General features: G+C 41.7%; 3 protein-coding genes and 1 pseudogene across 11 annotated transcripts; 3 read left to right on the top strand and 1 right to left on the bottom strand.

Annotated features, from left to right (window-relative positions):
- Positions 1 to 14,249: 14,249 nt before the first annotated feature.
- RPL6 (ribosomal protein L6) lies at positions 14,250 to 19,736 on the top strand. The gene is given in 8 exon segments (XM_007170892.2): positions 14,250 to 14,373; positions 14,376 to 14,440; positions 14,442 to 14,489; positions 14,580 to 14,678; positions 16,541 to 16,684; positions 17,253 to 17,301; positions 18,327 to 18,511; positions 19,546 to 19,736. Coding segments are annotated over 8 exon segments (852 nt in total). The 5' UTR covers positions 14,250 to 14,264; the 3' UTR covers positions 19,699 to 19,736.
- A 20,095-nt stretch (positions 19,737 to 39,831) lies between these two features.
- On the top strand, positions 39,832 to 238,707 carry HECTD4 (HECT domain E3 ubiquitin protein ligase 4). Of its 9 annotated transcripts, none has more exons than XM_007170894.2 (76): positions 39,832 to 40,235; positions 88,464 to 88,981; positions 92,896 to 92,985; positions 93,656 to 93,786; positions 96,923 to 97,031; positions 97,703 to 97,841; positions 100,715 to 100,885; positions 117,649 to 117,841; positions 122,072 to 122,230; positions 127,011 to 127,124; positions 127,860 to 128,000; positions 132,223 to 132,455; positions 133,177 to 133,322; positions 134,148 to 134,218; positions 135,122 to 135,227; positions 135,836 to 135,956; positions 136,643 to 136,765; positions 138,764 to 138,888; positions 140,460 to 140,613; positions 141,072 to 141,172; positions 142,756 to 142,954; positions 145,440 to 145,559; positions 146,691 to 146,795; positions 147,844 to 148,007; positions 148,598 to 148,831; positions 149,831 to 150,023; positions 150,217 to 150,321; positions 150,802 to 150,890; positions 151,275 to 151,450; positions 153,651 to 153,786; positions 153,880 to 154,021; positions 154,111 to 154,277; positions 156,540 to 156,686; positions 157,396 to 157,580; positions 159,527 to 159,680; positions 160,582 to 160,862; positions 161,094 to 161,283; positions 162,276 to 162,357; positions 163,371 to 163,573; positions 164,276 to 164,411; positions 165,219 to 165,401; positions 165,868 to 166,032; positions 166,429 to 166,598; positions 167,506 to 167,621; positions 176,316 to 176,419; positions 177,579 to 177,740; positions 177,856 to 178,004; positions 178,292 to 178,371; positions 180,462 to 180,625; positions 183,081 to 183,318; positions 184,098 to 184,234; positions 184,723 to 184,849; positions 191,965 to 192,102; positions 194,320 to 194,456; positions 196,002 to 196,162; positions 208,323 to 208,504; positions 209,737 to 209,942; positions 210,229 to 210,359; positions 210,654 to 210,859; positions 212,454 to 212,633; positions 214,946 to 216,252; positions 217,265 to 217,472; positions 221,437 to 221,660; positions 221,749 to 221,900; positions 223,573 to 223,679; positions 224,374 to 224,497; positions 227,047 to 227,237; positions 228,359 to 228,505; positions 229,353 to 229,472; positions 230,156 to 230,311; positions 231,948 to 232,051; positions 232,304 to 232,525; positions 234,449 to 234,615; positions 234,902 to 235,097; positions 235,678 to 235,900; positions 236,473 to 238,707. In XM_007170894.2, exons 1-76 carry the CDS (start codon positions 40,059 to 40,061, stop codon positions 236,607 to 236,609), a joined length of 13,251 nt encoding a protein of 4,416 aa, XP_007170956.2. In that variant the 5' UTR covers positions 39,832 to 40,058; the 3' UTR covers positions 236,610 to 238,707. The 9 variants fall into 9 exon arrangements, with proteins under 9 accessions (XP_007170956.2, XP_057382258.1, XP_007170955.2 ...); XM_057526275.1 differs by having other exon boundaries at positions 145,413 to 145,559; XM_007170893.2 differs by having other exon boundaries at positions 136,643 to 136,771.
- On the top strand, positions 125,257 to 126,963 carry LOC130704601 (60S ribosomal protein L36-like; annotated as a pseudogene).
- A 9,669-nt stretch (positions 238,708 to 248,376) lies between the features above and the next one.
- On the bottom strand, positions 248,377 to 265,776 carry TRAFD1 (TRAF-type zinc finger domain containing 1). The gene is made up of 12 exons (XM_007170900.3): positions 265,667 to 265,776; positions 263,724 to 263,782; positions 259,377 to 259,512; positions 259,203 to 259,256; positions 255,875 to 256,277; positions 255,004 to 255,210; positions 253,493 to 253,569; positions 252,024 to 252,254; positions 250,866 to 250,986; positions 249,824 to 250,163; positions 249,512 to 249,584; positions 248,377 to 249,280 (listed from the first exon to the last, which is right to left on the bottom strand). Exons 2-12 carry the CDS (start codon positions 263,768 to 263,770, stop codon positions 249,221 to 249,223), a joined length of 1,749 nt encoding a protein of 582 aa, XP_007170962.1. The 5' UTR covers positions 263,771 to 263,782; positions 265,667 to 265,776; the 3' UTR covers positions 248,377 to 249,220.
- Positions 265,777 to 280,625: the final 14,849 nt, after the last annotated feature.

The raw sequence follows: 280,625 nt of genomic DNA, 5'->3' as shown, positions 1-280,625 counted from the left end.
GTCCCAGCTCACTTTACTAGTCCCTTCTCTCCCCACCACTCTATGACCCAGCCATGCTGAATAATTTTCAGTTCCTCTCAATAGCCATGTTCTCTCCCAGCTCAGGGCCTTTAAACAATCTACTCCCTTACCCTGGAGAATTCTGATGCCCCTCCCCATGAACTCTAGTCCATGCCTCTGATCTCAGGCTAGAAGTCACCTCCTCTGGAATAGAATCATCTGATTCTCCCAGTCCATCTTAGATGGTCCCCAAGACAGCTATCCTAGCTTAGAACTGAACACTCCATTATAAATCTAAGACACAATATCATGAGGATTAAGTTCTTAATCTCCAAAGGTCAGCCTGCCTGCCTGCCTGGATGTCCTTGGGTAAGTCACTCAAGTCCTCTGTGTCTCAGTTTACCTCTCTGTAAAATGGAGGGATCCAAATGCTACCCACCATAGGGTAGGTTGTGAAGAATAAAAGAGTTAATGTTTGTGAAGTACTTAGAACAGTACCTGGCAAAGCAAGCATGTGATAAATGCTGGTTATCATTTGTCTCTTTTCCAAAGTAAACTGTAAGCTTCCCCCAGCCTCCACCCCGTGCTGTGAGGCTTGCAGGATCTTAGTTCCCTGACCAGGGATTGAACCCGGGCCACAGCAGTGAAAGCGCTGAGTCCTAACCATTGGATCGCCAGGGAATTCCCAAACTGTAAGATTTTTGAGTGCAGAAACCATTGCTTCCCCAGTTTCTCCAGTGTTCTGTACACTCCGCAGCTAGAATGATCTTTCTACAATACAAATCTAGTCATGTCCTGTTCTATGAAGGAAGTTCAAAGCCTTTAGCACTGAATGAAAATCCTTCCGTTAACACATCAGGCCCTTCTAAACGTGAACTATGCCTACCTGTTCGGTTTCCTTTACCTCTACTTCCTCACATGATCTGGCAGTTTCCAAAGGCCTCTGGCTGTTTCTTGTATACCTGTCTTCCAAAGTTTAATTCCTTCTGTCTGGAATACCCTTTAAACTCGTCTCCATCTGGAAAACTAAGTGTCATGCAAGATTCAGCTCCAATTCAACTAGCTCCTCTAGGAAACATTCACTGCACACACCATTTGACTACTTCCTGAGAATAAAATAGAAACCCTGTCCCTGGGAATTCCCTGGAGGTCTTCATCTTTATATGCCCAGAGCCTAGCACAGGGCTTGGCATATAACAAGCTTAAGAAATATTTATTTAGATATACTTTATTTATTTATTTTTTTAAACATCCTTATTGAAGTATAATTGCTTCACAATGGTGTGTTAGTTTCTGCTTTATAACAAAATGAATCAGTTATACATATACATATGTTCCCATATCTCTTCCCTCTTGCATCTCCCTCCCTCCCACCCTCCCTATCCCACCCCTCTAGGTGGTCACAAAGCACCGAGCTGATCTCCCTGTGCTATGCGGCTGCTTCCCACTAGCTATCTATTTTACATTTGGTAGTTAGATATACTTTATTTTAATTTCTCTCTCAGTTACAAAAACAACACGAGCTCCTTGAAACAGGTCAAACAAAAACAGTAATTTTCCCTGCTCTACAATGTATATAACCTCCCTTCTCCAACCCCCACCAGGGTTAATGGTTTTGTGTGTATCCTTCCACACTTTTCTCTATACTTATATGAACACACACACATATCCCACACCCACGCTAACTCAAACACATAACATATATAGGGATAGTTTTAATGCAGTCATAATATGTGTATATATTTATGGGTTCATAATATGTACATATTATACATACACATACATATGTGTATATATGTACATATGTGTGTATATATGTATAAAAATAAAACTCTGTGATTTATTTTTTTCTCTTAAAATATAATGAACATCTCTCTACACCAGCAATGATTTTCCAATACAAATATGTGAGTCATACATGTAATTTTTTTTAAATTAATCAATTAATTAATTTATGGCTGTGTTGGGTCTTCGTTTCTATGCAAGGGCTTTCTCCAGTTGTGGCAAGCAGGGGCCACTCTTCATCGCGGTGCGCGGGCCTCTCACTATCACGGCCTCTCTTGTTGTGGAGCACAGGCTCCAGACGCGCAGGCTCAGTAATTGTGGCTCACGGGCCCAGCTGCTCCGCGGCATGCGGGATCTTCCTAGACCAGGGCTCGAACCCGCGTCCCCTGCATTAGCAGGCAGACTCTCAACCACTGCGCCACCAGGGAAGCCCCCATAGATGTAATTTTAAAGATTCTAGTATTCACTCTTTTTTTTTTTTAATTTTATTTATTTATTTATGGCTGTGTTGGGTCTTCGTTTCTGTGCGAGGGCTTTCTCTAGTTGTGGCAAGCGGGGGCCACTCTTCATCGCGGTGCACGGGCCTCTCACTGTCGCGGCCTCTCTTGTTGCGGAGCACAGGCTCCAGACGCGCAGGCTCAGTGATTGTGGCTCAGGGGCCCAGTCGCTCCGCGGCATGTGGGATCCTCCCAGACCAGGGCTCGAACCCATGTCCCCTGCATTGGCAGGCAGATTCTCAACCACTGCGCCACCAGGGAAGCCCCACTCTTTTTTTAAAATAAATTTATTTATTTATGTTTGGCTGCACTGCGTCCTCGTTGCTGCGCATGTGCTTTTCTCTAGTTGCGGCGAGCGGGGACTACCCTTGTGGTGCGCAGGCTTCTCATTGTGGTGGCTTCTCTTGTTGTGGAGCACGGGCTTTAGGCGCACGGGCTTCAGTAGTTGTGGCACACGGGCGTAGTAGTTGTGGCTTGTGGGCTCTAGAGCACAGGCTCAGTAGTTGTGGCGCATGGGCTTAGTTGCTCCGCGGCATGTGGGATCTTCCCGACCAGAGCTCGAACCTGTGTCCCCTGCATTGGCAGGTGGATTCTTAACCACTGCGCCACCAGGGACGTCCAGTATTCACACTTTTAAAAAGTAAAAAGAAACAAGTCAAATTAATTTGAAAAATATGTTTATTTAACCCAATATATCAGAATAATATCATTCTACATATAACTAATAAATATTAAAAATTGAGTTATTTTACCTTCTTTTTTCTTGTTAAACCTTTGAAGTCCAGTGTGTATTTTACACTTACAGCCAATGTGTAAAATCTCAGTGTGAACTGGCTACATTTCCAGTTCTCAATAACCACATTCGGCCGATGCACCCATTCTGGACAGAACACCGAGATGTAACCCAGTCTTTTCCATATCTACATAATATTCCATAGTATGGATGTTCACTATTTAGTCAATTTCTATGCTAGTAGATATCCAAGTTATTTGCAGGGTGTTTTTGTTGTTGTTGTTGTTTTGGTTTTGGTTTTGGTTTTTTTTGATGGTGTTTGCATGAACTTCCTTATGAGAAAATTGAGTGAGGGAGTGAACCACTATGTTGACCTTAACATTAACATTTAGGGAGGAGGGTTCGTGGCAAGAATCACAGCTTGCAGGCCGCCCTGGGTGGTCTCGTCTATCCTGCAGCTTGTAGACCCTCAGGCTTAGGAGCTGTTTCAAGCACACAGCCTTGAGAGAGTAAGGTGTTCTTGAGGCCATCTGTACCAAATCCGTGACTAAACCCAGTGAAGATCTCTATATGAACATTTAAGATTCTGGCAGCACATGCGGAGACCTACTCTTTTAGCCACCGGCTGCTGGAGACAGCCTTGTAGACAAAGGGCTCCCAAGTCATCCTCTTATAGCTGAACAGCTACTGTAGACCCTCATAATCTGACTTCAGAATTGAGACTGCCCCATTCACAGCTGTGTGGCTGACAGGGCCTTGGTGCTCCTGCCGGGGGTCAGGCCTGAGCCTCTGAGGTGGGAGAGCTGAGTTCAGGACACTGTACCACCAGAGACCTCCTGGTCCCATGTAATATCAAATGATGAAAGCTCTCCCAGAGATCTCTGTCTTAACGCTAAGACCCAGCCCCGCCCAATGGCCAGCAAGCTACAGTGCTGGACACCCCCTACCAAACAACTAGCAAGACAGGAACACAACCCCACCCATTAGCAGAGAGGCTGCCTAAAATCATACTAAGTTCACAGACACCCCAAAACACACCACCGGACGCGGCCCTGCCCACCAGAAAGACAAGATCCAGCCCCACCCACCAGAACACAGGCACCAGTCCCCTCCATCAGGAAGCCTAAACAAGCCACTGGACCAACCTCACCCAATGGGAGCAGACACCAAAAACAACGGGAACTGTGAACCTACAGCCTGAGAAAAGGAGAACCCAAACACAGTAAGTTAAACAAAATGAGAAGACAGAGAAATATGCAGTAGATGAAGGAGCAAGATAAAAACCCACCAGACCAAACAAATGAAGAGGAAATAGGCAGTCTACCTGAAAAAGAATTCAAAGTAATGATAGTAAAGATGATCCAAAATTTTGGAAATAGAGTGGAGAAAATACAAAAAATGTTTAACAAGGACCTAGAAGAACTAAAGAGCAAACAAACAATGATGAACAACACAATACATGAAATTAAAAATGCTCTAGCTGGAATCAATAGCAGAACAACGGAGGCAGAAGAATGGATAAGTGACCTGGAAGATAAAATAGTGGAAATAACTACCACAGAGCAGAATAAAGAAAAAAAAAATGAAAAGAACTGAGGACAGTCTCAGAGACCTCTGGGACAACATTAAATGCACCAACATTCGAATTATAGGAGTCCCAGAAGAAGAGAAAAAGAAAGGGTCTGAGAAAATATTTGAAGAGATTAGACTTGAAAACTTCCCTACTATGGGAAAGGAAATAGTCAATCAATTCCACGAAGCACAGAGAGTCCCATACAGGATAAATCCAAGGAGAAGCATGCCATGATACATATTATTCAAACCATCAAAAATTAAATACAAGAAAAAATATTAAAAGCAGCAAGGGAAAAGCAACAAATAACATACAAGAGAATCCCCATAAGGTTAACAGCTGATCTTTCAGCAGAAACTCTGCAAGCCAGAAGGGAGTGGCAGGACATATTTAAAGTGATGAAAGGGAAAAACCTACAACCAAGATTACTCTACCCAGCAAGGATCTCATTCAGATTCGAGGGAGAAATTAAAGCCTTTACAGACAAACAAAAGTTAAGAGAATTCAGCGACAACAAACCAGCTTTACAACAAATGCTAAAGGAACTTCTCTCATCAGGAAGCACAAGAGAAGGAAAAGACCTACAACAACAAACCCAACACAATTAAGAAAATGGTAATAGGAACATACATATCAATAATTACCTTAAATGAAAATGGATTAAATGCTCCAATCAGAAGACATAGACTGGCTGAATGGATACAAAAACAAGACCCGTATATATGCTGTCTACAAGAGACCCACTTCAGACCTAGGGACACATACAGACTGAAAGTGACCGGATGGAAAAAGATAGTCCATGCAAATGGAAATCAAAAGAAAGCTGGAGTAGCAAATCTCATATCCGACAAAATAGACTTTAAAATAAAGACTATTACAAGAGGGCTTCCCTGGTGGCGCAGTGGTTGAGAATCTGCCTGCTAATGCAGGAGACACGGGTTCGAGCCCTGGTCTGGGAAGATCCCACATGCCATGGAGCGGCTGGGCCCGTGAGCCACAGCTGCTGAGCCTGCGCGTCTGGAGCCTGTGCCCCGCAACGGGAGGGGCCGCGATAGTGAAAGGCCCGCGCACCGCGATGAAGAGCGGTCCCCGCACCACGATGAAGAGTGGCCCCCACTTGCCGCAACTAGAGAAAGCCCTCGCACGAACCGAAGACCCAGCACAGCCAAAAATAAATAAATAAATAAATAAATAAATAAAATTAAAAAAAAAAAAAAAGACTATTACAAGAGACAAAGAAGGACACTACAGAATGATGAAGGATCAATCCAAGAAGAAGATATAACAATTGTAAATATTTATGCACCCAACATAGGAGCATTTCAATACATAAGGCAAATGCTAACAGCCATAAAAGGGGAAATTGACAGTAACACAATAATAGTAGGGGACTTTAACACCCCACTTTCACCAATGGACAGATCATCCAAAATGAAAATAAATAAGGAAACACAAGCTTTAAATGACACATTAAACAAGATGGACTTAATTGAAATTTATAGGACATTCCATCCAAAAACAACAGAATACACCATCTTCCCAAGTACTCATGGAACATTCTCCGGGATAGATCATATCTTGGGTCATAAATCAAGCCTTGGTAAATTTAAGAAAATTGAAATCGTATCAAGTATCTTTTCTGACCACAACTCTATGAGACTAGATATCAATTACCGGAAAAAAACTGTAAAAAATACAAACACATGGAGGCTAAACAATACACTACTAAATAACCAAGAGATTACTGAAGAAATCATAGAGGAAATCAAAAAATACCTAGAAACAAATGACAATGAAAACACGATGACCCAAAACCTACGGGATGCAGCAAAAGCAGCTCTAAGAGGGAACTTTATAGCAATACAATCCTACCTCAAGAAACAAGAAAAATCTCAAATAAACAATCTAACCTTACACCTAAAGCGATTAGAGAAAGAAGAACAAAAAAACCCCAAAGTTAGCAGAAGGAAAGAAATCATAAAGATCAGATCAGAAATAAATGAAAAAGAAATGAAGGAAACAGTAGCAAAGATCAAAAAAACTAAAAGCTGGTTCTTTGAGAAGATAAACAAAATTGATAAACCATTAGCCAGACTCACAAAGAAAAAAAGGGAGAAGACTCAAATCAGCAGAATTAGAAATGAAAAAGAAGTAACAACTGACACTGCAGAAATACCAAGGTTCATGAAAGATTACTGCAAGCAACTATATGCCAATAAAATGGACAACGTGGAAGAAATGGACAAATTCTTAGAAAAGCACAACCTTCAGAGACTGAACCAGGAAGAAACAGAAAATATAAACACACCAATCACAAGCACTAAAATTAGAACTGTGATTAAAAATCTTCCAACAGGGCTTCCCTGGTGGCGCAGTGGTTAAGAATCCGGCTGCCAATGCAGGGGACACGGGTTCGAGCCCTGGTCTGGGAAGATCCCACATGCTGTGGAGCAACTAAGCCCGTGTGCCACAACTACTGAGGCTGCACTCTAGAGCCTGTGAGCCACAACTACTGAGCCCACGTGCCACAACTACTGAAGCCCATGCACCTAGAGACCGTGCTCCACAACAAGAGAAGCCAATGAAATGAGAAGCCCGCACACTGAAACGAAGAGTAACCCCCGCCCACTGCAACTAGAGAAAGCCCGCACACAGCAACGAAGACCCAATGCAGCCAAAAATAAATTAATTAAATAAATAAATTTTAAAAAAATCTTCCAACAAACAAAAGCCCAGGACCAGATGGCTTCACAGGCAAATTCTATCAAACATTTAGAGAAGTGCTAACACTTATCCTTCTCAAACTCTTCCAAAATATAGCAGAGGGAGTAACACTCCTAAACTCACTCTATCAGGCCGCCATCACCCTGATACCAAAACCAGACAAAGATGTCACACACACAAAAAAAACTACAGGGCAATATCACTGATGAACATAGATGCAAAAATCCTCAACAAAATACTTGCAAACAGAATCCAACAGCACATTAAAAGGACCATACACCATGATGAAGGGGAGTTTATCCCAGGAATGCAATGATTCAGTCAATGTGATATACCATACTAACAAGTTGAAGGATAAAAACCATATGATAATCTCAATAGATGCAGAAAAAGCTTTCTACAAAATTCAACACCCATTTATGATAAAAAACCTGCAGAAAGCAGGCATAGAGGGAACCTACCTGAACATAATAAAGGCTATATATGACAAACCCACCGCCAACATCATTCTCAATGGTGAAAAACTGAAACCATTTCCTCTAAGATCAGGAACAAGACAAGGTTGCCCACTATCACCACTATTATTCGACATAGTTTTGGAAGTTTTAGCCACAGCAATCAGAGAAGAAAAAGAAATAAAAGGAATCCAAATCGGAAAGAAGAAGTAAAGCTGTCACTGTTTGCAGATGACATGATACTATATGTAGAGAATCCTAAAGATGCTACCAGAAAACTACTAGAGAGAATGAATTTGGTAAAGTAGCAGGATACAAAATTAATGCACAGAAATCTCTTGCATTCCTATAAACTAAAGATGAAAAATCTGAAAGAGAAATTAAGGAAACACTCTTCTTTACCACTGCAACTAAAAGAATAAAATACGTATGAATAAACCTGCCTAAGGAGACAAAAGACCTGTATGCAGAAAACTATAAGACACTGATGAAAGAAATTAAAGAAGACACAAAGAGATGGAGAGATATACCACATTCTTGGATTGGAAGAATCAATATTGTGAAAATACTATACTACCCAAAGTGATCTACAGATTCAATGCAATCCTTATCAAACTACCAATGGTATTTTTCACAGAACTAGAACAATTTGTATGGAAACACAAAAGACCCTGAATAGCCAAAGCAATCTTGAGAAAGAAAAACGGAGCTGGAGGAATCAGGCTCCCTGACTTCAGGCTATACTACAAAGCTACCGTAATCAAGACAATATGGTACTGGCACAAAAACAGAAACATAGATCAATGGAACAAGATAGAAAGCCCAAAGATAAACCCACGTACATATGGTCACCTTATTTTTGATAAAGGAGGCAAGAATATACAATGGAGAAAAGACAGCCTCTTCAATAAGTGGTGCTGACAAAACTGGACAGCTACATGTAAAAGAATGAAATTAGAACACTCCCTAACACCATACACAAAAACAAACTCAAAATGGATTAAAGACCTAAATGTAAGGCCAGACACTATCAAACATGTCATGTCATAGGTAGAACACCCTATGACATAAATCACAGGAAGACCCTTTTTGACTCACCTCCTAGAGAAATGGAAATAAAAACAAAAATAAACAAATGGGACCTAACGAAACTTAAAAGCTTTTGCCCAGCAAAGGAAACCATAAACAAGACTAAAAGACAACCCTCAGAATGGGAGAAAATATTTGCAAATGAAGCAACTGACAAAGGATTAATCTCCAAAACATAGAAGCAGCTTATGCAGCTCCATATCAAAAAAACAAACAACCCAATCCAAAAATGGGCAGAAGACCTAAACAGACATTTCTTCAAAGAAGACATACAGATTGCCAACAAACACATGAAAGAATGCTCAACATCATTGATCATTAGAGAAACGCAAATCAAAACTACAATGAGGTATCACCTCACACGGTCAGAATGGCCATCATCAAAAAACCTACAAACTATAAATGCTGGAGAGGGTGTGGAGAAAAGGGAACCCTCTTGCACTGTTGGTGGCAATGTCAATGGATACAGCCACTATGGAGAACAGTATGGAGGTTCCTTAAAAAGCTAAAAATAGAACTACCGTATGACCCAGCAATCCCACTACTGGGCATATACCCTGAGAAAACCATAATTCAAAAAGAGTCATGTACCACAATATTCATTGTAGCACTATTTACAGTAGCCAGGACATGGAGGCAACCTAAGTGTCCATCGACAGATGAATGGATAAAGAAGATGTGGCACATAGATACAATGGAATATTACTCAGTCATAAAAAGAAACGAAATTGAGGGGCTTCCCTGGTGGCGCAGTGGTTGAGAATCTGCCTGCTAATGCAGGGGACACGGGTTCGAGCCCTGGTCTGGGAAGATCCCACATGCCACGGAGCAGCTGGGCCCGTGAGCCACAATTGCTGAGCCTGCGCGTCTGGAGCCTGTGCCCCGCGACGGGAGGGGCCGCGATAGAGAAAGGCCCGCGCACCGCGATGAAGGGCGGTCCCCGCACCGCGATGAAGAGTGGCCCCCGCTTGCCGCAACTGGAGAAAGCCCTCGCACGAACCGAAGACCCAACACAGCCAAAAATAAATAAATAAATAAATAAATAAGAAAATCCTTTAAAAAAAAAAAAAAAAAAAGAAACGAAATTGAGTTATTTGTAGTGAGGTGGATGGACCTAGAGTCTGTCATACAGAGTGAAGTAAGTCAGAAAGAGAAAAACAAATACTGTATGCTAACACATATATATGGAATCTAAAAAAAAAATGGTTCTGATGAACCTAGGGGCAGGACAGGAATAAAGACGCAGACATAGAGAATGGACTTGAGGACACGGGGAGGGGGAAGTGTAAACTGGGACGAAGTGAGAGTAGCATTGACATGTATACACTACTAAATGTAAAATAGATAGCTAGTGGGAAGCAGCCGCATAGCACAGGGAGATCAGCTCGGTGCTTTGTGACCACCTAGAGGGGTGGGATAGGGAGGGTGGGAGGCAGACTCAAGAGGGAAGGGATATGGGGATATATGTATACATATAACTGATTCACTTTGTTATACAGCAGAAACTAACACAACATTGTAAAGCAATTATACTCCAATAAAGATGTTAGAAAAATAATGCAATAAATGTAATATTTCACTTTCACATTTTTCAATAAAAATGACTGTAGTTTCTTCAAATAAATTTAGGGAGTTATTAATATTGTCAATATTATCCCCATTTTATAAATAAGAAAAGTCACGTGCAGAGATTTATCACAAGATCAGATAGCAAGTGATCCCCGGCTAGAAGGAAAATACCCTTTCTGCAGCACAACTGCCTACCTGTTTTCTGTCTTTCTGTAGCACAAAGAGATACGATTCAATGTAAATGTATGTGTGACCTCGGCTAAGTCATTTATTGTAATCAAGCCTCAGTTTTTTCATCTTAAAGTCCTACCACATAGGGTAGATGTGTTAAGGCTTAAAATGATTTAGTGTCTGCAAAAATGTTTACTTTGTAATTAATAAACCACCGAACAAATTTATGAGCACTTTATAGAGGCAAAACCCGGTGCTTAATCATACCGTTTATAACAGAGTGATGATATTTTTCCCAACTAACGAATGCTAAATTTTGCAATACCGCAAAAATACACAAGAGGGTGTTCATTATGTTTTGATTTCAATGGCAAGTCATTTAACAAACATTTTGGGGCATTGACTATGTGAAAGTCTCTGAGATTGTCAGAATTTTTGAGGGGCTCAAGTAAACAATTCTGCACTTTATTCACTGTGAAACGTTTTCTGAAGTCGCAGTTTCTAAGAGGTGCTTTGTTCAGGAAGCTGGACAAATAAAGGTGCTGACATTCCCATTTCAGAAAAGAGCAGTGCCTAAGCTTTTCCTTGAGAATATTACATGCCTGGACAGTGAATAATCCTAAATGGGTATGAAACGGAGCAGGACCCTATGGTCCTTGCCCCCCTTATCCTCAGCCTGCCTTTTGTCTGTGGAAAAACTTTAGACAAAGAATAAGTTTAATCAGAGAAGTGAGAAAATGCAGAAGCAAAGAAAATCAGTCAAACAGGACAGAACAATAATAGTCCGTAAGCAAAGTCAAGGACCTTTAGTTCCTTCTCAAAGACTACAGATAATATTCTGAGCCATATCCTGTGAGCTGTCTTATAGATACTAAAACCCCACCAGGTGGAAGAAGTTAACTACATGATGACCAGACTGTAGCCATGACATAAGCTGCCATGATTCCGAGAATTGCCCTCAAGAAAATGGGAACAAACCAACCCTGGAACTGAGAATTAAGTGTACTTAAAACAATCAAGATGACACTGTTCAGACCACCGAAAACCCATTTCAAGATGACTGTCAGAGCTGATTGTGCTGTTTCTATACGTAGCCCCCTCCTTCAGCCTACAAAAACTCTTGCCCTTGATTGTCAAGGGTGGGTGGGGGGGAAGTCGGCCCTTTGGATAGGAGTTCCCCCCTCCCCATCCCCCTGCCCCGTTGTCGGCATCCAAAATAAAGCAAGCTTTCCTTTTCACTAACCTTGCCTCTTTAATGGCTTTTGAGTGGCGAGCAGCTGGACCCACTTTTGGTTACACATGTTTCAGCAAACGTGGCAATTCTGCCTTTACTGTAGTCTGAAGGATCCCACTGAAATCTCTGAGGCTTTCAGAAGCATCTGATCACTGTGTTTGTATCCTCAGTCAACCAGAACCAGAAAAAGGCTACATGATTCCAAGGGATACAGCCAGGAAGCAATGGTTTGGATACATCAAGGTGAAAAGCTCTAGCCACCAGCAACAAGCAATGGAAGAGAATGGAAAATTCAAGCCAAAAGATGTCACATTGTGTACATGTTACCTTACGGGGTTCGATGCAATTAAAAAACAAACAAAAACTATTAGATATACTGTGCTGTTTGTTTTGCAAAAGACAATAACTATTCTTATTTTTAATTCTAATATGAGCAAAGAACTCTCTTATTCACCTTCATTAGTCAGCTCTTTTATCTTTACAGACTATTGATTAAGAGTGCACTCTTTGGAATCAGATCCATGCTGTGGGCAAATTACTGCACCTCTTTGAGTCCCAGTTTCCTCATAATGGTATCCTCTATAGAATTTTTGGAATTTTTGGAATTTATTTTTTAAATAAAATAAAGCAAGGCTCATAGAACAGTTCTAAGTACATAGCACATAGCATACAGCATTGCTCTTTTTTATCCCTGGTGTATAATATTAGCAGAATATTTGGCACATAGTAAGATCCCACAGGGTCCTGCTCCATTACATTATCCACAACCATGATGTAGATGGTGATGCTGGTGGTGGTGACAACAAGAACTAACATTTAGCCGTTACCATGCATCAAATACCATTCTTAGTGATTTTATGTACATTAACTTATTTAATCTTCCCAAAAACCCTGTGAGGTAGATATGGTTATCTCCATTTTAGAAATGAAGAAACAGAGTACAAAGTGGCCAGAAATGCTTGTAGAGGAAATGAACAACCATGCTATTTGATGCCTCCATGCCTCTTGCATTTACTGTTCCAATTGCCACTTTCATCTGCCAAATTTGTATCTATTCTTCCAAATCCAACACAAAAACAAACTCTTCTGCAAAACTTTCCTAAATCTCCCAGAAGAAATAACTTACAATTATTAATTTACCTGTTTGCTTTTCCCTTGAATGTGTGTTCTTCAGAACAGGAATATATTTTATTCATTTTAAATTCTAGCTTTTTTCCTACTGTATAGCACAGGTAAGCAAATATAAAAAGTTTCAACTTTATGCCGGTTCCCAAAAGTACTTTGAGAATTCTATTGGTCTATAAAATGAAGCATTTTCAGAAAAAAGTTCTCCGCTTTCGCCTCCTATTGAGAAAATTAGTTCTGTATACAGTACGAACGAGGGAAAACTACATTTCCCATGATGCCCCTGACCCGGAAGGAAGTTATACGACACCTCCCGTGATTGCTTATAGACCGGAAGCTGGGGCGTTAGTTCTTTTTCCCATCTTGCAAGGTAAGAATAGCGTGGCCTCTCCGCGAGACTCGATTTCATGATCCCAATCCTTCGCCATCCTAACCAGGAGGGTATCAAGTCGACAACTGCAGGGGTCGGACACGCTCAGGGCCATTTGGGAGGCCTCCCAGACGCTTCATTTCTCTTGCTTGGGTTTACGGTGGGGCACGAAGAGGGTGCTTTGGGGCATGAACAGTGTGAGGTGGAATGCTGCAGAGGCTCCGGGGCTCCGGTTGCCCGCCACCCTCCTGGGCCGGGGAAACAGGGCCCCTCCAGGGATCCGTAGGGGTCCAGTGGGGCAGCAGGGACAGGGGCGGCGGGGCGCGCTCTGAATCCCGGACCTGGGTTCCAAAAGACGACGCCGAGCTTGTCTCTGCCACGTTGTGGATTTGAGGCTGAGGACAAATGCAACTTTTCCCGTCTCCCCACGTCCGTGGCCGGAAGTCGCCTCCTGGGCTTTGCGCTTTTTTCAGTTTGGCCTGAGTTTGGGCCATTTGTGTGTGTGTGTCTTCGTCTCCTAAACGGAATTTCTTGAATGAGACAGTCTGATAAGAGCAAAAGTCCTGAAAGCAAACGGTTTCAAGTTCCAGCCTGGCTGTGGAGATTGTTAAAGCTAAGTCTAGGATTTCTAACTCGTAAAACAGAAATAATGGAATAGGGACTTTTGACCTCTAAATATATGTAGCAAACAAATAATAGTAGTGAGATATTTTCAAATCGTCAAGAAGGTTATACTGTATTGGGGAGACAACCCAAAAGTGAACCATTTATGGATGTTGTTGCAGATGTGTGGCGATTTGGAGGAAGGCCTATATCTTATAGTGGGAGGGATGTAAAGGATGGAGAGGGAGGATGGGGACTTGTAGTCTGGGAGGCCTGTCGATGTATAGCTATGAGATAATTGGTGAAATGCCTTTTTAAAAATATATGTATTGGTAGATGGCGGGTGAAAAGGCTGAGAAGCCAGATACTAAGGAGAAAAAACCTGAAGCCAAGAAGGCTGATGCTGGTGGCAAGGCTAAAAAGGTGAAGCAGGTTAAGAAGGGGAAGCCCCACTGCAGCCGAAACCCTGTCCTGGTCAGAGGAATTGGCAGATATTCCCGATCGGCTATGTATTCCAGGAAGGCCTTGTACAAGAGGAAGTATTCAGCAGCTAAATCCAAGGTAAGGGATGAGGGGAAGCCCTGAGCGTTATGTCTGAACATTAAAATGTTTGTCTGCCTCTGACTTTTTGACGCATTTGTGTCCTGCTAGGTTGAAAAGAAAAAGAAGGTGAAGGTTCTTGCTACTGTCACAAAACCAGTTGGTGGTGACAAGAATGGTGGTACCCGGGTGGTTAAACTTCGCAAAATGGTAAGATTTGGAGGAGATTGTAATTTGGGTGTTGAAGCTTGAATCCTGTGAGGATTTTTTTTTTTTTTTTTTCTGGCTGCGTTCGGTCTTGGTTGCTGCGCTCAGACTTTCTCTAGTTGCGGCGAATGGGGGCTGCTCCTCTTTTTGGTGCATGGGCTTCTCATTGCGGTGGCTTCTCTTGTTGTGGAGCACGGGCTCTAGGCGTGTGGGCTTCAGCAGTTGTGGCTCGCGGGCTCTAGAGCGCAGGCTCAGTAGTTGAGGCACACGGGCTTAGTTGCTTCTCGGCATGTGGGATCCTCCCAGACCAGGGCTCGAACCCGTGTACGCTGCATTGGCAGGCAGATTCTTAACCACTGTGCCACCAGGGAAGCCCTCCTGTGAGGATTTTTGTGTGTGTGCTCAGGTTTTAGAAGTGTATGTTTACCAGAGGATTATTAATGGAGGATAGTTCTGGGTTTGCAACTTGGCTTTATTATTTACTGATCTTAGGTAGAGTTACTTTTCTGTGCTTTTGTTTCTTGTAAAATGGGGATAAAGTTTCGACTCACAGGGTTTTTGTGAGACTTAACCATGCATAGAGCCTAGGATGAGGCCAGGCCCGTAGAACATTTGTCCACTAGAGTGGGTGTTTCTTGGCCCCTCTTTACCATGCACAAGACCCAGCGTTTTCTCTGTGAAAAATAAATGTTTGCTCTGTGATTTCCATTATGGGACTATTCCAGATGTATTACACTCTTCACAGTTGAATATTACTGCACCAGAGGGAAAATGGCGCTTTGATTCCTTCTTGTCACGGGTTTTGTGAGCTGATTCTTCTATCAGGTATTAATGTTTGTGGTAAAAGCAAGACCGTCCACTAAAATGATACAGTTAGAAATAGATTATCATGAGTTACTTGTCATAAGCGAAAGAGTCTTTGTGTGGGGTCTTTTTTTTAAATTTATTTATTTATTTATTTTTGGCAGCATTGGGTCTTCGTTGCTGCATGCGGGCTTTCTCTAGTTGCGGCGAGCAGGGGCTACTCTTAGTTGTGGTGCGCGGGCTTCTCATTGCGGGGGCTTCTCTGTGGAGCACAGGCTCGAGGCGCGGGGGCTTCAGTAGTTGTAGCACGTAGGCTCAGTAGTTGGGGCTCGCGGGCTCTAGAGCGCAGGCTCAGTAGTTGGGGCGCACGGGCCTAGTTGCTCCGCGGCATGTGGGATCTTCCTGGACCAGGGCTCGAACCCGTGTCCCCTGCATTGGCAGGCGGATTCTTAACCACTGCGCCACCAGGGAAGTCCTGTGTGGGGTCTTATTTTTACAATAAATGAACTGGCAGTCTTGCTCTAAACTAATGTCTATGGTTTTATACAATTTATTCTTTGTGGTTAAGATGAAAGTGATGCATGTTAATGTGAAGCATACGAACACTTAATTTGAGTTGGAAAACAAGCCATGCCTTTTTCATAACATACAGAATTGTGTCAGGCGTGTGTTTCTGGAGAAGTAGGGACCCCTAAGGGTCAGGGACCCCAGAAAAGCTTAAGAATCACTGCTACACAACAGTGTATAATGATAGCTTGCCATGTAATCTCTAAAGTTTGGTTTATTCCAAATTTATAAAGGTAACTTGCTTGATGCCTTCCCTCTTTGCTTGGACACAGCTCCTTCAGTTAAATGGATTCCACCCTATGTTTTGCATGTAAAGCTATTGAAGCAGCGTTGGCCTTTTCTACCTTTAAAATCTTAGAAGTGAAAATGCAATAGTGTGAATAAAGTGTTTCAAGTAACTACAAGATTGTAGTGAAGGTTTCACTGACCTCACAACCAGCTCTACTGACTTGATTAGATTATTTAAATAAGTTGGACCTATGGCCTCTCTCCAGCCTAGGTATTATCCTACTGAAGACGTGCCTCGAAAGCTGTTGAGTCACGGCAAAAAACCCTTCAGTAAGCATGTGAGGAAACTGCGCGCTAGCATCACTCCGGGGACCATTCTCATTATCCTCACTGGGCGCCACAGAGGCAAGGTGAGCAGAGCATGACACTTGAGATACCTGGAGTACTTGATCCTAATAAGTTTGCGCTCTGGATAGGATTTGTTTACCTGTGTTAGCTGCAGTTAGTAGCAAGAGGTTCTGTGGGAGAGGTGAGAGTGACCCATAACAAAACCAACAACCCAGTCACTATCATAACGTGTTTAGTCAATAATAGACAATAACTTACTACCATTTCCTGTCATTGGTAATACTACTTGTTACAAGTGATTCAGATGTCCCTGTACCCAAAAATGTTTATGTATTTGAGTTAACTTCTTAGGATGGATTTGCAGGGATAGAATTACTGAGTTAAAGGGTATTAGTTTTTTTTAATGTTAAAAGTAGTGGCTGCTCATTAAAAATCAAGCATACAAAAGTACTGCTCGTATCCTAGAGTCACCCCTGTTATTAGTTTGGTAAGTTACTTCCAGAACTGCTGCACGCATGTGCAATATGTAGAAATTTCCTTTTTTACCAAATTTAGGAACCTGTGATTTGATTAATTCAGAAGTCAGTTTCTAATTTGTGGAACCATCTAGCATTTCTTTTTAATCTACAGAGGGTCATTTTCTTGAAGCAGCTGAGCAGTGGCTTGCTACTTGTGACTGGTAAGAAAATCCTTGGATTTAATATACTCTGAAATTTGCAGGTCTCCCCACCTTCAGTTTTACTGAGAAATAATTTATATGCATCACTCTTGCGAGTTTAAGGTGTACAACATGATGGTTTGGTTTATACATATTGTGAAATAATTACCACAATAGGTTCAATATCCATCTTGGCATTTAGATAAAAGAAAAAACTTTTTTTTCTTTGTGATGAAAACTTAGGATTTACTCTTTTGAAGGTTGTGTTTTTATTTTAAAAACAATTTTTTTAAATATTTATTTTGGCTGTGCCTGGTCTTAGTTGTGGCATGTGGGATCTTCATTGTGGCATGCGGGATCAGTTGTGGCATGCTTGTGGGATCTAGTTCCCCAACCAGGGAACGAACCTGGGCCTCCTGCATTGGGAGCGCAGAGTCTTACCCACTGGACCACCAGGGAAGTCCTGAAGCATGTGTTTTTAAATGCTTGAAGTATACACTTTGCTCCCACCTAAATAGAAATTTCAGTGTCATGAGATTCTTTGCCCGATTTCATTGCCTTATGTACACGGGAGTTCTGAAGAAGCAGGTATTTAAAGTTTGCATGGCAACATATCACCAGGTATAACTGCCACCTAAAATGCAGAATGGTTGGCTACTAACTCCAAAGAATGCATCCTTCATAAGACTTGTAATTGGTCTGCCACTTGGCACCAGGATGGAGTTCCTGGATAGGGGAAAAGTGAACTGTTTACTCCAAAAAAAACAGTGCTCAGTTTAAATTTGTCCTCAAGGACCAGTGATTTTTGACCAACCTCTATAAGCGACTATGCTCTCTCCTAATCTGGGTAACTTGTAAAATTTGAGGGTTGGGGGAACCTTGGACAAACTGAGATCTTGAAAAAAAGCCTTGATGCTGACAGTAGAAAGCAGTTTGGAATTTCTTTGGATCCAGAGAAAAGTTAGAACTTCAACAGGTTTCTTCAAATCCAGTCAGTTCTTGAATCTTTGCATCCCCTTTCCCCTCACTATATTTTCCCCCCTTAGGGCCTCTGTCCCTCAATCGAGTTCCTCTGCGGAGAACACACCAGAAATTTGTCATTGCCACTTCCACCAAAATTGATATCAGTGGTGTGAAAATCCCAGAACATCTCACTGATGCTTATTTCAAGAAGAAGAAACTGCGTAAGCCCAGGCACCAGGAAGGTGAGATCTTCGACACAGAGAGAGAGGTAAGCTATTTCAGTCTTTGCCTCTAAAAGCTCTGGCTCTCCTACTTGGGAGTGAAAATAAACAAGGTTAAGAATTGTTGGAAAAAGAAAAGCTGTAAATAATGAGGACTATCTGGGAAATATTTTTCCAGATTCTGCTAAATTCAGAAGTTCTTAATGGCAGCTAGGAGCTCAACTCAGAATCCTGAGGTTTTAGTGAAACTCCATGAACTACTGTTCTGTTGGGAATTTACGATCATTTATCCTTTGGGTATTAAAGTAGACAAAAGGATAAGAGTTGCTATTTTTAGTATTTTTTTAATATATTTATTTTAATTTTGGCTGCATCGGGTCTTCATTGCTGTACGTGGGCTTTTCTCTGGTTGTGCCGAGCGGGGGCTACTCTTTGTTGTGGTGCGTGGGATTCTCATTGTGGTGGCTTCGCTTGTTGCCGAGCATGGGCTCTGGAGCGCAGGCTCAGTACTTGTGGCGCATGGCCTTAGTTGCTCCACAGCCTGTGGGATCTTCCCTGACCAGGGCTTGAATCCGTGTCCCCTGCATTGGCAGGTGGATTCTTAACCACTGCACCACCAGGGAAGCCCAAGGGTTGCTATTATTATATTAAAAATAGGTTGTATTTCACAGCCCTCCAAGGAGAGGATTATCAAAATTGACTTCTAGGGACTTTCCTTGTGGCGCAGTGGTTAAGAATCCACCTGCCAATGCAAGGGACATGGATTCGAGCCCTGGTCCGGGAAGATCCCACATGCCGCGGAGCAACTAAGCCCGTGTTCCTCAACAAGAGAAGCCACCACAATGAAGAGTAGCCCCCGCACCACAATGAAGAGTAGCCCCCACTCGCCACAACTAGAGAAGGCCTGTGCGCAGCAACGAAGACCTAACACAACTAGAAATAAAAATAAATTAATTAATTTTAAAAAATTGCCTTCTAAATATTCCTGGGATTGAGTACTTGTGATGTAGGATTTCTTAGTTAATGTGGAGTTTGGTACTTGTGCCCTTTTTTTTTTTTAATGATTTTTCTTTTTCTTTAGAAATACGAGATTACAGAGCAGCGGAAGGTTGATCAGAAAGCTGTGGACTCACAAATTCTGCGAAGAATCAAAGCTGTTCCTCAGCTCCAGGGCTACCTCCGCTCTGTGTTTGCTCTTACAAACGGAATTTATCCTCACAAAGTAGTGTTCTAAACTTCTTACAAAGAACCTAATTAAATAATTCCAGTCCATTTCCTATGTGTCTTTTTTCTTTTTCTTTTTTTTAAATCTGCCTGGAGGTGTGGTATGACTCAGCTAACTTGATGGGATGCTAGCCTCTACTAAGAGGAGTGGGACTGGAGGGGAGTGCTGTCAGCTGCAGTGGAATCCCCTCTTTGGATCAATATTCTTAGCTTCGTAAGTGTCTTCTCAGCTTTTTCACCCGGCACCTACCAATACAAAGCAGTGGCATTTCCCCAGCCATCACTGAACAGGTCGGTACTAACTGTACATGGATAAGAAACAACTGTGGGCTCTCAGGCCACAAACTTTCCTCCCTTTCCATGACTTAACATCCATTTCTGCCCAATTCAGCCCCTCTCCATAGTCATTACTATTAGTTTCTTGTGTATCTAGTTTCTTAAAGCATACACAACAGATTAGTATAATTATTTACCTTTCCCCGTTTTTAACCAGAAACCCCATGTGCAGTACATGCTGTTATATAGATAACAAATGAATTTGATTATTCCATATGAAGTGTCCATCTTTACTGCTGCATAGTGTAGTAGTGCATTGTATGGATATTTGGGTTTCCATCATTTGTAATTATACAGGTTTCCCCTGCTATCCAAAAGTAGAGTATGCTTCTGAAACCTTTTGTAAGCCAAAATGGCATAAAGTGAAGAAATTACCTTATGACCCATCTTGCTAACAGAGGCATAAAATGGGATAAAACACAGATGCTCACAGTTCAAAGTGATGGCTCTGGATGCTGAGATGCCAGAGTGTAGTTCCAGGGAAGGAGCTTGGCGGTGCCACTCCCATTGCCCAGACATGCTGCCATCTCTAGTGGCTCTCTGCAAAACAAACCGCTGTTTTCCCCCTTTGCCTCTTTTCATTAAAGTGAAAATCTTGATTTTTTTCCAGTTAACAAACACAGGTGCGAATGAAGTTCTTTCGGTTAAAGCAAACTTTCAGAAAGTGCTGGGTAACGGAGTGCGATGTAGTGAGTAATTCGCGGTGTGCATACAGATGGGCAAGCACCAGGTAAGAAGTAGCTTTTTGCTGAGTCAAAGGATTTAGGCAGTTTTGGTAGATGGTGCCAGACTGCCCTCCAAGGAGGTTGTACCAATTTATACTCATGTATAAGAGTGCCTGTTACCCTACAGGCTCCCTAAAACGATGGGTCATTAGACTTGGGGTTTTGGCAATAGATAGGTGAAAAATCACTGATGGGTTTTTCTTTTTTTTAAACCAAAGGCGCATTTTGGCCAACCCAATTTTTTTTAAATTTTATTAATTAATTAATTAATTAATTTTTTAAATTTATGGCTGTGTTGGATCCTCGTTTCTGTGCGAGGGCTTTCTCTAGTTGTGGCAAGTGGGGGCTACTCTTCATCGCGGTGCGCAGGCCTCTCACTATCGCGGCCTCTCCCGTTGCGGAGCACAGGCTCCAGACGCGCAGGCTCAGCAGTCGTGGCTCACGGGCCCAGTTGCTCCTCGGCATGTGGGATCCTCCCAGACCAGGGCTCGAACCCGTGTCCCCCGCATTGGCAGGCAGATTCTCAAACACTGCGCCACCAGGGAAGCCCCCACTGATGGGTTTTTAAAGTTGGTTTTATTGATAATTTACATTTGGTAAAATTGATTTTTTTGTGTGCAGTGCTGTGGCATCTGTGCAGTTTGGGAAGCACCACCAGAGTTCCTTCCAAAAGTCAGTTCCCACTCCTAGTAACCACTGATCAAATTTTTGTTTTTCTAGTTTTGTCTTTTCCAGAACATCATGTAATATGTTTTGTGGCATAATATCTGTGATATTTGTTCACATTAATGGTTCAGTAGTTCTTTTTATTGTCAGTCAGCATTCTATTGTATCAATGTGTCACTGTTTATTCTAAAATAATACCCATTGAAAGATATTTGGGTGGTTTATAATTATTGGAGATTATGAATAAAGCCACTATAAACATTCACATACAGGGTTTTGTGTGGACATATGTTTTCATTTCTCTTGGGTTAGAATACTTACAAGTAGGATTGGCTGGGTTGTGTAGTTTAACTTCGTAAGAAAGTTTCAAACCCATTTTGTATCCCGCCAGCAATGCGTAACAGTTCCAATTATTCCACTTCCTTCTCAGCACTGGCTATTTTCAGTTTTGTTTTTTTTTAAATTGAGGTATGATTGACAGGTTAGTTTTAGGTGTACAGCATATTTGTTATTTGTATATATTGCAAAATGATCACAGTAAGTCTAGTTGACACGCAACACCATACATAGTTATAAAATTTTTTTTTCTTGTGATGAGAACTTACAGAACTTTTAAGATCTATTCTTAATGACTTTTAAATATACAATATAGTGTTATTAACAATAGTCATCATGCTGTACATGACATTCCCATGATTGTCTTTTTTAATTCTAACGGTTCCAGTAAGTTTGTACTGATAGGTATATAGTGATAGGTTCTGATGCATTTTTTGAAACAAATCCCAACATCACTTCTGACTAAAGCCCTGCAAGTGGCTCCTTATCACTCTAAGGGTTGGCTCCAAAATTATGGCCACGAGTCCTCTGATTGGCCCATTTCTCCAGTTGACTCATTCTTACTCTGCCCCTCACAATATTAAGTTTCTTTTAGTTCCTCAAATTGGGCTGTTTTGCCTGCTTCATAGCTTTTGCACACCCTGTATGTTGAACTGCCCTTCCCACCATGTGACTGGCCCCTACTAAATAGTAATGATAATTTGACTTGTCAAGTAGGTTACCCAGGAGCAACGAAACATTGCTCAGGCCAATGCAAGCATCTGGTCCACTTGACAGATGTATTTGTTATGATAAAGAAAAGGTATTGTGATTTATCAGTGTCTGTGAGCTTAGGGCTAGAGCTACCTTCAGGGTGTTGAAAAGTAAGGTTTCTGTTTTTCCTGCAGATTCACACCAATTCTTAGGTATATGCAAAAATGTTCATTGCAGCACCAAAGGTTCCATCAGTAGGGGATCAGTAATTTACATCCATACCTTGGAGTATGATGTAGTGTTACAAAGAGTGAAGTAGCTGCATAAGAACTGTTACGAAGGGACTTCTCTGGGGTCCCACTGTTAAGACGCCGAGCTTCTACCGCAGGGGGCACAGGTTCGATCCCTGGTCGGGAAACTAAGATCCCACAAGCTGTGTGGCGCGGCCCAAAAAAAAAAAAACGACAAGATTGATACCCACAAAATATAAATTGTTAAAAATTCAGATTAGTAAGAAAAAGACTAAAATCTTGATAGACAAAAAGGCAATTCACAAAAGAAGACATATATATTACTAGTATTTATGAAAAAAGATCGTTTCCCTAGTAAATGTACATTTAAAATGAGATAGTTTTTACCTATTAAGATTAGCAAAATAGGGCTTCCCTGGTGGCGCAGTGGTTAAGAATCTGCCTGCCAATGCAGGGGACACGGGTTCGAGCCCTGGTCTGGGAAGATCCCACATGCCGCGGAGCAACTAGGCCCGCGAGCCACAACTACTGAGCCTGCGCGTCTGGAGCCTGTGCTCCCAACAAGAGAGGCCGCGATAGTGAGAGAGGCCCGCGCACCGCGATGAAGAGTGGCCCATGAAGAGTGGCCCCCGCTTGCCGCAACTAGAGAAAGCCCTCGCACAGAAACGAAGACCCAACACAGCCAAAATAAATAAATAAATAAATTTAAAAAAAAAAAAAAAAAAAAAGATTAGCAAAATATATTTTAACACTTCATGTTGTTGAAGATTTGTTGAACATTCATGCACTGCTTGTGGAATATAGATGGGCAGAATATTCAAGACAGCAACTTTATAATATGTATCAAGACTCCACTTCTAGGAATCTTGAAGAAATAATCACAAATATACCAAAAAAAAGTCATGTAAAAAAAGTACATAATATCATTTTGATAAAAAAAATGTGGTAGATTGTAAAATTGGCCACAATAAATCTTTCTGTACATTAAGCAGTGGTTCTCAATTTTTTTTGGTCTCAGGAGCCCTTTACAGTCTTAAATTATTAAAGATATGAAAGAGTTTTTTGTTTATGTGGGTTATATGTCTATTGATACTTACCATATCAAGACCAAATAATTATTAAAAGATTTGTTTTTAAATGACAACAAACCATTCCATGTTAATGCAATATTTTTGTGAAACACATTTTCCAAAACAAAAAAGAAGAATGGCATTGTTCTACATTTTTGCAAATTGCCTAATGTCTGGCTTAATAGAGCTGGCTTCTCATATGTGCTTCTACGTTCAGTCTGTTGCATTATCACATATTATGTCCTGCAGCCTCTGGAAACTCTATTCAACACTCATGAGAGAATGAAAGTGAAAAGACAGTGTCTTAGTAGCAGCATGATAAATGGATTTCACTTCATGGGTTCATTTTAAGAACCTCAGGGATGCTAAGGATTCCCAGATCATACTTAGAACCACTGCACTAGTCCCTTAGCAAGGTTCCAGAGGTGGAATCCATATCCCTACCTTGGAGATGTCCTCCTTTCCAGTCCACCTGCTTCCTACAGCTCTGGTGCATCTGTGCAATGCTTAGGGCAGGACTGCTTGTTGCGGACAAGGCTGGGAACCTCGTGCCTGAGATCCTACTTCCTTAACATCCAAATACCTCTTGTTTAGTTTTTTTGTTGCTGCTGTAACAAATTACCACAAAGTCTATGGCTTAAAGCAGCACAGATACATTCTCTTACAGTTCTGGCGGTCAGAAGTCCAAAGTCAGTTTCAGTGGGCTAATGTCAAGCTGTTGGTAGTGAGGGGTCACCCATACCCCTTGACTTGCGATCCCTTCCTCCTAGGTACACCAGTGCAAATGCTTCTGTCTTAACATCACCTTCTTCCTCTGATCCTAGATCTCTCTTATAAAGACCGTTGTGGTTACATCCCAACTGGATAATTCAGGGTATCTCCCTGTGAAGATCAGTTTCTCCACTCACAATACTTCTGACACCAAAATGTGTGGGTTTTCCACACCAAGCAATTCTCCAGTTCTCTGCAGATACCTACTGAATGTCCTACAATTCAATTCCGATGCTACCTACCCGGGGTAAGCATGGACCCCACAAGTTAAGGGCTCAGTCCCACAAGACTGCCTCTCACATCAGATGCCAATCACCAGTACTGGGTCCCCAGGTTACCCACACTTCTGTCTGACTTGGCTACACATGGAGGGTTCCCACGACTCCCTCAAGTTTGATAATTGGCTATAATGGCTCACAGAACTCAGAGAAACACTTTACTTACATTCATTCACCAGTTTGCTATAAAGGGTACAACTCAGGAACAGCCAAATGGAAGAGAGAGATAGGGCAAGGTAAGGGTGGTGCCTGGAGCACCATACCCTCTCTGGGTGCACCACCCTCCCAGCACCTCTTGATGTGTTCACCAACCAAGAAGCTCATCAAATCTTGTTCAAGTATTTATGGAGCTTAATCACCAGCACTACCACCCCTTCCCCACCTTTCCTTAAGTCTGGGTAGGGCTGAAAGTTCCAACCTTCTAATCCCTTGGTCTTTCTGGTGGCCAGCTAGGGGTCCCTAACCTAAGTCACCTCATTAACATAAACTCAGGTGTGATCAAAAAGAGGTCCTGGGGGGGCTTCCCTGGTGGCGCAGTGGTTGGGAGTCTGCCTGCCAATGCAGGGGACGCGGGTTCGAGCCCTGGTCTGGGAGGATCCCACATGCCGCGGAGCAACTAGGCCCGTGAGCCACAATTACTGAGCCTGCGCGTCTGGAACCTGTGCTCCGCAACAAGAGAGGCCGCGATGGTGAGAGGCCCGCGCACCGTGATGAGGAGTGGCCCCCGCTTGCCACAACTGGGGAAAGCCCTCACACAGAAACGAAGACCCACACAGCCAAAAATAATAATAAATAAAAAAAAAAAAAAAAAAAAGAGGTCCTGGGGCCTCCCTGGTGGTGCAGTGGTTAAGAATCCGCCTGCCAGTGCAGGGGACATGGATTCGAGCCCTGGTCTGGGAAGATCCCACATGCCGCGGAGCAAGTAAGCCTGTGCACGACAACTACTGAGTCTATGCTCTAGAGCCCGAGAGCCACAACTACTGAGCCCACGTGCTACAACTACTAAAGCCCATGCGCCTAGACCCATGCTCCACAACAAGAGAAGCCACCGCAATGAGAAGCCCACGCGCCACAACGAAGAGAAGACCCTGCTCGCCGCAACTAGAGAAAGCCCGCGCGGCAACAGACCCAATGCAGCCAAAAAAATAAAAGTTTAAAAAAGACCTCCTTATGAATAACAAAAGACGCTCCCATCACTCAGGAAATTTCATGGGCTTTAGGAGCTCTGTGTCAGGAACCCAGGACAAAGACCAAATATATTTTTGTCAGGTCTTTAACTTAATCACATCTGCCAAGTACCTTTTGCCATATAAAGTATTGATAATATCCACAGGTTTGAGGGATTAGGACAGGGACATACTTTGGGAGTATTATTTAGCCTACACCACCTGCCAAGCTCTGGTTACGAGGGTTTGGGGAGGGTTCCTGCTCCATTCCAAGGCCTGATTCTCACCTTTAGAAGCTCTAAGTGGTTTGTTTGTCTATTTGTTTTTTGGCCACTCCTCGAGGCTTGTGGGATCTTAGTTCCCGGACCAAGGATCCAACCCACGCCCCCCGGCCTTGGAAGTGCAGTCTTAACCACTGAACCACCAGGGAAGTCCCCTAGAAGCTCTAAGTGTTGAACAGACCCCAGTGCTACCCTCCATGTATATAATTCAAAATAAAAACAGTGTCAAAGTGGAAAATTCATGTAAGGAAAGACAACCATGTTCTGAATTTCCCCATAGATTGTACAAGTATAAAATTGGAATTTCTTTGGGAAAAGAGGGTGTGGAATAATTCATTCAAAAAATATTTATTGCGTGCAGGTCAATTGAAAATGATGTAGAGGTTAAAGTTACAGCTTTGGGGATCCAGTGGACTTGGATTTGAATCCTAATTTTGCTGCTTATTCATTTACCTTTCAGATAATCAATATGCTAATAATGGTAAATGATGTGGTCCTGACTATTTGCTAAGCAAAGTATATACTTTTTTTTTAGAATTGTTTTATTGTGGTAAATTATATATAACAAAATGTACCATTTTAAACATTTTAAGTATATAGTTCAGTGGCATTAAGAATTTAATATAACGACTTCCCCAGTGCAGTGGTTAAGACTCTGAACTCCCACTGTAGGGGGCGCAGGTTCGATCCCTGGTCGGGGTACTAGGATCCCACATGCTGCACGGTGCCCACGGCATGGCCAAATAACAAATAAAAAATATGAGAAAGTCATTAAAAAAACGTAAAAAAAGAGTTTAATATGTAATATTTAATATATATGTATTTAAATATATAAGCATTAATTAATATATAAGTATTTGATTAAATATATATGTATTTAATATATTTAAAAATACATTTAATGTATACAGTCTAACAAAAGAGACAGGCATCTAAATTTTTATTAATAATTATTTAATTGCAGTTAAGATAGGTACAACTAAGAAAAAGTATAGTGTGCAAAGAGATTGAGAAACAGGAGGATTTGTCATGTTTGGGGGAGCCAAGGAATTTCCCTATGAGGTAGCTGAGACCTGAAGGATGAATAGGAGTTTGCCAAGTGAAACAGGTGGGAAGTGCAATCTAGGCCAGGGAACAGCATGTGCAAAGGCCCGGAGTAGGAACAGTTGTACAAGTGGTAAAGAACTGGAAAGAAGCCAGGGTGACTTTCTTCGATCGAGATTGACATTGGCTTGAGGTGAGGTGAAGAAGCAGATGAGGGGTGGGAGCAGAGGGAGCCTGCAGCGGCTGCAAAAGGTGGTACAACATTGTGAATTCATGTGTGAACTTTTTTTGTAAGGCATCTTCAAAGTCATTTAGCACTAAGAAGCCTTTACAAAGCAGCTACTTTAAGCACCATGCCAGGCACTAGGGACTTAGGGTTAAAAACTCAGTGGCTGATAATAACAAGCATGTAGTTGACCCTTCCAGGGTCTGTGGGTTGGCTCTTCTTCAAGGATGAGATCTGCAGGGCTTGGCTCCAGGCTGGTGGCTCAGGCCTCCCCACATGTCCAATTCTGGGACCAGCAGCTCCCTTAGTGTGTGCTTTTCTTGACAGATGCCAAACTGAACAAGAATATTTGACCTCTGCCCACATCACATCTGCTAAAATGCCATTGACCAAAGCACGTCACAAGGCCAAGCCCAGCTTTATGGGGCAGGGAAATTTACTCCGCCTGCTCTGATGGGAAGTTTGGGAAAGACCCTGTATTTGCTTCCTAAGGCTGAAGTAACAAAGTACGACAAACTGGGTGGCTTAAAACAACAGAAATCCATTGTCTCACAGTTCAGGAGACTGGAAGTCTAACTTTAGGGTGTCAGCAGGGTTGATTCCTTCCAGAGGCTCCGAATGAGAATGTATTCTATCCTTCTCTCCTAGCTTCTGGTAGTTGCCCACCAACCTCAGTGTTTCTTGTCTTGTAGAAGCGTCACTCCAGTCTCTGCCTCAGTCATCATGTGGTCTTCTCTCTATGGCTCCTCTGTATCTCTGTGTCCGAATTTCCCTCTTCTTAGACAAGTATCATATGATATCATGTATATGTGGAATCTAAAATATGATCCAAGTAAAGTTATTTACAAAACAGAAACAGACTCACAGACATAGAAAACAAACTTATGGTTACCAAACGGAAAAGGTTGGGGAGGGATAACTTAGGAGTTTGGGATTAGCAGATATAAACTCCTATATATAAAATAGATAAACAACAAGGTCCTACTGTATAGCACAGGGAACTATATTCAATATCTTGTAATAACCCATAATGGAAAAGGATATGAAAAAGAATATATATATGTATAACTGAATCACCTTGCTGTACACCAAAAACTAACGTAGCATTGTAAATTAACTATACTTCCATAAAAATAAAAATAAAAATAAAATTATCATAAAAAAAAATTTCAGGACTTCCCTGGCGGTCCAGTGGTTAAGACTCTGCACTTCCACTGCAGGGGGCACGGGTTCGATCCCTGGTCAGGGAACTAAGATCCTGCATGCCGCGTGGTGTGGCCAAGAAAAGTTTTTTTTTCCTCTTATAAGGACACCAGTCTTTGGATTAAGGTCCACCCTAATCCAGTATAACATCATCTTAACTTGATTACATCTGCAAAGGCCCTGTTTTCAAATAAGGTCACATTCACAAGTTCTAGGTGGACATGAAGTTGGGAAACACTATTCAACCCCCAGTACAGTCACATAATAAAGGGTATGGATGTATGACTTTAATAAACGGAGAAAGTAAAGAATTGAGAACATTTTCCAATCTACCACAAAGTTACAGCAAAAGCCCAGAAAAGGGAAAGCCCAGAAAAAGGGATGATATATGTGAACTCTTAAGTATTTTAGCACGTTCAGTGGGTGGAAAGGGGCTGAGGACTGTGAGAAGTGACACTTTGCCCAATAAGAGCCTGATCCTGAAGATTTTGTGGGGCCCCAGAGGAAATCAAGAGAGATCACTACAGGATTTTTTTAAAATTAATTAATTAATTAATTAATTATTTTTTCTGCATTGGGTCTTTGTTGCTGCGCGTGGGCTTTCTCTAGTTGCAGCGAGCGGGGGCTACTCTTCATTGCAGTGCGCAGGCTTCCTTATTGCGGTGGCTTCTCTTGTTGGGGAGCATGGGCTCTATGTGGGCAAGCTCAGTAGTTGCGGGGCATGGGCTTAGTTACTCCATGGCGTGTGGGAACCCGTGTCCCCTGCATTGGCAGGTGGATTCTTAACCACTGCACCGCCAGGGAAGCCCCTCACTACAGGATTTTAAGGCCAGGAAGTGACTTGATAATCATGCTTGCATTTTATTTTTATTTTTTAAAAAATTCATTAAAAAAAGAATTTTGTTTATTTGGCTGCGCCAGGTCTTAGTTGCAGCATGCAGAATCTTAGTTGCGGCATGCGGGATCTAGTTCCCTGATCAGGGATCAGACCCGGGCCCCCTGCACTGGGATCGTGGAGTCTTAGCCACTGGACCACCAGGGAAGTCCCCACACTTGCATTTTAGAAAGATCACTCTAAATGAGGACTGGTTTAAGGAGGACAAGGAAAAACTAAAATACCCTAGCAATGTGAACAGTGGCAGGAATCGGATCAACTTACTGATTTTTTTTTTTTTTTTTTTTTGCTAATTAGAACATTCAATGCAAATTCTTATGAAAAAGAAACAAGCTCTGATATAAAAATAAGTAACTTCCAGGGCACAGCCTAAAATAATCCTAAAATTGTGGGGGAAAAAACCCCACAAGTGTGATCCTGGAGTCCTAGTGCTGCTTTAGATTGAATTCCTTCGTGACAAGGATATTAAAAAGAAAATATCCACCCGCAGATTCTCCTCACATAACAGTTTCCTCCTCTGTGCTTTTTTCAAGTTATTAGGTGCACACATATGTAGTCCATATTAGTGTAGGTAAACTCCTGTGTTTTGATTTTCTTCATAGACTATTATTTCATAAATGTTTATATTGCTGTCAAAGTTTAATTATCCTTTTTTTTTAACAGAATAGAGTCACACTTTTATTTATTTATTTTTATATTTATTTTTGGCTGTGTTGGGTCTTCGTTTCTGTGCGAGGGCTTTCTCTAGTTGCGGCGAGCGGGGGCCACTCTTCATCGCGGTGCGCGGGCCTCTCACTATCGCGGCCTCTTGTTGTGGAGCATAGGCTCCAGACGCGCAGGCTCAGTAGTTGTGGCTCACGGGCCTAGTTGCTCCACGGCATGTGGGATCTTCCCAGACCAGGGCTCGAACCCGTGTCCCCTGCATTAGCAGGCAGATTCTCAACCACTGCACCACCAGGGAAGCCCTAATTATCCTTTTTAATGGCTTCATACTATTTCATTTAAATGTACATCATTATAAATAAATAGCCTTTTGAATACAACTGTTTTCTTTTGAATTACAGTTTTCTGCTCTGTTCCCCCACTCATTTTCCTTCCCTAAAACATCCTATTTCAGGGAATCATAGCTCCATCTCTGTTATGGATTGAATTGTGTCCCTTCAAATTCCTATGTTGAAGTCCTAATCCCCAGTACCTCAGGGTCTGATCTTATGTTATGGAGTAGGATTTTTACAGAGGTGATAAATTAAAATGAGGTCATTACAGTGGCCCCTAATCAATATGACTGGTGTCCTTATAAGAAGAGGAAATGTGGACACAGACCCGCACTGAGGGAAGACAATGGGAAGACACAGGGAGAGGACAGCCAGCTACAAGCCAAGGAGAGAGGCCTGAAATAGTTCCTTCCCTCACAGCCCTCAGAAGCAACCCACCCTGTTGATGATAGACTTCTAGCTTCCAGAACTGTGAGACAACTTTCTGTTGTTTAAACCTCTCAGTTTGTGATATTTTGTTATGACAGCACTACCAAACTAAGAAAATCTCCCAGGCAGGTGCCCAGCCTTTAATCCTCATAGCCCCACTCAGCCACTCCCTAAACTCCCATATCTTCTCAAGTGCTTTTGAATTCACCCACTTCATTCCATGCCACTAGACACTCACCTAAGCCCAAGTTCAAGTTCACGTCTGGATTCCTTCGACAGCCCAAGTAGTCATCCAGCCTATAGGCTGAGCCATTCTCCACAAGGCAACCAGAGGATCTTTCTAAAATGCAAAGGCAAATAATAATAATAGTAAATTTAAAAAATTTTTTTAAATAAAAAAAAAATGCAAAGGCAGTTCTCTCATTCTCCTTCTCAAATTTCTCCACTGATTTCTCATTGCTCTTTGGGGAAAATTCCTTTAACATAGCTAACAAGCCCCTTCCTGATCAGACTCCTGCTTTCCTCTCAAGTCTTATTTCTCTCCAATCTACACCCTACACCCTAACAATCTCTGCCCTTCAACTCTTCAGCTAGAAAGGGCAGCTTCTGGCGCTAGTTTGGGGTTCAGAGGACTGGTTCCAGAATGAGCTTCCCTGGGTTCAGATCCCAGCTCTGCCTCTTCCTAGCTGTGAGAGCTTCCTCCTTCAGTGCCTTTATGTCCCCATCTGTAAAATGGGATAACAGAAGTGCCTACCCCGTTTGGTTGTGGTGAGTATATTTGAAGCATCCCTGGCACATGGGAAGTAACAAATATGAGTTATTATTCTTCTGGTCTCTAATCTACCCTTTTCTCTCTCACCTCTTAGATTTTGCACATGTTCTTCTGAAGCCCTGGAATGCTCCTCTCTGCTACGAGCCTTCCCCCACCTGACTAAATTTCAGTCATCCCTTTGGATCAGTTTCTCAGCCTCAGCACTATTGATATTTGGGGCTGGATAATTCTTTGTTGGGTGCAAGGGGAGCTGTCCTGTGGATTGTAGGATGTTTAGAAGCATCCCTGACCTACTCATTAGATGTCAGTCGCATCTGACACTAGTCATGATGATAATGATCATTTCCAGACGTTGCCAAATGTCCCCGGGGTTGGTGAAATAACCCCCAGTTGAGAACCGCTGCTCTAGCTCTTCTGTGCCCCTGCCCCAAGCTTCACCCCAAATACAGATCAGCTGCTCCTGCTCTGTACTCTCAACCTGTCCCATCACTGACAGGACTTTTTGCCCTGAAGCATATGTTCTGATTACTTGTCTTCTCCCCCATTAGATTTTAAGCTCTTTGAGGATAGGAGCTATGACTTAGTTATAAGAGCCTAGCAGAGAGTAGGAACTTAATAACTCCTTGTTTTGTTTTTTTTTTATTTATTATTTTATTATTTTTTTAAATTTTTGGCTGCGTTGAGTCTTTGTTGCCGTGCGTGGACTTTCTCTGGTTGCGGCGAGCAGGGGCTACTCTTCATTGCGGTGTGCGGGCTTCTCATTGCAGTGGCTTCTCTTGTTGTGGAGCATGGGCTCTAGGTGCGCGGGCTTCAGTAGTGGTGGCACGCGAGCTCTAGAGCGCAGGCTTAGTAGTTGTGGCTCGCGGGCTTGGTTGCTCCGCGGCATGTGGGATCTTCCGGGACCAGGGCTTGAACCGGTGTCCCCCGCATTGGCCGGCGGATTCTTAACCACTGTGCCACCAGGGAAGCCCCAATAATTCCTTGTTGGATGAAAATTTTCCATGGGTAAATTTCTAGGAGTGGAACGATGGATCAAAAGGCACGGTCCTTTTATGCCTTTTGGAAACGTGTGGCCAAAGTGCTTTCCCCCAAAGACCATGCTGATTTAAAGTGCCACCAGCAATAGATGGTGTGTTTACCCCAGAACTTCACCATGTCTGGGTTCAAATGAAAATCTTTGAATTAATAGGTAAAAAATGGTGCCACATTTAATAATAGCTCACATGTATTGAGAGCTTCTTCATTCCAGGCATGGTGCTAATGGTCCTGCCCGTATTAACTCATTTAATCCTCACAAAAGCCCTATGAGGTCGGTACCATTACTATCATCCTATTTTAAGGTGGGAAAATGCAGCACAGATGTGAAGAATAACTTGTCCAAGGTAACACACAAGGGAGGTAGGACCCAAATCCACGCAGGCCATGATTCAAGCGCTACACGTCCTGCATTTCATGCAAATGCTTTTCTTTGGTTCCTAAATCTCCCCACCCACCATCCTCACGTTCCTTTAGCTAACTCATACACACCAGTTACCAGCATTAAATGTGACATCATGGTGATCATTTTGTAATATGAAGAAATATCGAATTACTATGTTGTGAACCTGGAACTAACATAGCGTTGTAGGTCAATTATGTTTCCAAAACAAAGAAACGAACAAACTCATAGGAAAAGAGATCAGATTTGGGGTTACCAAATCTGTGGAGGTGGGAGTTGGAAATGGGGGTGGGGGAGAGGGAATTGGATGAAGGTGGTCAAAAGGTACAAACTTCCAGTTATAAGATAAATAAGTACCAGGGATATAATGTACAACCTGATTAATAATCAACACTTCTGTATGTTATATATGAAAGTTGTCAAGAGAGTGAATCCTCAGAGTTCCCATCACAAGGAAAAAACATTTTTTCTTTTCTTTTGTTTGTATATGGGATGATGGATGTTTGCTAAACTCATTGTGATAATCACTTCATGATGTATGTATGCAAATCATTATGCTGTACACCTTAAACTTACACAGTACTGTATGTCAGTTATATCTCAAAAAAGCTGAAAGATCAACAACAACCCCCCCCCCCCCAGGACATCCTCAGGGAACCTTCCTCATTTCTCAGATCAGGTCCCTGGACTTCTCATCCCCTTTGGAATTACTTGTTCCAAGTCACTTCCCCATCCTAAGCTTCTGGAGGGAGGGAAGCTGCCTTTTTCTTAGAGAGGAGTGCCAAACCTAACATTTTGCTGGCACAAAGCAAAATGAATGAAAACATAGAGTGTTTGCTTTTCCTCTTGTGCAAACTCTAAGATTGTGTCTTTTGCCCACTTTTCCTTTGTGAGGGCTACCGTTTTTTAATGTAAGTTTTTGCAGCAGGGAAGTGCTTGCAAATTTGTTAAGAATTGGAAATTCCAGTGCGGTACGGCCTCTGATGTCCACAAGGGGGCGAGAGAGGACGTGGCATCTTTCGGAGCTGCAAGGTGCCGATTCCTCCAATGACAGTTGCACGTCATGCTGCTTCATCGTTGGGCTTTTCATCGTTGAGCTTTTCATCACCGTGGAGGCTTGTGCCTTAAGTTACCGTAATCAAGGGAGCTCTAAGGAGAATTTCTCCCTCTTCATTTTCAAATATCTTTTTCATCCGATTTCCTTTCTCTGCTGCCTCATAGACTCACCTATGAGCTGACAGAATCTTCCTTGAAATAAATTTTTTAAAAAAAAGAAGAAAACGGGGCCGACCAGATCACTTGGAAAAAAAGATTTTGAGTAGGTGTGTGTGCTTCCTCTTTGAGACTGTGATTAGTGAGATGGAAATACTCAATCTCCCCCACAGGTTCTGTCTATGTGTGTGCACGTATTTATTTAGCAGATGTAGGCATGTGTTTTTTTCCTTGATGTTTTGAAAGGCTTTAAAAATTAACATGGCTGCTTTGTTTAAAGCTATTTCAAGCTCTATTAAGGCTTATCAAGGACCACTTATCTCCAGGCTACACTCGCATTTTTGTGGGCCTGGTAAGGATTACAGACTCATTTTAGACAGTCAGCTGGTGCAGAAAAGCCAGCAGAAGGGAGAGATATTGCAAAATCCCAGAGGGGCCCCAGCTTGAACCAAGGCCAGTGAACACTGCGTCAGCAGCTGGGGCAGTGGGGAGACAGTCTCCATCAACAAGCTTGCTCTCTCCTGGGGAGATGCCTCCTAGGGGAAACTGAAGTCCAATCTACTCATAGCTCTTCTTCCTGCTTTCTCATGCTTCCTCCAGAGGGTTGCCTAGCCAACACCTTCCCTTGATCCTTTTCCCATCCCGAGCCCCCATTCTCAAACGGAAGAGTGGAAAGGACAATTCCGAAGAAAATAAGTCATAAACCATAAACCTTTCCTTTCTATGATTCCATGAATGGATGTTTCCTGTGTGCATGGGGTGTGTGTGTGTGTGTGTGTGTGTGTGTGTGTGTGTGTGTGTGTGTGTATCTTGACTAAATTTGGATTCTCTGCCTCCAGGCTTCCAGCATAGAGTTCTTTTTAGCAGGGACTTTCTTTGTCTTGCTGATCTGTTCTAGAAATTCCCAGTAAATGGTCTTTTTCCAGAGGGGGTTCTATAAATATTAATTCATCAGCTGCCTCATCGTGGTACAGTGGCAGCCATGCAGTCCTATGACTAATTAATTACTGTTGCTAAAATATTAAATAACTATTTTTTTTGGAGAGGCGATAAAAAGACTATTATTTTAAGGTTTTTCCATTTTACAGAAAATGGTAAATATTAACTCTATGTAGACTGTGAAAGTTTAGATACTTATATTATAATCCCTAGAGTAACCCCTAAATATAATACAAAGAGATACTGCAGAAAGGCTAATAGATAAATTAAAACGGAATAATAAAAGTTTTTCAAATAACCAAAAAGAAGGCATCAAAAGAGGACCATAGAAACAAAACACAAAGGGACAAATAGAAAACAGCAAAATGGTAGACGTAAATCCAAGCATATCAATAATTGTATAAAATGTCAATGACTGAGACACTAAAATTAATAGGCAGAGGATGACTGAGTGAATAAAAATAAGACCCTACTACATACTATGAGACATACATGTTAAATATGAACACAGGTTGAAAGTAAATTGTGGGACAATATATACCATGAAAACAGTAAGCATATCAAGACTAAAGTGGCTTTTTAAAACTTCAGATTTAAATAACTATTCATTATGCAGTCTAAAGACTTTCAGCCTTGGATATGTGCTGTTTTCACTAAGTGAAGTGAAGGACATTACAGACTGTCCCCGACCTAGGATGGTTGGACTTATAGATTTTTTGACTTTACAATGGTGCCAAAGCGATATACATGCAGTAGAAACTGAATCTCAGATTTTGAATTTTGATCTTTTTCTGGGATAGCGATACGCGGTAAGATCCTCTCTCGTGATGCCAGGAAGTGGCAGCAAGCTTCCACTATAGATGAACAACCTATATACTTACAACCATTCAGTATCTATGCAACCATTCTGTTTTTCACTTTCAGTATAGTAGTCAATAAATTACACAAGATATTCAATACTTCATTATAAAAGAGGCTTTGTGTTAGATGATTTTGCTCAACTGTAGGCTAATGTAAGTGTTCTGAGCACGTTTAAGGTAGGTTGAGCTAAGCTATGATGTTCAGTGGGACTTTCTACTTTCGATATTTTCAGCTTATGATGGGTTTATCAGGGCATAATCCCATCATAGGTCAAGAAAGATCTGTACTTCTTCGGCATTTAGACTCCTGATCTTGAAATATAAACGATATGAGGAGGAGAATTTATTTTGAGCCACACAGGAAGGTTATTTAGATTCCAAAACCTGAGCATTCAAAAACTGATGGTTGCCATTGGATTTGGAAGTTGTGAGACAAAATAAGGAAGCTGGGATTATAGAATCAGACAGACCTGGGTTCACATCTGAGATATGATGTTTACTGTCTGTGAGATATTGAGTAAAGTAACCAACTGAGCCTCAGTTTCCTAGCTGAAAGTGGGGGTAATAATATCTCCATTCTGTACACCTCCCAGGATTTGACACCTGCTAGGAGCTTAGCAAATGAGTGTGGGATAAATATCATGAAAATGAAATTAACAGTCATTGTAAGGCACGTGAGATTGTTGTAACAGTGCAATGTATATGAATTACTTGTTTGGGAGGGAGGCAGTACAGGATGGAGCCAGCTATGTGTTCAAATCTCAATTCTGCCAATTCCTAGGCAGGTGCAAGTCACTTAATTCTGAGCCTCAGTTCCTTATAAAATGGGGCTATTAATGAATACTTGGAAGGGTAGTATGATGGTTATATGAGTGGAGACACTTTGATTCCTAGTTGTTCAGTAGATTTTTCTTTTTTGCTTTTTGCTTTTTTCAAAAGTAGTGCATGCTCTAGGAGAAAACTTGGAAAACATTGCAAAGCCCAAACCACAAATCCCCCAGTCACCTACCTGTAAATGCACTGCTGAAATTCACCCAAATGTTATCAGACATGCTACCTTCCCTGTCTTTCCTTCTATACCTATAGTCATACAACCTTGTAATTTAAAAAATGCAATCATACAGTAAATACAATTAAATTTCAAAATTTCCTTACTACTTTAGCCTGATTTTTTCCATTCACCAATATATCATGAACGTTCACTTGTATTAATATTCTTCATAAACATTATTCCGAATGGCTCCATAATATTCCATGTTATGGATATACCGTTATTATAGTTAACCAATCCCACACTGTTGGATATTTAAACTGATTATAATTTTTCCTCTTACAAACAGTACTGAGCTGCACATCCTTGTATGTACATCCTTGACTATGGGTCTGATTATTTCCTTTGGACAACTTCTTCAAAGTTGAATTGCTGGATCAAAGGGTATGCACTTTAATGTTCGAAAGTATTCATTCATTCATTCTTTATGAAAACTTTATTTTTTAGGGCAGTTTTAGGTTCGCAGCAAAATCGAGTAGGTGCAGAGATTTCCCACATACTCCCTGCTCCCATGCACGCATAGTCTCCCCCATTTTCAACATCCCCTTCCAGAGTGGTACATTTGTTGCAGCTGATGAACCTGACACATCATAATCCCTAAAGTCCACAGCTTACACTGTGGCTCCCTCTTGGTGTTGTATATTCTGTGGGTTTGGGCAAATGTATAATTTCATGTATCCAACATCATGGTTTTGTACATAGTATTTTCACTGCCCTAAAAATCCTCTGTGCTCTGCCTACTCATCCCTCTCTTCCCGCATCCACTAGCCACCACTGATCTTTTTATTATCTCCATAATTTTGCCTTTTCCAGAATATGACATAGTTGGAATCATACAGTGTATAGCCTTTTCAGATTGGCTTCTCTAACTTAGTAATGTGCCTTAAAGTTTCTTCCATGTCTTTTCATGGCTTGATAGTCACTTCTTTTTATTTTTATTAATTTAAATATTTATTTATTTATTTATTTAGGCTGCTCTGGGTCTTAGTTGTAGCATGCAGGATCTTTGTTGTGGCACGTGGGCTTCTTAGTTGCGGCATGTGTGCGGGATCTAGTTCCCCGACCAGGGATTGAACCCAGGCCCCCTGAATTGGGAGCTCAGAGTCTTACCCACTGGGCCACCAGAGAAATCCCAGGTAGTCATTTCTTTTCAGCACTGAATAATATTCCATTGTCTGGATGTACCACAGTTTATTTATTTATTTATTTTTCAAATAAATTAATTTTTTTATTTATTTACTTTTGGCTGCGTTGGGTCTTCCTTGCTGCGCACGGGTTTCTCTAGGTGCAGTGAGCAGGGGCTACTCTTCGTTGTGGTGTGTGGGCTTCTTGTTGCAGTGGCTTCTCTTGTTGTGGAGCATGGGCTCTAGGCACGCGGGCTTCAGTAGTTGTGGCACTCAGGCTCAGTAGTTGTGGCGCACGGGCTTAGTTGCTCCACGGCATGTGGGATCTTCCCGGACCAGTGATGGAACCCATGTCCCCTGCATTGGCAGGCGGATTTTTAACCACTGCGCCACCAGGGAAGCTCCTGGATGTACCACAGTTTATTTATCCATTCACTTACTGAAGGGCATCTTGGTTACTTCCAAGTTTTGGCAATTATGAATAAAGCTGCTATAAAGTTCCCTATGCAGGTTTTTTGGTGGACATATGTATTCAAGTCCTTTGATACCAAAGAGCGCTTTATTATTATTATTTTATAAGTATAAAAGCAATACAAAGATGATCTCACCTCAACCATTCCAGGCTGGTCCTACTGTGCGTGGCAATTCACATTAACAATTTGGTACTTATTCTCCCGCACATTTTTCTCTACACGCATAGTTCTTTCCTTTTTTGTTTTAGTAAAAGTGGGATGGCGGGCATATTTTTAAGGTGTATGTCAATCAGTGTTGAATACTGATGGAATATAACAATAGTTTTAACTCCCTCTCGGAGCGTTTATTAAGTGCCAGACACTGGACATCAAACACTGTGACCCATGCGTTATTTTCACCAGATTTTGAGTGCTTATTTGGTACTAGAATTTGTAGTAAATATGAAGCACCTACCGTGCGCTTCTACCAAGTGCTTATGAACAAATGTGTAGCGCTTTCTCTGCGCCAGATTTTTGCACATATCTCATTTAAACGTGAGAGTTAAAGTGAACCTCCAGGCTCTGCCCAGGGGCCCAGGGTGGGGACTCCGGCCGGAGAGAGAGGGGTGCACACCTGAGCAGGTGGGAGGAGAGGAGGCGGTGCCCTCTTCTCTTGGTGCACTGCAGACCCAGGGCGCCCTCGAATAGCAAGGGGTGTGGGAGGTCACTCTAAGGGGAAGATTTAGTGGCAGCCGAGGCGGTGGAGGTCCTGCTGAGCCGGCTGCCCCCGGTCCGCGGGAGGGGGGCGGGGCAAAGCGGGTGGGCGGGGCCTGTATTGTCCGCCCCCGCGGGGCATGCCGGGAGCTCCGCCCCCAACATGGCGTCTCACTGACAGTTGGCTACCGAGAGGCAGAGGCGGATCTTGCTGCTCAGGGCGGCGGCGGCGGCGGTGGCGGCGGGGCCAGGGTCTCCGGGGCCAGGGGTGGGAGGATGGCAGCTCGGACCTCCTAGGGCGGAGCTCCACGGGCGAGGCGGCGAGCGGGGCGCTGCAGGCGGGCGCGGCGGCTGCTGCCATGGACTGGTGATCGCGGCGGCTACTGCTCGCGTCTCCCCTGGCCAGGCGGCTGCTCCTCACCGCCAACCCCTCAGCCGGGGCCATGGGCTCGTCGGCGGCCGCGGCGGCTGCGGCGGCGGCAGCCGCGGACTCGGCGCAGTGGCTCTCAGTGAAGGAGGAGACCATCTTCCTGCACGACGGGCTGATCCGGGTCACCGACCTGGCCGAGCTGCCCAGCGAGATTCTCGGGGCCCCGGAGGCCGCCGACACCGACTTGGAGGTGAGCGAGGCTGCCCCTGGCCTCCGCCATCAGATTAGCCCACCCGCGCCGCATTCCCGGGGTCGGGCCCTCTCATCTCCGCTTCACCCCGACCCCGAGGCCCACGAAGGCTGCCCCGGCAGGTGTGTGTGGGCGCCGGGCAGGCAGGTGCGGGCCGCGCCGCGAGCCTGCAGACCACCCGCCTCCCTCCCTCCTCGGGGCCTCAAGCCCGCCGGGGATTTCATTTCTGGATTCATTTTGAACGTTCCGACTCCCAGCATTTTATTAGACCATCACCCGGCACGGCCTTGAAGCCCCGGAGGAGCCGCCGCCGCCTCCCGGGCCCGGTCTCCCTTCCCCCACGTACCCCTTGGACGCACTTCCAGGGCACACCCAGCCTGCTTAGCTTTGGGGACATTTTAATTTTAACGCTCTACACCTCCCCCCCGTCATTCCCTAGTGCTGTGCGTGTGTGTGTGTATGTGTGCGTGTGTGTTTTGTTTGTTTTTCTCGGGAGAAGGTAGTGGCAGCTGCCGGTCCGCGATGGGCAATCCAGCAACTACTCCGTGTCGTGCCTCGGATTGACACGGGGCCTTTGTCAGGGAAGCGGGCAGTGTGGACAGCGAGGGGGATGCTACAGCGGCCCTCGGTGCGCTATCCGCAAGGGTCACGGGGTTTTAGGCCGCAAGGCCTTTTTATGAGCTCGGGGGTCGCGGAGAAGCCCAGGCTTAGGAGCCGTGGCAGGTGCAAAAGCAAATCTCAGCAATTGTGCCGCTGGGTTTGGGGGCAGAAGGAAACCAAATATGCTGGGTGGATGGGAACTTTCCACCGACTTCTCTTGGTTTCGTGTTTGCCCAGGGGTGGCAGTACTGGCAGGATCGGTTCATCGAGGCACTGCTCCCCCTCCACTTTGTGGGGTGACATTTTGATGTGTAGATAGCATGGGGTGTCACGAAATTCTTGTTGTCGCAAGGAGGACTCTCTGGGGTAGGGCGCAGAGAGGATGGCTTGTCTTCTGGCTATAAACGGAATGCGAGGAATCTTTTGTGTTTTGCGGTTTTGCGGGCACTTTGGCTTTCAGCACAAGGAACATTTATAGAAATGGATTAAAACCCATTACTATGTGTTTCTGGAAACGGCAGTGATGGGATCCCGTTGGCGGAGACATTTGGACGTGTCTGAGATGCGAATACGTTCCTCTATATTTTTGTGTCTGGATTTGAGGTTGAGGTTGCGGCATTCCCATTGTGAACTCTTAATGACTTATTTTACAGTCTGGCCACCAAAAAATAAGGCATGTGCAAATTGGTAGGGAATTCCTAACATGGAATCATAGTTTTATTATGTCTCATTTGGGTCTTTTCTATAAAAAGCAAGGTGTGTCTGAGTGTCTTATATGCTTAAAAACTCAAGGGGCATTATGCTATGATGGTGGAATCTTTTGATTTAATTGATTCTCTTGTATGTGAAATGAGGAAAGCAGATGCTCTTTGTTCCTTAGAGACAAAGTTCACAGATCCAAAATTTCTATATGTATGTAACTTATTTATTATTAAAAAGTGTAGGGTTAGTTAAAAATACCTGAGCTGTTAAGCTAGCTTTCCTAAGATATTTACTGTACAAATGTACTGAGTGTTTGTCAGGTATTTCCACAGAAGAATGATTTAATAGAAAGAACCTCTTTGGCCTGGAAGATTTTTTAAAAACTTAAAAAATTTTTTTATGGTCTGACCTCCCAGAAACCAATATGTGTATGGGTGATAAACATTGCTCAATGTAGTCAGAACTTTTTTCATTTCTTTCCATATGTTATACAGGCAACATAGTATCAGGAGAAATAGCTAAGAATGTTTTTGTGGCTGTTAGGTTTGTGTTTTGCGTATTTAATGATAATAATATTGAGTAAGTGTATCCTATGTGTCAGGCATTGTCTTACTAAATTCTCCAAGGGATCCTGGTTTAAAAAAAAGTGGGGAGGGATCCTGGTAGCTAAATATTTTTACCTGTTGTAACAATTGTAAATATTGTACCCATGTACAGATAAGTCAAGTAAAGTACAGAGCAGGTATGCAACTTGCTCAAGATCACACATAGTTGGAGAAGAGAGCCTGGACTTTAACTCAGGTCTGTTTGGTCTCAAACATATCTGCTCCTAATCATAATATTCCACTACCTTCGTGCATGTATGATACTCATATTTGTAATTGTTTTAAGTTTAATAACTGGGTAAAGATAGGGTAATAAACAGGTATCTTTATTTCCTTTCTACTGACTTACTCTTTTTACATTTGAGGAAGATTAGAGGTTCATCAACTTTTTAAAAACTAACTTCTGAAATGCTACTACCCCTATGAGGCTCTTCCAAGCCTCTCCTTCTACTGGACATCTGGGTGGAAAATGACCAGTTTTTACAGGATTTTATAGTTATATAGAATCTTTCAGTTAACAATTTTGGATTAAGAAAGATGAGACTCAAACTGAGGTGACCAATTTATGATTGGCAACCTTAACGCGTAAGACTGCACTAGCTGCAATAGAGTCTCAATTTTAGAGCAAGGAGGAACCTTAGAGATACTTGTTTCTCTCATTTTAGAGAGAAGTTATCTGAGATCAGGAGAGGTTTTGCTTGGTAGCATAGCTAGTTATGGCAGGGCAAGTGACTAGACCCTGGCTTTCCTGGCTTTGAATTCCAGTGTTCTTTTCACTATGTAAGTGCTGCTCAAAGTTAAATGTCAATCCGAAAAAAGAACCCATCCTAAGAAGTAGATCAGCGTTAACTTAGCATTTTAATTTAAGCGACAGCAGAGAATTTGAATTAAAAATTTTCTTCTCAGTGAATTTCAAAGGGAAGGTTTTTTTGTTTGTCTTTCAGTCAATAGTGTTTAATCAACAAATTCATTAACAAGTGTTTGTGGAATTCAGAGGTGAGCTGAGCCCACTGTCGTGGGTGTTGGGGACATAGCAGGGGGTAAAATAAAATCCTTGTTCTTAAAAAAGCTTTTATTTTAGTGGGGAATATAGACGATAACAAACTGTCAAATATAGGACATGTGAGTAATATGTCAAATGATAAGTGCTATGGAGAAAAGTATAGCTGGGTAAGAGGGATGGAGAGTAATGGTGTGGGGAAGGGCTCTGTTTTACATACAATGGACCGGAAAGGAAAGACCAGGATGGCATTTGAGACCTGAAAGAAGTGAGAGTGTACCATATGGCTCCTGGGGGGAGCACATCCCAGACAGAGGACAGCAAGAGCCAAGTCCCTGAGAGGGAAGCATCCTTAGCATCCTTAGTGTGGAGCTCTGAGCCCAGTAAGCAAAGGGGGAAAGGAGAGTGAGTGATGGGAGATGGAGGCCGGGGCTGCAGATCAAGTAGGGCCTTGTAGGTAAGGACTTTGAATCTACCTGAGTGAATTAAAGATGCAGAGTGAAGCTCTTTCTTGGCCTTTGAAATAGTTATCTGTATTTAATTTTATGTTTTTGGCAAAAAGCATGCAGGAAATTAGTTTTTAAGTGTTGAAATAAATATAAATTCAAGAGAAATAAAAAAGCAATAGCTCAAAAATGACAAATATTATTGAATTTTGCATTACATTTCATAGACCATTAGTCTTTTTAAAATTAAGGGAATTTACAAGAAAAAAGCATTAGTTTCTTTGTGGAAGTTCCAAAAGAATTTGGCTTCCTGTCTCATTTTTCTTTACAAATTCCAGGCAGGGACAGGCGTCGTACATCTTGATGTTGATAGAGAAGCTAATTGACTTGCTCAAGGTGGCCAAGATATTTTTTACTCCGTAGTTTAGATTAATTTTGAACCCAAGCATTTTGGTTAGTGTTTCTCATCTTTCATTGTGTTTGTTTGTAAGGACCCCCCCCCCCGCACCTGCCCGCCCCATTCAAAGACTTGAACATGTATGTTCATGTTCATGGCAGCTTTATTTGTGTTTGCCAAAAACTGGAAATAATCAAAATGTCCATCAACAAGTGAATGGATAAACAGGTGTGGTACATCCGTATAATGGAATAGTACTCAGCAATAGAAATGAATGAGTTGTTGATGCTGACAACTTGGATTTATGCTGAGTGGAAGAACCCAGTCATACAAGAGTGCATACTGTAAGATTCCATTTATATGATGTTCTAGGAAGTGTAAACTAATCTGTAGTTATGGAAAGCAGATCAGTGGCTGCCTGGGGATGAAGGCAGGCAGGAAGGGTTGGGAGACAGGATTACAAAGGTGCATGAGGAAACTTTTGGGTGATGGCAATGTTCCCTATTTTGATTGTGGTGATGGTTTCATGTTGTATGTATACATATGTCGAAACTCCTGAAATTGTACACTTTAAATATGTGTAGTTTATTGTATGCCAGTTATACTTCAGTAAAACAAGCAAAACCCGCAGAAGCCCAGAATGCTTTACGGATGTTATTTAGGACGTGAAAAAGGCTCAATAGGTCTTTGGGTTTGTTTTTTGTTTTTAATCATGTAAGGGAAGGAACCTTTGGGTTTGGAGGTGATCAGCTTAAATAGTCAAGGCTTTGAATACTTATGTTACACTCAAGTGAAAGCTTTGAGATGATATTTAAATTCATAAATGTTGATCTGTCCCCCTAGGAGGATACTACCCCCTGTTTATCCTTTGGTCAGAATTCTTTGGAAAGTGTTTATGTATTTTTAGAGAATTCCAAATTCTAGATTTGGAAGAGTTAATGAATAAATGAATAAACTGCCTTTGTTCATCAACAGAATTAATTATCAGGTAATTAATGAGCACTAGAATAAGAGTCACTGAATCTTGGTACTGTGTTCTGTGACTTCAGCAAATGGCTCAAAATTTCTCAGGTGAAAGAATATAAAAAAAGAATGTATATATGTTTATAACTGAGTCACTTTGCTGTCCAGCAGAAATTAGCACAACACTGTAAATCAACTATACTTCAATAAAAAAAAAAAAAAAGAAAAAAAGAGTTCTCAGGTATGACTGACTAGCTGTAAAGTTAGGACGAAGTATTTGAAGACTGTGGGAGGCAGTATTGCCTAGAGGTTAAAGTCAGGTTTAAAGAGTTGGACTGGGATTGAAACTCTAGCTCTGCCCGTGACCTTGGGCAAGTTCAATTACCTTTAATAATCCCTGGTTTCTTCCACTGCAACTTCTTTGTCATCATTGTCACCACCTCTACCACCACGAGGACAACAATGTCAGCATATTGCATGCCAGGCTCTGTGCTAAGCACTTCCCACCCGTTATCTCATTTAATCCTCACTGCAACTTTATGAGGTTGGTACTATTGTTATCTTTATTTTACAAATAAGGAAGCCATGGCACAGAAGTGAAGTAACTTGACGAAGGTCATACAGTTACTAGTAAAGCTGAGGCTGAAATAGATCTGTCTGATTCCAGCCCAGGGTGGAGGCTTCAAAACCATTGTTAGACTGCCTAGTCATCTGTAAGAGGGGGATAATAACAGGGTTAACGTAAGGATTAGTTAAGGATGGATGTGATTATGTACTTACAGTGTATGAACTCTCTTTGGAAGGTGCTATGTTGCTGAGAAGTTATTTTATGTATATTCAGTTAGCTGCCCATTGTATATGAAAGCAAAACTATCCCATCAACAAATTTTTTTTCCTAGTAGTGAATAGTGGAGATAGTGCTTTTTTTGGTGTGTTTGTGATCCCTTTGGAATTTTCTTCTTTCCCAGTTTGTTTGGAATCTGGCTGGCAGATGAGATAATAGTCTTCATTTCAGTTTTTCTCCAATTGTATGCCTAGGGTCTTGCTAAATAAATCAGTTTTGATTATTATCTGTCTTCTTGGCTTCCATATTGGCTGCCATAAAATACCACCTGTTGGCCAGGGCTACTGGGGGGATTGTCATGCACCTGTTCTTTCCTAAGTCACATAAGGTACCTGTGGTGATAATTATGAAAGGACTGTCAATTCCTGAAAGTGCCCCATGCTTTCTCCTCCCTCCCCCCCCTTTCTGGCTTGTTTTACAGTGGTGATGGTGGGGTGAACACAAGGAGTGTAGTCTGCTTTGCAAGATGTTTAGTCAATAGTTGTAGACAAATGTAAATAACAGCAGGTGATCAACTATGGGACAAATGCATAATTACTTAAGAAGGAGAGAAGACTGCAGAAATTGTATCACTATTACTTTGATGCTGCATTGTTAACATTTTTATGTATTCATTAAATTCTTTAAAAACCAATACATAAATACATTCTTATAAAAAAATGCAGGTTAAACTGAAGTTCCTTTTGACTACCATCACTAGTCCTGTTTCCATCTACTCCCCACCCTGGTTAAATCAATGATAAATTTTTTTGGTATATTCTTCAAGACCATTGTTGAATGGGTATGTTTATGTGTGTGGGTGTGGGTGTGGGTGTGTGTGTACATAACACTTTTTATTATTTTTTCTTTTTTGCGTAATAGATTTGATTCTAGGGACTTCCCTGGCAGTCCAGTGGTTGAGCCTTCGCCTTCCAGTGCAGGGGGTGTGGGTTCAATCCCTGGTTCGGGAGCTAGGATCCCACATGCCTTGCGGCCAAAAAACCAAAACATAAAACAGAAGCCATATTGTAACAGATTCAATTAAGACTTTAAAAATGGTCCACATCAAAAAAAAAAAAAAAAAGATTTGATGTTAGACATATCATTCTTTAACTTGCTTCTTAAAAAAATTCAATGATATGTTTTGATTTTTCTATGTCTCCACATATAGATCTATTGCAATTTTTTAAGTGCTGCGCAAGACTCCAGAAATGCCATAGTTTATTTAGCCGTTCTCCTACTGATGAGTGTGTTAGTTTCCTGTTGCAATGCTAACACACTGTTACAAACTTAGTGGCTTAAGACAACACAAACTTATTCTCTTACTTTTCTGGAGATCAGAAGTCCTAAGTGAGTCACATTGGGTTAAAGTCAGGTGTTGGCAGATCTGGTTCCTTCTGGAGGCTCTAGGGGAGAATGCATTCCCTTGCCTCTTTCACAGCTTCTAGTGGCCACCTGTATTCCTTGGCTTGTGGCTCTTTCCTCGAACCTTCAAAGTATATCACCCTCGTCTCTGATCTGTCATCATATCATTTTCTCCTCTCACTAACTCCTCTTGCATCCCTTTTACAAGGACCCTTGTGATTACATTTAGAGCCCACCCGGATAATCCAGGGTAATCTCCACATCTCAGGATCCTTAATTTCATCACATCTGCAAAGTCCCTTTTGCCATTTAAGGTCACATCCACAGGTTCCAGGGATTAGGATGTGGACATCTTGGGTGGGGGGGCGGTGGTCATTATTCAGTTTACCACAATGGGTATTTTGGTTGTTTGAAATTCAGTTTTTCACTATTAAAAATGGTCCTTCAGTGCACATTCTTGCATGCCTGTTTGTGCCTATGTGGGAGTATTTCTCTAGAGCAGTTCCTGAGAAGTAGAATTGCTGAGTCATAGGTGACCATTTTACATTTGAATAGACACTGCCAAATTGCTCTCCACAGTGGCTTATACCAATTCATACTCCCAAGTAACAGTGCTTGATAGGACCTCTTTTCCTCACACCCTCATAGAGACCATTTTAGAACTTATGGATTTGCTTAAATTTATCATTTGCTTAAGTCAATGGCTTTCACTCCAAAAGATGAGTCCAATAGATACAATTGGACCTGCATGCCAAATCATGCTCAGCTGAAAGAAGCCAGGGTTTTCTGTTAGTGCTGCCTAGCTGTTATCACTTCACTTCAGAGGACTTCTCTTGTGGCTTGATCGCCTTCACCTCCTGGCATGTACTCATTTTAGTCAGTAATCCAGTTAATACAGACTATGTCCATATATAGGCAGGAGAGAACAACAACTTTGTATTCTGATGGTCTGGGGATGCTGCCAGAGGCCAGCAGAGCCAGGGAGCTGCACACCATGGGAAGAGATGCACTGGCCCCTGAAGTGTGTTCAGAGGGCATAGCAGTTGTTAGGCAAACTATCTGGACTCAGATTGTCTTAAAATTTTCTCTCTTATATGCCAATATAAGGAGTAATTCTATGTTTTTCTGACCTATATAGAAATAATTGATAGTAAGTTCATTATATTTTTATGCTATCAAAACTTTTTTGATTATAAAGAAGTAACACATGGATGTTGTAGAAAATGGAGAAATCACTAAAGGTGTAAGAGAGAAAAGAAATATCCTTTGATTGCGCTATCCAGAAATAGCTATATTAACTAATTTTTTTTACTCTTTCCTTTTTAAATTCACATTTATATATATTATTATAAATAAATCCAAAAGATTTTTAGTGTTTGGAGTGTCATTTTCTTTTTTTTCTTTTTTTTTTGCAGTGTTTTTTCTTGATAAAGTTTGGTAAATTACAAATTTGTGGTGATTATTAAAGTGTGTTTCAATCAACTATACTTCAATAAAAAATTTTTTAAAAAATTTAAAAGCAACAACAATAACAACAAAAAAGTGTGTTCCTGCAACCTGTTATTATTGGCAGTTTATAATTGAAAAGGATTTTTATAGTGCTGTTATAATTCCCCTCCCAATAATGTTGAATACTTGTGTGGAGCTTTGAGTTTATGAAGTGCTATTAAGCACAGTTGTAGAATAATTGTGATATTTATTATTTTAGAAAAAAAGGCTTAATGTTCCATGATGGGACACTTTGAAGTGGACACAACTTGAATCCCTGGTGTTTCTACTGAAACCTGCAATCGGCTGAATTACCAGGTCAGAGCACAATGTGTAGCAATTTTAGATTAACAACAGAGAGATACATAATTTGCAAACTATTTTATGCAAATTGTAGGTTTAGCAACACTAATAACTACAGATGTGTGGTTCAAGTAGTGGTTTTATACCAACAAAATATTAACATTCAGCTTGTATTTGTAATGGATCTTTTCTGTGTTTACTGTATTTTCTTTGAGCTCTGTGGTTTGCTTTACTGATTTCAAATGAACAAAGTCTCATATAAAAGATACAGCTATTTACAGGACAGACTAGAAAATCTGGACCTCCTATTTCTATTGATATATTTGCTTTTCTTATTCCTGAAATAGAATCATTAAGAATGTTAAAGGAGAATCTGTCAACATATTTTCATCAAAACAGTGGCCTATAATAGAATAATTACCTTCTTTATTTCTTGATACTGATTCCTTCCTGATCATCCAGTTGTGGTGTGGCTGAAAGACAACTTACTGGTTTGTTTAATCTAGAAAGGAGCAAAATGGGTGGTGGAAAGGTAAAAATACATTTGGGGAGCTTTGGAGGGAGAATTTTTTTGGATGAGCTTATAATAAAAGTTTGCTTTCCCTCAGGAGTTCCAAACCTGAATAGAATTCAGGGCGGTCTGTGAACTTGGATGGGACAAATTATATGTTTATTTACTCATACCTTTAGCTAGAACTCAGCATTTCCTTCTATTATGAATGTAGTCAACAAACTCTAGTAGTATTGGCAGTACCTGTGACCTTGTAACCAGTAGAAATCATAGATATTTTCATGTCATATTACAGTTGTTGAACATATCTTGAAATATTGTTTATGCTCATCTCACCACCACTTAGAAATTATGGCAAGTATTAGATCTTGTGATTCAATGTACTAATAATGAAGCTCCTATGTTGATATCACAAATTTGTTTCTTAAAGTATTTTGGTACCTGTATTTTAGTATACTCTAATTGGTTTCTTATAATTCTGTATATTTTGTTTTATGCACTTAAAAATGTAACTGGAGAAGGGTTGGTAAGCATCACCAAACTTGTGAAGGTTAGAGGCCCCTGAGATAGACTCTCTTTCTGCCAGCAACTCTCCCTTTTTTGGTCGAAGTTTGCTGACGACTAGCATAGTTTGCAATTGTTTGAAAGAAAAGTGAACCACATTTTGGAAAATCCCTAATGTCTTCTGTGGTAGAAGATGTTATTTTTCTACAGTTTTTTCCATTATCTACTAACTGTAAGCTATTAGTGAATAATAATTTTCTTGGGTAATCTGATCTTTGCCCATTTGCTAAATGTGGTATCATTAACCAGGAAACTATTTTTTTTAAGAAAATTAAATACTTGCTAAAAAGTGACAAACAGTTCTTTTGAAATAGAACAATTTTTTGTTCACCAAATATTTTGGTTTTTTCCCCCTTGTCTGGTCAACTGAAACTATGGGAAAAAAATTCATCAACATACTTTATATTGGTATCTTATACTGCTAATAATGAACCGTTTTAAACAGGTGGCCTCAAGCAGTAACAGTTGGTATCCCAGGAGAACATTATTTTTCAAGTTCGAAATTCATTTTGCTTTCATCTTCTCCATAGAGTACAGTTATGTGATTTTGGTTTCATTTATTGTTCAAATTGTTGTTTTACGCTTGAATTGTCAAAAGTTTAGCAGTTTTACTTAAGTAGCCTCCAGAACTGTGCTGTCCAGTGGGTAGCTACTACCCACATGTGGCTATTGAGCACTCGAAGTGTGGCTAGTCAGAAGTGAAGTGTGCTGAAAGTGTAAAAGATACATCAGATTTTGAAGACTTCACACAAAAAGGATGTAAAATATCTCCCTAATAATATTTAAATGGATTAAATGTTGAAATGGTAATATTTTGGATATGATGGGTTAAATAAAATATGTTATTTAAATCAAAATATACTAAAATTAATTTCATCTATTTCTTTTTACCTTTTTTAATGTGGCTACTGGAAAATATTAAATTCCATATGTGTTTCACCTATTTCTATTGGCCAGTGCTTCTGTATACAGAGGGCAGCAAGCTATGGTCCTCATGGTCATATCCAGCTGTCTGTTTTTGTAAATAAAGTTTAATTGGAACATAACCAGTACGTTCATTTACATATTATCTGCCTTCATGCTACAATGCAGAATTGAGTATTTGTGACAGAGACCTTATGACCAGCAAGCCTTCCAGGGGCTTCCATATATACTATTTTCATTTCATCTTTTCACTGGCTCCGTGAGGCAGTAGAGGAGATATTTATTATTTTAGAAAAAAAGGCTTAGAGAAGCAAAATGATTTGTACAAGGTCATATAATTAGGACTCTTTCATTTCTTGAGTGATTTTCCACTATACCTCTGCTTTAGGTTGCACTTGATCTTAATAACCTATTGTCTCTGAGACAGTAGTTAATGGCAGCTATTTTAAATAAGAACTACGCAGCCCAGCCTACACATGGCTGCCAGAGTAATCTTCCTAAAGCAATTATGTTACTTTCTTGCTCAAATCTTCAGTGGCTTCCCATTTCCTGCAAAATAAAATAATAATTCAACGTAGCTATGCTTTGGCTCCATCTGCCTTTCTAGTCTTATATCATTAATCCTTGCCCACCGCCCCCTTTCCCCATATTTTACAAACTCACCGCATTTACTCCTACAACCTTGGCTTAAGGGGTTCCATTGCCCTGCGGTACCCCACCTCCACCTTTGGAACACTACTCTTTATCCTTCAAGTGGCAGATCAAATGCCACTCCTCCATGAAATTTTCATGATGCCTACAGTTAGAAGCAGTCATACTCTCTTCTGTATCTCCATAGCACTGCCTTATATATACTAAAGTTATTTCTTTGTATCTTGATCACCCTTACTATATTATAAGCTCTTTGAGAACAGCCATTTCATATTGTATGTTGAGTACCTACTAATATAGTAGGAGCTCCAACTTTGGATATTGATTGAACTGAATGTTAAAAGGGGCATTTAAAATGTGTGAAAGAGTGTGATTTAATGAATAATATCATGAGTTGAGGACATAGGTGAGGAAAAATTCGTTAATAGAGAATAAGAATAGGTAGTTATTTTTGGTGAACTAAAAGTAGTTCAGGTGAGACTTTAGGAATTTTAATAATTGCAGTTATGCGTTGCATTTTAGATACGAAGAGAGAACACATCCCAACAGTTGTCATAAATGTTGTTAATGCTTGAATGTGGATAATATGGGGTTAAGACCTTTGATTTTGTGTAGAGCATAATGAATTTTGTGTAGAGAATGATGGATTCCCAAGAGATTTCTGAAAACAGCTAGATTAGAGGGAGTCAATTGAAAATACCTGGCTTTGCTCATCATTCGAAAAATCTTAATGAATTTGAATGAATTTTTGTTTAACTTAGTTGTTCTATGGTTAGGTAGTGAACTTGAGCACTGTTGTGTTTATTTTGAACATTTCCATGTAGAGATTTTTTTTTTCAGGGTTTTCAGTCAACTGTGTCCATTTACCAGCTTTTATTGAGTGGCAGTGCCTTGAGGACTGAACTGTCACTAAAGTTATATTATAGGATTTAGCATAATCTAGTTACTGATTAGCATAATAAGGCTGCTAGTCATAATTTAAAACATTACAAAATGCTTAAAATTTTAAAAATTAAAATGTTAGAATTTTAGAAAATTTGCAAGATGTAAAAAAAGTATAAAGAAGAAAATAATATTACCACCTAGAGATGAGTTTAGTTTGTATTTTAATGTGTTTCCCTTCAGACTTTTTTCTATGCATGTACACTTACACTTCTATCTCATGTACCAGAGATATTTTAAGAAATCAGGATCATTATACATTTTGTGTCTTGACTTTGTCACTTAACGTTAATGTTATTTGGGGGGCATTTCTCCAAAACTTTCAGTATTGTTGAGAATATAATTTTTAATACCTGCATAGATATTAAAGTCTGCATGGTATTTCATTATATGGATGTTCAATGATTTATTTACCCATTCCTCTATTGTTGGATATTTAGTCAATTCTGTTGAAACGTTTTTAAAGTTAGGGAAGTGGTTTTATAAATAGTGAAATTCTTCTCTTTAAGTATGCTACGACACACATATATGACCATCTAGGTTTATTTACCATAAGTCAGAATGAGAAGCTTCAGAACTGTGCCGTAACTGTATAAATTGATAGGATTGTTTCACTGTTTAATTGTACATTTTATATGCATAATCAAGTTCATATTTCTGATCATGTAATAATACATAAATTACATGTGAAGTCTGTGGATTCATTAGGTGCTTTATTAAAAATTTTAGGAAAGCAACACATGGTTCAAAATTCTTAAGGTTCAAAAGGGAGTTCAGGGAAAACTCTCCTTCTGCAGGAGAGAGCAGTTCCCCCCAGAGGTATTTAACGCACATAAAAGCCGGTGCATAGCGGATATCTCTGGACTTCAGCTCCCACTACACCCACCCTTCTTCCCTTCACTCCACTGCAGCCGTCTTGGCCTCCTGGTGTTCATCATAGGTCAGGCTGGCGGGTCCCAAGGGCTCCCTTCTTCAGGGCCGTTGTTCTTCCCTTTGGATGAAATTAGCTTCCATAGGGCAACAATCCACAAAGGTGATAGAGGTAGTACTTCTGAGAATATTAGAGTATGAAAAACTTAGAAACTTAACATATTAGAAAACAAAAATAGCCATATTACTAAGGGCAGCTTTAACTCTGATAGTAGACCAGTGGGAAAACTTTGAAACAACTGAAACAATGAATCTTTTCAAACAGATATGTACAGTTATATGTGTAGCACAGTTCCAGAGCGTACAGATAGAAACCGTACTTTGAGTACCACCCCATGGCAAAGGAGACAGAGGACTTTTTAGTTCAAAGGTTCTCTGGTTGCAGGACTGTGTGGTAATTCCACATAATTGGGACATACAGCGTTACTCAGAACTAGAACGGTTCTCCCCAAATTCTGATCTACAGATTCACCTTTCTCTAAGTAGTTCTGTTTGGTGCTAAAATGTCACCCTTTCTGCTACTGGAGTCAAATAGGCACTTACATGATAAGCAACTATATATTTATCTTGCACAAGACTGGTTTTTAAATGTGTATAAAGTACTATATTGTATGGCTCTTTCTTTGCCTGTTGCTTTTAGAATGAATGTTAATATGTGGGGCCGTACAGAATATCGGATTTAAAGAAGGGTGGTATATTGAGTCAGTGACAGATCTGGGACTTCTAAATGCAGGAGTCTTCAGGGCATGTGTTGACACAGAGGGCGAGCCTAGTGGTTAAGCCTTTAGGCTTCGGCATTGACACACAAATCTAACCAACTTTTGATCACCTGTCAAAACTTCCGTTTCTTGGTTATATTTTAATCTTTTTTTTCATGACTTAGATTTAATTATTACTACGTCCAGTTTTTAGAAACTGATTTGTTTGTAGGAGAGTTGCACCCCACCCTGAATGCTCCCAAATAAAAGCCGTGTTAGTTGCTGTTTATCCCTCTTACTCGGCTACATCTCCTCACTTTCGGTATCTGCCTCCCAGTTAAATTCTTATTGCTTTTCTCTGAGCTTATTCTTCCCTCTTCTTATTGCCTGTCCTCTTCTTAGTCACTCCACTGGGGTGACAGAAGTGGCTGTCATTAGGCCGTTTATTTGCTGGTCACATCACGTCTTCAGCATTCAGAATCATAGAATTTGTAGGGCTGAAAAGGATCTTGAGATTATTTAATACAGCTTTTTTTTCAGAAGACACTGAGTTCCTTTAGCCTATTGTGGTCATTTACTAAAAGTTTGGAGACTTTGGAAAATTACTTTGGAAAATTAAATAGGTTGCATATAGAGCAATGCTACTCTAAGTGTAGGCCACATACCATGAACTTTTATCCGTAACAAAAAGGTAAGTACAGAAATTGAGAGTAAGCACTTAGAAACTTCATAACAGATTGCTAGACTAGTTTTATATCTGTTGAACATAATAAAACTTGGGACTTGAATTTTATGTCTTTTTTCACTTTTTTGGAGGTGCTAATTGATTTTATTGTATTTTACAAAACTTTTGTTCTACAATGGATTGGGAAAAACCAATCCTCTGCCCAAGACAGTTTAAGAAGCACTGATATAGAATATCTAACACAATGTTTGGCACATAGTAGGCTCTCAAAAACCAATAGCTTCCTTGTTTCTTAAAAGTTTGCATTTATTTTGGGTGAGGAAGCTAGAGATTTGAGTAGTAGATAAATGAAACATTATAGAAATGGGATGATTAAAATCGACACTGCTTGTTTTCAAATACAAGCCACTCGGTTTTTTCCTTTGTAAACTTAGCCTATGCTTTGAAGAGAGATTTATACACAGTAGAACTGTAATATATATTTGTACTGATTCTTGGAGATACTTTATAACATTTAATGTGCTACTAAACCCTTAGCTCAGCAAGGGTGAAGGAACTTAAACTCTTTGGTAGCTAGCCATAACCATAAATATTTGAGTACATCATTATGCAGTATGCATATATCAATATTATCTCCTTGGATAAGGGAAGGAAAAGATCTAGTGAGAAGCACTGGGGCTTCTGTCAGTTTTCTCATGTCACTCAGCTTTTGGAAAGTACATAGTTGTAATATTTTTTGGCATTCCCCTTTTGAAGCAATTTAATGCCACATATAATAGCCCTTATATTTTTAGCAATCCTTGGCTATTTTTTGAAATTAGTCTTGTCCTGATTTTTTAATTGAATTAAATTGTAGTTAAACTTACACATGACATAGTAAATATAGACTATCAAAGGCTCTTAGCTTACTGTGGTTTACAGGTTTGAGGGACATTTTTCGTATTACTCAAGATCATGAAACTGCCACTCCCTATTTAAGGATAAAGAAAGGTCAGTGACTGAGCCAAGTGACTCTCCTCAAATGTCACCCCTTTAAAAATTCTGTTTATAACCAATAATCCTTAGAAATGAATCCCTTTGATTTATGCAATTTCATTTTGGCAACTTTAAAAAATTATTTGAATGTTAAGAAACCTGAAAGGATTGCTTTTTGCTTGGCAATACCATCCACCTCCATATGATACCATACACATAATGTAATAGGATAAATCTTTTTCCATGTAATGAAATGGAATGACACATTAAAAAAATCCTATTTGGAACATCCTTAATCTTATGCTGATTTAAATGTAGAATAAATATTTGGTCTGTAGGGCATATCAAATATTTTCGTTTTGAGCCTCGTTTTTATTTTGACAAGGCTCACTTTTTTTTTTTTTTGGTTATTTCATGTCTTTAAAAAATTAATTTTTAATTTTTTAAAATTGAAGTATAGTTGATGTACAATATTTTATACAGGTGTACAATATAGTGATTCACAATTTTTAAATGTTATAGTCTATTTATATTTACAAAATATTGGTTATATTCCCCATATTGTACAGTATATCCTTGTAGCTTATTTTATACATAGTAGTTTGTACCTACTAATCCCTTACCCCTATTTTGCCCCTTCCCCTTCCCCACTGGGAACCACAGTTTGTCCTCTATATCTGTGTGTCTGCTTCTGTTTCGTTATATTCATTAGTTTGTTGTATTTTTTTAGATTCCACATATAAGTGATATCATACAGTATTTGTCTTTCTCTGTCTGACTTATTTCACTTAGCATAATACCCTCCAAGTCCATCCATGTTGCTGCAAATGGCAAAATTTCATTCTTTTTTTAAATCAAATTCTTTTTTATAAAGATTTATTTTTAAAAAAATTTATTTTAATTAATTACTTAATTTATTTATTGGGCTGCCTTGGGTCTTAGTTGTGGCACGTGATCTTTCGTTGCGGCAAGTGGGCTCTTCGTTGTGGCGCACGGGCTTCTTGCTAGTTGCGGTATGTGGGCTTAGTTGCCCCAACCAGGGATTGAACCCTGCATTGGAAGGTGGATTCTTAACCACTGGACCACCAGGGAGGTCCCTCAAGTTCTTAGTATCAGTGGTGTTTGAGACTGAGCTAGGATTTGAAATAACCAGCACATACCATGTTTGAGAGTAGTTTTGAAGTGATGACTTAAAACAATTTGAGATTTGAAGTGTCACTCCCTGGTTTTAGTAGGAGCATTTGAATAACACATCCAGGTTTTTCTCTCTTTCTGTTTCTTTTAGGAGTCAGGCTGAAGAACTTCAGAAGAAGAACCAGTATTATTATTATTATTATTATTTTTTAAACAATCACTTTTGTTATTTATTTATTTATTTATGGCTGTGTTGGGTCTTCGTTTCTGTGCGAGGGCTTTCTCTAGTTGCGGCAAGTGGGGGCCACTCTTCATCGCGGTGCGCGGGCCTCTCATTATCGCGGCCTCTCTTGTTGCGGAGCACAGGCTCCAGACGCGCAGGCTCAGTAATTGTGGCTCACGGGCATAGTTGCTCCGCGGCATGTGGGATCTTCCCGGACCAGGGCTCGAACCCGTGTCCCCTGCATTGGCAGGCAGATTCTCAACCACTGCGCCACCAGGGAAGCCCAAGAACCAGTATTATTAATCCTGTCGAGCACATGTTACATTTTGGCAAATTTGGCTGATGAGATTAAAATTACCCTTCACATTTTAAAGGTTATAGTTCTATAATGTCATTAGCAAGCAGGTAGATCTTAGGGGGACAGGAAATGAATGTTCTTTTAGCCTAACTTTTCAAAGTCAAGGTTCAGAATTTATTTTGGCATTTTGCTTTGACGCATGAAAGGATCTGGTTGTAGTTTCTTAAAATAACTAAATTTATCTCTGTTCAGCAGTCACGTTGAAACTCAAGGAAGAGCCACGTTTTGGAAAATATGAAAGACAAATAAGAAACTAGAACTCTTTTAATGGTATAATATGTTCTTCTGTGAGAGAGCTGATAAACACTAAATAGTCTATAATATAGACTAATATATATAATAGGCTACTCTTCATTGCGGTGTGCTGGCTTCTCATTGCAGTGGCTTCTCGTTGTGGAGCACGGACTCTAGGCACGCGGGCTTCAGTAGTTGTGGCACGCGGGCTCAGTAGTTGTGGCACGCGGGCTCAGTAGTTGTGGCACGCGGGCTCAGTAGTTGTGGCTTGCGGGCTCTAGAGTGCAGGCTCAGTAATTGTGGTGCATGGGCTTAGTTGCTCCGCAGCATGTGGGCTCTTCCTGGACCAGGGCTTGAACATGTGTCCCCTGCCTTGGCAGGCGGATTCTTAACCACTGCGCCACCAGAGAAGTCCCTCCTTTTTTTTTCTTTTAATATTTATTTATTTATTTGGCTGCATCAGGTCTTAGTTGTGGCACGTGGGATCTTTGTTGCGGCATGTGGGGTCTTTCGGTGTGGCATGCAGGCTCTTCATTGCAGTGCGCGGGCTCAGTAGTTGTGGCACGTTGGCTCTAGAGCGCGTGAGCTCAGTAGTTGCAGCACGTGGGTTTAGTTGCTCCACGGCATGTGGGATCTTAGTTGCCTGACCAGGGATCAAACCTGCGCCCTCTGCATTGGAAGGCAGATTCTTAACCACTGGACCACCAGGGAAATCCCTAGATTCTTATTTATCGAATTGTGTTCTTGGATATTAAGGAAAGACTTTGGCTAGTAGTTTATGTTTCTCTAGCAAGGAACTGTCAAAGGATTTTCGGGTCTTGATTTCAAGATGTTAAATGTTCTGAAAGAGCAAGTTTTTCTCCCCCTTTCTTAGATCATAACCCATCCTGTTTAAATTTCACAACATAGTCCAAAAGCTTTGGAACTTTGAATGTATTTCTTACCATTAAAGTGAATCTCAATGAATTTTGTTTTGAGAATTTTATAAACCTACCTTGAGGTAATGGGGAATAGATGGAGATTCTTGCTTTAAATCAGTTTGGCAGCTCAGAGATGTCGGATGATCTTTACCATTTCCTCTTATCCTTTCATCAGAGTTTCTCATTGTTATCCTATCATATTTATTTGAATGGATACAAGTAAATAGTATAAAGAAGTCAAGAAGTGAAAGACCAGCCTGAATATAGCCTTATCATAAGGTGTAGTTTCTGTGCATATAGAAACTATATATTTCTATACCATCAAAAAAACAAAAATAGCATCCTCATCAACTTTACAAAGTAAAATCTACCCTCAAAAGCTTGTTTACAAGCTTTTCCTATTTTATGTAATCTAATATTCAGTGACAGTAATTCATTCATCTAACATAGTAAGTTTTTTCGTTGGATGTTTCTGTTCCAGCCCTCCTATTTTTAGGCTTTTCCATAGGCTTGCTGGCCTCCTATTCCTAGGCCAGCAAGGGTTGTACCTAGTGATCTTATTTTGGATTATTCTTTTTCTTTTTCTTTTTAAGGGACCTCATGTGGCCAAAACTAAACAGATGTCTTATGTTTATTGATGATTTTCTTATTTCTAAGTCATATTGAAACTATGACGTATTTTAAGTTTCCTGATATATTTTAAGGGCTAGGCATTCTGTAAAATAAAAAACAAGAACCTACTTAGTGGGAAATTTCTCAGTTTTCCCATAACTGCGTGTACATTTGTGAATGAGAGCCCCTCAGCCTACTTACTATCCACAGTGTGTTATGTTTGCTGAATATTTGTTAAATTGAACTAAAGCACCAATATATGATAGAGAATGGGCATATTAGACATGTACCTTATTTAGTCACATTTCTGAAAGGTAGCTATGGGTCATTCTGTCTTTGTTTTAAAGACTAGGAAACTGAGGAACGGGAAGATGAGTGACTGCCATACCTTGGGTTAGACTTTTTGCCTCTTAAACACAGTAAGTGTGTTTTCTCTGTTAAGCTGTGTTACCGAGTAAGTACATATGACGGCCTTGGTAATGAAATCTTTCTTGTGCATTGGCACAATTTAAGTCAGGCAGTGTAGCATAAAAAATATGTAAAAATATTCTGTTATGATCTTTCATGATTTATCTGTAGCTTTTTTTAAAATAAATTTATTTTATTTTATTTATTTATTTTTGGCTGCATTGGGTCTTTCGTTGCTGCACACAGGCTTTCTCTAGTTGCGGTGAGCGGGGTCTACCCTTCGTTGTGGTACACTGTCTTCTCAATGTGGTGGCTTCTCTCGTTGCAGAGCACGGGCTCTAGGCACGTGGGCTTCAGTAGTTGTGGCTCGCAGGCTCTAGAGCACAGGCTCAGTAGTTGTGGCGCACGGGCTTAGTTGCTCCGTGGCATGTGGGATCCTCCTGGACCAGGGCTCGAACCCGTGTCCCCTGCATTGGCTGGCGGATTCTTAACCACTGCGCCACCAGGGAAGTCCCTATCTGTAGCTTTAACGGGGAAAAAACCAACTAAACCTGCTGAATTAAAAACTTTTACTTTTTGGACTTCCCTGGCGGTCCAGTGGTTAAGACTCCATGCTTCCATCTCTGGTTGGGGAACTAAGATTCCGCATGCTGTGCGGTGCAGCAAAACAAAAAACTTTCACTTTTACCCCTTTTTCTAGAAATTTCTAGGTATTGAAGCATGAGATTCATTTGTATCTATCAGTTTGTCACTATGAATAGTTGATAGATCTAAAAGTCTCCAGAGTTGTCTTTGTTGGGGTACCGGCTGAAATAGTCCCCTTTCCTAAACCCCTCACCTGATTTTTTTTTTTTTTTTTTTTTTTTTTTTACTATTAAAAGATTCTATAAATTGGTTACCTAGAGGAGAGCTCCGTAGCATTGTGAGCCATATTCTGAGATAGCAGAAGGAGGGCCAGCTGTACACCCTTATCTGTGTCCTGGCAGACACTAAACAAACTCCACCCTGGCGTATTTGGTGAGAAGTGATAGTGTGTCAGAGCTGATGATGACCTCTGGCCTCTCCTTGCACTGGGGACCTCTGTTCTCACAGGAAGCTTGATTTACTTTGGAAGCAAAGAGATTTGAGTTCTTTGTAAACACTAATAAAGTGAGGCAGGAGGGCTGTGCAAGGGCTGGCTACTTGATGCATCTACACAGAAAGCTGGGTTCAGATCATTTAGATCTACAAGGTATAGAAAATAAACCCTTACCTGAATTGAACTGATGGCTAGAACAGGAAATGAGGTGGCTGATAAATGAAGGTGATGATTTATGCTGCCATTCACACTCCGTTGGATTTCTGACACAGGATGGCGCTCTTAGGAGACTGACAGGCCCTTAATGTATTGGGTTGGCCAAAAAGGTCGTTCGGGTTTTTCCGGAAAAACCCAAATGACCTTTTTGGCCAACCCAATAGATTGAACCACAACTTAGTATTTGGTTCCAACTGACTGAGCTAGTCATGTTAGCCCGAAGAGTTGATCCAGCCCTCTCACTGAAAGGTCTAATAACCAGGAGAGCAAAGGGTGGTGTGATGTGTGGCCCAAGTATTGGCATCACAAATCAGAGCTGATTGCATGTGGACGTAAAAACTGAGGGTGTGTCTTGCTGACAGCCTTAAGCTTTTAAAATTGGATTTTTTTTAATGATGAAATAAAGTCGTATTCACTTGAGGGTTGCTGTAAAGATGTTTGATTCTTTTGAAGCCTAGAAAAATGAATCCATCCAAGAACACTACAACATAAAGTTTATTAGATAAAAATATACTGAGAGATTGGGGAGGGCCTCTTCATTGGCTTCATATCCTTAATAAAGAAAAACAAAATAGACACTTTAATCCTCTAAGAAGCAAAGTCTGGAATTTGCATTAGACTGCTTAGAAGCTTAGGAGAATATGACAGTATTGCTTCCTAAATCAGTGAAATCAAAACAAGAAAAGTTACACAAAATAATAATTTTTTCTAATAACATATGCTTCTTCCTCAGAAATGATCATTACCTTCCTCCTTTCAGCATGTTGTGAGAATGGCATGTTTATTTTGGGTTTTGAGTCTAAAAAGACATTTGATACCGAAATAAAAAGTGCTGTATATTTATTACCAATAGGCTTTCCCCCCAAATAGAAAAATTTTGAAATATAAAATAATTTGAGGTATTCTCAACATTATTGCTTTTCTAGAATTAAGTAGGTTTCTTTAGTCAATTCATTTTTCTCCTTTGCGCTCAGACCTTGCCAAAAATAAAATCTTCCTACACTTGCTCATCCAGTTTTACTCCATAACATTCCAGGCACTGTTTCTAGGAAAAGGTTAAAATTAAGAATAATGTATTTCCTGCTGACCACCATGTTGGTACTGCCTCAGCTGAAGTCTGCGCCAATTTCTTTTGCCATCTGTTCTCAGCATGGATAAGTTGAGATTCACTCAACGAGAGAGAAAAGCGAAACTAAATGTTTTATCTGATTCTTCCCCAAGAAGCATGCCTTACCTTTGCCAGTTAGAGTCTTCACTGGAGAATAACTTGACATGGAAATATCATGCAACAAATTTTTTAAAATTTATTTTTATTTTTTAATTTTGGCCGCACCGTGCAGCATGCGGGAATCTTAGCATGCGGGATCTTAGTTCCCTGACCAGGGATCGAACCCATGTCCCCTGCATTGGGAGCACGGAGTCATAGCCACTGGGCTGCCAGGGAAGTCCCAACAAATTTTAAAAAAAATTAAAAAAAATTTTGGCTGCGTTGGGTCTTCGTTGCTGCGCGCAGGCTTTCTCTAGTTGCGGCAAGCAGGGTCTACTCTTCGTTGTGGTGCACAGGCTTCTCATTGCGGTGGCTTCTCTTGTTGCAGAGCACAGGCTCTAGGCATGCGGGCTTCAGTAGTTGTGGCACATGGGCTCAGTAGTTGTGGCGCACGGGCTTAATTGCTCTGTGGCATGTGGGATCTTCCCAGACCAGAGCTCAAACCCGTGTCCTTGGCATTGGCAGGCAGATTCCTAAACGCTGCTCCACCAGGGAAGTCCCCCAGCAAGTTTTTAAAATGTTGATTTTGGGGTATTTCATTCTAGTCTTCTCTATGTATAATTTTTTTAAGTAGTAAAAATATTTATGGACTTCCCTGGTGGTCCACGGATTAAGACTCCCTGCTTCCACTGCAGGGGGTGCAGCTTCCATACCTGGTGGGGTAAGTTCCACATGCTGCTTGGTGCAGCCAAAAAATGAAAAAAAAATTATTTTTTGTTTTGTAGACTGCTTTATTTACCTAATGCTATATTTTAAGTATTCTTCCCGTGATATTCTATCCACCTGTTCCCCCAATTCAAAGGCAATTTGGGCTTATTGTACACAACTTGAAAAATAAAGAAAAAAAGAAGATAAAAGTCAACCATAATTCCTCCACTCTTACGATTTTGAACCTGTTCCTCTTCTCTCTCTCCCCCATATATACACAATATATATACACACATACATTTATATTTAAAACATGTATATGCACATTTGAAAAATAGGATTATGCTCCATCTAACATTTTAGTGAATATAAATTTTAAGTTTTCGATCCATAGTTCTGATTGATACAACATTCAGGAGCATCATAAAATCTATTTCGAGGACATACTAGAATCTGCTTGATGAGGCTTATTTGTCTCAACCATAAAATCAATCAGTTCCTTAAATCTTACGTTAGAGGTTGCTTACAAAAATAGAAAGAGGCTAGGGTCTCCCAGATAAAATATATAGTCCTCTCAATGCATCCCCTTGCAGAGCACTTCTTGTGTTAATCTAGTTTATTTCTTTTTTTTTTTTTTTGGCTGTGTTGGGTCTTCGTTGCAGCGCGCATGCTTTCTCTAGTTGTGGGAGCGGGGGCTACTCTTCGTTGCAGTGCGTGGGCTTCTCATTGCGGTGGCTTCTCTTGTTGCGGAGCACGGGCTCTAGGCGTGCAGACTTTAGTAGTCGTGACAGGTGGGCTTCAGTAGTTGTGGCTCCAGAGCTCTAGAGCGCAGGCTCAGTAGTTGTGGCGCATGGACTTAGTTGCTCTACAGCATGTGGGATCTTCCCGGACCAGGGCTTGAACCCGTGTCCCCCGCATTGGCAGGTGGATTCTTAACCACTGCGCCACCAGGGAAGCCCAATCTAGTTTATTTCTTAATATCAAAGCAATCATAACTTTGTGCTGCAGTGATCTGAATAAATAAAAGATAAAGATTTTCTACTTCAATTAGAATGCTTGGTCTTTAAAAACATTCAACCTTTATGTTCACTGTGCTCCACTGTTTTATCTCTGTGGTTTGTCCAAACTAAGAAGTGAGCTGTTTCTGCTCAAGCCTGGGGCAAGGACTTGGCAGAGCCAATGAAGTGACAGCCTGAAAAAGCTCAAGCAGGGAATTCTGTGTATTGTACACGTCATCCATATAAATGGAATGTGTTTATAGTTCATATGGCAAGCAATTGGCATGAGAGCGAACACAGCTTGGGCCAACATACTGTCCTTATGTTCTAAATCAGCAATTCTTAACACCTGCCATGGGGCTCCCTCTCCTTCTGCCCCGAGCATCACTGTGTTAGGAAACCACGGTGACTGGGGGGACTGTGATGTATCTCTCAGCTCTGCTGGAATAGAAGGAAGGTTGTGAATCGTAGCTCCAAGTTCTATCCACTAGGTGTCTGATATTATTCCTAATATCAATGTGTGTATTGATGATTAGTGGTAGGTAAGTGAAGTGCAAGTAAATTCCTCATTTTACCTGGCTTAGTATTTCAATCACTAGGTTATTCCCAGTCCTGAGTTTCATTTTTCAAAGAGCCTACTTGACAGATGCCAACTCATTTATCATCAGAGGTTTTTTTCAGCTTTATTGAAGTATGATTGACAAACAAGAGATATTTAAATTCAACATTTGTCCCCTGCATGAAATATAAATATATATTTTATATAATAAATGATATATATTTTTGTCAAAAGAAACTGAGGTAACAAGAATTTGGGCCCACAGGGATTGCAAAGTGTAGTCAGAAGGTCAGATTCAACCTACAAATAGGTTTTGTTTGGCATTCAGAGTTTTACAAAATGTTTGAATGCCTTTAGGAGGAACTCGCATTTTCCAGTTTGCGGTGGACCTCACCATTGCCTGTATATATGTATGTATGAAATAATAATTCAAGTAATTGATAACCTGTTTCTACTAGGAAGGCTCTTATTTAGGAATATGAAATTCTGTATCCATATTTCATTTTCTCCTAGTTTCAAAAATGAGAGCAACAGAGTAGGGAGGTCACTGAACTCATTCTCCTGCTCCTTCCTCCTTTCCTCAGCCACAGTTTCCCCAGTTTGTGGTTGGGGAAAACAAGCCACTGGTGACTCTCATCAGAACAATTGCAGAGGCTGTAGAAATTCAGAAACTATGGCAGCCTCAACACAAAAGCTTTACCTCCTGCTTCATGTTATAAAGTAGTCATTTTCTCTGTTTGGAAACCCAAGAGTGGCTTCAACCAATAGACTGTCTTGGTTTTCTTTTGTTTTGTGTTTTGGAGAATGTAGTATCTGGCATTTAAACAGTTCATAGAAATTAGGGCCAATTTGTATGCTGCAATAAGCTTCATCCTAAACAAAAAGTTTGAGTGGTAGTAGAGGATGGACGGGTTTTCCAGGTTATAGCTGGTAAGAATTACTGGGACGCCTATTAAATATAAGATTTCCAGGTCCTCTGATAGAAGGTGTAGGGGGGTATGTTTTTCTAACTAGTACTCAAGATGATTCTTTTTTTTTCTTTTTATAAAATTTATTTTTTTTTTAGTTTTGGCTGTGTTGGGTCTTTGTTGCTGCACATGGGCTTTCTTTAGTTGCGGTGAGCAGGGGCTACTCTTCGTTGCGGTGCACAGGCTTTTCACTGCGGTGGCTTCTCTTGTTGCGGAGCACGGACTCTAGGCGCGGAGGCTTCAGTAGTTGTGGCATGTGGGCTCAGTAGTTGTGGCTCACGGGCTCTAGGGTGCATGCAGGCTCAATAGTTGTGGCGCACGGGCTTAGTTGCTTCGTGGCATGTGGGATCTTCCTTGACCAGGGCTTGAAACTGTCTCCCCTGCATTGGCAGGCAGATTCTTTTTTTTTTAACATCCTTTTTGGAGTATGATTGCTTTACAATGGTGTGTTAGTTTCTGCTGTATAACAAAGTGAATCAGCTATATGTATACATATATCCCCATATACCCCCCCTCTTGTGTCTCCCTCCTACCCTCCCTATCCCACCCTCTAGGGGGACACAAGACACTGAGCTGATCTCCCTGTGCTATGCAGCTGCTTTCCACTAGCTATCTGTTTTACATTTGGTAGTGTATATATGTCAATGCTACTCTCTCACTTCGTCCCAGCTTGCCCTTCCCCCTCCCCGTGTCCTCAAGTTCATTCTCTACATCTGTGTCTTTATTCCTGTCCTGCCCCTAGCTTCTTCAGAACGATTTTTTTTTAGATTCCATATACATGTGTTAGTATACGGTATTTGTTTTTCTATTTCTGACTTACTTCACTCTGTATGACAATCTCTAGGTCCATCCACCTCACTGCAGATAACTCAATTTTGTTTCTTTTTATGGCTGAGTAATATTCCATTGTATATATGTGCCACGTCTTCTTTACCCATTCATCTGTTGATGGACACTTAGGTTGCTTCCATGTCCTGGCTGTTGTAAATAGAGCTGCAATGAACATTTTGGTACATGACTCTTTTTGAATTATGGTTTTCTCAGGGTATATGCCCAGTAGTGGGATTGCTGGGTCGTATGGTAGTTCTATTTTTAGTTCTTTAAGGAACCTCCATACTGTTCTCCATAGTGGCTGTATCAATTTACATTCCCACCAACAGTGCAAGAGGGTTCCCTTTTCTCCACACCTTCTTCAGCATTTATTGTTTGTAGATTTTTTGATGATGGCCATTCTGACCGGTGTCAGATGATACCTCATTGTAGTTTTGATTTGCATTTCTCTAATGATTAGTGATGTTGAGCATCCTTTCATGTGTTTGTTGGCAATCTGTGTATCTTCTTTGGAGAAATGTCTATTTAGGTCTTCTGCCCATTTTTGGATTGGGTTGTTTGTTTTTTTGATATTGAGCTGCATGAGCTGCTTCTATATTTTGGAGATAAATCTTTTGTCAGTTGCTACGTTTGCAAATATTTTCTCCCATTCTGAGGGTTGTCTTTTCGTTTTGTTTATGGTTTCCTTTGCTTTGCAAAAGCTTTTAAGTTTCATTAGGTCCCATTTGTTTATTTTTGTTTTTATTTCCATTTCTCTAGGAGGTGGGTCAAAAAGGATCTTGCTGTGATTTGTGTCATAGAGTGTTCTGCCTATGTTTTCCTCTAAGAGTTCTATAGTGTCTGGCCTTACATTTAGGTCTTTAATCCATTTTGAGTTTATCGTTGTATACAGTGTTAGGGAGTGTTCTAATTTCATTCTTTTACATGTAGCTGTCCAGTTTTGTCAGCACCACTTATTGAAGAGGCTGTCTATTCTCCATTGTATATTCTTGCCTCCTTTATCAAAAATAAGGTGACCATATGTGTGTGGGTTTATCTCTGGGCTTTCTATCCTGTTCCAATGATCTGTATTTCTGTTTTTGTGCCAGTACCACACTGTCTTGGTTACTGTAGCTTTGTAATATGATCTGATGTCAGGGAGCCTGATTCCTCCAGCTCCGTTTTTCTTTCTCAAGAGTGCCTTGGCTATTCGGGGTCTTTTATGTTTCCATACAAATTGTGAAATTTTTTGTTCTAGTTCTGTGAAAAATGCCATTGGTAGTTTGATAAGGATTTCATTGAATCTGTAGATTACTTTGGGTAGTATAGTCATTTTCACAATGTTGATTCTTCCAATCCAAGAACATGGTATATCTCTCCATCTATTTGTATCATCTTTAATTTCTTTCATCAGTGTCTTATAGTTTTCTGCCTACAGGTCTCTTGTCTCCTTAGGTAGGTTTATTCCTAGGTATTTTATTCTTTTTGCTGCAGTGGTAAATGGGAGTGTTTCCTTAATTTCTCTTTCAGATTTTTCATCATTAGTGTATAGGAATGCAAGAGATTTCTGTGCATTAATTTTGTATCCTGTTACTTTACCAGATTCATTGATTAGCTCTTGTAGTTTTCTGGTAGCATCTTTAGGATTCTCTATGTATAGTATGATGTCATCTGCAAACAGTGACAGTTTTACTTCTTCTTTTCCAATTTGAATTCCTTTTATTTCTTTTTCTTCTCTGATTGCTGTGGCTAAAACTTCCATAACTATGTTGAATAATAGTGGTTAGAGTGGGCAACCTTGTCTTGTTCCTGATCTTAGTGGAAATGGTTTGCAGTTTTTCACCATTGAGAACGATGCTGGCTGTGGGTTTGTCATATATGGCCTTTGTTATGTTGAGGTAAGTTCCCTCTATACCTATTTGCTGGAGGGTTTTTATCACAAATGGGTGTTGAATTTTGTCAAAAGGTTTTTCTGCATCTATTGAGATGATCATATGGTTTTTATCCTTCAGTTTGTTAAAATGGCTTATCCCATTGATTGATTTGTGTATATTGAAGAATGGCAGGCAGATTCCTTTTTTTTTAAAATCAATTATTTATTTATTTATTTATTTTTGGCTGTGTTGGGTCTTCGGTGCTGTGTGCGGGCTTTCTCTAGTTGTGGCGAGCGGTGGCTACTCTTCATTGCAGTGTGCGGGCTTCTCATTGTGGTGGCTTCTCTTGTTGTAAAGCACGGGTCCCAAGCACGTGGGCTTCAGTAGTTGTGGCACGTGGGCTCAGCAGTTGTGGCTCATGGGCCCTAGAGCGGAGGCTCAGTAGTTGTGGCGCACAGGCTTAGTTGCTCCACGGCATGTGGGATCTTCCCGGACCAGGGCTCGAACCCGTGTCCCCAGCATTGGCAGGCATATTCTTAACCACTGCGCCACCAGAGAAGTCCCGGCAGGCAGATTCTTAACCACTGTGCCACCAGGGAAGCCCAAGATGCTTCTTAAGATGTGTTGGAAACACTGGTGGTGTGGTTCAGTATGTGGGCTCTAAGTTTACAGACTGCCTTTTAATCCCAGTTCACCATTTACTAGTGAAGTGATTTGGTCATTGGTTTAACCTTGTAAACCAGCCATTTTCAATTCATTCATTCATTCATTTATTGATTTATTGAAGTATAGTTGATTTACACTATTTCAGATGTACAGCAAGTGTTTCAGTTTTATATATATATATACACACACAGATATATATATACACACACACACACACACACACATACATATTTTCTTTTTCAGATTCTTTTCCTTTATAGGTTATCACAAGATATTGAATATAGTTTCCTGTGCTATACAGTAGGTCCTTTTTTTTTTTTTTTTAAACTTTGGGTTTATTTATTTATTTATTTATGGCTGTGTTGGGTCTTCGTTTCTGTGCGAGGGCTTTCTCTAGTTGTGGCAAGTGGGGGCCACTCTTCATCGCAGTGCGCGGGCCTCTCATTATCGCGGCCTCTCTTGTTGCGGAGCACAGGCTCCAGACGCACAGGCTCAGTAATTGTGGCTCACGGGCCTAGTTGCTCCACGGCATGTGGGATCTTCCCAGGCCAGGGCTCGAACCCGTGTCCCCTGCATTGGCAGGCAGATTCTCAACCAGTGCACCACCAGGGAAGCCTGATCCTTGTTTTTTTTTAATCTGTTTTCTATATAGTATTGTGTATCTGTTAATCCCAAATTCCCAATTTATCCCAACCCCCCTAAACAAGCCATTTCCTTATCTCATGGGGACAGCACTACTACTTACCTGCCTCATGCTATGATTTTCCAGATTAAGGACCACAGTGAATGGAAGCTTCTTGGCACAGCTTCTGGAACGTAAACATTCGGTAAATTTTGTAAATGTAGTTCCCTCACTACCAAACAGTTCTCTTCTGTGAGCTCCTGAACTACAGCTTTCTAGTGCCTTTAGGAAAGACATTTGCTTTCTACTCTTTCTAAACTAACTTCTTACAGAGAACTATATTCAATATGCTATGATAAACTATAATGGAAAAGAATATAAAAAAAGAATGTATGGGGCTTTCCTGGTGGCACAGTGGTTAAGAATCTGCCTACCAATGCAGGGGACACAGGTTTGAGCCCTAGTCCAGGAAGATCCCACATGCCGTGGAGCAACTAAGCCCATGTGCCATAACTACAGAGCCTGCGCTCTAGAGCCCACGAGCCACAACTACTGAACCCACATGCCACAACTACTGAAGCCCGCGCGCCTAGAGACCGTGCTCCGCAACAAGAGAAGCCACCGCAGTGAGAAGCCTGCACACCTCAGTGAAGAGTAGCCCCTACTCGCCGCCAACTAGAGAAAGCCCGCGCACAGCAAAGAAGACCCAACGCAGCCAAAAATAAATAAATAAAATAAGAATGTACGTATATGTATAACTGAATCACTTTGCTGTACAGCAGAAGCTAACACAACATTGTAAATCAACTATACTTGGATTTTTAAGAATGAAGAAAGCTTAAAAAAAATAATTTCTTACAAAAGTAATACATGTCCTCTGGAGAAAATTTGAAAAAGCAAAAGGAAGAAAAATATAAATTAATCGTACTCCATAATTTCATGAATTTGCTTGCAGTCTTTGTAGACAAATGTTATAATGTGATTAATATATAACTAGTAATTTCCTTTTGTAAAGTACTTAATTGCCCTTGCATTGCTTATTTTGCTGTTTACCTTTGTGTTTCTTATATCATTAAGGTTTTGATTGGTTAGTTTTTGTTTGTTCTTATAGATAGCGTTTAGAGCCTTGTTTATTGTTTTTGTATTGTTTGATTGTTCATGATTTTTTCTTAATCCAAAAATTTTGTATGCACTTAGGAAAAACTCGAGATAGTCCAGAGACCTACAGCCATTTTTTGTTTCCAGCCTCCTTTCTTTTCTGTTATTACCTATGTGCCTCTGCTGTGTTGAGCTTTTTATGAACTCTGAGTTAAACTAGTCTTGAAATTTGTATTTTGAACAGAGACATTGCTGCTTTGCTTAGTTTCTTACAGTGTGGCTGTTTAGCAGGCCGTATTCTTTATGCTGAACATTCATCCAAGTTGTTTTAGAAATCACAGGACCGGTTATAACCCCCCTGCAGTTTTTGGTTTACAGCTTTAGTTGTTTCACTAAAGCAGGACATTGTAGGATGCTTCTGTGGCCGTTGATTTTTTTCCTTGAAGCCATTAAGAGTTGGAAATGCTTTGGAGTTTAAGTTTTCCCAAGAGTGAAAGTTCTACGTAAATGGAAATCAAAATTTATTACAGAAATTTAAGTGATCTGAAATTGCCTCAGGAATTCTTTGGAGAGATACTTAGGATTCACATTCAGCCCTATTCAAATCCCATTCCATTGTCCCCCTGCCATAATTGGCCTCCTCCAGGCATGTTCATCTCAGCTCTTAGCTTGCTCACGGAGCCTGAAGATGCTACCTTTTGAAGATGTGTAGTATTTTTTTTTTTTTTTAAATCAATGTTGTTATATGCATGTTTTTTTTTTTAACATCTTTACTGGAGTATAATTGCTTTACAATGGTGTGTTAGTTTCTGCTTTATAACAAAGTGAATCAGCTATACATATACATATATCCCCATATCTCCTCCCTCTTGCATCTCCCTCCCACCCTCCCTGTCTCACCCCTCTAGGTGGTCGCAAAGCACCGAGCTGATCTCCCCGTGCTATGCGGCCGCTTCCTACTAGCTAGCTATTTTACATTTGGTAGCGTACATGTGTCCATATATGCATGTTTTTGCAACTTTTTTTCTTCTACTCTGTGTATCTTAGAGCTTAATTCATGTATGTGTGTGTGTATGAATTATATATGTGAATATGAATTATATTGAGTTATATATAATTGTATATGAACTGTGTATATATGAATATATGGATTATATATAATTATATTTTATATAATTCATTGTGAATTATATATAATTATGTTTTATATATACAAATTGCTTATTTATTTATTTATATGAATTGCTCAGCTTCGTTCTCTCAAACTTCCTCACAGACTATTTAGCCTTTTTCCTGTTGATAGACATTTTAGGTTAATTCCAATTTTTCTCCAGTATAATGTTCAATGTCTTTGTACCTCCAAATGTTTCTGAATCCTCACAGTGCTTATCAGTACTTTGTACATCAGAAACCACATCAGAAATAAAGTTTGTTGAATTGAATTTGAAGAATGTGGATTTATTTATTTGTTTATAAATAGAATTCAGTAGTATTTGTCAAAGTAGCAGTATTATCAAAAATTTGAAGTATAGTTTTGAGAGAATGTCAGTATCACTAGCTACCTATATGCTCTAGGACATCATGCTAGTTGAACCCATTTACAACAAATCTATGTAACAAAAATATATATATATATATTTTTAATTTTATTTATTTATTTATTTTTGGCTGCATTGGGTCTTCATTGCTGCGCGAGGGCTTTTCTCTAGTTGGGGCGAGCGGGGACTACTCTTCGTTGCGTTGCACGGGCTTTTCATTGTGGTGGCTTCTCCTGTTACAGAGCACAGGCCCTAGGCGCATGGGCTTCAGTAGTTGTGGCACGCGGGCTCAGTAGTTGTGGCTCATGGGCTCTAGCGCACAGGCTCAGTAGTTGTGGTGCACGGGCTTAGTTGCTCCACGGCATGTGGGGTCTTCCCGGACCAGGGCTCGAACCCGTGTCCCCTGCATTGGCAGGCGGATTCTTAACCACTGCGCCACCAGGGAAGCCCAACAAAAATATTTTTAAACCTAGTTGGTGGTAATTTATTTTCTGTTAAATTTGGTCCAGCGCATTTTCCGTGCAATAAAAAAAAAGAAAAATTGAATGTCTTTGGAAGTGATTTTGTCTATAGTTTTAAGAGTTTTAGTGAAATTCGAAAATTTGAGTTATATGATTTTGAAGAAAAAGAAGGAACCTCATTTTTCATTTTATCAGTAACCCCTGGGTAGCATAGAATGTTGTAAGTTAAATATACATTGCATTGATGTGGTAAATTATAGTGTTTTTGAAATAAATTCCAAGATGTAAAATTTTTAATGCTTCATTTTGTTGTCTGTTTCATTGCTTACTAGAGAAAGGATTTCTCTGGTAAAAAATCATGTTGGAAAGAAAAATTGAACTTTAGATATTTTTGATGTTTCAGGACATAAGTATTACATGGTATAACTTGGTACATGTGGCTTTGGCAGCAAAAATTAATCAATCCAAAACCTCACAGAAGCAACTTCTGGCTGTTAAAATCCATAATGCGATAGGTCTTTTTCATGTGTTCCTCCTTTATCACATCTAGGCAAGGACTTTATAACTCAGAAGTGATAATAAAAGTTGCATTAAGAGGGGGAATTTTATTTTTTTTGCTGTCATAATTTATAAAACTCTTAGAAGTTTGAAGTTGTAGGTTCCAGATAAAGGCCATAAAAAGTGGATTTTTTTCTTATGTTTTTCTGATCATGGGACGGGACCAGTAGGTCAGCAATGAATCATCCGTATTTTAGATATTAAAAGTGAAGCTATAGGTTTTGAGCCAGTTTAGGTTTTCTAATGTTCAGATGAGAGGAAAATGGACGAGCAAAACTTTGGGGTTGATAGCCCTATGCAATTATTTTGGAAGAGCAATGCTTGACATGTGTTAAATTCTCCAGAGAGTTGCCTTTAGACGTAAATCTTTTTTAGCCACGAGTTTCTGGATTTGTCCCTGATTTGCTAAGATAGGAGTTGCATATCTAATATGTAATCTAATATGGTTAAGTATCTAATATAGTTAAGCTTTGTGTTACCTTCTTTTTTTTTAATAATGATTTTTTTTTAATTAGTTTATTTATTTTTGGCTGTGTTGGGTCTTCGTTGCGGTGCGCGGGCTTCTCATTGCGGTGGCTTCTCTTGTTGCGGAGCACGGGCTCTAGGCACGTGGGCTTCAGTAGTTGTGGCTCACGGGCTCTAGAGTGCAGGCTCAGTAGTTGTGGCGCACGGGCTTAGTTGCTCCGCGGCATGTGGGATCTTCCCCGATCAGGGATGGAACCCGTGTCCCCTGCGTCGGCAGGCGGATTCTCAACCACTGCGCCACCAAGGAAGCCCTGTTACCTTCTTTTTTAGTGGTTTATCCTTATACTCCTTGCTCCCTGCCCCCAACAACATATTAAGTCTTACCTACAAAAGGTACATTTAATTTTAGCTAGCTGGTTAGTTTTACTGAACATTTGTTCTTTGCAGACTGAGGGAGACAGATGGATTTGAATTCTAAAGTGGAGTCTTGATTTAGTAGAAGAAATAGCCAGTAAAGTGATAGACGAGGTTTCCAGGCAGTTTTAATTAGTCAGGCGCAGCTGTGAGCAGGAATTGATGAGAAGGGCAAGATTTCGTGGCATAAAAGATGCAGCATTTCTTAGAGGTATTTAAGGGTCAGCCATGGTCATCGGTAATTTTTACTGAGTAGTCACTTGGTGCCTATTCATGTTCTTGCCTACCCCAGCCAAACACTTACAGGCTACAGGTTTAAAATGAACGTCTCTGATCTTATAATCTAAGTATGGATGACACTGATTTCAGCTTCTTTGTTCATGTTGACTAAAGAAGTCATTGGAAGTACTGATCTAGGAGTGTGTTTGCAAATGGTGCCTTATTGTGTCTATTGCTTTCTGTTGTTTGTTTTATTTTGTTTTGTTGGGCATGTATGTGCACTGTCAGGTAGCATCTTTAGTCATTTGCTCATTCAGTAAATATTTATTGAGCACCTGTCACGTACCAGGTTCTCTGGTGTTTGGGATACACTAGGGAACAAAATAGACAAAGTTGTAAGCCATAATGAGAGAGTTTGAAATAAATTTGAAAAAGATATTTTTCAACTAATATTAACTAATGTTATTGAGTGCTTACTACATGCCAGGTGCTGTGCTCTGTGCCTTATTTCGGGAGAAAGAATTCAAAACATGCTGAGATTTTAGTGCAGAAGATAAAGAGATGAATGAATCTAAGTGTGCACCCTTGAGAAGTTTACAATCTATCAGAATCCCTCTGGTAACAATAATTATCTGTAGAACTTGTATTTTAATTGAGCATATGATTAGAATCCCTCCTGTGCACAATTCTGAGGATTGACAAATTTTGCAAACTGGGACTTCCTATGTCCCTAATGGGAGGTTGTTCGTCACACTCAATGTCAGGTGGCAGTAGTTAGTTAGGCTTATTGCATGCATTCAATCAAATGGTTACTATAGAGCAGTATTTTTTCACCCTCAGCTAGATGATTCTCTGCTGCGGGGGGCTTCCCTGTACATTGCAGGATGTCCGTCCCTGGCCTCTACCAACTAGATGCCAGTAACACCTCTGTACTTGTAACAACCCAAAATATTTCTCGGCATTGCCACACATCCCCTGGGAGGCATCAAGAGTCTCTGTCTCCCTAGACAGTCAGCACCTCCTCCAGGAGGCAGAGCCAACTGCAGCCACCCAAAGCTTAGCTTGTGCCACCCGCTCACACTCCTGCTACAAATGGGAAGTGCTTGGGCTATTCACACCTGATACTGGGAATACTCTCGTTAGACAGTGGCTGTGTTTCTAGAGAAACCACTAAGTGCTTATCAGCAGTGGGGATAATGATCTTGGTCTGCTTTTCAGAGCTAGAATAAACAATGGGAATTACAACATTTTCATTATTAAATATATCATGAATTCAAATGGTATATATGGAAGGTATGTATTTTGGGGTAGAACTTTTGAATATATAAATTAAACTAAATTAAAAAAATATATTCTGTTATTCCACCACCCAGTTAAGAAATGGGTCCTTACCAATCCCTTTAAAGACCCCTGCATGCTCCACCATTCAACTCTCCCTCTCTCCCACATAGGATACCACTATCTTGAATTTTGTGTTTGTTTTTCTTTTGCTTTTCTGTATTGTTTTATAGTATGCACACAACTCTAAACATTACAGAGCTGTTTTGTGTGTTTTAAGGCCTTATTATATAAATGTAGTATGCCATATGTAATTTTTGTGACTTGCTTTATTTTCTGCTCCACATGTGTTATATGATTCTTCCATGTTGATGTGTGTAGCTATACTTCTGTTTTCACTCCTGTGTAATTATATGAATACATCACAGTGTATCCATTTTGTTGATGAATATTTGAGTTGTTTCCAGTTTTTTTTTTGTTATTGTAAACAATGTTGCTGTAAATATTCTTGTACTTGTCATCTGGTGTTAATGTGCAAGAGTTTCTGTAGGGAATTACCCAGGAGTGGATTGCTGTATTGTAGGCTATATGCATGGAGCAGGCTGAAGGATGGCCCCTAAAGATAACAGGTCCTAATACCTGGAACCTATAAATGTTACCTTATGTGGAAAGAGGATCTTTGCAGGTGTGATTACGTTAAGGATCTTGAGCTGGGGAGATGATCCTAGATTATCAGGTGGGCCCTAAATGCAGTCACAAGTGTCTTTAATAGAGGAGAGGCCAACGGAAATTACAGCGAGTATAAGAGGAGGAGGCCCTGTGATCACAGAGGCAGAGGTTGAAGTGATGTAGCCACAGCCCAGGATGCCAGCAGCCACCAAAAGGTGGAAGAGCCGAGAAACAAACTCTTTCCTAGAGCCTCTGGAGGGAGTGCAGCCCTGCCAGCAACACCTGGGATTTGGCCCAGTGATACTGATTTTGGACTTCTGGCCTCCAGAACTGTGAGAAAATAAATATCTGTTGTTTTAAGCCACTAAGTATAGTGATTTGTTATAGCAGCCACCAGGAGCTAAAACAATTCTTTTTTTTTTTATTTTTTTATCTTTTTCATTTTCATTTTAACTGGACAATACCAATTGTTTTCTAAGGTGTCTGTACTAATTTATGTTTCCACCAGAAGTGTCTAAGAATTACTATTGTTTCACATTCTTCTCAGTAGTTTGATACTTTTGCATTTTACCAGATTTTTCTAAGCAATTTTATAAAATTTAGTACAAACTTTAAAAAATTTAGTTCAGAATGCAAAAACAAACAAAAAACTACACTAATAAGAAGGTAAAAATGTTGATATTGAATACTGTAGTAATGTAGAGAAGGGGTTTGGTTAAATTAATACATATGCTACAGATACTGTGTTATACGTATTATTTCTCTTGCCTCGTCTCCTAACCACTAAACTTAATATTTTCTGCACACATTCTTCCTTCTCGTGAAAATAATCCAGTGATTCTTTGGTACTCATTACATGGATTGGCATGCTTTTTAGGTTTCTGTTTGGTTTGTTTCTGTTTTTACTCTATCCCATGTTAAATCTTTTTGGCTAAACATAAGTTGGTAAAATAGTATTTTGAGGGGGGAGGCAGTAACTATAACCTAGCTGCTCAGGAAGATAGTATATTTGTGCATGTATTTTGAGGGAACAGATGTTTAGTCATCAATCCCAGAAAATGTTATCATGCCCTTGTCTCATGAAGTATATTGTTTGATGATAAACATATTGTACATACTAACAATAATTGTACCTTACGGATGAATTGCATTTGGCACTTTAAAAAGTAATTTTAAAATGTATATCCTCATTTGATTAATTTGTTTGTTCTTTTGTTGTGTTCCTTAAGGGTAAGCATTTAAGCAAATATATTTACTTAGGAAACTAGATTAATCATAGTTGTTTTCACACAATTTTGAGAGTCTATTAGCAAAATTAAGTTTTTATTAAAGTTTCTATTAGCAAAATTAAGTGGCAAATTGAGGTGATTTAGCTAGTCTTTTTAATGACTGCTCACTTTAATAGAATCCTAGCATTGGAAGAAGAAATCCTTGTGTGTCATTTACATTACAAGAACTGTAATAAAGAGCCATCCAGTTTCTTCTTGATTGTGACCAGTGGAGGGGCTCTTAGAGCCTCTTAAGCTTTTGGTTTTGACAAGCTTTTTTTTAAAAAACACTTTTCTTATAAAAATTTGGAAAATTTCCCCAAAATATTAAAGTAGACAGAATTGCATAATGAACCCTTATGTACCCATCACCAACTTCGACAATTTTCAACTCATGGCTGATCTTGTTTCACCTATGCTGCCACCTAGTTCTCTTTCCCATATTATTCCCATACTATTTTAAAGTAAATCCATGACATCCTGTCACTTTATCCATAAGTATTTCAATATGTATCTAAAAGATGAGGACTCCTTTAAAAAACATAATCATAATATTTCATATCTTTAAAAATTAACAGTATTTCTTTAATATAATTAAATATGCAGTCAGCATTCACATTTCCAATAGTGATTGTGCTAATATTTTTTTTTTTTTTTAATTTTATTTATTTACTTATTTATTTATTTATGGCTGTGTTGGGTCTTCGTTTCTGTGTGAAGGCTTTCTCTAGTTGTGGCAAGTGGGGGGCCACTCTTCATCGCGGTGCGCGGGCCTCTCACTATCGCGGCCTCTCTTGTTGCGGAGCACAGGCTCCAGACGCGCAGGCTCAGTAATTGTGGCTCACGGGCCTAGCTGCTCCGTGGCATGTGGGCTCTTCCCAGACCAGGGCTTGAACCCGTGTCCCCTGCATTGGCAGGCAGATTCTCAACCACTGCGCCACCAGGGAAGCCCCATGTGCTAATATTTTTAAAAGGTTGTTTGGATGAGGATATAAATGAGGATATAATGTTTTTTTTTTTAATTTTTATAAAGGTACATTTATTCTCCAGTCTTTCTTTTTTAAAAAAAATTAATTAATTAATTAATTTATGGCTGTGTTGGGTCTTTGTTTCTGTGTGAGGGCTTTCTCTAGTTGTGGCAAGCGGGGGCCACTCTTCATCGCAGTGCGCGGGCCTCTCACTATCGCGGCCTCTCTTGTTGCGGAGCACAGGCTCCAGACACGCAGGCTCAGTAATTGTGGCTCACTGGCCCAGTTGCTCCGCGGCATGTGGGATCTTCCCAGACCAGGGCTCGAACCCGTGTGCCCTGCATTGGCAGGCAGATTCTTAACCACTGCACCACCAGGGAAGCCCAGGATATAATGTTTTTTAAACTACATATTACTTCTCCTTCTCTTCTCTTTTTTTTTTTTTTTCTCTGCCTTGCAATTTATTTGTTGAAGAAAGTTGGTTCTTTGTCCTGTTGAGTTTCCTGTGGTCTAGATTATGCTTATTGCACCCCCTTGGTATAGTTTAACATCTTTTTTCTGTCCTCTCTATTTCCTGTAAATTCACATTTGGATCTCACTTCTAGACCACGGTTCCATCAGGTTTAAGTTTGATTTTGTTTTTCCTTTATTTTTTGGCAAGATTGCTTTACGGGTGGTGGTGTATATTTTCATCATTAGGCACATAATGTCAGCTTATTTTTGTGTGATGTTTGCAGCTGCTAAAGCTCAACGCCTAGATCTAGTACACTGAGATTGCAAAATGGTGATAGCCTGTCATTTCTTCATTTATTAGCTGGAATTCTTCTATACAGAGAAGTTTTCTTTTATCAACTGGTTGCTTACCTAGGTGGACAGGTCATATAAGAAAGGCAGGGTAAATGATTGACTCTTTCCCTATATTAACCAGTTTACCAAAAATAGAGTTGGTTTGCCAACATCCTCCAATGGTGGGGTTTTTAAAAAATATTATAAATTTGTGGATTTAAATGTATTTGATGTGTTTCTGTCCATTGAGCTTACTGTCCTTACTGGCTTGGCAAAATTATTGTTTCTTAAAATGGACTATCCTTTTTCCAAAGAAGATATGTGAATGACCTTATGAAAAGGTGAAAAGCTTATGAAAAGATGCTCAACATCATTAGCCTTCAGGGAAATGCAAATCAAAACCACATGAGTTACCACTTCAAGCCCCCTTGGATGGCTCTAATCAAAAGACAGTTAATAACAAGTGTTAGCAATAATGTGGAGAAATTGAAATCTTTATACATTACTGGTGGGAATGTAACATGGTGCAGCCACTTTGGAAAACAGTTGAACAGTTCCTCCAAAAGGTAAACAGAGTTACCATATGATTTGGCAGTTTCACTCTTATGTTTTCATCCCTCTTGGTTATAAAGCTATGTCCATACAAAAACTTGTACTTGAATATTCATAGCAGCATTATTCATAATTGCCAAAAAATGGAAAGAACTTGTGTCCATCAACTGATGAATGGATAAATAAGATATGGTATATCCATTAAATGGAATATTATTCAGCAATAAAAAGGAGTGAAGTACTGATACATACTACAACATGGACGAATTTTAAACAGTATGCTAAGTGAAAGAGGGCAGTCACAAAATACCCCTCAGAGTATGATTCCATTTCTATTAAATGTAAAGAAAATAGGTAAATCTATAGCAACAGTAGATTAGTGATTACCTAGGGGTGAAAGATTTGGGGGGACATGAGGAGTGACTGCTAATGGGTACAGAGTTTCTTTTGGAGGTGATGCAAATGTTCTAAAATTGTGGTAATGAATGCATAACTGTGAATACGCTAAAAGCCATTGGATTGTAAACTTTAAGTGGATGAATTTTATGGTGTGTGAATTACATTAAAAAAAGCCTTTTAATAAAGATCATTATATTAAAAAAAAAAAAAAAAGGACTACCCAGAGTCATCCAGAGAGCCTGCTTTAGATGCAGATTACAGGGTATATCCTAGACCTTTTGAAACAATGTTTATAATTGGATCCCAAGAATCTTTTTTAAAGAGTAAATACATCCAGGAATTCTGTTTGAATTATTATCAAGTTGTTTGTTAGGCTGTGCATCCCAGTAACTTCCTGTTTCTGCCTCTCCTGGAGCAATAAGGGAGGAGAGTAAGTCTTCCTCTTCACATGACAGCCCTTGAAACTTATGAAGGCAGCTCCCCCTTCCAACTCACCTTTGTAGGCCACGCATCCCTAGTTCCTTACCATTTCTCATGTGATGTGATTGCCAGATTAGTCAAATCACCTCTTCTGGACACACAGTCTGTTAAAGACCTTTTAAAATGAGGTACTTTGAACAGGATATTCCAGTTATAGTTTGACCATTGCAGAATATAAATGGGATTATTACCTCCCTTGCTTCTGACACTGAAATTCTACTAATGTATTAAGATTATATTAACATTTTTAAAAATGGTGGTGGCTCAAATGAAGCATGTGTTTAATTCATACCTCCTTTACCCCACCCTTAACACTCCCAGGTTTTATCTAGTCGGGTCTTCCTTATAGGGTTATCTGGAAAAGTTCCCTGGTCCAAAATAAGGAAGCATCTTTAATGTCCTAACAATGATTTAGCAGTTTCAAGTTTTTCAGAGCACTCCCTATACATTATTTCCTTTGATCTTAACAGTGTAAACCCGTCATTTTATAGATGTAGAAACACAGGCTGAGAGAATTTAAGTAAAATGCCTAAGGGGAGAGTTATTTGCAGAGGCTGAGCTAGAACCTAGTTTCCTTAACTCAGTGGTTTGTAATCTTGGCTCACATCGAATTCACCTGTGGAGTTAAAAAAAAACAAAAACGAAAACTAGGTTCCATCCCTAGATATTTTGAGTTAATCGGGCTGGGGTGGGACCTATTCAGTATTATTTAAAAGCTCTCAAGGCAGTTCTAATGTTTAGCCAGGGTTGAGCAACTGCCCTAACTCATATCCTCATGTTCTCTCCCTGTCACGTATATTTTCTTCACCTAATTGAAATAGTCTTACGTGGAAGAGGAAGAATTATTTTCCATTGCTCCAGAAGGCAGAATTACAATTAGTCCAAGTGAGAGAAGGTTACTCAGATGTACAGAGGGAACCAGATGTACATCTTAAGAGAATTATTCTTGGAATTTATGTATCTTCTCATTCATTAATTTATCAAACTTTTATGTGCCAGACACTGTGCTAAGCTCTGGGGGTACAAATATGAAGAAGACATGGTTTCCCCCTTTCAGAGCTCACAGTTGAAAGGGGGGACAGATTTAAATAACATTATAGTAGAGTGTGGTATGTGTTACACATATTGGGAGCTCTGTAATTTCCTTCTTTGTTATATTTTTGTATTTTTAAATTGTCAACAGTGATTTTCTTACTAAGATATATTTATGCTAAGCATTTGGTGAATATGTCACAATAGTCTTTACATTAAGTATGTAATTCAAGCAATAACAGGTAAAGTTAGTCTCTGCATAGATATCTTTTTTCTTTAAATACTCCTAATAATAAAATTTATAGTGTTGAAACCATTTTGAGAGTTCATTTCTACATCTTTCTCCGAATTTTATTCTGTTGATTACTAAGCATAGGAAGATGATCTGTATTGGCTTTGTCAAGATTTTATGTTGGTGAAAAAAATGATTTTGTAACAGAGAAATTTTTAGATTTGGACTCTATGCCTCAGATCAGCTTTGAAGAGTCACTCTATATACCACTCACTACATTTCCTTTATGGACATCATTTATTAAAAACAAATCATTGATACATTTCCTATTGAAATACCAGACACATTTATCCTTAGAGTTTGTATCTGACCCTCTGATAGAGGTATCTGACCCTCAGATAGAGGTATATCCTGGACAATATGGGAACACCAAAAAGTTATTCTGTGGAGGGGAAGAGGGAGGAAGAAAAGAGGGAGGAAATCAGAGTTTTTCAAAGTTGGCGGTGGAGCAGAGCTGGGTTCTGAATGATAGGTGGGATTTAGACTGAGTGGTATGGACATTCAGGCCACATTAGCAGGGAGATGGAAAAATGGGACCCTGATCATGGAACATGACAAAAGATGAGGACTGGGCAGGGACAGGACAAGATGGAACTTTTATGAAAAAGAATCTGAACAATGATTTCTTATATGTGGGAGTCCTCAGAGTCCTAACAATCCTGCTCTCAAAAGCAGTTGGACAGAGATCTAGGAAAAATCACCATGTGCTGGAGAAAGCTTTATAGGGCTGAGCCAAAGCTAATTAGTCTGGTGACAAGTCAGGGTCCATTCCGAGTTTTGGCACCAAGCTAGGGGCTAAAACTCATGAGTTAAAATAAAGTGTGAAATTTAATTGTGGTTATCAGTTAAGACCCTTAAAGTCCCTTTTATTTTATTTTATTTTTTTAAACATTTTAAAAAATTTTATTTATCTTTGGCTGCGTTGGGTCTTTGTTGCTGCGCATGGACTTTCTCTAGTTGTGGCGAGTGGGGGCTACTCTTAGTTGCGGTGCACGGGCTTCTCATTGCGGTGGCTTCTCATTGCAGGGCATGGGCTCTAGGCACGTGGGCTTCAGTAGTTGTGGCTTGTGGGCTCTAGAGCGCACGCTCAACAGTTGTGGTGCCCATGCGTAGTTGCTCCCCAGCATGTGGGATCTTCCCTGACCAGGGCTCGAACCCATGTCCCCGGCATTGGCAGGTGGATTCTTAACCATTGCGCCACCAGGGAAGTCCAAGACCCTTTTAAAAAAATAGGTGATGTTGAGAGTTTGAACACGTATTTCCAAGATTGGGTAAGGTCATGCAGCTTCAGGGTCTAATTTAATTGATAAGGGATCCACTCTTGATTTAGGCTTTCGTTTTAGAGATAGAATTCCATCCTTCTATTTGTGATTCATTTACTTGGTTCACATGAAATCTTTCTGATCTTTGAGTTGCCATATGCAATTCAATTTGGCCATGATTGCCATCTTCATAATGTAAAAAATGGTAGGAAAATCTGTAGAAGGGTTTAAAAACTCACTCTAACATTTGAGAGGGTTTCGGTATTCTATAGACTCTACTGAAAAGTTTTGTCCTGGGCTTGTGAGTCTGGCCAGTTGATCTGCTTTGGAATAATCCAGGTATAAATTTCTTTTATGCTGACAGGTTCATATAATGAATTGAATCAGTTACTGTACCATACTAGGGAGTATAGTAATTTATTTGGAGCTTGAGTGATCCTGAGTTTTAAATATCATTTCTTTTTGGAGAGTGAAACGTTTTATTGTTCACTGATAGTTCCCAGCATCTGTGGTGGTCTCTCCCATCCCACCACCAGTCCTACAGTGAGAGAAACTGCTGCCAAAGTTCAATAGATGGGACTAGTGAATTGATTTAAGGAAAGTACTTCCTATGGTACTTGTGATTGTTCTTTGTCAGATATATCCCCCAAATGTTGATTGTATCAATTGTGTCACTATTTGTTTGACTAGCAGTTATTTAAAGGTAGTGTTTGCTTCTGTAAAATACCAGCTCTAGTTAAGACTGCTTTTCTTCAATATGAACTATTCAACTTGTCATCACTATTTCTTTTTTTTTTTAACAGAGGAAAAAAACCCCTCATGTTTCTATTACCACAAATACCAATGACATTTCAAAATTGAATAAGCATGTTTTACATAGTCCTTTTTATGGGGCATATACAGTTTTTATACTCCTTTTTATTGTTCTGTAGTTTTAATTATTTTTTATTTATTGCATAATATTCCATTGTGATATGTTATAATTTAATTGAACACTTCTGAATATTGAGATTGCTTCCACTTTTTCCACTATAATAAGACTGCAGTGAAAATCTCTGCGCATTTTTATTTCTGGAATGTTTCTTTAGGATAAATTCTTAAAAATGGGATTACTTTCTATTTCTTTCAGAGGTAGGAGATAATATATCTTTTAGCGTCTATCTTGATTGACCCTTTTAGAGAATTACATCTCTGCTATTCTGAAGAGCAAAGTAGATGGAAATTGAGATTAACATTTAGGGGAATATGGTAGTTCATTCCCTAATCGTGATTTTTCTACTAATTATTAGTCTAGTTAATTTCCTTATGTGTTTATACAGTATTCTCTATTACTTGAAAAGCCTCTATATGCTTATTCTCCCTACCATATTTACTTGAAATGCATGTTGGCGTTTTACATTTCTCATCATGGCTGACAGGTATATGTTCTGTGTTTTCCCAAATGAAAAAAAAAAATTGGCTAAAATATGATCCTCTATACTTCTTTTTTAAAAATATATTTATTTATTATTTATTTGGTTGCGCCAGGTCTTAGTTGCAGCAGGCGGGTTCCTTAGTTGTGGCACATGGGCTCCTTAGCTGCAGCTTGCAAGCTTCTTAGTTGCGGCTCGCTGGCTTCTTAGTTGTAGCATGTGGGCTCCTTAGTTGTGGCATGCGAACTCTTAGTTGTGGCATGCATGTGGGACCTAGTTTGCTGACCAGGGATCAAACCCGGGCCCCCTGCATTGGGAGCACGGAGTCTTAACCACTGCACCACCGAGGAAGTCCCGATCCTCTGTACTTCTTATGTCAAATATTGGAGTCTTGTTCAAAGCCAGATTTGGCTGGCAAAGAATATTTTGCCTACCTTCTCTTAGCTTTCCAGAATGATTGTTGTTTAGCTTAAAAACATGTATGTCATGTATGATAAAATTATATTAAGGCTACAAATTGCTTTGAGTGTCGTTCCCTTAATTGGGGTGACTTCAGCATTATCACCAAAGTACAGTTAGCAAACCTGTCTTCTGATTAAGGGTGACAGGGATCTTCCCTTTTCCTTAAATAGCCTTTTTCCTTTTTAAAGAAAAAGTATTAATTTTATAATGACATTACAGTCTTTTATCTTGGTCAAGAGCCATTACTAAGAGCAGTGGTTTTATATGAGGATCTGAGACAAATCATTTAATATTCATAAGTACCAGAATAGATCCTCCATAGCTGACTTACTAAAACCCAAAGGTATGATATCTTTATGAAATGATTTTAGGCCATGACCTTCAAACTTTAGAATTCTTAAAAACAGCAGCATATCAGACAGTTCTTAGTTTTCATAAGGCCATTGAAATGGATAATGCTGAGTAATCTAATGGATTTCTGAAAGCATAGTGTGCTTTAGATACTGTTAAATCAATAAACATAACAGTCACTTAAGCGTGTATATTATATAATATTTGGTTAATTATATTATAACTCAAGTCCTTTCAGAATATTTGTCTTTCAAGTGGAATGCCAAAGATATAACTGAAGTGCTTGTAAAAATAGAACCATCAGAAAAATACAGAAGTATAGTATATATTTTTTCAGATAATCTTAATATTTGGAGTTAGCTACAGATTCTGTCATATACATCATTTTATGAACCATGAAGTATCGTATTTCAGAAGCACTTATGTTTGAGATTGGTAATAAAACTAAATATCTGGGTTTAATGTTACTGAATTGTTCTTTGATTCTTGTGTCCAATAAAAGCCTGTATTGAATTTTTTAGTAGTTGCTTCATATAACATAAGTTGCTGCTCAGTGTAGCATAAGTAAAAATGTATTTGGAGCACATATGTATTTAATTAATTAATTTTTAAATAATTTTTTAAAATTAATTAATTTATTTATCTTTGACTGCGGTGGGTCTTTGTTGCTGCGCGTGGACTTTCTCTAGTTGTGGTAAGCGGGGGCTACTCTTCGTTTTGGTGCACGGGCTTCTCATTGCGGTGGCTTCTCTTGTTGCAGAGCACAGGCTTTAGGTGCAAGGGCTTCAGTAGTTGTGACACGCGGGCTCTAGAGCACAGGCTCAGTAGTTGTGGCACATGGGCTTAGTTGCTCTGCGGCATATGGGATCTTCCCGGACCAGGGCTCGAACCTATGCCCCCTGCATTGGCAGGCGGATTCTTAACCACTGCGCCACTGGGGAAGTTCACATATGTATTTTATATCAAAGAGTTGTATTGGGTAGAGATCACAAAATCAATATTGAAAAGCATTTTTAAAAATGCAACAAAATTTATTTGTTTAGATCTTCATACCTTGAGATGATCAAATTTAAAATTTTGTCATTTTTCATAACATTAGAAGTATCTCAGTCTTTGGTTGTTGATCGTAATGGTGGAAGCTGGTTACTGACTTTTTTGGGGAGCGATCTTAAAAAAAAAAAAAAGAAGGTAATCTAGCTTCCTTAGATACAATTACTTCAGGGTAGATGGTTGCCCTTGAAATGCGATCGTTTTTAAAGGATTTTGGAGTTATTTTATCTGCTGTCATGTGAAAAATAATCAAAAGGGTAATTTGTGCTTGATGAGTCAAGACAAAAGGGTAGGGAAATACAATTTGTATGACTTGATGATAAAGGACGTTTAATCAATCATTATTTGATACTGTTGTATTAAAAACTAAATAAAAATGTTCCTAGTTCTTATTTTTAATAATATGATTTGCAATATCGCTTTACCCAATGATACCTAGTTGAATGCAACCATAGCCTGATTAGAACTGTTTTAAATTTTATTTTAAAATTATCATATGGTAGAATTGACCTTTTTGGGGGGGGTGGGTGTGCAGTTCCATGAATCTTAACACATGTATAGATTCATGTAACCACCAGCACAATCAGGATATAGAACAGTTTGTTTGCCTTCCCAAACTCCCTCATACTATCCCTATATAGTCACATCCTGCCTGTACCCCAACCTCTGGCAACCACTGATCTGTTCTCTATCACTATAGATTTTTTTTTTCCAGAAAGTCATATAAATAGAATAATGCAGATGGAACCTTTTGAAATTGACTTCTTTCACTCAACAAAATGCCATTGAGATTCACTGAGGTTGTGGATATCAGTAGTTCATTTCTTTTTATTGCTACGTTGTTGGTTGAAATTTTATGGCATTTGGATATTATTTCTGATCTGACACACTAGAACTTAAGTTTGAATTGGTTACTTTTTAAAACAATGAATATTTTTTCAAATCAGTTAAATGAGATGCATACGTAGTTAATTTTTTGAATTGGAATTTGTTTTCAAACTGAACATTTTTTCAGTTCAGTTTAGCGACTTGCATGTATAGCTAAGCTAGGCAGTTACAGGGTTTACATTTCTCTGGAAGTTCTTGTTGTTTTATTGGGCTAACAGTTTTAAGGGCAAAATTTGAGATTAAAAAGAAGTATTTTGCAGGTTTATGAGAGAAATAGAGTGACCTGTGACCCTTTAAAATGTCAGTGCCAATGACTTGACAGAATTTTCTTTGCTTTTACTCCAAGCCTCTCCCCACCCTGACTTTCTGGTCTACTGAGAACCAGACACTTTTGGCGCCTGATAATCTGTTTTAATGTGCTTATTCCAAGAGTGGCCTCTTATTTGTTGGTTACAACAGTCTGTTCATTTTAACTTAGTCACACTTATATGTGTAAATTATTTGCATCATAAATTTAGTTTGATTCTTTATCTTCATAGCTGTTTCCTTTCCTAGTTGATTGAGGATTTAATGGTTTTATCATTTCCCTAGCTGCTGAAAATCTCAGGGAGGTCTCCTGATAATTGTATGTTTTTGGTGAGAAAATAGGGGTGGATCCATTATCAGTGTGAACTGGATAAATCTATACCATGTCACCAATTGAAATAATGGATTAACAGTAGTAAGAGTGGAGTGTTCTTCAAAATCAAAGAATAATAAACAATCATTTATTAGTTGGTATATTAGATCTTGAAGATGAAACTTGTTCTGTTTTCACTGGCAACCTACCTGGTAATAGAAGTTAGAGACTTAGATTTATAACCTGAGCATTGAATAAAAATATTTATACCTCAACTTTCTAAAATAAGCTACTCAAATTAACTTTTGACCTCCATACTTAATTATTTTCATGATTTGGGTTCTAATCTCACTTTTAATAGGAGCATTAGCAGAAATGCCAAAGAAAAAAATCTCCATCAGCAACCTGGCTTTGGCCACAATTAAAAGATTTTTTGATGTGGACCATTTTTAGATGCCACTGGATAGACTTGCTTCCATAGATGAGAGCAGTGGTGAAAGCAGTACATACCAACTTCTTCTCTATTGGTTCTTTCCTTAGATTTTAACATTTGAGACCAAGAATCCGACGGAATTAGCAGAACGTTTGCGCTCCGTTTGTGGGAATCAGAGCAATGCGTATGCCCGCCTGCTGGAATACCGCCTGAATGCCTTGAGAGGACTGTGGAATGCGCAGCGCCAGCTGGCCTTGGAAGAACAGCATGAAAGGGAAAGTTCTGGTGACGAAGAAACTTTGGCCCTGCTCAAACGCCAGGGCTTGTTGCAGCAACCCGAGCAAGCTCCCTTCACGTCGAGGATGGGGCTCCTGCTGGTCTTCCCCCTTATTCAGTCCCAGAGTAGAACAGACCCTTCTCTCTGTAACATAACTGCTGAGGTGCTATTGAACTGCCTTCGAGACTGCCAGCCTTTGAGCTTGACCAAGGAGCCTGCTGACTGTCTGAATGGAATCGAAACTTTGCTGTGCTCTTGGCTAGAGGAGACTTCTGACACAGGCCGACACATCCCACATAAGCAAAAAGAAAATGCTGCTGCTGCCCTGGTGGCTTTGGCATGTGCCAGGTAAGGAAAATCAAAGATACCAACTGGTGACCTTGTGATGGCTGCTTCCTGGGTTGGGTGAGTGAATAAGAGGGCAGGCGTATTTGTTGGAAGTCTTAACATTCAGAAGTCCTTCTTCGTTTTCAGTATTGAATTTCGCAGCCTTGACAATGCATAAGATGCTTCCACCAAAACTTGGTACCAGGAGCTGGAGTTGAAACCCAAGTTCAAGTTTTTGCTTTCTGTTATACCATGATAACAGCTTAAACAGTTTAAAATGGAGAATCAACACTTAGCATTGTCTACTCAAACTTAGATGGTTACTGTTTTACATCAGGTAGTTAGTAGAGGATGTTGTATCTGTATTTCTCCTGGAAGGACAGTCAAAAAATATGTAGAGCTTTTAATTTTTTTTCCTGCATGTCTGTAAGGAGTACGTCAGTGAGTGAATGGGTTATTACTCACCTGGACTCAGTCACACAGACTTGGTCACAAATTATATTTCTGGACCTTGATGCTTGGCTCCATCAATTTAACTGAAAGATCTCTCTGTGTGTAGCAAGATTTAATAGTATACTGTCCTTCGTTTGTAAGTTGATGTTACTGATGTACTGTCAATAGGAAACGTGCTTGGAGTTACTTTTCCAGGAGAGGATTTCTTACATTCTCCTGCCCAGTAAACTGTATGATCACTCTCACATATTTGTGAGAAAAAGTTTCACTACCTTTGCTTTCTTCTAACCTAATTGTCTAGGGACCAATTAGGACCACGGTCTGATAGATTAGTGTCACTAATCTCTCTCCCTTCATAATTTTTTCTTTGATTGAGTTCTTCCTTTTGTTAGCAAAGCGAATGTGGAAAAGTTCTTCTTTGAGGATTATGAAGTTCCTAGCTATAAGACTCCTTTCCCTATTTTTATGGTTTCAAAGTTGACCTTCAAATGGTTGAATCTGAAGCTATTTTTGAGGCACAATGGCACCAGCATTTATTGTCAGTTTCTTTGCCCTGAGCAAACTGTCATAGCCTAGTTTTAGATCCTTGAAGACTGTGGTTGATTATGGAAATCCTGACATGAGCTTAATTCTGGAGACATTATTGGGTGGTACTGAAATAAGTTTCCCTGTAAAGGCTTTATATTGGACTGATTTATTTTTTTTGGATATGCAGAAGACAGTTTTGAGCCCTAAATAGATTTGTTATTAATGCAAAAGTCCTACTTTGGGAAATTTTGCTTTTAGATAGTCCTATCTTTAGACAGATTTAGGATGTTTGGAGTAATTATCAACTCTTTAGTTTCAAATGTTTTTAATGAACATGGGATCATAAAACTCACTTTTTTATTATGTACCCTAATTTAGTCTGAACCAAGAGAGAGTTATTGAAATTGCTTCATGTACTTGAGATTCCAAATTCCGTTCAGCAGAAACGTTGAAATGAGTGTTTTTTATTTTCTTCTTCTTGGGTGTGTATTTTTGTTTTTGTTTTAGATGGTACCCACATTATTGCTAATATTATCACCTTGTTCTGGACTTTATTTACCTCAATCATGTGCTTTTCAGTGTTAGATCATCTCCTTAAATGAAGTTATTTAGGAGCATATCATTGAACTTTTGAGACTGATGCTCTCAAAGACAGAACAACGTTTCCAAAAAAATATTTTGAAGATGTTCATTCATTTCAACCAGCTAACATTTATCGAACATCTCTGATGTGCCAGGAGCCTTGCTAGGTCTTAGGGAAATAATGACTCATGGTGACTCATGGTCTCTAATCTTACAGTTGAATGGATTTCATTTTGTCAGTCATTATTGCTCATTTACCACGTGCAAGAGACTCTACTAGGCAGTGCGGATACAGCAGTGAGCAAGGTAATGGTCCCTAAAATTGCAAGGTTTACATGAGACTGAGAGAGGCAGACAACTAGCAACAAATGCATATATAGGATAATTTCTGAGAGGGATGTTCACTGTAAGAAGACAAATCAGGATATTTTAATAATAGAGAATGACTTAAGTGGAGGTGGGGGGTCAGCATTAGCTAGAGATACCAGAGAAGGCCTTACTGAATAGGAGACATTTGAGCTGAGGCCTAGATGATGAGAGAGAGCCAACCATGCAAAAAAGCCAGTGACAGGGAGTTCCAGGCAAGAGGAGCAGCAAGTGGCACAAATCTGATGCTTTTTCTGTGCTTGGGGTAGGACAGCAAAGTGAGCAGGGTGGCTGGAATGCAATGGTAGGAGAGAGGCAGGAGATGAGAGTCCAGACCATGTAGGGGCTTAGGAGTCATGGAAGGAGTTTAAATTTTACTATTTATTTATTTATTTATTTAGGCTGTGCCAGGTCTTAGTTGCAGCATGTAGACATAGTTGCAGCATGCATGTGGGATCTAGTTCCCTGACCAGGGATTGAAGCTGGGCCCCCTGCATTGGAGCATGGAGTCTTACCCACTGGACCACCAGTGAAGTCCCTAAATTTTACTCTTAAAATCTGAATCTGGCAGCTAATAATATCTTATAGTTGGTTTAATGTTTTAAATGTTCCATTGTGCCTTTGCCCCTTTCTTTTAACCTCGTTGTACCCTGGGGAGGTATCCCTATTGGACAGATGAAGGACATAGGAATTTGGTAACAGGACTGACATGGTGCCGCTGGTGAGTGGCAGAGCCGGGTTTCAGAACCTGTGGGTCCTAACTCCCAACTTGTGCTTTTATACTGTGTCTGCTGCCTCCCTGCCTTATATGGTTCTTTGGTTTTGATTCTTTGAACACCAGAGATAGTGAAAGGGGCAATTAAGAGGAGGATTCGGGCTTCCCTGGTGGTGCAGTGGTTAAGAATCCGCCTGCCAATGCAGGAGACACAGGTTCAAGCCCTGGTCCAGGAAGATCCCACATGCTGCGGAACAACTAAGCCCGTGCGCCACAACTACTGAAACCCGCGTGCCTAGAGCCTGTGCTCCCAACAAGAGAAGCCACCGCAATGAGAAGCCTGCACACCACAACGAAGAGTAGCCCTTGGTTGCTGCAACCAGAGAAAAGCCCACGTGTAGCAACGAAGACCCAGCGCAGCCAAAAATAAAAAATAAAAAATAAATAAAATTAAAAAAAAAAGAAGAGGAGGACTCTAGGCCTTCTTGGTCCTGTGTTAGGTATTCCATTTCTTTTTGGGGTTTAGGCGCATGATACCTAGCAATTAAAGCCTTGGCTAAGAGAATAAGGTAGCAATCTGAAGTCAGCCCATCTGATACTGGTGATCGTTTAGCTCAGGAAATGTTCTTGGGGTGATTTATACTTGGGATCTGGCCAGGTAAGTCTTGTGCATCTTAAAAGCACCTTCTTTTAGATCCTGCTGACCAAACTATAGACTTCCCAGAGCCTCAAGCTTTGGGAACCAAAAGGAAATGGGGTCTTAGTGAGCTCTGCAAGTATTACAGTCACATACTGCACAGCCGGGGGAAGCAGAAGGAACACCTCTTAGCACAAAGTATTAATTATTTGAATGTTTTCCTCTTCAGTCATATTTAATGTGTGAGATGTTTATGTAAAATGGATGAACTTAACAAAGATATTAAAAAATTAAGCCTAGAAATACTGCTACACTTTAAATATAACCTCTTCCTATGAAATATCTCCTTCAGCTAGAGATCAACTTGATGATGAAACCGTATCAGGCATAATAGCCACACATTCTTTGTGCTTGAGCTTTATGTTTTGAACTTTTATGTTAGGGGAACATTATTTACCTTTGCAAATACAAGAAGAATATCATAACTGGCATGGTAAGAATCACGTCTGTTTTGACATTTTGTACAACACATCTACTGATTGGCAGAAGCAGACCCAATTTGGAAGCTCTCCGTGTGGTTAATAAAATTGACATTAACAACCTTATTTGACGTTTCAGTTTTGATGATTTTCTGTTCCTTCCTTTTATTTTTAGGGGATCATTGAAAACTTTTGTTCATACAGTCCATCTATTACAGAAACAGACAGATCTAGGGTCCCTGCCTGTAGCCGATGTGCTGTATAGGTAAGCTGTCACTTTGGATCCTCACCCTCCTTCTACACAAGGGAGCCTTGTGCATAAAAGCTCTTTTAATAAGTAAATTGCTAAACTCTTTTTTTTGTCAATTAATGACTCATATTTTAAAATAAGTATGTTATTCTTTTCATCTTAAGTGAGAATTTTGTTTCTTTCCTTCTTGGAAGGTGTTCCTAGAGCATGTTATTTTTCATTTTTTAATTTTTGTGGTAAAAAAGTGCAATAGCTTGTAATGAATTCTTATTGTAGGTTTCAAGATGATAAGATGTTAAGGTATAAAGAAAAACGTGAACGTCATTCATAATCTCACTACTCAAAGATAACCACTCCTAGTGTTGTATGTGTTATATGTGTTTCCTAGTTCATACCCCTTTCTCTCCATCCCTCCCCTTCTCTCTATCTCTCTCTCTCAGATATGTATACATGTAAAATATATACATTTTACACACAGCTACAATTTTATTATAACATTTCCATAAGCACTACTTTGTAATTTTCTAATTTAAAAATATATGTATTGTTAATGTCTTTTCAGATGTATAGTATTTGTGTAGAACTACTTTAGTTTTCTGCTCTTTGAGATGTTAAGTAGACTTTTATCTTCCTGCTGAAATGGATAGTCTCGGTGTCTTTATGATTCTCTATCTCCCCTATTTAGGCTGTTGCTTTTGGAAGGGGGACCTGGATCCCCCTCCTGTTTGCTTGGTGGCAAACACATAGTATCATGGGGGTATGAAGACATGTTGCCTGCACCAGATAGCAACACTGGCTCCAGTTCTGAAAATAAAGGTAATGCAAGGGTTTTGGTCCTGTGATTGAAATTAAGATATGAAAAGAGTGGTTTTAGGTAATTGTGGCAAACGATTTAGATATAACTCTGTATTCCTTTTAATTAAGAGCTCAAGGTTCCTATACAGGGTAATCATTGTCTGCTTTATCAGTAAAAGTATAAAAGCTGATACTCAGTGAGGTAAGAAAATGGATAGGTTTTACTATCGCAAGGGAAAAGGATCATCCATACACTCCTGCCAAGGAGGCATGAATTACTTAAATTCCTGGGTACTTGAATTTGGGCATGGGAGCCTTAAGTCCACGAATAGAGTATCAGGTCTTGTTGCCTGATACTGTTTCTTTTAGTAATTTATTGTGTGTATGCTGGTGAACCTCTTGTCCTAAAAGCAAAAAAAAAAAAAAAAAAAAAAGAGATTGTTCAAAGGAGCATGAATTGTTAAGTATCCCCTTTAAATAAAGGGGACTAGATTAAAATGTTTTTACACAGTTTCACAGGTATTACATATCTGTTTATTCTGTGATCTCAGTGAAAATGGCAGAAGGTCTCTGAAATGACCTGCAGTTAACTGACTTACCAGATGAATTAGGCCTCTTTATTTGCTTGGTAGATGTACTGACCGGTGCCGTGGCACACAAAACCCATGAGGCCAGTAGGCTCTTCTTAGAGTCTGTGCACTGCTGCTCCCACCTACGGAGTTGCAGGCTTGCCAAGAGTCTGCCTTGCTTCCAAACCTGTTTGTTATTGTAATTGGTACTTGTGATTATATCATTAAATATTACATAAGTGATAAAGTAGGAATTTTAAAAACCCTAGCAAATTATTTACATTTAGAAATGGAATGCTTTTAGGGCTTCCCTGATGGTGCAGTGGTTAAGAATCCGCCTGCCAATGCAGGGGACATGGGTTCGAGCCCTGGTCCGGGGAGATCCCACATGCCGCGGAGCAACTAAGCCCGCGTGCCACCAACTACTGAAGCCCGTGTGCCTAGAGCCCGTGCTCCGCAACAAGAGAAGCCACCGCAGTGAGAAGCCCGCGCACTGCAATGAAGAGTAGCCCCCGCTCACCACAACTAGAGAAAGCCCGCATGCAGTAATGAAGACCCAATGCAGCCCCCCAAAAATTAAATAAATAAATTTATTTTTTTTTTAAATGGAATGCTTTAGAATGATTCAACAAAGCCAATCTCTAAGAAATTGGTATTCTGTAAGAAATTAGAGAGGGATTCAGAGTCTATTCTGCCCACCCCTTCTTCTCACACTTTTGATGGGGGCAGCTTTCCTAGGTAACTGTAAGGGAATGGGGTTCAGTCTAAGCAGTGGGCCATCGGCACACCTCTCATCCAGTGCCTGTGCCTTTTCACGGTCCACTGTTTCTTCCAGACAGTCATGTGAAAGTGATGAGAGGAACAGAGGCAAGACTTCTGGATATGAGTTACTATCTTCACTGACTCAACTGGAGTCAATAGGAGAAGCAAAAAGCCTGCAATGCCCAAGAAGTTCTTAAACATTATAGGTGGAAATTTATAAATTCATACAAAACCAAAACCCCTTTCTTTACTCTCTCCTTTTACTCCTTTTAGTATCTCCTTTGGAGTAATTTCTTACTGAGGATGATGGTATTAAGCTGATCTGTATGCTTTTCACTCTCTTGTACCTTTGGTTTTGCTCCTGGCTAGAGGATGTTTTTCTTATAAAAATTTAAAAAGTAGTCTTATTTAATTTTTAATATGTGGAAACGTTCAACATACCCAGATGTTGAAAGCATACTACAGTAAACCCTGTATACCCATCACTCAGCTTCAACAAGTGTCAACTCTGGCCAATCTTGTTTTACTCTGTCACCTTCACTCTCACTCCTTGTCAGATCCATACTCAAAAGGCCTTGGCCTTAATCTAAAGAGTGATGAATAAATGTATATTTATAAGTTTTAAGTTAAAATAAAATGTTTAAGGAATGAAATTAATATTTTGAAAATGATTACCTACTTTTAACTGTTTTTTGAAGAACTAATAGGAACAAGTCTCGGTTGTCTTAGATTAGTAGACTGAATTTTTAAGATAACCACATACTTAGTACTAATTTGAGTGCTATTACACTGGATTTCTTGTAATATGACAAATAGTAGAGAAACTCCACTTAAACATAGTAAGTGGATTAATTTTGAAAAAAAAAAGTTTTATTTATAAGCTCTCTTATTAAGGTAAATTCTCTAGAATATGATAGTAAACCACTTACTATCATTCAGAGAGATACTATTTGTTTTAAGCTTGGGGAAGATATACCTAAGGGGAAACATAATTGCTCTTTTTAAATAGAAGTGATATTGTACTTTTGTGCTGTGTCACTCCAGAAATTTAAAATTAGGATCTCTAGATGGAAAATCCACAAGGAGTAGATTTTAGTTCAATGTATATCATCAGTCTATCAACATAAAATCATTTGCCATTTATGGGGCACTGGCTTTGTACCAGAGAGCAGTGTGGCTGTTTACCTATGTTGTCTCATTTAACCATCACAGTAACTCTTGAGGTACATATTATCTTCATCTTACAGATGAAGAAACTGAAGTTCAAAGAGGCCCAATGTCAATTGATAAGTGCCCCAAACTCTTAAATCTCACACCTTTTTTATTACACAATCCTTAGGGAAAGTATTGTATGCTTAGTCATTTCAGATTAGAGTTAGGAATGTATTTTTGCTATTCAAAAAAAAAAAAAAGAAAAAGAATCTTTGGCAGACTGAACCGGGTTCTCCTGCTAATAACTATCTGACCTCTTTCCCTGAGCTTGGTCTCTAATCCTACATGCATTTTGGAGTTTTGTTTTAGGTGTTCAAGCCATCTTCCCTGGAAGTCACATTGAAGCACTTATTTTATTATTTTTATTTCTGGCAGTACAGTGCAGCTTGCAGGGATCTTAGTTCCCCGACCAGGGATCGAACCTGGGGCCCGGCAGTGAGAGCACCGAGTCCTAACCCACTGGACTGCCAGGGAATTCCCAAGAAGCACTTATTTAAGAAATGGGAGATTATCTTTCATTCAGCCTCCTAATGGCTTTTTCATTCGAAAAAGCACGTTTATAATTTCATTAGAAAAAGCATGTATATAATTTACTTGTGACAAAACGATTTCAGATGCTGACTTGGGACGCTGTGTCACGGCAGATGGTCTTTACCTGTATACTACTAACTCAGTTGGAAGAGGAGTAAGCAAATTGGGGTCTGGATTACATGGTACTCTCAGGTCAGTTGCATGGAACTTGCTGAATGATTTGGCTGGAACGTTTTCCTCGTTACCTGAATCTGTGATGAAGTCACCTGGGAGTGCGTGCTAACTCCCCATAGACTGACGAGTGACTAAACAAGTCTGAATGGCTGGTTTTCTCTTACTGTCACTCTCTCTCTGGTTCTGTTAATGCATTTCAGCTTTATTTTGACTCTGTAAAGAGTTTGGTAGCCCTAAAATCATTGTTTCTAGCTTCTAGCCAGAAATTCCTCTGTGATCAGAATTTTTATATTAGTGACTTCTCCATGTTGATAAATGGATATTTTTCGAGTTAAGTCTTTTTGTTCTTGGATTTGACATTGGATCAGCGGTGATTTTTTTTTTTTTCAGTTGGGATATAAGATCTATGAATTGCTGCCAAAAGAAACCACAGTTTAAGATCCTTATGTATATTTAATTAGACCGTTTCCCCAACTTTTTCTCCTCTCCACTTTGTTGTGGGAAATTAATATTTGCCATAGTTTGTCAGTCTCAAAGTTAATATAATATGTTTATTCTCCTTCAGATGTTTTGCATACTTAGTCATTGAAAACAAATTAGGAGGGAAATGTTGTTTTGTCTGTTGTAGCTCATTGCAAGGTTTCAGACATGACCTGGTGACTTAGCCTGTATACTGTTTTTCCCCACAGAGGTTTTGTGTACTGCCGGAATGAGGAGCTGGAACCAGGATGGATTGCTTTTGGCAGTGGCAGTCTTCTCCACCGGCCTGTATCTTTTGACAATAAACCTCACTCTCTTTTCCAGGTCATTGACCAGAATACCCTTCAGGTAAACAGAACACCAAGGCTTTGTATTTTATATTTTGGAGACAGTAAGGGAAGTTTGTGACATCATCAGAAGGAATAATAACACAGTTGATATAGTTTCCTGCCGGAGTGGCATCCTTTTAACTGTTATCGTTTGGGCATTCTGTTTTTTCTCTAATGTCTTAAGTTTTCCCACATGATCTGAGTGAATGTGCTCTCTAAGAGTTACTAAGGCCGACAGACTTTTTTAGGATTAAAAAAATTTTAGAGAGTCAAAGATGGTATAAATCCCAGCTTTTTTTTTTTTAACTAGATCTATTTTGGGAAGGCATTATTTCCCTATTCAATTTGTTCTAAACAGCCTTTCTGTGGGAATTGGAGCTTTGAAATGAGTTTAGATAAAATCATTGTGCGCTTGGGATTGAGCTCATCCTTGGTGCTCTTAAAGCGCTCTGTTATGGCACTTGCTATATTATACTGAAATCGCCTGCTGTTGTGTCTAACTCCTCCCCAAGACCGCACACACCTTTAGGTCTGGACCCTGTCTTACTCATCTTTGTGTCCTTAGAATGTAGCACAACATTTGATTGATAATTGATAATAACAGTGTCTCTCTTTGCCAGGCCGTGGGTTTGGCAATTTACATATACTTCCTCTCCTTATCTGTGAGGTGTGACTATGGCAGTTTCATCTTACAGTTAAGGCACCTGAGGCTAGGCATGTTGTAAGCACTCAGTAAGTGTTTGTCCTTCAATGAAGGAGTGAGCTTAGAGAGGTCAAGTATCTTGCCACATGATAATGGCAGCATGAGAACTTGAACCCATCCGCTCTAGAGTTTGAGCTCTTTATGCTACAACTTTCTGCCTTTCAACCAAAGTCAAACTGAACGGTTAGAGTTACCATCTGTGGAGTGAGTGCCCTGAGAGTAGTCACATCCAGGATTTAAGTGGGATGTTACATCTTTTCTTGTCTGTCACTCAACTGTGCCTTTCCTGGAGAACAGGAACTGAGTCTTGCTCACCTTTGCATCTGCAGAGCACATAGGAGGTGCTCAAAAATTGTTTTTTTTTTAAATTTTATTTATTTTATTTTTGGCTGCTTGGGTTTTTGTTGCTGCGTGCGGGCTTTCTCTAGCTGCAGCGAAGGGGCGCTACTCTTCGTTGCGGTGCACAGGCTTCTCATTGCAGTGGCTTCTCTTGTTGTGGAGCACGGGCTCTAGGTGCGCAGGCTTCAGTAGTTACAGCACGTGGGCTTGGTAGTTGTGGCTCACGGGCTCTAGAGCACAGGCTCAGTAGTCGTGGCGCACGGGCTTAGTTGCTCCATGGTATGTGGGATCTTCCCGGACCAGGGCTCAAACCCGTGTCCCCTGCACTGACAGGCGGATTCTTAACCACTGCACCACAATCGAAGCCCCCCAAAATTGTTAGATGAATAAAATGAACAAATAGATGCCAAATTAACTTCATTTCTTATCAGTAATGCAGATAGGTGAGAACATTGCCTGTATTTATTTGAAATAGCCTGGGGACTTAAACAGATGTTAAATCTTGGAACGTGGTTTACATTTGAAGTAATGTCAGTATCCTCTGTGTTTTTGCAAAAACTTTGTTGCCCAAGAAAGCAGTGTTCTCACTAACTAGATAGGTGCATTGGAACAATTTGTGGGTAGCTTAAGCCATTCAGTAGCTGTCAACTTTCTAGATTTCTTGGCATTACAAATTTCAAAGTGTGGTTATAGCAACTAAATGACTTTTTTAACTTTTGAGGTAGCCAAAACAAGTCTGGAAAAAAGTTCATATGAAATGAGTTCGGGGGTCAAAAGTAATAACCTTAGGAAAACTAGTGACTCACCCAAAGAGATGGAGTAACTGAAGGTCATTCTTACTGTCTCCTGAAGGCACCTGACCTTCTCTAATTATTTTTATTTGGGAATTTTCAGTTCTGTTCCTATTCTTGGATTTTTTTAAAAAAACAAAACCTAGTCAGCAGTTCTCTTGATTCTCATTTTCTCTTATTTTAAGTGCTTTTCTCTGGCAGTAAAAATTAGTATGTAACTGCACATTTAATGTGAAATGATGCAGAACTTATTCATTACACTGAAACTGAAAGATGTTTAGTATTAGAAACACATGCTTCATGTCTAATACAGAGAATGGGTGTTCATCTTTTCCCTCCTGCTGGACGTGGTGAATTTCAGTAAGCCCTCATGTGCTAAGTTAGGATCTGTGTCTCCCTTCATCTTTTTACTCCTTCTCCCTCTTCTCTGCTTTCGCTTTTGTTTTCCTCTCGCCTTTGCTTTTTTCCTTCCTTCCATAATGATTAATTTCTGAGTTAGACTCTGAATTAGGTGCTGGGAATATAAAGATGAATAAAATATAGTTCCTGTCCTTTAAATATACTTAAGCCTTAAATTTATATACTACGGGAATTTCAGAAAGTACTGTTTCTCTAAAACTTTGGTTTTTTCTTTTTTTTAACATCTTTATTGGAGTATAATTGCTTTACAATGTTGTGTCAGTTTCTGCTGTATAACAAAGTGAATCAGCTATATGTATACATATATCCCCATATCCCCTAAAAAGCTTTGTTTTTAATAAATGTTTGATAAAACACACATGCATAGCAGATTCAAAGTGTTTAGTAAAACTTTTTCCTATTAAAATGTAATTTGAATTAATCTCAGGAATCTTTTAATCTATTGCATGGCCCATTGTATGAACTCTTATATTTCTGTCATGTAATTTTCATATATTATTCTTAGAGATAAATGTCAGTTTTATTTTGACCAGGAGGCCTATTGAATTCTCTTCTTGGACTTAATGGCATTAATGATGAACTGATAGAATCAGAATTTACATGTCACACTAATGAAGTTTTCCTCCCTTTCATGTCCAGGTGTGCCAGATGGTGCCAATGCCAGCCAATCACCTCCCTGTGGGCAGCACTATGAGCACCGTGCACCTTTCTTCAGATGGTACTTACTTCTATTGGATCTGGTCTCCTGCCAGTCTGAATGAGAAAACACCTAAGGGACATTCTGTCTTCATGGACATTTTTGAACTTGTGGTAAGTTTCACTTTCTCATTTTATGTCTTTGCAGAGACATTTTTTACTTGCTTTCTTTTTATAATTGGTTTACAAAGGACCTAAGAAACTTGGAGTACTTGTACAGTGTATTCACTCTTGCCTCAGTTGACTTTTCTCTTGGATGTCTTTGAAGATTTCTTTGTTTGGAGTTGTATGACACAAATAAAGCCAAGGTTTTTGAAGGTTAATCTAGCAACAGAGTGGAGATAAGGATAGTTAATGTGTAGACAGTGGGGCTTTTAAGTAGAAATGCTCATAAGCTTGTTGGAAATTTGGAACTAAATTGCACTAGCAAGATTGGGTCTACAGATGGATATTGGGAGTCCCCAAGAGAGATGACAGTTGATATTGTGAGAAGGCAGTCATTCATTCATTCATTAGATATTGGCTAAGTATCTACTGAGAGCCAGGCATGGTGGTATCTAGGTGGTGGGAATACAGTGATGGGCAAGGGGGACAGGACACTTGCTCAAATGGAACTTGTATTCTGGCTGGTGGGTGGGTTGAGTTGTGGTGGTGGTGGTGGTGGAGAGACAAAACATTAACCATAAACAAGTGAACAGATACGTGGACAACATAATTTGAGGTAGTGAAGGAAAAGTAGTAGCTAACCAGATGAAGAAGTTGGGGAATAGGGAGAGAAGAACATGGTAGGAAAGGGAGACCACAAATGGAAAAGCTCTGTGGAGGGAGCGAGCATGTGTTTTATTAGAAATGACAGCGGGCCAGAGTGGTTGAGTGCAGAGAGAAGAGCTTGGGGCAAGGAGAGACTGGAAACCATGGTGGTCCAGATCTGCACTGTCTAGTATAATAGCCAGTAGCCACATGTGGCTATTTAAATTAATCAGAATTAAATACAATTAAAACTTTAGTTACTCAGTTGCATTAGCCACATTTCAAGTCCTCAGTAGCCACATGTGGCTGGCTAGCGGCTACCATGTTGAACATCAAAGATAGAGAACATTTCCGTCATTGAAGAAAGTTCTATTGGACAGCACTGGTCTAGATAATATTTGTAGAGACTTGTAAGGAAAAAATTGCCCCAAGCCAGGTATGTGACAAACCCTTTTTACATAATGTAATTTACAGCCTCATTCTGGGAAGAAATTAGCATTCCTGAAGGAAAAAAAAAACAACACTGAAGCAATTTCTGATAAACTTTAATGGGGTTAAAACTTGTTCTGGGAAAGAAGTCATCCATCCTGCCAGTTAACTATCAGTCTAGTAACTTTTAACTGTACATTCTTTTTTTTTTTTTTTTCTATCTAGTTTCTCAGTATTCTCAAATCATTATCTTTTCTTATAAAATGTCTTAGCCAGAGTGAGTCTTTGAATTGATCTGCTAGAGATTGTACTACTAGAAGATGTGTTCATAATTAAATTGTTAGAAATGCCTTTTTTTAAAAAGTTGTTTTTAAACAGACCTAACGAGCTAGTTAAAAGATTTAGGTCTTTGTCCTAAGAATAATGGGAAAACATCAAAGAATTCCCCTTTCCCTTATATGCTTTTGTTAAATTAAAACATATCTGTATCAAAGAAAAACATGTACATGGATTGATTACAACTTGAGGTAGCACATCTAGGCTCATAATGAAAAGTGAGAGTCTCTTGCCCCATCCCTAGCATGTTCCTTATAGACAGTTACTTTAATGGTGTCAGCTTTTCCTTCTTCTGGTGGCTACTTTCATATCTCTAAGTAAAAGGCTTATATTGCTGTTTCTTGGTTTACTAACCCCATATATTGTGTGTGTGTGTGTGTGTGTGTGTGTTTTGGTTTTTTTGTTTTTTGCTGTGATAGATGAGCATTTGGCTCAGTTCATCCCCTTTCTTTCCTCCTTCTTCCTAATGTATGTATTTCATTCATTTTAATTCCTCTTTGGAGGAGAGTATCTTTGTAACTTATAGTTAAATCTTTATTACTTGTTCCTCAGCTCTAGGTAGTATCTCTTGTCCCCCAACTTTAGAAGATGGAGATAGTAGTGTCCCTTCCTGTCCTTCAGTGTGGGCAAAGCCAAAACTAAAAGTATATGTTCAGGGGAATCCCAAGAGAAAGAGATGATTCTTAAGACTTAGAGAGTCTTAAGAATTGGTTGCATAAGGTGTGATACAGAGCCATCGTGAGACAGGGGTATAAACTGAAGTTTGCAAAAGGAACTGTCATCACCCTTCCTGGTGCACACAACATTTTTGCTCAGATGCCAGCTGCCCCGGCAAAAGTCTAGATGTTTATTGTCTGAAGAAACCAAACCAAACCTGGAAAAAAAGATCCTAATATGCTGACATTGTGGTTCATCTAAGGAGAAGACTTGCTGCCCCAGTGAATCACCCACAAGTGATGCCTTCCAGTAAGCAAGCCTCAGCCATGTGCATAGTATTCCTGACTAGTGCTGAACTGTTAAAGACAGATACAAAAACCCCCCAAACAAACAAAACCCAAAACTTTGAAGAGGTATGAGTGTGGAGGGGAGAGGAATAGATTAAAAAAGGTTGGCAAAATAGTGATAATTATTGAAGCCAGGTGATGGGTACATGGGGGAGCTCATTATACTATTCTTTCTTCTTCTGTGTACATTTAAAAATTGCCCAAATAAAAAGTTCTTTAAAAAAATTTAAAGCAGATCATTGAGAATCTCTAGACAAATAAGGGAAGTCTCCAGTTTGGAAACAAAAAATAAGAAAAAGAAATCAGAAAAACAGCTAATAGAGTAAAATAAAACTGCATAAGCACTTACTACTCTGTGAGATATGAGAAGGTATTGTATTCATAAAGAACAGGATGTCATGAAAAAAGAACTATCAGAATGAGAAAGAGCTCCTGGGAATTTAAAACTGTGATTGTCAAAGTTTGAAAATTAATAAAAGGATTACAGATAAGAAATCTCCTAGAAAGTAAGACAAATAAAGAACAGTAAATATGAGATGATAAAAGATAAAGGAGTAATCCATCTAAAGTCTTGGTAACAGGAGTTCCAAAAAGAGAACAGAAAATAAAGAGGAAGATATGATCAAAGAAATAATAGAAGAAAAATGTCAGATTGAAGGGCACTGGTGTCCAGATTAAAAGGTATCCGGCACAGTGAATGAAAAATGTGCATACTGTGGCACATCATCTTGAAATTTCAGATTATCAGGAACAAAGAGGATTCTAAAGCTTCTAGAAATAAAATAAAATCATGTACAAATAATGAAGAATAAGAAGAGCACCAGGCTGTTCAGTAGCATTACTGGATGTGAAAATGGGGCAGTACTTTCAAAATTCTGAGGGAAATCAATTTCTAACCCAGAAGTCAGTAGTCAAGCAAAGTATCAAGCAGTTGTAAAGACAACATAAAGATATTTTTAGACATATAGTTATACAATCAAAAGCCCATCCCTGACCTGGATGAAATAGAACAACTAAAAGCCTCTGCCAGTGGCATGGAATAAAAAGTTGGGGAGGAAGGAGCCTGCTCTAGATTAAAAGAACAACCTTTGAGTCACTTTTGGAGTCTGAATCAATCAAACCAATTGTAGAAAAAAAAATTTGGTGACAATTTGGAATTTGAATATAAAATGAGTATTAGAGGAAACCAAGGGGTTTATTCTTCTTTTTATAGTGTGATAATGGCATTGTGATTATATAAGAAAATGTCCATATTTTTAGAGATGTGTAGTGAAGTATTCAGAAGTGGAATTACATGATATCTAGGACATGCTTTATTTTTAAAAATTTTTACTGGAGTATAGTTGATTTACAGTGTTGTGTTAGTTTCAGGTGTACAGCAAAGTGAATCAGTTATACATATACATATATCCACTCTTATTTAGATTCTTTTCCCATATAGGCCATTACAGAGTATTGAGTAGAGTTCCCTGTGCTATACAGTAGGTCCTTATTAGTTATCTATTTTATATATAGTAGTGTGTATATGTCAGTCCCAAGTCTGGGATATGCTTTAAAATGCTTGAGCAAAAAGAGATGGGTGGGTTAAACAGATTTGGCCTTGTCTGGTTAATAGTTGAATCTGGATGATGGATATATGGAGGTTCACTATACTATTCACTATTTTTGCATTTTTGAAATTTTTCATCATAAGATAAAAAATTCTTAAACATCACCGGCCACTAGTTTAGCAGCTTCTAAAATGCTGACTTCGGGGACTTGGTGGTCCAGTGGTTAAGACTTAGCCTTTCAGCGCAGGGGGTGCGGGTTTAGTCCCTGGTCAGGGAGCTAAGATCCCACATGCCTTGCGGCCACAAAACCAAAAACATAAAACAGAAGCAATGTTGTAACAAATTCCATAAAGACTTTAAAAAAATGGTCCACATCAAAAAAAATATTTAAAAAATAAAATAAAATGCTGACTTGGGAAGGTAAACATAGATAGATATCTATCTGGCTTTCTGCCTATGGTACTTTCACAGAAGGGAACACTGTGTAGCCATTAAAAAGCATGGGGCAGATCTGCATCGATTGAAGTAGATTAATTTCCAAGTTATATTGTTTAGTACAAAAAGCTAGGTTCAGAGCACTGTGTGTAATCACTACCTGCTGTGTGATAAAAGTTATGGCTGGCAGGGAGGCGCGGATTCTCTCTGGAATTGTCCTTCTCCTATGATAACAGCTTTCCTCTCTCAGTGGATCACTCACCACAGCATACAAATACATGAGAGAATATCCAGCCTTGAAAAATCAAAACCAACTCCCTTGACCCACACCCGCCTCCACTCCCCTATCTTTGGCTCCCATTTACAGCAATATGCTTAAAAGAGTTTATTTTTACTGTTCTGTGTTCTTTCCTCCCATTCTCTCTTGAACGTGCTCCAGGTTCTTGTATCCTCATCACACCACCGAAACAGCTCTTCCCGAGTTCATCAGGGACTTCCACAATAGTCAATTCAAGGGCATCTCAGTTTTCTTTTTACTTGACCTTTTAGCAGTATTTAACGTGGTTTCACCCCCTCTGCCATTCTTGAAACGGTTTTCACTTGGACTTTGGGACACTCTTAGGACTTCTCCTGTCACTGGTTGTTCCTGCCCAGCCTGTCTTCTCTACCTCTCAACAGTCACGGGCACCAGGACCTATTTCCAGGACCCTTTCTCTCTACTCTATCTGCTCTTACTCCCTTGTTGATCTCATCCTATCTTGTAGCTTGAAACACATCTCTATACAGATAATGCTCAAATTTGCTTCTCAGCCAAAACCTGTCCCTGAAGCTCTAGATGCGTATTGATGTGGGTGGGTGTTTGTATATGCACAGAATATGAGACTTTTCCGGTTGGAAGTCTGATAGTTCCCTCACGCTAAACATGCCCTCTACCAAACTCCTGATTTTACTCCAGACCTGCTTCTCCTGCAGGCTTTCCCATTTCAATTCATGGCATCTGTGTCCTTTCAGTGCTGGCCAAAGACCTTGGTGTCCCTCTCTATTCCTTTTTCTTTCCTTCCCAAATTCCATGTCCAGTCATCATATGTTGTCTGCTTTACCTTCAGAGTGTCTCCCAAATCCCATTCACCTCTGTAAAGGTATTGTGTGATTTGGGCCCCCTCTCACCCCACTCTAGCCACACCTGGCCTCCTTGCTGACATACAAACACACTGAATGTGCTCCCCCACTCTGGGCCTTTGTGCTGGGCTGTCATCGTGCAGATAACCAGATGGCTTGTTCTCACTTTTTTTAGGTCTCTGCTCAAATATCACCTTATCAGAAAGACCTCTCTGACCATTCTTTATAAATTATTTTATGCAAGATATAATCCTGTCCCTCCTTATCCCTTTTACCTTGCTTTTTCTTTGTGGCTCTTATTACTACCAATTTATTTGCTTATTTATTGACTGTCTCCCTTGCCTAGAATGTCAGCTCTAGGGCAGGGATTTTGTTCTCTTTTGTTGACTGCTGTGTCCCCAGCACCTAGAACAATGTGCCTGGCACACAGTAGGTGCTTACTAGATATTTGTTGAATGAGTGGAAGCATCACAAGAAACTGGCAACATTGGTTACGTCTGGGGAGGGAATGTAGTGGAGAAGGAATTGCTTTCCACCGTTCATCTTTCTTTGTGTTTTAAAAGTTTAAAAATGGGCTATAAAAAATTAAATTTGGGGGACTTCCCTGGCAGTCCAGTGGTTAAGACTTCGGCTTCCAATGCAGGGGGTGCGGGTTCGATCCCTGGTCGGAGAGCTAAGATCCTACATGCCTCGTGACCAAAAAACCAAAACATAAAACAGAAGCAATATTGTAACAAATTCAATAAAGACTTTTAAAAAAATTAAATTTTTATAATGTTTTATAAATTTTTATAAGAAAGAGAACTTGGTTAACAGTATTGAATTCTGTTCAGAAGTCAAGATTGAGCCTGAAAGAGGTCTTTTGAATGGAGAATATGGAGGCTATTGGTGGTAGCCTTAGCAAGAGCTGTTGGGGAGGGTAAGGGGTGGAAGCCAGATGGAGCTGGCTGAGGAGTGAGGTGGAGAAGATGGTGGTGAAGAATAGATAATTCTCTCCAGATGTTTGCAATGAAAAAAAGAGAGAAATCAGCGGGGAGGTAGTGGAGTAGACTGTGGGGACATGGAAGTATTTTTAACTTTGCTTTTTAAACCTTAAATTATTGAATAGATAATAAAATAATCTGCTTCAGAAATCACAAATTACAGGGCTTAGCCATAGCTCTCTGGTGAACTGCCTAGGCCAAACCAGACACCCCCCCAACCCTGCACAAAATTATCTATAAAATGAGGGCTTCAGATTGGATGATTCCAAGGGTTCTAGCCCTGAGATTTTTTTCCCCAGCTTTATTGCGGTATAACTGACAAAACTGTATATTTTTAAGATTTACAGTGTGATGATTTGACACATGTATATATTGTGAAATGATTACCACAATCAAGTTAGTGAACAAATCCATCACCTCACATAGTTGCCATATTTTTGTGTGTGCTTGTGCTAAGAACATTTAACATCTACTCTTTTGGCAGATTTCAACTGTACAATACTGTATTATTAACTATAGTCACCATGCTGTATGTATATTAGATCCCCAGAACTTATTTATCTTCTAACTGAAAGTTCATACCCTTTGACCAACATCTCCCCATCACCCCCCACCCTGGCAACTACCATTGAAACTACTGTTTCAGTCAGCTTAACTTTTTATCTTCCACATATAAATGAGATCGTACAGTATTTGTCTTTCTCTGTGTGACTTATTTCACTTAGCATAATGCCCTCAAATTTGTTTTTTTTTAAATTTTTTATTGGAGTATAGTTGATTTACAATGTTGTGTTAGTTTCAGGTGTACAGCAAAGTGATTCAGTTATATATATACATGTATCCACTCTTTTTTTTAGATTCTTTTCCCATATAGGCCTTTACAGAGTATTGAATAGAGTTCCCTGTGCTATACAACAGGTTCTTATTAGTTATCTATTTTATATATAGTAGTGTGCATATGTCAATCCCAATCTCCCAATTTATCCCTCCCTCCCCGTATCCCCTGCTAACCTTAAGTTTGTTTTCTACATCTGTGACTCTACTTCTTTACTTTGCAGATTCATGAAAAATTTTGGTTTCTAATTCATTTTGTTATAAAGCACAAACTAACACACCATTGTAAAGCAATTATACTCCAATACAGATGTTAAAAAAAACACATTTAATAAAATAAAATAAAGGCATTAAAAAAATTTTGGTTTCTAAATAGTATAAATATTTGCTACATAAATGTGGCTAATGATTATTATTGGAAAGAATTAGATTTGCTGTGAATTATGATTTCAGCCAGATACTTGGAAGTACTGGTAAGTTTCTCTCCAAATTTAGTGATTGTTATGTTGTTTTAATGTTTTAAAAATAGTGTCTTTTAAAAAGATAATATAGTGCTAAACAATACACTACTTAATAACCAAGAGATCACTGAAGAAATCAAAGAGGAAGTCTAAAAATACCTAGAAACAAATGACAATGAAAACACGACTACCCAAAACCTATGGGATGCAGCAAAAGCAGTTCTAAGAGGGAAGTTTATAGCAATACAATCCTACCTTAAGAAACAAAAAACATCTCAAATAAACAACCTAACCTTACACCTAAAGCAATTAGAGAAAGAGAACAAAAAACCCCCAAAGTTAGCAGAAGGAAAGAAATCATAAAGATCAAGTCAGAAATAAATGAAAAAGAAATGAAGGAAACGATAGCAAAGATCAATAAAACTAAAAACTGGTTCTTTGAGAAGATAAACAAAATTGATAAAGCATTAGCAAGACTCATCAAGAAAAGAAGGGAGAAGGGATTCCCTGGTGGCACAGTGGTTGAGAATCTGCCTACTAATGCAGGGGACACGGGTTCGAGCCCTGGTCTGGGAAGATCCCACATGCCGTGGAGCAACTAGGCCCGTGAGCCACAACTACTGAGCCTGCACTTCTGGAGCTTGTGCTCCGCAACAAGAGAGGCCACGATAGTGAGAGGCCCGCGCACCGTGATGAAGAGTGGCCCCCGCTTGCTGCAACTAGAGAAAGCCCTTGCACAGAAACGAAGACCCAACACAGCCAAAAAAATAAAAATAAATTAATTAATTAATTTTAAAAAAAAAGGGAGAAGACTCAAATCAATAGAATTAGAAATGAAAAAGGAGAAGTAACAACTGACACTGCAGAAATACAAAGGATCATGAGAGATTACTACAAGCAACTATATGCCAGTAAAATGGACAACCTGGAAGAAATGGACAAATTCTTAGAAATGCACAACCTTCCGAGTCTGAACCAGGAAGAAATAGAAAACATGAACAGACCAATCACAAGCACTGAAATTGAAACTGTGATTAAAAATCTTGCAAAAAACAAAAGCCCAGAACCACATGGCTTCACAGGTGAATTCTATCAAAATTTAGAGAACAGCTAACACCTATCCTTCCAAACTCTTCCAAAATATAGCAGAGGGAAGAACACTCCCAAACTCATTCTACGAGGCCACCATCACCCTGATACCAATACCAGACAAAGATGTCACAAAGAAAGAAAACTGCAGGCCAATATCACTGATGAACATAGATGCAAAAATCCTCAACAAAATACTAGCAGACAGAATCCAACAGCACATTAAACGGATCATACACCATGATCAAGTGGGGTTTATCCCAGGAATGCAAGAATTCTTCAATATACGCAAATCAATCAACGTGATACACCATATTAACAAATTGAAGGAGAAAAACCATATGATCATCTCAATAGATGCAGAGAAAGCTTTCGACAAAATTCAACACCCATTTATGATAAAAGCCCGCCAGAAAGTAGGCATAGAGGGAACTTTCCTCAACATAATAAAGGCCATACATGACAAACCCACAGCCAACATCATCCTCAATGGTGAAAAACTGAAACCATTTCCACTAAGATCAGGAACAAGACAAGGTTGCCCACTCTCACCACTATTATTCAACATAGTTTTGGAAGTTTTAGCCACAGCAATCAGAGAAGAAAAAGAAAAGGAATCCAAATCGGAAAAGAAGAAGTAAAGCTGTCACTGTTTGCAGATGACATGATACTATACATAGAGAATCCTAAAGATGCTACCAGAAAACTACTAGAGCTAATCAATGAATTTGGTAAAGTAGCAGGATACAAAATTAATGCACAGAAATCTCTTGCATTCCTATACACTAATGATGAAAAATCTGAAAGTGAAATTAAGAAAACACTCCCATTTACCATTGCAACAAAAAGAATAAAATATCTAGGAATAAACCTACCTAAGGAGACAAAAGACCTGTATGCAGAAAACTATAAGACACTGATGAAAGAAATTAAAGATGATACAAATAGATGGAGAGATATACCATGTTCTTGGATTGGAAGAATCAACATTGTGAATATGACTCTACTACCCAAAGCAATCTACAGATTCAATGCAACCCCTATCAAACTACCACTGGCATTTTTCACAGAACTAGAACAAAAAATTTCACAATTTGTATGGAAACACAAAAGACCCCAAATAGCCAAAGCAATCTTGAGAAAGAAAAACGGAGCTGGAGGAATCAGGCTCCCTGACTTCAGACTACACCACAAAGCTACAGTAACCAAGACAGTGTGGTACTGGCAGAAAAACAGAAATACAGATCAATGGAACAGGATAGAAAGCCCAGAGGTAAACCCATGCACATATGGTCATCTTATCTTTGATAAAGTAGGCAAGAATATACAGTGGAGAAAAGACAGCCTCTTCAATAAGTGGTGCTGGGAAAACTGGACAGCTACATGTAAAAGAATGAAATTAGAACACTCCCACACACCATATACAAAAATATACTCAAAATGGATTAAAGACCTAAATGTAAGGCCAGACCCTATCAAACTCTTAGAGGAAAACATAGGCAGAACACTCTATGACATAAATCACAGCAAGATCCTTTTTGACCCACCTCCTAGAGAAATGGAAATAAGAACACAAATAAACAAATGGGACCTAATGAAACTTAAAAGCTTTTGCAAAGCAAAGGAAACCATAAAGAAGACGAAAAGACAACCCTCAGAATGGGAGAAAATATTTGCAAGTGAAGCAACTGACAAAGGATTAATCTCCAAAACATAGAAGCAGCTCATGCAGCTCCATATCAAAAAAACAAACAACCCAATCCAAAAATGGGCAGAAGACCTAAATAGACATTTTTCCAAAGAAGATATACAGATTGCCAACAAACACATGAAAGAATGCTCAACATCATTAATCATTAGAGAAATGCAAATCAAAACTACAATGAGATATCATCTCACACCGGTCAGAATGGCCATCATCAAAAAATCTAGAAACAATAAATGCTGGAGAGGGTGTGGAGAAAAGGGAACCCTCTTGCACTGTTGGTGGGAATGTAAATTGATACAGCCACTATGGAGAACAGTATGGAGGTTCCTTAAAAAACTAAAAATAGAACTACCATATGACCCAGCAATCCCACTACTGGGCATATACCCTGAGAATACCATAATTCAAAAAGAGTCATGTAAGCAACCTAGCCAGGACATGGAAGCAACCTAAGTGTCCATCAACAGATGAATGGATAAAGAAGACGTGGCACATATATACAATGGAATATTACTCAGCCATAAAAAGAAACGAAATTGAGTTATTTGTAGTGAGGTGGATGGACCTAGAGTCTGTCATACAGAGTGAAGTAAGTCAGAAAGAGAAAAACAAATACCGTATGCTAAAACATATATATGGAATCTAAAAAAAAAAAAAGAAAATGGTCGTGAAGAACCTAGGGGCAAGACAGGAATAAAGACACAGACTTACTAGAGAATGGACTTGAGGATACGGGGAGGGGGAAGGGTAAGCTGGGACAAAGTGAGAGAGTGGCATGGACATATATACGCTACCAAACGTAAAAGAGATAGCTAGTGGGAAGCAGCCGCATAGCACAGGGAGATCAGGTCGGTGCTTTGTGACCACCTAGAGGGGTGGGATAGGGAGGGTGGGAGGGAGGGAGTAGCAAGAGGGAAGAGATATGGGGACATATGTATATGTATAACTGATTCACTTTGTTATAAAGCAGAAACTAACACACCATTGTAAAGCAATTATACTTGAATGAAGATGTTAAAAAAAACCCAATAAAACAAAACAAGAAAAAAACAAACAAAAAAAAGTTGAATTTGTTGGGAATAAAATTTACTAAAGAAATTGTGTGGTGAGCCAATATGCTGCTTAAAAACAAAAAAAAAGATAATATAGTTACAAAACTCAAATGGTACAAAAGTCTCTCACCTACCCTGCCTCAAGTCCAATTTCCCTCCCCAGAGGCAAGTAATGTTAACATTTTCCTCTGTATCCTTCCAGAGGTAATGCAAGAACATAGGAACAAATAGACACGTATGTTTTTGTTTTTCTGTTTTTACATGAATGGTGATTTGTTATTCACATTCTTCTGCACGTTGCTCCAGTGGAGTGATGAGAGGGTTGAGTGATGAGTGGTGAAGTTGGAGAGGTAGCCAGGGCCACTTCTTGCAAATACCAGGGCCTTGCAGGGTATTTGGATTTTATCTCAGGTGACACGGGAAGCTCTTGGAGAGTTTTGAGCAGGATGTGGTTTTGAAAGTTCATTGTAGCTTTTGGGTCAAGAATAGACTAAAGCAAGATTTAAAGATTCTTAGACTAAACAGCTATAGAAGGGACCATATATTTTATAATCAGAAAAAATATTAAAAACATATTTTTGGAAGCTTGAACACCACCAGTGTTCTTCCATTGTGTCATTTTTCATGAAAATCAGCTGAATTTGATCTACACACTAGCTCGGATTGAGGGAGAACTAAAGAATTGAAGGGTTACCTAAACTGAATAGGTCAGAGTAGGATCCAACAAGCTATACTTGTCTCTCAAAATGATTTCTTATTAACTCAGAATGAAATTAGATAACTAATTGTTATATAAGGTAAACTATAGAAATATGGTCTTAAGCTGTAATTAATACTGAAACTATTATTAATATAAAACAACCTCTAACATTTGGGTCATAGAATTTCTCTGACTTGGGGTATCTGCTGCTGCTCAACAAACCACCCCCAAAACTAAGTGACTTCAAGCAACAGTGAATTAAAGGTTAGCGGACTCAGCTGGATGATTCTTCACCACATGGTGAAGCTGAGGTCACACCCACAGCTTCACTCAACTTGGAGCTTGACTGGGCCTATAACATTCAAGTTGGCTTCTTCCAGAGTCTCTCTCCACTTGATGTCAGTAATCTAGGTTGAGCCTGTTGACAGCACAGAGGCTGGCTTTCAGATGGGAGCTTTTCAAGATGACAAGTGCTTATCAAGCTTCTGCTTGCATCATGCTTTCTAATGGCCAAGCCCAGACTCTGTGTAGGAGGGGACTAAAGAAGGGCATGAATGTTAGGACACATCATTCACCAGGGCCACCAATGTGATAGTCTACCACTTGCAGTCACAGGCCTTTTGAAGCTCTAAGGCACTTAGAATTCTGGCCTTTAAGATTATAGAATAACTGAGGCACGGAATCTTCCTGCCTGATTTGGTTACCTGTACACTGGACACATCCCTGCTTGAGAATCTTCTATGACTCTCTTTTACCTTTTCAGGGCACATGTTTTACATCTTCACTTCTATTTTGCTCTGAGAGTTCTTCCTGCCCCCATGTGCTTTGTATAAACTGCTGTTCTTTAGATAGATTCAGTGACAATTTGACTGCTATCTTGTCTTGTTTATGTCTCTTCCTAAACATATAGTCAGTATAGTAACGGACACACGAGGTCCCTCTCCCCCTTCACCTGATGGGTTTATTATTTCCTTAAATTATGATCTGGCTGACTGAGATGCCCTTCATTCATCCTGTGTTAATCCAGTGCCTTGTCTGGGTAGCAGGGTAATAAGCCTTTGTTTTCAAGGTGCTTACGTTAGAGTGTGGGGAATGAGTAAGAAAGGAAACAACAAGAACAAAATAATTTCAGCAAGTGATAAATGCTGGGGAGAAAATAAAACAGGATAATGCGATAGAGAGTGGGGGGCATGGAGGCGGGGAGCCGCTCCAGTTTGCCTGGCAGATAGGGCCATTCTGAGGAAGGACATTTGAACTGAGACGAGAGTGATGAGAAGCAGCCATCCATCCTGCCAGAGAGGGCAGCCAACCACCCCCGTTGGCCTGGGCCTGAGAGATTTCTGGGGACATGGGACTTTCAGTGCTAAAACCAGGACAGTCTCGGGCAAACCAGAACTAATCCAGTCCAGGAAGAGGGATCAGCAAGTACAGGCCTAGCGTACAGGCGTTTTGGAGGGGCGACAGAAGGCAGTGCGGCTGAAAGTGTGGTGAGAAAGGGGGAGCAGAGGCAGGCCAGCCGGGGAGGTCAGTGGATGTTGGACCCCATGGACCTTACCAGTAGGTTGGATTTTATTATAAGTGTGTTGGGAAGCTGCTGCAGGGTTTCAGACAGGGAAGGAGATGGTTTTATTTACATTTGTAAATAAATCATTGGCTGGTGTGTGGAGAGTAAAGCATATGGGGTCAGAGTGGAAACAGGGAGACCAGTTGAGAGGCTGGATGGTCATCGGGTTTGAGGTGGTGGCTTGGGCCAGGAAGGGAGCCAGAGGGAAGCTTCTCATCGTTACTAACTCTGTGCTGCCTCTTACTCCTCCCAGGCTCTTCCCCTCCTTTCTAAATCAGTAGTAGCTTCTTCATCCCAAAGAGCTTCTTAGCTAAGTACAGAGGTCCCCAGATTTACCACTTGGGCACCAAAGCCCAGTCCTCCTTGCTTCTCACAGACGCTTTATCAGGTTTTCTTTTCAGTATTTTCAAAGTACTTGAACACAATGATATAATTTTTTTTCTTAAGTTATCTGTTGTTTTTCTCATAGGGCTAGACTGGGTAATGCTTTTGAATGCCAAGTGATTGATTTTTATCTGGATGCCTTTGAAGGGTCATATTTAGAGTTGTGCAGCAGCATAACTAGAGCTATACTTGGTAAAGGGTAATTTAGCTGGGGGGGGGGCGTAAAATGACGTGGTAAGATGTGGACGTGTTAAATTTTAGGCGACAGCAGGCTGCTCCAGTCGAAATGCTGGGGAGTGGGAGGCAGTTGGAGAAGCGGCACTAGATCTCAGTAGCAAGGCTGGGTCTGTATATTAGAAACATGCGAGCCACCTCGGAGAGGTGGGATTGGATTTGGGCCAGGGCACCGATTTGTTTACTCAGCAAAGCTTCAAGTATTTACTGCGTGCCTCTGAGTGCTAGAAATGTTATGGTGAACAAGGCAGGCAGGGTCCCGGCTCTTGGGGAGCCAATGTTCAGTTGGGCGGGGGAAGGTAGAAGGTCAAACAATAAATGAATTAATGAGTAAGAAAATTTCAGAGAATGGTAAATGCTGTGCAGATAAAACTGGGTGATGTGCTCTGGCTTGTGGGGGGTGAGTGAGTGGGTGGAGGAGATTCCTCTTTAGATTGGTAATCATAGAAGGCCTCTTTGAGGCGGTGACATTTTACCTGAGACCCGAATGATGGGAAGGAACCAGCCACACATAGGAGGATCGAGGGACAGAGTGTTCCAGGCAGAGGTCTTAGACACCAGAGGCTGGGTCTAACTCTAAGCAAACTCCCATTTAGGTAAGTGGAGATGGGAACCAGCAAATAAGAGGAGAACAAGGAGGGCAGGAACTATCTTGGCTTTGCTCATTAGAAGAGTCCCTTACACATAGGTAAGTGTTCATGTTAAAAAGAAACAAACTGGGATTGTGTTCTACCACCGAGACTGAGGAAGGACAACCTTAAGAGTTCTGGCAACCGTGGCACAACCTACACGGAAGTCAAAAAAAAGGTTGATTTTGGTTTTAGGTTACTCTCGGCCCATCAAGAATGTCCACTTGTTAGAGGGAGCTGAGTTAAGTAGCTGCAAAGTGTTAAAAAGCAGAGGGGAGGAAATAGAAACAGCATTTCAAGCTCTCTAAGAAACTCATTCCCTTACAATTTGTGAATGTCTTGTAAAAGCCTCCCCCAACCAGGTCCAGCCCCTCCGGGAACCTTGTCTGGCTGTGCTCCTCAATTTGCTCTCTTTCTCTTGCCTCTTCTCTGTTACCACCCTTTCACTTTGGACTCTTTTTTGCTTTTTTATTTGCTTCTGGAAGCCTTGCCTCTTTATACTCCTGTTCTCTCTTATCTCTAGTCCTGCCCACCTTTGCTAGTGGCATCTATTTCTGAGACTGCAGCCAGACCCAGGAGTCTGGGTCTGGAGGGGGCAGTGGGTACAGAGGCTGCATGAGATATATTTGAGACATTTGGCACTGAGTGGGAGTGGAGAAGAGGGATGGTATTGCAATGGGCCACCAAGGTTTTGTTTAAGATCTCGGAGGCCTGTGAATATTTGACACCAGGAAATCAGAGAGGGAGACCTTGAGCGTGAAGGGGCAGATGGGAGATAACTGAGGAAGCAGTTAGAGAGGAGGCAGAGTGCTTCTTCCTTAAATAACATGAGGTGAAGTGCTTCTTCCTCTGGATTAAGAGGAAAGGAATAAATGAGGCTGGATACAAAGATTCTTGAGTGGGAAGAGAGATGAGTGGGAGCAGCTTATAGTAAGTGGTCTGGATCTTTTTAGCAATAAAGAAAGACAAGTGGTCTGCTTAAAGCCAAGCTCAAAATTTGGTGAAGGAATTTTGGAATCACCACTCCAGAGATTTTGCTGGGGAATAATCAAGGGATGAAGGAAGAACTGCCAAGTACCAGCAAGGATCCAGCTTAAACTGGCATATATTTTTAGCAGACAAAGTCTGCCTTTCTCCACGATTGCTCTGCCAATACCCGAGCAGCTGGGGCTAGTGTTGACTGCTGTTAATACAGAGTTTGGATTTTAGCCACTAATTATATTTCAAGAAGACATTATCCTCATGGTTGTACTTAATGGTAAATCAAGATCTGATTGATTTGTTTTCCTCTCATCTTACTTGTACCTGTCAGAAGTTTGTAATTAGTGAGAGCTGCCTGTGGAATTCAATATAAGGAATTTTAATCAACAGCCTTTCATAGAACCTATTAAACTTAGCTCATTACTTTTAAAATCTGGGCTATTATGAAAAATGAAAGCTCTCAAACTTCTCGTAGGCTTCCTTTTGTTCTCAGTTTCTGTAGAGCACCTACTCAGGTACAATTTTGGGAAATGTTTTTGAGTAACCAGATGACAATAATACACTTCTCAAGTAGAAATTTGCTAAATGAATGGAAACAGATATCATTTAAGGACCTCTTTTTCTTTAAATATTAGGTTGAAAATGGTGTATTTGTAGCCAACCCGCTTCAGGAACGCACAATTCTAATGAGAAAAGAGGGCGAGTCTGCAAAAAGCATTAATGAGATGCTTCTGAGCAGACTTTCACGCTACCGAGCCTCGCCTTCCGCAACGCTGGCTGCCCTCACCGGCTCCACCATCTCCAACACCCTGAAAGAGGACCAAGCAGGTAGGCTGCCCTTCGTTTTTCATATGTTTACCTTGCACAGCTCCATTCAGCTATATATATTTTAAGACCTTATTTTTTAGAACAGTTTTAGGTTCGTAGCAAAATTAAAGGAAGGTACAGATTTCTCGTCTACCTCCTGCCCCCACACATGCACAGCCTCCCTTATTATCAACATCCCCACCAGAGTGGTCCATCTGTTACAGCTGATGAACCCACCCTGACACATCATAATCACCCAGAGTCCATAGTTCACCTTAGGGTTCACTCTTGGTCTTGTACATTCTGTGGGTTTGGACAAATGCATAATGACATGTGAGTATTATTATGGCATCATATACAGTGCTTTTATTGCCTTAAAAATCCTCTGTGCTCTACCTGTTCATCCCTCCCCACCCCCCAAGCCCTGGCCACCACTGATCTTTTTATTGTCTTCATAGTTTTGCCTTTTCCAGAATGTCATGTAATTGGATTTATACAGAATGTAGCCTTTTCATATTGGCTTCTTTCACTTAGTAATATGCCTTTAAGATTCCTCCATGCCTTTTCATGGCTTGATACATTCAGCTTGTGATTAGTGCATGCTGCCTGTGGAATTCAGGCAGTACTTGTTACTGAGCACTTACAGTGTGCCATACAAAGCACTTTGCTTTACATAGTTCACCGTTTCTAATGTCCTTCCAGTCATTTTTCATTTTTTTAAATTCCTAGCTAATACATACTGTTGGCTGTGGATATGAATTAGCATGAATCTGTAATAATTCAAAGCAGCTCTGTGTTTAATTGTAAATACCTTATCATTACTGTTAATATAAACTGTTTTCACGTTTAGCATCTGCTTCATGAATGTAAAAACTCACATTTAGCATCATCTTCACTAAATACATTCTCTTTTTTTAACATCTTTATTGGAATATAACTGTTTTACAATGTAGTATTAGTTTCTGCTGTATAACAAAGTGAATCAGCTATATGTATACATATATCCCCATATCCCCTCCCTCTTGCATCTCCCTCCCACCCTCCCTATCCCACCCCTCTAGGTCACAAAGCACCGAACTGATCTCCCTGTGCTGTGCAGCTGCTTCCCACTAGCTATCTATTTTACATTTGGTAGTGTATATATGTCAGTGCCACTCTCACACTTCGTCCCAGCTTACCCTTCCCCCCTCCCCCGTGTCCTCAAGTCCATTCTCTATGTCTGCGTCTTTATTCCTGTCCTGCCCCTAGGTTCATCAGAACCTTTTTTTTTTTTTAGAACCATTTTTTTTTGACTCCATATATATGCGTTAGCATACGGTATTTGTTTTCTCTTTCTGACTTACTTCACTCTGTATGACAGACTCTAGGTCCATCCACCTCACTACAAATAGTTCAATTTCATTTCTTTTTATGGCTGAGTAATATTCCATTGTATATATGTGCCACATCTTCTTTATCCATTCATCTGTTGCTGGACACTTAGGTTGCTTCCATGTCCTGGCTATTGTAAATAGTGCTGCAAGGAACATTGTGGTACATGTTTCTTTTTGAATTGTGGTTTTCTCAGGGTATATGCCCAGTAATGGGATTGCTGGGTCATATGGTAGTCCTATTTTTAGTTTTTCTAAATACATTCTTGACCAAGAAAATAAGAGGCAAACCTTCCACAACAGAGGTTGCTTTTTCTGGAATTTGGCATTTAATAGATAGTATGTTTACAGAGTTTGAAAGTGAAAACAATATAAAAGGTATATGCAGAGAAATCTTACTCTCGCGTCCTTGTATATTCAGTACTTGCTCCACCCTACCCCCTATAGGTAGCTCTATTTATTAGTTTTTGTTTATCCTGGCAGTTTTTTTATGCAAAGAGAAATTAAATTAATTTAGAAAGACAAATTTATGTATTTTTATTGTCCTTCTTTTCTCAATAAAAGGTAGCCTTCTAAACACACTGTTCTGTACTTTTAAAGCAGGAATTCTTAACGGGGATAAGCCTTTCAGGGGTTCATAAACATGCTCTCCCAAAGTTTTAAATAACATATGTATCATCATAATTTTTATCAGATTTTCAAGGTCATTTATGACCCCCCCCAAAGTCAAGAACCATTATTCTTGAGGAGTTTTCATATTACATACCAACTATATGAATTTATAACAAATTATGACCTGTAATAAAAGATCAGGCTAGAAAAAGAGCCATGTATAGAAAAATGTATCTGAATTAATATATGTTTAATGAATTTAATGCAGTTTTATGCTTTAATCCTTTTATATATTGAAATGTTAGGAAGAGAAAATATTTGTGATTAATTCATTGTGAGACTATCAAATTTTAAGTACTTATTAGTCCATATTAGAATTTAAGGATAGTATTTACTTCCACAGGTCTCTATTGTATCAAATATAAGTAGGGAATTTATTAATAGTTGTTATAACTTGGGTATGTGGATAATTTGAATTATAGGACTTACTTTGTAGAGGACAGTCCTATTACCTAAATAAACATTTTCCTGACAAGCTGAAGGCTTGATCTGGGTTTGTCCCTTGGGAGAAAATTGAATACTAGCCTGCACAATAGAAATACTAAAGGAATGTTTGTTACATAAGAAAACATGGGTGATATCAGAAAGTGGACTCAGAAGGCAAGGGTATATTTAGAATCCTGTGAAAACTGATATCTGTACTCTAAACACGTGATTTCACTCATACTTTTATGCACATTCTCTATGTATTCATTTAACCTGAGGTTGCTACATAAAAATTCACCAGTTATAGGCTAAGTGAACTTTTGACAATTAATTCAGCATTTAGAGGATCTAGGATTTTTTATTCTGTGATAAACTAATACCTATTACCATGTTAATAAGAATATGTGTATTAAAAACATCTTGGTGAAAACCACGATTGTGTGGTTATGCTCTTTGTGTGGTTATGCTCACAAAGCTGCTAGTTTTTCAGTCATTGCCCCTTTTGGGTTTCTTACTTATGGAAATTTATGCTACTGGATTTATGTCCTAAATGAAGAATATACTTGTTGGCGGCTTGGAATTTTAAAAAATGGAGCTTTTTAGAACCACAGGCATTCAAAGCAAATGACAGATTAGGTTTCACTTGTCTCATTTTTCTAATCTAAACCATCTAAAGATAATTTTATGTCTATGTAGGCAGTCATATCTTATACCTTGACAGCTTCCTAGGTAAAACACTCTGACTTTCTGTTGCCATCGTCAATCTTCACTGGACTAATATATAGAAAATCGTTAAATTCACCCTACATTTTCAGATCTGCCAGTGAGTAAGGGAAATTAAAGTACATTTTATATCTCTTGATTAGATACAATAATTATTTTCCTAATGATAGTTTATATCACTGACCCTAAAAAAAAGAAAATACATCATGGGTTATAAATTCTGCAGACATAAAATTATTTTGTGATAGACATTGTGAAAGCTTTTATTAACTAGTTATGGGTTGAAATTTCTGGTAGATTCCATGTTCAGAGCTGTTTATAATGAATGTAATATCACAAACCTGTTAACAATTTGTTCTATATAAAATGAAAAGATCTCTACTGGAGCACAGTTTCCTAGGGGGAAACATAAACAGTAGGATTCTTCTTTTATTTTGAGATTTAGTCCATGTGAGGGTTCATTCTTTTGAAAGATTTTTATTTTATTTATTTATTTATTTATTTTAACATCTTTATTGGAGTATAATTGCTCTACAATGGTGTGTTAGTTTCTGCGTTATAACAAAGTGAATCAGTCATACATATACATATATCCCCATATCTCTTCCCTCTTGCGTCTCCCTCCCACCCCTCTCGGTGGTCACAAAGCACCGAGCTGATCTCCCTGTGCTATGTGGCTGCTTCCCACTAGCTATCGATTTTACATTTGGTGCTGTATATATGTCCATACCACTCTCTCACTTCGTCCCAGCTTACCCTTCCCCCTCCCCATGTCCTCAAGTCCATTGAAAGATTTTTTTAAAGGCATAAGGACATATTGAATACTGGGAACACCTTTGAGAAATGTTCAGATCATGTAACCAGGAGGCTTGGGACCAGGCTGTGGAGACAGAAGATCATTATTTTTCCCTTAGCTTATTATTTCTTGCTCTATTTTTTGAGTCTGAGTATATTCTTGTTAGAATTGGGGGCCCCTTCGTTATACTCTAATTTGGTTTGGTAATCAAATTAATCTGTGTGTCAACTATTTCTGCTCACCATTTTCATTCCTTTTTACCAGCGAATACTAGCTGTGGGCTTCCTCTAAAAATGCTTCGGAAGACGCCCATTTACACCTGTGGTACATACTTGGTGATGCTGGTCCCACCTCCAGGGGGATCAGGCAGCTCTGCTACCCGGTCTCTTTTTGGTGGAACAAGTGGTTTGTCGTCTTTAAAAAGTAAGTGAAATTTATTTGTGGCTCTTTTCCCAATTTGTCCCTAACTTTGAAATTTAAGGTTTTTCCTAATAGTGATTTTACACTTGCTCTGTTTACAGATGCTCTTTGATAACAACAAAAAACCTTATCAGTATAGTTATAGGCTAGGAGGAATTAAAAATAGAATTTTTGAAGGTGGTATAATAGTACACTTCTGAAAACTATTGTCCTGTAAAATTACTAGAAATAATAATGAGGTCAGGAAGATTTAAGGAAATAAAATAATCTGTTGCCACTTTATTTACTGACACTGAAAGAACTCTACCCACTGGAGAGCTATCAAAATAAGTCTGTGAAATACCTCCATTTTAGGACACATAAAAATGTATATGATACAAAATAATATATGCAAAAATTCATTAATGTTAAGTGTACATATATTTTTTTTATGTATTTCTTTTTTTTTTAACATCTTTATTGGAGTATAATTGCTTTACAATGTTGTGTTAGTTTCTGCTGTATAACAAAGTGAATCAGCTATACATATGCCGCCGCATAGCACAGGGGGATCAGCTCGGTGCTTCGTGACCACCTAGAGGGGTGGGAGAGGGACGATGGGAGGGAGACGCAAGAGGGAAGGGCTATGGGGATATAAGTGTACATATATTTTTATAAAAGAGGGAGGCGTACTATAGTAATTAAAGCAATGTGATTTTGGCTTCAGAGTGGACAAATAGTTAAATTGAAAATAATGTAGGGCTTCCCTGGTGGTGCAGTGGTTAAGAATCCACCTGCCAATGTAGGGGACACAGGTTCAAGCCCTGGTCCAGGAAGATCCCACATGCTGCGGAGCACCTAAGCCCGTGTGCCACAACTACTGAGCCTGCGCTCTAAAGCCTGCGAGCCACAACTACTAAGCCCATGTGCCACAACTACTGAAACCCATGTGCCTAGAGCCCATGCTTCATAACAAGAGAAGCCACCACAATGAGAAGCCTGCGCACTGCAACGAAGAGTAGCCCCTGCTCTCCGCAACCAGAGAAAAGCCCTCGGGCAGCAACAAAGACCCAACTCAGCCAAAAAATAAATAAATAAATAAAATAAAAATAAATCAATTAAAAAAAAAAGAAAATAATATAGAATAAAAAAATGTTCCTTTTACATTGCCATTTTCTGTCTCTCTTACCTTAGGGACATCATTTAACCCCTCTGAGCCTCAGTTTTCCCATCTGTAAAAAATAAAAGGCTAATAGTATCTCACACCATTGTTTGGTTATCATATGCAATAAAGTACGTTAGAGTATTTCTAAAAACAAAAACAAACTCAAAATATTCCTTTTATATATGGTAACACCTTTTTTTTAACATTCCTTTTTTCCTTAAAATTTGTTTAGGCACATAAAATTAAAATGTTTTAAAATCAATTTACTTATTTTCATTTCCCAAAATTTCATATTCTGTCTTTTTAAAATAATTTACTTACAGTAATTCCATTGAAGGATTATATTTCACATTTAGATGTTTAAAAAAGCATTTCTTACCCAAACTTTAACCTGCAGATATAAATTTAACCTCAGCAGCTTAAATAAAACCATTTATCTAGTATCAACTTAACTTTTAGGCCATTTCAAGTAGTTGCACGTGTTTGGGATTTAGATATTCATAACAACTCCAAAACTCTTTTGTCTTTACTTTTTAAAAATTAATTTATTTAAATATTTATTTTCTTTATTTGGTTGCACCAGGTCTCGGTTACAGCAGGTGTGCTCCTTAGTTGCAGCTTGCAGTCTCCTTAGTTGCCGCTGGCTGGCTCCTTAGTTGCGGCCAGCAGGATCCTTAGTTGCGGCCAGTGGGCTCCTTGGTTGCGGCTCGCCGGCTCCTTAGTTGCGGCACGTGGGGTCCTTAGTTGCGGCACGTGGGGTCCTTAGTTGCGGCAGGCGGGCTCCTTAGTTGTGGCTCGCAGGCCTCTGAGTTGCAGCTCGCCAGCTCCTTAGTTGTGGCATGCGAATTCTTAGTTGTGACATGCGTACGGCATCTGGTTCTCTGACCGGGGATTGAACCCGGGCCCCCTGCATTGGGAGCATGGAGTCTTAACCACTGCACCACCAGGGAAGTCCTCTCTTTTGCTTTTAGAATTAAATGGTTTAGACTTTTTCTCAACAGCCTGTTTTCTCTAACATGTGACCAGGATGCCCCCTTTAGCCCTCGGGTAAATGATGTAAATTTACTACTCTCTTTAAAAAAAAAAAAAATAACAGCTTTATTGAGTTGTAACTTACATACCATAAAATTTACCCCTTTAAAGTATACAGTTCAGTGGTTTTTAATATATTCAGAGTTGTCCAACAATCACCACAATCTAATTCTAGAACATTTACATCACTCCAAAAAGATACCCCATACCCATTAGCAATCACTCCCTTTATCCCCCCTTTTCCCCAGCCCCTGGCATCCACCAATCTACTTTCTGACTCTATGGATTTACCTATTCTGGACTTTTCAAATTTATGGAATTATACAATATATGTGCTTTTGTGACTGGCTTTTTTTTTTTTTTTTTAAAGCATAATGTTTCCAAGGTTCATCCATGTTGTAGCACAAATCATTACTTCATTTCTTTTTATGGCCAAATCATACTTGATTGTATGAATATAATCCATTGACATTTGAGTTGTTTCTGCTTTTTGACTGTTTTGAATAATGCTGCTCTGAACATTCACGTACAAGTTTTTGCGTAGACATGTTGTCATTTCTCTTGGGTATATGTGTAGGAGTAGAATTCTGGGTCATGTGGTACCTGTATGTTTAAGCTTCAGAGGGACTGCTAAACTGTTTTCCAGAATGGCTGTACCATTTTAGAGTCTCATTAGCAACGGCTCCAATTTTTCCACATCCTCTCTGACATTTGTTATTTTCTTTTTTTTTTTTTAATAGCTGTACTCCATAGTGGGTATGAAGTGGTATCTCATTGTGGTTTTGATTTGCATTTCCCTAACAACTAATGATGTTGAACATCTTTTCTTGTGCTGATTGGCCATTTGTATATGTTCTTTGGAGAAATATCTATTCAAATCCTTTGTCCATTTTAAAATTGGGTTATTTGTCTTTGTATTGACCATTAATCATCTGAAACTCTTTTTTAGTATCCTTGGCATGGTTTTTTCCACTCAACTGAAATTAGCCCCATTTGATTAAAACAGGCCTTCACGGTGCCATTTTTTTCATGAGGATATAGCTTACCCAGTGATTCTATTTTAGACCAACAAATAAATAAATGCTTAAATTTCTTCTATGTCCTATTCCACACTGGTCACTGTGGTGGCTACTCAGTGAGTGGGAAAAGTGGTGCTTGCCTTGAGGATCTCATAGTCTGGTTGGGAGAAACGATGCAGGTGTGTGAAACAACTAGAAAATGATATACAATGCTGTATCACTGCCTGAATCATGGGGAGCAGATGTAAGTGCTGCAGAATCAGAGGAAGAAAGGGTCATTGTTGAGTGGGGTAGAGGGGAGAGACTTCATGAAGTTTTGAGTTTAAGTCATGAAAAATGGCTATTATTCATATAAGTGGCCACATAGGGGAAAGGCATATGCATGGTAAATACAATGAAAAAGAGATTTGGAGAAGACCATTTTGTTGGTATGCAGGACAGAACAATAGAAAATAGAAAAGAAACAAAGAGTACAGTTTAGATTATAGCTCAAGTCAGGCGTGATGAGAATCTGGATTACTAGGGTGATGGGAATAAGGAAAAGGAACTTGAGAGACAGTGCTAGAATTTTCTGTTGGAAAGTGGGGAAGAAAGTTATATCAATAATAGCAGCTAGGCCCTTCTGCCATGGCAGCCATTGAAGAGCAGCCGCCATGGCTCCTTGCTGCCCCATGGCCGTGGGCCTCAACAAGGGCCACCAGGTGACCAAGAACATGAGCAAGCTGAGGCATAGCCCTGCAAGATGTGATCCAAAAGGTGTGTGACTTTGCCCCTTAGGAGCTGCATGCCATGGAGTGGCATGCCAGGGTCTCCAAGAACAAGCAGGCCCTCAAGTTCATCCAGAAAAGGGTGGGGACATACATCTGTGCCAAGAGGAAGAAAGAGGAGCTGAGGAGTGTCCTGCCCGCCATGAGGAAAGCAGCAGCCACAATAAAACCTTTTCAGAAAAAAAAAAAAAAAAAGAAGCAGATCCTTGATATATTTTAACTCATTTAATCTTCACAATAACTGTATAAAGTAGGTAACTTTTACTATCTCCACTTTACACATGGGGAAACTGAGAGGTTCAGTAAATTTCCCAGGGTCACACAGAAGTGGTAGAGCTGGAATTCAAATTCAGAATCCTAAAGCTCATGCTTGTCATCACTACACTTCCCTGTGTTAAGGGAAAAGGCCGAAGTGTTTCCAAGTTTTAGAGCCAGGGCTTGGAAGGATAGCAACTAAACATCCACTAACCTGTTTTGAGCACCAAATATATGTAAGTATTTCTTGTAAATATTGTTACCTTGTGCTGTTAATAATCATAACCCCTCTTGCAATTACCCTTTTGACAATCTATCTTGAAAAAAACCTGTATGTAAAAGTTGCCATTTTAAAAACACTCTCAAAAATATGGTTCACTGTATTGGAAAAGGCTTTATGACAGTTTTCTTTTTGTGGTCTTAATGTGTGTCTTTTGTCTCCTCATTGTTAACACCAATAGACAACCAAAAAAGATGTGATTTTTATAAAGTCTTGCTAAGAGGCTAAAGTTTAAGCTAACCATCATCTTAAGGCTTATTAAACAGCTTAATATTTGTTTCTGAAGTCCTGGCTTCTAGCTTGGTGTATAATATTTCGGATGGTCAATTCACAAGTCGTGCCGATCTCATAGATGCTGCTGGGAGCTCATTGGGGCGCGGTGCTCTTGTACCAGGATTGGGTAAGAAATAAATGCCCACATTTATTTTCCTTGGAAAATTCAAAATTTAAGCAATTTCTCTTTAAAAATCTTGCTAATTCTCTATGGTATTCTAGTTTCCTTGAAAGAATTTTTTATGCTACTCTTTAATTGTGAGGATTAATATAAGAAATTGTCATATGTGAAATTCCTCTGCATAAATTACTATTGATGATACTGTCCATTAGGTTGTGTAATGTTGTCTATAACAAATTCTTCTTAAAGTTCATGCCATAAAAAGATTTCTTTCCCCTGAGGGATTAGTATACTTCTTATTGTTAGAAAATTAACATTATGTTAGCGCATTGGATTTTCTCTTTGCCTTGGCACCTAGGAGCTCATATCTAAGTTTTGGGCTCAGTTACTAAGGCTTTTACTGTGTGTTAATGTTAATTAGTCTTGTAGTACCTGGGTTTTACTGTAAGCCACTTAAATCCTTTTTGGAATTAAAAAGGTCACATGTAAGTCAGTTACTAAAAACTTTCTACTCCATGAGACTTATTCCATTCTCACATATGAGTTAAGCCAAGTAGACATTGAATCCTGCCTTCCTACTGAGCCCCAATCTAATGCTTTGCCAGCATTGGGGGGATGTGGGATGTGGCTTGCCAGCACTGGGGAGAATCCTTGCCCTTTCATTCTTTAGCACTGCTTATGAGAAGTATGTATCAAGCAGTCGATGGTATGATAGTTGAATAAAGGATGTTCTTTTTGCAGGTGCCTGTTACGATACAGTGAACAACATGCTATGGACATGCTCAAATGACTATATCGATCAATGGTGTAATCCTGGGAATCAGGCCTTCCATTACGTCTGTCAGAGACTTGGAGTCAGCCATATCATCACTGAGCCCAAAGGTGAGGTGCACTCATAGTCCTACAGGAAGAGATTTTTCCCCCATGAAATAGGAGAGAGTACAGCAGCATTAGTAAGTGGGAACATAGCCCAAGCAGCAAAATGTGTCAACAGCCTTCCCTCTTTTAATTTAGAAACCTAGAATTCTTATTATCTGATTGGTTTATGATTAAGTAAATAAGTGTGTAAATAAATAGAGCTTTTGAGGTGGTCCACAGACTTTTTTTTTAAAAGTTTTTTTTTTTTTTTTTTTTTAAGGATTTTCTTTTTAATTAATTAATTAATTTATTTTTGTCTGTATTGGGTCTTCGGTTCGTGCGAGGGCTTTCTCCAGTTGCGGCAAGTGGGGGCCACTCTTCATCGTGGTGCGGGGACCGCTCTTCATCGCGGTGCGCGGGCCTTTCTCCATCGCGGCCCCTCCCGTTGCGGGGCACAGGCTCCAGACGCGCAGGCTCAGCAATTGGTCCACAGACTTTTTTAAAGGAAAATTGTTATGTCCCTTCTGAAATTGTCAGAACTTTGGGACAGAAGTTCGTTCTTTATTTGTACTTGGCGTGGGATTATATATGCTGTTATAATGTTTTGCATTAATAACAACTTACTTATACACAAACTTACAATTTTGATAGACTATCTGGTAAAGGACCTTTATTTTTCTTAATATTAAGATTCTTAATATAAGTTAATATTAACGTAAAATCTTTTGACTTCAAAGTCAACTATAGTGGTATATATGGTGTAGTGAGTAGCTCAGCAAATCCTCTCCTGATAAAGCAATGATAAAATGGACTGAATTACCAAAAATAACTATTTCTATAAAATTAAAATGCCAACTAAAAAAAAATTAACTATTTCTAGGCTCTGGAAGTTGACCAAAGGCATATACCAAATTGAGACGCGGTATTCATAAAAAAAACCCACTGAACTTTGGCTAAGAACAGTAGAAGTCTGTGATGTTCTTAGCTGCGGACACTCCTGTCTCCTACCTTAAGCTCGGTCAGTGCAGTAATTCCATCAGGGTGGGGCAGATCATGGAAGCCAGCAGCTTGGCTGCCAGAAGGGGCTGACTGATTTGGAGCAGAGCATGGAAAAAAACTCACACACAGCAGCAGTGTCAGTAACAGTAGTGGTCTTGGTGGCAAACAAACAGAGACAACCAGTGGCTTAGCTAGCCTGAGGTTGTGGTCCTGGTTAGGGCAAGCATCGAACCAGCAAACTAGCCAGAAATTTACTAGTGAGATGCGGGTAGTGAGAAAGCTACAAAGGGCCTTCGTAAGCTCCCCAAACATCTGCATAGAAGAAGCCAGAGAAGGCCCAAGCTGTTCACACAAGCCTGGCTGAAAATGAGCCTGCATACACATGCAGAGATTTGAGAGGGCCCACAGAAGGTGAAAACCATGGAATAGTTTAAAACTGCCTAAACTTTGATGTGCTTCCCCCAGAAAACGTGGCTCCATCCGGGTGGAAGTATTACTGGCTCAGGGTGTTTGAGCACAACCTCTGACTCAGACGACGTAACCACGAGGAAGGCAGGCTTAAAAATAAAAATGAGAATAATAAAAATAAACGAATGGAAGAAAGGAAAAACGAAAATAGAAATAAGAATTTAAGAAAACAAAGTGAGTGGAGAAATCAGTAGCTAAACACTGCAGGCAAAACTCAGATATTAGACTTAGCAGATGAAGACTTCAAAGCAGCCTTTAGAAATAAATTCAGAGAACTAAAGGAAACCATGTTTAAAAGATTAAAGAAAAGTATGATGACCATGATTAAACAGAGAATTTCAACACAGAATTTATTTAAAAAAAAAAAAAGACGAAGAACCAGTTGGAAATTCTGGATTTGAAAAGTTCAATGACTGAAGAGAAAAAAATCACTGGAGTAGCTCTATAGCAGATTTGAGATGGTGGGAGAAATAATCAGCAAACTTGGATATAGATGGATAGAGTTATTCTATCTGAAGAATAGAAGAAGACACTTTTAAGGAACACTGGTCAGATATTTTGTAGAATTTCCCTCAGTTTGGGGTCATCTGTTGTTTTCTCCTTTAAAACTGAGGTTATAGATTTGGGGGAAGAATACCACAGAGGTGAAGTGCTTTTCTCATTACATCATATCACAGGGTACATGATAGCAACATGACTTATTACTAGTGATATTAAAATTGATCACTTGGTTTAAATGCCAGCTTTCTTCACTGCAGAGTGAAGAAAGCTTCTTCCCCTTCCATATTCAGTTTGTTAGAAGCAAGACATTAAGCCCACACTCATGGGAAGGGGAATTAAGCTCCACCTCCTGGAAGGAAAAACATCAGAGACATATGTTAATTACCACAGTAATTAATATTTTGGAGGAGGTGATACTTTGAGACTTTGGAATTATCTATTAGATTTTCTGTTTCTTCTTGTGTTCATCTTGGTAGTTGTGTCTTTCTAGAAATTTGTGCATTTTATCTAAGTTTTCTTATTTGTTGGCATAAAGTTGCTCCTAGTATTATAATTAGTTTAATTTTTATAGGGTCAGTAGTAATTTCTCTGCTTTCACTCTTGATTTTGGTATTTGTATAAATTTACTAAAAAACATTGTTTTGTGCACTTAGAATGGGTGAACTTCATGGTATGTGTAAATTGTATCTTGTAAAACAGCAAAAAAGAAGAAATTTATATATTGTGACTCCCTAATTATTATCTCCAAGCCTCTTGCCTCAACTCCAATCTATGTATTCGTCTCCACTTGGATATCTAACATCTTCAACTTAACATGTCAAAACAAACTCCCTGTATGTCCCCCCTACAAATCTATACCTACTGAGTCCTCCATATTCCAGTATGTGGATCACTATTCTTTCATATGCTCAGACCAAAAAATTACGGTTATCTTTGACTTTCTTTCTCTAATACCCCACATCCAAATGGACATCAGCAAATCCTGTCAGCTCCCATCTTCAAGATGTATTCCAAGTCTAACCATTTCCCTCTATCTCTGCTGCTACAACTCTAGTCTAGGCCATCATCTTCACCCGGATTATCATAGTAGCCCCCTCACTGGTCTTCCTACTTCCCCTGCAGTCGCTCTCCTCCACCCTGCTTAGGCTTATCTCCACACAGCAGCCAGAGTCTTTTACAATCTACATAGTCAGATCTGTCACTCTTCTGCTCAGACACCTTCACTGGCTTCCCATCTAACTCAGAATGAAATTTAAAGACCTCAGTTATTTGGGTAGATCCCAAAGCTACCTTTCAAAAAGTGTTTGGTGAAGATGAACAATACTAACCTGAATTCTGTTGTTGTAAGATCAAGGACTCATAAAGGCACAGAAGAGAGGGGGACCCAGCCAGGCCTTAGGGTTAATATGCAATTGAAAAGTTTAGTTTTGGCAAGGTTTACCTTCCGATAGGTTTTCCTTGAGTCCTTTCCTCATAGCTAATGGTGCCCACAATCCTTTTGCAGCTCTAAGGTTACCCCACCCAAGCCTGACTCTCCAAGGTTACCTACTTTCTTGTTTCTTTTATGCAGTTCATTTCAGCTGGTTTAAGGAAAAAGGCAATCTTTTTTTCCTGTACTTTGCCTGTTTAGATTATTTTCACCTCCATTCCCTGAATGTCTGTAACTATCATGAGGCATTTATTATTATATAAGAGGATGCTTGTCAATTCTCTTTAACCAAGGTTGAACTGATGTCTGTCTAGGCTGTGGTGACTAAATGAGATCAAAATGTTTGAGGTACCGTGGGAGGAGATATTTCTCGGCTGGGGAGGGTGGTGGGTTTTACCAGAGAGGAGCCATAGAAGATGAAGAAATTTTTCTGAGCTGAGATGGCCTGAATTCAAATCCCAGCTCTACCATTTAGTAGCTGTGTGACCTAGGGCAAGTTACTGAACCTCTCTAATTCTTGAGTCACTCCTCTACAAAACAGGGTTAAAATAGTCTAAGTTGATAATGATATTGTAAGGTAAAGCATGTAAAGCATTCAGCCCATTGTCTAGCATATAGAAAGGACTCAAGAAGTGGTAGCTACTTATGCTCTTTAAAAAAATGGAAATTCCCAAGTGTTTTCACCCCAGCATTCTGTGGCAGGGAAAAAGGTTCTCCAGCAGTAGTGGGAGAGATTGGAGCCAAGATAGTCTCTTCTGGTGGGCATGCACCTTTTGCAAGTCAGAGGTATGTTCCTTGGTGGCCACCCAGAGATGTCTTTCCTCACTGACTTTCCTTTTCATCTTCTAGAAGAGGCTATAACCACGAATGAGGTTATAAACCAATTATTGCACCACGTTGGTGCGATGTGCATACACCAACTCAATCTTCTTGCTACCAACCCCAATCTTCCAATCACAAGTGTCTTGGGCAAGCAGCATCCAATTGAAGCACACCATCTTAGCAGTATTTGTGACATTATGGAGAAGGCCATGGTTAATGGAGACACCTGTATCATACGCTGCATTCTCGTTGTCTTTCAGGTAAATACACTGTTTTGAGATAAATAAAATAGAGAAAAAGAAACACAAACCTTGGCTTCAGTCAGCTAATTTCTTTCTTTTTTTTTTTATTAATTTATAAATTTATTTATTTTTGTCTGCGTTGGGTCTTAGTTGCTGCGTGCGGGCTTTCTCTAGTTGTGGCAAGCGGGGGCTTCTCTTCATTGCGGTGCACGGGCTCTAAGTGTGCGGGCTTCAGTAGTTATGGCTCACAGGCTCTAGAGCGCAGGCTCAGTAATTGTGGTGCACAGGCTTAGTTGCTCCACAGCATGTGGGATCTTCCCGGACCGGGGATCGAACCTGTGTCTCCTGCACTGGCAGGCGGATTCTAATCCACTGTGCCACCAGGGAAGCCCAGTCAGCTAATTTCTACCAGAAGAAAAATGTAATAACATTCCTGTTTTGCATCTTACCACATTCTAATCCTGTAATTAGAATTATCATCATATTCATAGCACTGCAGTTAATGGAGTATTGCTATATGTATTGATAGCTCATTGCAATTAATATATGTAAAGTATTTACTATAATTATACCATTACACAATAGAAGTGATTGTGGTTAAAAATCCACTTGGGTATTTATTCATAAGAATAACTAGCGTGGGAAAAAAAAAGAATAACTAGCGTGTTCTTTCTTCATAGGGATAATTTTATCCCCAGTAGAATTAGCATTTTCAGATATATCCCTTATGTTTCTGTAGGTGGTGTTTAAATTTTTCTTCAGCCCACAAACTGAAAGGAATCGAGACATCATTCGACGGTCGGGGTTGCTTCTTTGGCAGTTGTTGATGGCACCAAAAGATCAAATTTGCCCTGAAATTCAGAAGGAAGTCTGCCTTGCCATCAGGTAATCAGCACCTGATTTTCTCAGTGCTCTCTGCAGAAGGCTTCTCCTGCACTGCATTGTAACTTTCCCTTCAGACTGGTAGCCTGGATGTCTCTTACCCCATCCCACAGTCAGGACCTCACGTGTAGAGGATAATTTAACTGGAGAGAAGTTTGTGACCCCACTCCCAGAGGACTCAAGCTGTCCATGTACATACACTCCTCATCTCACTTTCGGATCTTAAAACAGACACAGAAAAAAAATCCCTTTAAATAGATGTTTTGGTGGTTTGCAAGTGGATGTTCTTCTCATTTGGGTCAAAGTGTGGCAAGGTGGTTAAGAAACAGGCTTTGGCAGCAGATAGACCTGGATTCTAGTCTTTGCTCTGCCACTGACTTCCCAAATGATTTTTTGGCACATTCTGCATACAGCTGGTTTGACTACATTGACTTTTATTTTTAAATTAATTTTTATTGGGGTATAGTTGCTTTACAATGTTGGGTTAGTTTCCACTGTACAGCAAAGTGAATCAGCTATACGTATACATATCTCCCCTCTTTTTTGGATTTCCATACATTGACTTTTTATAGCTCAATTCTCTTTAACCAGTTCTGCATCTAGCCTCAGATAAGTTATCATTTTGGTAATTCACAAATAGGAGAAGGAGAGGGATACTGTTTATCAGAGAGGTCATTGGACTATATCACAACAGTGAATTTAGTTTCAGTTGCTTTCTTAGTGGTGAAACTGTACTCAAACTGGCATCTTTTAATAAAAATTTAAATATTTAGAGTTTGGATTTTCTAGAACATGTTTAAAAGCTTCTCAACTTTTCTGTCATTTCAGCTCTGGTTTAAATATCTTGTACCCAGGTGAAACTGAAATCAATAACTTACTAAAGCTGGTCTTAACAGAAGGTGAGAATTATCCTTTAATTACCCTTGAAAAAACATCCTTTTTTGTCCCTAAGGAAATGACTGAATTAAAAATTTTTTTTCTTCATATCTGTTAGTCAACATTATTTTATAAACTTCCCTCTTAGGACTGCTTTTGCTGCATCGCATAAGTTTTGGGTCGTCATGTTTTTGTTGTCATTTGTTTCTATGTATTTTTTGATTTCGTCTTTGATTTCTTCAGTGATCTCTTGGTTATTTAGTAGCAGATTGTTTAGCCTCGTGTGTTTATGTTTTCTACAGTTTTTTTCCTGTAATTGATTTCTAATCTCATAGTGTTGTGGTTGGAAAAGATGCTTGATATGATTTCAGTTTTCTTAAAATTACTGAGGCTTGATCTCAGTGTTATTTTTAAAATGCACATATGCCAACACTTAAACTAGATTGAAAGCAGAAACCATGTTCTATGTACTGTCAAGCTTTATAAACCTCTTTCTATCCCCACTGTGTAGCATAGTGTACCTGACTGTAGATGTTTAATGAACGATAAAGATAATGATTTCTTGGGATTTCTAAGCCAGTTTTTTCCCCACACATTAAAATCCAACTTTTATAGTTAGACTCAACGACAACGACAAAATTCACCATGTTAAAGACACCCTGCATTTATAAGCAACATTAGTTTGAGGAATTAGAAATTACACTTCCTGAAATATCAAGACAGTAATTACACCTAAATCAGGATGTACTGGTTAAAGAAAGTCTGATTGGTTGTGATGTAGTTTTTGCTGCTGTTGTTTGTGTAAGTACATATGCCTGGTGCCCCTAGATTGTCGACAGTCTGCTCGTTTAAAAACTTTTTAAAAAGAACATCAGTTTTCTAAGTGTAATTATCAAGGTAGTTTATGGAACTTTGTTCTGTGTTAGGAGAGAGAAACAGCGGCCTCTCCCAGCTACGGGATGTGATCCTAACCAATTTAGCTGAACAGCTTCAAAACAACCGATTTGGCAGTGAGGAGGATGATCATTACAGGTGATGTTATGTTATATTATTCACTGCTAGCCTTTTCTATGTGTTTTTCTCAGTAATTAATTTACAGTTAAATGTGTTTGATCAACTTCAGTCTCATAATATCTTATATGATAATTGGTGTGTCAAGTCTAAACTGTGGATCACTTGAAAGATAATAAATCCCACAGTTGCCCTAAGAAATGATAATAGCACATTTCAGTTTAATGAGTAAAATAACTTGAGCCTGGAAGAAGGGTACTTAGCAGAAATAACAGGTGGAGCTTATTTAAGAAATCTTGATGGAGGGTGTCATCAAATTGCTGGTCTGTGAGAGAGGGTGAAGGTGTGGTTCGAGCTGGAGAGGGGAAGAAGGTGTGTCTCTGCTATTTATAAAATTCTTGAACTAGGTGCTTAAGTACCATTGTGTTTCCATAAATTTGATTTAGATAATATACCTAGTTGTTAGAATCATTACTGAGTAAGATGATTTACTTACTCATTACTGAGTAAGATGAGAACCAGTGAATTTTGTAACTTCTATTTGTCATCTTGTACCCATTGTATAAATTTTATCCTTTTATTATTAAACCATTAGTATCTTATTGTTACATTTTTCCTGCATTTTAAAGACTAAATGACGAACTTTTACACTACATTCTGAAGATTGTTGTACGAGAATCCTGTATCTTAATCACCAAGTGCCAAACTGTCTCTAAAGATGATTTTCAAAAACTCCTTTCAACTGTGCCTGTAAGTAAAAATGTGTTTAATGAAAGCAAAACTATATCAAGTTTCTCTGTTTTCATTTTACTGTATTAAAGTGTGTGTGTACACACATACTTATACTTTGCAAGGACAGACAATTGATGAAAGTCAATGAATGACTGTGCTTGTCTTAGAAATGTAGAACTAGACAAATCCACTTCAAGGACTTTCTCCAAAGACTTTATTCCTCCTGCTTAAATGTCTTGATGCAATAAATTGTTAGACTGAATTTGGATGTTTTCATTGTGTTTAAAATACTGGGGATTTCTCTTCTATTACTTTTTAATTTAGCATTGTTTTCTAAACCATAAGTGTTTTACAGAGACTGATAAGAAATAAAAGATTCTTTTAAGGGTTTGGGTAGAGTCTTCTCTCATGGAGATGCATGTGAGGGGAAGAGTGGTAGGAAGAATTAACTATTAAGAGGCAAAAATTCAATTATCGGAGTGATTAGTGAGAAATATGTAGCAGAAGGCAGAAAGTTATGGTTAATGTGTCAAATTATGTATCAAAAGCCATGTGGAAATAAGTCACCTGAGAAACTAACTTGGTCTGTTTTCTGTACTTTCTCTTTTGCTTCCCTTGTCGAAATCTTTAAAAAACATGAGGATTACGTGAGCCCTTCTTTCAGTAGGGTTTAGGTCATTTAAATGCCCTTATTTGTATTAAAGGCTGCATCCTCCTGCCTGCGCTATCTGATGGCAGTTCAGAACCACCTTCTCAGTAACACTGTTTTGATTAAACCTGATGAGAATGATGACAGTGACAACTCCTTGCAGGGAGAGACATTGAAGGTACAGGTAAACACCAAGCTTTATTCTAACGATGCTTTCTACCCAGTGCGTAAAGCACAGCTTAAATGGCTAAATTTCTGTGTATTATGACGTCAGATTTCACCATGTGGCTTACATTTTTGTGCGAGGTAATATTAGGTCGCTCATTTCATAGATTTTTATGTCATTGCACAGTGGCTACCATATTTGTGACACTCTCATAATGTGTTATCCACGTGCTCCTGTCAGTCTTTTTGTGCCTTTGTTTATTTTCATCTCTTTTTAAGAACTATAAAATATGGCACTTACAAGTGATCTCATACGTACCTGAAAGTTTTATATATAAATATATATATCTGTATGTATATGTATATATGTATAGATAAATAAATCAGGGAGCATAACATTTTAAACAGTTTTGACATTTTGGCTGGTTTATTATGTTCTCTTGATTCAAATAATTTAAAAAGGTGATAATTTTCTCACAATCCTTATGTTGAATAATTTCTGAACCTATAGTTCCTTCCATTTTCGGTAATTATTTTTACGTTAGCTTCTGTGTAAACTCAATAATTTGTTCCCACATGGCAATTTATAGCAATCCACAGATTTTTCTTTTATAGCCGTGGTTGTTATAATTTTGACAGATGCTTGAGGCTGTTGTTTGCATTGCTCTTCAGAATTTTATCTTTGTGGGAGAATTAGAGAAATCAATAACTTGATTCTTCCTTAAAATGTTGACTAAAACACACTGAAAAATTAACTAAGGAAGCCATAGTTAAAGATAAAAGCCACTATAGTTTGCCCTTTTCTTACCCCTTTTATTCATATATACTATATAAATAAGAGATTTCATATATCTGCTAGTTCATGTTTATGGGTTTATCTCATTATGTAATCAATTTTTAAACAGGCAGAAATACCTGAATTAATCATTTAAATTGCTGACACTCTTTATTAACTTATCTTGCCTTAGTTTCCTAATCAGTAAAAAGGGGCCATAACATCTCCCTTGTGAGGCTGCACTGAGGATTAGAGCTGAGGCCTGTGCAGTAGCTGGATGTGCTGCTGCTGGCGTGTAGTCAGTAGGTGAAGGCTGATAGGATTAGTATGACTTAAGCCATGATTTTTCTCGTCTAGTCAGTTCAGAATTCCTTTTCTCTTAATGATAAAAATATCTAAATAATACCCCAAAAAGACTCCAGAAAATTCTAACAATGAAAACCAATGTTTTTTATTTGAAAGGCTAAATGTTATAAATTCTTAATTAACCCATGGAAGGAAATACTCTTGGTAAAGGCAGAGTAGGCTGGCTTGTCTAGGAATTCTGGGAAAAATAAAAGATATAGATTTCACCTAAAGGGTTAGTTTGGTTGTAATTTTTTTTCCCTAATAGAAAATAACTGTAAACTAAACATTTCTATGATCTTAACTAGTGTTTCTTAACACATTGTTTAGTATTTGTACTCCCATGAACTCTCCAATAGTTATTTTTAATGTTTAATAGCCTGTAACTGCCTGCTACTTTAGTTGAATTTTTTAACTTGCCTGTTTTCAAGTGTAATGGTTTAAATCATTAAGTAAAAAGGTCACTTGTACTGTTTCAGAATGTTGTGTTTTTGTCTCATTTTATTCACCGCCTATACATGCGCCTTTTACTGCTCTGTTTTTCTCTTTAGCTATCCTCATACCACCCAAGGCAATCTTCCACCTGGACATTTTCTGGGCTGGCCACCGGGAGCTCTCTTGTGCTGGAGGGGATGGGAGAAATGCCTTTTCTCCTAGGGACTTGGTGTGCTCCCCGTGAAATACTGCGTATTTCTGTCAGCACTCCAGACCTTAGCCTCCCAACTCAAATTGTTACTTGCCATCCTAGCAGAACTTACTGCTTTGGGCTTATTCTGGCCACCTCATTATTTAATTTGGAAATGCATCATTAAATACATCATTTCATGTTGTCATTGTAAGTGTATATTCATCACAAAGCTTAAAAATAATTTTATGATATTTTCTACCTAGGAGCTAAAGGTCAGTATTTTGGCTCTTGCCACCCAAATCCTGACTGGATGTGATGAAGTGTTGGAAATGCTACAGCAGGTCACAACTGCCCTCATAAATAGTGACATAGCTGACCGGGAGCAGAGGTGAGGAAATGGGTTGTGAACTGTGACCTGCTGCCATTCAGGAAGAAGAATTTGCTTATGAAAGCGAAATCTTTTAGAAGAGAACGTCAAGTGTTCATTTAATATAGAGGGATCTTTGTGAGAATAGGTTGAAATGGCAAGTGTTTCAAAGCCAAACACAGTTGAACTTTCAATTAATGGTGCTTTTAGGTGGGACTGGGCTGACAGCCATGATCTAAGGGTAGCAAGGTGTGGTGGACACCATCGTCTCTGTCACTTGGGTCTTCTACCATCATCACTCCCAAATTGGCCTTTCCTTTAATTATCTAACTCAGCACTATGTGCACTTAGTTCCCTTATGGTAAGTACTTCAGGGAGGTAGAAGTGACTTAGTGATACAGATAATTAACCTCTATGCAAAAGATGACACTGACGTGATATCTCAAGATTTTACTGTAATTTTATTTCTCCAAATACAGGAGTAATCTATGTAGAGGGTAAACTTCTCTTTCCTAGTACTAAAGCTCTTTCTCCGTACTCCCCATTAAAATTTCTGCTGTGGTTTGTTGTCAAAGATGAGTTACATCCTGTGTTTATTGATGATTTCAGTGTTGAGATGCTGATCTGAAACAATCATGTAGTGTGTTTTTCCTCCAGTAACCCTGTCTGTCCCATGTCCCTGTTTCTCGCCCACTCCCAGAGAGTAGGTGGGAAGGTTGGAACTGAGAACAATATAATCCAGAAAGGTGTTGCACTGGGGCTTGTTAGGACGTGTAAGGTTCACTGCTGGCACGTGGTGCAGATCTGCCCTGGGGAGGAAGTACAGTCTGAGAGCCGGGGAGACGTGGGGGTTGTTTCCGGTTCCAGCCCCAGTACCCTAAGCAGTTTTAGAGAATTTACATAACGCACATGTTTCTTCGGGTGAGTCATATACCTTAATTCTTCTAGCAGAGGATTGGGATATTAAGAGTGTGATTTTAGGTGATCATTTCATAATATACACATATATCAAATCATTAATTGTACATCTTAAATTTATACAGTGATGTCAGTTATATATCAGTAAAACCGGGGTGAGGGGGGTGGAAAGAACGTGATTTTAAAGGCAGATTAAAAATCTGCCTGCCTCTGTCCCCCACATGAACCAGTTTCTCTAGGCCAGAAGTGGGTATCGCCACTCTGGGCAGCTGAGTCAGTGTTGTAGCCATTCACTGGCTCCTTATCAGGGACTCAGTGCAGCACTGTGACCTGCAGCCCCAGAGGCAAGGAGACTTGGCAGGTGGTAACTAGAGTAGCTGTTTGCATTTTAGGATCCATTTATAAAGTGTTTCGAAGGTGCTGTGAACTGCACCATGTAAACTTTTTGGGGGGCAAAATCACAGGTCAGAGGTGAAATCTATTACTAGATTTCTGTTCTCTCCCTCTCCCTCGTGGTAGGTGGGAAATTTGTAGACTGAATTGCTGTAATGGTAAGTGCTTAGCTAGTTTAAGGAGGTGCAGTTTAAGAGAATTTGTTAGATAAGAATGACAATAGTAGCTTCTTTGCATGCTTGGGAACTGCTTAAGCTGTGTGTTTTCTTGAACTTTTGTAGGTTAAAAGGCTTGGAACAAGTTACTAAGGCTACTATGCTCGGTCACCTTCTTCCTGTGTTACTGACCTCCCTGATGCATCCAAATTTACAGACTCTGACCATGGCCGATGCCCTGATGCCTCAGCTAGTGCAGCTGGTACTTTATACCAGTCAGGTATGATCCTAGGCGTGCCAAAGTGAACTGCTCTTCAGGAGCAGGAAATAAAGCGAAATAAAGATGGAATGAAGAAAAACATTGTGTCATAAAAATAAGCTGAAATATTAAAGGAAAACATTTAATTTGTTTGACTAAATTACTTACTGCAATCTTTTAACAAATATTAATTGCCGGTCAGCTGTAAAAATGCTGTCTACGATGCAACTGAGATCCTATCATTATATTTAGTCTCCTGAGCCCTTGCTGGATATCAGTAACTAATATAAATGATATATTCCATTCCAGTGTTAAATAAAACAATATTAAGTGGTCTAAGTAGCAAAGCATTTCTTAGTGAAAGAGAGCAGGCTAGGATTGTAAAAAGATGATTTAAGTGAGAATTCTAAGTTTGGCTGTAGTACCATCCCAATAACTGACAAGTAAGCACTTTAGGACATGATGATTTTGTGTTTCAGACGGCTTTGCTGCTCAAAACCCAGTGCCCGGTTTTTGCTGAGGTGGGCTGTTCCCCATGTGGTGCATCAGACCAGAAGGGCAGGCTGTTCCCCGATGAGAGGTAAGGGAAGCTGCTTCCTTGCAGGAACCTCTGCCACGTTTTCTTCTGGTGAAAGCCTAGTACTCCTTTCACAGCAATGATTTTTCTAACTGGGAAAAGAAAGAGACTTCAGGGGCAAAATTTTACAGATAACTATAGAATTGCTTTGGAGATTATAGGAGCAGGTTAGAACAAATTTCCCCACAGATCAAGAGATGAGTTCAAAATTGAAAAGTTCTCATATACAAATAATGGAGATGTTTGACTTTGACAAACAGTTTGACAGTTTTTTAAAAAGTAAACATACATCTACCATATGACCCAGCTATTGCACTTCTAGGTATGTACACAAAAGAAAAGAAAGCATAGATTCTTTGTGAAGGTTCATTAACAGCTTTAGTTAGAATAGGCCAAAACAAGAAACAACTCAAATGTCCATCAACAAGTAAAAGGATAACACACTGTGGTATATCCATACAATGGAATGCTACTCAGCAATAAAAAGGAATGAACTACTGATATTTTCAACAACACAGATGAGTCTTAGAATACTTATGCTCAGTGAAAGAAGCCAGAGCCACCTAAGAAGTATAACTGTATGATTCTATTTATATAAAACTCTAGAAAATACGAAGTAATTTCTAGTGAAAGAAAGCAAAGAAGTGATCACCTGGATTACCAAGAGGACGGAGGAAACTTCACAGGTGTATACATATGGCCAAACTTACCAAATTGTACACTTTAAATATATGCCATTTATTATATGTCAATTACATCTCACTAAAGCCGTCTTTAAAAACATTGATCAGAAAGGAAGGACTTCCGGGTTTCTCTAGAGCAGCGTGCTGTCCAGTTGAGCTTTGTGCGGTGATGAAAATTTGTATCTTTGTTGTTCGGTGCTGTTGGCCACGGCCACATGCTGTTACTGAGCACTTGCTGTGTGGCCAATGTGAACAAGAAACTGAATTTTACACTGTGTTTCATTTAGATTCAACTTCAATGGCCACATTTGACTAAGTAGCCCCCACATTGGATAGCGCAGAGCTGAAAGGGAGTAAGAGAATTCCACAACAGCTAAGTTTAGGGTACAGGAGTTTGTATTCCACAGCCTTGGGCTGTGAAGTCCTTGAGAGTTCAAATACAGTAGAGAAGAGGACCTTTGAAGGCACTTTAGTAAAAATTGTAGTAAAAGTAGTCATGCAGACTCATGGGTTTTTCAACAATTGACATTTAGATATAAACAAAAGGAAACTTTACAGGACACTTCCTGTGGGATTTGGAAAGTGGCCAATCTTAAAGGTCCTTTACAGTATCTTCCCCCCACCCCCCCCCGAGGAATTTTAAATGAGAGTTGGCAAGATCTTCTCCTGGATATGAATTGGGATTCCCCCTTGAAAAAAGGGGGGAAAATGCAAATATATTGTCTAACAAAGAAAAAAGAACCTTAGATATAGGAATGTTAAAAATGTTTCTGGTTACAGTGTTGTCATACTGTATGTTGTGGAAAATTAAAGCAAAATTTCTTAACCTTTTGTATTTTATTGTGTATACATTTTCCTTTCCTTGCTGTTAAGCTCAATCACTTTCTCTTTGTCTGGTTTTAGAATGCTGGAAGAGAAGGAAGAGCCAGGGTTTCTCACTGGTTTAAAGATTCCTGCTCCATGGGCTGCTGGGAAGACTGTGGAAACAGTCCATCCCGTCAGAGACAACTATAAATTTAAAGAAACTGTCCATATCCCTGGAGCTCGCTGCCTATACCTTAGATTTGATAGCAGATGCTCTTCACAATATGACTATGACAAAGTAAGCAAGAACTGATTTAGTATTGGTTTCACCTCTAGTAAGCTGATTTCTTAGATGCTTCTTATTTTTCTTTGCTGCTGGTCACCATTCTTGACTTATTTCTGTCTGCAGATATATCTTAGGAGAGCTTCCTAAGATAATGCCTTGAAGGGTAGTGACTGGGGGAGTCAGAGCCAGCACCTCTGCGGTCTAAGAACAGTGTTTTGATGACGTGTTGAAAGTGGACTTTTGTAAGCTTTCAAAGATGTAGATCCAAGTCAAAGGAAATTTTCTTTTCCATGCTTTTTCACTCTTGCCTTCCCTCTGTGCTTGGAATTCCTGTAGATGCGGGTGTCCATTCATCTAAAAAGGTCTTACTGCCCAATTCTTGGGGCTTCTCATGTATCTTTTGGGAGAAGGTGGCTTTTTAGAAGGGTTTCAGATGTGCCTAGGATCTGGTTTATATTTATTTAAATTATTTGTTCTTCTTTGCCATTACCTCAGGGCCCACATAGATTTTGAGGAAGTATAGTTTCCAACCTACTGGCGGAACAATTATAAGTAAAAGGAAGCATTTTAGGGGTTGAAGTATTTTCTTCTGTCTCTAATTGTTACATTGTAAACCATCGTGTTGAACTTACGAGGAAAGGCTAATGAAATTGTGATATGTAACATATAAGAACAACTGAAGGATTGTCTGATAGTGTTTTATGTACACAGGATTTTTTTTTGTAGATTGTTAACTATCTTGTCTTTCTCTGTGAACTGTAAGGGCAAATGGTCTTAAATCCCATCAAGGGAGAGTTTTAGGGTAAAAATAGGGAACTTCTTAACTGTATATACTGAGGTGGTGAAACACATTATTGGGCAAGTTATAGAATCCTCTTTCCCCTTATCTTTTAGGATAGTGAAGATTCCCAGATGTCTGGAGGGGTTTAAGACTTGCCCCTCAAACTCTCACCTTAGCTGGAAGCAAGAGAATTTAGAAAATTCTTTAGTGGGCCTTTCAAAAAATATATCTCCTGGCATCAGTCTGTCCCACTTCACAGCTCCTGGCAGTAGCTACCCCCATTTCCTACATTCAAATAATATGACTGTTTAAAATGGAAATGGAAGAGGTTGCCATTTTAGAGGGTGTCATTTTGTTTCTCCTTTAAAAAACAGTAACTTGCATCTTCTGATGTAAGCTAACCTCCGCCTGCAGTAGACATTAGTGTTAAATGTGGAGGCTTACTGCACGGATAAAAGTAACTCTTACTTTTCCAGTGGTCCCTGGCCGGTGTCCCCCAAAGGTGCAGAAGGGTAAGAAATCACAAAATGATTAAGCATCCCGGGCTAAAAGTGCAGCTTTTAGATCCAAACTGAGCTCAGAGGTGGTCAGAGTGTGCATTACAAGACAGAATTTGGTATTTACAGAAGCCAGAGCCTTATTCTTCCTGTGGAAGTATTTGAGTGCCAAATGATGTCTAAATGTTTTTTCTTCCATATTAGAAAGTTGGTTAATTGGATATAAATGAATAGCTTTTATTGAAGAAAAATAATGATACATGAAAACTGACCCAAGAAGAAGCAGCCCCCTTTCTGGCCCAAATTTGTGTCATTTCTTTTTATACCATTAAGCAACATTCTAAGAATATATGGCTTATTTTCAATTTGTTGCATTTTTTAAAATCCTTACTCATTGAATTTTTTTTTTTTTACTCTTATTTTTTATGTTAGATATAACCATCTTGCCATCTGTATTTGTTCACTTTATTAATTTTGGGGAGGATTTAAGGGGGCAAACTATACCTGTTATTAATGGGCTATATGTCATTACTTAGGATTAAAATAGCTACTTTAAAAAATACATATAATATGGGCTTCCCTGGTGGCGCAGTGGTTGAGAACCTGCCTGCTAATGCAGGGGACACGGGTTCGAGCCCTGGTCTGGGAAGATCCCACATGCCGCGGAGCAACTGGGCCCGTGAGCCACAACTACTGAGCCTGCGCGCCTGGAGCCTGTGCCCCGCAACGGGAGGGGCCGCGATAGTGAAAGGCCCGCGCACCACGATGAAGAGCGGCCCCCACTTGCCGCAACTAGAGAAAGCCCTCACACGAAAACTAAGAGACCCAACACAGCCATAAATAAATAAATAAAGTATTAAAAAAAAAAAGTGGAAAACAAATGGCCATTTGGTTAATGTTTTTTAAAAAAAAAATACATATAATAGCTGAGTATAACTATTTTAATGTGAGGTCCCCAAGCCAATTAAATTGCAGTAATAGTTGATACTACTCTGTGGCTGCCCTGTAAATACCAATGGCTGGTTGCATCTAAACAAGTATCACTTGTACCTAAAAAAAAAAAAAAAAAAAAAAAAAAAATCAGGAAATATTAGTTATAATGACACCAGTGCCTGGTTATAAATGTATTTTTAAACGAACTTTTTTTGCAGCCTTTTTATTTGTAGATGTTGTTTTTGTTTTTCTTTTACAGTCTAACAGTATATTTTCTGTTTTGAAGTTGGTGATATACGCGGGGCCTAACACAAACAGTAGGAAGGTTGCTGAGTATGGAGGCAACACACTGGGATATGGCAGCCGTAGTGTCTTAGGAACTGGTTGGCCGAAAGACTTGGTGAAGGTATGGTATCCAGGCACATTTGCTTCCTAGAAAAGAAAATGAACTTGCATTCCCCGTGGGCCCAAGTATTAACTCTAATTCTAGAAGACATTTGCCACGGGGGCTTTTGTTGAGGTGGGGCTACCTTGGTAGGCCTGTAAACTCACTACTTTGTTCAGAATGACCCTCCTTTCACTCGTAAGGCATCAGACCCCTATCCGCTCCAGAACTTGTATCTATCTGTTCCATAGGTTACTCCATGGGCTGAGGTTGTCACAGCATTTCTTTCCCTGTCCATTGAAAGGACTGCTAGTTCTTCCCGCTCACTTGTTTTCTAGACTCCCTTATGATGGGTGTCCTAGAACCACAGGGCCATTGCCATTTTAAAATGTGGAATCAGTGTTTTCAAATGAATTGGGGCCTTTGGAGCAAAAATAACTATCCATTCTCAGACTGATGAGATTGGAGCCATGCTTTGTAATATGGGCCCTTGAACTATAACATATCTACCTAGAATATGAATATGAACTGAAATGCCCACTAAAACCTGAAAACCTCTCCAGAGTCTGCTCCCAGAGCCTTTCTCTCACATATATTATGTACCCTCTTTAATTCAGCCATAGGCAGCAAGTTACCTCCAGAGGTATAGTCCAGATGCGTCCAAATCTGGATCAGCACAATACTTTTAATTGTTCTCTGATTTCCTGCATTTTGTTTCTTACTCATGGTATTGATTCAACAATACAGAGCAAGGTCTTTCATCACTCTCTCTGTGTTCTTCAAGCTACTGGCTATTTGCCCACCTTATTGGCACAAGTGAGGTGGTGAAATGGAGGAGGGGGAGGGCAGAAAGTGTAGAAATCTGAGAAATTTATTGAAATTACGTTCAAGATTTGATCTTTACGCTGACCCTGCTATTGGGCAATCGTGGCCATTTCACAGATGCCTCATTCCCAAAGCTACCTGGTCAGGAGAGACAGCTGAAAGGTTGGTGTCCAGATGAGAGGGGATGGAATTTGAATCAAAAAGCGAGTGAGAAAAGAAGTGAAATGTTGCTGTGGTCCTTCTGAAAGTAAATCTCTGAAATTCACTGCTCTCTTGAAAATTGTGTGTCTTGTTTTTAAAGTACGTTTTCCCCCCTTAAATTTTAAGGTGGAAGGAGATACAGTCACCTTCTCCTTTGAAATGAGAAGTGGCCGTGAACATAACACTCCCGATAAAGCTATGTGGGGCTTTGCTTGCACAGTTCGCGCTCAGGTACTTGAATCTAACCACTGCTATGGGCATAGTGTACTTTTTCCTGTGTGCCTTGGTTACATACATCATATTTGCCTTGGAAACAAGGCAAAATATGAGCTGCTGTTTCATCCATCTCTTCCATTTGGCAGTAGTAGACCACTAATAGAAGTAGTAGTTTTATGGAATAAAACTAGCTGGGACCTAAAAGCACCACAGAAAGAATCCCTTGCTAGGGGCTCCGTCTTCAAAGCCTGGAGAGGTGATCTGCCTCCACCATCTTTCCAGAGGGTGAAGAAGACTCGAACACCTGGTAGAAGTGAGCCCTTGGATTCCGGGTTTTAAGAGTAGTAGAATTGGATTATTTTTATTCTGTTCCCAAAAGCTCTTCTTGCTAGTCTAGATCTGTCTCTGCTTAATTACTCATGTTACACTCTGTATATAGGTTTAGTCTACTCCTTTTAACAGTACCAGTTACTTTCCTCCCAGGAATCTATTTAAATAAATTAAAATGTATTTCAGACTTGGCGATTGCTTAAGTTTAACGAAGCCAAGACTCTCTGGAGTGGGATTATCTGCTAGAATGTAAACTCCATGAGGGCAGGCATCTTTGTTTTGTTCTCTGCTTTATCTCAGGCACCTAGAACAATGGCTGGTACACAGTAGGCACTCAATAAATATTTATTGAATGAATTCAGTGTAATCATTGACAGCATCTTCGTTCAAGCACAGAATGGAGGTGACAAAACGAAATAGTGATTTATACCTGGATAGGTACAGCAGAGAGGAAGCTATCCAAAAAATCTTGCATGTGATTTATGCTGTTTCTAATATGGAGTCTTACTGACTCTTCTCTCTCCAGAATTGTGTTGAGACTTCACTCTGTGGTCATTCCAGTGCCGCCATCTATCTACTCATGGTGTTGGGTGCTGTCTCTGTGTCCCGTAGCAATGATACTTGATACTGCTCCATGAGCCCCTGTGGTTGGGGACAGTGCAATGTGGTGCAGCGCAGGTGAAGCGCTCCTCCGTGTAACTGACCAGTCTGGTTTGCCCTGTCTGCATTGTAGGAGTCTTCAGAGGATGTGTCGGGAGGCTTACCTTTTCTGGTAGACCTGGCTTTAGGTCTGTCTGTGTTAGCTTGTTCCATGTTAAGAATCCTATACAACGGACCAGAAATTACCAAAGAAGAAGAAGCCTGTCAGGAGCTGCTGCGGTCCAAACTTTTACAAAGGTAAGAAAAGGCTCAAATTGGACTAGTTTTGCTCGCAAAGGAAAAAGGACTTTATGTGGAAAACTACTTTTAGTACATTTCCCAGCTGATTGTGCGTACTGCCTGCCAATCCCATGGGTATCACTGTGTCTAAGAAATAAGATGAAAATTACATCAAAGTGCCTTGTGGCCCTTACTTTACTAAGTTTGCAATTACACCCTTGAACTGTGGAAGCTTTTCTCCAACCCAAATACTGTATAGTTAAATTAAAGGATCCCCAAAAGGATGGGAAGATGGACAATAAAGCAAACATAGCAAAATGTTCCTTCTAGAATCTTGGCTGTGGGTATATGAGTGTTAACTGTGTAATTCTTCCAACTTTTCTGTATATTTAAAAGTTTTCATAATAAAGTGTTGGGGAGGAGGTAGAGTCCCAAAGATGGGGTTTCATATAATGCTCATTTTTCTTTAGCCTCTGGAGGAGGTTTGATGAATAAATACTTAATACATAATGTGATCCTTCAAATGTTGAATATCGATATATCTGCAAACTTCAAGTAGCTTTCCAGATAGAAGAGGAAGTGAAGAATCTCTTCTTCTTTATGTTCAGGTGCCAGTGGCAGGTGGAGGCCAATGGTGTGATCTCCCCTGCCCTTACTCCAAGCCCGTCTCCACTGCCTCTGACCATCGAGGAAGACAGAGAATTCACTTACCCCTCTGACGTTCTCGTGCCTCCTGTTGGAAACTACTTTGACCTGCCCCGGATCAGGCTGCCTCCAGGAATCATGATAAAGCTCAGGGAAATTTCTGGGCGTGCCAGACCTCAATTTAGACCAAGTATAAAGTATGTTGCTATACAGCACTTTATTTTCCCAATGAAAAAATGTTTAAACAAGTGAAGGGAGTATGTTTCTTCTTGTAGTCTAGCAGATGAACCTTTCATTTTACATGTACTTGACGAATGTTAACCAGGTGCTCTGGAGAGTACCCCCAGGTGGTGTTCCAGGTTGGTGGGTTCAAAGCGTGAGCTCTCAGTCAGCAACGTTAGTATCGCCTGAGAACTTGTCAGTTCTTGGGCCCCATTTCACACCTGCTGAATCAGAACCTCTGAGGATGGGGCCTAGTAGTAATCTGTGTTTTGACAGGTTTTCCGTATGATTCTGATGCATGCTAACATTTGACAAGTTCTAGGTTTTTCTCAGGTGGTTTGACCTTCTACTTGAAGGTAGTCATCAACTTTGGTTTCCATAGGGTCTAAAGACGTTTCTTTATTTTCAACGTCTGGAGAGATGGTAATCTTTAATCTAGAATGTGAGGTCTTGCAGTTACCAATGTCTTTGTGGTATTCTAGCTTAAAGTTAAGTCTGTTTTGCAGGCCTCTGCTCTGCCTTCTGAGGCAAGATTGGCCATTTCAGAGAGAAGAATTTAAAGAATAGATGAAATTTAACATGAAAAAATACAAAAGCACCATTGTTTTCAGCCCAACATCCATACGCCCAAAATACTACCAGCCATAATACTGCATAAAATTAATTGGCAGATAAATCGTGTCACAGATCTTTTATTAACCTCAGACCTATTCCAGCTCTAATATAACACCAGCTCAAAATATACAAATCATAGAAAATGAAGTCTGTTTAATTTTGATTTTCAGCTTCATCGGCCAATGTCAGTTTTATCAGTTAAATATATCAAATTATTGCCAACTTGTAATAAAGTGTGGTGAATATTTAACATACTTAAATCAAAGCGTACATTCTTCCATCTATAAAATACAGTATTGGTAAGTTGAGCGCTTACCAATACTAGTCATATAGCTGACTGGTTTCCCTTGTGATCGCAGAGAAGTAATCCAGCCAGACGTGATGGAGGAAATGGTGGTATCATGTGTCATTAAGCACTTGAACTTGGTTGATGCACTGCAGTCCCTAATAAATTTCCAGTATCAAGAAGAACATGCTGAGGAATATGATTTATTGTGTAAAATCATGGGAGAGACATTTAAGAAACTCAATGCCATGGAGAGACAGCTGCAGGTAAGTGAAAGTTAAAACATTTAGATGTCTCTTATAACTGTGGGAAATGACTTCTTTCCTGGAAATTTAATGAAGTTTAAAAAGTGATCTGAATTTTAAAAAGATTATTGAGACTAAAATTTCTGAATTTACAGATTGCATTTGTTTTTATTTTGCATCTAGTTTCACGTTGTTTTATATTTTAATGTGTCAGAGTGTTGCAGAATTGGAACAGAAATGGCAAAGTGAGGTTGATGATGCCACGCAGGGGAAACTGGAGAACAACATGCCTTTCTTCTATGATTACCATTTTAATGAGGTGAGCAAGCTGTATGACTCATCACTGGGGCATTGCTATTTGTAGTACAATGGTATATACTGTGTGTGTAGAGATAACATTATTTTTAAAATGTTGCATACCTCAAAACATACCCATTGTTTAAAAAGGGTTAAATAAGGTTGATTAGATCAGCATGTCAATGATACAAAGAAAAGGTTACTCGTTATTTAATTGGTTAATAGTTTTATAAAGCAGTTATCATCATTATCAAATTCTGCTTTCAAGCCTTTAAAAAAAAAAAAAAGAGTTATAAGCACTGAAGAAATCCCCAGAAAGTAGTCATTGCCATTTTTAATCATTAAAATATCAAATAGTAACTTACAAACGTGCTTCTGGTGTAGAAATATGGACCAAAGGTGGGTTTTTTCCCTGAAATTTTCTGTTCCTTTTAACATGTACAGTAAAACTCGGTTTTTGCAGATTCTGCATACCATCTTTTCTTGATTTTTCCTTCTTTAGAACAAAATGAAAGAACTAGAACTTTTGTGTTCAATGAAGGAAGTCTCCTTTGATGGAAATGATCTTGAAAACATGGTCCTATCTCTGAGGTTAGTGATGTTAGTAACTGTGTAAAGCTAATAGATCACCTTGATGCTCAAAACAAAATGCAAAGATCTCATCTCTTAACAGATATTTTAAAAAATATTGTGCATTCAACTAAATATTTTAGAGTTGGAACTTAGTTGGTATTCGGAAATTTTGATTTTAGCCTTCAAAAGTTAGCATATAGGCACTTGAAACTGGACAAAAGGAACTAAAACTGGCCAGTTTATAGCACTGCTCTCCTCGGATGGGGAAGGGGGAAGGCGAGCGATATTTATCAGGTTACTTTTGCTTAGGTTCCCCTCTATCTTCTCATATCCTTTGTAATTAAACACTTTAGTTTTGGTAAACCAGAGGACAACTAAATGCACATCAGTCTTTCTTTATAGGGAGAAGTTCCTACAAGAAGTGAATTCTCTTATTCAGAAACCCTCGCACCCACTGGCTAAAACGAAGACGTTAGTGAAGAGTCTAATGAACCGAGCTGAGCTGTTGCTGCACGTCACCATTGCGGCCCAGGCCGGCCTCACAAGAAGCATCTCAGGGACCCCCGCAGAAACACCGGGTACTGCTGACAGCCAGCCCTGCAAGGCTGTCTGCGCTAGTCTGTTCATAATACGTACATCAGCTGCTTTAAAAAAAAGAAAAAGAAAAGAAAATCACTCTTGTGTTCTCGTAGAAAGGAAAAAAAGGAAATTTCAACTTTTTTATTTTGCCTTTTACTTTTTCCAGCCAAGAACTACTTTTCATTGAATTCATGTGGTGTTTTGTGAGTCATCTGAGCATCAGGGGTGCCTCGTCATCTGCCTTGTTTAGTCTTGAGGGGAAGCATCTAAGGAGCCCAGTGACATGTGTTTTTATGATCCCAGTGCCCCTCATTTTTAGATTATGGATTGTCGTTTCCATAGTAACATATAATTAGTCAACATTGTGAATCCTGGAATGCATCATATTTTTCTCTGGAAGCTGAGTTTGCATTTCCTCTTTAGTAATTATGTGGAACCTTCTAGCATGAATTTCCACTATTAATTTTTTTCCTGGTCACATTTTTCTTTAAATTAATTTATTTTATTTATTTATTTTTGGCTGCATTGGGTCTTTGTTGCTGTGCGTGGGCTTTCTCTAGTTGCGGCGAGCAAGGGCTACTCTTCATTGTGGTGTGTGGGCTTCTCATTGCAGTGGCTTCTCTTGTTGCGGAGCACGGGCTCTAGGCACGCAGGCTTCAGTAGTTGTGGCTCGCGGGCTCTGGAGTGCAGGGTCAGTAGTTGTGGCGCACGGGCTTAGTTGCTCCGTGGCATGTGGGATCTTCCTGGACCAGGGCTCGAACCCGTGTTCCCTGCATTGGCAGGCAGATTCTTAACCACTGCGCCACCAGGGAAGCCCTCCTGGTCACATTTTAATTGCTAGCTTGAAAACGCATTTCTCAGGGAAATCAACGAGTCTTCTTACTCAAGCCAGATCCACAACACTGGGCAGAGCCCATAATAGCAAGTGTTAATTATTATCTGAGAGAACAAGTCATAAACATGTTCTTAAATGAAAGACTCCATGTTGTCTAGACCCATTGCCCGATGGACACTATGGAGCAAGTGAACTGTTTTCATCCCATCTGATTGCCCAGGGCTCCTCTCACTAGGGAGAGAAGTCTAGGATGACTCCCAGGTTTCTGACCCCAGTAATAGGGTCCCCCTGCAGCAGGGGAAGCATGCCAGGTGTGCAGTATGATCACATGCTAAGATGGTCAGCTACACCATGTCCCTGGCCACAGTAGCCCGTGTTCATTAAAGGTCCCATAAAAGACTTACCCACTCAGTAAGGCTGGTGGTGCTTTCCAAGAGGCTTTTGGCATCAGAGATGATGAACCAGTAGTTTCCTAAGAGATAGTGTCTTCAAAAGTTATAATTTTTTTAGATTGAAGCTATCTAACCATTTTTAAGACAGATTCAAAATGACCTCAACTTTCTTAACATCTTTTTTTCTTAGCCTATCTTCACATGCAGTTTTGTCTGCTTCCATTAAAGTGTTCTTTTACAAAACATCTATTTCCTTGATAGGAGTATATGTCTTATAGGAAGGGCTGGTCAGATTCTAGCTAAAGTGTGATATTTACTCACATCAACTATGATCAAAGCAGAGGTATCACCAAATGGCAGTAAGTCAGCTAAATAAATCCAGGATTAAAGGGGGAACAAAGGCCATATCTAAAAAAAAAAAAAAAAAAAAGATCTGGATTTATTTGAATTAAGATTTTTTGCTTCCAGAAATTACTTTCTCTGTCCTCTCTTGCTTTTTGGAATGCTTAATATTAAAGTTAACACTGATGGTTTACAAAATTAAATGAATTTTTCAGCCTTTCTTTGGAAACCCAATTTGATAAAAAGAGTTTAGTTTTTCAAGATAAAGTAATTTTTAACCTTGATATTCAAGGTTTTAAACCTCAATATTCAAGGTTTTAAAAAATTGGCCTAGGGAATTCCCTGGCGCTCCAGTGGTTAGGACTCTGCACTTTCATTGCTGAAGGCCCGGGTTCAGTCCCTGGTTGGAGAACTAAGATCTCACAAGCTGTGTGGTACGGCGCCACCCGCCCCCCCAAAAAAAAAATTGGCCTAAAAATCATCTGTGTGCCATGCTAGCTGGTTGGGTGGCTGAACTGGAAAGCAAAGATACTCTTAGACAGTTTGGTGGTTCCTTGTTACTTTTCGCTGTTGCTGCCATCCTTACAAATAGGATAGCAGATATGTCAACGTTCTTCCTTTCTGTTGCAGCTTGTAAATCAGCCTCTGAAACAAAGGTGATATCTCATGCTGTGCGGCAGCCTGTTTTTCTTCGCAGCATGTCGGCTCCTTCTGACCTGGAAATGATTGGTAATGAAGATTTGGAATTTACTAGAGCAAATCAGAGGTAAATAGCTAATGGCCAAGGTCGGATTCCCACCTGCGGCTGAACGCTGTCATCGCAACACACTCCCTGAGCGGCTTTCTTGTTTGGCTGTAGGCGGCGCCACGTGACCAGCCACCGCAGCAGCTCCTTCACGCTCCTGCAGTCATTGGCCATCGAGGACAGCAGGGACAAGCCCACCTACAGCGTCCTGCTGGGGCAGCTGTTTGCTTTCATCGGCACCAACCCTGACCAAGCTGTACGTCACGTTTTGCCGACCACAGGTGGATAGCGCGAGGGGTCGTGTGACAGCAGGAGTCAGGTGTACTTCCTTTTCATGCGTTTCAGGTGTCCAGCAGCAGCTTTCTTTTGGCTGCGCAGACAAGGTGGCGGCGGGGAAACACTCGCAAGCAGGCACTGGTGCACATGCGGGAATTGCTGACGGCTGCCGTGCGAGTCGGGGGAGTGACACATCTTGTGGGTCCGGTGACGATGGTCCTTCAGGGAGGACCCAGGTCAGTTGTTTCTGTTAGTTTATACTGTCCTGTCTGGAATGGGCGAAAGCCATTCCAGAGATTACTCTTGGGGCAAGATCTTAGATTTTAATGTTTTCCCATAAAATAATATACTTTAATAAAACTGGTACAGGATTTAATTTTAAAAATTCAGTGCATATAACAGAAAGTAAAAGTCTCCTTACTCACCTTCCCTTCCTAAATTCCACTGTGTTCATTAAGAGCTTGTTGTATCAACTACGCATACATAATAGCTATTTCATTCTCTTTGTATGCTTAAGTGTGTATGTGTATGATTTTTTAAAAACTCAATTCAGATTATATTACACAGGCCTTACTGTAATCAGTTGTTTTCCTCAATATATCTTGGATATCTGTGTCTTTTCATGTTAATATGTATAGATCTGCATTATAGCTTTTAAGAACTTCATGGACCTCCGTTGTAAAGATGGTTATATTTTATGTAACTCATCTGCTACTGATGTACACATAGGTTCATTTATTGTTTCTTTCTCTCTTTCACTTTCCCTCTGCTTCCTTTCTTCCACCCTTCCTTTCTTCGTTCTTTCTGTTTTGGTTTCCTTTTGCATTAACAATAGTGCTGCAGTCAACAACCTTATATCCCTATATTTTTGGTGCTTATTTTTACTAGATCAAATTTCTTTTTTTTTGAATTTATCTATTTATTTTTGGCTGCGTTGGGTCTTCATTTCTGCGCACAGGCTTTCTCTAGTTGCATCGAGCGGGGGCTGCTCTTCGCTGCAGAAAAAACAAAATTTTAGTTCTTGCTCACATCCATTGCAGGTCTGTCTTGGCTCATGGTAATCACAGAGAGCTCAGGACAGAGGAGGAGACCACCATCTCGAAAGCTTTCAGGGCCCTTGTCAGAGCTCTGGCTTGTTGGCCAGACTAGTCACATGCCTACCCAACCGCAGCGGTGCCCAGAAGGTGTAGTGAGTAACACTAGTGACTGCCACAGCTTACTTCCAGAGTAGTTTCTCTGTAACACTGGCAGCATTATTCCTTTTTCCCTCATTACATTTCCCTCATGACATTATTAATGCCATGTGTCAGACATCTAAAAAAAATGCAGAAAATCCCAAAGTATAAAATAAAAATCACCTGTAAATCCAGCATCTTAAAATAAAACCTGTTAATGTTTTAGTGTATTTGTTCAGTCTTTAGTCTAACCGTAGTGATCTCCTGTAATGTTTTTAGTGCTCGGGTAACACTGCATCATATCCCTGGACCTTTTTTAAGCCAATTTCCTATTTTTAAACCTTAGTTTTTATTTATTTTTACTATTATAAACAATATTATGTTGTATATCTTTGTAGATAAATCCGATAGTTCCAGTTTTCAGCCAGCATTAATTGCCATAGAATCTATCCCAGGTTGTGTTTTTACACTGGGTAAGTCTTATTTCCCAACAAGATTCTCATATTCTGCTCATAATCAGAGTACGAACTTGCAAAGGACGCTTTGCTAATCTATTTGTGTCTTGGTTTTCTCATTAGTGCAATTGCATTTACAGTATTCAGTGCTGCATGGAATGTCGTAGCCATGCCTCAAATGAATGGTTTCATTGTTAAATAAGTTTGGGAAATGTTGGGTGCCATTCTCTTGCTGCTAGAGATATGAAAGACTTTAACCTTAAAAGGTTCTGAGTAGTCCTGCAGTGAGGAACCCTACTTACCTTTACCTAACGTGGGATTTCCCAGACTTTTCTCTTTTTTTTTGGTTGTGTTGGGTCTTCGTTGCTGCGCACGGGCTTTCTGTAGTTGTGGCGAGCGGGGGCTACTCTTCGTTGCAGTGCGCAGGCTTCTCATTGCGGTGTCTTCTTTTGTTGCGGAGCACGGGCTCTAGGCGCACGGGCTTCAGAAGTTGTGGCACACAGGCTCTAGAGCGCGGGCTCAGTAGTTGTGGCGCACAGGCTTAGCTGCTCCATGGCATGTGGGATCTTCCCGGGCCAGGGGTCGAACCCATGTCCCCTGCATTGGCAGGTGGATTCTTAACCACTGCGCCAGAAGCCCTCCCAGACTTTTCTTGAGTGTGGGCATTGTCTTTGAGGCACACTTAGAAATCCCTTCCAACAACCTTCTGTGATCCTGAAGTTTGGGAAACACTGATCTCCAAGATTCCTTCAGTTCTGGATTCATCTAGACACTCTTGGGTTTCTCAGAAGAACTCTCTTGCTCTTGTGTTCACTATTGCCATTCTTGACATGGTTGAGGAAGTCTGAGCTTTGGTTCTGTTCCCTAGAATTGAAGAACTAACCTGTGGTGGAATGGTCGAGCAGGTCCAGGAAGCCTTCGGCGAGACCATGACCTCTGTTGTGTCTTTGTGCGCCCGTTACCCTATTGCTTGTGCAAATAGCATCGGACTCTTATGTACTATACCTTACACCAGGTAAGCAAGGAAATGCTTTTTATTGTTAGTAAGGTACACCACAGTGTAGTTGATTAAATAGAAATATTTTTTAATTAAAAAAATTGGATTTTTTGGTTTTGATTATCCAGTGACACTATCACTCTGATTAAATGAGCTTGTCTCCTGACAGACACTTAAAGTTACTATGTAAATTCCTTATTGTTGAGTTCCTGCATGATCAAATGTGGATCCCCATTAGGGATTATATTACATTGTCAAAATGGAGAAGTTTGAAGGAAAGAAATAGGTCCCTAGGAAATTACTTATGTATTGAGCAAAATTTTTTGCCTTTGCACATTTATTTCCTCTCTTAGTTACTTGATTAATAGTTTGAAGATGTCAAGAATTCATGAAGTCATTCTTTGAATCCCCTTATGATAAAATGTGTAGTTTTTTTCTATTATGGTAACCTTGTGTTGATTCCATCGACTTTTTTTTTTTTTTTTCCCATCGACTTTTACTTTGCTCTTCTATACGAACTAACCAGAACTTGAAGTTCATTACTTATGAAGGAAAATACTCATTCTAAAAAATTTCTATGTTGAGTTATACATTGGTATCCTAAGTTGTGGACAAGGAACTATACCGACATGTTTTATAGCCCTTTGATAACCTGAATCTTAAGTGAGAAGTTCCTAAGGGCTGGTCAGTTATATTTCTTTCATTCAACCCTTTCTGCGTGGCCCAGGAGTGAAGAGAAGTGCCTGGTGCGCAGTGGCCTTGTTCAGCTCATGGATCGACTGTGTAGCTTGAGCAGTCAGACTGAGTCCAGCTCCAGTGAGAAACAAACCAAGAAGCAGAAGGTGGCCACCATGGCCTGGGCAGCCTTCCAGGTGCTTGCCAACCGCTGCGTTGAATGGGAAAAAGAAGAAGGTGAGAAACAGGATTCCTTTCTAGAGCTCATTGATTTCTTCTATTGATGTGTTTATGTATTAAGTATTTGTGCTGGATGGGGGAAAGAAAAGCTATATTAAATTACATAAGTAGATTGGTTGAATCAATTATGATTTCATGGGAGCCTCTTCATCGGCATGGTTCTATGAAAATTTATCACTACTCTATGACAGTAAACAGTATCCTAACCTGGAGGATGTTACGCTAAGTGAAATAAGCCAGACACAGAAAGACAAATACTGCAGCCATCTCACTTATATGTGGAATCTAAAAAAGCCAAACTCATAAAACAGTAGAACAGTGGTTGCCACGGTTAGGGGGCAGGGGCAAATGGGGAGATGTTGTTCAAAGGGACAATCTTTCAGTTATAAGATGAATAAGTTCTGGAGATCTAATGTACAGCATTGTGATTAGAATTAAAAATACTTTATTTATACTTGAAAGTTGCTGAGAGAATTAATCTTGTGTTCTTATCCCCTCCCCCACACACAGAAAGGTAACTATGGGAGGTGATGGATGTATTCACTAACTTGATTGTGGTAATCATTTCACAGTGTATATGCATATTAAATCATCACGTTGTACACCTTTTAAAAAATTCACGTTCTACAATCTGAATATATGCAATTTTTATTTGCTAATCATACCTCAGTAAAGCTGAGGGGGTGGGGAGGAACGATAACCACCTGAAGGAGTACAGTAACCCCAGGAAATTGAAGACATCTTTCATTTCCTTTTTGTCAACACTGCTAACGGTGTCCGAATAAATATTTTTATGCAATGATTTTTCAGTTGCACTTTTGAGGTGCTATTTCCAGATTATATTTTCAGTCACCAATCCAATTTAAAAAGTAAACTTGAAGGATAACTTCTCCATAGTATCCCAGGTATATAGCTTGTTTATTTATTCATTCACTGTGCATTTTATTGTCCTGAGAGCCAGGCATAAGATGAATAAGGCATCGTTTCTCACCTTAAAAAATATGGTCCAGTGGGGGAAATAGACCAATGAACAAATAATTACCGTGCAATCAATGCCATGATCAAGGTGCACACAGAGTGCTATGGGAGCATAGAGGTCCCTACAGACCAGCTGTGCTAGGGATCAGGCAAAGCTTCCCAAAGAAGGTGACATGTGAGTTCTTCTTGCAGGATAAGGAAGACTTCCAGGCAGAATGAACAGTAAATGGCAAATAATTTTTGTGGCTTTTACGAGAGATGTTTGGGGAAGGCTCTGGAACTACAGTGAAAATGGAAAGACCCAAAAAGGTCTTTTATTGTGTTTGAGAAGAGGTAGGGTGTGAGTTAAACATCAAGGTGTTTTCCAAAAAAAAACAGACTCGCAGATATAGAGGGCAAGCTAGTGGTTACCAGTGGGGAGAGGGGCGGGGAGGGGCACTATAGCGGTAGGGGAGTAAGCAGTACAAACTATTGTGTATAAAATAAGCTACAAGGGTATATTGTACAACATAGGGAATATAGCCAATATTATATAATAACTATAAATGGAGTACAACCTTTAAAAATTACGAGTCACTATATTATACACCTGTAACTTATATTGTACATCAACTGTACCTCACTAAAAAAAAAAAAAAAATCAAGATGTTTCCGTCACAGTAAAATGGTGATTCTTGCCTGTCAATCAAAGTGTGTTTCTGGGTTTTGTGTGGATTAATTATATTCAGTTTTAATTAAGAGGAATGTCTTTCCCCAACACTGAATCATTTTTCAAGTTACTGTTACCTTGTTTATGTGCAGTTGTTATCTAATGAGGAGACACTAATTGGATGGCTAATGAAATACTGAGCAGGTTAAAGAAACATTGGGCAAAGGGAGGGCTTTAATGCAGGCTCGCCACACCTGCAGACTCGCCATGCCTTCCTGGGGTTTTCACCACGCTTCTTCTTTCTTGAACTCTGAAGGCGGCTCCACAGAGGCTGTGCACTCAGGTCTGGCCCGTCAGGTGTCCAGCCTTCTCACCAACCACCTCGCCCGAGCGACCGAGTGCTGCGGCAACCAGGCCGCTGGGAACGATGCCCTCCAGGACGTCCTGAGTCTTCTCAATGACCTCTCGAGGTAAGGAAGGCCCAGCTGGAGCTGTGGGAGGAGGTGGCTTTTCCTCTGAGTGATTTGGCTTCCTTTGCGGCTGGTTGTCTTTAGAAACATCTAACTTACTAGGCCATCCTGATATGCTCCTGCGTCAAGAAAAACAGTAGAGGATGAAGTCATTGAAAAATAGCATTTAGTTCCAAAATAAGAAAATTATTTAGGTGAATATCTACATCATAAAATAACATATTATCATTTGCTTCAATACTTTACTGGCAACAGCTGCTAGCCTTTTGAGTCAATACAATTGCATTCAGTAACCAAACATCTTTACCTTCATTATAGCAAGATTAAAGAATAATCAGCCAGGACCTGTAATTAATTCACCTTCTCATGCTGTGTCTTTAAAAAGAAGATATTCTGTGGATGTTTAATCATGTGTGAGCTGTGAGGCCCACAAAAGCTTGTCCACATAAGGCTGCTTATTCTTTGGTTTCTGCTGAAATGTAACAGGTTCAGCTGTGGCAGATCCCAGACTCTTGAGGCCAGTACAACACTGTATGATCTCTTTGGTCTTGAAGCACTTCTTAAAAAGGAATAAAAGACTAAACTAAAAGCCTCCTAGCTTGGGTTTCTAAGTCTTGGTGTTCTGTGAATCGTGCTGAACCATAGGATCTCAATTAAATAAACATCAGGTATCAGAAAATATTCAAAAATCTTTTAAAGTATTGTTGGTCAATTATGAGCTTTCATCAGATGTTTACAAAAACCCTTAATTCTCCTTCATAAAAACATATTGCCAAATCTGTGTCTTCCTCATTAAATATGAAGTCATCAGTTTGTTTAACCTCATTTAGGGAACTTTTGCTTCTGAATTTCTGTAGATAACATTCTCAGCATTGTGGACCTTTTCTTCCTCCTTTTGCAGGAGTCACATAGGTAAAGCCATCCTGAGCCAGCCAGCTTGTGTGTCCAAACTCCTCTCCCTGCTGCTTGACCAACGCCCATCCCCAAAGCTGGTTCTTATCATTCTTCAGCTGTGCCGGGCGGCACTCCCGCTGATGAGCGTAGAAGACTGTGGGAATGTGGAGCTCCCACCCTGGAGCTACTCTGTCCCCTCCTTAAATAGCGAGCAAGAGGATCCCAGCGACCCAGCGTCCAAGATCGCCTCGTTGCTCTTAGCAAAGCTAGCAGATTACGTGGTCCCAGGTGAGTAGCCTCCTGGACGGAAGAATGGCACCGAGGCGCTCACTTCCTGTGGACGGTCAGACCGAGCTTTCCCTTGTCCACAACTGCAGCTGTGCTTCCTGTGATAAAAGGGAGAGAGAGCGGAGAAGGGACAGAGTGGGAGAGAGGGAGGAAGAGAGATTCCAAAGCCAGTGCTTTCCTTATACAGGGGAGCCGCACAAACAACTTCGCAATTTTTCTATTTGCTTAAAGGATGTCAGACAGTCCTTTCTCCAACCGCTTCCGAACCTGACACCACGTTGACAAAAACCAGCCCCAAGAGTTCCTTAAAAGGAGATAAAGACCCTGGAGAAGAGAGTGAAGCAGTGGATGGCAAGCTCTCTATCTTTATCCATAAGCGGGAAGACCAGTCATCCCATGAAGTTCTCCAACCATTACTAAGGTGATGATTGTAATAGCTACATGCCATCAAGCACTAGCCATGTCGCAGGCACTGTGCTGAGTAAGCCCCTTACAGGTATCAACTGTCTCAGACCTCTTAACACCCCTAAGAGGTAATCAATGTTACTATCATCCCTGTCATTACATACGGAGAAACTGAGGCAGAGCTGAAATATAAATGCAGGTCCCTCTGACGCAGAACCCAAACTTTTAACCACAACTCGGTACTGTCTCTCCAGACCCAACAGAGTGAAAATCCTGTTGAGAATGTATCATCTGTGTCCTACGAGGAGTCTATAGTGTGACCTGGGCTTTGAGAAGGAATAATGCAGTTTGGTTTTCAGTTTTTGGCATCCTTCAGCCATCAGTAAATTTAGGGATACCATTGACTGTGAGGTGAAGAAACAAGAAACTTTTTTATAGCTTTATTTAATCAAAGGATGAATGGTATGATTGCTCAACAAGGAAGTAAAAATATATAATTACTGTCCAAAGATTACAAATCTACAGGGCCCTGTCACTGGAATCCAGGACAACGAGAAGGTCCCACAGAGCACAAGGGAATTTAGGAGAGGTGTTTATGTCTCAGATGGAAGAGTCCTCTCTTCAAATAAATGATTGAATGATGGTGTCATCCTCATAATTGGATCCCTTGTCTGCCATCATGGCAACCAAAAGCACTACTAGGCTGTTGGCATAGACTAAGCGGGGTCAGGGCAAGTCAGCACATAGATGAAGAAACTTCCAAGGAACATTCCTGGGCACTGTGAAACGTCATAGTACAAATTTGGTGAAAGATTTTTTTGAGAGCCAGGTTTAGGAGGCAGGGGGAGCTGAATTATTAGAAAGGAAGATCCAGTCATTCACACCAAGGCAGCAATCCAGGCTGTTGTTAAAATCCCCTCACTTTGGGATTTAGATCACTCACTGAGGCCTCCCCAACCTGTGACCATGCCTGTAAAATCATTGCCTCTCTCTGCCTTCCCATTTTAGTAGCTCAGAAGGACGGCCCTTCCGACTTGGTACTGGTGCCAACATGGAGAAAGTCGTGAAAATGGACCGAGACATGACAAAGGTAACCCCAATATGGAGGAGGCTGCTCCGCCAAGACCCACAGTCGGAGAACATGTGCCAGGCTTCAGGTTGTCAGGAGAAATTTTTTTAAAAAATTTCCAGTTACCACAGGGTGAGAAATTGAAGACAGTGGCTTAACTGAGGCCATTTTCAAGAGAACTAGTCAAAATCAATGTATCATTAATGTTAAAATGTAGAAGAGAACTCTTGGTTTTGACCTAGAAATTTTCTTAGCTCTGTTAAGAAAGTTCTACAGCCTAAAAATTCTTTAAAAGTGATCAAAAAAAAAAAAAAGTGACCATAGGGTGAAAGGTTAAAAGAGTAATAATAATAGATAATAAGAAATAAAGACAAAAAAGCCCATGAAAATATAAAAATATGCTCAGGCTCACAGATTACACGATAAATAATTAAAGGGGAGTAATAAAACAACAGTAGTGTTATCATTTTTACCTGTCGCACTGATAATGTTAAGATCGATGGTACCCATTATTGGCAAGGTGAGGGTAAATAGGCATTTTCAAGTATCCAGAGACAAGCCTGTCCTTGGCAGTTCTGTTTGTAAAAAACAAAGTAGAATCTGTGTACCCATAAATAGGGGATTTGTTAAAGAAATTATTACATTCCTATAATGAAATACTGTACTACTATAAAAATAATCAGGTAGGTCTAAATATATAGACGTGGATATTCATGATATTTTATGGTATCAGGTTCATATCAATTATAAAAATTCATGATGTTTTGATAACTGATAAAAAAGAAATGAAAACTGTGTAGCGTGGCCTGTGATATGTATGTCAGAATCTGCATGGAAAAAATTCTAGAGGACTAACAGTGATCTCTGACTGGGTGAGGACAAAGGATGTTTGTGGAGATTTAACTTTCTACATATAATATTTTAATATATGAATTTATAAAAATGAGCCTGGATTAGGGGAAACAGATTTTTTTAAAGTATAGTGCTGAGAAGAGCGAAAAGAATATCATGAATGTCTTCAATCTGATCCCCAGGGTGGCTGCTGTGAGGTGATTACAGAAGAGGCGGCAGCTGCTCTGCGAAAAGCAACCAAGTGGGCACAGTCAGGCCTCATCGTCAGCGTCGGGCCACCCGTGGAGTCGCTCAACCCAGAGACTGTGAGTGGACTGTCCACAGGGGACAAGAAGAAAACCGCCCAAACTTCCATTTGCCGAGAGAGGAACTCTGAACTTGCCAGGTAAAACCTTTCACAGGGTGGAAGCTGTCTGCACTCTTCTCAGACTTACTTTGTAAAGGATTTGTTTCGAGGGTTTTAATTTTATATCCTCCCCTTGACCTGCTGGAAATGAGATCTGAGGGCTTAAAATACCCATCCGTTGTAGTAGTTGTTCTCAAAGTCAAGTTAGAAAGTGGTGACCATCCAGGTGGATCCGAGGTTGTGAGGGACAGATAGGGAGGCCCTCCGGGCTGAGTGGACATCTGTGGCTGGAGGATTGTTTTTCTGAGAAAGGCCACCACCAGGAGCACCAGCTATAGTTTTTTTGAGTAGTAGAAATAGTAAACTCTGTCCTTGCTGCCTTTACTTCATCCAAACAATACTTGTCACCATCCCAGCTGTACACAGAAGCTTCTTTCTAGTTGGAGGAAGGATAAATGCGTGTTGCCCCTGGGAAGTTTGTGTGAGGTTCTGTGCTTGCCAGCCAGAGGCAGATGTAGTGTAGGTCCTTTCCTTGATCACGATGGTTTATACAGTTAAAGGTTTGGGGTCCATTGTTTCCAAGGCTTCTTCAGTTACCAGAAAGAATGGGAGTCACCGAAACCCACTTTTTCCAGTATTTATAACTAGAAAATGTTTGCATCTGGTGCCAAGCCTGAAGCCACTCGTCTGCCTTATTCACCATCACTGGGCACTGACACTTTTCCCTGTTGACACTTGCAGGACCGACCCTGTCCGACCTTTCATCAGTGGGCATGTGGCAAACAGCATGGCCGCAGAAGTGATCGCCTTGCTTCACAGCTTGCTGATGGCGCCTGAGTCAAATGCTGCTCAGATATGGACCACGACAGCAGAGAAGGCTAGTACGCTGTTGCTGCTTAAAAGAGGAAACAAGACAGAAGTTAATGTTCTGTTCTAGCAAAGGACATTCTAACAAAGAGAGAGTTCCCAAACTGGCCAGATATACTTGTTAACTGTGTTTCCCCTGAAATTTGCTTTGATTCAGTAGTTTCAACTCTGTTAACCCACATCTCCTTTCACTGCCAGTTCTGATTTCACAGAAGGCAGGCTAGTGTTCTCAGGAAAAGAACGGCACTCCTTGTTTCTCCTTCTTACTTGTATTCGATTGGTACTAACATTAGGAAATCATGCAGCCTTGGTTTATTGGATTTGTTAAGTGTACTTACTAAGTCCTAAGGAGGCCTCTGTGTGATTTACACTCCCTGAGTGCTCTGTCAGTAATTCATCTTTACAAACAATAGTTCAGTTTCCTGAAAACTAGGGTTTGGTAATCAATTTTCCTTTTCCCAGTCATTCGTGATGTGAACACCTTATAACGTGTCCTAAAGATACTTGGGTGTTGAGATGTAGGCAGTATGCTGTTAAGGTTTTCCTGCAGATAAATTTTTGCTTTAGTTTAGGGGTTTTATTAACAGTGTTTGATTCTCCCATATTTTGAGGTTGTGTATTTCCAGTTCTGTCCAATCACATAAGGCAAATATGCCAAGAATGTCAGTGGTCATACCTGATAATTATTTCATCCCTCCCATATCCAGAGTTCCTTTAGCACATGGGACCCAGGCACTGTTGTAGACACTGCATCATGCTTAGTATCAAAACAACCAGAGCTTTATCTCCCACTGCATGGGCTGCTTCTTACATTTAGGTTCTGTCTCGTGCGCTGATGTACATTCCACAATTGGGGAAATATGCAGAAAGCATTCTGGAAAATGGCAGCAGTAGTGGCAGAAAACTCGCCAAACTTCAGAGAATCGCCCGCCAGGCTGTCGCTGCACTGTGTGCACTTGGAGGCTTCAAAGAGACAATCAAGATAGGGTCTGAGGTTCAGGTAACCAGCCACCGTTTTCCCAAGTCATCGCTTTCCCCTGTATATAAGTCCATTGATTAATTGCTCATCTCTAAGACAAGTATCATCCACCCAGTTGGACAAAAATCCTTGTTCCTTTAAGCTAAGAAACTCGTGACTTCTAATCCACACTATGCTGCAGATTAGTCAGATATTAGTACAATACTGTGTAATGTTAACTGCAATACTTGTGTCCTGTGGTGGTGTTAATATTGGCAATATTTTAGAATTGCATGTTTGAATTTGTATCATACTATGATCACCTTGATGTAAGGTTTTAGGACCTATTATTTTAACTCATGTTTAGGGCTTGGTATCTGCGTTATAAGAAACTATTACTGTAATGCCGGTAATGACAGCTGTAAATTTCCTCTTCCCACTTGTCACATCAGATAATTGCTCACACCATCAGAGCTGGTAGGTAGTGCTAATCCCTCTGTGTCTCTAGGTTTTAGGTAGAGGAATATCAGGAAGCGTCGGAGCAGTGGCTTCTATCAATGAACAGGAAGGTATAGCTACAGTCAAATTCCCACCCATAGACTGTAGAAAGACGTCGCAAGCATCAGACACACTGACTATTCCATTGTCTAGACTTTGTGTTCCAAGATCAGAGGTAAGGTGATTTTTAAATGCATCTTAAAATGTTACTGCAGATGGTAACCGTACTGTCATGAGTAATATGCACATACACAGTACAGAAGCACAAATACTTGGTTTTCTTAAATTTTACTTGTGACGTGTATTTACCTATTGGGCATAATCATTTAATAGTAACATTTGTGTGGAAATTTTTACCTAGATGACAAAATTCATTTCTTTGGTTTGGAATATTCCGCAGTGTATTGTATGTTTAATTGTTTGGGTCTAGCTTGCAATTCTGTATGGTGATTTGATTCTTTTTAACTGAAATTTTGAGAATTAACTCCAGATGATAATAACACCCTCATTTCTTATAAACTAACTACTTGAATTTAACTTTTTGCCATGCCCCTCCCCCCACCGCCATCAGGCATTGCCTCTTCATAAACTGTCCATTACTGAGAAGGTAGTACAGGCAGTCCAGTCCATGTTGCTTCCTCAGGAGGGAAGTCTCTCTATTCATACCTCACTTCCTGCAACAGGAGATGGGTCAGCTCCTGTGATGGCAGTCGTTCGGCTCCTGGCTGAAATAAGAACAAGGTGAGCACCCTCCAAGATCCCCTCATGTGCTGAGGTGGTGCAGGCACAGAGACAGGGGTCTTCCATGGGCCCCTCTGCACCAGGCTTAGTGGGTCTGCAGCATGAACTTCATGCCAAACTGAGTAACAGAAACCATCCTCTTGTGCTATGTTTACTACAGTGTTTGTTGCATTCCCCAGTTTCTGCACTTTGAAATAAAGTTTAGCTGTTTCCCTAAGAAAGTAAATAAACTAAATATGATTGATATATAGAGCACATACATAAGGCTCCACTGATTTGCTTTGGTTAAAGAACTTTGTCCTGTCACAGGAATTCTTCTGCAGCTTTGCCTTTTTTAAAGTGGTTTGGACCACATTAGTACCTATCTGGTCCATCTGCTTTCCAAACTGCTGAGGAGAAAATGAGGGAATGCTCACAAGTGTTGGAGTTGGAAAGAAAATACGTTTATTTACAATTAAACAACAACAAGTTTCTTTTGACAATGAAACTTATCAGAAAGTTCTAATATGTGTTTTGAATCAGGTGAGAGAGATCAGCATACAGATTTCCCAAGCGTTTGGACCTCTCTTGTTCCCAGAACATTAATATTGCCCGTGGAGCGCAGGTTAGGAAGAGCTGTTACGAGATGGTGCTGATTTCTCTCCTGGCACTTGGTGACTTCATTTAGGGAGATGGCAGCCATTTTTCCCTTTTCCGATTGTGCACGCAGTGTCAGCAGTTACTATGCGGGGAAAAGAGAAGTTACGTACTTCCCAGCCAGTCCAGCTCAGAAAAAAAGCAAGAGGAATGGGGAGTTTGAACCTTGTTTAAATTAGAGGATAAAATTGATTGAAATGTTTTTCACAGTTGACTTTTTAGAGAATGACCATTGATGACTTTGAAATATTGTAAATCTTTTAACATTAAGAGCATGCCTGGTCATGGCCCAGCTTTTAGAAGACAGCTTATTTTGTGAAGAATTCATACAGCAGTGTCCAGCAGCTGTTGAAGTTCTCAACCTAGTAGCCCAGGAATGCAGTGCTGGTAAGTACCTGTTACTTTCCTTTCTACCCTATTGTGTTAAGTTTTGTCAGCACATTTATAATTTGATAATGGAATGTTAACTGTTTTCATGTACACATCCAACAGCTGAACTATAAACACAACACTTATCACAATTTACTTTCATTTCAGATCTAGAAATGTAAATAAAAACCTTCAGTATATGCCAACTAGGAAATCAGCATTTTTCAATTTAACTTTAGGACCACTATGTCAGAGTGTTTTCTTTTCCCCATTCATATTAATTAGTTGCTTTTATTTCTCAGTTAGAATTATGTATGAGCTGTCCTTAGAGCTGCAGATACTTTCTGACTATTATCATTGGCCACATTTGAATTCAAAATCAAGAATTTACACTAACATCCATCTTTGTGTGTGTGTGTGTTCCTCTGTGTCTGTGTGTGTGTGTTTATGGAAAAGTTCGAACAAATAACAAGAATAGAGAGACTTTTTTCGTATAATGAACCCTCACGTTTCCATCGTCTAGTTTCAACAGTTATCAACTCATAGCCAATCCTGTTTCATCTACGCTGCACCATCTTGGATTATTTTTAAGCAGATTTTTAGATATTCCTTTATTTTAAACATAAATATTTTAGTATGTGTGTCAAAAATAAGGACTCTTAAAATAACCACAATATCAGTATCACATCTAAAAAATTTACAATAATTCTTTAATATTATTAAATATCTAGTCAATGTTCAACTTTCTAATGTTCTCATAAAGTAATACTTGTTCTTACATTTGTTTATTTGAATCAGGATCCAAATAAAGTTCATCTATTATAATTCATTGCTGTCTTTTAAATCTCTTTTTAAAAAAAATTCCCCTCAGTATCTTTTCTTCCCTTGCAAGTTATTTGTTGAAGAGTTTCCCACAGTCTGGATTTTGCTGATTATATCCTGTGGTGTCATTTAATGTGTCCTTTTGTCCTCAAATTTCCTGTAAATTGATAGTTGGCCTGGGTGTTTTTTAAGTGAAAATTTACCCTTTATCCCCAAGGACATAGTAGGACTCTAAATGTAATTGTTCACAATTAGATTAGCAGTTCTCCAGTGCTCTAGTACTAGCATTTTCATAAACTGTAAGGAAGAAGTGGATATCCTTACCTTCCCTAATGGTTTTAGTTTTATCCTTTTTTTTTTTTTTTTTGGTCATTTTTGTTATCTATATTATTTACTGTCTCTCATACTGTTTGCTTTTTTTCAGTAACTCTCTAATCTCTTTTCTGTCCTTAAATTTTTGTCCTTTTTCATGTGGCAGTGATTTCTGTTGTTTTTGCTTTTTAATTTGTCTTCATTCTGTATCTGTTTTACTTCCCAAATCTCCTTCCCTTAATAAGCATGGTTCTGTGGAGTCAGCAACTGTTAAAAAAACCTCAGAGAGGGACTTCCCTGGTGGCGCAGTGGTTAAGACTCCATGCTCCCAATGCAGGGGGCCTGGGTTCAATCCCTGGTCAGGGAACTAGATCCCACATGCATGCCACAACTAAGAGTTGTCCTGCCACAACTAAAGAGCCAGTGAGCTGCAACTAAGAAGCACATGTGCCGCAACTAAGGATGCTGCCTGCCACAGCTAAGGCCTTGTGCAACCAAATAAATAAATAAAATATTTTTAAAAAAACCTCAGAGAGACCCCAAGAAAAGGGAAAAAGAACAAAAGAAAAGGAGCTTGCTTGCTCGGCTTCTTGGGTGAAATTACTTATGCTAAATACTTGCTTATAATTTACTTTTGTACTTGTGGTATGTAGTTCCCTGCCTCTGCTTTCAATATTCTTGGCTTAGGTTGCATCCTAAGACTTATTTGACTGATTTTAGCAAGCATATAACTTCCTGAATGAATCACTTACTGTTCTATAGGACTCTTTCTGGGTATCTTTTATACATTTTATGGAATAAAGGGGTCTTACTCTGTGAAATTAACTTTGGTACTTAATGTACAAGCCAGGAATCGTAATAATTTAGAGCAAATGGTTTTAATAATAACCCACTAGGGGCTTCCCTGGTGGTGCAGTGGTTGAGAATCCGCCTGCCAACGCAGGGGACACGGGTTCGAGCCCTGCTCTGGGAGGATCCCACATGCCGCGGAGCAACTGGGCCCGGCTGTGAGCCACAATTACTGAGCCTGCGCGTCTGGAGCCTGTGCTCTGCAACAAGAGAGGCCGCAATAGTGAGAGGCCTGCGCACCGCGATGAAGAGTGGCCCCCGCTCGCCGCAACTAGAGAAAGCCCTCGCACAGAAACGAAGACCCAACACAGCCAAAAATAAATAAATAAATAAATAAATAAATTTATAAAAAAAAAAAAATAATAACCCACTAACCCATTTTTTTCTGTGGAAAAGAACCCTGTGGTAAGAAAGAGTTGGAAAGAAACGTGGGGGAAGTTCTTATTAATTGCTACAAAAGAGAAGACTGAGCTTATACACAGCGATTTATATTCTAAAATACTGTCCTATGTCAAGTATAACAGTCCTTAATAACTCATTTATTAGATTATCAGAAAGAGCTCTGAGGTTAAATGTAGGTATCCAAGTTTGCTGATTGCTGAGTCATTTACCTGTATTTATAAAAAAACAAAAACAAGGCTTCACTGGTAGCGCAGTGGTTAAGAATCCGCCTGCCAAGGCAGGGGACATGGGTTCGAGCCCTGGTCTGGGAAGATCCCACATGCCGCAGAGAAACTAAGCCAGTGCGCCACAACTACTGAGCCTGTGCTCTAGAGCCCGCGAGCCACAACTACTGAGCCCGTGTGCCACAACTACTGAAGTCCACGCGCCTAGAGCCTGTGCTCCAAAGCAAGAGAAGCCACCACAATGAGAAGATTGCACACCGCAATGAAGAGTAGCCTCCGCTCGCCGCAACTAGAGAAAGCTGGTGCACAGCAACGAAGACCCAATGCAGCAAAAAAAAAAAAAAAAAAACCTATATCTGAATTACTTTTCAACACAGTAGTGGATTCTTTTTTTTTTTAAATTAATTTATTTATTTGTTTTTATGTTTGGCTGTGTTGGGTCTTCGTTGCTGCATGTGGGCTTTCTCTAGCTGGGGCGAGCGGGGGCTACTCTTCGTTGCGGTATGCGGGCTTCTCATTGCGGTGGCTTCTCTTGTTGCAGAGCACGGGCTCCAGGCGCACGGGCTTCAGTAGTTGTGGCTCACTGGCTCTAGAGCACAGGCTCAGTAGCTGTGGCGCATGGGCTTAGTTGCTCCGCGGCATGTGGAATCTTCCCGGACCAGGGCTTGAACCCATGTCCCCTGCATTGGCAGGCATATTCTTAACCACTCCGCCACCAGGGAAGCCCCAGTAGTGGATTCTTATAGCCTGCTAGGGAGTCATAGCCTGTGCTCAAAAGAAATGCTGTTTAATAAGTGAGATCCAAAGTGGTGGGTAGAAGAGAAAGAGTTCTTTGATTATTTATTTATTTATTTATTTTATAAATTTTTTAATTTAATTTTATTTTTTTTGGCTGCGTTGGGTCTTTGTTGCTGCGCATAGGCTTTCTCTAGTTGCCATGAGCAGGGGCTACTCTTCATTGCAGTATGCAGGCTTCTCATTGCGGTGGCTTCTCTTGTTGTGGAGCACAAGCTCTAGGTGTGCGGGCTTCAGTAGTTGTGGCACACAGGCCCAGTAGTTGTGGCTCGCAGGCTCTAGAGCGCCGGCTCAGTGGTTGTGGCGCTCGGGCTTAGTTGCTTCGCAGCATGTGGGATCTTCCCGGACCAGGGCTCGAACCCGTGTACCCTGCATTGGCAAGTGGATTCTTAACCACTGCACCACGAGGAAAGTCCCTGATTTTTATTTTTTAATGTATCAAGATTTTTAAATTTCATATATGAAAGTGTCATAAAATGTATATGCGATAATATATTGATTCTCTAAAATGAAAAAATTTTCAATGAATTCCTTTTATTATTTTACTTCATCTGGGATGAATTAAGCCACGGACTTGGCCATTGTAATGTTAACTCACTCATAGCTAAATTTTATAGCTTCTCTAACACAAAGAAAAGAGTACCTAAGTCCGTTTGGTCTAGGAAGATAGCACTACAGAGCCTTTTCTCATAAAGAAATATTCCTGGGGACTTCCTTGGTGGTCCAGTGTCTAAGACTCTGGGCTCCCAATGCAGGGGGTCTGGGTTCGATCCGTTGTCAGGGAACTAGATCCCACATGCTGCAACTAAAGATCCCGCAGCTGTAACGAAGATCCTGCACGCGGCAACGAAGATGCTGCATGCCGCAACTAAGACCTGACGCAGTCAAATAAATAAATAAATACTAAAAAAAGAAGAAGAAAGAAAGAAATATTCCTGAGGAGTTAACTGGATCCCTTGGTTGAAACAGCATAGGAAACAGATTGTGAAACTGAAGAAAAGACACATAGAAACCGAAAAAGTTCTCAACTTTTTTTTTATACTCTTACAGAAGGTAGAATCTCTCAGATTTCCTCTTCTCCCTCCTTCCTAAATGTACACATTCCCTGAGCCAGAGGTTCTCACACTTGGAAAGTTTGTAAGAATCTCTGGGAGGCACGTTTAAAGTGCTTTCCAAGTTCCACCAAAAAGTCAGAAGTCAAGGGCGGGCCTGGGCAGTTGTGATGCAAGTGGCCCTCACAGCTCACTTGAAGAAACTGCTCTAAGTTTTGCCTTGACCCACCTTCTTTGCTTTATCTACCCTTCCTTGTGCTTTCATGGCTTCTGCTGTGGGCAGTCCTTCTCTTGAGGTGCAGGCCTGGTAGCTATTTTTCATAGAAGGAACCCCCTGCAAGCCCCAGCCTCATGAGTATACCACATTTAAAACCAAAGTCATCATTTACTCTGGAATCCACTCTCCTTTCCGAATTCCCTATTCTTGGTTATGCTTGGGCTATTGTTGACCCTCAGACACTGAGTCCTTCCACATCCAATCAGTTGCCATATCTGATTCTTCCTTTGAAATGCTCCTGAAATTTATGTCTTTCCTGTTCATCTCCACTACCAGCTCTTTAAGTCGGGTGCTTTTTATCTTGTGTTTAGGCATCTGCATTATTCTCCAAACTTTTCCTTCTTGCACTTTGTATTTTCCCGTTGTCATCACAGTTACCTTCCTGAAGCCCCGATTTGAGTGGCTGATTGTCAGGCGCATAGAGCTGTCACTGAGAGGCTGGCTTTCCTAAGTGCTGTTACTACTGTTAAGTTGTCATTTAGAGATTGGAATGAATTTACAGCCGGGTCTGGCAGTTACTTGTTACTATGGCCAAAGTACAATACAATCAGCCTTTTCTTTCTTGAATTTGTAGCATAGGAGCTTTTTTTTTTTTTTTTAATTTATTTATTTATTTATTTATTTATTTATTTATGGCTGTGTTGGGTCTTCGTTTCTGTGTGAGGGCTTTCTCTAGTTGTGGCAAGTGGGGGCCACTCTTCATCGCGGTTCGCGGACCTCTCACTATCGCGGCCTCTCTTCTTGCGGAGCACAGGTTCCAGATGTGCAGGCTCAGTAATTGTGGCTCACGGGCCTAGTTGCTCCACAGCATGTGGGATCTTCCCAGACCAGGGCTCGAACCCGTGTCCTCTGCACTGGCAGGCAGATTCTCAACCACTGCGCCACCAGGGAAGCCCAGCATAGGAGCTTTTTATTCTCATACTAGATGCTATAAAAATCTCCTCTTACGTTAAGCCTACTTCATGGTAGACATGCCTCAACTCTGCCAAACAGCCCCCACTCCCTTTCTTCTTCCTAAGAATTGCTTTTCCCTTATTATTTGGTCTGATTCCACCTATCTGCATTGAAGTATCTCCATGACACTTGTTACTGGTTGATTATAAGGATACTGCTGCAGATGTTATTCACTGTATCATCCAGCATTCTGTGTATAAGGTCTCTCAGAATAATTTTTAAGTAATTTTAGCAAAAATAATTGGAAAATGTTTATTAAAAATAATTGGGCTCTTTATGACTAGTCAGTTTACATTTATGTAATGGACTCCACGAATCTATAACTAAATAGTTTCCCCTTCTTTGGTTTGTCTATTGGGAAGCACAGATCTAGACTTGTGTCCCTGACTCCCAGGTGTAAATAAAGAACACTAGATACATACCTCATGGCCTGGCCTCACTCCTGGCTCCACTTTGACTATTTTATCTTTGATCGCTGTCTAATCCATATCACTGGATTGTATTAGGTGTCTTGTGTCTGTAGGTACTAGGTATAAGTCAATAAATCTTTCTTGCTACTATCCTAAACATATTCTGTAGTTTACTTTTATTAGACTACATCTTATTCTTCCTAAGACATCTTTTTAAGTTGAAATATAATTCGCATACCACACGATTTACCATTTTAAAGCGTACAATTCAGTGGGTTTTAACATTGGGCTGGCCAGAAAGTTCGTTCAGATTTTTCCGTAAGATGTTACAGAAAAACCCTAAAGATCTTTCTGGCCAACCCAATACATTCAGAGCTGTGCAACCATCATCACTAATTCCAGAACATTTATAACCACCCCCCGCAAAGAAAACCCTCTATATTCATTATCCCCACCCCCTTCCCTCAGCCCCTGACAACCGTCAATCTACTTTCTGTCTCTATGGATTTGCCTGTTCTGGGCATTTCATATAAATGGAATCATATAGTATGTGGCCTTTTGTGTCTGGTTTCTTTCACTTAGCATAATGTTTTCAAGGTTCGTCCGTATTGTGGCAGGTATCAAGTAGTTCATTACTTTTCATGGCTGAATACCTTTCCATTGTATGGATAGACCGTTTTGTTTATCCATTGATCAATTTATGAATACTTGTGTTGTTTCTAACTTTTGGCTATTATGAATAATGCTGCTATAAACATTCATATATAAGTTTTTGTGTATATGACTATGTTTTCAATTCTGTTGCATATATATAGGAGTGGAATTGCTGGGTCTTACACAATTCTATGTTTTAACTTGAGGAACTGCTTCCTTTTTTGAGGGACCATTTTCGAAAGTGGCTGTGCTTACATTCCCACCAGCAACATATGAGGGTCCCGGTTACTCCATACTCTAGCCAACACTGGTATTGTCTTTTTGATTATAACTAGCTTAGTAGGTGTGAAATGGTATCTCATTGCCTTTCCCTAATGACTAATGACGTTGAGCATCTTTTCACATATGTATTGACCATTTGTATATCTTCTTTGGACAAATATCTATTCAGCTTTGCTGCCTGTTTTTAGTTAGTTTATTTGTCTTTTTATTGTTGAGTTATAACAGTTCTTTATATATTCTAGATATACTTGTCCCTGATCAGATATGATTTATAAGTACTCCCTCCCATTCTGTGGGTTATCTTTTCACTTTCTCAAGTGTCTTTTGAAGCACAAAGATTTTTCATTTTTATGAATCCAGTTTCTCAAATTTTCTTTCATTGCTTGTGCTTTTGGTATCCTATCTCAGAAACCATTGCCTAATCTGAAGTCATAAATATTTATACCAGTATTTTCTTCTAGGAGTTAGAGTTTTAGCTATAGGTTTTTTAGGTCTTTGATCCATTTTGAATTTTTGTGTGTCATGTGAGGTACTCCTGAGACATCTAACTCTTGACTATTCTAGAGTAGTCTCACAGTGCCAAGCCATCCAGAATTCCCTTCCTTCTCTGCTTATTGAAATTCTGACTTCTCTGAGATCTGATTATTAAGCCTTTCTAGCTCCTGGAATGAAGTCACTCATCTGTGCCTGTGTTTGTGTCTTATGTCACATAATAACACACTCTAGCCTTGCACTATGTTCTTTATTGTATGTGTGTATGCATATACATGTCTTATCTCTCCCAGACTGGGGGCTTCAGCTCGTATTAACTTTGTATTTCCCAACATCTAGCACTGTGCCTTGCTCATAGGAGATGTTCAACAGGTTATAGACTTTTAGAAAATCAATTTAGATGATAAGAGTAATAGTTTTCAGGAACTTCCCAGGTGGCGCAGTGGTTAAGAATCTGCCTACCAATGCAGGAGACATGGATTCGAGCCCTGGCCCAGGGAGATCCCACATGCCGCGGAGCAACTAAGCCCGTGTGCCACAACTACTGAGCCTGCACTCTAGAGCCTGCGAGCCACAACTACTGAGCCCATGTGCCACAACTACTGAAGCCTGCGTGCCTAGAGCCCGTGCTCCGCAACAAGAGAAGCCACCGCAATGAGAAGCCCGTGCACCTCAACAAAGAGTAGCCCCCGCTCACCGAAACTAGAGAAAGCCCACACACAGCAATGAAGACCCAATGCAGCCAAAAATAAATTTAAAAAAAAAAGAATAGTAGTTTTCATTTAGTAGATGATAATAAGAGCTTTCATTTATTGAGTGTTTGCCCTGTGCCAGGGACTTGGCTAAAGGCTCTACTTGTGTTGTTTTAGCTCATCTTCACAACCACCCTGTGAGGCACAGGTACTATTATTACCCCTATATTGGAAGTGAGATGGTAAATATCAAGTAATGGAGCCAGATTCTGAATCCAGGCAGCCTAATGCCAGAGCGCATGCACTTGACCCCATTGCTTTGCTGCTGAGCTACACGTAGTAGACAAAGATGTCTCAGGGTATTTGCTCTTTTGTAAGAATTTGAATAGTCTTCTTTTGTAAGCATTTTATTGCTCTGACCCTACTCCAGAAGAGTTGGAGCCCTCTCGGGAGTTGTAGGACTTATTTTCACATATTCAATGCCTCCCCCTCCAGGAGAGCGACTGGCAGTTGTGGAAGTGCAGTGTGAACGGCTGAGGATGCTCTACCGAGACTGTGCTCGGCCCCCACCACCTCCGCTGCAGGCTGACCGGAGACAGGTGAGCCCTCTGCAGTGTCCCACACCTGCCGCCTGTCTGCAGCACGCGCCTTAAGAATTACAGAATGCCAAGCAGCACGTTAATGGCACTGAGAATGGGTGTTTGCAAAGCCATTTGGAGGTGTATGCTCTGCAGTGACATGCTCTCATCCTTGAATGTCAAAGCACGTTGATTTGTCATTCTGAATATCGAAAGCAGGGGAGCAGAACTCATTGATTTGTAAATAATTTCTGTTATCAATAACAGAAAAAGAAAACGTTTTCAAAATTGTAGATCTAGAGTTCATCTCGTAATAATAAGTATACATAGAGAGAAAGAGTGACTAAAAAGCCAAAGTGGCACAGAGAAAGTCAGTACTGTGTGATATCACTTATATGTGCAATCTAAAATATACAACAAACTAGTGAATAAAACAAAAGAAAAAGCAGACTCACAGGGAAAAACAAGTTTCACTGGGGGGAAAAAAAGCAAAAGAGGCAAAAATGTTCAATATTGGCATTCTGTGAATGTTCTTAGCAGCATTATTCATAATAGCCGAAAAGTAGAAACAACGTAAATGTCCATCAACTGATGAATGAATGCATAAAATGGGTATGTTCATACAATGAAATATTATTCAGCCTTTAAAATTAATGAAGTGGTAATACATGCTACAATATGGATAAACCTTGAATTATGCTAAGTGAAAGAAGCCAGTCACAAAAGACTGCATATTGTATGATTCCATTTCTTGTAATGTCCAGAGCAGGCAAATCCATACAGACAGAAAACAGACAGATAAGTAGTTGCCAGGGACTGGGTAGGAGAGAAGGATGGGAATTGACTTCTAATGGGTACCATTTCTTTTAAGGGGGACAAAAATGTTCTAAAATTAGATTGTGGTGATGGTTGCACAACTCCATGAATATACTAAAAACCATTAAATTGTACACTTTAACTGGGTGAATTGTACGTTATGTGAATTTTATCACAAAAAATCAGTGCATCTAGGTAAGAGTATACAAAAGTTGCTGTATTCTTGCAATTTTTCTGTAGCTTTGAAATTATTTCAAGATAAGAAAGTTAAAAATCTGTAAAAGAAGAAATGTCACTTGAAATCTCAACATCTCCATTTTGTGTTTGCAATTCTATTGAATGAGGGTGTCTTTCCCCAATGCAGCCCAAAGAGATTACGTGGAGCCCCTCACGAGTGTTTCCACCTGTCCGAGCCTGCATGTTCTCATCGCACCTCACTTCCGTCACCTTCCTGGCTGACCCCAGCGCTGGGGGCGGTCTGCCCCGGGGCACATTTATCTATGCCACCTCACCGCTGCCCATTCAGGTGAGAAATCACATGACATACTGTCTTCTGCCTCTTTCCTTCAAATGTGAGAGAAAGAGGAAGTTCAAGGGCCCACAGTGAGCCCTCTGATTGCGCACTTCTTGTGTTTCTTCAGGCCCCATCTTTCTACTGGGAAATTGAAATTGTTTCCTATGGAGATAGTGATGATGACACTGGACCAATAGTTTCCTTTGGCTTTGCTACAGAAGCAGAGAAAAGGGACGGGGCTTGGACTAATCCAGTGGGCACTTGTCTTTTCCATAAGTAAGTGGCTACTAACGCTGTTATTAAAAAAAAAAAAAAAGTAGTGGATGTGGGTGTTTTCTCTTTTTTTTTTTTTTTGATGTGGGTGTTTTAAAACTAAAGTAATATATTTTAATCTCTACTCTAAAAAATGTAGACAATACCAGCTGGAAATATACTCATGTTTAGTGAATGAGAATAGCTCTTAGGATTTCTCTTCTGATTACTCTCATGCTACTGTTCACTACTTACCTTCCTCTGTGTTGACTGATTAGCCTTGTCTTTGACTTCTCTTGTTTTTTTCACAGCAATGGCCGAGCCGTGCACTACAACGGCTCCAGTTTATTACAGTGGAAGAGCGTTCGCTTAGACGTGACTCTCTCTCCTGGTGAGTGTGGTGGGAGTTTTGTTTTTTTTTTTTAACCCTGTGTATTTCTGTTGTTCCCAGGTCTGGGTCAAAATAGGTTAAAATTAATGAAACTTGGCAACTGAAAACGGACACTGTCTTCCAGTGAAAATGAAATACTTGTCATTGTTGTCCCCTAGTTTACATAAAATCTCTCATTTTATGAGTTACTGTTATCATTAAAGCCTCCATCTGGTACCTTAGGAGTCACATTGACTTTCATTCCTCCATCATTAGAAGAATCTGAGATTTTGCTTTGCTCCGAAATTTGGTCTTTCATCAGCTTTTCATTGATGAATAGCTTCAAAAAAAAACCCTCTACCAGTCGCCTTGAGGCACTCAAGAAATACATTATCAATAGGTAAAGATACATGCTGTAGACTTTGCTCTTGGTAGCCTAAACATCTGGTCCAGCTTCAGCACATCTTCTGCCCAGATGTTTCAGTCACATAGTCAATTCAATAGAAAGAAAATCTTTCCCCTCTTCTTTTTAAGCCTCCACATAACTAACTTCATCTGTAATAGTAGATGAATTGGGATCCGTCCTACCTGCTCCAGAAGTAGCAAAATATAGGCACTGTCCTCTTGACATTAGAAGCAGCCGAACATGTTGGCTACTTATTTTCAGACAGTACATCTTAGCATCATCTCTGATAAAACTGAAGTTATTAAATATAATAGATGATCTTGGATGCTTGGGTAGGGGTTACTAAGTCACTGAACCCAATAGATAACTTCTTGTAGCAATCTGGGGGGTAATTTTGCTTATCCTTGAGGGAGCTGTTTATTAAATTGCACTTTTCCAGTGAGCATGGTATTTTCAGTTATGTTCAAGTTATGCCTTGGAAATTACTTCCTGGCAAGTTGTTTCTCTCTTACTTTATGGAGCAGAACTCTGTAATCTCAGCTGAGTACTTAAGTGCTTTAAGCACAAAGCGAGGGGTAGTAGAGACAGCAGGGGATCCATAGTGGGCGTTCTATTCGTTTGTTATAGTTGATTGTTATTTTGTTTGATCATACTTTAGTTTTTGAGAAAATTTTGGACCAGACCTCAAGCAAACATGCTACCCCTTTCTTAGAGAAATGTGTCTGTGTGGGAATAGGAATCAAGAACCCACTTTTTACAACAGGATCCCAATCTCTGTACCAACACTTTCAGTGTCCGTTGATCAACAGATACTCTTTGAGCATCTCCTACATGCTGGGCCCTCTTCTGGGCCCTTCGGGTGCCATAGTGAACAGTGACAAGTCCCCAGCCATTGGGAAGCCCAGCCTAGTGGTTTCAAAATCATATGAGACTCTGATCCAAAACAGAATCACAGAACTTCATGCGCTTATTGGAGAGTTTACAACAACAGGCTAATTATAAAGCTACGTGTGCTAGCAGCTTGCCTGAGACAGCCTCTAGTAGTGCTCATGTGGTGGATATGGTCCCCTTGGTTCTTTAAGTTCTATCCCAATATCTAGTCACTTCATCAGAAAGCAACTTGGCTTATATGATCTTCACTTCCTGCAAAAATGCCTTAAATACATGTAAGTAAGGGGATAGAATGTGATTTAATGGTGTATATTTAGCTTACATTGTAGGTTGAGTTTAAAATTATAATTTTTTAGATCCTTTCTAAGTCTTCTGCAAACTTACTGAGAAAATATTACCTTTTTACCTTTATGCATAAGTAATCTGGTACGTGTCAAAAGAGAAAAACTTGTATTCCTCTATTAAAAAATCATACCCAGTGTTTTCCCTTTTTGTCTTGGCTGCCTGGAAAATAAAAGCTAAATTTAATGTGTAATCGTGGTAAATAACTTACCTCAGACACTAGGTATTTTTGTTCTTCTAAACAGTTTCTGACTTCTCTTTTTAAAATTGTTTATTTCTATTGTGTTACTCTCTCTATATATAAATATAAATACAAGGTACTCTTTTTCAGCTGTAACTGATGGCATGAATAAATAAAAGCCAAGATAGTCACTGATATGTAGTCTCATGCCAGTTGCAAATTGAAAGTTTAGTTAATAGTCAATAAAAAGAAAAAAAAAAAGCGTTGTTTCCGTCCTGTTCTCTGCCCTAGGTGACGTGGCGGGAATTGGCTGGGAGAGAACCGAGGGAACGCCTCCTCCTCCAGGGCAGCCAGCCAAGGGCCGAGTGTACTTCACATACTGCGGGCAGCGCCTCTCACCGTATCTCGAAGATGTCTCGGGTGGGATGTGGCCTGTGGTTCACATTCAGAAAAAGGCAGGTTATCTTTTTGGGAAAGGAAACAAAATTCTCCTCAGTAATTTATTCCATCAAGAACGGAAAAATTAAAGACACCAAACGTGGCCTTGTTGACATAACATGTGGTACCTGATAACAGAAGGAACCACAAACAAACCTGAAGAAGTGGGTCCTTCCTTTGCATTGAACCTGAGTGCTTAACTGCTTTGACTTCCTTTTGGCAGTCTTTCCAAAACTACAATGCAAGGGACACTAGTGTTCTTTCCAATGGCAGTAAAATGAGTCTGTCGGTAAAATAAGTTTTGAACGTAACCCTCTTGGGTCGCTTTAGTATGTCAGAAGCTCAGAGGAATCCTTCGGTAAAGATTCAAAACTTCAACTTTATTTAACCCAGCATCCCGGCACATATACTTAATCATGGAACTCTTTTGTTTTTAAAGGAGCATCTATTAACAGTTAATGTTCTGTGAAACATTACTACTTACTACATGCCGGTAGCTCCCAAATCCTTATCTCCAGCCCAGATCTCTCCCTAAATTCCAGACACAAATATTCAGCCATCTAGGCAACATTTAGAAATAGATGTTCCATTGGCATGTCAAAGTTAACATGTCTAAAACTGAGCCTAACTCTGCCCCATACTCTAACCTGCTTCTTCCCTAGCCTTCCTTGTCTTGGGAAATGGCAGCTCCATCCTTACAGCTTCTAAGGCCAAAAACCTTGGCGTCCTTGACTCCTCTTTTCCTCCTGCTCCACATCCAGTCTGTCAGCAAACCTTGTTGACCCTACCTTCAAAATGTATCTGGAATCTGACCACTTAAGTCATGGCCCAGCCACCCTTATCTTCTGGGTAGCATATTGCAATTTTCCTCAATCTCCCTTCCCTACCAGCCCCTTAGTTCTTGCCCTTTTACACATCTTTTCAACACAGCAGCCACAGTGATTCCTTAAAAATGTTGGTTAGATCATGTCACTCCTCTACTCTCAAAAAGTCAATGGCTTCCCATGTCTATGTTGTAAAAGCCCAAGTCTCTATAATGACTTAGAAGATCTTGTAGAATCTGGCCTGTACCATGCTTCTGATAGTAGCATCTTTTCTCACTTTGTTCAGTGAATTAAAGATGTCAATAATTTAAGGCAGCCTGTTCTATTCATTCATTCAGCAAATATTTATTGAGTACCTACTATATATTAAGTACTGTGCTAAGCTCTGGACATATAATCACAATGAGCAAAACAGATATGGTCTTTGTCTTCATGAAGTTAAAACCAGTTGGAGGAGTCAGACATTAGTCAAACATTCGCATAAATATATATGTGTATGTATATAATCACAAACTAATAAACACTGTGTGTATCAGTCAAGGTTCTCCAGAGAAACAGAACCAATAGGACAGGGGGACTTCCCTGGCGGTCCAGTGGTTAAGACTCCACGCTTCCACTGCAGAGAGCATGGGTTCCATTCCTGGTCGGGGGAACTAAGATCCCACATGCCACGTGGTGTGGCAAAAAAAAAACAAACAAAAAAACACCCCACAATAGGAGCTATATATATATATATGTATATATATATAGAGAGAGAGAGAGAGAGAGAGGGAGAGAGAGGGAGGGAGAGAGAGAGAGAGAGAGAGAGAGAGAGAGTGTGTGTGTGTGTGTGTGTGTGTGTGTGTGTAGACAGAGGTGGGAGGGGAGATATATTTTGAGGAATTGGCTCCTGTTAGTATGGAGACTGAGGAGTCTCATGACCTGCTGTCTGTAGGCCGGGGACCCAGGAGAGCCAGTGGTGTGATTCAGTCTGCGTCCAAGGAGGGCAAGAGAAGATGGGATGAGATATCCTAGCTCAAGCAGGGGTGCAGGGAAAAAGGGTTGAATTCCTCCTTCCCCTGCCTCTTGTTTTATTCAGACCCTCAACGGATTGGATGGTACCCACTTACACTGGGGAGGGCCATCTACTGTGTCCACCGATTCAAATGCTAATCTCACAGACACACCCAGCAATAATAAAGTTTAATCTGGCACCCCATGGCCAGTCAAGCTGACACATAAAATTAATCATCACAATATGATTGAAAATCATAGACTTTATGGAAGCAAGTACCAAGCAAATCTGATCACATCCCCATTACCCTGAAGAAGTGATGTTTGAGCCATGTCTGGAATATTAACCAGTTTAAATGGACAAAATTGGAGGAAAGAATGTTCCAGGTGAAGGGAACAGCATGAGCAGTGGCATCAGGTAGAAAGGAACAGTGCTGGAAACAAGAAAGGTCACTGCGTTTGAGCAGCAAAGAGCTTGAGTGCCAGGCGAGGGGCAGTGGGGGCCGTGCAGAGCTCGAAGCGCCGGCGTCCGCAGGTGCACCAGCCCCTCTGCCTGGGTTCACAGACTCTCCGTGAAGTTCACCTCGAGGGGTTAAAAATGAATGCATAAATAAACCTAAGTCCTTTCAATTCCTTTCCTTGGTCTCCTTTCCAGAACACCAAGACGCGAGCTAACTTTGGCTCCCGCCCATTTGCCTATGCTGAAGGGCAGGCCCACCGCAACGCTGCCGACCTGTGCACCGACCTGGCAGAGGAGATCAGCGCCAACTTCGAGGCCCTGCCCTTTGCCATGGCATCTGACAGTGACAACGATGCTGGCACCAGTATTGCGTCAGACCCGGGCACTCACGGGCCACCGTGCCGGATTGCGGCCGTGGCCACTGCTCAGCAACGTAAGCCACCTCCTCCCAAGGCCCCGCTGCTTCCTGGGAATGCGAATGCTGTTAATTCCATAAATCCATTTAACTTGGACATACCCCAGTGCCCAGTGGTAATGGGGTAACAGGCCCGGTGAAACAAAATGGGGAGCAGGAGGAAGCGTGGCAGGCTAGAAAGCACGTCCCCCACATACAGGAAGCCTGCCCGCGACTCAGGGCCAGCAGAATATTGCCACATGGAAATGCAAGTCTGAAAGATTGTCTACTTTTATAAGACAGCTAAGAGCCCCAGAATTTTACATAAAATCTCCTAATTTTAAATGTTAATCATTTTTTAAACTTTTTAAAAACTGAAGCTATCAAAGAATAATAAAATGTTAATTGTGGAATCTGGGTGATGGGTGTATAGGTGTGCACTAAAAAACATTCCTGATAATTTGAAAAATTTTATAATAAGATTGAATAAAAGTGAGCTTCCCGAAATGAGATGTCTGCAGCCATATTTGGCCTTTGAGGTACTGGTTTGAAAATCATTTTAAGAGTCTGTCTAATTCTTTATCATGATGAAGAACCTTCCAAAGTCTTCTCTGAGTTGAATGAATTATGCCCATAAAAACTATTTTAGGATTCCCAAATAGGAAATGATAGATGATTAGTTATTCCTTGACACTGAGCTTTACAATTTCTCCAAGAACTAAGAGTCTATCACGCAAATTAGGAGAATCTGGTCTGTCCAAGGGTAAGAAGTTCATGTGCTCTTGCCTAGAATTCACTGTCATTGTGCTTTGTTACAGAATATGATAGTGACACTTCCTGTCATTATAAAGTAGAGCTCAGCTATGAGAATTTCATCACCTCTGGCCCAGACCCCCATCCGCCCCCCATTGCAGATGACGAAAGTGATGACGATGATGACGATGACATCCCGCAGGTAAGAGCCCCACTTAAGAGCGTTTGCTTAGCTCCCTGGTGACCAGGACAAGCCACGAGGAATATTTTGATCTGAGCGTGCAAGGCTAGAGTTGTTACGCTTTCAGTTATGTCATTGTGTTGGAACAGTGGCTCTGGGGTGTTCATTTTTCTAAACCACATATCAATAGCCGTATCTGTTTGGTTCCATTGCCCAGTAGCGATCCGGATGTTGGAGAAATGAAGTACTTTGACAGTAATTCAGCAGTAAAGTTGCGGATCATGTGAAGTGTTTATATGGCTTTAGAGGGAAAGGAAGAGCTTGCCCCAGGCCAGCTCTTGCCTCCCCTGGCTTCTGAGGGTGTAGTTACTTTGGTGGTCTGCACGGTGTGTTTCTGTCACTGGCATTTGAGGGGGGTGAAGACCTCAGGGTGAGAGCTGTAAGTCAGGGAAGGACTGATTCTTGCACAAGGCGTTCCTTCCCTGTTCACGTTTGCCTTCTCCTTCCAGGAGGACCACTACGCTCTGCTGGTGAAAGCATGGGAGACCAAGGTTTTTCCTACTATCCGAAGACGCTTCCGCAATGAAGCAGAGCGGAAATCGGGCCTGGACCAGATAAAGGGTGCTTTACAACTAGGTCTGGTGCTCTATGTTTTCCTAGGGAACTCACTTCATGACTTGAAGAGATGTGTTTAGATGAAACTCAGGATGTAAATCAGAAAAGAGGGGCTCATCTAAAGTTGGGCCAGACTTAACAATGTCTTCTACCTGGGCCTTTACTGAACTCTATGGTCTTTTGCTTTCTCTGCCAGACTTTTCTTTGCTTGTCAGTTTGACTCAGTATTTTGGGTTGATGGGCTGCTGGAATGAAGCTGGCATGGTTATACTAGGAAGCTGGATGGCCTGATGGTTACTAGCTTGGGCTCTGAAGTCACACCTGTGCTGTTTACCAGATTTGTGACCTTGGGAGAGTTACTTAACCTTTCTAGACTTCCCTCACCTTTAAAATGGAATCAATAATGGTAACCACCTCATATGTATATGAAAAATTAACAAGTTAATACAGATAAAGCTTTTAAGAACAGCGTCTGGCACATGGTCAGCATTCAGTTAATGTAGTTCTAAATGTCACAGTAACAATGATGATGGTGAGATTTTTCTCCCACTGGGCACATAGAATAATGCAAAGTTTGACTGCAGACAGTGGATTGTTAGGGAGTCTTAAGTGCAGATAGCTGATTTCTGTTTTCAGGCTTCTCCTCATCTGTGAAACACCTGCTTTTTGAGATGCAGAGATGCCTTTCCCCAAGAGGCACAGCTGCCCTTCCAGTGGAGCATCAGTTGGGTTTTCTTTCATCATTGTGGCAGTCAGAGGTGGTGTAAGGAGATAGTATTTGCTCTTTCTCCTCTTAACTTTTGTCCTGACTGAGACTAGGAACAAATAAGGAGAAGAACCACCAAAAGACCTTTATTTCTTGACCAACTGATATGCCGAATCCCTGATTCCAGTGATAGCTGAGTAATTCCTTTTTCTCAGATTGGTGTCAGGACTAATCTGTGTGTGTGTGTGTCTCTGTGTGTGTGCATGTGTATATATATGTTTTTTTTTTCTTTTATGCCTTCTGTCCCCAAAGCTAAGACCTATGACAGTGGAATGATCGTGTTTATACTTAACCTGTGGGAAAAGCCACACATCCTATGACATGGTGTAATTGCTTTCTGCTCTTATCAGAGCCCTCTTTTAGCTGCTGACCCAAACCAGGACAGATAATTAATATTCTTCTTTTTTCTTCTGTCCTAAGGGTTTCAGGCAGCGGGAGCAACATTAGGAAGATCCTCGAGTGGGAGTCAACTTGGGTGGTTGAGGGAACGGCAGCCAGGCCAAGCCAGTGTCTCTGAAGAGGAGAGGGTGGCGGGGGAGCAGCAGGAAGGAGATGAGAGGAAGCAGGGAGAAGTGGCAGCCTTGGCAAGGACTTTGGATTTTATTCTGTGTAAAATGGGGAGCCTTTGGGAGGTTTTAAACAAAGGAGCAACGTGATCTGCTGTAGTAGATCCTGCAGATACAGAATTCGTTCCTCTCGTTCACTCTCAACATCTGAAAGAAAATGCCCTTTCAGACTGCAGAATAGACCTCATCTTGTTTTCAGATGACTTTCCCTTAATCAGTGTGATGCCTTGAAGCACCAGTGTGGGTCAGTGGCTTTTGGAGTTAGGAGGCTTTGTTTCAGTTTTATTTATTCAGTCAGCGGTTCATCCACTTACTTGTTCACACATGCAACACGTGCCTCCCAGGGTCAAGCCCTTTGCTAGGGATTAAGGACTGTCCTGCGAGCAAGACACAGATGCTTCTTTCTCCCAGAGCTCACATGCTAGTGGGAAATAGGTAATGAAATGACGCACTACTTTGTGGCAAGGGCTGTGCGGTTGGTCAGGAGACCACTGTGGGTATAACTGGGGTGCCCAGTCTAGCTTGGCCCCTCTCATAACATAGTATTGAAGCCGAGACCTGGGGCTAATTCAGCAAAAGCAGTGCTGCGTTTAGAAACAGGAGGCACTAGCTGTTGAGGGAGACTGGTACTTCTTACTGCTCCAGGAGAGTAGGAAAGGGGGAAAGAGTCTTTACAGTATAAGGATGGAAAGCTCTTGTATATGATCATGGGTTACTGTGCCTTTATTTTCACATAAGTTCTACTTAACTCAGGATGTCTCTTTCTTTTACCATTTGGTCCCAGAGCCATCCTGAATGTCTGTGGCCAAGTGTGCCTTCTCCTTCTCTGCTCCCAGTTTGGAGGAGGGAAAATGTGGACAGCACAGCAGGAAATTTGATTATCCAAAGGTGGCTGCCAGACCAGAGCCAGATCAATGACTCCTGGCCTCCTGAGTCACCCAGAAATACCTCTGGCCCCTGACACAGTTGCCAAGGCGTCTTCTCGGGACCCGTCCACGTGGCCGTGGCAGATCATCTGAACTATGTTAAATTAAACATAAAACATTTACCTTTCAAATACAGGCTCCTTAAATATAACCGGGGCAAAGGCTGAAAGGAGAACAGGGAGATGGCTCTGGTGCTCAAAGGACCACCTCTGTGAGGGTGGGTCAGCCTCCTGTTGTCAGGGCCCCAAGAAGGGCAATGAAACCATCTCGGTGCTGTGCGTGCTTTAATTTCACATTCTCCCCATATTCCCAGATTCCTGCTTAGTAGACAGCAGAGTATTTTTTTCTCCTATCCCCATTCCTCTGGAAAATGTTGCAAAAGACTATTTTTCCATAATCTTCTGATATCAGGCCACAGTTCTTTTTTTTTTTTTTTCAATCTTTTGAAAACTTTTTATTATGTGAAATTTTTTTTGATTGCTCAATATTTTTATTTTAAAAAAATGTTTTAACATCTTTATTGGAGTATAATTGCTTTACAATGGTGTGTTAGTTTCTGCTGTATAACAAAGTGAATCAGCTATACGTATACATATATCCCCATATCTCCTCCCTCTTGCGTTTCCCTCCCACCCTCCCTATCCCACCCCTCTAGGTGGTCACAAAGCACCAAGCTGATCTCCCTGTGCTATGTGGCTGCTTCCCACTAGCTATCTATTTTACATTTGGTAGTGTATATATGTCCATGCCACTCTCTCACTTCGTCCCAGCTTACTCTTCCCCCTCCCGGTGTCCTCAAGTCCATTCTCTACATCTGCGTCTTTATTCCTGTCCTGCCGCTAGCTTCTTCAGAACCTTTTTTTTTTAGATTCCATATATATGTGTTAGCATACGGTATATGTTTTTCTCTTTCTGACTTCACTCTGTATGACGGACTCTAGGTCCATCCAGCTCACTATAAATAACTCAATTTCGTTTCTTTTTATGGCTGAGTAATATTCCATTGTATATATGTGCCACATCTTCTTTATCCATTCATCTGTCGTGGACACCTAGGTTGCTTCCATGCCCTGGCTATTGTAAATAGAGCTGCAATGAACATTGTGGTACATGACTCTTTTTGAATTATGGTTTTCTCAGGGTATATGCCCAGTAGTGGGATTGCTGGGTTGTATGGTAGTTCTATTTTTAGTTTTTTAAGAAACCTCCATACTGTTCTCCATAGTGGCTGTATCAATTTACATTCCCACCAACAGTGCAAGAGGGTTCCCTTTTCTCCACACCCTCTCCAGCATTTATTGTTTATAGATTTTTTGATGATGGCCATTCTGACTGGTGTAAGGTGATACCTCATTGTAGTTTTGATTTGCATTTCTCTAATGATTAGTGATGTTGAGCATTCTTTCATGTGTTTGTTGGCAATCTGTATATCTTCTTTGGAGAAATGTCTGTTTAGGTCTTCTGCCCATTTTTGGATTGGGTTGTTTGTTTTTTTGATATGGAGCTGCATGAGCTGCTTGTAAATTTTGGAGATTAATCCTTTGTCAGTTGCTTCATTTGCAAATATTTTCTCCTATTCTGAGGGTTGTCTTTTAGTCTTGTTTATGATTTCCTTTGCTGTGCAAAAGCTATTAAGTTTCATCAGGTCCCATTCATTTATTTGTGTTTTTATTTCCATTTCTCTAGGGGCTGGGTCAAAAAGGATCTTGCTGTGATTTATGTCATAGAGTGTCCTGCCTATGTTTTCCTCTAAGAGTTTGATAGTGTCTGGCCTTACATTTAGGTCTTTACTCCATTTTGAGTTTATTTTTGTGTATGGTGTTTGGGAGTGTTCTAATTTCATTCTTTTACATGTAGCTGTCCAGTTTTCCCAGCACCACTTATTGAAGAGGCTGTCTTTTCTCCATTGTATATTCTTGCCTCCTTTATCAAAAATAAGGTGACCATATGTGCGTGGGTTTATCTCTGGGCTTTCTATCCTGTTCCATTGATCTGTATTTCTGTTTTTGTGTCAGTACCATATTGTCTTGATAACTGTAGCTTTGTAGTATAGTCTGAAGTCAGGGAGCCTGATTCCTCCAGCTCCGTTTTTCTTTCTCAAGATTGCTTTGGCTATTCGGAGTCTTTTATGTTTCCATACAAATTGTGAAATTTTTTGTTCTAGTTCTATGAAAAATGCCATTGGTAGTTTGATAAGGATTGCATTGAATCTGTAGATTGCTTTGGGTAGTATAGTCATTTTCACAATATTGATTCTTCCAATCCAAGAACATGGTATATCTCTCCATCCGTTGGTATCATCTTTAATTTCTTTCATCAGTGTCTTATAGTTTTCTGCATACAGGTCTTTTGTCTACTTAGGTAGGTTTATTCCTAGGTATTTTATTCTTTTTGTTGCAGTGGTAAATGTGTTTCCTTAATTTCACTTTCAGATTTTTCATCATTAGTGTATAGGAATGCAAGAGATTTCTGTGCCTCAATTTTGTATCCTGCTACTTTACTAAATTCATTGATTAGCTCTAGTAGTTTTCTGGTGGCATCTTTAGGATTGTCTATGTATAGTATCATGTCATCTGCAAACAGTGACAGCTTTACTTCTTCTTTTCTGATTTGGATTCCTTTTATTTCTTTTTCTTCTCTGATTGCTGTGGCTAAAACTTCCAAAACTATGTTGAATAATAGTGGTGAGAGTGGGCAACCTTGTCTTGTTCCTGATCTTAGTGGAAATGGTTTCAGTTTTTCACCATTGAGGACGATGTTGGCTGTGGGTTTGTCATGTATGGCCTTTATTATGTTGAGGTAAATTCCCTCTATGCCTACTTTCTGGAGGGTTTTTATCATAAATGGGTGTTAAATTTTGTTGAAAGCTTTCTCTGCATCTATTGAGATGATCATATGGTTTTTCTCCTTCAATTTGTTAATATGGTGTATCACATTGATTGATTTGCATATATTGAAGAATCCTTGCATTCCTGGGATAAACCCCACTTGATCATGGTGTATGATCCTTTTAATGTGCTGTTGGATTCTGTCTGCTAGTATTTTGTTGAGGATTTTTGCATCTATGTTCATCAGTAATATTGGCCTGTAGTTTTCTTTCTTTGTGACATCTTTGTCTGGTTTTGGTATCAGGGTGATGGTGGCCTCGTAGAATGAGTTGGGGAGTGTTCCTCCCTTTGCAATATTTTGGAAGAGTTTGAGAAAGATAGGTGTTAGCTGTTCTCTAAATGTTTGATAGAATTCGCCTGTGAAGCCATCTGGTCCTGGGCTTTTGTTTGTTGGAAGATTTTTAATCACAGTCTCAATTTCAGTGCTTGTGATTGGTCTGTTTATATTTTCTCTTTAAAATACACACAATAGTAGAAGAAATTATATAATGAATCTGCATTACCCATCACCCGACTTCAGGCAATTTTCAACGTATTGCCAAATTCATTTTACTGCACCTCATACCCTCTACCTTTTGCTGATTATTTTTTACAACTTTATTTAGATACAATTTGTATCCTATAAAATTCACTCATTTTAAGTGTGGAGTTCAATGAGTTATAGTAAATTAACAAGTCATGCATCATCACAGTACAGTTTTTGAGCATTTCCATCAGCCCAGCAAGCTTCTCCAGTGTCAGTTTGATGTCAATACCTGCTCTTACCCCCAGTCCCAGTGCTTTTTCTGGATATTTCATATAAATTGTCCTATGATATGTAGTCTTTTGTGTCTGTCTTCTTTTACTTAGCATATATTTCACTAATGCTGTATTATGTACCAATATTCTGTTCCTGTCTATTATTGTTATTATTATTTGGCCGAACTGTGCAGCTTATGGGATCTTAGTTCCCTAACCAGGGATCAAACTGAGGCCCCGGCAGTGAAAGCGCCAAGTCCTAACCCTTGGACAGCCAGGGAACTTCCCGTTCCTATCTATTATGAAGTAGTGTTGCTTCGTATGCATGAACCACATTTTGCCATCAGGCCACATTTCTTGTTATTCTCTCTGACACTTCTTTCTCTACGCATCCTCCTCTAAGGGCAGCTCCCTTCTTAACTGTGCTCAGAAAATTGCTATGCCTTTTCATTACAGCAAGGCCAGCAAAGAAAGGAGCAGTAGATGAGTGTGATAGAGATAAGTCTTGTTTAAAAGCAGATGCTGTCAACAGGTGTTTTTTACCCACAGCTTCTCAAGCGGTGTGTGGGGGGCAGCAGTGGCAGCCACCCCTCCGTCCTCCCCACAGTGCTATTTTCTTCAGGGCCTTGGACATTTATTTACTTGGTTTATTAATTAACTGTGGCTGTTGCTATTGAATATAATGATGTCTTCTCCCTCTGAGAAGGAAGGACAGAGCAAATTCCAGTACTGGATAGAAGAAGTTGATGAAGCTCTGTGTCTCTCTTAAATAAGCAACATGTGTTCATTGTAACAATAATCAAACACAGTACAAAAATGCATAAACTAAGAAAAAAACACTACCCTCACTTTCTTCTTCCTCTCCATTTGTCCTATAGTTTGTTCTCTTGACTTAACCGAAATGAAATGACTACATAATAACGTACCATCGTTTTTAACCATTCTCTATCAATGAATACTTTCATTATTTCCTTCTTTTGTTGCTGTTATATTTCCCAGCAGTGCTGCAGGGACTGTTCTTATACCTTTACACAGTCGTGCTTGTATTTCTGTGGGAGAGATTTGAGAGATGCCTAGAAGTAGGGCATTGAGTATTTTAAACTTGACTGACACTGCATAATTACCATTCCCAAAAGGCTACATACTCCCACAAATTCCCCTTATCTCTTCATTTTAGGTATGGGTCAGTGTCATGATTGGACTGAAGATTGTGTGCTCTTCGGAGAGTTACCAGTTCTGTTATATTTTTTAGGCATGGTGGATATTGCCCGGCAGACGGTTGAATTCCTCTACGAGGAGAACGGTGGCATCCCAAGAGACCTTTACCTCCCCACCATTGAAGACATTAAGGATGAAGCAAACAAGTTCACAATTGATAAAGTTCGAAAAGGTTTTGCTTCCCCCGCTTCCTTCACCTATGAAACGTCCTCTGAAGTGAGAAATTGCGTTTTCCCAAGCATGAGTTTGAGCCAGGCAGCTGCTGGTTTTTCTAGGGTGACTCTCCTCACTCTGGGTGATGTGAGCTCTTCCAGGCTCTCCCATTTGAGGCCCTAGGCTTCCTGGTGGGGCACAAGTAGAAGCTGTCTGGCCTCTGGGGGCCTCTTCCGCATTCCCAGAACCACTCACATGAGCAGGGTGAGATAAGGCACTTGAGAAGTGGAGCATGGGTGGAGGATTGCAGATAGGCCTCTCGGGCTTAGTCCTGGCTGCCCAGCTAATAAACCATGAATATGTGGCTGTACTGTGCTTTTTAGAATTTTTTTTTTTTTAATTTATTTATTTATTTATTTATTTTATTTATGGCTGTGTTGGGTCTTCGTTTCTGTGCGAGGGCTTTCTCCAGTTGTGGCAAGCGGGGGCCACTCTTCATCGCGGTGCGCGGGCCTCTCACTATCGCGGCCTCTCTTGTTGCGGAGTACAGGCTCCAGACGCGCAGGCTCAGTAATTGTGGCTCACGGTCCCAGTTGCTCCGCGGCATGTGGGATCTTCCCAGACCAGCGCTCGAACCCGTGTCCCCTGCATTGGCAGGCAGACTCTCAACCACTGCGCCACCAGGGAAGCCCTAGAATTTTATACAATGTATTTATTCATTTGATTAAAAATCTATTGCATATCTTGAGGAAATGAAAATATAGAAAAGCACAAAAAAGAAATAAAACAACTCATTATTAGACCTTCACAAACATCATGGGCAGGGGCAGGCATATATATTTTCTTTTTTTTTTTTTTTTAATGAAACTCTCTAGGAGTTAAGCCAGCATTTTATTTATTTATTTATTTTTGGCTGTGTTGGGTCTTCGTTTCTGTGCGAGGGCTTTCTCCAGTTGCGGCAAGTGGGGCCACTCTTCATCGCAGTGCACGGGCCTTTCACCGTCGCGGCCTCTCTTGTTGCGGGCACAGGCTCCAGACGCGCAGGCTCAGTAGTTGTGACTCACGGGCCTAGTTGCTCCGCGGCATATGGGATCCTCCCAGACCAGGGCGCGAACCCGCGTCCCCTGCATTGGCAGACAAACTCTCAACCACTGCACCACCAGGGAAGCCCCTAGTTTTCTTTTTTAATTCCTCTTTTTTTGAGAGAGAGAATTCACATACCATAAAATTCACCCTTTTAAAGTATACATTTCAGCGGTTTTCGTATATTCACAAAGTTGTGCAACCACCAAACCATTGCCTCTAATTCCAGAACATTTTCATCCCCCAAAAGGAATTCTGTACCCTCCCCACTCCCCATTCCTCCTTCCTACTAGCCCCTGGCAACCATTGATCTACTTTCTGCCTCTATAGATTTGCCTAGTCTGGATGTTTCGTAAAAATGGACTCATGCAGCGTGCAGTCTTTTGTGTCTGGCCTCCTTCACATGGCATAATTTTTCAAGATTCATCCCTGTTGTAGCTCATATTGTTACTTCCTTTTTATGGCAAAAATAATATTCCATTGTATGGATAGTACCCCATTTTGTTTATCCATTTGTCAATTGATGGACACTTGGGTTCCTTCTACCTTTTGGCTATTATGAATCATGCTGCTATGAACATTTGTGTACAGGTTTTTGTGTGGACATGTTTCCATTCCTCTTGGGTATATATGTAGGAGTAGGAGTGGAATTGCTGGGTCATATGGTAACTTTATGTCTCACTTTTTGAGGAACTGCCAGGTGGTTTTCCAAAGTGCCCCATTTTACATTCCCGTCAGCACATATGAGGGTTCCAATTTCTCTACATCCTGGCCAGCACTTACTATTGCCTGTTTTTTGATTATAGCCATCCTAATGGATGTGAAGTGGTATCTCATTGTGGCTTTGACTTGCATTTCTCTAATAACTAATGATGTTGAACAACTTTTCATGCATATCTTTTCTCTTTAGAAAAATGTTTATTCACATTTTCTGCCCATTTTTTAATAGGCTTGTCTTTTTATTGTTGAATTGCCCGAGTTCTTACAATACTTTGTTTTATTATCTTCCGGACTGAGCTGTGTTCCTTTTGGGTTATAACTAAACTGAGGGTATTGGTAAATGCCGTAGAGTTATTTTAGACCCTAAAATATAGTGTCCCAAAATAATAATGGTACTTGCTCCTGAAAAAACTTCTCCCTCTACCCTCCTCAGGTCTCACGGTAGTAACCCGCTCTCCAGACAGCAATAATGTAGCCAGCAGTACTGTTGGAACTGCCCTGCCAAAATTTGCCATCCGAGGGATGCTGAAAACCTTTGGGCTTCATGGAGTTGTCTTAGATGTTGATTCAGTGAGTGAACAGTCTTTTATATACACTGAGACTTTCATGCCCAGACTCCAAATACCTTAAAAAGTGATTATACAGGTAGATTATTCTTCAAATTAGGGATAAAGAAACCAGGCTGAGTGCTGTCATGCCAGATGAGTTGCCTGAGATTTTCTCATGGGCCCAGATCAGCGCTGATTGTAGAACATAAGCTCTTAACTCTCAGTGCTGTCAGCGCCTTCAGACCATGCTGCCACTGCCGTTTTTTTCCGTCAACCATGTTCAGACTGCCCCTACCTTATATCTTCCAAGTTCCAAGGGAAATTTCTCCTGTTGGCCTTGATGAATGGATGATCTGTCATTGTCATGATTGTTATACACACTCAAAGAAATAGTTTTGTGATTTTGATCATGTCATCTTACTGGTTCTCGCAGCCTCAGTTTCCCCGTCTGTAAAATGAGTGTATTAAACTAGATCAGTTGTTTTCTTCTCAGCTTTGCAGAGCACTCTCATGGGGCTCAGCAAGGATTAAGGTGGGGTGGGGTGGCAGGGGGGAAGGAATAGAAGAGAGTAAGGGCCAAGCCTAAGCTTTCTTTTGGAAACAGAGGCCTTGAAGGCTGTGACTACATGATCCTTAGGTTACATATACATGCTTGCATTTCTGTTTCCCATGCAGGAAAAACTGATGAAATAATACACAGATCAAGCCTAAGAGTCTCAGATATAGAAGTATCTATCGCCACATAAATAAGCTTTGGTATCTGTCTGTCTACGGATACAGATAATGTTAGGTATCACTAATACTTTGAAATTGAAAATTTAACATCTTCAACTGACTCCATTTTACCAGAGTATAATTTAAATCATTACATTTTTAAGAGAGGCTGTTGGCTGGTGATTTACTAAGGTGAACTTTCAAGTAGAAAATTCCATTAGTAATATTGTTAATTTCCCACTGCCTTCTGAGACAAGCTCTGATTCTGGTTATCAGAAAGTATGTAAATGACAGTATTTTTCAGCAATGGAAATGTGTGAAAGGAAAACTAGAAAAATAGAAATTTTGTTAAAGTAATAATTCTGTTATGTCTCAAGTGGTTTGATTCCCTTTGTTTTAATAGTAGTCCCTAAATAAAGATTACATTGCTATTTGAATCCAGAATGCATATTCATGAGCTTACATTTTTATTTTCCTAGCAATAAAATAGAGCTATCAGACAGATTCCCTGCTTTTACAAAATTATTAACATAAAAACAATGAACATAAATTTTACCTGGCAACAATGCATGTTGAACTGTTACTGAAATATAGCACTCTTCTCTTTAAATTTCTAACTCATGATTACATTGAAGTTCTTTAATTTATTGTACCAATTAAAATTTTCCAACTGGTATGAAAAAACCAAATACACTATCCAGATATCTTTGAACTTTTAGCCTCAATCAGTGACATGAAACTAGTATTTACTGCTATAAAAGTTGGGTCTTAAATGTATACATATGTATTTTAAAACTTGAGGAAAAAAGTCAGTGCTCAAAGAACAAATAGACATTTCCTTTTTCTATTGTAGGTAAATGAATTGGTGCAGGTAGAAACGTACCTCCGAAGCGAAGGTGTGCTGGTCCGATACTGGTATCCTATTGACATGTTGGAAAGGCCCCCAGCAGGCTACCGAAGGACTGCCACCAATGGGCTGGTCACCCTGGACAATACCAACCTTCAAATTCACAGGTAAGGGAATGCCCTGGCAGTCCAGTGGTTAGGACTCCGAGTTCTCGCTGCCGAGGGCCTGGGTTCAGTCCCTGGTTGGGGAACTAAAATCCCACAGGCCACGTGGCATGGCCAGAAATTTTTAAAAAATAAATTCACAGGTAAAATTGAGCCCTTCTTTCTAGCGGGTCACAGAAATCCACTTACTCTGTTTTATCACATGTGCCATTCATCATTGACAAAGAAGGCTTTTCTTTCAAAGCTAAGAGAGAGACAGAGGCAGCTAGTAAAGATAACAGCGAATTGCAAGAGTTAGGAAGAAAAGTTGCAGGATCCAATATCACCTGACCTATGCCATGGATACTCTGCCGTAAGTTGGGGGTATTGAGGGGTGTCTGGAGATTTGAAGAGCGTGGAAAAGTTCTAAAGTGTAAACCAAGTCAAGAAGGGACAACTAAGAGGAGTCCAGGCACTGTGTGAGCAGCCAGCTCATTTCTGTTAAACTAACAAGGTATTCCTTGAGTGCTCCTTTGTGCCCAGCACTTTGCGGGGGTCTCTGAGGGGACCGGTGCCTGCCCTCTGTGGGTTGAATCCTAAAGATCTGGCAAAATTCCTTCACATGCACCTGTAAATTCCTTCTTTCAGTCATAAAAATTCTTGCAACAATTCAGAAGAAAATATAATGATAAATGGAGCTCTCTGATAAAACTTCCCCATAAACTATTTTTCATACTGTTCATCCAATAGCATTGTAACTTCTCATTATATTGTCAATTATGAAGCAACTTGAGTGTATCTCCAACTTAGACCTCTCCCTGGAACACCAGATGGACGTATCCAACTGCCTCCTTGCCATCTCCACTCAGATATTTCATTGACCCATTTGGGTGGTCTTAAGTTCAACTTGACAATCAAATTCACAAGACCCAAATAGGCTATACTTGGCACTAGCTTCACCTAGAAAGATCCAAGATGGGAAGCATGGCGTGCCACAGGGAAGTGTCGTGCATACATTTCAGCAGGAGTCGTAGTCATCCACACAGAAGTTCAACGGCTATTCTCTGACCCCACCCACCCACCCAGTGACAACCCAGGTGTGAGGGGTAGACTCCACGTCGCCGTGTTCACATGATGGCTGAGCAGCCCCACGTCCCAAATAGAAGCCGGTATCTTTTGTAACAACTCCGCAGGCATAGCTTCTAGGGATTTCGGCAAGAGACATGCCCAGTTTGTAAGAGTCACCATTTTCTGGAAAGCCCGAAACTGTAGCTTCCCACCAAGAGCACTCTTTCTTCAGTCCTCCCAGTGCAGCTTGCCAATCGGGGGTTGTTTTGACCATAAGCAACATGCCTGGTAATATTGCTGATATTCGGGAGTTCCCTGGTGACCTAGCAGTTAGGATTCCCAGCTTTCACTGCCATGGCCCAGGTTCAGTCCCTGGTCAGGGAATTGAGATCCTGTAAGCCGCACAGTGCGGCCAAAAAAAAAAAATACACACACACACACACACACACACACACACATATATATGGCTAATACTACTTTTGTCAGGTTTTTAGAACTGAGCTAAAAACAAGTTAGCCGAAGTCAGTTCTTACGTGGACAAGGCTCCAGTTTTGTTGACCCTTTACTCACAGATAATCTAATAGGTGCCTAAAATGTCGCATGTGAGGTGGAATTCGGGCCTTCTCCTCCACCGGTCTTTCCACATCTGTGAGGGGTGCCCAAGTCACCCTTTGTCCTCACTGCCTCACGTAACCAATCGGCAGGTCCCAATGACTCTTCCTCCAAAGTACATCCCAGGCTGCTTCTCTCCATCTCCGCCTCCACCACACTGGTCTAGGCCTAAGCTCTCCCTTCTCCCCACAGCAGCCGAGTGATCTTTTAGAAACACAGATCAGATCATTCATCTCTCTCCTCTAATTCAAACCTTCCCATGGCGTTCCACTTCCCATGGAGTGGAATTCAAACCCTTAACCTGGCTCACGAAACCCTCCCCGAGCCTCAGAGTCTGTCTGCTTCTCCCTGCGTACTCTCCTTCTGCAGTTTCTCTCACACACCAAGCTTGTTTCCTCCTCGGTGTCTCTGTGTATGCTGTTCCCTCTGCCTGCAATACTTTGCCCAGAACTTTGCATGGCTGTCTCATTCTTTTTTTTTTTTTTTTTTTTTAAATTTTATTTATTTTTTTATACAGCAGGTGTATGTTTTATGTGTCCGGTCTTACATTTAGGTCTTGAATCCATTTTGAGTTTATTTTTGCGTATGGTGTTAGGGAGTGTTCTTATTTCATTCTTTTACATGTAGCTGTCCAGTTTTCCCAGCACCACTTATTGAAGACACTGTCTTTTCTCCATTGTATATCTTTGCCTCCTTTGTCATAGATTAGTTGACCATAGGTGCATGGGTTTATCTCTGGGCTTTCTATCCTGTTCCATTGATCTATATTTCTGTTTTTGTGTCAGTACCATATTGTCTTGATTACTGTAGCTTTGTAGTATAGTCTGAAGTCAGGGAGTCTGATTCCTCCAGCTCTGTTTTTTTCCCTCAAAACTATAGGTGTCTTTGCCAATAGCTTTGGCTATTCGGGGTCTTTTGTGTCTCCATACAAATTTTAAGATTTTTTGTTCTAGTTCTGCAAAAAATGCCATTGGTAATTTGATAGGGATTGCATTGAATCTGTAGATTGCTTTGGGTAGTATAGTCATTTTCACAATATTGATTCTTCCAATCCAAGAACATGGTATATCTCTCCATCCATTGGTATCATCTTTAATTTCATTCAACAGTGTCTTGTAGTTTTCTGCATACAGTTCTTTTGTCTCCCTAGGTAGGTTTATTCCTAGGTATTTTATTCTTTTTGTTGCAATGGTAAATGGGAATGTTTCCTTAATTTCTCTTTCAGATGTTTCATCATTAGTGTATAGGAATGCAAGAGATTTCTGTGCATTAATTTTGTATCCTGCAACTTTACCACATTCATTGATTGGCTCTAGTAGTTTTCTGGTGGCATCTTTAGGATTCTCTATGTATAGTATCATGTCATCTGCAAACAGTGACAGTTTTACTTCTTCTTTTCCAATTTGTATTCCTTTTATTTCTTTTTCTTCTCTGATTGCCGTGGCTAGGACTTCCAAAACTATGTTGAATAATAGTGGCGAGAGTGGACATCCTTGTCTTGTTCCTGATCTTAGAGGAAATGGTTTCAGTTTTTCACCATTGAGAATGATATTTGCTGTGGGTTTGTCATATATGGCCTTGATTATGTTGAGGTAGGTTCCCTCTGTGCCCACTTTCTGGAGAGTTTTTATCATAAATCGGTGTTGAATTTTGTCAAAAGCTTTTTCTGCATCTATTGAGATAATCATATGGCTTTTCTTCTTCAATTTCTTATGTTAAAATGGTGTATCACATTGATTGATTTGCGTATATTGAAGAATCCTTGCATCCCTAGGATACATCCCACTTGATCATGGTGCATGATCCTTTTAATGTGTGATTCTGTTTGCTAGTATTTTGTTGAGGATTTTTGCATCTATATTCATCAGTGATATTGGTCTGTAATTTTCTTTTTTTGTAGTATCTTTGTCTGGTTTTGGTATCAGGGTGATGGTGGCCTCATAGAATGAGAGTTTGAGAGTGTGCCTTCCTCTGCAATTTTTTGGAAGAGTTTGAGAAGGATGGGGGTTAGCTCTTCTCTAAATGTTTGATATAATTCACCTGTGAAGCCATCTGGTCCTGGACTTTTGTTTGTTGGAAGATTTTTTTTTTAAACATCTTTATTGGAGTATAATTGCTTTACAATGGTGTGTTAGTTTCTGCTTTATAACAAAGTGAATCAGTTATACATATACATATGTTCCCATATCTATTCCCTCTTGCATCTCCCTCCCTCCCACCCTCCCTATCCCACCCCTCTAGGTGGTCACAAAGCACCGAGCTGATCTCCCTGTGCTATGCGGCTGCTTCCCACTAGCTATCTATTTTACATTTGGTAGTGTATATATGTCCATGACACTCTCTCACCCTGTCACATCTCACCCCTCCCCCTCCCAATATCCTCAAGTCCATTCTCTAGTAGGTCTGTGTCTTTATTCCCGTCTTGCCATTAGGTTCTTCATGACCTTTTTTTTTTTTTTCCTTAGATTCCATATATATGTGTTAGCATACTGTATTTGTTTTTCTCTTTCTGACTTACTTCACTCTGTATGACAGACTCTAACTCCATCCACCTCATTACAAATACCTCCATTTCATTTCTTTTTATGGCTGAGTAATATTCCATTGTATATATGTGCCACATCTTCTTTATCCATTCATCCGATGATGGACACTTAGGTTGCTTCCATGTCCTGGCTATTGTAAATAGAGCTGCAATGAACATTTTGGTACATGACTCTTTTTGAATTATGGTTTTCTCAGGGTATATGCCCCGTAGTGGGATTGCTGGGTCATATGGTAGTTCGATTTTTAGTTTTTTAAGGAACCTCCATACTGTTCTCCATAGTGGCTGTATCAATTTACATTCCCACCAACAGTGCAAGAGGGTTCCCTTTTCTCCACACCCTCTCCAGCATTTATTGTTTCTAGATTTTTTGATGATGGCCATTCTGACCGGTGTGAGATGATACCTCATTGTAGTTTTGATTTGCATTTCTCTAATGATTAAGGATGTTGAACATTCTTTCATGTGTCTGTTGGCCATCTGTATATCTTCTTTGGAGAAATGTCTATTTAGGTCTTCTGCCCATTTTTGGATTGGGTTGTTTGTTTTTTTGTTATTGAGCTGCATGAGCTGCTTGTAAATCTTGGAGATTAATCCTTTGTCAGTTGCTTCATTTGCAAATATTTTCTCCCATTCTGAGGGTTGTCTTTTGGTCTTGTTTATGGTTTCCTTTGCTGTGCAAAAGCTTTTAAGTTTCATTAGGTCCCATTCATTTATTTGTGTTTTTATTTCCATTTCTCTAGGAGCTGGGTCAAAAAGGATCTTGCTGTGATTTATGTCATAGAGTGTTCTGCCTATGTTTTCCTCTAAGAGTTTGATAGTGTCTGGCCTTACACTTAGGTCTTTAATCCATTTTGAGTTTATTTTTGTGTATGGTGTCAGGGAGTGTTCTAATTTCATACTTTTACATGTACCTGTCCAGTTTTCCCAGCACCACTTATTGAAGAGGCTGTCTTTTCTCCATTGTATATTCTTGCCTCCTTTATCAAAGATAAGGTGACCATATGTGCGTGGGTTTATCTCTGGGCTTTCTATCCTGTCCCATTGATCTATATTTCTGATTCTGTACCAGTACTATACTGTCTTGATTACTGTAGCTTTGTAATATAGTCTGAAGTCAGGGAGCATGATTCCTCCAGCTCCGTTTTTCTTTCTCAAGATTGCTTTGGCTATTTGGGGTCTTTTGTGTCTCCATACAAATTGTGAAATTTTTTGTTCTAGTTCTGTGAAAAATGCCAGTGGTAGTTTGATAGGGATTGCATTGAATCTGTAGATTGCTTTGGGTAGTAGAGTCATTTTCACAATGTTGATTCTTCCAATCCAAGAACATGGTATATCTCTCCATCTATTTGTATCATCTTTAATTTCTTTCATCAGTGTCCTATAATTTTCTGCATACAGGTCTTTTGTCTCCTTAGGTAGGCTTATTCCTAGATATTTTATTCTTTTTGTTGCAATGGTAAACAGGAGTGTTTTCTTAATTTCACTTTCAGATTTTTCATCATTAGTGTATAGGAATGCAAGAGATTTCTGTGCATTAATTTTGTATCCTGCTACTTTACCAAATTCATTGATTAGCTCTAGTAGTTTTCTGGTAGCATCTTTAGGATTCTCTATGTATAGTATCATGTCATCTGCAGACAGTGACAGCTTTACTTCTTCTTTTCCGATTTGGATTCCTTTTATTTCTTTTTTTTTTTTTTTTTAAGATGTTTGTTCCTAAGGGTGTGTTTCTCTACCATCATGGTGTTTCTTTTTTTTTTTTAAGTTTAATTTTTATTTATTTATTTATTTATGGCTGTGTTGGGTCTTCATTTCTGTGCGAGGGCTTTCTCTAGTGGTGGCAAGCGGGGGCCACTCTTCATCGCGGTGCGCGGGCCTCTCACTATTGTGGCCTCTCTTGTCACGGAGCACAGGCTCCAGACGCGCAGGTTCAGTAGTTGTGGCTCACGGGCCCAGTTGCTCCGCGGCATGTGGGATCTTCCCAGACCAGGGCTCGAACCCGTGTCCCCTGCATTGGCAGGGAGATTCTCAACCACTGCACCACCAGGGAAGCCCCTCCTTTTATTTCTTTTTCTTCTCTGATTGCTGTGGCTAACACTTCCAAAACTATGTTGAATAATAGTGGTGAGAGTGGGCAACCTTGTCTTGTTCCTGATCTTAGTGGAAATGGTTTCAGTTTTTCACCATCGAGGACAATGTTGGCTGTGGGTTTGTCATATATGATCTTTATTATGTTGAGGAAAGTTCCCTCTATGCCTACTTTCTGCAGGGCTTTTATCATAAATGGGTGTTGAATTTTGTCGAAAGCTTTCTCTGCATCTATTGAGATGATCATATGGTTTTTCTCCTTCAATTTGTTAATATGATGTATCACGTTGATTGATTTGCATATATTGAAGAATCCTTGCATTCCTGGAATAAACCCCACTTGATCATGGTGTATAATCCTTTTAATGTGCTGTTGGATTCTGTTTGCTAGTATTTTGTTGAGGATTTTTGCATCTATGTTCATCAGTGATATTGGCCTGTAGTTTTCTTTCTTTGTGACATCTTTGTCTGGTTTTGGTATCAGGGTGATGGTGGCCTCGTAGAATGAGAGTTTGGGAGTGTGCCTTCCTCTGCAATTTTTTGGAAGAGTTTGAGAAGGATGGGGGTTAGCTCTTCTCTAAATGTTTGATATAATTCACCTGTGAAGCCATCTGGTCCTGGACTTTTGTTTGTTGGAAGATTTTTAATCACAGTTTCAATTTCATTACTTGTGATTGGTCTGTTCATATTTTCTATTTCTTCCTGGTTCAGTCTTGGAAGGTTATACCTTTCTAAGAATTTGTCCATTTCTTCCAGGTTGTCCATTTTATTGGCATAGAGTTGCTTGTAGTAGTCTCTTAGGATGCTTTGTATTTCTGAGGTGTCTGTTGTAACTTCTCCTTTTTCATTTCTAATTTTATTGATTTGAGTCCTCTCCCATTTTTCTTGATGAGTCTGGCTAATGGTTTATCAATTTTGTTTATCTTCTCAAAAAACCAGCTTTTAGTTTTATTGATCTTAGCTATTGTTTTCTTTGTTTCTGTTTCATTTATTTCTACTCTGATCTTTATTTCTTTTCTTCTGCTAACTTTGGGTTTTGTTTGTTTTCTTTCTCTAGTTCCTTTAGGTGTAAGGTTAGATTGTTTATTTGAGATTTTTCTTGTTTCTTGAGGTAGGCTTGTATAGCTATAAACTTCCCTCTTAGAACTGCTTTTGCTGCATCCCATAGGTTTTGGATCGTCGTATTTTCATTGTCATTTGTCTCTAGGTATTTTTTGATTTCCTCTTTGATTTCTTCAGTGATCTCTTGGTTATTTAGTAACGTACTGTTTAGGCTCCATGTGTTTGTGTTTTTTACGTGTTTTTCCCTGTAATTGATTTCTAATCTCATAGTGTTGTGGTCAGAAAAGATGCTTGATATGATTTCAGTTTTCTTAAATTTACTGAGGCTTGATTTGTGACCCAAGATGTGATCTATCCTGGAGAATGTTCCGTGAGCACTTGAGAAGAAAGTGTAATCTGCTGTTTTTAGATGGAATGTCCTATAAATATCAATTAAATCTATCTGGTCTATTATGTCATTTAAAGCTTGTGTTTCCTTATTAATTTTCTGTCTGGATGATCTGTCCATTGGTGTAAGTGAGGTGTTAAAGTCCCCCACTATTATTGTGTTACTGTCGATTTCCTCTTTTACAGCTGTTAGCAGTTGCCTTATGTATTGAGGTGCTCCTATGTTGGGTGCCTATATATTTATAATTGTTATATCTTCTTCTTGAATTGATACCTTGATCATTATGTAGTGTCCTTCCTTGTCTCTTGTAACATTCTTTATTTTAAAGTCTATTTTATCTGATATGAGTATTGCTATTCCAGCTTTCTTTTGATTTCCATTTGCATGGAATATCTTTTTCCATCCCCTCACTTTCAGTCTGAATGTGTCCCTAGGTCTGAAGTGGGTCTCTTGTAGACAGCATATATACGGGTCTTGTTTTTGTATCCATTCAGCAAGCCTGTGTCTTTTTGTTGGAGCATTTAATCCATTCACATTTAAGGTAATTATCAATGTGTATGTTCCTATTACCATTTTCTTAATTGTTTTGGGTTTGTTTTTGTAGGTCCTTTTCTTCTCTTGCATTTCCCACTTAGAGAAGTTCCTTTAGCATTTGTTGTAGAGCTGGTTTGGTGGTGCTGAATTCTCTTAGCTTTTGCTCTGTAAAGCTTTTGATTTCTCCATCGAATCTGAATGAGATCCTTGCCGGGTAGAGTAATCTTGGTTGTAGGTTCTTCTCTTTCATCACTTTAAGTATATCATGCCACTCCCTTCTGGCTTGTAGAGTTTCTGCTGAGAAACTCTGTTAACCTTATGGGAGTTCCCTTGTATGTTATTTGTCTTTTTTCCCTTGCTGCTTTCAGTAAATTTTCTTTGTCTTTAATTTTTGTCAATTTGATTACTGTGTGTCTCGGCGTGGGTTGTCCTGTATGGGACTCTCTGCGCTTCCTGGACTTGGGTGGCTATTTCCTTTCCCATGTTAGGGGAGTTTTCAACTATAATCTCTTCAAATATTTTCTCGGGTCCTTTCTCTCTCTCTTCTTCTTCTGGGACCCCTATAATGTGAATGTTGTTGCGTTTAATGTTGTCCCAGAGGTCTCTTAGGCTGTCTTCATTTCTTTTCATTCTTTTTTCTTTATTCTGTTCTGCAGCAGTGAATTCCACCATTCTGTCTTCCAGGTCACTTATCCGTTCTTCTGCCTCAGTTATTCTGCTATTGATTCCTTCTAGTGTAGTTTCCATTTCAGTTATTGTATTGTTCTTCTCTGTTTGTTTGTTCTTTAATTCTTCTAGGTCTTTGTTAAACATTTCTTGCATCTTCTCGATCTTTGCCTCCTTTTTCCGAGGTCCTGGATCATCTTCACTATCATTATTCTGAATTCTTTTTCTGGAAGGTTGCCTATCTCCACTTCATTTAGTTGTTTTTCTGGGGTTTTATCTTGTTCCTTCATCTGGTACATAGCCCTCTGCCTGTTCATTTTGTCTGTCTTTCTGTGAATGTGGTTTTTGTTCCACAGGCTTCAGGATTATAGTTCTTCTTGCTTCTGCTGTCTGCCCTCTGGTGGATTGGCTATCTCATTCTTGTCATTCAGATCGCAATGAATATGTCACCTTTCCAAAAAAGCCTTGCCTCACCATCTAAAGTAAGCCCACAGGAGCACGTTGTTTTAACACTGTATTTTATCAATACTTCCCTTCCAGGACCTGATATTTTTGCTTTTTTTTAAAAAAAAAAACTTGTTTATTGTGTGTCTCCTCCCTCTAGAACATAAGCTTCCTAAAAGCAGAGACCTTATCTGATTCTTTGCTAGAGCCCCCAGTGCTTAATCTGGCCCCTGGCTCACTCTGTAGACTCCAAATATTTGTTGAAGAGGATCCCCAAACATATATGCTTGAATATCAATATGGTACTCTTAAAGTTTTTAAAAACTTCTTTAATAAGACTTTCAGTCATATTTTTGGCAAATTTCTCTGATAGATGAAACCTATTGACTGTTGACTAGCAACTTAGAGAAAAGGCAAGAAAGTGCTTTGCAAGGTTACAATCAAACTACAGATGTAGGACATTTACAGTCAGTATTAATGTGGTGATCTCAGTATTGGGAGAAATATGAAACATGCCATAGATTTGTTTGATCAATACAGTGACGGAATTTCTGGTCATAGTATGGGTTTTCATCAGAGGTATACTCTGCCTAAAGCACTCACGTGGGTTTGAGAGAGGACTTTAGAGAATGAAGAGGCAGGGGGGCTCCTCAGCAGAGACTTAAGAGGCATTAACAGTCTGCAGAGTCGACCGAAAATAATCTCACTCCAGCTTCATCCTGGCAACTTGAGGCTTTGCAATCTGAGGAGAGAGCTGGGGGGAGTCTGTAGGGCTTTCAGCTTTCATAGTCAGACCTCATCTGTTTTGCTGCCCTGGTCCTCGTGAGCTGTGCTAGTACCGTCAACGGACAGACTTCTGAGGAGGGAAGAAGCAGGTGGAGTTGGTTTGTTTTATATTCTGGCACAAGAATATTACAAACTGGTGGAGCCGAGAAAGAAACCACCTAACATGTACCATCTTAGCTGGTTTCTTTTTTGTCTTCACTTTATATGATGGACAAGCATTACCTTTAATTTGGGTCAGTAGGTAATATCAGGTGACCCCTGTTGGCTCCGAGTGGGTTTAGACCTAGACTTTATAGACACAAAAGGGCTACTTCTTTTTTTTTTTTAATTTTTTATTGAAGTAGAGTTGAATTACAATGTTACGTTACCTACTGCTGTACGTCAAAGTGACTCAGTTATATATATATATAATGTTCTTTTTCATATTCTCTTCCATTATGGTTTATCACAGGATATTGAATATAGTTCCCTGTGCTGTACAGTAGGACCTTGTCGTTTATCCATCCTATATATACCAGTTTGCATCTGCTAATCCCAAACTCCCAATCCATCCCTCCCCTAACCCCCTCCCCCTTGGCAACCATCAGGCTATTCTCTTATGTCCATGATTCTGTTTCTGTTTCATAGATAGGTTCATTTGTGTCATATTTTAGATTCCACATACAAGTGATATCATGTGGTATTTGTCTTTCTCTTTCTGACTTCACTTAGTATGATGATCTCTAGTTGCATCCATGTTGCTGCAAATGGCATTATTTCATTCTCTCTTACTGCTGAGTGATATTCCATTGTATATATGTACCACATCTTCTTTATCCATTCATCTGTCAGTGGACATTTAGGTTGTTTCCATGTCTTGGCTATTGTGAATAGTGCTGCTTTGAACATAGGGGTGCATGTATCTTTTTGAATTATAGTTTTGTCTGGATATATGCCCAGGATTGGAATTGCTAGATCATATGGTAACTCTATTTTTAGTTTTCTGAGGAACCTCCATGCTGTTTTCCACAGTGGCTGCACCAATTTACATTCCAAAAGGGCTACTTCTAACTTTCCTTCTTGATTAAGTGCTTACTACCAGCAGAATTTTTAATTATGGTGATTAGCTAATAAAATACAGGGAGCCTCCCCTATGCTTAGTATTAGCTAGATTAGATTCTTTACCAAGAGATGCATTTCTAAATGAGACCTGCTTAGTCACTAATGAGCTATTATTCAAGGTGAATGCCAATCACTTCATAAATTCATCACATAAAAAAAAATGCCCACACTGAAATTTTTATAATAGCTTTACAGAGATACAATTCACATACCATGTAATTTACCCATTTAAAGTATACAGGCCAACAATTTTTAGTATATTAACAAAATTCTCTAACCATCACCACTGTCAGTTTTAGAGCATTTTCATCACCCCAAGAAGAAACCCCACACCCATTAGTAGTCAGTACCCCTTCTCCCGCCCCCTAGCTCAACCCTGCCAATCTAATTTATGTTTCTATGGACTTACTTAATTCTGGACACTCTATATAAATGGCTTCATGATATGTGAGCTTTTGTGTCTGGCTTCTTTCACTTAGCACAGGACTGTCCAGGTTCATCCATGTCGTAGCACGTGTCAGTGCTTCATCCCTTTTTATTTGTGAATAACATTCCATTGTATGGATTTACCATGCCTCAGTTGGACATTTGGGCTGTTTCCACTTTTTGGCTACTATATATATGCTACTATGAACACACGTATATGTGAGTCTTTATGTGAACATATATTTTCATTTCTTTTTCCACGGTGGTTTTTGAGTTGGGAAAAATCAAACACAACTAAATGTGGCTTTTTGTTTAAAGCACAAGTGTCTAACTTGGAGCACAGAACATGAGGCCAGAGAAGCCTGAGATGTGGTCCTTCCCCTTCAGCGGCCTGCGGCCCAGCCCAGTGTGGAGGCCGGAGCGTCAGAGCTCAGTGCCTGTCCCCTGCCCTTCCCTTGCAGGGAGCTGCTGCGCTGCGAGGCCGCACTGGCCAGGCTGTACTGCCGCATGGCCCTGCTCAACATCTTCGCCCCCAAGCTGCCTCACCTGTTTACCCGCCTCTTCCACATCCCTGCCATCCGGGACATTACCCTGGAGCACCTGCAGCTGCTGTCCAATCAGCTCCTCGCTCCTCCCCTCCCAGGTAAACCTCGGCTTTGCCACTGTCACTGCAGAAATTAGGCCCAGGATGGAATAGCCCTGAGGGTGAGCCGGGCGCCAAGCAGGAGCTGTGCTTAGTGTCCTTGTTCTCCACGTGAGCAGGGGGAGGAGTCCCAGCACAGGACCTTTAAACTTAGTGTAGATAAACTGCACGAAAGATTGCAGCTGTCTTTGCAGTACTTTCTCACTCTTTGAAAAATCTAAGTGTATTAGATGACATATTTAGTCATTAACCTATTAAGCATTCATTAAGCCAACTAATCGTGTATCAACGAAAATGAAGTCGTATTTATGAAATCTAGTCACTGTACTGTTGTCACCGACATTCTGTTTGACGTGTAAAGACAGGAGAACGTTCCTGCCATCAAACGCCACCAAAGAGACCTAATTGATTCATCGTGACCTCAAGCGGAGCTGTTTTAATGGGCCAGCCTGTGTGCATCTGCTCAATGTGGGGCCCTTGGAGTGTGGGCTGATGCTGTGTGTTTGCTACCTTGGTGAATACTAAGTGATGACTCTGCCCTCAACCCGGTTGAAGACTGAAGGGCCCCTTCTGTCTTCCTCTGGAACCTTGGCCTCCAGCCTGCTTCCCTTGACCTCCTAGCTACTAAGATGGGAGCAGGAGTGAGAGGGCAGGTGGCATTCTAAGCATAAAGGACATCTCTCAAAGCCATGGGGTCCCAGCCAGTGCCTGTGTGAACTACATCTCCACAGGCCACTTAAGCACGTGGGGTCCACTGGCCCACCCCAAGAACTTAGAGGCTCCAAAACAGACCTGAAAAGCTTTAACGTGCTTGTGGAAGAAGCTTTGCCACAGTGACTAACACTTGCTTTATAAACTCCACTCTGAGCTACCCCAGTGGTTCCTTGGTGAAACTCCAGGTTGGCCAGGACAGCCGATAGGTCAGGCTCTGGGAACCCCTGAATCCAAGCAGCTCCACTTCTACCTGCTTAATAGACCTGGGCTTCAACTCAGGTTTTTATTTTAGGCAACCGTTTTGTAGCTTAAAAGAAAGCAAAAATTTAAAGACCACCAAACTCCTGAATCCCCCACCCCCTGCAGGATCTGATTGGTAACGTCTGTTATCCAAGACGTATGTCCAAGCTAACCCATCCTGATTTTCTGGACAGAATGCTCCTGGTTCGTTACTCAGGATCTGACAGCCCTTGGCTGCTGCTGTTCTTGTTGACTTGTGTTTTCTTTCCTGTCCCCAGACGGCACCATCAGCTCCAGCTGCATCCTCCTGGCACAGTCCCTGCAGCACTGCATCCATTCCCAGAACTGCTCGGCCACGGACCTCTTCTACCAGGGCAGCTCCCAGACAGTGAGAGAGTGGCTCAACGTGGCCATCACTCGGACCCTGCACCAGGGTGAGGAGAGCCTGTTGGAGCTGACGAAACAGATCTGCTCTTTCCTGCAGGTAAAAGTCCAAAGTTCTGATGTCCCTAAAGTGGGGTTACAGGTTTCAACTGGAAATCTTATTGGCTGGCTGAAAATGACACTTTCTTCCCCAAGCCCCACTAGTCTGCTTTTCTTCGCAGCTCCCCTGCCTTGTCCCATCTGTAGTGTCCTTCCTCCCAGAGGGCTTTTTTGTCCACCTGATCCTGTTACAGTGTATGCATTGGCTCTCCTTTGCCTGGGAGCTGGGAAAAGGAAATGCTCTCTTGTGTTTAACCCGTGGATTTCCCTGTTAAATGTCTCTGCAGACGGCACCAGAGCAGTTCCCCTCCGAAGAGTTTCCAATTTCCGAGTCCAAGGTCAACATGGACGTCAATTTCCCGGGGGCGGCTTTCGTCGTTGTATCTTGCAAAGAAAGTCAGTCTGGATTCCGCAAAGAGTAAGTTGCCCGTACTGCAGAAGATGGTGATGGGGAGAGAAAAGTAAGACAGATTCTGGTGCAATTTACAGAAGAAAAAAAACTCATTGCTTTTATTCTTTAATGCATACTATACTTGAACATGATTTACAGTTTTTCCCTAATTTCCATGTTTTGGAAATTAGTCTATATAAAGAATGACCTTCTAAAATGTAATGGAGGTGACTTACGTGTGCCCAGTTCTCACCCCCCCTCTCACAACAAAGTGTTTGTTGACGTGGTTGGACTCTGCTGACACTCACCCCTCCTCCTCAGCTCCTCTCTGTACAAGGCGCCGTGGGCGCGGGTGCTCGTGTACGGGCTGGGCCACAAAGTGAAGCGAAATGGCCAGCTAAACCTCATCGAGGCCATCTGTTACCCGCGGGATGCATCTCCGGCCAACACGGGGCTCACGCCGCCTCCCACCACCAACCAGTACCCTTCTGTGATCCTCTCCACAGACAAAGTCCACATCAAACTGGGTAAGTCTCCGAATTAGCTCACGGTAATAAGAACAGCTTGAAATTTGTGAAAATTGAAAGGATTTTCTACCGTGCTGCGTTCCAGTTTCCTATGGGTAAAGAATAGGACTGCTTGGGGCAGTGTATTTCAGAGACAGTGGATTAAAAGTTCTCCCTTTCCTGCCAGGGGAAGACCTGGCAGATGCTGCCCAGACTACAGTGGGGATTTCCTTTCCTTTCACAAGCGTGTGCTGTTCAGAATGATCTACACAGAGCAGTGCCATCATTTAGCTGTAATAATCCTGGCTGCCCTTCAAGTTCTCATTAAAACTGAATTCTCTCAGGTATAATGTGGCTCCCTGGGGCACGGGCCTCAGTGATCATCTGCTCCCCATGTCAATGGTAAACAAAGCCTGGTGGTGGCCAGGCTGGGAAGCCCAAGTGGTCTTGTCTCCCTGGCATCCTTTGTTAAGCCTCTGCAGATTTGGATTTAGATGAGGTCTCCATCTCTGTGAATCCTGAAGCTCTCGCTGACTGTCTGCTTTGTATACTGGGGCCAGCTGACTCTGTTTCTGAGTCAATACACAGAGGAAGGGAAACCTAGTCTCAGACTTGCACTGCACGTCCTTGGCATGTTGGACAGGAGAAGATGGACACATGTTTGTTAGAGACAATTATAAAGATGTATTTGAACTTTCAGCCAAAATTGGGCCTTGGCTTCTGCACAGCTCCAATCCTGGAGACATTGCATCCTTAGGGAATAAAATGAAAGGACATTTCTTAAGGTATTTGGTCAATGCTAAACAAGTTTATGATCTCTTTTTATTGGGGTCTATTTTTTTCATTGTATTTTGCCTACACTGTTTTTAAAATTTATATTAAACACAGAAGATCTCTGTCTTACCTATCATTCCCCAAATAAACATTCACCCCAAAGTACAGGCCAGTCAACATGGTTCCTCCTGACCCGGCCAGAGACCCCTGGTACCCCAGCTTATGTCTGACCAGTGCTTGCGGAGGGGGTTGGGGTGCGGTGCAGGGAGTGACAGGGATCAGACCTCAGGGTCTTTCTTCTCTCGTCATAGGCAGCTTCGGTCAGATTCAGGCCATGACAATGACCGAAGGCAGTAAAAGAGAATTCTGGTAGTTCCTGAAGTCTGGGGGCCCCCTTGCTGGTCCACTCTGTAAGTCTAAAATAATCTGATGCTCCCATGGGATTGCAGCTGCACCAGAGGGCTGGTTATTTCTTTACCAGGCTGGGACCATTCCAGTGAAGCATCTTTTAAAGTCTGACTTACTATTTCCATGCCAGGTCATCAGGCTGGTTGGTATCTGACTGACTGGGAAATGTTTATCCTTCCCTGTCCCCACTGCTGCCCTTTGTCCCATTCTCACACCAGCAGGTGGACTCCTTGGAGGATGTCCTCCGCTCCTCCTGCGCCTGCAGCTGACTCCGTCTGGAGTGTGGGGAGTGGCATTTCCTCTTGCCCCCAGTGCATGAGTGGACAGGCTTTCTGGCCCTGTTTCTCTGAGCACACCTGGCAGGTCTTTATCGCAAGCTTGTTTTGATTGGGTGCTACCAGTCATGAGGTTTCCTTCTGGGCGCTTCTTCTAGGGGTGTCTCCCCCTCCCGGAGCCGTGCTGGTGTTACACTCTCTGCCCCCTGAGTTCCCACTGGCGATGGCCTTCGCAGAGCAGCTGCTGTCCTGGAAGTCGGAGGACAGCGAAGGGAGATCTGAAGACGAGCCTGACACCATCCCAACGTCCGTCCTCCTGCAAGTGGTGGAGCTGCTCGGTGAGGCCTCCCTTCCCTCAGGATCAGGCTGGTGGAGCTGGCTGGGTGCCTGGGGAAGGAGCTGGCCGGTGTGCCTGGGGTGGCCACAGTGGCCTGGGTGGCAACAGCTCTCGTCAGCTTGCTGTCAGTTGGGCTTGGGGAATTGAGTGGAAAGTGTAGCCTAGACTTCCAAATCCATGATTTGCAGGGTATTTTCATTATTTTGAGGGGTGGTATCTAACCTGGAAAATAAGATTAATTTTATCATACTTTACTTTAAAACACAAACATATGCCATTATTGTAACTTTGATTCTGTAACATTGTTCACTTCCATACCACCCTTCACCTTCAAACATTATGACCTCACAGCACCTGAAAGGTTACAGAGAGATGGCATTTTAGCAAAACTCATGGAATGGTAAACTTAAAGAGTTGTGAACTTAGCATATAAATTTACCTCAAAATTTTTCTAAATATTGAGCTTAATTAATGATATGATATGTCTGCTTAAGTGGTTAGGGATAAAAATACTGATATCTGCAACTTATTTTGAAATAATCAAAAGCTAAGATGAGTCTATGGATGAATAGAGGGATAGATGGATGTGTAATAAAGCAAACACAGCTTTATTACACATGTAATAATGTTAATGGTAGAATCTAGGTGGTGAGCATCCAAATATTGACTGTATAAGGTGTTCAACTTTTTTATATTTTTGTATTTTTTCATAATAAAATGTTGGAGGGAAAAACATGTTGGCAAACTCAGGTGCCCTGAGGGGTCAGGGAGATGATGTAAGTGAGAGAAATTCAAGAGGAAAGTGGACCCAGGGCCTCCAGGGAACTGGAGGGCACGTGTCCTGTGGGGCAGCCACTGAGCCCTGCCACTCATTTGCTGTATAAGAACGTGGCCCTAGCCCTGCCAGATACTGTCACTTTTTATTTCAAGAAAAGCCAGAGATCTAGATATTGATGTGAATTTCCCGGTTTCTAAATGTTGACAACTGATTCACATTCTTTAAAACACAATGGGCAGGGGGTCGGAAGAGGTGAGCAGGGAACCACTGGCTGTGGGAACAAGATGTATGTGGCCAGTCTCAGCTCTCGGGCCACCATTTGCAATTTTGGTGGTGATTTCTCTCCAAGGCCGTCGTCTTCCAAAAATGTCCAATGGCAGAGGAAGGACCACAGAGAAGGAAATAGGAGCACCTGAGGGCCTGGCCTTAGACCCCATTGGCCTTTGTTCCCTGTCAGTGGCTCCATGAGCACCATGTCCCGTGACAGCCGTGAGTTCATTACCAACTAGAATTATCAGAACAGCATCACCCCTGAGAGCAGTCAGCCTAGTCCCCTCCTTCGTGGGTGCTGGGCCTAAGTGGGATTCTCGGTAAGTCAGCCAGACCTGGCCGTTGGGACTCCCTGTCCGCAATGTGACTGGGGATAGAAGACACGCATCTGGCATGAAGGGGACCTTGGCACAGATGTGTGGCCCACGGTTGTTCTAGACAGTATTTCCTAGACTTCAGTCATTCTCATGCCACCTTTATGTGATTTCTGCCACGTCTGCGAATCATGCCTATCAACATTTATTGATTTTTTTTTATGGCAATCAACTCCTTTCTCCTTTTTTTAAACTTATACTGAATTTTAAAGGAAACTTTATCTTGCTACTTGAAACAGAAAATTAGTATCCCTTGCCATAACTAGAAGATAACTATAAAAATAAAAAGTTAAGCAGTTACTGTTAAGAAATTCTGGCTAACTACTGTTCCCTGTGGAAGGCTCTGGGTCTCTGGGCTATTCTCCATTAAGAATATTCTAGCCCCAGAGTGAGGCTTTCTTGTTGACAAAATCAGGACTGAAAGAGGAGTTTAAAAGGAATCATTTTTCCGTGTGTATTTCTGAGCTATCTGGTAAAATTGGATTGTATGCCCCCAGTAGTAAGCGTCCCATGGTTCAAGAAACATTATGCTAGTGATTTGTCACCAACCTGCTTAATAACTTTATGAGAAGGAAAATAATGATTTCGGGGCCAGAGCTGCAGTAGCTGGCTCCATGCAGTCACCCAGCACAGGGGTGAAGGCCGCTGGCTCTGGGGCCAGCCTGCCCGGCTCTGCCCCGTGGGACTGTGTGACCGTGTGGCAGCCGTGTGAGTCCTTCAGCTCTTTGAGCCCCTGTTTCTTCATCTGTGAGATGGGGATGAAGGATGTAATGCTTGTTTCACACGGTCGCTGTGAGGGCTGACTCCATTAAAGTGCCTTAGAACAGTGCCTGGCACATAGTAAGCTCTGTATAGGTGATTTTTTTTTTTTTTTGCCTTCATTCGCCTCAGGAAACTTCCTGTGGACCACGGACATGGCGGCCTGCGTGAAAGAGCTGGTGTTCCACCTCCTGGCAGAGCTCCTGCGCACAGTGCACAGCCTGGAGCAGAGGAAGCACCCTGCCGGCCTGTCCTCGTCCATCGCCCTCCAGCTGAACCCCTGCCTGGCCATGCTGATGGCGCTGCAGTCAGAGCTCCACAAGCTGTATGACGAGGAGACACAGAGCTGGGTCTCGGGCAGCACGTGCGGAGGCTCGGGGACCGTGGCGGCCACCGACCAGGGCAGGTTCTCTACGTATTTCCACGCGCTCATGGAAGGGTGCCTGGCGGTGGCCGAGGTGACCCTGCCTACCAACATGAGCGTCACTGCCAGCGGGGTGACCTCGGCGACCGCCCCAAACCTCAGCGACTCGTCGTCCTCCTCGTCGTCCTCCCCAGGACAGACGCCGCAGAGCCCCAGCCTCCTGTCCAAGAGGAAGAAAGTCAAGATGAAGCGGGAAAAGGCCTCCTCCTCCGGGAAGCGCCAGCCCTCGTGCTCGGTGGACTCGGACCCCGCCGTGCTGAGCATCGGGGGTGGCAAGCCCGAAGACATGCTGTGGTTCCATCGCGCCCTGACCTTGCTCGTCATCCTCCGGCACCTCGCCAGGAAGGACCCGCAGGGGCTGGGTGTGACGAGCGACGCCATCGCCGATGCCTGCCAGGCCCTGGTGGGTCCCACCGCCCATAGCCGCTTGCTGGTGATCTCTGGCATCCCCACCCACCTGGACGAGGGCATCGTCAGAGGCGCCATCCGCAAGGCCTGCAACGCCCACGGCGGGGTCTTCAAAGACGAGATCTACATCCCCCTGCAGGACGAAGACCCCAAGAAGCCAAAAGACAAGGCCGAGGGCGGTGATGGGAAAGCCGAGCCAGAGAAGACCCTTGGCTTCCCCAGCACAGACAGCTTGGAGGTCAGCACGTCCCGCAGCCCAACCCCTGCCACGAGCATCAGCGCGTCCGCGTCCACCAGCCAGGCCTCCATCTGCAGCTCCCAGGGCATCTTGCAGACGGTCAGCGACGCCTCCGCGGAACCGCTGCCCTCGGGCCTCGAGCTGCCCATCCCTGCGGGCTTATTGGAGCCCCACGTAGTGTCCAGCCAGGAGAGCCTGGACGTTTCCCTATGCAGCACCGGCAGCCTGGGCAGCCTTGGGAGCCTGGGGGAGCCACTGGATAACGCAGAAACGGCCTCAGTGTCAGACATGGGCTCCATGTACACAGTCACGTCCCTGGACAACCAGCCCCTCGCAGCACGCCCCATCAGAGGCTTTGCGGTCGTGGAGGTAAGCATCTCATGCCTTGGCAAGCACTCAAATCATGAGTGGTTAGAATCCCCCAGGCCTCTTTAAGCCTTCCAATATTATTTCCAAGGGACTAACTAATAGGTGACATTGGGGCACTTAGCGGGCTCCCTGAGGCAGCTCTTGGAAACAGTAGTGACTCATCATGTTGATTATCTGTATTTGAGGTCCCATCTCTGAGTGTGATAGCAAGTCTGATGTCAGGAAGTAAATACAGTTCATTGCGGAGTGTGGGAGGGGCTCCAGGGGCTGACCTTTCCTGATGGGTGGGCGTCATCGAGTGTTTTCCAACTCAGGCCCCAGTGGCCTCTTTTTGAGTGGCTTTGGGTTGTTTTAACCATTGCCATTGGCAGGAGGGATCCCCACTCAGCAGGGTGAGAACAGACTTGCCGTTCTGTTCTGAGTGATTCTGAGTTTCAGATGCTGCGCGTGTTGCCAGATTACATTTCCACTTCAAGATCCCATGTGTTTCCTGGGCCTCCTTGTTTAGAAATCCTTCATCCTGTGTCTTCCTGCCCCCTGTGTAACGGGAGTCGGGTGCAGAGTAGAAACCATCCTCGCCCTTATTAGATATGGAGGGGAAGGCGCTAGGAGGAGAACTTGCACCCCCTTGCTTCCCACCCCACGGGCTCTGACAGGAGAGCTCAAAGATCCAGGGGTTGGCTTCCTCCCAGAATCTGTCCACCTTCTCCCTGAGGATTTTCTCAGAGCCAAGCGTGGACTTTAACCCCCTGGGCATCTGTGTAGAGCCACAGACCTGACCGGGGTTTAGCAACAGAGAAGTCCAGTTGAGTTGTTCTCCTGCAAGTTACCACTGTTGGCACATAAGAGAGACTTTGCCGGGAAGGCCAGCTCGCCCAAGTCAGGCCGCGCTCACAACGCTGAAGACAAGTAGAGGGTTTCAGGCACAGACGGGAGGGAAAGAAAGTTCATACAGCTAGCTGAACGACTGGTCTCTCCACTCAAATCCTTACCCTTTTCCTTGTTCACACAGATTAGATCCCGAGCCAAAATCGAGAAAATCCGAGCAAGTTTATTTAACAATAATGACTTGATTGGTTTGTCAAGTTTGGATGGTGAAGATGAATTGATGGAAATGTCAACGGAAGAGATCCTCACTGTGTCTGTAGTAAATCAGAGTTTGTTTGATACGCAGGGGAGCCCAGGGTTAGAAGATTATTTCAATGATAAGTCAATTAAAGGTAGGTTATAGATTTTTTTTTAATTAATAGACTTTTTTTTTAGAAATTTTAAATTTATAGAAAAAAAACTGAGCAAAAATCATACCCCTCTTGGGAATTCCCTGGTGGTCCAGTGGTTAGGACTCAGTGCTTTCACTGCCACGGGCCTGGGTTCGATCCCTGGTCAGGGAACTAAGATCCTGCAAGCCACGCAGCGCAGCCAAAAAAAAAAAAAAATCATACCCCTCTCCATGTCCTGTTTTCCCTATTTTTAACATCTTACCTTAAAGGGGAGCTCTGGGGGTCAAAGATTTAAGAAGTGATTCAGGGAATGTTGGGGAGATGGTTCACTGCTTGGTTAACAGAAGGTGCCTTGTGTACATGATGTGAAGAGAACACTCCTGCCCCCCAGGAGAGCTGTCAGGGCTCTGAAGGCCAGTGGGTAGGCCCTGCCACAGGCAGCCGAGGGACCACCAGGAAATGCTATGCCACAGCCTTGAATGTGGGCTTGCATTCAAGTGCTTTTTTCCTTTTGTCTAGTCAGGCTTCCCCTTGTTTGAGTTCAAGTGTATTTATTTTGTTCTGTCCTCTAGAGCTAGAATGTACCATGTACGTTGCTGGTAATCATTTAGTCAATATGCTCGAGGACAGCTAACGCCTTGCCCTTTAAAATGAATTCTTGGGGAAGAAACGGTTCCAGTTCCTTTTTCAGAAAGTCCCACTTTGTCATTCTGGTGGCTCTTATGTGGGGGGACCCTACCCTGTCTGGCTTCCCCACTTCTTCTGTTCAGCCAGGACCCGGGCTCTATCGAGGCCCCGCAGAGCTGGATCTAGCAGATCCTGAGGCCAAGAGCTCACCCCTAGCTTTGCTTCAGAAGCAGCAGCAATTTTTCTCCTTTCTTTTTATAACTGTAGTTCTTTGTGTTGTTGTCTTTATTTTGCATCAGTCTCTCTCAAATTTTTAAATTTATGTTTTTTCTAACTCTCTAATATTGTTTGAAATTTCATAATAGAGTTGTTGAGTTCGTTCTGTTTTATGTTTTTTGAGGACAGAAATGTAATATTGATTATGGATTTTGTTGTTGTTTCAAATTATTATCCCCCAGTCATGAAATTTTGAAATACTCCCTCAGGGCTGGGACCAGAGTGAGGTAAATGAGGCCACAGAATTTAATGGGGCTCCAAAACAACTCAGTAATCTAGATAAATAATTATTTTAATATAATACTTATGAAAGTCAAAATTAATGCAAAATATCCACGGTGAACAAACTATTAAAATTTTAAATAAAGACAGGATCAGTATTAATGATTTTTCCTTTTGCGTCAGGCTTTAACATGGCTCAGCACAGTACTTTTAATGTTTTGCTCATCATGGGTTTTTTGTATTAATTTTGATTTTTTTGAAGGACCGCGATACAATGTGTATCTTTTTTTTTTTTTAATTTATTTATTTATTTATTTTTGGGTGTGTTGGGTCTTCGTTTCTGTGCGAGGGCTTTCTCTAGTTGCGGCAAGCGGGGGCCACTCTTCATCGCGGTGCGCGGGCCTCTCACTGTCGCGGCCTCTTGTTGTGGAGCACAGGCTCCAGACGCGCAGGCTCAGTAGCTGTGGCTCACGGGCGCATTCGCTCCGCAGCATGTGGGATCTTCCCAGACCAGGGCTCGAACCCGTGTCCCCTGCATTGGCAGGCAGATTCTCAACCACTGCGCCACCAGGGAAGCCCACAATGTGTATCTTGATCTCTGAGTTTTTTGGGACTCTTGTGCGTGAGGGGCTGCCTCTCTCTCCTCGCCCTGGTTTCAGCCCTGCTCCCTTATTAGTGAGTACGGTGCCCACTCGGCTCTCAGCTCCCCACGTGGGAGTGGCTAGTGTACGATCTGTGGGAACCCTGGGGTCTTTTTCTGCCATAATTAATGCTTTGCCAGTCTTTTCGTGCTTTAATCCGAATTTAGTTCTAGCTCCTGATTGTATTATGGTCAAACCTTCCACGTAAGATACTCAGTCTTTTGATAACACATTTGCCATGTTACAGCCACACGCATTTTGCTCAAGACTCTTTAAGTTGTGGTTCTACTGAATCAGCTCTTAGGTCTTGACCACGCCTTCCGCACACCTGTCTCCTCACCCTCAGCCCAGATGCCCAGGGGACCTTTGTGCTCTGGCTCCTGAAGCATGGCCTGAGCTGGGTGTGGCTCTGGAGGGTCAGACCCCCAGAGAGAGGGGATGAGGAGGATGGGCGGGAGGACAGGGTGTGATGAATAAGTCAGTCCTGCCTGCAGGTGGGGGACCTTGGCCACGAGGAACATGCAGATGCAGTGGAACAATGTTCCACTGGGAACATTCCTGACTGGCCCCTTAGGAAAGGTGAGAGCATCTTCTGGAGTGCTTATTTGGGGACCAAAAAAAACAAGTCTTTTTTTTCTCGTGCTCAAGGACAGTTTTCTTGTATCTGAGAGAACTTTCTTTTCCACCTGCTGGCTGGGCCAGGTTTCAAATACATCCTCTAATAATAACTATTGAACAACTTGTACTTTGCACTAAAAGTACTTGCAGCCTCTACATCCTCTTGCTCCCTGGGGACTGTCCATCACAGACATGTTGAAGTTAAGGAGGTTCAACCTCCATGATAAAGAGACCCTAGAGTACAGTAACTCAGACCCAGTGGAAGTTCATTTCTTGCACATGTAAGAGTCCAGGGTGAGCCCCGAGGTCTGCCATCCGGGGGCTTGTTATCTCCGCGCAGCCAGTGGCGGGGATGAGTGCAGAAGAGAACATGATCTCAGAGAAGCAGCAGTGAGCCGTGGCGTGAAGTGAGATCTTAGTTCCCTGCCCAGGAATTGAACCTGGGTAGCCTGGATGAAAACCAGGAATCCTAGCCGCTGGACCAGCAAGGGCTAGAGGCTAGAAGCAAAGTTCCCCTGGCGTCACCCCCATTGAAAAATGTGTTTCTCAAGGAGGCAAGAACTGTAAAAACAGGTACAAAGTTTATTATTGGGGACACAGAACAACAACAAGTGGGAGAGCACACAGAGAAACAGTTTGTTGAGTTGACAGAAGCAAGGCAGAGATGCACACCCCGGAGAGAAAGGGTGTGGGCGTCCTCCCTAATGAGGAGGAGCCCAGTAAAGAGGCGGTTACGTCACTTATACAGGGCAGTTCTTCCGGGTCTTTGTTTACCTTTGGCCAATTACCTGGTTTCTTTTTCCACACCTGCCCTGCCCTAGGACCCTCCCCAACAGGCGTGCGCAACTTTTTTCCAAGATGGATTCCACCCCAGAGGCCTATGGGAGGGCCTTGGCATCACATATTATGGGGTGGTGCCCCTTCCTTTTTGACCCCCAAGGAGCCTTTCTGTGCATGTGCAATGTCTCCCTTGCCCCAAGGATGGGAAATATATTATGTGACCTCTTGATCTTTACTCAGAACAGGGTTTAGCCCCTCTCTGTCCCTGCCATAACTGTTACCTCAAAGTGTCCACAGGAAACAAAGCCTGGCTATTTACCCTGTTCCTGTTGTTATTTCTATTTCGAAGTGCAAACAGGAGGCTGGTTGTAAATAGCTAACCTGGAGCCCACCTATCTCCTGTCTCAGGAAATGCAAACAGGGGGCTAGTTGCAAGTGTCCGGCCTGAAGTCCATCTTTTTCTCGCCCCAAGAAATGTAAACAGGAGGCCAGTTGTAAATGCCTAGCCTGGAGCCCATCTATGTCCTGCCTGAAGCAAACTGGCCCAGGAGGGGCCCACGTCACGGGGCCGCACCTCACGGCACCACACCTCACGGCAGAGAAGGCTGGGCGTGTAACTGGGGTGTGCATGCAAAAAGGGGACACCGGGTCTCGGTGGACAGCTCGTCATCACCACTCACCACCCATTACCCACTTTCAAAAATAAATCGCTGATGAAAAATAAATCAGATGCTGCAGGGCTTATCCTGACGTAGCGTGTTCACGGCAGAATCGTTTGCCCTCCCTCCATTCTGTAACAGGTGAGAAGCTGGTGCCCGGGGCCAGAGAGGTGCTGACGGAGATATTTAAGAGCTGCGCCCACTCAGAGCAGATGCTGAGCCTGACACCAGCAAAGCCCATCAAAGTGTCTGACATTTATCTCAGCAAAGAGCAGATCAACTCCCAGACGCCAGGCAACCTCCTCCACCTCTTCTTCACCAATGTTCGGCCCCCCAAAAAGGTGCTGGAGGACCAGCTCACCCAGGTAGCCACCCCATCCCCGCCGCACCTGTGCTGGGCCTCGGGTGCCCCTGGGGCTGAGTCTGAGGCCCCTCCCCTCCGGTGCTCCGCAGATCCTGAGGAAGTACGGCGTGCCAAAGCCCAAGTTCGACAAGAGCAAGTACAGCAAGGCGGGGAAGGAACAGCACCCCGGGAAGGTGGTGAGCACCAAGCGGCCCATCACCAAGCCACCCACCAAGGACAAGGCCGTGCTCAACAGCGTCAGGTGGGTGACCGAGGAGCTCAGAAGGTGGGCCGGGCGGGGGGACGCGGGGCCACCTCCTAGCAGGCTTCCTGGGAGGCTGTCGGCACCTCGGGGGAGCCAGACATCCTGGCTCTTCTCTGCTCTGCTGCCAGGGTCCTTTTCGCCCTTGGCTTCGTCAGCTGGAAGAGAACGTTTCATTTTACCCACAAGGATAGTAAAATCTGGACCATGCAGGCTGGAAAGCAGACCAGTCTGAATTAATAAAACATCTAAAATGTACAGAATTGTTTAAAAAGTCTAACTTCTTTTACCCACACAATAATGCAGTTATTGTAGAAAGACTGTTAAAGTGCACCCATGCATATTGGAAAACACTGAAATACCCCCCACATAGCAACCGCTTTTAACATTTAAGCGCAGAACGTTTTATTTGTGCATACATATTATCTTGTTACTTTTTTTTTTTTTTTTTTTTTTTTGGGGGGATGTGTTGGGTTTTCGTTTCTGCGCGAGGGCTTTCTCTAGTTGCAGCGAGCGGGGTCTGCTTTTCATCACGGTGCGCGGGCTTCTCATTGTCGTGGCTTCCCCTGTTGCGGAGCACAGGCTCTAGACGCGCAGGCTCAGTAGTTGTGCCTCACGGGCTTAGTTGCTCGGCGGCATGTGGGATCTTCCCAGACCAGGGCTCGAACCCGTGTCCCCTGCATTGGCAGGCAGATTCTTAACCACTGCGCCACCAGGGAAGCCCCTTGTTACATTTTAAATGGCTAAAATAGTACAATATTCAAAAGCATATGCAGTGAAAAGCCACTCCTCTTCCTCTCCATCCTTAAGCCTCCCAGCTCCCTTCCCTGAGGCTGCAGTGTCACTTTCGTAGCCTTGCAGAACTGTTCTGGGTATACACAAGCAAGTGTACGCATACCCAGGGGTCGGGAACTGTACAAAATGCCTGTACCTTTCTGTTTCTATTTACTCCTGATCTTAGAGATGATTCCATATCAGCACAAAAAGAACTTCCCCCGTTCCTCTTTTAAAGTAGCTCCATAATATTCCATGTGTGGATATGCACACATATTTAGTAGAATTTTCTTTAGATACAAGTTTATGACTCTCAAGTTGAAATTCAGGTAGTGAAGTACTACCAAGCAGGAGTCTCTAGAGGACTTGTTTAAGTCATCAGAGAAAAAAAGTGTCTTAAAATTTTATTAATTAATTATACATAAATAGGGCTTTTAAATCAGTACTGTCCCATAGAGCTTTCTGTGACGATGGAAATGTGCATTTCTCTGTCTGTGCTACTCAGCACAGTGGCCACTAAGCACACATGGCTACTGAGCACTTGAAATGCGGCGAGTGCCACCAAGGAACTGGGCTTGTAATTTTAATTAATTTAAACTTAAGTAGCTACATCTGGCCAGTGCCTGCTTCTTGGACAGTACAGCTCTGAAGTATGTAGAAAGAATGTTTGAAAAGTGTCTCTTTGAGATTTTCCACATTTTAAAGCATCAATTTGTCCTCATAATTTGCTCAGGAAACTTTTCTTGGTCAGAACAAGGCTGATCTTGACCCCAGCCCCCTCTGAACCATCAGCCGTAGTTGGGGGAGGGTGAACCAATGCCTGGTGAGGTTCTGCATTCCCCCCACCAGGAGGAGGTGTGGGCGTGAGGAATTCTGATTCCGGTGCTTTGGTCTACAGCAGGACTGCCTTGAGCGAGAAGAAGCCCACTGTGAAGCCGAAGTCACCGGAAAAGAGCAAGCCGGACGAAAAGGACCCAGAAAAGTCACCCACCAAAAAACAAGAAGGTGAACAAGCAACTTGGGCCTGATGCAGGCTTGGGGCTGCTTCCATCCTGGAGATGGCGGCGCAGCCTGGGATCCAGCCTCTTTGCTTTTCCCTGAGCACCTGGCTCCCTCGGGTTTTAGTTTAGGCAGGGCAGCCCTGCCCAAGACACGGAAGACATACCTGGCCAACTGCGATTATTGCTCCAGGACTCCATCTCTGCTGACCTGAACTGGTGGAGGTTAGAATAGCAGCTCCAGAAATACCATACTCCCAAGGGAAGAATAGATGATTGCGATTAAAAGTAAAGATTGGAAATCTGCTCAGATTTTCTTCCAGAAGGGCACTTACCTGGGACATTAGAACCTTATCTTCCTAAAGGCCCAAGCAGACTTGGAGAAAGCTATCATTGTCACAAAAATTGCTTAGTCAGTCGGGAATGTTTCTGAGATACAGAAAGACGAGACTGGGGGGAAAGCGCTGCACCACTTGGTCACCAGCCCGAGAAGGTGAGGCTGCAGCTCGGACCCGTCAGGTTGGGGGTTGTGTGTGTCATTGAGCAGTCGGGTGGAGACAGTCTGTTAACAGACCCTGGAGTGACGGCAGGAGACGGGAGGGTTAGATGAATTGGGCCCTGAAAGAGAGGGTGCAGTGAGAGCATGCTGTGGGACCCCCACTTCTCACCGATTCCTAACAGTGTGAACACTTTTCCATCAGTCCCTGAGGAAAAGTACCTGACATTGGAAGGATTTCACAAGTTTGTTATTGACCGAGCCAAGCAAGACATCCGTAGTGTCTGGAGGGCGATTTTATCATGTGGTTACGATCTTCATTTTGAGAGGTAAGAGGCTGTCAACCCAGTTGATACCTTGTGTAGAAATTGTTCACAGAGTAGCATGGACATATATACACTACCAAATGTAAAACAGATAGCTAGTGGGAAGCAGCCACATAGCACAGGGAGATAGCTCGGTGCTTTGTGACCACCTAGAGGAGTGGGATAGGGATGGTGGGAGGGAGATGCAAGAGGGAGGGGATATGGGGATATACGTATGCATATAGCTGATTCACTTTGTTATACAGCAGAAACTAACACACCATTGTAAAGCAGTTATACTCCAATAAAGATGTTAAAAAAAAAAAAAAATTGTTCTCAGCTACTAGACGCTTCCCCAAGCAATTACTTCCTGGGAAGCCATTCCATCTGGCCTGTTTTTAATACCTACTGAGTTATTTTCTAATTTTTCCTAATTGTTAATGTGGATTTTCCAACCCGTTTGAAACAGTGTTCTATAGAACGGAAATTCACTATCTCACAGTTTTGGAGGCTGGAAACCCAAGATCAAGGTGTCAACAGGGTTAGTTTCTCTGGAGGGCTCTCCTTGGCTCACAGACGGCCACCTTCATGCTGTGTGCTCACGTGGCCCTTCCTCTGTGTGCCTGCATCCCTGGTGTCTCTCCCTCTTCTTATGAGGACAACAGTCCTATTGGATTAGGGCCCCACCCTGTGACCTCATTTAACCTAATTACCTCTTTAAAAACCCTGTCTCCAAATACAGTCACATTGGCGGTTAGAGCTTCAGCATATGAATTGGCAGGAATGGGACATTTCAGTCCCTAACAGGGATGATTTCTTATTCCAAAGAATCTTTTTTCTTTGGACTCACACATTCTCTCCCACTCTCCATTGCCCTCTCTCACTCCCAGGCAGGAGCACAGCAAGGTCACGAGTCACCAGGTCTCCAGGGCCAAACTAAATATGGTTTCCCCTTTCTAGCTGTAAGTGAATCCCAAGCAGGCAAGATGTCTGCAAACCAAAAGAAATCTCCCTGCCCTGTCCCTCTGGCTCTGCCACACACAGGCCTACACGCCCATTCCCACAGCAAGATGTACTGGGCCTCAGAGAAGGAATGGCTGCCAGAAGCATGCTTTTTTAAAACCCCGTTTTCAGAGTTGAGAAATTGTTTACTGCTTGGCACCAGCACTTTGTACCTTCATTGAAGGCTCAGAGTCGATGCCCAGATGGGCCTTGGATCATGGTGACAGGGCCAAGTTCTCTGACTGGTTTTAGAAACCAGTAAGAGACACGACTTTGGGGGTTTTCGTTAAAAGCAGAATCACCTATTTTGGACTAGAAAGTGCATTCCAAGTGAAAAGGGAACAAATTGGACTGCAAATTAATTCCAAGGTGACACATTTGTAACAGCTGGAAGGGCTGGTTCACGTGTGTTATGGGGCCACGGTGATGACACATCCAGCCTGGAAGAGGGGATCACCTTCTGAAGGAGCTAGGTCTCTCTCGGAGCACTCCTAGGGTAGGACAGAGGTGGCCTGCAGTGACGAGAGCCTGGCCCCAGGCTCCACCACCTCCCTGAGGCAGGTCCCTCTGCGCGATGCACCCTGTGTGGCATGTGACCCCCCTCGAGATGCTACAGGTTCTGGAATGAGAGGCACCTGTCCACCCACCTGCCTGCCTGCAGGCCTTTCTTGGGTTAATAGCTCAATGTTTGTAGAATAAGGACACACACATTCGATAAAAACCTCATGCAGTATATTCAAACACAAAGGAGATTTCCTGTGATTCTGTGCCCAGAGGTAATCACTTGGAAAGGTTTCAGTAAACACCTCTCCCAACATTTTTCCAGGAGTAGATGTTTTCAGTACTGTAGCGTGGGATCAGACACGACATAGTGTCCTGCAGTGTGCTTTTTTCGTTTTTCCACATCATTTGATACTGTTCTACCAGATGATTTTAATGGCTGCCGAGCGTTCCGCTATTGGGGGTGGTGTAATTTATGGCTGATGTTGCTGTAGCAAGGCAGCCCTGACAAACACACCTTTGCCTGCCTGTTGAAGGAGCCGCGTAGGGGAACCCTGGGGTGGGATCGCTGGGTAAAAGATGATGGCTTCAGTAACACCAGCAGCTGGCACTTGCTGTGCCCTCGGAAGGGGCGGGGCACCGTGCTGTGTGCATCGCAGGTGTCCTCTCAGTGACTCCTCCTGACAGCGCGAGGCTGCGCTATCGCCAGCTCCATTTCATAGATGAAGAAACTGAGGCTCAGGAAGTAGGTGTGCTTTGTAGCCTGGATTTCACCCAAGGACTCCAGAGCCCCGTCTTTAACCCTAAGACCCTGCTGCCTACAGACAGCAGGGAGGCACGTGGGGATGCGTGTGGCCGTCCCCCCAGCCTGCTCAGCTTGTTTCTTTAGAAAGGAGCTTTCCCCTCAGGACAGGCAGTTCCACTGCAGTCAGCACCTTGGCTGAGCACCAAGAAATGCCTGGGAGGCAAGGCTGTCTTATAAAGGTCCTCCCGGAGCTGGGACGTGGCTGCGGAGGAACCCAGCAGTCCTCCAGCGGCCGCCGCCCCACCTTGCCTCTCCCCGCCTCCAGGTGTGCCTGCATCGACGTCCGGCACGCACACAAGGCCTCCAGGAAGTGGACCCTGGAGATGGACGTGGCGCTCGTGCAGTACATCAACCGGCTGTGCCGCCACCTGGCCATCACGCCCGCGCGGCTGCATCCCCACGAGGTGTATCTGGACCCCACAGACGCTGCCGACCCCAGAGTGGCCTGTCTCTTGAGTATGTGGCCCCAGGGGGATGCCTTTCAGGGCCCTCCCCCTGGGCCGCCCTGTGGGGGCTGCCCCATGACGGCACGGGGTGGTTTAGAAGGACTAGATGCCCTTTCTGTGCCCGTTACAAAAATCCTTAGGAACACCTGCTGTGAACCGGGTGGGTATAAAAAGAGGGAGAGAAAGACAAGAAGCTGTGATTGCAGCCACATTGAAGTTTGTGAGGCCTTATCATGTGCTCCTCGCAACCAAGCCAAGCGGCAGACACAGAAGTGCGGTGGCTGGGAGACAAGACCCCTGCCGTCACACCCAGGCCCCTGCCTAGAGGCCGCCTTGGATGCCAGGCTGGTGTTGGGGGTGAGAGGGGGTCAGGGCAGTCTGGTAGTGTGTGTCCGAGACATTAGCCTTAATTACAAGAGAGCAGCATGTTTCTATCAAAAGCTAGGAATGCACACAAAAATAATGCGCACACAGAAACGGACATTCTCCATAAATCCACCCCTGGAGAATAAGCCCTGTCACACGCAACAGGCCCTGGGCTGGCTCTGGTGCCGGGGTGTGTGTGCGCCTCGGGCCCCACTTAGCCTGCTCACCCTCACTCAGCCACAGTCCGAGCCCTCGCTCTCTTGCGGATACGCGACAGTGAACGTGGCCGTGAACTGTCCCAACGTCAGTCTCACGGTCAGAGAGGAGACGTACTTGAGGGCAGACAAGTAAAAGTCAGTGTACCATGTAATAGTCTCCCGGTTTCGATGTGTGAGGTCACACCATGGGGAGCTGGGGGAAAGGTACACAGGACTCTACTTTGTTCTGCAACTTCCTATGAGCCTGTAATTACTTCAGAGTTAAAAGCTAAAAATCAAATGGTATGCAGCCCCGGCACAGCCGCAAAGGCCGGCTGAGCGGACCCTCGGGTCCCCTCCGAGCCCGGGCCTTGCCCTCTGCTGCTGCTTGGCACAGGCTCAGGGAGGCCGGGCTCTCTCACTCACCAACAGCCTCTGGGTTCCAAGGATAAAACCGCAGGAGCCTCCCGGTCCCTCCCCGCGACCGGGCCACCTGCGTCGTTCACAGACGGAGAGTCTCGGCCTCTCTGGGCTGAGCCCCCGCCTGACCGCCCCTCATGCCCTGCAGATGTGCCCATCGAGAGCCTGCGCCTGCGCTTTGCCCTGCTGCAGTCCCTGAACACCACGCTCGAGACCTTCTTCCTGCCACTCGTGGAGCTGCGCCAGACGCCCATGTACACGCACAGCATCGCGGCCCTGCTGAAGGAGGCCAAAGGTCAGTGCCTGGGCCTCCCGGGCCGACCCGATGGGTGGGGTCTCTGGCATCACCTGGCCTCCTGCGGCTGCCCAGGGTCCCATTCCCCCACCCCCAGCCTGTCCTTGGACGCACGAGTCTTTTCTGGAGCAGTGGTTCTACCCAAGGGCAGTTACTTTATGCTCTGAAGAAAACAAATATGCTCTGAAAAAATTAATTTACTATAAGAGTTTTCATATTATTTAGAAATACACAGACGTAAAGCTCTGACTCACTAGCTGCCCCCAACGTTCCTGCATCCCAGAGACGACCATCACTAACAGATGAGTCTGTCCTTCCAGACTTTTCTATTCACATACAAATAGACACACACATTTGTCATTTTTTTTTTAAATCAAAAACTGGGTATCCTCTTATACATTCTGTTCTGCACCTCTGCTTCACAGATCTCTGCGTGTCGACACACACACCCTTCTTGCCTTGCTGTCCACAGCGTAGGTGTCCATGTCCTTATTGATAGACACTTCCGTGGTTTTTATTTTTTGCTGTTTAAGAAGTGGCCACAGAAACCTCCTTATTCTTTATGTATTTGGGTTTGTATTCCTGCAAGCGAGCTGTCTCGTGGGCATGACAGGGTCCAAGGGTTTAATCCTGCATTCACATTTGGGTGGAGACTAACTAATCACCCTCCAGTGGGGCGGGACCTCTTATGCCCCCAGCAGCACATCCCCCTAGGGGCCTGCAGTCCATCCCAGAAGAGACTGGACGGACCCACAGGGGACAGCGTGGCCTCCGCCAGGCCTCAGGGTGACTGGGAAGGAAGGGAAGCCACCCCATCCCAGCCTCTCTACCACATTCCTCCCTTCAGGGCTGATCTTTTATGACACGAAGGTGACCGTCATGAATCGGGTGCTGAATGCCACAGTGCAGAGGACGGCTGACCACGCGGCACCGGAGATTACTCTGGACCCACTGGAGATCGTGGGAGGTGAGATTAGCTACACAGACCAGAGGATGCAGGCAGCAGTGCTTGAACTAGTTGATTTCTCGCACATAAGAGAAGCCTCTAGAAGAGGGAGTCCCGGGCTGCTCTGACATCCCTCGTTGGCGTGGGTGCTCCTGTTGCCCTGCCGTACGTCCCAGCCTGTGACGTCCCCCTCCAGTCCCTCCCAAGCTCCCAATCCAGGCAGCAGAGGGAGGGGGCGTCAGTGGCACAGGCCGCGCCTCAGTGCAGGGGAGGTGGGCTTCGTTCTGGCCGTGGACATGCTAAAATCAGGAATCTAGCACCGAAGAAGCGGGGAGGCTGGATACTGGGGAGGCTGGATATTGGGGAGGCAGCCAGGAGTCTCCGCCACAGCCTGTGAACGGACAGACGTCGGGAGGGGCACGTGAGAGGAGCCCAGGTGCGGGGCCTCCCCCGAGAGACACGCGGAAGGATGGGAGGGGCTGACCACGTGGAGAATGGGGGGTCGGGGGGGCAGGCTCCTCAAGGGACCCATGTGGCAGACATGAAAGACTGAAGATGTTCCAGGAGCAGAAGGGAGGCAGTGGCTGCCCCAGGGAGTGGGGTGAGGTGGGAGCAGCAGGCCGGGGCCTGGCCACGCGGCTCTCCTGTGCTGCGATGCAGGAGGTGGCCACCCCGAGGTTTTGGCACTTCCTCTCTCGTTCCAGGGGAGATCAGAGCCTCTGAAAACTCCTACTTCTGCCAGGCGGCCAGGCAGCTGGCCTCGGTGCCATCCTCCCAGCTTTGCGTCAGACTGGCGAGCGGCGGCGACCCCACCTATGCCTTCAACATCCGCTTCACCGGGGAGGAGGTCCATGGCACCAGTGAGTGGCACCCTGCAGGCCCTCCGTCAGCCAGTTCAGGGTGAAGGCTGTGTTTAGAATGTAAACACTCCTGGGGTTATTTTCAGCCTAAATGGCCCAATATCTTACCCATTAACAAGAGTAAAGCCACCTCCTCATTACCCTGCTCTGCACAGAAGCCAGGACTGCCCCCAAGTGACCATCTGTCCAGGCTCTCCAAACCCAGCCCCCCTGGACTTGCCCCTGTGCCCTGGGGATGTGGCACCTGCCGCTGGCCTGGAACTTCAGCCCAGCGCTGTCCGGGCTTGGGGACCGGGCTTCTGACCAGGGCTAGGAGTGCATGTCGTGCTGAGGAGAGACGCCCTCAGTGTGGATGGCGCTGCTTTTCCAGGAAGAGCCCTTGGCTGAGGGTTGGCTGGGCCGGAAGCTTGTGTGTGCCCCACGAGAGGCGGGGTCTGGGGGGCCCTTGATCAGAATGGCACATCCTGCCACTTCACGCTGCAGGGAGGGGGAGTGGCCGCTCAGAACATGCTCCTTCGTGGCCCTCTCAGTGCGTTTAGCCCGCACGTTCAGGAAATGCGCTGGATGGGAGAAGACAGTTCTTTCACTGGGCGCGCTGGGTGGGAAGAGCTCTTGGGGCAGCTCTGTTTCCCATTCCCGCCCTGATCATGGGACGCTTCCCGCAGCAGCCTCCCTGCCGGCCAGCGCCGTGGCGTCCTCTGGGCACAGCTCGGAGGCTGTCTGAGAACAGCTCTGTTCATTGAGATACCAGAACGTGCGAGGCCCAGGCTCAACACCTTACGCTCCTCATGACACCAGCACTGTCCCACTTTACAGGCAGGGAAACTGGGGATCCACCGGGTTAAGTAGCTCCCGCAAGGTCAGCAACATCACTGGGGTGCAAACCCAGGTCTGTCCGATTCTAAAGCCCAGCCCTTGGCGGCTTCAGCAGGCGGGAGTCTCCTGCTTCTCCGTGGAAGCGGCCAGGCCCTGACATCTGTCCCCAAGCAAGTCCTCCGCGTGCACAGCTGTCCTCAGTGCTTCCTGACCTGAGGACACTGATGGGATGCGTGCGGAAGGGCAGAGGAGACCCAGCCACAGAGAGGAGTTTTGCAAGAAGCCCAGAGGCACATTTGGAACGGCAGTAGGAGAGGAGCTGATCATTGCCGTTGCCCTTTGCGTGTGTCCGTGTGTCCATCCATTTATTTATGCCCTCACTGGACACACACTGAGCCCTGGGCTTGGCAGGAGGCAGTGCTGAGGAAAACATGGGGCCGCGCTCTTGGCCCAGCGCAGGGGACGGACACGGGTCCCGCAAGCCCTTGTATCGGTGTCGGCTTGCAGCTGTGAGAAGTGACCCGCGTAGGATCTGCCTTTGATCTCGTTGAATCCCTGGAACTAGCCTGGGAGGTGGGTACAGTGACTGCCCCCATCTGCTAGGTGCAGGGGCTGAGGCTGGCTGCATCAGAGAAGTGATTCCCCAGGAGCCACGCAGCTAGTTAGCGGCCCCGCAGATTGGAGCCCGGGTCTCCCAGCCCTCGGGCGGGTTCTGTTTTCACCTGCCGAAGCCAGAGCCCAGGGGGCAGAGGAGTTGACTTCCCGGTGGGGACAGGGCCTGCAGGCAGGGTAGGCTGATAGGTCCCCATCTGTCCCGCAGGCGGCTCCTTCCGCCACTTCCTGTGGCAGGTGTGTAAAGAGCTGCAGAGCTCCTCGCTCTCCCTTCTCCTGCTGTGCCCCAGCTCAGCCGTCAACAAGAACAAGGTAAGACGCGAGGCCTGGGCAGCCAAGGCTGGTGGCCCAGCGGTCGGCTCCCTGAGGGGCAGGGGCTCGGCTCATGGGTGCGCGTCCTCATCAGCTCTGCGCCCTTTCACGAGCCTTCCTGGTCTGGGCGGCGCTCTCGCTGCTCTGGCTGGACATGCTCCTGCCTGCCGTGGGTCCCGTGGGCCTGGGACCCATGTTCCTGTGGGGAGCAGAGGCCCACGTCAGTCACCTCACCTCTGCCTCCACTTCCAGGGCAAGTACATCCTGACCCCAAGCCCCATCACCTACGGGGAGGAGCAGCTGCTGCACTTCCTGGGCCAGTTGCTGGGAATTGCGATTCGAGCAGATGTCCCTCTTCCCCTGGACCTCCTGCCCTCCTTCTGGAAGACGCTGGTGGGCGAGCCCCTGGACCCTGACCAAGACCTGCAGGAAGCGGACATACTCACCTACAATTATGTCAAGAAATTCGAGAGTGTAAGTGAAAAGCCCATGTTTTCTGGGGGGCAGTGGGGCCCGGAGCAGTGCCCCTGGGGCCCTTATTGCCACCCCATGGCCTCTGTGTCCCCACCTGGGGACTGACAGCCATCTCTTGAAGAACATTAGGCTGCATAAGGCATCTCTGCTGGCGTGGCTTGCCTCAGGCTTCCCTCCCTGCCGACAGCAGCAGCCCAGGGGTGACTTAACTAGCCTGCTGGGCCTCATGAGGACACAGGGGTGAAGGGTTCCCGGCAGCTAAAGGAGTAGAAGGGTTGGGTGGGAACTGCTCCAAGCAGAGCCAGTTTCACTTTTAAGAGCTTGGTTTCAGAGTTTCACGAAGAGCACAGGAGATCAGCTCTTGGGTATCACCTAGGCAGGGCGCTGGGAACGGAGCTCTTCCTCCCTCCCCTGTGCCTTGGGACACACAGAGATAGTGAGATCACAGCAGTGTCTGACCGTTCCCCTCCGCACGCAGACCCGCCCACCTATGGTCACTGCTCAGGCTGCGGTCGGGTCTGTCCATTGGTTCGGCAGAGTCGCTGAGGCCAGGCTGGGCTCACGTCTGTTGTCAGGGAGCTGCCCCGCTGCTCTCCGTTTACGTAAGGCCCACGCTGGAGGGCTGTGTTCAGAAGCCCTCACAGTGAGGCCAGGAGGGAAGTGAGGCTCAGAGCGGTGGGCTGGCTGCGAGCGAAGCCACTAGCAGAGCTCGGGTCTGGCCAGCTGGAAAGCCTGAGCTTTTTGGCCCACACGCGCTCCTCAGGTTAGAGACCGTCCCGGCAGAGTGTGGAGGTGGCCCGTGATCCAGCCCTCCCCAAGGCCGGCGGCTCTTGCTCACCGGGGGCAGCCTTTGTGTCAGAGGCCTTGCGAGGCTGCTCTCCAGGGGACATCTGCTGAAGGAGGGGTCGGCCGATCGGCCTCCACTGGCACAGACTTGAGGGCCCTCGGAGGGGCCTCGTTGCCACGCTCTCCATAGTCCCCTTAGCTGCCACTTGAGGGAAGCCAGCGCGCGGGAGCAGCAAAGCCGGGGTCCTGGACAGCAGTTGGCTTCTCAGCAGAAAGAGGGCCGACGATGAATTGTTTAAAGGGTCAAAGCAGGACGCCCTCCACAGGCTGGGGATTTATGAATAGCTGCCAGGCGCTGCTCTGAGAAGTCCTGCCGGGGGCGTGGGTGGCAGCAAAGGCCTGAGGCAGGCAGAAGATGGAAGAGGCGCCCAGGCAGACCGTCCAGCCAAGGCTTCTGTCTGGAGGGGATGGGCAAGGCCCCAGAGGGTGCTGGGATACAGAACCACCTCGGGAGAGGCGGGGGAGGCACATGAACCAGAAAGAAATGCCCTGAACTTCTGTCAGGGGTGCCTGCCTGCGGCCTTCACTGTCCCAGAGCTACAGGCTTGTTCTCCCCTGGGTCAGATCCCGTCCTCTCCTCGGTGGCCCAGCATGCACATCAGTGGGCCAGATGGTGGAGGGGGTAGCCCGTGTACCTTCCACAGGTGGAATTAAGTCAGGGCTCTCTGGTGACAAGTGACAGAAACCCCAGGTCAAACCAGCTTAGGAAAAAAATTTTTTTAGTGATTTGATCTTAAAACTAAAAGTACAGATATAGATTGGCTTCAGACAGGGTTGAATCCAGGTGCTCCAATGATGTCGTCAATGAGTGATCTCAAGATGGCCCCAGCAGCACGAGGTGCACCGCCTTCAGCCGTGTCCACGCCAGTGAAAGAGGGCAACTGTAATTTGGGTCTCGTTAGCCAGGCCTCGGCCACGTGCCTAACCCTGAACTGACGGCAAGGCTGGCGGACCAGGCCACGGTAGCCCCCACCCGAGCAATGACCGACATCTGCCCAACTGGGGAAGGGGTTCCCTCTTCCGAGGGCCTGGGAGGCAGGGCGGCAGTCAGCCCCGCCCTGCCGTGCCTCCCTCCAGATCAACGACGAGAGCGAGCTGGAGGCCCTGTGCGCCGAGATTGCCTCCCAGCACCTGGCCATCGAGAGCCCCGACGGGCCCAGTAAGCCCTGCTGCCGGTTCACCTACCTGACCATGGCGGGCGAGGAGGTGGAGCTGTGCAGCCGCGGCCGGCACATCCCTGTGGCGTGAGTGCGCGGGGGCCTAGGTCAGGGGACCGGCGGCTTCCACTGGGGGGAGGGTGTGAGGCAGGACGGTGGGCGTCAGGAAAGATGGTGGGATATCTTCAGTGGAAGGACTTTATTCAGAAACACCAGCTCTGGGGCGGGTGACACCCAGAGCAGGAGAGGAGTTCACTGAGGTGCCAGGCCTGGGAAATCCGGGTAACGGCCTGGGGCCTCTGCCCGAGCGGGTGTGGCCCCCAGGCCCCCGAGCAGCCTCCTGAGCGTCGCCCCTCACCCACGACCCCCGCAGGTGGGAGAACAAGGACATCTACGCAGCAGCCATCCGGAGCCTGCGGCTGCGGGAGCTGCAGAACGTCGAGTGTGTGACAGCCGTGCGCGCGGGCCTGGGCACCATCATCCCCCTGCAGCTGCTCACCACGCTCAGCCCGCTGGAGATGGAGCTGCGGACGTGCGGCCTCCCTTACATCAACCTCGAGTTCCTGAAGGTTGGTGGCTGGGCCGGCCGGGCTGACAGGCATGTTGGCAGTGGCCTGTCATGTCTTAGTGCTTCCTGGGCCCCAGCACTCTGTCCTCCTCACGTGTGAGAGGAGCTGTGCTCACCCCCATCTCACTACTGTGTAAACTGAAGCTAAGACAGGTCACTTACCCAAGGTCACCCAGACAGGAAGTGGCAGATCACCTGCCTCCAGAGCCCATGAATTAAGTCACCAGCCTGAGGTGAAGCCCCCTCCACTGTTCCGCCTGGCCCGCTTTTGCCCGTGCCAGCTGGGAGACCTTGCCCAAGTGGCTTCACCTCTAATGGGAACAGTGACAAGACCTGCCCAGCGGGGTGAGTGGGGTAATGTATGGAGAGCCCCTGCTGCCGGGCCTAGTGCATAGGCCACAGTCACACAGACAGACGCTGTTAGAACTGCCTTTGTGGTCCTTGTCATCATTGTAACCTCCCTGTGTCCTGCAGCCGTCGATTCCCTGCTGCGCCCTGCCCCGGGATTGGGCCCAGCCTTGTCGGGGGGGCACTGGGTTAGAGGCCCAGGCCTGCTCATGTCTGCTGCCTTTCTTCCCCAGGCCCACACCATGTACCAGGTGGGCCTGATGGAGACGGACCAGCACATCGAGTTCTTCTGGGGGGCACTGGAGATGTTCGCCCAGGAGGAGCTGTGCAAGTTCATCAAGTTTGCCTGCAACCAGGAGCGCATCCCATTCACCTGCCCCTGCAAAGACGGGGGCCCCGACACAGCCCATGTGCCCCCGTACCCCATGAAGATCGCCCCCCCGGATGGCACAGCAGGTACTGGCCTCCCCTGGTCATGTTCCAAGTAGGGACACATGGGCCCCGTTTGGAGCTGGGGCTGCTAGGCCCTGCATGAGGAGGGAAGAACAATGGACACGGACCCGGAACACCAAGGCCCAAATGTAAATGAGAGAGAGGCCAGGGGGTGGTGGGGCGGGCTTGGGGCCATGTGCTTCCCAAACCTGACCTTCGCCAAGTGGCAGTATAGGCCCGACGCTGACATGTCTTCTGAAATTTTTAAAAGCTTAAAATCCAGAAGTGTTTTAATCTTCCAACTTTTAAATGCAGCAAAATAAATTTAAAAAATCAAAACTCTTTGCCAGCCAGACAAACCTGCCTGCGGTCAGATTCTGTCACGGGTCAGCCATTTGGTACCTGTACTGTACAGCAGCTGTGTATCTGCCCTTTCCTCCTCCAGAATCCAGCCTCCCAGGCCCTCATCCCCCCGACTGGGCCTTGGGGTTGACTTGGAGCGGCCCAGAGAGGCAAACCTGGAGGCGGAGGGTCCAGCCAGACCTACCTGGGATCCAGTCCCACGCTCTAACGCTGGCCCGATGTCTCTCCTATAGGTTCCCCAGACTCTCGCTACATCCGAGTGGAGACCTGCATGTTCATGATCAAGCTTCCCCAGTACTCCTCTCTGGAAATCATGCTGGAGAAACTTCGTTGTGCCATTCACTATCGCGAAGACCCCCTGAGTGGCTGAGGGGAGGGAGCCCGAGTTAGGCTGTCTCCAAGGCACCGCTCTGCTGGCTTAGGAAGCCTGCCACTGCGGGCACATCCCTCCGGGGCCCTGCGTGAGGAGTTGGCAACATTCTGCTTTTCCGAACCTTTGTCCACATTCCAGGACCTCCTGGAAGACTTAACCTTATGTATTTGTATGTTTCGTGATGGGTTGGTTCTTTTGCTACCTATTTGTGGTATGTTTGTAGGATAGTTTAGTCCCCAGACAGCTCCTGTCTCATTTGATCTTCCTGGACGTGTTCCTTCGTGGCCACCAGGTTCTGATGCTGTGAGGCCCCAGTTGGTTCCACATCACAGAACCACCCAGCAGGAAGCTGGTAGTGAGATGCCCTTGGCCCACAGAGCATCCTGTTCTTTCTGCAGAGCGTCTTCACAGACAAGTCTGTGGCCAGCCCTGCCCCTCCGCCTTGAGCTGGAGTTTCTCCTGGACGTGGCTCCTGCAGGCCTCCTTCCATCTTGAAATGGTTGGGCCAGTTACCCAAACATGGGAGACACACACAGGGAGCTTTACGTGTTAATCTTCCGGCTTTAGACCCTTGTCCATGGTCTGGGTTTTCCTGAAGAAAAGCCCACAGTGGTTCCCCCGTCCCTTCCCACCCAGACAGCCCTCTCTGCTGTCCGACTTTTCTGGGCCCCGGTCCGACAGTTTCCCACTGAGTGCTGCCTAGGATTAGAAGACCAAAGGGTTCCTCCCTGACCTTAGTACGCAGAGCCAAGCCAGGTGCGTCCCAGCTCAGGAGTTGAGAGGACCCCTGGAGCTAGAGGGACAGTGCTCAAGTTGGGGGCCTTTTTCCGAGACTCAAAACAGGAAAGCACATGATTCAAGCCTACCCCACTTTTGTACTCAGAAATGTCCCTTCCTCACTACGGTATTTGTGATGTGAGGAGCAGAGGAAAGGCTACACCCCATTTTAAAAAGAGCTGTCTGAGGTGCTCTGCTCAATTCAGGGCCTACCGCAGTGACTAAGACCTTCAAGTCCAGATGGAGACACCAGGGTCCTTCTGCCCCTCTAGCCGGGCCCACCCGGCACCCCCTCCCCACCCCATGTGAGTGTGTGCCAGGGCTGAGCTGCTGCAGCCCACCTGCTGCCCCAGTGCATTTGTGCCCCGAGTAGGTCTTTGTCCACTGGTACTTTGTTCGAGAGCAGCATATGCCATCTTGCTGGACACTGTCATTTTGGGCCTTGCCAGTTCTCACAGAATCACATCACTGTATTTATTGTATAATATTGTGAATACTGGAAGTTCTGAGTGAGTGCTGTCTAGAAGGCTTTGGAGCGTGAATGCTGGCGAGAGAGGATTTGCTCCTCCTCCGTCTGCCGGGGCCCGTTGGGAAGATGTGTGGATTTTAGAGTTAGAGGCATTAGCATCCACCTCCTCCCTGTTATTCTTAGGAGGTGCATTAAGGACCATTATAGAAAAGATTCCCTGACGTAAGGAAAGGGTAAACCTGGATGAATCGTTCCGGTTGCATCAGTTACATTTGATGCAGGATCAGTCATGTCTGGAGGTGCCTGCAAGCAGTTTCCCTAATTGGAAGGAATACGGTTGGCCATTGCCTCCTGGGGGCCATAGCCCCCTTGACTGGGGGGTCACACCAGGATGTAGTCCTGACAACAAGGATCCTCTTATTTCATTTCTGCATAATGAAAGAGCCTTTGGATTTACTAGAAGTGGTTTTTCCTCCCTGTATTTTAAAATCTTGGTCCCCCCCGCCCCCATCCTTCCCATCCCTTGAATGGACTCAGAATTGTCAGCTACCTCCCCAAGAGGGGTTTGGGAAGCTTCTGTTGGCCCATCACTTGACTAGATGACAGCTGTGAGTAAGATACCTGCTGCTAACACGACTGCTTCTCCCAGAGAGCACATTGAGGTCCAGACAGATCCAAACCTTGGCCCTAAAAAAATGTGTGCTGTAAAGTTACTTGATGTATATTTATTATAATTATTTATGGTTGCATCTAACAAACTTTTCATTCAATTTGATGCTATTTACACCATTGCTGTGTAAAAGAAGCTCATGACAGGAAAAGTCACACCAATAAATAACCTTCCTCTAATTTTGATTTACCTTAAGAGTTGTGTGATCATCTACTCTTGCTGAGAAGATTCGAAGGCCAACATGCTTGGATGGCTCTGATACTTGAGGGTCGCCAAGAAGCTAGGAATTAAAAGTATTTCTAATTATTATGGTCTCTTTACACTTGATGTGATTCTTACTCCATTATGCTTATAAACTAACCCTTGCCCCCCACTCGACTCCCTATAGTCTATGGTTTTCATACAGAAAGTCTGATTAAAGGGATGGAAATCCAAGGTCAAAGGTAAATCTAACCCTGCAGGTTCTGCCCACTCCTTGTCCTGGAGCTGGTCTGTACTCTTGTGCCAGTGTGAGGATTTTCCTCAAGTGGACTGTTGCACTGGAAGAGTCTGGGCCTCTCTTAGACCACGTGTCCTCCTTTGGGCACAGGCAGTGGATTTAGAACTACTTTGTGCAAAAGGAAATGCAGGGAAGCGGTAAAGACTTAGCTCAGAACTACTATCCAAAATCAGTGCTCTGCCCTCTTCTCGCTGTCCTGTGTCCGTCCCACGCATACTGCACCACACACACACACAGAACCAAAACACATTGTAAAGGGAGGGAATTGGAGGCCTCATGTGCCAGGGAAAAACAAGGACTGGAAATGCATGTAGGAAGCAGAAATTCAAGTCCCCACCACCCTGCAGAAGGCCGAAAGTTATTTCTGGAGAAACTACCTGAGATGCTCAGGGCTCCAGCCCCTGCCCCCACCCCACCCCAGGCTCCTACAGCAGGCTGGAAGACCCTGCCCTGAACTAACCCAGAGGAAAAACCTACAGATCCTGCCAGCCTGGGCTCTCCAGTGAAAATGCCAGCCTACTGTTCAGTGAAAGTGAACAGTGAAGAGAGCTCATCACCTTCAAGTGCCTCACTCTTAAGTATATAGATAGCCCAGAAACATCAGAGGTTTGTGCAAAAGTACAACATAAAAATACCAAAACAAAAATAAACAAATCCCAGGAAATAGTACAGAGAGTAGAACAAGATATCCAAGAAACAACTAAGGCACAAAGTGTAAATATTGTGTCCATTAAATAAGGGGAGAAAAAGGCTGTGAGAGAAGATAAAAAAACAAAAGCTTTGGAAATTAATGTCAGAAATAATATGATGAAAGGATAAAATTGAGGAAATCTCCCATAAAGTAGGACAAAAAAACCAAAAGAGAATATGAAGGAAAATAAAAAATGGTCAGTCTAAGAGGGCCAACATCCAACTATAACTGGAAATCTGCAAAGAAAGAACACAGGAGAGAAATTACCAAAATAATAACACAAGAAAATTCTGAAAAACTCAAGAGGACATGAGTCTCCAAAGAATCTATACCAACATACAACATGGGGAAATTTCAAAACACCAGATAGACACCCTAAAAAGCTTCAAGGGAAAAAACCAGTTACATGCGAATCAGAATGGCATCAGATTTTTATAACAATCTAGAAAGTAATGCTTTCAAGACACTTCTAATTCTAGCTAACATAGATAAACAGAAACCAAACCTTACCCTCCCTTCTAAAACAAAACAAAAAACCTGACAAATACACCATCAGACAACAGGCATGAAGGACAGAGACCTGAGAGAAGAGAAACAAATGTGGTGGGCCCTACCACTGCCTCTGCTTACAGTTGGGGCAGAGTTGTCAGCAGCAAAGGGAGGAGAAACTGAGGGTGGAACCCAACAGTCTCCCTGAGATGAGAAGCCAAGGCATCCAAGGAGACCAAAGCAGCTAGTTTACAGGGCAGGGTATCAACAAGGAAAGAGTTAGTTATACAGAGAGAGAGCTCTATAGATCTGCTGAGAATCCCACTCAAGTGTTCACTGAGTACTGATAATCCCATGCATGTAAGGAAACTGCCAGAGGCTGGGGAAAGAACCAGCCAAAAGGATTAGAGCTGTCAAAGAACAGGAAATAGTTCCTTTTCCCAAGAGCCAGTGTGGAAAACATCACAGTTTATGGGGCATCAGTTTTGCTTTAGTAGTGGAGAAAAATTAGCCCTAGGCTACTCACTGCTCAGGTCCCACTTAATAAAGCTTAACAGTTTGATCTAGAAGGATCAAACTGTTTCCAAGTAACTAAGTATGAGAAACAAAGCTCAAGAATATTTATAGGAATACAAAAATACCCAGCACCAAAATAGGTAGAATTCAGAATATCTGGCATCCAATCAAAACCACCAGACATGCAAAAACTCAACACAAGAAGACCCAGAAAGTACACAAATGATAAATTAGTGAGCAGGGGAATTAAAACAGTTATTATAACTACATATTAAGTAGCGACCTGAGAAATATAAAAACCCAAATTTAACTTCCAGAGATGAAAATTACAATGTCCCAAATGAAAACTACACTGGATGAATTAACAACAAATCAGACTACAGAAGATTTAGTGAACTTGGAGACATATAATAGAAACTATCCATCTGAACACAGACAAAAGAATCCAAAAACGTGAAAAGAGTACCAATAAGCTATGGGGCAACTTCATGTGGCCTAATATATGTGTAAATTTAATCCCCCAAAGACAGGGAAAATGGAGAAACAGAAAAAAATATCTGAAGAAATAATGGCTGAAATTTTTCTGAATTTGGTTGAAAACTATAAACTCAAAGATGCAAGATGTTTAATGAACTTAAAGAAGCAAAGAAATAGGTAGTAGTGATGGTTGCAGAACAATGTGAATGTACTTAATGCCACAGAATTGTACAAAGGCACATTATAACCAAGTTGCTTAAAATCAGTGATAAAGTGAGGAGGAGACAAGATGGCGGAATAGGACTTAAGCTCACCTCCTCTCACTTAAAAACAAAATCACAACTAACTGCTGAATAGCCATCGACAAAAAAAGACTCAAACCTACCAAAAAAGATATTCTACATCCAAAGACAAGAAGCCACAACAAGATGGTAGGAGGGGCACTTTCATGATATAATCAAATCTCATACCTGTCAGGTGGGTGACCCACAAACTGAAAAATAATTACATCACAGAGGTTCTCCCGCAGGAGTGAGAGTTCTGAGCCCCATGTCAGGCTCCCCAACCTGAGGGTCTGGCATCAGGAGGAGGAGCCCCCAGAGCATTTGTCTTTGAAGGCCAGTTGGGCTTGAGTGGAGGAGCTCCACAGGACTGGGAGAAACAGAGACTCCACTCGTGGAAGGTGCACACAAGGTTTCATGTGCACTGGAACCCAGGGCAAAGCAATGACTCCATACGAGCCTAAGCCAGACCTACCTGTGGATCTTGGAGCGTCTCCTGGGGAGGCAGAGGTCGGCTGTGGCTCACTGTGGGGGCAAAGACAACGGTGGTGGAGGCCCCAGCCAATATTCATCAGCATGACCTCTCCCAGAGGTCACCATTTTGGCACTGAGACCTGGCCCCACCCAACAGCCTGCAGGCTCCAGTGCTGGGACACTTCAGGCCAAACAAGCAACAGGGCGGGAACACAGCCCCACCCATCAGCAGACAGGCTGTCTGAAGTCCTCCTGATCCCACAGCCACCTCTAAACACACCCCTTGATACAGTCCTGCCCACCAGAGGGACAAGACCCAGCTCCACCCACCAGTGGGCAGGCACCAGTCCCTCTGACCAGGAAGCCTGCACAAGCCTGGACCAACCTCACCCACCAGGCGGCAGACACCAAAAGCAAGAGGAACTATGATCTTGTTGCCTGAGGAACAGAGGCTACAAACACAGAAAGTTACACAAAATGAGACAGCAGAGAAATATTTTCCAGATGAAAGAACAAGATAAAATTCCAGAAGAAAAACTAAGTGAAGTGGAGATAGGCAATCTTCCTGAAAAATAATTCAGAGTAGTGATAGTAAAGATGATCCAAGATCTTGGAAAAAGAATGCAGGCACAGACGAGAAATACATGAAATGTTTAACAAAGAGCTAGAAGATTTAAAAAACAAATAAACAGAGATGAACAATATAATAACTTAAATGTAAAATACACTAGAAGGAATCAGTAGCAGAATAAATGAGGCAGAAGAATGAATAAGTGAGCTGGAAGACAGATTGGTGGAAATCACTGCTGTGGAACAGACTAAAGAAAAAAGAATTAAAAGAATGAGGACAGTCCAAGAGACCTCTGGTATAACATTAAATGCACCAACATTCACATTTCTCTCTTCTCCCAGAAGAAGAGAGAAAGGGCCTAAGAAAATATTTGAAGAGATAATAGCCGAAAACTTCCCTAACATGGGAAAGGAAACACTCAAGTCCAGGAAGTGCAGAGTCCCATACAGGATAAACCCAAAGAGGAACACACCAATACACGTAGTAATCAAATTAACAAAAATTAAAGACAAAGAACTCATATGTGGAATTTAATGTTTTTTAAATGATATAAATGACCTTATTTACAAAACAGAAACAGACTCACAGATTTCAAAAACAAACTTATGGTTACCAAAGGGGAAACATGGAGGGGGTGGGGATAAATTAGGAGCTTCGGATTAACACACACACACTACTATACGTAAAATAACAAACAAGGACCTACTGTATAGCACAGGAAACTCTACTCAATATTCTATAATAACCTATATGGGAAAAGAATCAAAAAAGAATCAATATATGTATATGTATAACTGAATCACTATGCTGTACACTTGAAATTAACACAACATTGTAAATCAACTATACTCCAATAAGTTTTTTAAAAAATTAAAGACAAAGAGAAATATTAAAGGCAACAAGAGATGGGCTTCCCTGGTGGCGCGGTGGTTGAGAATCCGCCTGCCAATGCAGGGGACATGGGTTCAAGCACTGGTCCAGGAAGATCCCACATGACACGGAGCAACTAAGCCCGTGCGCCACAACTACTGAGCCTGCATGCTGCAACTACTGAAGCCCACATGCCTAGAGCCTGTGCTCCGCAGCAAGAGAAGCCACCGCAATGAGAAGCCCGTGCACCACAACAAAGAGTAGCCCCCACGCTCCACAACTAAAGAAAGCCTGCATGCAGCAACACCAACACGGCCAAAAATAAATAAATAAAATAAATAAATTAAAAAAAAAAAAGCAACAAGAGAAAAGCGACAAATAACATACAAGGGAATCCCCATAAGGTTATCAGCTGATTTTTCAGCAAAAACTCTGCAGGCCAGAAGGCAGTGGCATGATATATTTAAAGTGATGAAAGGGAAAAACCTGCAACCAAGAATACTCTACCCAGCAAGGTTCTCATTCAGGTTCGATGGAGAAATCAAAAGCTTTACAGACAAGCAAAACCTAAGAGAATTCAGCACCACCAAACCAGCTTTATAACAAATGCTAGAAGAGCTTATCTAGACAGAAAAGAAAAGGACAAAACTAGAAGATAGAAAATTACGAATGGGAAAGGCAAACATACAGTAAAGGTAGAAAATCATCCACACACAAATATGATTTCAAAACCAGCAATTGAGAGGAGAGTACAAATGCAGGATATTGGAAACGCATTTCAAATTAAAAGACCAGCAACTTAAAACAATCTTGTATATATATAGACTGCTATATCAAAACCTCATGGTAACTGCAAACCAAAAATCTATATGGGAATAACCTTCTGTCTGTTTAAATTATTATTTATTTATTTATTTTGGCTGCACTGCACAGCTTGCAGGATCTTAGTTCCCCAACCAGGGATTGAACCTGGGGCCATGGCAGTGAAAGCACCGAGTCCTAACCACTGGACTGCCAGTGAACTCCCAAAGATACTTTTCCTATTTAAATCTCTTTAAAAGATAATTGACTGTTTATAAAGAAAACAACAGTGTATTGGGGATTTGTAACAAAGGCAGAAATAACTATGACAATAGCTCAAAGCCTGGGAGGAGAGAAATGAAATATGCTGTTGTAATATCAAACATGAAATGGCATAATATCACTTGAAGGTAGACTGTGAAAAGTTAAAACTGTATATTATAGACCCTATGGGACTTCCCTGGTGGTCCAGTGGTTAAGACTCTGGGCCTCCACTGCAGGGGGCACAGGTTTGATCCCTGGTTGGGGAACAGAGATTCCCACATGCCATGCAGCACAGCCAAAAAAAGTGTATACCATAAACCCTAAAACAACTACTTAAATAATACAATAAACAGTAATAACTAATAAGTCAACAAAAGAGGTACAGTGAAATTATAAAAAGTATCCTTTTGGATACTTTTGGAAAGCAGAAAAAGAGAAAAAAAAAAAGAGACAGAGAAAATTATATATTTAAACCCAATCATATCAATAATCACACTAAATGTAAATGGCCTATACACCTCAATTAAAAGACAGATTGTCTGAATGGACCCAAAACCAAGACAAAAAACAACGAAAAAAAATCCCAACTATATGCTGCCTTTGAGAAACCCACTTTAAATATATAGATACAAATAGGCATAGGAATAAAAATAAAAGGATGGAAAAGATGTACTGTGCTAACACTAAGAAAGCTGAGGATTCTTAATATTAAGATTGCTATATTAATATCAAAGTATATTTCACAGCAAATATTACAAATACATTTCATTTCATAATAATAAAGGGGCCAATTAAACAAAGGCACAACTATCATAAGTATTTATACATGTAATAACAGGACCTGAAAATAATGGAACAGAAATTATAGAATTATAAGGAAAAACAGACAATCCTCAATTATAATAAGAGATTTCCCACTCAATAATATATAGAACAAGTAAACAGAAAATCAGTAAGGATATAAAGGCTTGAAAACCACTATCAACCAATGTTGACCTACCTGCCATTTATATAACATTCATCCAACCAAAACAGAATGCACATTCTTTTCAAGTACATACAGAACAATTATGGCCTGGAGAATATTCTACGGACACAAGAAGTCTAGATAAATTTTAAAAGATTCAAGTCATACAGAGTATGTTCTCTGACCACAGTGAAATTAAATTAGAAACAATAACAAAAACAAATCTGGAAAATATCCAAGTATTTGGAAACTAGATTACACACTAATAAATAGCCCATAAGTCAAAGAAGAAATCAAAGTTCTTTAAACTGAATGAAATGAAAAGACACATCAAAACTTTGTGAGATGCAGGTAAAGCACTTAACAGTTACATTAAAAAAGAAGTCAGATCTCAAATCAGTGACCTCAACTTTGACCTTAAGAAACTAGGTAAAGGGCTTCCCTGGTGGCACAGTGGTTGAGAATCTGCCTGCCAATGCAGGGGACACGGGTTCGAGCCCTGGTCTGGGAGGATCCCACATGCCGCGGAGCAACTAGGCCCGTAAGCCACAACTACTGAGCCTGCGCACCTGGAGCCTGTGCTCCACAAGAGAGGCCGCAACAGTGAGAGGCCCGCGCACAATGAAGAGTGGCCCCCGCTCACCGCAACTAGAGAAAGCCCTCGCACAGAAACGAAGACCCAACACAGCCAAAATAATAATAATAATAATAATTAATTAATTAATTAAATTTAAAAAAAAAAGAAACTAGGTAAAGAAAAAATTAAGCTCAAAGTAAGCAAAAGAAAGGAAGTGATAAAAATCAGAATAGGAAATCAATGAAATGGAAGCAGAAAAACAGTAAAGGAAATCAATGGAATCAAAGTTGATTTTTTGAGATCAATATAATTGATAAATCTCTAACCCAGTAGTTGCCCTGCTATGGCCCATAATCCAGCTACCTGTTTTTGTAAATAAAGTTTTATTCACCCATTCATTTGTGTATTGTCCATGGCTGTGTTCACTCTATAACAGCGTTGTTGAGTACAGTAAGTCCCGTCCAAATGAACAAGTTCCATTCTGAGAGCGAGTTCATAAGTGCAACAAAAGTTAGCCTAGGTACCCAACTAACACAATTGGCTATATAGTACTGTACTGTAATACGCGTATAATACTTTTCACACAAATAATACATTGAAAACAACACAAGAAATAAAACATTTTTAATCTTACAGTACAGTACCTTGAAAAGTACAGTAGTACAGTGCAACAGCTGGCATACAGAGGCTGGCATCGAGGGAACAGGCAAGAAGAGTTACTGACTGGAGGAGGGAGAGGAGGTGGGAGACGGTGGAGCTGAAGGATTGCCAGCAATAGGAGACATAGGGCAAGCTGCTATTTCACTCATGCCTGACGTTGATGGCACAGGTTCTGGTTCCTTGCTGGATTCAATTCTATCTACCCTCCTGAGAAAACGATCCAGTGATGTCTAGCTCCTTTTTTCTCGTCATAGGTGACATGGTAGCACTGGATTGCATTTTGAATGGTTGCTGTAACCTTCGTGTACCGTTCTACATTCGGTTCCTGTGCCTCAAAAACAGTGCCTCCTCAGATAAAGAAAATTCCCTTGCCATTTCCTGCATTGTGAATCTCTTCGGTTCTTCATTTACTTCTTCTTCCTCTTGTCTCTCTTCATCCTTTCTCTGGGCCTCCAATTCCTGGCGCTTCTTAGCAGTACCAGCTAAATCACCGCTGCTTTTATGCTTGCTTCTAGACATCCTGGGCTTGAAATAAAGATACTGTACTACTGTACTCTATACAGTACTGTACAGTACACAGAAACACAGCCACTTGTAGAGGATGCACGCACGTGACAAAGTACACCAGACACGTGAACTAACTTATATGACTGGACATGCAAACTCATGTTCGCATCTTTGAAAGTTCGCAACTTGAAGGTTGGTATGTAGGGGACTTACTGTAGTTGAAATACACACAGTATAACCTGCAAAACCTTAAATATTTACTATTTGGCTTTTATCAAAGAAAAGTTTGGAGATCCCTGCTCTAGCCGAACACATTAGGGAAAGAGAAAAGACACAAATTATCAACCAATGAAATTAAAGAGGTGACATCACTACAAACTTTACACATATTTTTAAAATAATAAGGGAATATTATGAATACCTTATGTTAATAAGTTAAACAACTTATTGAAATGGACAAATTCCTTGAAAGACACAAACCATCAAAGTTCACTGAAGAGGAAATAAATAGGGAATTCCCTGGCGGTCCAGTGGTTGGGACTTGGCGATTTCACTGCCATGAGCCTGAGTTCCGTCCCCTTTTTTGAACCTACACCGCCTGCAGTGGAAGCATGGAGTCTTAATCCCTGGACCGCCAGGGAAGTCCCCCTTTTTCTTTATCTCAGTATAATTCAGACCCGGATTCAAGTCCCAGCTGTCATGAATTAGCTGCATAGCCTATGCAAGTCACTCCTTTCCACATATGAAATTGGGGCAATTCTTCCTACCTTTCCCACCCCCACTAGGTTGTTGAGAGAAAAACAAATGAGCTCAAAATGACCTAAGGTATTAGATGGTCCAGGGCAAAGTATGAGGTGCTGAGGGGTAATGAATAATGCTGCTAAGGTTCAACAACTCTCAGGACTGAGGCTTTTGAGGAATCTGCCTTCCTCTCTTCAGTTGGAGGCAGCCCCCAGCCCACCCCAAATCATCCCCAGAGCTGCAGCCACCTGTCAGTTTCCTCCAACTCCAGTAAAAGAGAAAACTATACCTTGAATGTCTGGCACTCTGAGAAGGATGATGCTGGATCTGCTGGGGTTCCAAGAAGCCCACAGAAAACCTAGCCCTGCTCAGCTTCCCCCATTCTTCAGAGCTGACTCCAGTCCACTGTGGTCTCCCTAAGGTTTCCAAAGAGCACGCAGGAGAAGGAACCACAAGACTCAGCTGAACTCCAAGTACAAACTTTATTTCTATCACAAGGATGTTAATAATTATAATAATAATAATAACAGTAAAATAAAAAGAGGGGGAGGGGGCTCTGATACTTGGTTTTCAGAGCAAGCCATGAGCTTAGGCCTCACTCCTGATTAGCACAGAGCCCAGCATGGCCCTGGAGGGGACAGGGAGCCCCCGGCCTTTCCCATCAGAAGGCAGTGAAGGCAAAGGAGCCATGCTCCCCATCAGAAAACAGAAGGCAGTGATGCCAAATGCCAAAGAAGCAGATTAAAACAAATCCCGTACATAGTCCGCTCACCTGTGGCTCAACTCATCTCCAAACCTCGTTCCTAACACATATTGCAACTGGCCTGGACACTTTACCAAAGCTCCTCCATGCACACCAGAGGCCCAAATTCTAGAGTGAGGATGGGCAGTACACAGGAGAGGATATCCAAAAGTTCCCCAATTTAGGCCACCACAGGAAGAGCATCACCTCACTGGTGGGGACCAGGTTTCCAGAACCCTCCCTCTTTCCACCAGGACCACACAGCACCATGAAGCAGTGGTGACAGTATGTCAAAAGATGAAGCCCTGGTGGGCCGAGAGGCTGTAACTTATGCTGCCAAAAGGCAGCAGCTAAAGCTGAAACATTCTCAACAGCCTCCCTGCTAACCCTCCCTCAAACCCCCAAACTCCCACAGCACAATCTCAAAAGACACAAAATGGCCATAGCCTAGAAAAAGTTAAATCTGTCAGATGGCCCCTGCCCACAGAGCCCAAGGGGCGGGGCTGCACCACGGCAAGTTGTGCAGGAAAGATGGAACCGATGTGCAAGTTCCCTGCAGACACTGTTACTCCTCCTCCTCTTCCTCCTCTGCATCCCCAGCTCCCTGCTGCTTGGGGGGTTTTGCCTGTTGAACGATAGAACACAAACGAAGTTTACGTAGAAAGTAAGAAAGCAGCACTCCTCCTGAAGAGCGCCAGAAATGTCAGGCTTCTATGGAAACCTCCTTATCAAAAGCAAAAGAACAGTTCTCAGCCACAACCGGCCTGATGCCCAGCTGCTTCTCTGACTTCAAGAACCATACCAGCCCACCCACTTCTGAGTCCTCAATGAGCATTCTGGGCTGGATCCCGCTCACCTTTGCAGTTCTGCTGCGGTAGCTGGCAGTCGTGGGGGTGACCCGGGGGTTCCTGCCACCTTCACTCCTGCCACTGAAAGAGAAGGATTGGAAACTAGTTCCTGAGATGCCCCGAGCAAAAGTCAGAAAACTCAGAACAGAAACAGCTGGAACCAGACAAAAGCAGCTCTCCAGTAGCAGATAAAACTAATGAATAAAAATCCACACAGAGCAAAAGAACATTTTGAATCAGGCCACAATACAAGCGAAGTCCACACTTCCACGTTCTCCTGAGCCACCCACAAGCTCCACTCCCAGGCTACTGATTCTCACCTTGCTCCGTATCTCCCTGAAGGCCCACAGGGGAAAGAGGGCACAAGGTTTTCTGGGTAGAGACTTCGAGCGGAGTGAACCACTGGAACGTGCCCAGGAGCTAGGGCCCCATTATGGCTGTTTCGACTGCGCCCCTGGATGCCCTGGCTGTCTAAGTTGTTGAGCTTCAGAGCGCGAGGAGGGCTGGGCTGGCACCCAGGCCTGGGGCCTGATGTGGATGTTGGCAGGCGGTTAGAAGTAGCCGTCATAGTGTTAGTGGGTCTGCTGGCAGGGAGAGGACAGGTGGGCCCTTTAGCCACTTCCTGCTTGATACCATCCATGTAACCAGAAGACAGGTCTCCTGAGAAGAGAAAAGAGCACCAGCTTTAGGGAAAAGGCTGCTCTTGCTATTAGTGCTGGATTCCAGGCAGGAACAAAAGATGCTGGGTAAAAGATGACTGCCTCGCCCCTAAAGGATGCTGAAACCCACGTCTCCAGGACAGGGTTGGGAACATTAATCCACACTGTACACTTACCGCCTAAGTCCTCACTAACTAGTCAACAATGGTGCACAAGCAAACTTTGAAGAATCATTTCTAATTGGCTTTGGGCTTCTAATAGCAACTGGGTTTCAAAAGCAGTTTTACTTGCCTAGTTGTGAGACTATTACATAATAAGAATACTGATAATAAGTTTGATTACCCTACTCTAGTTGAGCATATTTCAACTAGAAGCAGGGGCCCAGGGCAGCCACAGTAAGGCTGAAAATTATCTTCCAATCATCCACTAAGTGTACCGACAGGGACCAGCGGCTGAATAAGCACTGACTGATAAGCATATCTCATGGCTGTCCCCAAAGCCGTTACCCTATAAAGCTACACACCCGAGACACCTGAGTCTACCACGGGACCGCAGCTAGCCCCAAGGGAGTCCCCAGTGAGCTCGTACTGTGCTTGCTAATTTGGGACGAAGGTAAAACCCATTTTAGAGTAGCAGATGAGAAGTGGGAAGCAGGCCCAAGGCAGCAGCAGACCTGCAGCCTTGGCTCAGCCCTGGCTAATACCCTGGTGTCTGACACGCCTCTTGGGCAGCTCTGGTGAGGTCTGTCGAGGCTGGAGATCCTGACTAGGAATCCCCTCCGACATGTGGTTGTTTGCTGTAGCTGGGCGTTGGTCACACTGGTCCTAACAAGAAAAACCAGAATTAGTACCTCTGGACTGAGTCATTCCTAGGAGAGGGAGCAGTGGGAGGAGAGGAAGGAACAGCAGGTTGGGTGAACACACCTTATGGGGAGGCTGGTGGGGGTGGGGTGAGGATGGGACAGGATGACTTTGACAACCACTGAGAGGAAGGGCCTGGGACTAAGAGGAAGCACACCTGGAACAGAGCAATCATTCCAACTAGCACTGACAGAAGCACTCTCTGATTTGTGCAGGGATGAAAGAAGGGCTGGTCTTAGGAGCCCAGAAAAGCATGTCTACATTTTGACCATAGAGTATTTGCACCACTGCTTATTTTGTAGTCTCCCGAGGAAACAAGCAGTGACTTATCTGCTGCTTGATCCAAAGGCAAAAGTCTTTATTACAGAAATGCAATGTGTGGTGTTCTAGCAACAGCTAGCTATATGCCATTGATTACAAAAATGCCCCTGAAATACCTTCAGTGTTAACTCCCATAACAAACAAGATGGGGCAGAAAACGTATCTTCCACTAAGATGCCGGCATCCTAGACTGCAAAAGCTAAAAAAGGACTTCAGATTAACTAGTTTAACTCCTTCATTTACAGACGTCCCCAGTGAGGGAATGGGACCTATCCTAGGCCAACCATATGGCAAAGCTAGAATTAGATCCCAGTCTCCTGGAATGCAGACGCAAGTGCCACCCCAACAGGAAGAACCCAAAAGTAGAAATTGTCGATGACCTCAGGGAAATGCTCTTCTAAACCCTCTGGCAAGTCCTCCATGCCTGCTTAAATGGAGTCCTGGCTCCTTGGGCCACAGCTAGTGATGGGATGGTTTCCACTGCCAGAAGGCAGAGAAAGTCCAAAGGCCTGAGGTACTTTATACCTCAGACAGCTCACAAAACAGGACATGGCCAGTAGCCAGATCAGGTATGCACACAACTTAAAGGCCAAAGAGGCATTCTTGGCTCTAAAAGCCTCAGGTTCACTCAGAGGATCAACAGGATGGAAGAAGTGGACAGGTCCTCCAAGTGTTCTTACCTGGTGATGGAACAGCACCTCCTCTTCCAGCTGGACCCCACAGAATTCACATGGGATGATGATGCTGTCCTCCACAGGAGGCGAACTGCTCAGGCCCATCAAGGAGTCTAACTGGTTACTTGCAGCCTGCCGCATCAACTTCTGGAAGGTGACATCAGGGTCCTCCACCCCTTTGGGAGAAGCATTGCCCACACTGATCGGAGGTAAGGCACATGAAGGGTTACAACTTGTCTGTCTCAAAAAACATAGGTTAAAAAAAAAAAAAAGCAGAGGTTAAGGAACAAACTAAATTCTGAAAATATTTTCCAGAAGTCACAAAATTTTAATAATGCTTAATATTGGGGAGAGGGACTAAAAAGGGTCAGAGGAACATAGATGGAACACTCACTTTGTTTTATTTTAAACATTTCTGTACTGTTTTAATTTTTTTTTTTTACTGTGTTTATGTGATTATTCTTTTTAAATTAATTTGAAAAGATTCAAGATTCTTCCCACAGTCATACAGTAAGAGAGGCCCAAATATTCTTTGTTATCCCTATTAATGGATTTTCTCATGCTACTCCCAAACCAAATACTAGATGTATTCAGATGCTGTATTGTTCCACTTACGAGGGGAATGCATGTTCCACCCAGAGCACAGGGACTACTTAACAGCTATGGAAGTGCCAGACTCGGCCAAACCAAACCAGAGAGTAAGAGCATTGAGGGGAAAAGTGGATGCCTCCATCAGCGGAGCCACTCTTAAAACACAAAGGCTACTCTCTAATCATTCCTAAATAGCGCAAAAACCTTCAGTCATTCAAAATACCTGACACCTTTCATATACCAGGCGTTAAGAGATTCCAGAAACTAAGAAAACCCAGAACCTGTTCTCAAGGAACTTAGCAGAGTGGTGCAGACCAACAGGGGATCAGCAAGACGACACCACAGGGTGAGGATAACAGGCTAAGAGAGCTGTGGGCACAGGACTTTCGGGGAGCACGCAGGTGGGACCTCTGGCCTAGCCTTCAGAACGTTCCACAGGATGGTTTCCTGAAAGTCATGTCTGAACCGAGTCTATGAGTGAGGGGTGTGTTAAGGAAGCGGGGTAGCTGGCAGAAAAGTAAAGTGCAAAACAGATCCCTGACCCTCCCGGGAACTGCAAGGACTTCAGTATGGCTCCAATAAATCAAATGTACCATGAGATGAGACCAGATTACAAGATGGTCAGTAGAGATGTACACTATCACCACAGAATGGAGTCAGCAACTGGGCCTGCTGGTATAAATGTTACTTTGCCCAAGAGGGAATGAGACTGAGTTCTCATGCCCACATGTCAGTCACCCCAGGGTTAAAAACACAGTTGCTACTCCTATCACAGGAGTTGTATTAAAATAGTTTGCTCAAGATCTCGTGTGGCCTGCAACACCAATAGGGCCTGCACACATTCCTCCCTAAAGCTTAAAGCCCTCAGGTAATTCACAACACACCTGATGGTCAATCAGCAGTTCCTCTGGGTAGAGCTCCTCACAAAATTCACAAGGCAACATGGTCTCATCAGCTGCACCTAGGTATCAGGCCACACAGTCAGACTCGAACAAAAACAAACCTGATTCTACCTTTTATCCCCCCTGGGGGGTTTGACAGGAAGGTCTGATTTCCTTTGCAATTTCTTAGACATAGCAATTTGTGGGGCTGAAAATCCGTGAAGGGAAACTGTTTAAGAGACAAACCCTAAGCAAAAAACTTGCACTACAGAAAGAGATTTACTTGTCACCATTTCCTGAGAAGCAGTAAAGTAGTAGTTTACCCACTATTCCAATTAAGGAAGAAATTTAAATGTGTCATAACCCTAGTCACTAATCTAAAAACCTTCTGTGCATTATTTCAATCCTCAGGAAAAATGTTATGAAGTAGATCCACATGACCCTCATTTTACAGATGAAGAAACTGAGGCTTGGATATTACTGGAAGACAAATATCCTGAAAAGAAAAACCCTCCCAGTACAAAATATAAACAAAAGATGTTGAATAAAAGTAACTTAAATGAGAAAATATTGGGTTGGCCAAAAAGGTCGTTCAGGTTTTTCCGTAAGATGTTACAAAAACCCAAAAGAACTTTTTGGCCAACCCCAATAAATAAGAGTAATTTTAATCCCAGGCATCCCAAAACACAACAGCCTCAGTCAGACTGTTGAACAAGGGAGGGTGAACGATGCGAGGAGGTAAGGAAACTTGCCTAACTAGGTTTTGGCTCTACATAGAAGAGAGAAAAATCTCTACTAAGGTACAGTAACCAGAGTCTGGTCTTTACATGGGTTTGAGTAGAGACGTCTACCTTTATGTTTTTACATTAATTCATATTTATGGTTTTAAGAAGCCCAGGCCAAAACTTCAATTTAAAATTATTCCAGTCAGTAGTATCCCCAGGAGCCTGCTAGAAGCATATATAAATACCCTCAGAGGAACACACCAGAAAACTTAATGTTAAAACACACACACGCACACATGCACGCACACAGAGGGAAGCAGCAAGCTACCGTGAGCGTCAGCAGAAACAGCAAATAGCAAAAAATAGACTTTAGGCATATTTTCAGACACAATAGAAAAATAAGTATTTTTAACATGTTTAAAGATATGACAGGGACTTCCCTGGTGGTCCAGTGGTTAAGACTCTGCACTCCCAATGCAGGGGCCTGGGTTCGATCCCTGGTCAGGGAACTAGATCCCATATGCCGCAACTAAAGATCCCACGTACCACAACTAAGACCTGGTGCAGCATTCATGCATGCATGCAAGAATGAATGAATAAATAAGTAAATAAGTAAATGAATAAATGAATAAATGAATAAATAAATAAATAAGAGTTGGGAAAAGCAAATGAACAAAATAAAAAAACAAATTCTATCTCACGAAAAACTTTCAATTTTATATAAATTGTTTAGTGTAAGACTTTAAAAAACTGTAGAGACAGAGGCTAGTGCAGAGTAAACAAACATACCCCTTATGTCATTCAGAGCACCGGGACCTTCATGGGACTGGTCTGCCTCACATATGACCCTCCAGAAGTCCTGCTCTGTCAAGTTGGGGGCCTGGCCTTCATTTTGCAGACTTAGGGCCAACATGAAATCCAAGTTTGCGCTGTCTTCACCACCCTCTTTGAGGGTCTGTCGGCTTCTATTCCTTTCCTGCCTTTCTTGTTCTTCCACTGGGGAAGAAAAAATAAAGCCAGTGTTCAAGAAACGTAAAGATGGTGCCATCCCGTAGTTCAAGCCCATGCCTAGCAGACACTCAGGGTTTATAGGAATCTGTGCAGGAACGAACGAGGCCCGGCCCTTCAGTGCTCAGGGGACTCCAAATGTTAAGTGTGCCATGATAAAAGCCTCCATTATTATTCTAACAGTTTTATTAATAAACAATATTAATGAGCTATAACTACGAGATAGGCACTGTGCTAGGCATTTTATATGTATTTTCTGCATTATAGCAGGATGGCTTAAAGCATGGTGTCAGATTGCCTGAATTCAAATCCCAGCTCTACCACTCACCTACCCTCATAAAACTGTTGTGAGAACTAAATGAGTTAATACATCTAAAGCACTTTGTAAATGCCTTTAAGCACATAGGGTATACTCAGTAAATGTCAGCTATTAACAGCATTGTCATCCATCAACCCTAACTGTCATCCAACAAAAATCCAATAGCAAAGAGGTTCTGCTTTTCCAATCTATAGGAAAGTTAAGTATTCTTCCTTACGTTACCCAGCTACAATCAGGTTTCTATAATTAAGATCTATTTGGCTCCAAAGCCCTGTTCCCACTTGCCCTAAGATCTGATACCATTCCAGTTTTCTAATCCCAAACACAACTCACGTAGATTATTCTGAATTGGAAACTGGGCTGTCATGCTCCTTTGGTTGGTGGTTCTACTTTGGAAAAGGTCTGATTCAAAGGCTCTCAGGGACCTTCGAGGGAGCCTCATGCGTGGGTCCAGAGCCTCAATTTGTCTGAGTTGGGATGCAATCCAGATACCATCTTGACCCCAAGAATCATCATATGCATTAGGTGGCACGGCAACCTCATCTCTCTTTTCCTCCACATCTTTCCCACAAACTTCAGGGTGAGTCTTCAGATCTTTCACCAGGACATTGCGCCCACAGCTGCCACATAACTCTGTCCGGGCACCACAGTAATCTTCATGGTCTTTCAGTTTGAGAACAGAAAGCTCCAAATCACAGTGCTGGCAAAGGGCAAGTCGTAGAGGACACTCAGTCTCCTGCAAAACAGAATAATGAGGCAGTTAATATGTGAATCTAAGAGAGGCCATGTTTTATAAAGTACAGGGCAAGGAAAGTAAAAAGTATTTACAAAAATATTCTCTTCCAACCCTAGCTTTGCCTGCCATGGTTTTCTATGTATTTAAGAGTCACCGCTTCCCTCTTTGTCCTGCCACCAAGTTCTACAAAGGAAAAGAAAGTCTTATAAGGAATCTACTCACTCAGCCACCCTACCATCATTTTGTGCACACATTACAAAGTAACCCAAAATCAGCCAGAGAAGTCCAGGAGCAAATAGCAAAAGCACAGCAATTCATATATGCTTGTCAAAGCTCCCCCAGACCAATTTCCCCTTACTACTCTGATTTAAGTACCTGGCAATGAGGAAAAGGGATTGTCCTTTAGAAAGACATTGATTTTTCGAATCTGCACATTTGTATATAGCACTGGCTTTTTAAAAATTTTATTTTACTTTTGGCTGCGTTGGGTTTTTGTTGCTGCGCGTGGGCTTTCTCTAGTTGCGGCGACCAGGGGCCACTCCCTGTTGCGGTGCACGGGCCTCTCATTGTGGTGGCCTTCCTTGTTGCGGAGCACGGGCTCTAGGCACTCAGGCTTCAGTAGTTGCAGCACATGGGCTCAGTAGTTGTGGCTCAAGGGCTCTAGAGCGCAGGCTCAGTAGCTGTGGCGCACAGGCTTAGTTGCTCCACAGCATGTGGGATCTTCCCAGACCAGGGCACGAACCCGTGTCCCCTGCATTGACAGGCGAATTCTTAACCACTGCGCCACCAGGGAAGCCCAGCACTGGCTTTAAATTGACCAAATAAGTCAAGAATCACCAATGAAGATGACCCCAAGAATGTGAATGTATTCAGCAGATGAAGGTCAAAACTTTTATACTTAATTTGAAATTGTCACTAAAGCACTAAATAATTAATATTTCTTTAAAAAGATATGAAAGAATATGTTACTATGATATGGATGTTCCAAAACTTGGGAACTTAAACTCAGAACTTTCATATAACATCATTTCTAAAGTTTAGACACTTTACAACCACTGTGTCAAAGAGCAAAATTTCTTCTCATACAGATTAAACCCAAGTTTTATTCTAAATGATACTTCAAACATTTTTCACACTGTTTGTATATGCATGGAATATCTCTTACAGAAAACATAAGAAACTGACAAAGAGTGCTTAGGAATAGGGGTGGAAGAGAGATAATTTTTACATATATGCTTTTGTGGCTTTAAAATTATATATCATGTAGCTATAATATCAATTCAGAAAGATTTTTTTAAAGAAAAGTTTTATCAGATAAATGCCACTGATTTAAGTTACTCAAAAGCAAAAGAGCAAATAATTGCTAGCACACACCACATAATATAAAGTACTTTGTTAACAACCCTAAAAATTGCTAATAACTCACAAGAACAGCAAATAAAGTGTCAACTTTTTTTTTTTAAAGGAGAATTTTTTTTTAACTCTTTAATCTGTGATCTACAACTGTCATAGCCTGACATGCAGGAATGTTAGGAAATACTTTGTACTTGTACCTTTATAATGATTGGTGTTATCACCATATGACTCCCAGAAATAGCTGGGAGAAAAAGGAGAAGAGGGGGACAACTGATTGGAGTTGTTTTATGCAGCAAGTAGATGTTAAGAGCCAAAGAAATACTTATTATTATTGTTAATATGACCTCAATCATAACCCCCCTTTTGCTGGTGAGGCCTAGTAAAACACAAGTCAAATGCTTAGAAAAAATAATGACAGTAAGAGTGCTAAATTATTTATGAGATGTTTATCTCTGAGCTGTGGGGTCATGAGTAGTTCTTTCTTTTTATATTTTCCAAGTTTTCTACATTGAATATGAATCACCTTTTAAAATTATAAATTAATAAGTTAATAGTTTTTTTTAGATACATAGAACAAAATGCACAAATCATAAGTGCATACCTTGGACTTCCCTGGTGGCACAGTGGTTAAGAATCCACCTGCCAATGCAGGGGACCTGGGTTCAAGCCCTGGTCCGGGAGGATCCCACATGCTGTGGAGCAACTAAGCCCGTGCAGCACAACTGCTGAGCCTGCGCTCTAGAGCCCGCGAGCCACAACTACTGAGCCCGTGTGCCACAACTACTGAAGCCCACGCGCCTAGAGCCTGTGCTCTGCAACAAGAGAAGCCACTGCAATGAGAAGCCCTCGCACCACAACAAAGAGTAGCCCCCGCTCACTGCAACTAGAGAAAGCCCGCACAGCAACAAAGACCCAATGCAGCCAGAAATAAATAAATAAAGTAAATAAATTAAAAAAAGAAAAAATAAGTGCATACCTTGATGAATTTTTACATATGTACACACACTCATGCATGACCACCAACTAAATAGCTGTTGGGATTTTTAACTGGTGAATATGCTCATTCAAAAAAAAAAATATATATATATATACACACACACATACTCATTCAACTACAGCCAATTTTATCTCAACTAGGGACCAAACGATATTCTCTCATCAAATGCTCTCTGAGAATTTCTTTGGGTATAAACAGCATGTCATCCAAGTGATCAAGAAGTCAAAATGAAATTACAAGATGTAAGGCAGGCTGTGTGCTAGAGGTCGTAGCACACCAGCAATCCCAGGCTTGGTTTAGCACTCAAGTGAGCCTGCCAATAAACAAACCCCAGGAGAAATGACTCGGTTCCAAAGGGAAAGGCTCTGAGGCTTGAGCATAAAGCACGGCAGCCATGCAGTCAAATCTGGCAGCAAACAAAGTCTCAAATAGGCTTTGAGAGGCAGTGTGCATGGAGCTGGTGGAGAACAAAGACACAACAACACTGGCTTTCTGCTCTGCATGTGGCTCTGTAATCTCAATAGAATTGGCCCCATGGTAATTCACTGCCTTCACAGTGCAGGGCAACTAACCTCATGCTTCTTTAACTGCCTCTTCTCCAACTTCTTGTTACATTTGCAGGTCACCTAGGGTAAGAAGCAAGAATCAGTAAGTTATAGTAAGTTATTCGTGACAACATGCTCACTTGCTATTACACAATAGCAAGTATAATCCATTTATTAACATCTAAGTACTTGGTGGTTCACCTGACAGTGTTCTGTAGCCATGTGAGTCTCCATGTCAGATTTGGGAAATGGTTCCTTGCAGATAGGACACATACCAATGTTCCTTTGACAGTGGATCTCATGGATGGTAAAGTTAAACACAGGAATTTCTTTTTTGCTATAGAAATAGATCAAAGAAAAAGGCAAGAATTACTGACATCTATGCCCAGAGGTATCACACGTAAATCTGTCCTGTCCAATCTTTAGTCTCCATTATTTATCTTTAGTGAGTATCTAGTGTATAAGCTCTTACGACTGTTACTACCCCTGCTTTTCAAGAATTAACTCCTGAAGGTTTTGAGTCTTCTGTGCAACACTCTGAGTTATCAGTGCTAGGCACTATCTCTAAAAGCTCAGCCTCACTTTCTAGATGTCAGAGCTTATCACAACTAACAACATGAAGTCAGATGCCAGGAAGAGCTAGCTGAGCTAGGCTTTTCCAAAACCATCCATGCCCCAAAGCATAATGATCCACTCCAGGATTATTTAAAAAACAGCGTACCATTTATTTCCACTCTCAGTCTCAGGTAGCTTTAATCTCAGTAGATTTTATTCCACTAAAAGTCAAACCAAAAGGAGCAGATGCCAGCTTTGGGATTGTCAGTGGGGGAAGGGGAACTTGCCTCCTTTATGTCCAACCTGTCTTTCAAGGCAGGCTGGACGCTAAATGGGACCAAGTTCTGTGGCTGGGTTGGTATAAACTTCACTGCAGAAATGTACAAAAATGAAATCCTGAACCCCTCTCCCAGAGTACATATACACTCAAACTAGAGGCACATAATATTCAAAGGCCTTCCTTTCACTCATTTGGTTATGACCATTAGAAAGCTCCAATTTCACAGTCTAACTAAAGGATGCATTAAAAGAATGTGCCTGTATGTCACCTAGAATAAATTTTCAGAAAATAAAATACTGAACAGGATAAATATAGTTACACAACAAATCTTTAATAACCCATTTTGCCTCTGAAGCTGAATACTACAGAAACTTTCTCCCACGTTAAGTTGTAGGTAGCTTATTTCTCTTTTATAGTTTTTATCTTCATACATAGTCTAAGAAACATTTCAAAGTAGGATGAATGATGTGCCTCCAGCGACAGTCATACTCCCGATCTCAAAGACCAAGACACCAAAAAACGCAAATTCATTTTCATCCAAAGGTAGAACTATCAAGGCAGCTCTCATACCAAAACTGGAAGGTGATACAGAATAACAGTCAAGTGTGAGAGATGGGAAGAAAACTCAAATGGATGAAGACGGAAATGACCAATGAATGTTTCAATACATTTAACTTCCCCTATTTCTCCAAAATTCCCAGCTTTCTAAGGAAACCACTGGTTTTAAATTAACCCAGGCTAAGTTTTTCGAAACTGTGGAATATTAAAATATATAGTGGAAGGAGCTATAAATCAAAGTTATCATCTAACTCTATTAAACTAATAAATATTAAAAGTAGTCCCACTATTAAAGATGTTATGAAACTAGTACTCTAAAATATTGCTAGTGGTAGTATAAACCACTGCTTTTCAACAGTCTACAGGACTTCCCTGGTGGCGCAGTGGTTAAGAATCCGCCTGCCAATGCAGGGGACATGGGTTCGAGCCCAGGTCTGGGAAGATCCCACATGCCGCGTAGCAGCTAAGCATCAGGAACAGTACACATAAAACCTGAACAGAGCTACAATAGTTTTAAAATGGCAAAAGTGATAGTAGCACAGTAGAAAAAAATACCCTATAAGGCAAGACACCCTCACAGAAATAAAATCTTAATTCCATGCAGGGAAAGAATATTGTGACCAGCAGTTGTTCTGATTATATCCTAATGCTGCCAAGAAGCTGAGGAGAAAGAAAAAGGCAATAAAAAAAGAAAAATTTTTATCCGGCTCAACCTTTCAACAATCTGGGTCAAACTGTTTTCCTTATCAACATCTCTGAGAACAAATGCATGGACACCAAGAGGGGAAAGTGGCGGGGCGGGGGGATGAATTGGGGTATTGGGATTGACATGTATACACCAATATGTATAAAATAGATAACTAATATTGAACATGGGAAAAAAAATAAAGAAATGATTAAAAAAAAAGAAAGACAACCTACTGAATGGGAGAAAATAGTTGCAAATGTATGATATCATTTACATGTGGAATCTAACAAAATATGACCAACTAGTGTATATAACAAAAAAGAAGCAGACTCACAGACACACTGAGGAAACTAGTGGTTATGAGTGGGGGGTGGGGAGGAACAATATAGGGGATGGGGAGCAGGAGGTACAAAGTACTGTAAGATGGGCTCAAGGATGTATTGTACAACACAGGGAATATAGGCAATATTTTGTAATAACTGTAAATGGAAAGTAACTTTAAAAAATTGTAAAAAATAAAATAAACTTTTAATTAAAAAAAAAGAAGAAATAGATGATCTGAATAGGCCTATATCTATTAATGAAATTGAACCAATAATTAATAACCATTCAAAACAGAAGAAAAAAAAATCTCTGGACATCCCTGGTGGCGCTGGTTAAGAATCTGCCCACCAATGCAGGGGACACGGGTTCGAGCCCTGGTCCAGGAAGATCCCACACGCCACAGAACAACTAAGCCCATGCGCCACAACTACTGAGCCCGTGCGCCTAGAGCCCGTGCTCCACAATAAGAGAAGCCACCGCAATAAGACGGCGCACTGCAACAAAGAGTAGCCCCTGCTCGACGCAACTAGAGAAAGCCCACGCACAGCAACAAAGAACCAACGCAGCCAAAATAAATAAATAAATAAATTTTAAAAATAAATTTATTTTAAAAAAATGAGGTCTGTGACTGACTTTAAAAAAAAAAAAAATCTCTCACCTTCTAACACAGTTTGGTAAGTTAAACATAGCACAGAAAGTTCTGCTTTGCTTTTTTCTTTTGCTTTCAGTAAGGGAACTTGTATATCATTGAAATACCAGGTTCTTGAGAAATCCCAACCAGGAATCGGCTGATTACTAGCTGAATTCTTAAGTTTCATTTCAGCAAGAAAGAGTTGCTCTTTCTTGTCACTCCTGTCGGTTAAAAACAACAAAATAAGAAAGCTTGACATTCAGGTCTGCATCCAGTCTTTCCACTAACAGTTTTGGAATCATGAAATGATAATGATTAAATTGGACTGCTGGAAGACTTTGACTAGACTTTTTTTTTTTTTAAAGCAGTGGAACATTCCTTCAGCAAAATCCTTTATAAAAACAGCTGAGCTGGGGCTTCCCTGGTGGCGCAGTGGTTAAGAATCCGCCTGCCAATGCAGGGGACACGGGTTCGAGCCCTGGTCCAGGAAGATCCCACGTGTCACGGAGCAACTAAGCCCGTGCACCACAACTACTGAGCCTGCGCTCTGGAGCCCGTGAGACACAACTACTAAGCCCACGTGCCACAACTACTGAAGCCTGCAGCGCCTAGAGCCCGTGCACCGCAACAAAAGAAGCCACTGCAGTGAGAAGCCCGCGCACCGCAACAAAGAGTAGCCCCCGCTCACCACAACTAGAGAAAGCCAGTGCGCAGCAACGAAGACCCAACAGAGCCAAGAATAAATAAATAAAATAAATTTATATATATATAAAAAAAAAAACAGTTGAGCTGCTCTGATTGTACATGTAGAGCCAAGTTCACACTAAACCTTGCTCCCAATCAACCTCAAGACAGCCACTGTAGCCATTCAGGGAAATCCTGGCAACGCACTTTAAAAAACACTGCTCTAGTCCAAACATTTCATTATATTTTTCAGCATCATTTAAAAAGCAGGGACTCTCCTGGTGATCCAGTGGCTAAGACTCCGCGCTGCTCCCAATGCAGGGGTGGCCCGGGTTCGATCCCTGGTCAGGGAACTGGATCCCACATGCCAGAACTAAGAGCCCACGTGCCGCAACTAAAGATCCTGCATGCCACAACTAAGACCCAGTGTAGCCAAATAAATAAAAATTTTTTTTTAAGAAAAAGCAAAAAAAAGTTAAAAAGTACAATATTTTTCCAGGAAGACAAAAAATAAATTCCCTTACCTATAGGTCAGAAAAGTGAGGTTTCAAAGCAGTCAAGTGACTTGCCAAAAGTCATTAACTAATTAATGGTAGGAACCAGAGCCCTAAGCCTTCATCCCATCAGTCTAGTCACTACTCTATGCTACCTAAACCAACCGTGTTGTCGAATTTCTAGAACAGGCAATTTTATCCAAAATTGTTAAAAAAGCTTTAGTCCCACATATTTGCACAACGTATTATATCGCTCCAATTTTAACCTGCCAATAAATAAACCAACTCTTTAAAGAACTGTCCTCATTCCAAGAACATTTCTTAGATTTCTTACCAGTTGTCACACAGTCGAGTGTCCTGGCCATCCAGAAATTCAGCCATCTTTAGCTGTTCCTGAAAACAACAAAGGAAGAAGTATGAGCTTTCAATTTCATTTCTGCTTTAAGAATGACATGCAAAACACAAAAACAAAACAAAAAAAAACAGTGCACAGAAAATGTCACCAAAACCAGTGCATTTCATTTAATACCCAACACACTAGGGTTTTACCTTTTGATTTTTTAGTTTTCATTTTAAGATAATTTGACTTGCAAAAACAGCACAAAGAATTCCCACATACCTCTCACCCAGTACATCATAAATAACCATAGTAAAATGACCAAGTGCAGGAAACTAACACTAATACAATACTAAAAACTAATCTACAATTAGTTAGTTTCACAAATAATGACACTAATGCCCTTTCTCTGGTTCAGGATGCAATCCAGAGTCACATACTGCATTTAGCTGTTATTTCTCCTTAATCTTCTTTGATCTGGGAGATTTCTTCAGTCTTTCTTTCTTTCCTGGTCTCAAGGCATGCAGGATCTTAGTTCCCTGACCAGGGATCGAACCTGTGCCCCCTGCAGTGGAAGCACGGAGCCCTAACCACTGGACCACCAGGGAATTCCTTCAGTCTTTCATCTTGAATAACCTTGTTAAACGAGCTGGCTAGTTATTCTGTAGAATATACTTCAGTTTGGGTTCATTTGATGTTTTCTCATGATTAATACATTTTGGACAGAAATACCATAGAAGTGATGTTGTGCTCATCTCAGTGCATTATATCAGAAAGCACATGATGTTAACGGTCTTATTATTACGGATGATGTTAACTTTTATCATTTAGTTGAGATCGTGTCTGCCAGGTTTCATCACTGAACATTTTCCCTTCTTTCTCAACAAGATGTCAATACAGAAAGCAAAGCCCTTGCAACTTTAATACCTGTATTTACTTTAGATTATTCCAGCCCACTAAGGCAAGGTAAGAGCCTCGGATGAGGGAAGTGCCCGGTTTTCCAGCAGCAAGGGAGTTGGGGTGACTCGCAGGGCTCGGAGTCGGCTCCTCTGAGGGCCAATTCTGGTTCTGCCGCTCAGCGGATGTGTGATTTAACCTCCCTGAGCCTCAGATTCCTCACGCAGACAACTGACAATATTTTAAAGAGTCACTGGGAGGAGTAAATGAGCGAATGCATGGAAGCGCTTTGGTAGAATAAGTTTCCTTCAAACCTTAGAAGGCGCCCCTCTCAGGGGGTCAGCCAGCACCCCGGGATTTCCTGTGCCCGAGGGGGTGGAGACATCACCACAGGGTCCACACCCAGGAGGAGGCGGTTTCCAACTGCCCCCTCCCAAGGGGCGTCCGAGATGGGGAGTGGAGAGGGCACCAGCTTCAAAAATAATAGTTGCCATTTACTGTGTGTTCAATGATTGCTAAACGCTTTACATGGACAATCTTTTAATCCAGACCACAACCCTACGAGGTGAAAGCCATCATCCCCATTTCAGAGACCGCGAAAGAGGAAGTCCAGGGAAGACAGCCGTCGCACAGTTGTTCCGAGTGGTGACTCGAACACGCGCCCGTCGGCCTAAAGTCCGCACGAGGCCATCCGCGACCCCTGAGGCTGGCAGCTCGGGGCTCGGGCCCAGCCCCGCCCGGGGCGCGGTGCCCACGGCGGCGCTCGGAACTACGGCCGCCTCCCAGCCCCCGCGGCCAAGGCCTGGAAGGGGCGGTGCCGCCAGGGGCTGTCGAAGCTCCAGTTTCCAGAGAAGAAAAGTACGGCCTCCCCCACTGGCCAGGGGAGACGCCGCGGCGCGGGCATCTTTCTCCTTACGAGAAACCCCCCGCGACCCCCGGGCCCAGAAGCCCCTCGCTCACACACCCCGCCCTCGGGATGCCGGCCTCCTCCCGAACTGGAGGCCGCAGGAGGCTCCCCAGGCGCTGGCCACCGCTTCTCTCACCTGGGACGAGAGGGACGACGCCGAACCGACCAGCCAGCCAAGCCACTGAGCCTCTTCAGTCAGCCCCCGCGCTGAACAACGGCCCCCGGAGCCGCCTCACCACTTCCGACCGTCTTGGAGGAGCGCGCCCATTGGCCAGGGGTGGCCCAAACTCTCTGACCATTGGATAGCACCGTTGTCGCTCCCAGAGCCCCGCCTTCCACGCTCCGATTGGCTCCTCAGAGCTCCACGGGGGCGTGTCCCTGGAAGTCCCAACCCATGCACATCTGGAAGGAGGGGCAGAGACCGGGGCTGTGAGCCCAGGTCTGCGCCCAGTAACTGCTCCTGACACAGGCTAATTATATTTGCATGAATAATTCTGTACACACATTAGTAATATGCCTTATATATTAAGATAATTAATAGCATTTGTTCTCTTGTCATGAGCCATTAATACTTATTAGTCATTCTTGTTGCTATTATAATGCCCTCGTGCGAGACATTTGCAAGACTCTGCCCATATTTGAGCACTTTGCTTTTTGCAGTGGAAAAGTGAGTGCCTGACACGCAGGCCTGGGTTCTAGTTTCTCCACTTGCTTCCTGTATGGATTCTCTGAACTCCCCCCTCATGAATTTAAAAAAAAAAAAAAAAAGGATAGTTAAATATAGCAGAGAACATATTATTTACAATGCAACAATTTAAAGTCATCATTTTTTTTGAAGATTATAAATGCAAGACATTCATGACATAGTGGTAAGCAGGAGAAGCAGGTCACAAAGCATTATTTATTTATAACAGGATAGAATGCTTAGTTTAAATAGGCAGTACATTCTCTGATTCCAAAGATATAAAGTTCAAAATCAGACAAAATTAATCCAAGGTGAGAGAAGTTAGAATAATGGTTCCCATTTGGAGAGTATGGTCTGCAAGGAAATATGAGAAAGATTTCCAAGTCCTGGAAATGTTCTATAACTTGATCTGCAAAGTGGTAAACACGGATGTATTAATTAGTAAATGGTCACTAGGCTGTACAGTTAGGATTTAAACACTTTTCATTGTATGTGAAAGAGAACATACCATTCTATATTGTTCTGCACCTTGACTTCTTTTTGTAGTACTACACATTCTGCCTTAGAGATCTATTCATTATTAGCACATCTATCTAGAGCATCTTCATACTTTTTCAGTAGTGATTCCATTGTATGATGTGCCGTGATTTATTCAACTAGTTCCCTGTTGATAGACATTTTGGCTACAAGGTGCTGTTTTTGAATACAGCATAACCAATACCTGAAGTCCAGAACTACATCAGCACCAGCCTCATTGATTTGCTCAGCAAATTTAAAGAGGGCACCATATGTGGCAAACAACAGGTCAAGCTCCCTGCCTTCCCAGAAGCTTACCAGGGAGACAAGCACAATGGTAATGACAATGAGTGTGATACTGCTGTGGTATAATAAAGAATATAATGTCTCTGATTTTTGTCCCTGGTTCCTGGCACAGAAAAACCTTGGAATTTCCTGAGCAACAGAAGTGTCTATGTTATGCTAATGAGGTGACTCAAATTGAGCCCCTAGATAGCTTCAGAATAGTGGGCTGGTAACCAGAAAGACCAATCACGTGATTAGAGGATTGGACTTTTCCACCTCCAGGGAGGGGAGAGGTCTGGAGACTGAGTTCAGTCACGTGACCACTGATTTCATTTATTGTGCCTTTGGTGACGAAACCTCAATAAAAACTGTGGGCACTTAGGCTGGTGGGAGCTTCCTGGTTGGTGAACCTATTGTGTGCCTGGAGTGTGACTCACCCTGACTCCACAGGGAGAAAGCACCAAAGCTCTGTGTTGCCCCTAAAGGCTACATCCTATGTGTCTCTTCATTTGGCCGTTCCTGATCTCTATGCTTTCTGATAAAGCTGTAATTGTAAGTTTAGTGCTTTCCCATGTTCTGTGGGTCCTTCTAGTGAATTATCAAACCGAAGGGAGTCATGGGAAACCCTGAATTTGTAGCCAGTTGGTCAGAAGTATGGTTGGTCTGGGGACCCCCAAATGTGGGTAGCAGTTGACATGAGGGACATCTTGTTGAGAACTAGTAAGATGTTTTTCACTCACAGCAATTAACATTTGACAACAAATGTCTTCAGCTGGGTATCCTACAATTTAATTCAGTTCTCACACTAACTACCTGAGGAGTTAGCATCAGATCCCACAAGTTAAAGGCTCAGTCCCACAACACTGCTCCCCCTTCCCCCACTTAAGATGCCAGTCACAAGCCCAGTTTGTGACCATGCTTCTGACCAACCGGCTATAAATTGAAGGTTTCCACAACTCCCCCCTCGTATTTGATAATTTGTTATATTGGCTCACAGCACTCAGGGAAACACTTTACTTACGTTTATCAGTTTATCATAAAGGGTACAGTTGATCAGCCAGACTAAGAGGTACATAGGGCAAGGTCTGGATGGGTCCCAAGCACAGGAGTGTCTATCCCAGTGGACTTGAAGTGAGGCACCCACCTGACACATGGAAGCTCTCTGAAGGCCATAGTTCAGGGGTTTTTATGGAGGTTCCATTACACAGGCATGGTTGATTAAATCATTGTGGCCATTTGTGGTTAACTCAATCTCCAGCCCCTCTCCCTTTGGGAGGTGGGCGTAAGGTGAAACTAAAAATTCCAGTGCTCTAATCACATGGTTGATTCATCTGGTAACCAGCCCTCACCCTCAAGCTATCTAGGAACCCACCAAGAGTCACCTCATTAGTATAAACTCAAGTATGGTTGAAAGGAGCTTATAATGAGTAACAAAAAACTCTTCTCACCACTACCACTCAGGGAATTTTCCAAGGGTTTTAGAAGCTCTTAGGCCAGGAACTAGGACAAGTCCAAACATTTATTTCTTATTATATCGCCATATCACAGAGACTGAGCCCATACAACTTTGGAGTGAGGTGCTAACTACAGATGGTTAGTATCAGAATTGAATAAGTACGCCCAGCTGGGGGTGAAACAGAACAGTTAAGGTATAAGACCACCCAACCGCCACGGTGAGAGTCCACAGTCTTTTTGGGTCACAACAATTAATTAGGTGTGGTCTCCGACTGCAGTGAATTCAGGTTATTTGTAAACAGGTGTCTGAACTTTGAAACAGATTTTCCCATAGCAGCAGTGTTACAGTGGTGGTTCCAGTCTCAAACTGATCCACAAAATGTTATTCAGTTTATAACAAAAGTTTCCCCCAATTCTGTGAACTAAATAGAATCCTTTCAACAAAAATCCATTTTCACTAATCAGCCAGAGTTGGGTTTTTGCCTTGTAATTAATAATCTTGTCTGATAAAGCATTCTGAGAACGTGTATCTCCTTTCCTCCCCAGCCCCGCCCCACAGAGGTCCTGCAGCCACAGCAACAGAAAACGAATCATTTTTCCCCTCCTTGAAACTGTTGTTCTTTTTAACCAAGCAACTTGACCAACAAACTTCTAGGAAACCAACTTACATATAGGAATCCTCATGCTGTGTAATTACAAGGATGGCTATAACTGTTTTCAGGAGTAAAAAAAGGATGGGCTTCCCTGGCGGTCCAGTGGTTAAGGCTCTGCGCTTCCACTGCAGGGGGCATGGGTTCAATCCTTGGTTGGGGAAATAAGATCCCGCATGCTGCACTGAGCAAAAAAAAAAAAGAAAGGAATGAAAATAGCAACAAATGATCCCTCAAAAGAAGACCAGTTGGGGCTTCCCTGGTGGCGCAGTGGTTGAGAATCTGCCTGCTAATGCAGGAGACACGGGTTCGAGCCCTGGTCTGGGAGGATCCCACATGCCGCGGAGCGGCTGGGCCCGTGAGCCACGGCTGCTGAGCCTGCGCTTCTGGAGCCTGTGCCCCGCGACGGGAGGGGCCGCGATAGTGAGAGGCCCGCGCACCGCGATGAAGAGCGGTCCCCGCACCGCGATGAAGAGTGGCCACCACTTGCCGCAACTGGAGAAAGCCCTCGCACGAACCGAAGACCCAGCACAGCCAAAAATAAATAAATAAATAAATAAATAAATAAATAAATAAATAAATAAATAAAATTAAAAAAAAAAAAATGACAGTCCCAAATTTAAAAAAAAAAAAAAAAAAAAAAAAAGAAGACCAGTTAAATTATACTTCAACGGAACTATACAAAAAGTAAAAAGAAGTAAGTATGAAGATACGGGAAATATATTGTTTTATGAAGAAGAAAGTTGAGAAGTGAAATATGTTTAATAGGATTCTCTAATAATATACGTTAGGATAGGCTTAGAAATAAACTGGAGGAATAATCCATTTCCAGTGGTGGCCTCTGAAATGTTGGGTTTATAAGGACTTAGAATTACTTCTTACAAGTGGGTTATTTTTGTAAGCAGAAAGAAAAAAAAAAAAAAGCCATATTTCTCCCTCTGCTCCTGACCTGCACACAATGTACTGACGAATCATAGTCAGATTTTTATACTTGCTGAATGCTTTGTATGCCTTATTAGTTGAGTGATCTATAGCGTAATATATTTTTTCTTTTTTACCCTATTTATTTTATTTTATTGAAGCATAATTTACAAACAAAACAGCTCTTTTAAGTGCACAGTACAATTTTGACATCTGTAATTATGACTACAATCAAGATACAGAGAGTTTCAATCATTCTTTTCTCAATCCACACCCTCACCCAACTCCTGGCAGCCCATATTATGCTTTATATACTGCAGAGTGAAATTTCATATAAGTGGAATCATACAGTATGTCCACTTCTGTGTCCGGCTTCTTTCACTCAGCATAATGTTTTTGAACTGTTTTTTTGTTTGTTTGTTTGTTTTTCATTTATTTTTGGCTTCATTGCTGCACACGGGCTTTCTCTAGTTGTGGTGAGCGGGGGCTACTCTTCGTTGCAATGCAGGGGCTTCTCACTGCGGTGGCTTCTCTTTTTGCGTAGCACGGGCTCTAGGAGCCCAGGCTTCAGTAGTTGCAGCACACGGGCTCAATAGTTGTGGCTCACGGACTCTAGAGCACAGGCTCAGCAGTTGTGGTACACAGGCTTAGTTGCTCTGCGGCATGTGGGATCTTCCCGGACCAGGGCTCGAACCTGTGTCCCCTGCGTTGGCAGGTGGATTATTAACCACTGGGCCACCAGGGAAGTCCCAGCATAATGTTTTTGAAGTTCACTTACGCTATTGATCATATCAATAACATATTCCATTTTATTGTCTAGTAGCTTTCCATCATATGGATATACCACAATTTGTGTTGATAGAATTGATTCCTGTTTTTAGCTAATACAGATAAAACTGCTGTGAACATTCTGTACAAGCCTTTTGGGAGGACATATGTTTTTATTTCTCTTGGATTAACACTTAGGAGTGGAATTGCTGGACCACATGGTAAGCCTATGTTTTAATTTTATAAGAAACTGCCAAACTGTTTTCCCAAAGTGATTGTACCATTTAAGATTCCCACCAGCACTGTATGAGAGTTCCAGTTGTTCCACATACGTGCCAACTTGGTATAAATATATTTTGAATAAATAAACAGAAGAATAGTGCTCCTATCTCCTGGGAACAACTAGCTTTCTTCCCCTGCATGGGTGACCCAAAAGTTCCTCTGAATTCAGAATTTACAGTGGGAGGCATCATCCAGGGTAGCAAAGAATAAATTAGAAATAATGACAAGCTCAAAAGTTCACTTAACTCCCTGGGTTGCCTTGCTTTTACTGGCCTGTACCCAGCAGCAGAAATTTTAAAAAGTTTATCAAACATTTTATTTCTGACCAAAAGAGGCAGGCAGGGTGTGGTGATTACAGCAGCAGCAGAAAGGATTTAGGTGAGACTTTTTACTAGGAGACAAATCTGTAGAAGAGGATTAGATGCAGTTCCCCTTAGGCAGTGTTTCTCCAACTATAGTTTAAGAAACATCCCCCTACCTCCCACCCACTTGCACCAGAATGATTTGAGGGCTTGTTAAAAAATTTAAATGTCTGATCCCAGACTTCCCCTCGTCTCTCATACCTGCAAATACAACCTGGATTTACAGAATCTGAACTTGGGGGAGCATGACCTGAACTTTTCCCTTCTTGGCTCAGGCAGATTCAGCATTGACTGGAGTGGAATTTTGATAAAGCCCTCAGGATAGGTGTTGCCTTACTCTTCCCTGCTCTGCCAAACTCAAGTCCCAGCCCGGATGGGGAGGGCACTCCCTCTCTTCTAGCTATAGCTGTCACTACCCAGTCTGAGAAGCCAGAATGGACTTCCTCCTCCCCAACACTTCCCTGAAGCCCCAGTTCACACACAAACACGACCCCCATCCTCTGCTCCTCTCAGCCTCAGCCCCTGCTCAAGGTTAGGGGTTTTCCTAACTGAATGAGGCTTTTCCTTGTGTCTCTGGCCAACACCCTCTCTTCCCTTCCTCCCCCGTGTACTTCCCAGCAGCTGTCTGGAGTCACATATTCCTGGCCTGGTGCCTGGCACAGACTCTGACACATAGAAGGCACTCAATTCATACTTGCAGAATTACATCAAGGTGTTCCTGACGGTCATCTCTGTCTTGTAGTGGTTGGTGGTTTTCTTTATGGGCTGCTTCATATGAAAATATTAAAAGGTAGGTTTGTTTTCGTTTGGCCAAAATCAAATTCGTTTTCATTGAATTGAATTCCGTTTTATTCTCAGGCATCCTATTTTACTTCCCTCAGTTCTTCCCCAGCTCCATCCATTTTCAGGTCCCTGGTCCCACTTGCCTGCATGCTTAATCTTTCTGGCACTTTCTCAGATACAGTGAAGGGCAACTCTGGCAGTGAGCATATACCTTCTTCCTCTCCACCCATCTTCTTGAATACCTCTGGAGGAAGGGACTAATATAGTTTTATTTTTTAATTGGAGTCTAGTTGATTTATAATGTTGTGCCAATCTCTGCTGTACAGCAAAGTGACTCAGTTATACACATATATATACTTTTTTTTTTTTTTGGCCACACCGCATGGCATGCAGGATCTCAGTTCCCTGACTGGATCAAGCTCATGCCCCCTGCAGTGGGAGTGTGGATTCTCAATCACTGGCCTGCCAGGGAAGTCCCTATACATTCTTTTTTTAATATTCTTTTCCATTATGGTTTATTCCATGAGATTGGATATAGTCCCCTGTGCTATACAGTAGGACCTTGTTGTTTATTGGACTAATATAGTTTTGTTTTTAGCTGCGTTGGGTCTTCGCTGCTGTGCACAGGCTTTCTCCTCTAGTTGCGACGAGCGGTGGCTTCTCTTCTTGTGGAGCACGGGCTCTAGGAGCGTGGGCTTCAGCAATTGTGGCACACAGGCTCAGTATTTGTGGCACGCAGGCTCAGTAGTTGTGGCTTGCAAGCTCTAGAGCACAGGCTCAGTAGTTGTGGCACATGGGCTTAGTTGCTCTGCGGCATGTGGGATCTTCCCAGACCAGGGCTGGGGATTCTTAACCACTGCGCCACCAGGGAAGCCCTGGGACTCATATAGTTTTGATTTGTTTTAGTTTGTATTGGGGTATATGACACACAATAAAGTGCAGAAATCTTAAGGGTATAGGGCAATGAATTTTTCATAACAGCTTTCTTGAGATACAATCCACGTATCATACAGTTCACCCAGTTAAACTCTTTGGTGGTGCTTAGTATATTCAGAGTTGTGCAACAGTCTAATTTAGGATATTTTTGCCACCCCAAAAAGAACCTTTGAGCTCATGAGTAGTCACTTCCTATTTCTCCCTCATCTCCACTCTGGGCCTGGCAACCACTATTCTACTCTCTGTCTCCATGGATTTGCCCATGATGGACATTCATATGAATGGAGTCAGAAAATATGTACTTTAAAAATATATATATATTTATTTATTTACTTATTTGGCTGCGTTGGGTCTTAGTTGTGGCATGTGGGATTTTTAGTTGTGACATGTGGGATCTAGTTCCCTGACCAGGGTTTGAACCCTGGACCCCTGCATTGGGAGCGCAGAGTCTTAAGTCACTGGACCACCAGGGAAGTCCAATATGTACATTTTTCTGACTGGCTTCTTTCACTTAGCATGATGTTTTTAAGGTTTATTCATGCTGTAGCATGGATCAATACTTCATTTCTTTTTTACTGCCGAATGATATTCTTTTATAATGGATATACCACATTCTGTTTTTCCAGTCATCAGTTGATGGACATTTGGGTTTGTTATGAGCTGAAATGCATCCTTCAAAAATTCATATGTTGAAAGAACAGGAAACTATACTCAATATCTTGTAATAACGTATAATTGAAAAGAACCTAAAAAAGAATACATATATATATAACTGAATCACTTTGCTGTACACCTGAAACTAACACAACATTGTAAGTCATCTATGTTTCAATAAATTTTTTTAAAAAATTTATTTGTTGAAGTCCTAATTCCAAGTACCTAAGAATGTGATGTATTTGGAGACAGGGTCTTTAAAGAGGTAATTAAGTAAAATGAGGTAATTAAGTAAAATGAGTCATATTCGGCTCTAATCCGATCTGACTGGTTTCCTTAGAACAAGAGGAAATTAGGACACAGACACACAGAGAGAAGACTATGTCAAGATACAGGCCAGTGAGAGAGGCCAATGAGAGAGGCCTCAGAAGAAACCAACTCTGTTGACACTTTGTACCTCTGACTTCTAGCCTCCAGAATTGTGAGAAAATAAATTTCTATTTTTTAAGGCACCTAGTCTGTGGTACTTTGTTATAGCAGCCCTAGCAAACTAATAAAGTGTTGTTTCCACCTTTTGGCTACTATGATTAATGCTGCTACGAACATTTGTATGCAGGTTTTTGTGTAGACATATGTTCTCGTTTTGCTAGGAGAAATTCCACCTAGGATGGGATTTTGCACAATGAATTTTTACACATGTATACATGCATGTGACCACCACCCAGATCAAGAAATAGAATATTTCCAGCACCACTAAGTTCCTTTAGGCTCCTTCCCTGTATGACCCTATTCCCTATTTCTACAAGATAACCAGTCTTCTGACTTCTATCATTTAAGAATAAGTTTTGTGTTCCCACCACAAAAAGGAAATAATTGTGTGAGGTGATAGAGGTGTTAGCTAATGCTGAGGTAGTAATCATATTGCAATATATGAATGTATCAAATCAAATCAACATGTTGTACACCTTAAATTTACTCAATAATTTGTCAATTATATCTCAAACAAACAAACAAATAAATAAATAAGAATAAGTTTTGCCTGTTCCTGAACATCCTGTAAATAGAATAATACATTATGGGGACTTCCCTGGTGGTCCAGTGGTTAAGACTCTGTGCTCCCAATGCAGGGGGCATGGGTTCGATCCCTGGTCATCCCTGGTCAGGGAACTAAGATCACGCATGCCGCATGGCACAGCCAAAAAAATAAAAAATAAAAACAGAATAATACATTATATGGTCTTTTGTATCTGACTTATTTCATGCAATATTTGATTCTTATATTCACTCATGTTCTTGCATATAGCCTTGGTTTGTTCATTTTCATTTCTGTATAGTATTCCAAATAAATTGTGAGCATATCACAATTTATTAACCCATTCTACAGTGACGAACATTTGGCTTGTTTCTGTTTCACCCAAGAATGAATATTCTAGTTCTTGGTTAGATATGACATTCATTTCTGTTAGATATACCCCCAAGAGTGGAATTGCTGGGCAGGGCTGTGGGGTATGCATTTATTTAGTTTTTGGTTATTAAAAGTTCCAGCCATCTATGTATTCATAAATATCTCCAGCTCTCATGAGTTGGTGATTCTCAAGTATTTAATAGTTAGTCCTTGCTTTTTTTTTTTCCACTAGCCTATTAATTTCCACCTATGAGTTTTGGGTTCTATCTTCTATTTCTCAATGACCCCAGGGGTTGATCCATTAGCTGGTCCCCTTATGATGACCCAGAGGGGCTTAGACAATTGACAAGCTAGGAAGGGGAAATAAGGCCTCTGCCAGGGAGTAAAGGAGAGGTTGCTATTAGCAATGACTTTGTTTTTTTTTTCTTTTGGCTGTGCTGCGCAGCTTGTGGGATCTTAGTTCCCCAACCAGGGCTTGAACCCCCAGCCCTTGGCAGTGAAAGCCCGGAGTCCTAACCACTGGACCACCAGGGAATTGCTGGGAGGTTGCTATTAGGTTGTCAACCCAGTGTCTGCTATAGGAAAGGCACTCATCATACACACTAACCCTGTTGATGGAGGTAGAACTTTCAGGGCAGTCCTTAAAAAATCCATTTTGTTTGATATTTTGCACATAGTCACAAGTATATTCATCTATTACTGGAGAAATACTTGTGAAACCACTGCTAGAAAACAGTTTCCTAATCGAGGTGCCAGGCCCTGAAACATGCTATGTGTATATACTCAGGCTCTGTAATGTTTACATTATTTTGTCAATTCTGAAGCAGGAGTCTAGGAAACTAGCTGACTTCTGGGGGCTCATACATATTCATAAGGAGAATGGAGATTGGACCTGAGTCCCCAGAGCATGCTGGGAAATTTTCCAGACCTCCTGGTTACTAGGCAGAATTCCCAGGAGCTGCTGCTCTCTGCCTCCTTGCTTCCTCATCCCTCAGATGCTTGCACAGGGCCCTTCTGGTTCCAGAGGAGGAGACTTATTAGGCTTACTTGCATCATAGTCTGATTATCCAGGAAAGCTCTCAGCTCTCTTACCCCATGCTGCCTAAGAAAGTACTTTCCATTTCCCAGGGGGAAGAACCTTAATGCATAATCACTGTTTTCAAAGGGTGGTTTGATGGCTGGCAGAATTAGCGTCATTGGGGGAGAGGGGGAAATGCTTGTTAAAATGCAGATTTTCAGGCCCACTTCACACCTACTGGATAAATGGGTAAATATTTCTGTGGCAGGGTCCCAGAATGTTCATTTTAGAAGTTTGTGGGTAATTCTTGTGCTCAATGAACCTGGAGAACCCTCTGGCTTAAGTGATCAATTAAAGGAAAATTAACAACATACACACATTCTTGAAACTACATCCAGTCCCAACCACCTGCTCCCCACAAACGGAATATCTTGCAGTTCTACCCACCTACTCCGTCCCTGCCAGCACTTCAAAAACACTGTTTCTTTCTGCTACAACCTGTCAGACTTCCCTCATCCTTTAAGGCTTGGCTTTGATTTCACATATTCCAAGAAGCCTTCTAAGAACTCTGGGTAAGGTTCCCCTCCTCTTGCCACCACTGCCTCCTGTGATTACCTAATCAGAGCCCCTAGAAAGCTACAGTATTGTTGCCTGAGGAGGTGCCTGTCTGTCCAATTAAACTGAATCAGCTCCTCTAAGGCTGGGCTGACATTTTTTTTATGGGCATGTCTGGTACCTAGCATAGCACGGCACCCAGTAGGCACTCAACAAATGTTGAATAAAGAGAAGAATTATCTATTATAATTTGTGCTTTTTGTGCCCATTTAAGAAATCCTCGCCTACCCCATGGTCACAAAGATATTCTATGTCTTCTTCTAGAAGCTTTATTGTTTTACTTTTTTACATTTAATTCTATGACCCATCTTGAATTAATATTTGTGTATGGTCTGAGGAAGGGGTAAAGGGTTTTTTGTTTTTGTTTTTCTGTGTTTTGCCACACCTGGGCATGTGGGATCTTAGTCCCTGACCAGGAATCGAACCCATGCCCCCTGCAGTGGAAATGTGGAGTCCCAACCACTGGACCACCAGGGAAGTCCCGGGTTTTTTGTTTTTTAAGAGATATCCTGTTGCTCCATTTACTGGGGAGCGGGGGAGGGGGTGATTTCTTTCTTCCATTGAATTGCACTTGGGCCTTTGTCATAAATCCAAGGATGTGTAGGAGGCTGTATCCGGACTCTGTCCTACTAATCTATTTGTCTGTCTTAGGCCAATACCACACTGTCTTAATGACTGCGGCTTTATGGTATGTCTTGAAATCTGGTAATGTAAGTCCTCCTACTCTGTTCCTCTTTTTTTGAGATTTATCTTGACTATTATAGGTCATTTGCATATAAATTGTAGAATCAGTTTGTGAACTTCTTAATCAGTTTGTGAGTTTTAATCTCTTATCTTTTATGCTTTATCTTAACCAGAGAACTGACCACAAAGCAGCACTACTTCCTAGAAGCTCCATCTTTCTAAATCAAAGACCACCTCCTTGGCATCCAGCAGCCAAATGCAGCTGACAAGGCTCTCCTCAGAGTTCAGCAACTCAGAGGCTGTATAGAGAAAGTTGACTCAGAACACAGACTCCAGCCAGCTCTGCAGATTCTTTATTTGTGACCCCCAGCTTTGACCTGCCCTTGAAAGGAGCCTGCAAATTGTTCCATGACTAGACAGAAATGCATATGGAATTTATTATATGATAAAGATGGCATTGTGTACTTTGTGAAAAAGATGGATTATTCAATAAATATGGTTTGAAGCAACAGGAAAAGATAAAATTGGAACCCTACCTCATTATTCACACTGAATAAAATTCCAAACGGATAAAAGATATAAATGTTAAAAATGAAACCACAAAAATACTAGAATTCGGGAACTTCCCTGGTGATGCAGTGGTTAAGAATCCACCTGCCAATTCAGGGGCATGGGTTTGATCCCTGGTCCGGGAAGATCCCACATGCCGTGGAGCAACTAGGCCCGTGCTCCACAGCTACTGAGCCTGCGCTCTAGAGCCCATGAGCCACAACTACTGAGCCCACGTGCCACAACTACTGAAGCCCACATGACTAGAGCCTGTGCTCTGCAACAAGAGAAGCCACGGCAATGAGAAGCCCGTGCACCTCAACGAAGAGTAGCCCCTGCTTGACACAACTAGAGAAAGCCTGCAGGCAGCAATGAAGACCCAATGCAGCCAATAAATAAATTAAAAAATAATTTAAAAAAATACTAGAATTCGTAAAATAATTTAAAAATAATATTGGGGTGGGAAAACCCTGCAAAAAATAAAACATTTCCTCATTGCCCCCATATCCTAAAAGTCAAAAGGCAAACAATACACTGGAAAAAAATATTTGAAACACCTATTTATGGCATAAGGCTAATTTCCTTAGTATATAAAGGGTGACTATAAATTAATAAGAAAAGTCTGACAAACTGAAAAAAAAAGGCCAAAGGACATGACCAAATTGATAAAAGTAAATGAATTACAAATTGATCTTTAATAGATTAAAATATGCTAGGTATCATTCATAACCTGAGAAACATGAATTAGAATTATACTGAGATGTCATTTTTCACTATGAGATTGTCAAAGATAAAAGATAAAACTTTGAGAGCACACTGTGTTGACAAGGGAAACTGGAGTTTTCACACACTGGTTGTGAGAATGCAAATTGATACAACCTTTGTGAGGTGAAATTAGAGAATATTTACCCAATATTAGGTTAAAAAAACAACTTTTCTATAAATAGTATGATAACATTTATGGAAATTTTAAAGGAAACAAAACTATCATATATTGTTTATGGATACATACACATGCAATAAAAATATTAAAACATAGAAGGAAGGACACTGGCCAATAGCAGAATACTAATTATTACTGGAGAGGCAGGGAGGTGAGGAGATGCAGAAATGTACCTGCAGTATCAAGTCTATGCTTATAAAATGTAACATTTGTTAGACCTGTGTGATATGCATACATGGTTACTATTCTATTTACTTTTACAGATTTTGAAACATTGCATAATTTTTTATTGTACTTTTTTTTTGTGGCTGTGCTGGGTTTTCATTGCGGCGTGCAGGCTGTTTGTTGTGGGCTTCTCTCTAGTTGCGGTGCACAGGCTTCTCTAGTTGTGGCTCTTGGGCTCCAGAGTGCACGGGCTCAGTAGTTGAGGCACGCGGGCTTTTCTCTAGTTGCAGCATGCAGGTTTAGTTGCCCCGCGGCACGTGGGATCTTAGTTCCCCAACCAGGGATCGAATCCGCGGCCCCTGCATTGGAAGGCAGATTCTTAACCGCTGGAACACCAGGGAAGTCCCCAAACATTTCATAATTTTTAAAGTTAGGAAATATAGCTTATAGAGGGACATTATTAGGGTGATGTAAATGTTCCAAAATTAAACTATTACAATGGTTGCACAACTTGGTCAAAATGTACTAAAATATCATTGAATTGTGCACTTGAAACGAGTGAATTTTATGGTATGTAAATAACACTTCAATAAAGTTGAGTATAAAGATTATAAAGATATAGGGAATTCCCTGGCGGTCCAGTGGTTAGGATCCCGTGCTTCACTGCTGGGGCGAGGGGGTTCAGTCCCTGGTCGCGGAACTAAGATCCCACAAGCCGTGCAGCAAAAAAAAAAAAAAAAAAAAAATATATATATATATATATACACACACATATATAATATTGCTTACAAAAATTTCATATTTGCTACGTTTTATTTTTTAAAAAAACAATTAAAATGAGATCCTTCTGGTACGAAAGTGGCCTAGGCAATTTAGCACTCATGTGCCACCTGGTGGACAGACTTGGGTAAAATTCCTTTCTTGGTGTTCTGAAGTATCAGGAGGTGATTTCTGCAGTTTTAACAGAAGGGAGTAATAACACTAATGTTAAAGATAATAATAGTACATGACTGTTGTTGAACGCTTTCTTTCTGCCTGTTTCTTTACATGGACATTTATTCTTCCCCTTAACCCTATGAAGTATGTCCTTTTATTATCATAATTTTACAAATGCAGAAACTGAGGCTCAGAGATGTTCAGTCACTTGCTTAGGATCACACAGCTGATAAATGTCAGAGCCCAGATTTGGACCGAAGTCTGTTTGATTTCAAAGCCAGAGTTGCTGTTTACTCTATTGTCAAAAGTGCAGGAAATCTGGACTTCCCCGGTGGTCTAGTGGTTAAGACTCGGCACTTCCGCTGCAGGGGGCACGGGTTCCATCCCTGGCCAGGGAAGTTCCACACACACACACACACACACACACACACACACACACACACACACACACACAAGTGCAGGAAATCAACCATGAAAACTATG

The sequence above is a fragment of the Balaenoptera acutorostrata genome, chromosome 13, assembly GCF_949987535.1.
Source record: "Balaenoptera acutorostrata chromosome 13, mBalAcu1.1, whole genome shotgun sequence".
NCBI classification, from domain to species: Eukaryota; Metazoa; Chordata; class Mammalia; order Artiodactyla; family Balaenopteridae; genus Balaenoptera; species Balaenoptera acutorostrata.
The sequence above is the reverse complement of the archived record's forward strand: the minus strand, read 5'-3'. Positions and strand labels throughout refer to the sequence as shown.

Bases quoted from the DNA above. Each gene is read 5' to 3' on its own strand.
- TRAFD1 (XM_007170900.3), bottom strand. From the start codon at position 263,770: ATGGCTGAATTTCTGGATGGCCAGGACACTCGACTGTGTGACAACTG. The intron at 259,257-259,376 runs GTGAACCACCAA...TTCTTACCCTAG, and splicing joins TGGCTACAGAACACTGTCAG to GTGACCTGCAAATGTAACAA. The intron at 250,987-252,023 runs GTAAGAACACTT...TTTTCTTGTTAG, and splicing joins AGGTGCTGTTCCATCACCAG to GACCAGTGTGACCAACGCCC.
- HECTD4 (XM_057526273.1), top strand. From the start codon at position 40,059: ATGGGCTCGTCGGCGGCCGCGGCGGCTGCGGCGGCGGCAGCCGCGGAC. The intron at 151,451-153,650 runs GTACTGCTGACA...TTTCTGTTGCAG, and splicing joins GACCCCCGCAGAAACACCGG to CTTGTAAATCAGCCTCTGAA. The intron at 166,599-167,505 runs GTGAGCACCCTC...TTTAACATTAAG, and splicing joins CTGGCTGAAATAAGAACAAG to AGCATGCCTGGTCATGGCCC.